The sequence below is a fragment of the Lissotriton helveticus genome, chromosome 2_1, assembly GCF_964261635.1.
Source record: "Lissotriton helveticus chromosome 2_1, aLisHel1.1, whole genome shotgun sequence".
NCBI classification, from domain to species: Eukaryota; Metazoa; Chordata; class Amphibia; order Caudata; family Salamandridae; genus Lissotriton; species Lissotriton helveticus.
Genome location: NC_136059.1, coordinates 265,326,184 through 265,614,541, shown reverse-complemented (window position 1 = coordinate 265,614,541; position 288,358 = coordinate 265,326,184). Strand labels below are relative to the sequence as shown.

Here is a 288,358-nt window from a genome sequence, read left to right as displayed (position 1 = left end):
GGTCTCGAGGCTCTGGGGGGGAGGGGGAGAGGAAGCTGCTACTGTTCGAAGAGCCAGGTCTTGAGAAATCTCCTGAAGGTTAGGAGGTCTTCGGTCTGCCGCAGGTGGATACGGAGGGTGTTCCATGTCTTTGCGGCGAGGTGGGAAAATGATCTGCCGCCAGCAGTCACTCTTTGGATACGGGGGACGGTGGTGAGGTCACGGTCTGCGGAGCAGAGCTGGCGGGTGAGGGTGTAGAGGATGAGTCAGCTGTTGAGGTACGCTGGTCCGGTGTTGTGGAATGCCTTGTGTGCGTGGGTGAGGAGTTTGAAGGTTATCCTCTTGTTGATAGGGAGCCAGTGCACGTCTCTCAGGTGGGGTGTGATGTGGCTGCGGCGAGGGATGTCGAGGATCAGGCATGCAGAGGCGTTCTGGATGCGTTGGAGCCGTTTCAGTAGTTGGCCCGGGGCTCCTGCGTAGAGGGTGTTTCCGTGGTCCAGTCTACTGCTGACGAGGGCCTGGGTGACTGTCCTTCACGTTTCGGTGGGGAGCCACTGCGAAGCATGCAGAGGGTGTTGAAACAGGAGGAGGAGACTGCGTTGACCTGCTCCGTCATGGAAAGGGTAGAGTCGAGGATGAATCCTAGGTTGCGTGCATGGTCGGTAGGTGTAGGGATCTTTGAATCGCTTGAGCACTCAGCCAGTCTTCTCTCTGAACCGTCTAGATCCATAGAAGGGCATATCCATTAGGGACACTTGAACGTCACTTGAAAACCCAGTTGACAGCATCCAGGTATGCTTTTAAGTACTACACTTCTTAACAAAAACAATTGCCAGTGCTGATAATTATTACAAACCATCAATTTTATTTCAGAATGTCCAATTTATAAACATCTGAAAGCTACTAAATTGCTTTTTATTTGCTTTGTTCAATTTTCATATCACAAACAACATGATCACCACATAATTTTAGCATCAAGGGGTACCATTACTGGTAATTGAAGGGACAAAAAGATATAATAAATATTCATGCAATCAACCATTCATACCATCAGCAATCCACATTTATTCCCATCCGTCCACCATACTATACAACAATATATACACACACTCCAGAAATTTAACTAAACCTGTGGAGTGAGATAGGTCTGCCAAATCAACTTGTCCAAATATTAGGTTACCGACAATATATTTTATCAGTACATACAAATTAAACATTTAATATGTTTTAACAATTTATCCCTAAACCAATTATTAATCCAGGTTTTTTTTTATATAGATCTTTTATGGCAGCACCAGAAGTCTACGCGTTTCGAGTCCCAAGGTTTGTAGGGACTCTCGTCAGGACCATAGATTTCTGAAATGATAAAGGAAATATGGTAATTACCTGTTTAGAGCAACACTACTTCCAACAATATTAAGTGACTACCACTATTCTCGAGCTTCAGCTTACCACTTTGATTGAACACCACGAGGTGTAAGAGTGCGTTTATCTGTCCCCACAGAAGAACTAAAAAACATAAAGAAAGGAAAGAAAAAAATCCAATGTAATCACATCCATAACAATTATTCAAGTTGTGACTGCTTAACTCAACCAAGTCTCCATCTCCAGTCTTACCTATGTGGCCTCTTAATCAGTAACACCCACACGATGAAATATCTTCGCCTGGTGACCATCTATTCATAGAAAAGAAAAAAGGGGTATGGAAATCCTTAATGGTCGGTCCTCGTGAAAGTCCCACAAGTATATAAGAGATTTCTTTCCAACATCTTACCTCCTAACGCCCGTTGGCGCGGAGCACTGGTCATGTATGCATCTTGTTTTCACAATGGTTGACTATGCCGTATGATTGATCTGTAACAGATGCCAAAATAGTGCCTTGTAATTTCATTGTTGGTGGCATGATTACCAGCCACCCCCTCCTTTTGTTAATAGTTTAAGTACTACACAGCATGAGTGGCCTATTCAGTCGATTATGTGCACCCAACACATACTTTGCTGCATCCTGTCTGCCTCGGATCATTTGGCCAAGTAAATTCTCGAAATCCTCCAGTATAACTGACAAAACCTCGCTGGCTATATCCTGTAAGGCAGGGGTGCACGCGCCCAAATGGCACACCATATTCAAAAAGGTAAATCCAAACTAGCTTTGGAAAATATTCCCTTACCAAAGGCATTAATATATTAGTAGGGTTAGTAGGAAAAGTATTCTGGTTGACCTTACTTGTGGATGCGTGCTCAAATTTTTTTATGAGTTGGGTGTCTCATCAAAAAATTTGGATTCCCAGAGGATGATCAGTGCAGTGTAGCCAAAGGTTGGCTGATCAGAGGGGCTTAGCGTGGCTTAGACTAAGTCGCCGTGAGAGCGTATGGCCTTATTAAATGATGACAGTGACTCAGATGAAGTCAGACCTGGTTAGAGAATTTCATCTGCAAGTCTTTTGCTACTCCTTGGACTACTACAGAAAATGAGACAGTATCTTTCATTGTGGAGCTAAGTGGCGAATCCTGCTCTGTCTCTGGTGAGGTATGTAGCTCACTGGCATTTTGAAAGTCTAAGCACAGTTCTTCATCAGTGTAATGAGAGGGAAGCAGATTGTCTGTCTCCTCACCATCGTCAGTGTATGAGGGACATACGCTATGCCCTGGACCAGAATGGAGTCAGAGTCAAATCGGGCATCTATCCTATGATAGCTATGGCTTCAAGGGAGAGACTGAAGGTCTGACTGCATGATTAATTGTTGTGCCTCAACTATTTGATAGTGCCACACAGTTGTGACGTGGGCCAACTTGCATTCGGGGTCAGGGACCTATGTCTGCAGTGTTGGCGTTTGCACCGGCATGGAAGGAAATAGCATGGAGTTTGGGCTGGAGAGGAAGCCTGGGCCGTCTTTGGTACTGGTCTGGGAATGAGGCTAAAGGGGCAGTCAGTCTCAGGCCTCTTGCCGAAAGTCCTACTGGGAGCCCCTGTGGGGACCAACAGATTGCCAAGGGGAGCCCGTAGCAATATGAAAATTTGTAGCACAGACTCCTTAAAGTGTTCTATTGGTTGTGTGGTGGATATTGGTCTGGGAAGTTTGGGACAAGGTGGGACCAAATGCTCGACCAGTTTATAGTCAGAAGACACCAGACATCAAATGATGCCCTTGCAAGCAACTTCTCATCAGATTTCAAATAGTGGGATGGACACGAGTCCCGCTTGGTATTTCTAGCACATATAGCACATGTTCTACTTTGACTTTGAGTGGGAACCAAGCTTGTGACTGTGAGTGGCCCTGTAAGTTGGAGAGAGTGCTGGACTTCTGTTTTTACCATGTCCTGTTCATATACTTGGTAAAGATTTGCCTCCAGCTCCATGACAGCCTTTGGGAGCATGAGGGCGCGCTAATCTCATAACTCTGTATCGTCAACGAAGCCCAAATACCAAAGGTATACATCTTGTGGCGCTGGGACGGAAATCAGTTTTTCTACAGCCACTGCACAGCTTGAATCATTTTTTTCTTGGAAGATATCTTCCCTGGCACATTGGCAGTGACACATTTTGGTTTGGATTAGTAGAAAAACTGACCAAGTTGGGAGTTAAGCTGGAAATCTGCCTCAGAGGGTGTGGAAAGAAAGGAATGGGCAGTAACACACAGGGGTGGTGATAATATGCAGCTCTGCTCTGCCACTTCCAGGGCAGTACAAAGTCCGCGTGGAGCCAAACAGTATCACAGAGTGGTGCCCAAGAATGCAGCTGAAAAAATCTACCGATCTAGTATGGCACCTGGGAATATTCCAAAGGTGAGGAATCTGATGTTAGACGTATCCATCAGAAAGAGTGATACTGGAGTTTGCTAGGGTTGGGGTGAGTTTTTTGTTCGTTTTTTTGGGTTTGCCCAACTTTCAGTGAGGACGGGAATGACCATATTTAGTTCAGGTGATTGGATGATGGTAGTGAGTAAAGGGGTTGCAAATCCCGGGAACAGCTGTGTGCTTTTTCTTGAATGGTGGCCTTAAGCTAATATAGGATGATGGTGCATATGATGGTTGCATCACTCCTAGATTTGCATCACTCCTATCTTTGAATCACTCCTAGCTTTGAATCACTTCTAGCTTTGAATCACTCCTAGCATTGCTTCACTCCTACCTTTGAATCACTTCTAGCTTTGAATATCTCCTAGCTTTGCTTCACTCCTAACTTTAAATCACTCGTGGCTTTGAATCACTCCTAGCTTTGAATCACTGATAGCTTTGAATCACTCCTAGTTTTGCTTCACTTCTAAATTGGACTCACTCTTAGCTTTGCTTCACTCCTAGCTTTAAATCACTCCTGGCTTTGAATCACTCCTGGCTTTGAATTACTCCTAGCTTTGAATCACCCCTAGCTTTGCTTCACTTCTAAATTGGACTCACTCTTAGCTTTGCTTCACTCCTATCTTTGAATCATTCCTAATTTTTGCTTCACTCCCAGCTTTGAATGACTCCTAGCTTTGAATCACTCATAGTTTTGCTTCACTCCTAGCTTTGTTTCACTCCTAGCTATGAATCACTCCTAGCTTTAAATCACTCCTTTCTTCACTCCTAACTTTGCTTCACTCCCAACTTTGAATCACTCCTAGCTTTGCTTCACTCCTAACTTTGCTTCACTTCGTTCTAGCTTTGAATCACTCCTAGCTTTGAATCACTCATAGCTTTGCTTCACTTCTAGCTTTGCTTCACTCTCAACTTCGAATCACTCCTAGCTTTGCTTCACTCCCAGCTTTGCTTCACTCCTAGCTTTGAATCACACCTAGCTTTGAATCACTCCTATCTTTGCTTGACTTCTAGCTTTGACTCACTCCTAACTCTGCTTCACTCCTAGCTTTGAATCACTCCTAGCTTTGCTTCACTCCTAGCTTTGAATCACTCCTAGCTTTGAATCATTCCTAATTTTTGTTTCACTCCCAGCTTTGAATCATTCCTAATTTAGAATCACTCATAGCTTTGCGTCACTCCTAGCTTTGCTTCATTCCTAGCTTTGAATCACTCCTAGCTTTGTTTCACTCCTAGCTTTGCTTCACTTCTAGCTTTGAATCACTCCTAGCTTTGAAGCACTCCTAGCTTTGCTTCACTTCTAGCTTTGCTTCACTCTCAACTTTGAATCACTCCTAGCTTTGCTTCACTCCCAGCGTTGCTTCACTCCTAGCTTTGAATCACACCTAGCTTTGAATCACTCCTAGCTTTGAATCACTCCTAGTTTAGCTTCACTCCTAGCTTTGAATCACTCCTAATTTTTGTTTCACTCCTAGCTTTGAATCACTCCTAGCTTTGAATCACTCATAGCTTTGAATCACTCATAGATTTGCACCACTCCTAGCTTTGCTTCATTCCTCGCTTTGAATCATTCCTAATTTTTGCTTCACTCTTTGCTGTCAATCACTCCTAGCTTTGAATCACTCATGGCTTTGCTTCACTCCTAGCTATGAATCACTCCTAGCTTTTCTTCACTCCTAGCTTTGCATCACTCCTAGCTTTGCTTCACTCCCAACGTTGAATCACTCCTAGCTTTGAAGAGAATCGTGGCTTGTGCAGTTTTTGTAATGGATATATTATGGCCATTGCTTTGTGTTTTTCAATAAAAACCCACTAACATTTCACTGGTTTCTGTGAACTACAGCACAAGTGCCCTAGTTTCTCATAAGGATCAGTTAAAAATCCCTAGTGCATCGCTCCACTCCTAGCTTTGAATCACTTCTAGCTTTGAATAACTCATAGTTTTGCTTCACTCCTAGCTTTGTTTCACTCCTAGCTATGAATCACTCCTAGCCTTGAATCACTCCTTTCTTCACTCCTAACTTTGCTTCACTCCCAACTTTGAATCACTCCTAGCTTTGCTTCACTCCTAACTTTGCTTCACTTCGTTCTAGCTTTGAATCACTCCTAGCTTTGAATCACTCCTAGCTTTGCTTCACTTCTAGCTTTGCTTCACTCTCAACTTCGAATCACTCCTAGCTTTGCTTCACTCCCAGCTTTGCTTCACTCCTAGCTTTGAATCACACCTAGCTTTGAATCACTCCTATCTTTGCTTGACTTCTAGCTTTGACTCACTCCTAACTCTGCTTCACTCCTAGCTTTGAATCACTCCTAGCTTTGCTTCACTCCTAGCTTTGAATCACTCCTAGCTTTGAATCATTCCTAATTTTTGTTTCACTCCCAGCTTTGAATCATTCCTAATTTAGAATCACTCATAGCTTTGCGTCACTCCTAGCTTTGCTTCATTCCTAGCTTTGAATCACTCCTAGCTTTGTTTCACTCCTAGCTTTGCTTCACTTCTAGCTTTGAATCACTCCTAGCTTTGAAGCACTCCTAGCTTTGCTTCACTCTCAACTTTGAATCACTCCTAGCTTTGCTTCACTCCCAGCGTTGCTTCACTCCTAGCTTTGAATCACTCCTAGCTTTGAATCACTCCTAGTTTAGCTTCACTCCTAGCTTTGAATAACTCCTAGCTTTGAATCACTCCTAGATTAGCTTCACTCCTAGCTTTGAATCACTCCTAGCTTTGAATCATTCCTAATTTTTGTTTCACTCCTAGCTTTGAATCACTCCTAGCTTTGAATCACTCATAGCTTTGAATCACTCATAGATTTGCACCACTCCTAGCTTTGCTTCATTCCTCGCTTTGAATCATTCCTAATTTTTGCTTCACTCTTTGCTGTCAATCACTCCTAGCTTTGAATCACTCATGGCTTTGCTTCACTCCTAGCTATGAATCACTCCTAGCTTTTCTTCACTCCTAGCTTTGCATCACTCCTAGCTTTGCTTCACTCCTAGCTTTGAATCACTCCTAGCTTTGCTTCACTCCCAACGTTGAATCACTCCTAGCTTTGAAGAGAATCGGTGGCTTGTGCAGTTTTTGTAATGGATATATTATGGGCATTGCTTTGTGTTTTTCAATAAAAACCCACTAACATTTCACTGGTTTCTGTGAACTACAGCACAAGTGCCCTAGTTTCTCATAGGGATCAGTTAAAAATCCCTAGTGCATCGCTCCACTCCTAGCTTTGAATCACTTCTAGCTTTGAATCACTCCTAGCATTGCTTCACTCCTACCTTTGAATCACTTCTAGCTTTGAATATCTCCTAGCTTTGCTTCACTCCTAACTTTAAATCACTCGTGGCTTTGAATCACTCCTAGCTTTGAATCACTAATAGCTTTGAATCACTCCTAGTTTTGCTTCACTTCTAAATTGGACTCACTCTTAGCTTTGCTTCACTCCTAGCTTTAAATCACTCCTGGCTTTGAATCACTCCTAGCTTTGAATCACTTCTAGCTTTGAATCACTCCTAGCATTGCTTCACTCCTACCTTTGAATCACTTCTAGCTTTGAATATCTCCTAGCTTTGCTTCACTCCTAACTTTAAATCACTCGTGGCTTTGAATCACTCCTAGCTTTGAATCACTGATAGCTTTGAATCACTCCTAGTTTTGCTTCACTTCTAAATTGGACTCACTCTTAGCTTTGCTTCACTCCTAGCTTTAAATCACTCCTGGCTTTGAATCACTCCTGGCTTTGAATTACTCCTAGCTTTGAATCACCCCTAGCTTTGCTTCACTTCTAAATTGGACTCACTCTTAGCTTTGCTTCACTCCTAGCTTTGAATCATTCCTAATTTTTGCTTCACTCCCAGCTTTGAATGACTCCTAGCTTTGAATCACTCATAGTTTTGCTTCACTCCTAGCTTTGTTTCACTCCTAGCTATGAATCACTCCTAGCTTTGAATCACTCCTTTCTTCACTCCTAACTTTGCTTCACTCCCAACTTTGAATCACTCCTAGCTTTGCTTCACTCCTAACTTTGCTTCACTTCGTTCTAGCTTTGAATCACTCCTAGCTTTGAATCACTCATAGCTTTGCTTCACTTCTAGCTTTGCTTCACTCTCAACTTCGAATCACTCCTAGCTTTGCTTCACTCCCAGCTTTGCTTCACTCCTGGCTTTGAATCACACCTAGCTTTGAATCACTCCTATCTTTGCTTGACTTCTAGCTTTGACTCACTCCTAACTCTGCTTCACTCCTAGCTTTGAATCACTCCTAGCTTTGCTTCACTCCTAGCTTTGAATCACTCCTAGCTTTGAATCATTCCTAATTTTTTTTCACTCCCAGCTTTGAATCATTCCTAATTTAGAATCACTCATAGCTTTGCGTCACTCCTAGCTTTGCTTCATTCCTAGCTTTGAATCACTCCTAGCTTTGTTTCACTCCTAGCTTTGCTTCACTTCTAGCTTTGAATCACTCCTAGCTTGGAAGCACTCCTAGCTTTGCTTCACTTCTAGCTTTGCTTCACTCTCAACTTTGAATCACTCCTAGCTTTGCTTCACTCCCAGCGTTGCTTCACTCCTAGCTTTGAATCACACCTAGCTTTGAATCACTCCTAGCTTTGAATCACTCCTAGTTTAGCTTCACTCCTAGCTTTGAATCACTCCTAATTTTTGTTTCACTCCTAGCTTTGAATCACTCCTAGCTTTGAATCACTCATAGCTTTGAATCACTCATAGATTTGCACCACTCCTAGCTTTGCTTCATTCCTCGCTTTGAATCATTCCTAATTTTTGCTTCACTCTTTGCTGTCAATCACTCCTAGCTTTGAATCACTCATGGCTTTGCTTCACTCCTAGCTATGAATCACTCCTAGCTTTTCTTCACTCCTAGCTTTGCATCACTCCTAGCTTTGCTTCACTCCTAGCTTTGAATCACTCCTAGCTTTGCTTCACTCCCAACGTTGAATCACTCCTAGCTTTGAAGAGAATCGTGGCTTGTGCAGTTTTTGTAATGGATATATTATGGGCATTGCTTTGTGTTTTTCAATAAAAACCCACTAACATTTCACTGGTTTCTGTGAACTACAGCACAAGTGCCCTAGTTTCTCATAAGGATCAGTTAAAAATCCCTAGTGCATCGCTCCACTCCTAGCTTTGAATCACTTCTAGCTTTGAATAACTCATAGTTTTGCTTCACTCCTAGCTTTGTTTCACTCCTAGCTATGAATCACTCCTAGCCTTGAATCACTCCTTTCTTCACTCCTAACTTTGCTTCACTCCCAACTTTGAATCACTCCTAGCTTTGCTTCACTCCTAACTTTGCTTCACTTCGTTCTAGCTTTGAATCACTCCTAGCTTTGAATCACTCCTAGCTTTGCTTCACTTCTAGCTTTGCTTCACTCTCAACTTCGAATCACTCCTAGCTTTGCTTCACTCCCAGCTTTGCTTCACTCCTAGCTTTGAATCACACCTAGCTTTGAATCACTCCTATCTTTGCTTGACTTCTAGCTTTGACTCACTCCTAACTCTGCTTCACTCCTAGCTTTGAATCACTCCTAGCTTTGCTTCACTCCTAGCTTTGAATCACTCCTAGCTTTGAATCATTCCTAATTTTTGTTTCACTCCCAGCTTTGAATCATTCCTAATTTAGAATCACTCATAGCTTTGCGTCACTCCTAGCTTTGCTTCATTCCTAGCTTTGAATCACTCCTAGCTTTGTTTCACTCCTAGCTTTGCTTCACTTCTAGCTTTGAATCACTCCTAGCTTTGAAGCACTCCTAGCTTTGCTTCACTTCTAGCTTTGAATCACTCCTAGCTTTGAAGCACTCCTAGCTTTGCTTCACTTCTAGCTTTGCTTCACTCTCAACTTTGAATCACTCCTAGCTTTGCTTCACTCCCAGCGTTGCTTCACTCCTAGCTTTGAATCACACCTAGCTTTGAATCACTCCTAGCTTTGAATCACTCCTAGTTTAGCTTCACTCCTAGCTTTGAATAACTCCTAGCTTTGAATCACTCCTAGATTAGCTTCACTCCTAGCTTTGAATCACTCCTAGCTTTGAATCATTCCTAATTTTTGTTTCACTCCTAGCTTTGAATCACTCCTAGCTTTGAATCACTCATAGCTTTGAATCACTCATAGATTTGCACCACTCCTAGCTTTGCTTCATTCCTCGCTTTGAATCATTCCTAATTTTTGCTTCACTCTTTGCTGTCAATCACTCCTAGCTTTGAATCACTCATGGCTTTGCTTCACTCCTAGCTATGAATCACTCCTAGCTTTTCTTCACTCCTAGCTTTGCATCACTCCTAGCTTTGCTTCACTCCTAGCTTTGAATCACTCCTAGCTTTGCTTCACTCCCAACGTTGAATCACTCCTAGCTTTGAAGAGAATCGGTGGCTTGTGCAGTTTTTGTAATGGATATATTATGGGCATTGCTTTGTGTTTTTCAATAAAAACCCACTAACATTTCACTGGTTTCTGTGAACTACAGCACAAGTGCCCTAGTTTCTCATAAGGATCAGTTAAAAATCCCTAGTGTATCGCTCCACTCCTAGCTTTGAATCACTTCTAGCTTTGAATCACTCCTAGCATTGCTTCACTCCTACCTTTGAATCACTTCTAGCTTTGAATATCTCCTAGCTTTGCTTCACTCCTAACTTTAAATCACTCGTGGCTTTGAATCACTCCTAGCTTTGAATCACTAATAGCTTTGAATCACTCCTAGTTTTGCTTCACTTCTAAATTGGACTCACTCTTAGCTTTGCTTCACTCCTAGCTTTAAATCACTCCTGGCTTTGAATCACTCCTGGCTTTGAATCACTCCTAGCTTTGAATCACCCCTAGCTTTGCTTCACTTCTAAATTGGACTCACTCTTAGCTTTGCTTCACTCCTAGCTTTGAATCATTCCTAATTTTTGCTTCACTCCCAGCTTTGAATGACTCCTAGCTTTGAATCACTCATAGTTTTGCTTCACTCCTAGCTTTGTTTCACTCCTAGCTATGAATCACTCCTAGCTTTGAATCACTCCTTTCTTCACTCCTAACTTTGCTTCACTCTCAACTTTGAATCACTCCTAGCTTTGCTTCACTCCTAACTTTGCTTCACTTCGTTCTAGCTTTGAATCACTCCTAGCTTTGAATCACTCCTAACTTTGCTTCACTTCTAGCTTTGCTTCACTCTCAACTTCGAATCACTCCTAGCTTTGCTTCACTCCCAGCTTTGCTTCACTCCTAGCTTTGAATCACACCTAGCTTTGAATCACTCCTATCTTTGCTTGACTTCTAGCTTTGACTCACTCCTAACTCTGCTTCACTCCTAGCTTTGAATCACTCCTAGCTTTGCTTCACTCCTAGCTTTGAATCACTCCTAGCTTTGAATCATTCCTAATTTTTGTTTCACTCCCAGCTTTGAATCATTCCTAATTTTTGTTTCACTCCTAGCTTTGAATCACTCCTAGCTTTGAATCACTCATAGCTTTGAATCACTCATAGATTTGCACCACTCCTAGCTTTGCTTCATTCCTCGCTTTGAATCATTCCTAATTTTTGCTTCACTCTTTGCTGTCAATCACTCCTAGCTTTGAATCACTCATGGCTTTGCTTCACACCTAGCTATGAATCACTCCTAGCTTTTCTTCACTCCTAGCTTTGCATCACTCCTAGCTTTGCTTCACTCCTAGCTTTGAATCACTCATAGCTTTGCTTAACTCCCAACGTTGAATCACTCCTAGCTTTGAAGAGAATCGGTGGCTTGTGCAGTTTTTGTAATGGATATATTATGGGCATTGCTTTGTGTTTTTCAATAAAAACCCACTAACATTTCACTGGTTTCTGTGAACTACAGCACAAGTGCCCTAGTTTCTCATAAGGATCAGTTAGAAATCTCTAGTGCATCGCTCCACTCCTAGCTTTGAATCACTTCTAGCTTTGAATCACTCCTAGCATTGCTTCACTCCTACCTTTGAATCACTTCTAGCTTTGAATATCTCCTAGCTTTGCTTCACTCCTAACTTTAAATCACTCGTGGCTTTGAATCACTCCTAGCTTTGAATCACTGATAGCTTTGAATCACTCCTAGTTTTGCTTCACTTCTAAATTGGACTCACTCTTAGCTTTGCTTCACTCCTAGCTTTAAATCACTCCTGGCTTTGAATCACTCCTGGCTTTGAATCACTCCTAGCTTTGAATCACCCCTAGCTTTGCTTCACTTCTAAATTGGACTCACTCTTAGCTTTGCTTCACTCCCAGCTTTGAATGACTCCTAGCTTTGAATCACTCATAGTTTTGCTTCACTCCTAGCTTTGTTTCACTCCTAGCTATGAATCACTCCTAGCTTTGAATCACTCCTTTCTTCACTCCTAACTTTGCTTCACTCCCAACTTTGAATCACTCCTAGCTTTGCTTCACTCCTAACTTTGCTTCACTTCGTTCTAGCTCTGAATCACTCCTAGCTTTGAATCACTCCTAGCTTTGCTTCACTTCTAGCTTTGCTTCACTCTCAACTTCGAATCACTCCTAGCTTTGCTTCACTCCCAGCTTTGCTTCACTCCTAGCTTTGAATCACACCTAGCTTTGAATCACTCCTATCTTTGCTTGACTTCTAGCTTTGACTCACTCCTAACTCTGCTTCACTCCTAGCTTTGAATCACTCCTAGCTTTGCTTCACTCCTAGCTTTGAATCACTCCTAGCTTTGAATCATTCCTAATTTGTGTTTCACTCCCAGCTTTGAATCATTCCTAATTTAGAATCACTCATAGCTTTGCGTCACTCCTAGCTTTGCTTCATTCCTAGCTTTGAATCACTCCTAGCTTTGTTTCACTCCTAGCTTTGCTTCACTTCTAGCTTTGAATCACTCCTAGCTTTGAATCAATCCTAGCTTTGCTTCACTTCTAGCTTTGCTTCACTCTCAACTTTGAATCACTCCTAGCTTTGCTTCACTCCCAGCGTTGCTTCACTCCTAGCTTTGAATCACACCTAGCTTTGAATCACTCCTAGCTTTGAATCACTCCTAGTTTAGCTTCACTCCTAGCTTTGAATCACTCCTAGCTTAGAATCACTCCTAGTTTAGCTTCACTCCTAGCTTTGAATCACTCTTAGCTTTGAATCATTCCTAATTTTTGTTTCACTCCTAGCTTTGAATCACTCCTAGCTTTGAATCACTCATAGCTTTGAATCACTCATAGATTTGCACCACTCCTAGCTTTGCTTCATTCCTCGCTTTGAATCATTCCTAATTTTTGCTTCACTCTTTGCTGTCAATCACTCCTAGCTTTGAATCACTCATGGCTTTGCTTCACTCCTAGCTATGAATCACTCCTAGCTTTTCTTCACTCCTAGCTTTGCATCACTCCTAGCTTTGCTTCACTCCTAGCTTTGAATCACTCCTAGCTTTGCTTCACTCCCAACGTTGAATCACTCCTAGCTTTGAAGAGAATCGGTGGCTTGTGCAGTTTTTGTAATGGATATATTATGGGCATTGCTTTGTGTTTTTCAATAAAAACCCACTAACATTTCACTGGTTTCTGTGAACTACAGCACAAGTGCCCTAGTTTCTCATAAGGATCAGTTAAAAATCCCTAGTGCATCGCTCCACTCCTAGCTTTGAATCACTTCTAGCTTTGAATCACTCCTAGCATTGCTTCACTCCTACCTTTGAATCACTTCTAGCTTTGAATATCTCCTAGCTTTGCTTCACTCCTAACTTTAAATCACTCGTGGCTTTGAATCACTCCTAGCTTTGAATCACTGATAGCTTTGAATCACTCCTAGTTTTGCTTCACTTCTAAATTGGACTCACTCTTAGCTTTGCTTCACTCCTAGCTTTAAATCACTCCTGGCTTTGAATCACTCTTAGCTTTGAATCACCCCTAGCTTTGCTTCACTTCTAAATTAGACTCACTCTTAGCTTTGCTTCACTCCTAGCTTTGAATCATTCCTAATTTTTGCTTCACTCCCAGCTTTGAATGACTCCTAGCTTTGAATCACTCATAGTTTTGCTTCACTCCTAGCTTTGTTTCACTCCTAGCTATGAATCACTCCTAGCTTTGAATCACTCCTTTCTTCACTCCTAACTTTGCTTCACTCCCAACTTTGAATCACTCCTAGCTTTGCTTCACTCCTAACTTTGCTTCACTTCGTTCTAGCTTTGAATCACTCCTAGCTTTGAATCACTCCTAGCTTTGCTTCACTTCTAGCTTTGCTTCACTCTCAACTTCGAATCACTCCTAGCTTTGCTTCACTCCCAGCTTTGCTTCACTCCTAGCTTTGAATCACACCTAGCTTTGAATCACTCCTATCTTTGCTTGACATCTAGCTTTGACTCACTCCTAACTCTGCTTCACTCCTAGCTTTGAATCACTCCTAGCTTTGCTTCACTCCTAGCTTTGAATCACTCCTAGCTTTGAATCATTCCTAATTTTTGTTTCACTCCCAGCTTTGAATCATTCCTAATTTAGAATCACTCATAGCTTTGCGTCACTCCTAGCTTTGCTTCATTCCTAGCTTTGAATCACTCCTAGCTTTGTTTCACTCCTAGCTTTGCTTCACTTCTAGCTTTGAATCACTCCTAGCTTTGAATCACTCCTAGCTTTGCTTCACTTCTAGCTTTGCTTCACTCTCAACTTTGAATCACTCCTAGCTTTGCTTCACTCCCAGCGTTGCTTCACTCCTAGCTTTGAATCACACCTAGCTTTGAATCACTCCTAGCTTTGAATCACTCCTAGTTTAGCATCACTCCTAGTTTAGCTTCACTCCTAGCTTTGAATCACTCCTAGCTTTGAATCATTCCTAATTTTTGTTTCACTCCTAGCTTTGAATCACTCCTAGCTTTGAATCACTCATAGATTTGCACCACTCCTAGCTTTGCTTCATTCCTCGCTTTGAATCATTCCTAATTTTTGCTTCACTCTTTGCTGTCAATCACTCCTAGCTTTGAATCACTCATGGCTTTGCTTCACTCCTAGCTATGAATCACTCCTAGCTTTTCTTCACTCCTAGCTTTGCATCACTCCTAGCTTTGTTTCACTCCTAGCTTTGCTTCACTCCTAGCTTTGAATCACTCCTAGCTTTGCTTCACTCCCAACGTTGAATCACTCCTAGCTTTGAACAGAATCGGTGGCTTGTGCAGTTTTTGTAATTGATATATTATGGGCATTGCTTTGTGCTTTTCAATAAAAACCCACTAACATTTCACTGGTTTCTGTGAACTACAGCACAAGTGCCCTAGTTTCTCACAAGGATCAGTTAAAAATCCCTAGTGCATCGCACCACAGCTCTGAACATGTAAAGTGGGTCACTATCACTTATATTCACTCTTTCTAGTGCTCTAGCTATAGGATTGTGACATGATGTGGCTGCCAATTACAGGTCTTTTACATAACAAATATATTATGTGCTTTATAGTTGGTATGGATTACAACTATATTTATGCTTTATACCTTCTGAGGTGGCATGGTGGGCAAAACACGATGGACTAGTTTGCGGCCAGAGAAATTACCAATGGCTGAGAGTAATTCGAGAACCCCAGACACCAGTTTTTAGTTTTCCTTGGTATTAAATCTTGCATTGCACTTTTATTCATTCCCGTAGTTAGTTTTCTGTTTTTCTACAAATTTACCAGCTATGTGATTTGCCACACAACAGCACTAGCTGGAGTTCGATTTTCATATATATTTTTTAATTGTTCCGCGTTTTGAAGCTGCTTTTTCCTGGCACTGAGCATTTCGGGCACATTAATAATAAACAAAGAAACAATATCATGACCTAGTTCAATGCACATAGGCTCCACAACCAAATTAGGGCACTGCTCCACGTCAAAGGGAGGTTTATTGAAATAAACCCGAGAAAATCAATCAGTACAAAAAATAGTGTTGTTAAACTGTATGACGTAGGCTGACGTGCAGTAAAGCTTTCAAAAAATGTACGCAAGCCTACGGGGCAGGAATGGATTTCGAAGCACGCTCCTTGCATACCTGCGAGTTCATTAATTGCACAATGAGCCCAGTGTACTCCGGTTACGCCATCAAACCACCTGAAAATCCTCTGTTTAAAAACCACTGCTAATTAAAAATGGATTTCAGCTTCTATCCTTTGTAAGATCCCATTTCATGAACATACAAGATTATACTCTTACCGTACAGTGATGATTAAACATAATCTGGAACATTTCCACCATTCAATGTGTGCACAAAGCGTGGTCTCTTTTTCTAAAGTATTTATACGGACAATTTCACTCTTTCCTTCATTCTATCTTTTAGGAGGCAAAACACCCCGCTCAAGGGATATCAGATTATTTTACCAAATAATCAATTTGCAAAAAATCATAGTCATAATATTTATTTATTTTATAAGAATTTTATTATTTTGATACCGAAGGAGACTGTCTTGTATTGCTTGACAATAGAACATCAAAAACAAAGTGATGGATGGAATGCTCGAATTAATGACACTCGCTCGGGCCACGTCCCAATTGATCGTTTTTCTCCCACCATTCCACCTCATTTTAGACTCCGCCCTATCTCCTGACCCTGATCCAATGGAAACAGTCCAGCTCCAACTGCCTGGTCATAAGTGGGTCCTGTACACTGTGCCACTAGAATCAAGCTATACCTGACTGATGGGTCCTAATAAGGGTGAAACCGGTTCTGGGTTGCTTGTGTTCCGGGGCTGAGAGTACCTGCTTGGTAGTTCAGGCTGGACGGTTCCTATTGGAGCAGGGTCAAGACTGATTTGCATATGGCTAGATCCAAACTGAGGTAGCATAGTGTGCAAAATAATGATGGACTGGGATGCGGCCCCAAGTAACTATCAGTGGAAGAGATTAGTTCAAGCATTCCCACCATCACTTTTTGTGTAGTTTATTGTGACACTAGAACAGGTACAAGCTAACAGAAAACACATCCTTTCCTACTTTCACTTCAGTGCTTAATTTGTGCGGGTGGTTGCAGGCGCCACTCATTTTTGGAGACTTTACGGTAAAAGGTTACAAAGGATAATAAACCTGGATGAATAAACCTTCAATAATGGCATACAGAAACAGGAAGGGAAGGATGGAGGAAGAGGTCAAATGTTGGGTGGAGGCTAGGCAGCTTTGGTATTCAACAACCAAGGCATTCGAGAGACATCAGGCTCCCAGTAATATTACTCAGATTGGCTCAAACAACTAAGAAATGTTTCATGGTGGGGGGGAGGGGCTGACCGTCATTATTGGTTCACTCAAGGTAGCTGGTGCGATCTTCTTCCTACAAATTAATCGCAGACATTTACACTTTCAAAGTTAGTAAAGGGTGGCATATAAGTGCCAAAAACACGGACCGGCAATGGAAAAGCAATGTTATGGTGCCTTAAACTACTGGTAAATTGGCTGGGCCACCAGCATAGCATAGGTTTGGTAGAAGCCACATTTTTTTCGATCTTGGTCCTGATGTTTTTTTTAGAGAATGTAACTGCGAGCTTTACAGGGAACAGTTTGTTATATTTTCAGTAGATAACAGTCGTGGCAGCTCTAATTCTGGCTGTGTGTAAAATGGCAAACACTAGTTTACACATGGTAGCCGTATGGAATCTTGAATGACAATAGTGACATATGTATCAGAGGAGGACATAATCTGCATGGCAGTGTTGACGTATGCATCAAAGAAGTCTAATATGGTATGGCAGTGATACGTACGAATCAGAGCAGTGCATAATTTGGCATGGCAATCGTATATATACATCAGAGCAGTGCGTAATCTGACATGACAACAGTGACGTACGCATCAGAGCAGTACATAATCTGGCATGGCAGTGGTACATCTACATCAGAGCAATGCGTAGTCTGACATGACAACAGTGACATATGCATCAGAGCAGTGCGTAACATGGTATGGCAGTGATATGTACGCATCAGAGCAGTGCGTAATTTGGCATGGCAATAGTATGTATACATCAGAGCAGTGCGTAATCTGACATGACAACAGTGACGTATGCATCAGAGCAGTGCGTAATTTGGCATGGCAATGGTACATATACATCAGAGCAGTGTGCGATCTGACATGGCAATTTTGATGTATACATCAGAGTAGTGCGTAATCTGGCATGGCAATGGTACATATACATCAGAGTAGTGCGTAATCTGGCATAGCAATGGTACATATACATCAGAGCAGTGAGTAATCTGACATGGCAACAATGACGTATGCATAAGAGCAGTGCGTAATTTGGCATGGCAATGGTACATATACATCAGAGTAGTGCGTAATCTGCCATGGCAATGGTACATATACATCAGAGCAGTGAGTAATCTGACATGGCAACAATGACGTATGCATAAGAGCAGTGCGTAACTTGGCATGGCAATGGGGATGTATGCATCGGAGCAGTGTGCAATCTGGGATGGCAGTGCTGCTTTGCAAACTGGGCAACGTGGCATATAGCAATGGTGGTTTATATATTGTAACAGTGTGGGATCTGCATGGATCTAACGCTTTATACACTGAGGCTGTTCGGAGTGTGGCATGACAGTGATGCTTTACAATCTGGTAAAGTATGAGATCTGTCAGGGCAATGCTCTTTTACCTTCCGAGCCACTATAGAAAATGGCATGGCCATGTCCTCTCAGCATAAAGGAGCTATATCAGAAAACATGCACCATGGAAGCATCTAAATTGATGGAGAATGAGTTTGTAAAAAACATAATGCAGGGGTGATATCTAACTCGCAGCAGCGTTGCGAGAGTGTGTAGCTCTCTGACACATTGGCCAGCCCTGGTCGGTTTGAGTAGTGCCGGCAGTATAGTGAGCACCACTGACATGTTTGAGCACCATCACCAGCACACTGAACAATTAGGACCTCTGAGCATCAGCACTGACGTCCCACCACACCGAGCCCCACATAGGATGTTGGCTCAGCATCCTGATATCACAGAAGGATTAGTTACGTACCTGTAATCCTAGTTCTCTTCCAGGGGTATACTCATCAAAGTCATAAACACTGAATGATCCCCGCCCACGTGCGGGATCCCGGAGCATATAGAAATATACATATATATGTGGATGTTGGGGACTACAAGTGCCTAGCACTTCCGAGACAAACATATATACATGTATATAAATACATAAATAGGCAGCCTAACATAATTCAATAGGGCAAAGGGCCAAAATTACATAGGTTTTTCTTGTACAAAAAATAATCTCCCACATATACTCTGTAATAGAGAACATACACTGTAATACTGTCATACAAGAAAACCTTTATTTTCAGAAAGGAAAACACGTAATAGCAGGCAGTTGGCCCACAGGCTGCATAGATAAATAAACATCACAGTACAGTACAAAACTGGCACCTTGCCTTAAAGGCTTCCAAGAACTACTTGGACACCCTGCCTTTAAGACCTCCAGGAGCCCCTCTGCTCCCATCATGCACCACAGGTGACAGTTAGGTTAGTTCTTTTTTAGAGTGTACTAACTTGTAGCAACCCGAGTATAAGATACAAACACCACATTAATATACTATAAATGCTTGTCCAGGGAGGCGGGAGGGTTACTTATGACTTTGATGAGTATACCCCTGGAAGAGAACTAGGATTACAGGTAAGTAACTAATCCTTCTCTTCCAGAGGATTCTCATCAATAGTCATAAGCACAGAATAGAGTAGCAAGCCCATACCCACTATCTCGCGGACGAGCAAATTGTATTTACAAACAGGTAACAGAGCATCTTAACATGACATCAAGCAAATACATTTCTCCGTGAGGCTTGCCCAATTTGGGCATCTGCCTGTGCATCAGAATCCAAGCAGTAATGGCGGGTGAAAGTATGAACATAGCGCCAAGTCGCTGCTTTACACATTTCTGACATAGGAACATTTCTCAGTAGGGCCGTAGTAGAGGCTTTCCCCCTGGTAGAATGTGCTTTGGGTTTGCCCTGAAGTACCTTTTTAGCTAGTTGGTAGGACAAAAATATGCACAAAACTATCCATCTAGAGATGGATCTTTTATACGCTGCTGAACCATTATTTATGACACCATAGTTAACAAACAACTGGAACATCTTTCTCAAGGACTTAGTTTTGTCTAGATAAAACTTCAAAATCCTCTTGAGGTGTAAAGAATGGAGGGACCTCTCCAGGGGAAGTGGAGGGATTGGGAAAACAAGTGGGAAGAGTGATAGTCTGATTGATGTGGAAATCCGAGACCACCTTAGGCAGGAAACTCGGACAGGTCCTCGAAACCACCCTGTTGGCATGAAAAACAGTATAAGGTTCTCTTCAACACAAGGCCTGGATCGCACTAACCCTGCAGGCAGAAGGGATGGCGACTAAAAAGGCAGTTTTCCATGATAAATGTTGCAGAGAAGCCTTGTGAATCGGCTCAAAAGGAGCACCCATAAGTTTTGTAAGGACTATGTTGAGCTCCCAAGGAGTAGATGGTGATCTCACGGGGGGCAAACCTTTTTTATCCTTTCAGGGAAATCTTTAACCACTGGCATCTGGAAAAAAGAAACCTGTGTAGGAGACTTCCTGTATGCAGTGATAGCTGCTAGATGCGCTTTAATCGAAGAGAAATGCAGACCAGACTTGGCCAAATTTAGTAGGTATGGCAACAGTACCTGCTCTTGACCCTTGACCAGATCATGAGCATTGTTTCTGCACCACAAGTAGAACCGCTTCCACTTCAAAGCATAGGATTTTCTGGTGGAAGATCTCTTGGATTCCTTCAGGATAGTCATACAGTCCACTGGTAAGTCTAAGTGTCCATATTGAAGGACCTCAGGAGCAATGCTGTCAATCTGAGGGATGAGATATTGGGATGAAACACTCTACCCTGGTTCTTGAACAACAGATCTGAATGGCAAGGCAACCTCTGGTGTGGCACCTCGGATAATTGTAGAAGGTCCAGGTACCACCACTGACGTGGCCACTCTGGAGCTATCAGAATCATTCTGGTGTTGGTCCTGTAAAATGTGTTGATTACTGCAGGGATCAGCGGAAGCGGTGGAAAGGCGTGCAGTAATGTCTGAGACCAGCTTATCAAAAGGGCATTCCCTCGTGATCCTGGTTGAGGAAACCTGGACGCGAAGACGGGTGTGAGGGGGAACAGGATATCACCCTGCTATTCCCCACCTTACCGCCTCCTAACAGAACGAGGCTACCTTTTTCGACTCGGAAAGCAGCCTGGGAAGGGTTAAATTCATCCAGCCCTTTTCGTTCACAGGAACAGGAACGCTCCTTTTTGGACACTCACCAATCCTGCGGGGCTGCATGGCTTCGAGAGGCGGGAACTTTCACTGAAAAGGCGGAAGACTGATATCGCTGTAATTACAGGCAATCCTGCACTTGCTATTGGAGAAATTGAGCGACTGGCCAAAGAGTTTGGTAGTGTAACAGGCTATAAACTTAATGAATCAAAGATGCAGGATTTATGCTCAGACATCTTAGTATGGCATTATAACAGGGTTGTAAGAGAAGTTACTTATTTAGGGATCCAGATCAGAGCAAATATGACTGAATTGGTGGATGCTAATTGGAATGCGTTTATTTTCAAAATTGAGAGTTCATTAGAAAGGTGGGAACGATTATATTTCTCTATTATTGGCCAGTGTAACATTGTCAAAATGAATATACTACCAAAGGTTTTGTACTTATTCCGGACAATACCTTTGGAAATTTCTAAAAAAAGGCTACAGTATTTACAATCAATGTGTGGCAAATTTATCTGGAGCCCAGGTAGACCTAGACGGGCAATGAAATTCATGACACTGCCCCTTGATAGGGGGGGCATGTCAGTGCCGGACTTTTTTTTCTATTATGCTACTTGTTTTTTGTTAAAAATGAGGGTAATGATCACGGAGGAGACGGCTGCTAATAGGGCTATTGCCCCTACTATTTTTGAAATGTTATTAGGCCCAATTGCGAAGCAATGTTTATTTATTGAGTTGGATGGCAGCTATTATAAGCGCACATGTTTTAAAGTATTGATTAGCGCATTTAAAGTTTGGAAATGGACTTTCAAAACAACTGCAATGGCGAAAATGTCTTACTATACACCCCTTAAGACCTATAGGCTTCTACCAGGTATATTCTCAGATGAAATGTCATTCAAGTGGCAGAGGAAAGGGGTTGGAATTTTGGGGTTTTCTATTTTGAAAATGGGGTTGTAAATCATTCGAGGAAATAATGGCCCAGTTTGATTTTCCTAGAACCTATTTTTTTAACTTTCTTCAAATTCGCGATTTTCTGGCTCGCCTTAATGTGGGTATGCAAACAAATATGGTGGTAGAAGGGGTTAGAAGACAGGCTAAAATTGGAGTCCTATATCAAATATTACTTTCGGGAAGATCAGATGACCTTGATAAAGTTAGGTTGAAGTGGGTTACTGCTTTAGGAGATTCTGAAATTGAATTGGAGGATAGGTTTATGTTGGTGAAAGAATCATTAATGTCTGCAAACTTAAAAGCCCATTTTTTTAAGACCTTATTTGATTTATATTATACCCCTGCACGAATGGCAAAATGGGGGGGTGGATATGAGGGCAAATGCTTTCGCTGTAGGGATGATGACGCGGATAGTTTACATATTGTTTTTGGGTGTGTTAAACTTCAAAGCTTTATTGTGGATATTGAAAAGTTTTTGTCATTAGTTATTAAAACGCCTTTAGTTATTACACCGGCTATGATGTTACTGGGGAAAATTCCCACAGACAGGGCGGCGGATGTATTATATAAACATCGCCATTTTGGTTTTTTTTTCAATGACGGTAGCCCGGTTGTGTATAGCAACTGAGTGGCTACAGGAAAATCCACCTGTCTTCCAACAATGGCGAGCTAAAATGTATAGTTTATACAAACTGGAATGGGGTCTCTTTTCAGTTAAGGGATCTAGGAGGAAACAACTGGGTCGGAAAATTCGGGGTGTTTTCCGTAATTATTATGAGGATTGATATTTGTGGATATGAATGAATTATGTAGAATATGATTGAAAACCTCCATATTTCTGTACTTGTTTTTCTCCCTTTGCTTGTCTATGCTTATGTGTGGTTATCGATATTTATTATGACGATCAGTGCTGATTTATTTATTTCTTTTTTGGTGTATTTTTTATGCCTATGAACTGTAATCGATACCATTCTTTTTGTGTATGTGTTTTTTCGCTGTGAAACTATAAATAAAATTTAAAAAAAGAAAAGGCGGAAGACGCCAATGAGAGCCCGTCCGGAACAGGAAGAGTCAAGGAGAAAGTGAAGAGCAGCAAAGGGACGACCGAGGACTACCGGAGACCAGGACAAGAAGCAGACGAGGAGGACCACCGGAGACGGGGACGAGAAGCAGACGAGGAGGACCGCCGGAGACCGGGACGAGAAGCAGAGGTTGAGAGAAGCAGCGCCGAACGGGAGGAGTGGTCCGAAGAGTGGTGGACACCCACGGAGGACACGAGCACACCGCCGTAGCTCAGGAGAGCTGCGGCCACCGCGAAGCGGAAGAACCACCAGCAACAGCAAAGACGCCGAAGACACCCTTATCCTCGCCCTGACCCACCCGAATTCGTGGATCTTTGTTTCTTTTTTTGTTGTTATTTTCAATAAATGATATCACCATTCACCCTCACGTAAGACCTCCTAGCTTTGTTTTCCGCTCACCCTCTCACACCTGGTGTCAGAAGTGGGACATGGGAAAATGGAGGCAGTGATACGTAAGATGGCTGAGAGTCAACAAAAACTGGAACGTTGTATGGAGAAGTTCCTGTCGGTAGCTGAGGAGGACCGGGAGAGGATGCATACATCAATTGCAGAACAGACCCAGACCCAGGAGACAGTTATAGGGAGATTGGCAAACACTCTTAGCCAACAAAAAAGTAATGTAGGGTTCCCTTCGGCCGTCCTTCAAAAGTACGTGGAAGGGGAGGACCCTGACTTTTTTTCTCTAATTTCGAACGTATGGCAAGAGCTGCCGGATGGGGCCAAGATAAATGGGGACAATATTCGGGCCCCTTACTAACCGGGGATCTCCAGGCGGCATATCAAGCCGTTAACCCATTAAGCCTCACTCCTTATGAGGACATAAAGAAAAGCATATTGGAGAGGATGGGATAGATGATGAAACCTTCCGCTTACGCCTATGACAGCTCAAAGAAGGCCCTCATGAGACCCCCTCGGGCCCTAGCCTATAGAGTCAGGGACATGGCTGATCGATGGCTGAAGCCCCTACAGTCCACCAAGGATGAAATTTACGAAAAAATATATTTAGAAAAATACTTGTCTTCCCTGTATTCTAATATACAGAAGTGGGTCAGACAACATACTGGACTAACCTTAGACAGAGCGATTGAGATCGCTAGTGCCTTTTATCGGGCCCAAGAACCCCAATGAGGGCAAGAGGATCCCCACTGGAAACATTCAGGAGCCCCCTTGAAGCTGAGCAAAAACTCCCAACCTCCCCGTAAACCTGAAACAGTTACCCTTCTCATAGGGCCCTCCATACCAACCCCCCCAACCCCTTGCCCCATCTGGGCCCCAATGCTACAACTGTGGAAACATAGGTCATATAGCCCGTTTTTGTCCCCGAAAAGACAAACCCATGGAGGTAGGGATAGCACGTAATTTCTACTGTAGTACCACTGGAGTAAATCGTCCCTATCATAGAGCAGTGCAGGTCAACGGAGAGAAAAGACAAGCCTTAATTGACACTGGCTGTTTACAAAGTGTCATGCAACCCCAAGCCGTTCCAGGGGGCCACCGAAACCTACGGGGTATGTCACCTTTCAGTGTGTGCATGGGGACAGCCGGTAATATTCCACCAAAGAGATTAAAGTGCAACACGATCCGTTCCTAGAAGCCAAAGCCTTTCAAGTAGGTCTTATTCCTCGCCTAACCTAACCCTTGGTCCTGGGAAACAACTACCCCCATATGCCTTCCACGATAAGGGAAACCTGGCAGAAGGGGAGGAATGGAGGAAGTCAGCACCATTTTCCCAAGAGCCAGACCCAGAGATGAATCTAGGGAAATGGAGGATAAGCGACAAACAGAAAAAGAGGGAGAAGAGGGACTGGACAAGGTTTGCACTAACCCACAGTAAGGAGGCCCCGATATGGCAATATGAACGGGGGTTTCAGGAAGCCCAACGGGATGACCCAACCTTACAAGAAGCCTGGAACAGGACCAGCAATGAAGAGGATCCTGAACAAGTATGTCCCCAGTTTTTTGTCCACAAAAATCTGTTGTATCGCAAAAGCGGGAGGGGATTACCTACTCAGCTATTGGTGCCCCAACCATAAAGAGAAAGGGTTCTCTCTTTAGCCCACAGTCACCTGTTAGGAGGGCACTTTGGGGAAGAGAAAACGGAGAAAACAAAACTGGAAAAGTTCTTTTGGCCAGGTATATTTTCACAAGTGAGGAAATACTGTAGGGAATGTGACATTTGCCAAAAGAACAGCTGGGCTCTTCCTCCCCGGGCACCCCTACAATCACTACCTATTATACAAGAACCCTTTTCTCGGGCGGGTATGGACATTATCGGCCCCTTATTACCCTCACGTAATGGGTGTCGTTTTGTGTTAGTGTTGGTTGACTACGCCACCCGCTTTCCTGAAGCGGTGGCCCTACGTCTACCTAACGCTTCACAGATCGCAAAAGCCATGATTTCCATTTTTTCCAGGGTAGGTTTCCCCCGGGAACTGGTTACAGATCAAGGAACCCCTTTTATGTCACGCCTCATGAAGCAGGTATGCCTCTCCATGGGTATCAAACAAATCTGCACCTCAGCATAACACCCGCAAACCGGCGGGCTGGTAGAACGCTATAATGCCACTCTCAAGACAATCCTTAAAAAATGTTGGATGTTGAAACTCGGAAATGGGAAGATATGCTCCCTCTGGCTCTCTTTGCAATACAATGTAAGGTCCAAAAGAGCACAGAGTACTCCCCCTTCGAATTACTCTATGGTCAAAAGCCTCGCACACTGCTTGATATGTGAAAAGAGGAATGGGAAGAAGAACCAGCAGGGGCGAAGCCTCTCCCGGAATATGTGCTTAACTTAAAAAGCCATCTGTGCCAAATCCGTAACATCGTTCAAACCCACCTCGAACAAGCCCAGGCAGCCTGGAAAAAACAGTACGACAAGAAGGCCAAAACCCGTACATTTGAAGTAGGCGAACTTGTCCTTTTAATGATACCCTCCTCCGATCACAAATTACTGGGACAGTGGCAGGGACCCTATCGCATCGTAGAAAAGGTCACCCCAGTGACATATCGACTAGAATTGGATCCCCAGAGAAGGGATAAAACCCAAATATACCATATCAATCTCCTTAATAGGTGGGAAGAGGCCCTCCCCGTTCAGATGGGACTTGTAGAAATAACCGATCCGTTGTTCCTACAATGTGTAGATCACGACCTCCCAGAAAGACAGAAAAGAGAGTTGGAAACCTACCTACAACCCATACAGGAGGTGTTCTCTTTACAGCCTGGTTAAACCCATTTAATAGGACATGCCATTGCAACCCCTACTAACCAGAAAGTGAAGCTACATCCCTACCATGTTCCAGAGTCACGTAGACAGGCAATAGAGAGCGAAGTCCAGCAAATGTTACAGATGGGTATAATCGAACCTTCAAACAGTGAGTGGAATTCACCTATCGTTTTGGTACCCAAACCGGATGGGTCCATCTGGTTTTGTATTGACTTTCGAGAGGTGAATAAGATCTCCTGTTTTGACTACTATCCGCTTCTGAGGTTCTATGAGTTGGTAGAACGCCTAGGAACCGCCAGATACATCAGTACTCTAGACCTCTGCAAAGGTTATTGGCAGGTGCCCCTACGGCTTGGGGACCGAGAGAAAACGGCCTTTGTAACACTCAATGGGCTGTACCACTTTACCGTTCTCCCTTTCGGTCTCCATGGGGCCCCTGCCACCTTTCAACGCTTGATGAATACCATATTAAGACCTTATTCTGAGTTTTCCGCGGCTTATTTAGACGATATAGTTATTCACAGTTCCAACTGGCTAGAACACCTCACCCACTTAAAAACAGTACAAGCATTGAAAGACGCAGGTTTAACCGTAAATCCCGCTAAAAGCAGATTCGCTGGTCAGTCTGTCAAGTATCTGGGATACTTTTTAGGGGAAGGTCTTATAAAACCCCCAAACAGAAAAAGTAGCTGCCATTTCCAACATTCCATTCCCCAAAACCAAAAAGGAGACAAAGTGAGACAAGGAGACTCTATTTGATTGTAGCAGGTGCTCATGGCATCATTTATATAAACAATTCAGATAAGGGGTCAAAACAATTAGCAGTTGTATCAGCACTGCAGGTATACAAAAATTGAAAACAACCCAAATTGTACTAGGTGCTCAAGTGTGTGAGTGAAAAACATGGAGGAGACGCAGGTGACAATGTGGTCAGCGTGGACGGCGCAAAGTGACTTGTGCATAGATATAAATAATGCCATGAGCACTTGCTACAATCACATAGAGTCTCCTTGTCTCACTTCGGATAATGTTGTATTCATATCCTTACTAATTGTCTTCAAAATTATACCCATTCGGACACCATGTGTTATTTATAATTCTCTATCCAAATCCCAACACGGTTGACGGGGTTTATACTCCTGTGCTACAATACAAGTCACTGAAAAGGAGGCACTCGCCATTAAATGGGCCGTTGACTCCCTACGATATTATCTAGAAGGGAGGGAATTTACCTTGTTCACTGATCACGCCCCGTTAGAGTGGCTATCTTTGAATAAGGGTCATAACGACAGAATACTTCGGTGGTTCCTGGCCTTACGGCCTTATCGGTTTACCACCAAACATCGAAAAGGCAAGGACCAAGCCAACGCTGACTATCTTTCAAGATATCTTCTTGACTTTGGTCTTGCTAGCAAGAAACTTAGGGAAGGGGGATGCGAGGGGAACAGGATATCACCCCGCTTTCCCCCACCTTACCGCCTCCTAACATAACAAGGCTACCTTTTTCGACTCGGAAAGCAGCCTGGGAAGGGTTAAATTCATCCAGCCCTTTTCGTTCACAGGAACAGGAACGCCCCTTTTTGGATGCTCACCAATCCCATGGGGCCGGATGGCTTCGAGAGGCGGGAACTTTCACTGAAAAGGCGGAAGACGCCAATGAGAACCCGTCCGGAACAGGAAGAGTCAAATGAGAAAGTGAAGAGCAGCAAAGGGACGACCGAGGACCACCGGAGACCAGGACGAGAAGCAGACGAGAAGGACCACCGGAGACCGGGACGAGAAGCAGACGAGGAGGACCACCGGAGACCGGGACGAGTGAGGAAAATAAAATTTTGCCTGACCAGGATGCCCCCTACGTATACCCTATGTTACATGTGTGTGCATGTCATCCATGCATATTTCCTTGTAGTGGCCTGAATCACTAGGCCTCTGCATTCATGTCCTGCATTAGAAATGCCAGTCATCAAAGTCTCCCAAACGTTAAGGTAGCATAAGGCCCATGTATTTGCATTTCATGACTCCTGACACACTGAAAGCCGCAAGAAGCCCAGCAAGAGGCCTGCCAAGACAGTATTATGAATAACAGTTATCTGTTGCTTTACAGAATCACATTACAGTCTGGTGAAGAAGGTACACAGAACCCATCTGCATAGATAGGGCCCAGCCATTCTGTCTCTGTTTAAGTGGATTACAGTGCTTGCATCCATAGAAAGCTCATGCAATGAACGAATATTCAGATAATACATCCCCTGACTCTAGATGTCAGTTGTACTAGATGTGCTGGTCGCCTTGACACAAGAGATCTCTCTACTAGGTTGAAAGTCAGCTTCCTCCCAGTTACACGTCAATTGCACGTCATGCTCAAAGTTGCACAATTAGGGCATAGTTCCAGCTAGCTATCCAAACTCCTCCTCTAAGTACCACCCACCTATGACACCTACCTATCACCTACCTATGACTCATCAAAGTGTACACCCACATGTTCTTATCTCTTTCTTTCTCTGCTCTGCCTCGAGCGTTCCTTCCTACGTCCTATGTACAAGATAAAATGTATATAACCCATGTTCAGTAAATAATTGTTAGATGACCCTTCCTGAGCCTCTGTGGTGATGGAACTGATTCTCCCTTTGACTCGAGTTATTGGAATAAAGCCCATTTAACTTGGACACCACGGATCCTTCTCTCATTTGATGCATGATACTTTGTTAATGCCTAGCAGACGTTGAGAGAAGCAGCGTCTGAACGGGAGGAGTGGTCCGAAGAGTGGTGGACACCCCCGGAGGATGCGAGCACACCGCCATAGCTCAGGAGAGATGCGGCCACCGCGAAGAGGAAGAACCACCAGCAACAGCAAAGAAGCCAAAGACACCCTTATCCTTGCCCTCATCCACCCGAATTCGTGGATCTTTGTTTTTTTTGTTGTTGTTGTTATTTTCAATAAATGATATCACCATTCACCCTCACGTAAGACCTCCTAGCTTTGTTTTCCGCCCATCCCTCTCACACCGGGCCATTTGGTGTAGGCTGCGTCTGCGAAGAGGTCGATGTCTGGCACTCCCCATTGTCGGTAGATGTCTTGTGTGACTTTGCTGTTTAGCAAAACATAGAAGATGATGGACGGAATGTTGCACAATGGCAAAACATTCACCTCTAGTCACAGATCTGAGTTTAATCCATCGTTATTTTGCTCACCAAGCCAACTCAGTTCAGACATGGCCGTATGCAAATCAGTCTTGACCCTGTGCCTCATGGGAACAGTCCAGCCAAAACTGCCAAGCCATGTCTTCCTTGGACCAGAATCAAGCATCATAGGACCGGTCGGTTTCTGGCTATCAGCCGTCTTCAGCCAGGATAGCTTGACTCCAGTGGCGTAGTAAGCAAGGGACCCACGTCTGGGCATACCCTTCCCACATAGGATAAACAGCAAAACGCACAAGATGATGGACGGAATGTTGCACAATGGCAAAACATTCACCCCCAGTCACAGATATGGGTTTAATCCATTGTTATTTCGCTCACCAAGCCACCCCAGTTCAGACATGGCCATATGCAAATCAGTCTTGACCCTGTGCCTCATGGGAACAGTCCAGCCCGAACTCCCAAGTCATGTCTTCCCTGGACCGTAATCAAGCATCCTAGGACCGGTTTCTGGCTATCAGCCGTCTGCAGCCAGGATAGCTTGACTCCAGTGGCTTAGTAAGCAAGGGACCAACGTCTGGGCATACCCTTCCCACATAGGGTAAACAGAAAAACGCACAAGATGATGGACGGAATGTTGCACAACGGCAAAACATTCACTCCCAGTCACAGATCTGGGTTTAATCCATCGTTATTTTGCTCACCAAGCCACCCCAGTTCAGACATGGCCATATGCAAATCAGTCTTGACCCTGTGCCTGATGGGAACAGTCCAGCTCGAAATGCCAAGCCATGTCTTCCTTCGACTGTAATCAAGCATCCTAGGACCGGTTTCTGGCTATCAGCCATCTTCAGCCAGGATAGCTTGACTCCAGTGGCTTAGTGAGCAAGGGATCCCCGTCTGGGCATACCCTTGCCACATAGGGTGAACAGTAAAACACACAAGATGATGGACGGAATGTTGCACAATGGCAAAACATTCACCCCCAGTCACAGATCTGGGTTTTGACCATTGTTATTTTGCTCACCAAGCCACCTCAGTTCAGACATGGCCATATGCAAATCAGTCTTGACCCTGTGCCTCATGGGAACAGTCCAGCCCGAACTGCCAAGTCGTGTCTTCCCTGGACCGGAATCAAGCATCCTAGGACCGGTTTCTGGCTATCAGCCGTCTTTGCTGTTTAGCACCCAGTCGTGCGCTTCAACGAAGTCCCTGCTTAGTGAGTATGTATGTATGTATGTATTGCGACTTATATAGCGCACGTATCACCCGAAGGCATCAAGGCGCTTGCTTAGGGAACCCGTCCTGGTATTCCCCTGTGAGATACCCTGGCAGGGTATCCACAAGGTGAAAGCCAGGCATCCCGCCGCGAGGGGCCGTAGTGGAGATTAAGCAAGCTATTGCCCAGAGTCGCAGAGTGTGACCCCGTGAGTCGAGTAGGCACCGGAGCGAGAATTGTCGAGTCCGTGGAATTTTTGAGCCCGAGTCCTGCCGAGTCTGCTTGAACGTTCATGAAACCCGGAAGGTGAATGGCCACAATGCTGAGACCTCTTGCGAGAAGCCACTTCCAAATGGTCTGTGCCTCCAGAGAGAAAGTTCTTGACCTGGTGCCCCCCTGCTTGTTCAGATAATACATCATTGTGGTGTTGTCTGTCTGAACCAAGATGGAGCTGGACTGGAGAGAAGGATACAGCGACTTGAGAGCCAGGTGAATGGCTATTAACTCGAGGAAGTTGATTTGATACCCTTGTTCTGTCTCCGACCAGAGACCTTGAACTTGAAGGGACCCCATGTGCGCTCCCCAACAGGGAAGCATCCATGACTATAGACTGAGTGGGAATGTCTTGATGGATTGGGACTCCCTTTAGCAGGTGTGACCGCTTCATCCACCATCTGATGGAATCCTGGGCTGATTGAGGTAGAGTTACACAGTCTTCCCAGAGACTTGAATCCACTGGTCCTCCAGAGACTGCTGCATAGGACGTATGTTCAATCTGGCATTGGGGAAGATGAACACACAAAAGGCCATGGAGCCCAACAGTGACGAAACCTGTCTGACTGTGGAATGACTTGCACTGAGGAGATCGCGACCTTTGCCTCTGATTGATGATAACCTCTCTTCCGAGGGACACACGCTTGCCTTTGCGGTATCCAGTGAAGCGCCCAGGTAATCGATTCTCTGTGTCAGGTTGAAGACCGACTTCTTGAAGTTGACCCGAAGCCCCTGCGTGTTCAACAGCTGGAGACAGTAGTTGAGGTGAGACTGAAGCAGAGGAGGGGTGGTACTCTTCAAGAGCCAATCGTCCAGATAGGGGTAAATTAAGATTTTGCACTTGCGTAGAAATGCTGCCATCACCGCCATGCACTTCGAGAACGTTCGGGGGGGCTGACTTGAGCCCGAACGGTAGAACTCAAAATTGAAAATGCTGATGGGTTACTTGAAAGAGGAGAAACGTACGATGCCTCTTGGACACTGGGATATGGAAGTAGACGTCTTGCAAGTCTATAGCACACATCCAGTCTCCCTGATGTAGATGAGGAAAAATCTGGTGCAGGGCCAACACCCGAATGTTTTCCTTGTGGATGAATTTGTTCAAGAGCCGCAGAATGAGAATTGGTCTGTATTCTCTGGTCGGTCCTCTTTTTTTGACCAGGAAGTAACAAGAGTAAATTCCTTCTCCTTGCTGTTCGTTTGGAACATTCTCTATGACGTTTTTTTGTAGAAGACTGTCCACCTCTTTCTGCAACAGTAGATGATGTTGGTTTGGATCTGCTTTGAGGAGGACCTGATGGAGGTGGGGCTTTGAACTTCAGCAAGTTTCCATGTTGAACAATATTCAGCACCCATTTGTCGTTTGTTATACATCTCCACTCTTCCAGATGAAAAGTGATACTTCCTCCTACCGGAGTGGCTAACGGGAACGGAGGAAGCCTCTGCTCATTGCTTGGCTGGTTGCTTAGCAGCTGAAGCCTGCTGCCTGTTTCCTCTCCCTCTACCAGGTCGTTATTGATGGATTTGCGACTTCTGCTGCCTCTGATTTTGGGATGACCACTGAGGGGTTTGAACCCTCTGTTGGGAGGAGCGTCTGTCATATGGGCGGAAGCATTTTCTGAATTCTTTCCGCTTCTCTACACCAACGGCCTTCACAGTTTCCAATTCATTATGGCCATCTCATCATTCGTTGGGCATTTGGCTTCAGGCCTGTGAGACGCAGCCAGGCTGAGCGTCTGGAGCAGATACCGTGTGAATTGCCGTGAGCGGCCAGATTAGATGAGTCTGCAGCTGCACTTATCACCTGGTTCGCCACCAAGCCCCCTTCTTCCAGTATCTCCTGAAAGTCCTGCTGGTCTTCTTTCGGGAGTTTTTATTTATTTATTTTTTTAACTCGACCTTTATTGACATCAGTGAAGTGACACAGCCTGATGCCTACATCCCCTCGGGTCGGCACAGCAATATACGACATTCCATGCATAAGATAGTGGGGGGATGCGTACACAGCAAGACACCTACAACTCAAAGGGCCTGCTGCGTTAGGTAATCAAATAAAGCAAGCGGCAGTCAATTTAGGTCTCTTAAAAGGTAACAGAAAACCAGATCCCTTCTAATACAGAATCCCTGCAAGGTCAACAGTCACAGTAGCCACATCTCCATACAATATCTTAGTCCGGTTACCACTAGGTCACAGGCAAATAAGTGTGGCCAAGGATTCCCACCCCCTGTGTCACGCCCTCCGTCCCAGTGTCCCTCCCTAGAATCTTATGGGCCCACATCGTACAAGCTCCCGCTTCTACAAGCTCCCACGGTCCCCTCTCCCACCCCCATCCTGCTCCGGACTCAGTTCTGTCTCCTCATTGTCAAAATGTGCCAGAAGATATGCTCTGAGAGCGCCCCAAATATCCTTAGGGTGTGAGGAAGGTGGCATAAGGTCAGCATAAATATCCAGTTGTTCTTGGCAGTATACAAGGTCAGTAAGCCACTCTTTAAATTTGTGAGCCCGACCGCGTCCCCGACGACAGGCTATACGCCGTTTTGCCATTAAAAGAGCTAGAGAGGTAAACTTTCGGACCTTAGCGGGAATTTGCTACGTATATCCCAGTAAAACGATGAGGGGATCATCAAGCACATGTATAGCAGTCATTTCTCCCAGTGCTTGTAGTACCTCCCCCCAGAACTCCCGAACAACTTGGCAGTCCCATGCTAGGTGTCCAAAGTCAGCGCCAGCAGTCCCGTATTCATCGCAGCAGTCCGTGTCGCGCAAGTGTAACCGGTGTAACCTAGCTGGCGTATAATATAAACGATGCACGTATTTGTAGTGTATCAAACGTAACCTGCTATTTGCCGAGATGACTCCTGTTTGGCGACAGCAAAAGGACCATTGCTCCTCGGAGATGGGAGAACCCAACTCCTCCTCCCACTTCCCTTCCCCATTCTCTTTGAGTGGAACCATATAACCACGACACCATGTGCTTGGGGGGGGTGGGGGGGTCCTGTTGCAATAAAGTGTGTAGAGGGACCATGACGGGGAGTTCCGACAGGAAGTCCCGGGTTAGTGATCGTATATCCTGCCTAAGGCGCACATAATAAAAACGCTCTAAAGGAGTAGGGGTGTAGGTGTCAAAGAACTCCTCGCTCGTTTTAAACTTCCCATTTTTATATAATTGGCCCCAGGTTAGATAGGACAGTTTCCGCAACATGCGACAAAACCCACCTTCCATAGCGACCGGCACATCCTGCCTCCCCTGCAAGGGCACTAGAGGCGAGTAAAGAAGAGGGCACCGAAGTGTACGCTCTAGGTCGCGCCAGACACTGGTCGTGCATTGGACCGTGGTGGCCGCTAGGTGTCTGGGCACCGCAGCCGTGCTAAGATATGCTGTGCACGGTGTGGGCGCCATATACCCACCCTCAACAGCCAGATGAGGTATATAGGGTGGGTGGAACCGGTACACGGCAAAATGCGCTTGGACGCAAGCAAAGTATAGGTCCATTTCCGGCACCCCGAACCCACCATCTTCAAAGGGCCCAGTCAAAATCCCCCAGGCCAATCTGGGTTGTTTACCCCCCCATGTTAGTCAGATCAGTTGCATCTTAAGGCATTTAAAGAAGAATTGGCTCAGAGCGTAGGGGATATTAGTAAAAAGATAAAGGAGTTTCGGTAAGATGATCATCTTAATCAATGACACTCTAGCCGCCATGGAAAGAGGCATCAAGACCCATCCATCCACCTTACCCGTGATGGTGTCAAGCAAGCGACCGTAGTTGGAACGCATCAGTTCGTCCCGGCAGCGAGAGATTCGGACACCCAGGTAGGTAATGGTGTCTCCGCACCATTTTAGCGGAAAGTCATGCGCAAATTCCTCTGTAGCGTCTGTAAGGGGAAAGATTTGGGATTTACCCCAATTCACATTTACTCTGGAGAGCTGTCCAAAGAGGATGGGCAGACAGAGAATGGGGTTAAGATCGATCGCGGGGTCCCGCTGGTAGAGTGTTAGGTCATCTGCGTATAGAGAAATTAGAATTTGCCTCTCAGGATATATAAAGGCATGCTCTCGATAGTGCTGCCGTACCTTCGCCGCCAAGGGCTCAATAGCAATGGCGAAAAGCAGCAGCGACAAGGGGAAACCCTGCCGGGTGCCCCCTGTGATAGAAAAGGGCACCAACTGAATTTCATTCACCACCACCCTGGCCTGCACCCCAGAGTAAAGCAAGTTGATCCACTCCAGGAAGGGCATCGGAATCCCCATGCGCTGAAGGACAAAAGCATGGTAGTCCCACTCCGGGGAGTAGAACGCCTTAGTGGCATCCAGAAATATCGCCGCAGCATTGACATCCGGATCAATGTCCTGAAGGAGGGCAAAGAGAGTCCGTAAGTTGTGGGATGTGCCTCTAGTGGGCATGAAGCTCGATTGGTCTGGCAGCACCACGCAGTCATAAGGGGACTGATACGATTAGCAATAAGTTTGGCCAGGATTTTAGAGTTCACATTTATAAAAGAGAGAGGCCGATATGAATCGCACAAACTAGGTGATTTGCCAGGTTTAGGTATAGTGATGATACGCGCCTCCCTCATAGTGGGGGGAGGGGGGGAGTATGCCACTCTCCCGGGCCGCTTCAATCAATCAATCAATCAATCAATCAATCAATCAATCAAACCATTTATAGAGCGCGCTACGCACTTGTGAGGGTCTCAAGGCACTGAAGGGAGGGGGGGTGCTGCTACTGCTCGAACAGCCAGGTCTTGAGGTGTTTCCTGAATGTTAGATGGTCCTGGGTCAGTCGTAGGTGCGAGGGGAGGGAGTTCCATGTTTTGGCTGCCAGGTAGGAGAAGGATCTTCCTCCGGTGGTGGTACTGCGAATCCGTGGGACGGTCACGAGGGCGAGGCTAGCGGAGCGGAGTTGGCGGGTGGGAGTGTAGAACGAGAGGCGGTTGTTGAGGTATTCGGGGCGTTGAAGTCGTTTCTGAAGTTTGGTGGTGGTTCCTGCCTATAGGGCCTTTCCGTAGTCTAGTCGGCTGGTGACGAGGGCCTGGGTGACGGTCTGGTTTTGGTGGGGATCCATCTGAAAATTTACCGGAGCATGCGCAGGGTGTTGAAGCAAGAGGACGAGACGGCGTTGACTTGCTTGGTTATCGTGAGGGAGGAGTCCAGGATGAATCCCAGGTTGCTTGCGTGGTCCGAGGGTGTCGGCGCGGAGCCCAGTGCTGTGGGCCACCAGGAGTCGTCCCAGGTGGATGGGGATTGTCCGAGAATGAGGACCTCCGTCTTGTCTGAGTTCAGCTTCAGGCGACTGAGCTTCATCCATTCTGCGACGTCTTTCATTCCTTCCTGGAAGTTGGTTTTGGCGGTGGCTGGGTCTTTGGTGAGGGAGAGTATCAGCTGGGTGTCGTCGGCGTAGGAGATGATGTTGATGTTGTGTGTGCGTGCGATGGCGGCGAGGGGACTCATGTAGATATTGAAGAGTGTTGGGCTGACCGAGGAGCCTTGGGGTACGCCGCAGATGATCTCGGTGGCAGCTGAGCGGAAGGGAGGGAGGCGGACTCTCTGGGTTCTGTCGGAGAGGAACGAGAAGATCCAGTCCAGGACATTTCCTTGGATGGCAGTGTTGAAGAGGTGGGTTATTAGGGTGCGGTGGCATACGGCATCAAAGGCTGCTGAGAGGTCCAAGAGGATGAGGGCGGTTGTTTATCCGTTGTCCATCAGTATCCTGATGTCGTCGGTGGCTGCGATGAGGGCCGTCTCGGTGCTGTGGTTGGCTCGAAACCTGGACTGGGACAATCTTAGTCGCGTCATTATGCATTTGTCCATCTTCTCCCTCTATCTCAAGCACCGTGTTAGAAAAGCGCGGCGGCCGGACCAAAACTACCAGCATCTTCCCGGGCCTACCTCCCTCCCCATACTGCCGTGCTCTATGATATTTCCCTCTGTATTTGCATTCCCTCTCCGCTGTTTCGTGATATTCACTAAGGGCACTGTGTAGCAGTCTCGATGTACCCAACTTCTGTTTCCAGAGGACGCATGTTGGAACGGATGTCCTTCAGGACTCCGCCACTCTTCACAATACATATTCCCCGCACCGTAGCCTTGAAGGCATCCCATAGGGTGGAATAAGGTGCCACCGAGCCCTCATTTCTAGGGAAGAAGTCTGCAATCTCCTGCTCTAACTCCTGCTTAAAAACAGGGTCTAATAGGGAGAGAGGATTAAAGCGCCAGAACTGAAAAGGGGAGTCCGTGCCTGGGAGGGTCACAATGACCAATACCGGGGAATGGTCCGAATAGGTCTGAGGCAAATGGGAAGATTCCGTAGCCCATGGGACAAGGCCCTTCAAAACAAGCCATACATCTATCCTTGACCATGACGCCCTGGCTGTAGTGTAACAAGTGCCCTCCCGCTTAGTCGGATGTAAGTGTCGCCAAACATCAACCAACTCAGTCCTCAAGTAATGACTTAGGGACAGCCTGCGAACGGTAATGGTGTGGTTGCGGGTGTGAGCGATCCATACCAGGAGCTATTGTCACATTCAGATCTCCCCCCATAACAAATGTGTCGACCCAATCTCCCCTATCTTCCCCCATAGCACCCGTAAAAATTTGGGATCATCAGCGTTAGGGCCATAGCAGGACACCAGGGTGAAGGTTTGGTTAGCTATCCGTCCCCAAAGGATGGCATATCGCCCCTGCTTATTAGCAACATTTCCCAACAGGGTATATGGAAGGGACTTTCTCACCAGTATGCACGTGCCCCTGGCATATGTAGAATAGTAGGAGAAGCACGTGTGACTGGCCCATCGAGCAGCAAAGGTTGGGGGGAACAGTAGGACTAAAATGGGTCTCCTGTAACATAGCACAGTGTATGTTATGTCTGTCTAAATAGGATAGTATGTGCTTCAGTTTACGGGCGTCCCCCATCCCTCTAATGTTCCAGGTAAGGAATCTGTAGGTAGGGGGCCCGGAGCGCTCATCCATTGCACATCCTAGGGCTTTGTCCCGGCATCCCGGTACGCAATACTCATAGTATCAGTAGCTCGGAAATCAGTGACCAGTGACATGACCTGACATCTAGTAGCAATCAAACACCCAACCAACAATTCTACACCCCCCCCCTACCACATCAGCAGCCCAAACCTACTGTGGCCCGGATCCCTCCCCTCCCCTCTCCCCACCAAATTAGGTTTCCAACGGGGGAAAACATCTGCACCAGAATCACAACTATTGGTGCTAAACCCATAGTTATCTCAGTAAGGGGTCTCCTGCTAGGTGACAACCAGAGGGAGTCCAGGGTTCGTCCTCGCCATAGCAAGGTTGCTCGGGGGAATATATAACGGTCATCCAGAGCTTAAGTACATGTTTCCTAGAATTCACCGCTCTTGCCAACAGGTGTAGGGGCAAAGCATAACTGTTCTTGTTTGGACAAGCAGCAGGGGGCTGGTACTCATCTCAAACCGTGTCATTGCAAATATCTCTGTCCATACTTCCAAGACAGCTGCCAGCATGGCAGAGTACTCGACTGGGTCCCGTTACCCTTCCGGGGGGTGAAAGTCCCTCCCCACATTACAAAGTTTCCCCTCTCACCTATATCATTCACGTTAGGATCCCAGAGATTGTATGTTCATCCGCGGGCGTCGTAAAGGAGATCGAGTGTCATTCTACATCCAAGGTGCTTCCGCCAGCTTCAGGGCGAAGGGTCGACGAGGCCCGACCCGCCGCCGACCTTGGCAGGGTCTTCAGGAAATCTTGTGCAGGCTGCGGCGTGTTAAAGAAGTGTTGCTTACTTTGAAAAAGTCACTTTAAGTTTTGCGGGGTAGAGCATTGCGTAAGGGATGTTTAGTTGCTGCAGTTTCTTTTTTACCGGTAGGAATTTCGGTCTCTGCTCCTGGACCGCCACGGTGAAATCGGGGTATATCGAGACGTCCATCCCCTCATGTCGAAGCTGCCCCTTTTCTATGGATAGGCGTAGGGCCACATCCCGGTCCCGGTAATTGAGCAAGCGGGCGATTATTGGATGTGGAGGTGCCCCAGCTACCGGGCAGGCTGCTAGCGATCTTGGAGCTCGTTCCACCACCAGCACCGGGGAGAAAGCTTCCCTGCCGAATGAAGCCATAAGAAGGCGCTCCACATAGTTCTCCATTCTCCCAGTCCCAGTTGTTTCTGACACACCGCAAATATGGAGGTTATTTCTTCGAGAACAGGATTCAAGATCCTCGTTTTTGGCCGCAATCACCCTCAGCACCCTTTCCAATATCTGTGTGTGAGACGTAGTCGTGGCAGAAGCGTCCTCTAGGTCAGAAATCCATCATTCCGTCTCACCCAGGCGCTCCTCATGTTGGTCCACCTTATGTGACACACTCCATCTAGCCGCGCAGTCATGCAGTCCATTTTGGATTCAATAGAGGTCAGGCTAGACTGCATGGAGAGGAGCAGGTCTTTCAGATCAGCTGTCGCGGGTGCCTGGGTCTCTCATGTTCCTCTACAGGGTCCGCGTGCGACCGCGTGCTTTTCCGGGCTTCGAAGTTCAGCTTTGGCTGGCGGCCAACGGGCTTCCCCATAGTGTCCAGCCACCCAGTGCTACCTTCAGCGCCCGTCTTCTTCTCCAGCCAGGTATTGAAAATGAGGGGCCCTGTCTGCTTTCCATACCCTATTAAACACAATGCCACTCAGCAGCGGGTTTATCCCAGGAGGGGAAGAGATCCAGATCCCACCCTCTGTATACCAAAGGGGGCCAAAGGGTTGTCCCCAGTACTTCCTCAGCAAGCCTCCCTTGACTTCGCCTATAGCACTCCCAGTACCTTCCAGTCCATCTCGGGATCCCAGCCCCCGCACCAAGTAATTGCTCCGGGTGCACTTCAGTGACCACTGTTGGATTGGGGAGGCCACCCCCTCCAGGATCTGCAAATCGCTGTGTCTCCCTGTCCGTATTGTGGACACCTTCCTATTCCCTCAGCACTGCAGGTGTTAACCTCAAGATCAGCCAGCCGGCAGGCACGGCTCAAAGCCCTCTCGGTCCCGAGCTCCAATCAGCAGTAATGCAGCCCAGGGGTCTCGTACGGCAAGACCAGCGCTGTCCGCCCGGCCCCAGCAGCAGGCCCAGCAATCCACAATAGGCTCCACTCACCGCCCGTAGTTGTCCTGGATCCCCCTTCAGGTCTGGGGCCAGCTCTGCTTCCCATGGTGTTTCTGAGCCTCGCTGCGTCCAACCACCAAATCCGGCACCGCGTCAGTGCCCCTAGCCGGTACTCAAGCCTCCGCCTCGCCAGCCAAGCCGGGAGGCCCCAGAGCAGACAGCCTGAGGCCCCCCACTCCCGCAGTTATTAAACGCCCTCCGCAGGCGTACACGATCCCGTCGTTGTCCTGGTGCCGCAGGCGTTCGGAGCCGGCAATAACAGCCCCCGGCAGCGCTCCGGTCTCAGATGCGACGTCCCCCGCAGCTCCTCCGGAAGTCGCCACCAGCAATGCCCGCCGCAGATCACCGGCTTCTCTTCCCCACAGCCGGTCCACGCTGTTAGGTAGGGGGCTGCCAGTCCACGCTCCCACGATGTCAAGGGGTGGCTCGCGCGGCACAACCCAGCAGTCTGCCTCACAGCACCCGTGGCCAGCCCTCACGCTCCGCATCAGGTCTCACCCCTACGCCATCGGCCTTCCCGTGTCCTCCATGTTGGAGCCGCAGTCCCGGATCAGTCAAGTGAATCGGCGCTCCGCAGCCAGGTAGGAGTTTATTTCTCACTCTGTCAGCGCAGCGTGGTTCTGTTGCATAGTACTTAGCATTTCAGTGTTCAGCGAGTCCGGATGGCCAGGATAATTGTCGGATGGGTCTCCGAGCAGTAAGAGCCTAACGATAGTGTGGCCATCTTGCTTGGCGCCCTCTAGCACCCCCTTCTTTTGGGAGTTTGTCTGTGAATCTGGCAAGGGAGTCCCAGAGAGACCTATTGTTCCTCACTAGGAGAGCTGAGGCGCTGGCCACCTTCATAACTGAGGCAGAGGTATTACACATCCTATTGCCCAGTGAATCCATAGTCTTGCTGTCTTTCTCTGGAGGGACTGACGAGGAAGATGTCACAGAGTGAGCCTTCCTGGACGCCGCCACAATGACCGAGTCCGGTGGGGGGTCTGAAAGCAGGAATAGCGGGTCTTGATCCGGTGCTTTGTATTTCTTAGCGATACGAGATGGTACTGCGCCCACTGTGGAAGGAGTTAAGAAAGTCTGCATGGTAGGCGCTATGAGGCCTGGGACTAGAGGTAGCAGAGACCTGGTTGACGATCGATGGTGTAGAGTCTCAAAGATAATGGCTGTGGAGACCGCCGGGGCAGACATACTGATGTTGACCTTTTTCGACCCTCTGCAGAGAAAATCATTGAAGGTTCTGATGTTGTCAATCGGGGATACTCTGGATGGTGGTATTGCAGACAGAGTTGGCGAATAGTCCTTGATTGACGATCTGGTGGATGTGGACCACATTGGTGATCTTCGCCTCCTCCTCTTGGGTGAGGAAGCATGATACGAGCGAGACCGCTCCCATGACTTTGTATGGCTGGAAAATGGGAAACTTGACCTTCTCGGGGTTCTTTTCGGAGAGACCCTTGATGATGTTGTTGGAGGAAGACCCCTGGAAACTCTTGACGGCGAGTAGGTGCAAGAGTAATCTGAATCAGGACTTCTATGACCAGCACCCTCTGTTATCGGATGTCCAGTACCTTCCAGCCATCTTGGCGAAATATTAAAAGGATGGGACATTTTGGGCGCAACCGGAGAGCCCTCCCGTGAAATCTGGACAATGAAATCTGGACAATGTTAAAGCCCGGGGATGATGGTCTTCTCGATGTCGAATGTCGTGACCGCGAGGACGACGTCAACCTTACCCTCTCCGTCGCCTCCTTCGAGACGACTACAGGATTTTTGTCTCTCGATGTCGACCGATGCCTCAATGACACCAACTGTGCTATCTTCGACGTCGACCTCTTTGGCGGCGAGATACTGGAAGATCTTCGTCTTCTCGATCTCTGTGTTTCCTCGATGTCAAACGTCCACGTGGACGGACCGGAGATTTGGACGTCGAACGTCTCTGGGGCTTCTTCGGTGTTGACTTTTTCGACAGTGAGCGCCTCGACTGTAACGAAGATCTCGATGTCGTCAGTTGGTAAGCTCTTGACAGAGTCTTTGCCGGCGAACCCCTTGACGCCGACCTCTGAGAATGCGGGGGAGTGTTCTTACCCGTCAACGGATATTTCGATGTTGATGGGTGCTTGTCAGGTCTCTCGGGACCAGCATACTTCAAGCCCGAAGTATGTCTCGACTTTTGTGCGACGGAGAGTGTCGTCGTCTCGACGCTGATGAGTGTCTTGCCTGCTTTTTCGACGGCAATCTCAACGCCGACGGCGAGCAGTCAAGAATTTGTCTCTTTCTGGACTCTGGAGGCGTAGATCTTTGCTGTTTTTGGTGTTCCTTTTTTTTTTTTTTTATAACAATTTTTCCCAAGAAATCCAATGAATGTTACAGCACACTTATACAAATTATATCAATTCAACCATGACACAAATATTTATAAATTAATTCATTACACGATAATACTACACATAGAATCCAGAAGATTACATTTTTTCAAACCATGACGGCAGGTGTATTGCCAATAGCAACAGCAGTCACCTCTCGGCCCAATTTTTTTGAGATCGCCTTCCAAATGTTGTAAGCAGCACGTAAAGTCTTGAACCTTGTGTGTTTGAAGTAGCTAAAATCAATTGTATTCAGAAACCCATTCTCAGCCCCATCACCCAGCAGTGCAGTATCTACATTAGTGAAGCCAGGTGTGACGTCCCCTTGCTCGGTTCCCCCGCTCCCAATTAGCCCCTGGAAATACTGCATAGCTACAGCCTAGTAATAGAACCTAAAATCTGGTGCCCCCCATCCCCCCTTTTCCCTTGGTAGTGTAAGGTGTCGATAGGCTCTCCTGGTCTTACCCTGTGCCCAAATAAATGTATTTATTATTGCTTCTATTTTATTGAACCATACATGGTCAAAAAGCAGTGGAATGGCTCTGAACAAATACAAGAACTTTGGGAATGTAATCATCTTGATCACGTTTATACGACCCATCAAAGTCAAATGCAGATTGTGTATCCTTTCGGTATTTTCCTTTACTTTACTTAATAGGGGTCTCATATTAAGCTCTACCAGTCTGTCTAAATCGGCAGTGACTCTTATCCCCAAATATGTTGATTCCTCGATCACTCTAGTGTCTTGATATGTCATGAAACTGTTCTGAACTATTTGCGTTTTCTCTTTGTTAATCCGGTATCCTGAGATTGCTCCAAAACATGTTGCCTCCTTCTCTATCTCCGGTAGAGCCCTTTCCGGGTTAGTTGTAATGATGGCCACATCGTCCGCATACGCGAAAACTTTGTAGTTTTTACCATGCAGTTTAACTGGAGGGATCCTGTTGTTCCTTTCTAGTCTACGCAGAATAGGGTCAATGTACAAGGCGAACAGAAGCGGCGATGCTGGACAACCCTGTCTTGTCCCGCGCCTTATCTGCACTGCCTCAGTGTAGCCTTTGTTAATTCTTACTCTGGCAGTGGGGTCTGAGTATAACGCCTGTATTGCCTTAATATAGCCCTTGCCAATACCAAACCACTCCATCACTTTCCACAGGTAGTTCCAGGAGACCCTGTCGAAGGCCTTCTCCGCGTCCAGGAATACAGCCGCGACAGGGTCCCCTGCAACCCCCATAGCATCTAGAATAGTAATCATCTGTCTCGTGTGCTGAGTGGTCCCTTTCCCTGGAATAAACCCGTGCTGTGATGTGCTAACTAAGTGCTCCATAACCCTACTTAACCTTTGTGCCAGTGTCTTAGAAAATTTTTTGGCATCCGCATTCATGAGCGTTATTGGCCGGTAAGACCCTGGTTCTAACGGGGGTTTGTTCTTCTTAAGTATCACGATGATGTCCGCCCCTGCCCAAGAATGTGAAACTGAATTCCCTATCTGTGCCGATATGAATCGCACAAAATAGGTGATTTGCCAGGTTTAGGTATAGTGATGATACGCGCCTCCCTCATAGTGGGGGGAGGGGGGGAGTATGCCACTCTCCCGGGCCGCTTCAATCAATCAATCAATCAAACCATTTATAGAGCGCGCTACGCACCCGTGAGGGTCTCAAAGCGCTGAAGGGAGGGGGGGTGCTGCTACTGCTCGAACAGCCAGGTCTTGAGGTGTTTCCTGAATGTTAGATGGTCCTGGGTCAGTCGTAGGTGCAAGGGGAGGGAGTTCCATGTTTTGGCTGCCAGGTAGGAGAACGATCTTCCTCCAGTGGTGGTACTGCGAATCCGCTGGACGGTCGCGAGGGCGAGGCTGGCGGAGCAGAGTTGGCGGGTGGGAGTGTAAAACGAGAGGCGGTTGTTGAGGTATTCGGGGCCCATGTCGTGGAGCGCTTTGTGTGCGTGGGTGAGGAGCCTGAACGTGATCCTCTTGCTGACAGGGAGCCAGTGCAGGTTTCTCAGTTGGGCGGATATGTGGCTGTGGCGAGGGATGTCGAGGATGAGTCGTGCAGAGGCGTTCTGTATGCGTTGAAGTCGTTTCTGAAGTTTGGTGGTGGTTCCTGCCTATAGGGCGTTTCTGTAGTCTAGTCGGCTGGTGACGAGGGCCTGGGTGACGGTCTTTCTCATTTTGGTGGGTATCCATCTGAAAATTTACCGGAGCATGCGCAGGGTGTTGAAGCAAGAGGACGAGACGGCGTTGACTTGCTTGGTCATCGTGAGGGAGGAGTCCAGGATGAATCCCAGGTTGCTTGCGTGGTCCGAGGGTGTCGGCTCGGAGCCCAGTGCTGTGGGCCACCAGGAGTCGTCCCAGGCGGATGGGGATTGTCCGAGAATGAGGACCTCCGTCTTGTCTGAGTTCAGCTTCAGGCGACTGAGCTTCAGGTGGTTCAGGTTACCGGAGATGAGTTCGTCTGGTGTCGGCCGTGACAGCGTCAGCAGGGCTTCCAGTCCAGGATACAACTGGCGTCCTACTCCGGGGCTGGCCCAGATATAGGATGGAGGTCCTTTGATGTCCGGACCCTCTCGCCTGGGGGTCAGAGGGGCCGGGATGATGGTGTCCAGACACCCAGCAGGGGGGTGGAGCCAGCGCCCAGGGAGGCCGGAGGGCGATCGATACCAGGCGTCCGGGGACGGCTGGAGGGCCATCGAAACCCCTCTCCCTCCGGGATCTGTCGAGTGGCCACTCGACCACCTGGGTGGATCTTGGTGCCTCGATGTCGGGGCATCGCTGGGGTCTGGCCTGGGCCGAGGCCACGTGGTCGTGACGTGGGGGACCCAAGATGGAGTCGGGCACGGCCTCGTGCTTAGGTCGTGATGGGCCTACGCTGGAGCCAGGCCGGGGATGGGGATCCGGGATGATAGCCGGATCTGTGGTGGGGCGTGCGGGGTCGGGCCGAAGGGGCCGCCCGAGGTCCGGAGGAGGGCTGATGTCGTCCTGGGCCCGCCATGCGGGAGGGGTTGGACCACGCCATGAGGCCGGGTCCAACACGCGTCCCCCCCAGCTGAAGGCAGGGGAGAGTCACCCATCTTCTTGGGGGTTCTCCTCGCCGAGGCGGAAGAATCTGGACAGGCCGTCAGCATTGGTGTGGTCGTTGCCGGGGCGATGCTCCACAGTGAAGTCCATCCCCTGCAGAGAAATGGACCAGCGCAGCAGTTTCGGGTTTTCTCCCCGCATCTGCATCAACCAACGCAGGGGCTGGTGGTCGGTCTGGACTCGGAAGTGGGTGCCGAAGAGGTAGGGCCGGAGTTTCTTGAGTGCCCACACCACAGCAAAGGCTTCCCTCTCGATGGTGCTCCACCGCTGTTCTCTTGCCAGGAGGCGTCGGCTGATGAAGGCCACAGGCCGGTCGATTCCTTCGGGGTTAACTTGGGACAGGACCGCCCCGATGCCGTGCTCCGAGGCGTCGGTTTGGACTATAAACTCTCTGCTGTAGTCGGGGGCCTGGAGCACAGGGGCGGTGCACATGGCAGTCTTTAAAGTCTCAAAGGCTGTTTGGCACGCAGGGGTCCAGTGCACCTTCTGGGGTAATTTCTTTGAGGTCAGTTCTGTGAGGGGCCCCACAATGCTCCCGTAGTCTTTTATAAATCGCCGATAGTATCCGGTGAGCCCCAGGAAGGCTCGGACAGCGGTCTGGGTGACCGGGGGCTCCCAGGCCCGGATGGCGTCTATCTTTGGTTGGAGGGGAGCTACTTGGCTGCTCCCCACTTGGTGTCCCAGATAGGTCACTGACCCTTGGCCTATCTGGCATTTGCTGGCTTTGATGGTTAGTCCGGCCTGCCGGAGGGCCGTCAGGACCTTCCAGAGGTGGGTCAGGTGCGCATCCCACTGAAGGCTGTACACCGCAATGTCATCTAGATAGGCGGCGCTGTATTCCTCTAGTCCGGCCAGCACCTGGTTCACTAGTCTCTGGAAGGTGGCCGGCGCATTTTTCATGCCGAAGGGCATCACTTTGAAGTGATAGTGGCCATCAGGGGTCGAGAAGGCCGATCGCTCTTGTGCACCAGGGGTAAGGCCGATCTGCCAATACCCCGCCGTGAGATCGAAGGTGCTGAGGTATTTGGCGGCCCCTAGGCGATCGATCAGTTCATCCGCCCTGGGGATGGGATGGGCGTTGGTCCTGGTGACTGCATTCAGTCCCCTGTAGTCAACACAGAACCGGAGCTCTGGAGCGGTTCCGGGGGAGGCGGCTTTAGGGACCAGGACAACAGGACTGGCCCAGGGACTGTTGGAGGGCTCGACTACCCCCAGGGCCAACATTTTGGCCACTTCCGATTGGATGCAGGCCCGAACCCGGTCGGGCACTCGGAAAGCTCGGTATTTTACAGGTGGGCTGTCTCCGGTATCCACATCGTGGACACACCACCGGGTGACCCCCGGCGTGAGGGAAAACAGATCCGCAAACTGCCCCAGCAGCTTCCGGCAGTCTTGTTGCTGCTCTGGGGTCAGGGTAGGGGAGAGCCGGACCCCTTCGAAGGAGCCGTCTTTCTCGGTGGTGCTGAGGAGATCGGGTAGTGGCTCGGAGTCGTCTTCAGCTCCGTCATCGGTCGCCAGCAGCAGACTCAGTTCAGTGCGTGCAAAGTGCGGCTTGAGCCGGTTAGCGTGTAGAACCCGGAGGGGGTTCCTGGGGGACTCCATGTCTACCAGGTAGGTGACGGGGCTCTTGCGCTCCACCACTTTGAAGGGCCCCGTCCATTTGTCCTGGAGGGCACACGGTTCAACCGGGGACATGACCCAGACTTGCTGGCCCGGCTCGAACTCGATGGACGAGGCGTTCTGGTCATACCAGCGTTTCATCTCCTCTTGACTAGCCTCCAGGTTGGCCTCGGCAAGTTCTCGGAACTTCCGAGTCTGATTGCGGAGTGTCAGGAGGTACCGGTAGACATCCGGTGGGGCATCTCGAACGGCTGTCTCCCAGCCTTCCTTGACCAGGCTGAGGGGGCCTCGAACCGGGTGTCCGTACAAGAGTTCAAAAGGGCTGAACCCCAGGGATTTCTGGGGTACCTCTCGGTAGGCGAACAGGAGGCAGGGCAGCAGGACATCCCATTTGCGCCGGAGGGGCTCTTCTAGGCCCTTGATCATCCCCTTCAGTGTTCTGTTAAATCGTTCCACTCGTCCATTTCCTTGGGGATGATACGGGGTGGTGAACTTGTAGGCGACCCCGCACTGTTGCCATAGGGATCGCATATGCTTCGAGATAAAGTTGGAGCCCCGATCACTCACGACTTCTTGGGGGAAGCCGACTCGGGAGAAGATGCTCATGAGGGCTCGGCCCACCACGGGGGCCGTGATGGTTCGGAGGGGGATGGCCTCCGGATAGCGGGTGGCATGGTCCACCAGGACTAGGATGAAGCGGTGTCCCTGCGAGGTGCGAGGGTCCAGGGGCCCTACGATGTCTATTCCTACTCGCTCGAAGGGGGTGGTCACCACGGGGAACGGCTGGAGCGGGGCTTTGACTTTCCCCCCGCTCTTCCCGCTGGCTTGACAAGTCGGGCAGGTTCGGCAGTGGTTATGCACATCGGTGCGCATTCTTGGCCAGTAGAAATGGGTCACCAGGCGGCTGTAAGTTTTGTCCTGCCCCAGGTGCCCGGCGAGGGGCACATCATGTGCTAAGTTCAGGAGGAAGTCTCTGAATCGGAGGGGTACGACCAGTACCCGGCCGGCCCGTAGCTCAGCAATCTTCTGCTCACTGTAGAGGAGGTCGTTGTCCCAATAGACCCAGTGGGACCCCGCGGGGTCTCCAGCGGCTTGAGTAGCGGCTTGCTGTCGAATCCCCTCGAGGGAGGGGCAGGTTTTCTGTTCCTGCAGGAACTGTTCGCGGGTGGGGCCACCTTCTTGGCGCCATTGAGCGAGTTCTGGGAGGTGGTTGAGCTCGGTGAGATCTTCTTGGTCGGGCCCTTGGGGGCCGTGTTCGGGGTCGGCGTCCTCGGGGACGACGGGTGGCGGAGGTGCGGGCCACTCTGGTTCCTCGGTCGGAGCCCCCCCCGCTGGGGTGGAGGCTCGGGCCGACATGGAGCGGGTGGTCGCACAGACCCATTCGGGAAGGCCTAGCATCCCCAGGTGCTCTCTTCGTTCGACGCCAGCCCATGGGGAACTTTCCAGGTCGTTCCCAAGGAGGCAGTCCACGGGGGCATCGTCGCGGACAGTCACTTTCAGCATGCCCGACACTCCTCCCCACTCGAAGGGGATGCGGGCCATCTGGCACAAAGTCTCTGAGTTATCTGCGGACCGGACTGGGCACAGGATGTTAGGAAGGATCTGTTCTAGGGTCACCAGATGGCAGCGGACCGCTGTCACGCTGGCTCCGGTGTCACGGAGGGCTTCGGTCCGGCGACCATTGATGGTGACCCACTGGCGGTATTTCTGGGTGTTGCCGGGGATCGGACCTCGCGGGATCAGGTCGTGGGTACCCAGGCATGCTAAGGTCATGGCGGCCGGCTCCCACTCGGCCTGTTCTTGGTCGTCGTCCTCTTCCTCACTTCTTTCTTCACCCAGGGCAGCTGCCGCGATCTGGCGGGCTGGGGGCCCGGTGGTGCCGGGTCGCTGGTTCATCGGGCAGAGGGGGTCATTCGCATCATGTCCTTGTCGCTGGCACCTATGACACGTAACGTTAGGGCGGGGCCCCGGTCTGGCTGGGGGCCCCCCTCTCTGGCCCAGGGATGGCGACGTGGAAGTAGGGGAGGACCCCTGGGGGGCGTCCCGTCCCCGGCTCTGGCCTACTCCGCCACCTCGTGGTCGGTGGTTCCCCGGGGATCCCCGGCCGTAGTCTCCCATCGTGCTCCGGGGAACTCGGGTGCTCGCCCATCGATCCGCCTCGACAGCGAGTTTTCGTAGCTCAGTCAATTTGCTGTCGAGGAGGTGCTGCCGGAGTTCGACGAAACAGTTATTGGACAGATGTTCCCATAGAATGAGGTCGACCAACTGCTGGTAGGTGGTGACCTGGCAGCCTCTGATCCACCCCTCGAAGGCTCTGCTGTAAAAGTTCACGTACTCCACCCAAGTGGTACCGGGGATTTTTTTGCAGTCTCGGAATCGCTGCCGGTACATCTCGGGGGTGAGTCCGTAGCGAGTGAGGAGGGCGGTCTTCATGTGCTCGTACGAGGTCATCTCGGTATCAGGGAGTTCCAGCAGGGCGTCTCTCCCTTCGTTGATAAACTTCCCCCACAGGCCGGCGCCCCAGTCCTTGAGGGGTACTCTATGAGCGGTCATGGCGACCTCGTAGGCTTTGAACCACTGTTGGATGTCGTCGTTCTTATAGTACTCTTTGACGACATCCTTGGGTATGTGCACCTTCGTGTCCACCGGCGGGGGTGAGGTCTTACCCCCGGCGATGGCCGACTCGTTTGCCTTGGCTTTAAGTTCCATTTCTTTGAGGACGCGCTCGTGCTCGAGCATGAGTTTTTTCTCCTCGAGGGCTAGCTTCCGTTCTGCCAGTTGGATTTCTCCTTCTTGTCGGAGTCGAGCCAGATCCAACTCGTGGAGCCGGTTCCTCTCTCGTTCTCGGGCGTCTTCGTGGGAGAGGCCCGTGTTTGGGGTTGCGGGTCTCCCTCCCGCTGGGTTCACCTCAGCCTCCGGGCCTCCGTTCGGGCCCGGGTTATCTTCACTCGGAGGTGGCGCCTCGCCGGCATCCACCCAGGCCTGTAGGGCCGATTTAAAGTCTTCTTTGGTGCTTAAGCCAGTGGTAGCGATGCCCAGTTCTTTGCAGAAATGCTTTAGTTCCTTGTGACTGTAGTCTTCCATTTTCTCTTTCTGGAATTCTGTGCTCATGGTCGCAGTGGGTTTTTCTTGGTAGCGAGTGAATCACTCTCTGTACGATCTGCGTGGGCTCGGATCCCGGCGCTTGCCACCAATGTTAGAAAGGCGACCCCGGGGGAGGCAGAAGATGTCTGACGGACCACCCCTAGGTCCACCTCTCCGTCGAGACGTAGCCGAGCGTTACCGAGAGGCCTCCTGGATGAGGGCCCTCTCCTAGGATCGTACAGCAGAGTAATCACAACACTACAAACGGACACCACACAGGAGGTCAAGTTCTCAAGCTTTTATAAGTAATAAAGGTTGCGGGTTCTTGGCAGTATATACAGGCGGATCGAGGGATCCGTAAAGTCTCGAAAAGGGGGGTAAGGTAGCGGGACAGTCTAGCTTTTGGGCGGAGGAAGGGATACCCTGCGCACAGCTCTCAATCCTCGAGCTGGGGGGTTCCGAGAGGTTCGAGCCGCGGCAGCGCCAGCAGGCTTACAAATGGTTTCAGCAAGGTAGGCCGCGGCAGCGCCAGCAGGCTCTCAGATGGTTCAGCAAGGTAGGCCGCGGCAGCGCCAGCAGGCTCTCGGATGGTTCAGCAAGGTAGGCCGCGGCAGCGCCAGCAGGCTCTCGGATGGTTCAGCAAGGTAGGCCGCGGCAGCGCCAGCAGGCTCTCAGGTGGTTCAGGTTACCGGAGAGGAGTTCGTCTGGTGTCGGCCGTGACAGCGTCAGCAGGGCTTCCAGTCCACGATACAACTGGCGTCCTACTCCGGGGCTGGCCCAGATATAGGATGGAGGTCCTTTGATGTCCGGACCCTCTCGCCTGGGGGTCAGAGGGGCCGGGATGATGGTGTCCAGACACCCAGCAGGGGGGTGGAGCCAGCGCCCAGGGAGGCCGGAGGGCGATCGATACCAGGCGTCCGGGGACGGCTGGAGGGCCATCGAAACCCCTCTCCCTCCGGGATCTGTCGAGTGGCCACTCGACCACCTGGGTGGATCTTGGTGCCTCGATGTCGGGGCTTCGCTGGGGTCTGGGCCTGGGCCGAGGCCACGTGGTTGTGACGTGGGGGACCCAAGATGGAGTCGGGCACGGCCTCGTGCTTAGGTCGTGATGGGCCTACGCTGGAGCCAGGCCGGGGATGGGGATCCGGGATGATAGCCGGATCTGTGGTGTTGGGGCGTGCGGGGTCGGGCCGAAGGGGCCGCCCGAGGTCCGGAGGAGGGCTGATGTCGTCCTGGGCCCGCCATGCGGGAGGGGTAGGACCACGCCATGAGGCCGGGTCCAACAATGGCGGCGAGGGGACTCATGTAGATATTGAATAGTGTTGGGCTGACCGAGGAGCCTTGGGGTACGCCGCAGATGATCTCGGTGGCCGCTGAGCGGAAGGGAGGGAGGCGGACTCTCTGGGTTCTGTCGGAGAGGAACGAGATGATCCAGTCCAGGACATTTCCTTGGATGGCAGTGTTGAAGAGGGGGGTTATTAGGGTGCGGTGGCATACGGTATCAAAGGCTGCTGAGAGGTCCAAGAGGATGAGGGCGGTTGTTTATCCGTTGTCCATCAGTATCCTGATGTCGTCGGTGGCTGCGATGAGGGCCGTCTCGGTGCTGTGGTTGGCTCAAAACCTGGACTGGGACAATCTTAGTCGCGTCATTATGCATTTGTCCATCTTCTCCCTCTATCTCAAGCACCGTGTCAGAAAAGCACGGCGGCCGGACCAAAACTACCAGCATCTTTCTGGGCCTATCTCCCTCCCCATACTGCCGTGCTCTATGATATTTCCCTCTGTATTTGCATTCCCTCTCCGCTGTTTCGTGATATTCACTAAGGGCACTGTGTAGCAGTCTCGATGTACCCAACTTCTGTTTCCAGAGGACGCATGTTGGAACGGATGTCCTTCAGGACTCCGCCACTCTTCACAATACATATTCCCCGCACCGTGGCCTTGAAGGCATCCCATAGGTTGGAATAGTGTGCCACTGAGCCCTCATTTCTAGGGTAGAAGTCTGCAATCTCCTGCTCTAACTCCTGCTTAAAAACAGGGTCTAATAGAGAGAGAGGATTAAAGCGCCAGAACTGAAAAGGGGAGTCCGTGCCTGGGAGGGTCACAATGACCAATACTGGGGAATGGTCCGAATAGGTCCGAGGCAAATGGGAAGAATGCGTAGCCCATGGGACAAGGCCCTTCAAAACAAGCCATACATCTATCCTTGACCATGACGCCCTGGCTGTAGTGTAACAAGTGCCCTCCCGCTTAGTCGGATGTAAGTGTCGCCAAACATCAACCAACTCAGTCCTCAAGTAATGACTTAGGGACAGCCTGCGAACGGTAATGGTGTGGTTGCGGGTGTGAGCGATCCATACCAGGAGCTATTGTCACATTCAGATCTCCCCCCATAACAAATGTGTCGACCCAATCTCCCCTATCTTCCCCCATAGCACCCGTAAAAATTTGGGATCATCAGCGTTAGGGCCATAGCAGGACACCAGGGTGAAGGTTTGGTTAGCTATCCGTCCCCAAAGGATGGCATATCGCCCCTGCTTATTAGCAACATTTCCCAACAAGGTATATGGAAAGGACTTTCTCACCAGTATGCACGTGCCCCTGGCATATGTAGAATAGTAGGAGAAGCACGTGTGATTGGCCCATCGAGCAGCAAAGGTTGGGGGGAACAGTAGGACTAAAATGGGTCTCCTGTAACATAGCACAGTGTATGTTATGTCTGTCTAAATACGATAGTATGTGCCTCAGTTTACGGGCGTCCCCCATCCCTCTAATGTTCCAGGTAAGGAATCTGTAGGTAGGGGGCCCTGAGCGCTCATCCATTGCACATCCTAGGGCTTTGTCCCGGCATCCCGGTACGCAATACTCATAGTATCAGTAGCTCGGAAATCAGTGACCTGTGACATGACCGGACTTCGGGTAGCAATCAAACACCCAACCAACAATTCTACACCCCCCTACCACATCAGCAGCCCAAACCTCCTGTGGCCCGGATCCCTCCCCTCCACCCTCCCCTCTCCCCACCAAATTAGGTTTCCAACGGGGGAAAACATCTGCACCAGAATCACAACTATTGGTGCTAAACCCATAGTCATCTCAGTAAGGGGTCTCCTGCTAGGTGACAACCAGAGGGAGTCCAGGGTTCGTCCTCGCCATAGCAAGGTTTCTCGGGGGAATATATAACGGTCATCCAGAGCTTAAGTACATGTTTCCTAGAATCCACCGCTCTTGCCAACAGGTGTAGGGGCAAAGCATAACTGTTCTTGTTTGGACAAGCAGCAGGGGGTTGGTACTCATCTCAAACCGTGTCATTGCAAATATCTCTGTCCATACTTCCAAGACAGCTGCCAGCATGGCAGAATACTCGACTGGGTCCCGTTACCCTTCCGGGGGGGGGGGGGGGGGGGGTGAAAGTCCCCCCCCACATTACAAAGTTTCCCCTCTCACCTATATCATTCACGTTAGGATCCCAGAGATTGTATGTTCATCCGCGGGCGTCGTAAAGGAGATCGAGTGTTATTCTACATCCAAGGTGCTTCCGCCAGCTTCAGGGCGAAGGGTCGGCGAGGCCCGACCCGCCGCCGACCTTGGCAGGGTCTTCAGGAAATCTTGTGCAGGCTGTGGAGTGTTAAAGAAGTGTTGCTTACTTTGATAAGTCACTTTAAGTTTTGCGGAGAAGAGCATTGCGTAAGGGATGTTTAGTTGCTGCAGTTTCTTTTTTACCGGTAGGAATTTCGGTCTCTGCTCCTGGACCGCCATGGTGAAATCGGGGTATATCAAGACGTCCATCCCCTCATGTCGAAGCTGCCCCTTTTCTATGGATAGGCGCAGGGCCACATCCCGGTCCCGGTAATTGAGCAAGCGGGCGATTATTGGATGTGGAGGTGCCCCAGCTACCGGGCAGGCTGCAAGCGACCTTGGAGCTCGTTCCACCACCAGCACCGGGGAGAAAGCTTCCCTGCCGAATGAAGCCATAAGAGGGCGCTCCACATAGTTCTCCATTTTCCCAGTCCCAGTTGTTTCTGACACGCCGCAAATATGGAGGTTATTTCCTCGAGAACAGGATTCAAGATCCTCGTTTTTGGCCGCAATCACCCTCAGCATCCTTTCCAATTCCTCTGTGTGAGACGTAGTCGTGGCAGAAGCGTCCTCCAGGTCAGAAATCCATCATTCCGTCTCACCCAGGCGCTCCTCATGTTGGTCCACCTTATGTGACACACTCCATTTAGCCGCGCAGTCATGGAGTCCATTTTGGATTCAATAGAGGTCAGGCTAGACTGTATGGCCAGGAGCAGGTCTTTCAGATCAGCTGTCGCGGGTGCCTGGGTCTCTCATGTCCCTCTTCAGGGTCCCCGTGCGACTGCGTGCTTTTCCGGGCTACGAAGTTCAGCTTCGGCTGGCGGCCGACGGGCTTCCCCATAGTGTCCAGCCACCCAGTGCTACCTTCAGCGCCCGTCTTCTTCTCCAGCCAGGAATTGAAAATGAGGGGCCCTGTCTGCTTTCCATACCCTCTTAAACACAATGCCACTTAGCAGCGGGTTTATCCCAGGAGGGGAAGAGATCCAGATCCCACTCTCTGTATACCAAAGGGGGCCAAAGGGTTGTCCCCAGTACATCCTCAGCAAGCCTCCCTTGACCTCGCCTATAGCACTCCCAGTACCTTCCAGGCCATCTCGGGATCCCAGCCCCCGCACCCAGTAATTGCTCTGGGTGCACTTCAGTGACCACTGTTGGATTGGGGAGGCCACCCTCTCCAGGATCTGCAAATCGCTGTGTCTCCCTGTCCGTATTGTGGACACCTTCCTCTTCCCTCAGCACTGCAGGTGTTAACCTCAAGATCAGCCAGCCGGCAGGCACGGCTCAAAGCCCTCTCGGTCCCGAGCTCCAATCAGCAGTAATGCAGCCCAGGGGTCTCGTACGGCAAGACCAGCGCTGTCCGCCCAGCCCCAGCAACAGGCCCAGCAATCCACAATAGGCTCCACTCACCGCCCGTAGTTGTCCTGGATCCCCCTTCAGGTCCGGGGCCAGCTCTGCTTCCCACGGTGTTTCTGAGCCTCGCTGCGTCCAACCACCAAATCCGGCACCGTGTCAGTGCCCCTAGCCGGTACTCAAGCCTCCGCCTCGCCAGCTAAGCCGGGAGGCCCCAGAGCAGACAGCCTGAGGCCCCCCGCTCCCGCAGTCATTAAACGCCCTCCGCAGGCGTACACGATCCTGTCGTTGTCCTGGTGCCGCAGGCGTTCGGAGCCGGCAATAACAGCCCCCGGCAGCGCTCCGGTCTCAGATGCGACATCCCCTCGCAGCTCCTCCGGAAGTCGCCACCAGCAATGCCCGCCGCAGATCACCGGCTTCTCTTCCCGACAGCCGGTCCACGATGTTAAGTAGGGGGCTGCCAGTCCGCGCTCCCACAATGTCAAGGAGTGGCTCGCGCGGCACAGCCCAGCAGTCCGCCTCACCGCATCCGTGGCCAGCCCTCAATCTCTGCATCAGGTCTCATCCCTACGCCATCGGCCTTCCCGTGTCCTCCATGTTGGAGCCGCAGTCCCGGATCAGTTGAGTGAATCGGCGGTCCGCAGCCAGGTAGGAGCTTATTTCTCGCTCTCAGTCAGCGCAGAGTGGTTCTGTTGCACAGTACTTAGCATTTCAGTGTTCAGCGAGTCCGGATGGCCAAGATAATTGTCGGATGGGTCTCTGAGCAGTAAGAGCCTAACGATAGTGTGGCCATCTTGCTTGGCGCCCTCTAGCACCCCCTTCTTTTGGGAGTTTGTCTGTGAATCTGGCAAGGGAGTCCCAGAGAGACCTATTGTACCTCCCTAGGAGAGCTGAGGCGCTGGCCACCTTCATAACTGAGGCAGAGGTATTACACATCCTATTGCCCAGTGAATCCATAGTCTTGCTGTCTTTCTCTGGAGGGACTGACGAGGAAGATGTCACAGAGTGAGCCTTCCTGGACGCCGCCACAATGACCGAGTCCGGTGGGGGATCTGAAAGCAGGAATAGCGGGTCTTGATCCGGTGCTTTGTATTTCTTAGCGATACGAGATGGTACTGCGCCCACTGTGGAAGGAGTTAAGAAAGTCTGCATGGTAGGCTCTATGAGGCCTGGGACTAGAGGTAGCTAAGACCTGGTTGACGATCGATGGTGTAGAGTCTCAAAGATAATGGCTGTGGAGACCGCCGGGGCCGACATACTGATGTTGACCTTTTTTGACCCCCTGCAGAGAAAATCATTGAAGGTTCTGATGTTGTCAATCGGGGATACTCTGGATGGTGGTGTTGCAGACAGAGTTGGCGAATAGTCCTTGATTGACGATCTGGTGGATGTGGACCACATTGGTGATCTTCGCCTCCTCCTCCTCTTGGAAGAGGAAGCATGATACGAGCGAGACCGCTCCCGTGACTTCGTATGGCTGGAAAATGGGGACCTTGACCATCTCGGGGTTCTTTTCGGAGAGACCCTTGATGATGTCGTTGGAGGAAGACCCCTGGAAACTCTTGACGGCGAGTAGGTGCAAGAGTAATCTGAATCAGGACTTCTATGACCAGCACCCTCTGTTATCGGATGTCCAGTACCTTCCAGCCATCTTGGCGAAATATTGAAAGGATGGGACATTTTGGCCGCAACCGGAGAGCCCTCCGGTGAAATCTGGACAATGTTAAAGCCCGGGGATGATGAAGGTCTTCTCGATGTCGAACGTCGTGACCGCGAGCTCGACGTCAACCTTACCCTCTCCGTCGCCTCCTCCGAGACTACTACAGGATTTTTGTCTCTCGATGTCGACCGATACCTCAATGACACCTACTGTGCTATCTTCGACGTCGACCTCTTTGGCGGCGAGATACTGGAAGATCTTCGTCTTCCCCGATGTCAAACGTCCACGTGAACGGACCGGAGATTTGGACGTCGAACGTCTCTGGGGCTTCTTCAGTGATGACTTTTTCGACAGCGAGCGCCTCGACTGTGACGAAGATCTCGATGTTGTCAGTCGGTAAGCTCTTGACAGAGTCTTCGCCGGCGAACCCCTTGACGCCGACCTCCGAGAATGCGGGGGAGTGTTCTCACCCGTCAACGGATGTTTCGATGTTGACAGGTGCTTGTCAGGTCTCTCGGGACCAGCATACTTCAAGCCCGAAGTATGTCTCGACTTCGACTTACTTTTGTGCGACGGAGATTGTCGTCGTCTCGACGGCGATCTGTCCCTCGACGCTGAGGAGTGTCTTGCCCGCTTTTTTGACGGCGATCTCAACGCCGACGGCGAGCAGTCAAGAATTTGTCTCTTTCTGGACTCTGGAGACGTAGATCTTCGCTGTTTTTGGTGTTCCTGATGAGGACCCTTGGACGCTCCCAAGGCTACTTTTATGATGACTTTTATTCTCTCCAAAAAGGCATGGAGCCTAATCCTCTCTCTGTCCCGAAGAGTCAGTTTTGAAAATTGCTGACAATAATTACAAATATCAGGCTTGTGTGAAGATGGCAGACACACGATGCACACCGAGTGTGGGTCAAATTTTGCCATCTTTTTACCATATGATGGACATTTGTGGATTAATGCTGGCATTCTGACAGAAAAAAGATATGGTAAAGTGTCAGAACAGATTAATAAATATCAACCAGCAGTCAAAAATGTCAAAAAATGAGAGAAAAAACTATTTCTGACTAAAGATAATCAAAAACTGTCGAGCTCAAGCCCCAGGATCCTCACAGAAGGAGCCCGAACAATGAACTGACCTAACTGTCACCTGTGGTGCAAGATGAGAGCAGAGGGGCTCCTGGAGGTCTTAAAGGCACGGTGTCTAAGTTCTTGGAAGCCTTAAAGGCAAGTTGCCAGTTTTTTTCTGTACTGTGATGTTTATTCATCTATGCAGCCTATGGGCCAACTGCCTTCTATTACCTCTTGTTCCTTTCTTAAAATAAAGGTTTTCTTGTATGACAGTATTACAGTGTATGTTCTCTATTACAGAGTGTATGTGGGAGAATTTTTTTTGTACAAGAAAAACCTATGTAATTTTGGCATTTTGCCCTATTGGAATTATGTTAGGCTGAATATTTATGTATTTATATACATGAATTTATGTATGTCTCGGAAGTGCTAGGCACTTGTAGTCCCCAACATACACATATATATGTATATTTCTATATGCTCCGGGATCCCCCACATGGGCGGGGATTATTCAGTGCTTATGACTATTGATGAGTATCCCTTGGAAGAGAACCATCCTGTACTTCATACACACAGTGTTCTTATACGCACAATCTTGGCTGACTGCTGCAGAGAACTGACTCTCCTGGGTACTGTGCATATTGAACTTCTTCACAAGTGGCTTTACAGTACTGTCTGTACAAATGCACGACTTTAAAGGAAAGTGCAACGTTTGGACCAATGTATTCTTTTTAAATATCTGTGGTGGTCGGTATTCGTGAGAGGGGAAAGGTGAACACCACTCCCTCCAACACATGTAAGCACCACTTAAGGTATTAGGGCCTGCTTTCTTTACACACAATAGGACGGTCAATATTACAACAATTTTCAGGGCTTCCCTTAGTTTCCTTGAGAGGTTGGTGGAGTCTCCCAGTGATTTCTCATCCGGGGCAACAACACTTCTGCCTCCACCACTCACTGAATGCTCCAACAAAACTCTAGGGGCCATTCTTTCTTCAGCACTGCTTGTGAATTGTTCCTTTCCAGTGAAACTATTCATTCAGCCAAACCTCCATACACACACTATCTACCCACGAGAGTCTTATGTTGCAAAAGCCGGCCCACCATGAGACCGATCTACCGACCACCCTTCTCCATCCATCTATCCGACCTACACCCAATCGCCTACCAACCCTTCTATCCACAAGCTAGCATTTATGCATCTTCGGTTTCACCGGGCCATTCATCTACTCGGAAACTTACATTTATCCATTCATCCATTGATACAATCATTCATTAATACAAAAGCATCCATCAATCCATCTTGTATTCTCAGTAATCCACCTAGCCTCGCAATCTGATGGACCCCTTCAAGCGTCTACCCTCTCATTTATCCATGCACACCAGAACATTCACCAACTCTCCGTTCCTCGGCAAAGGGATGTGGTCATTCAGTCATACTCAGCTGGGCTCTCCCAGGGTTCGAGTCGGGGTACCACGCGGGTGGACGACGTCCCCCCACTTATTTTACAGGGAGCTTGATAACTGGAGCAAATGGAGCCACACATTCACTCTTTGGCCTCTCTGGGGCGACATCGGAGCTCATTCAGAAGGCTGCGCACGTGTTGGCTTCTCTGATGCAATCGCATCTAAGGGGTGAGCGAGGGGAGACAATGAGTCTGATGGTGCAAGCCACCTTTCGTGACGTCACTTCCTGTTGTGACGACAGCGTCCTACCACTTCTGTTTTTTAGGACTTGTGCCCTGGCTCCTTACAACCAGCTATTCATCAATCCCCACGCTCTCGTTTATCCACCTGTCCATCCTTCCACGGTCCACCCACCCTTTCATCCCTGCAGGTACCCCTTCATCTACTACCCACCCAGACTCAAAAACACGCTCATCCAAAACTGACGTCACCAATGAGACACAGGACGATGTACAGCAAAAGAAATACAGCTTCATAGCCTGTGAGGTGCCCATAACCCGGCCATATACACACAAAAATGCGTCACCCAAAACGTAACTAAGGCAGCACGCCTTTCACACGTTCTAGTAACACTAGCGTTAAATGCATCAAATTAACCGCAATTAAAAACAGACTATTAATTCTGAGTTTATTAAAAATACTTTTTGGACATTTTATCGTTCAATCAATATACATTATCAAACTATTGCAAAGAAATAGCTATATCAAATGATATATAATGTTATGCTAGACAGTGTAGGAGACGAAGTGCACCAACATGTTTTTCAGCAATAACTTCCAATTCTTTTCAAATCGCCGTCCCATACTTCCCTGAAAGCCGCGAGTACAGATTGTACCGCCATCTGCTGGACGAGATTCGCACAGCCTGTATTCACAGTTCACTATCGTCGGAGCATCCCGTATTAAGTCACTCAAAAAGTATTTCATTCAGAAATATATGACATAGGGAAGCTTCTTTTCAGTGCCAGTAAACCAGTATGAATTTACATTCACACCTCCTCCAAGCCAGTTCCTGGTTTTCACCTGTTACACAATATTTGGGGTCTTTTCAATAGCAACATATTTGAAATCAGTGGAAATACAATTGCGAACTTCTGAAATCTTGCCCACCTTTTGCAGATCGCTTTCATGATATGTCTGCTATTCTAAGAAATACACCAATATGTTATTTAGAATGGCTGGATGTAGTCTGTACTTTCTGTGCCTGAGATTGTGTGCCTTATGCTTACGTCGCTTTGATTCTATGGCATGCTATTTTTATTTGTTCCATTCCTTTAAGAGTTCTCTCATGTAACATAACTGGTTCTATTGTACAGTGCTCTGACACCTTCAAGTAAAGTCCGCGCTTTATAAGAATGCATTAAAAAAAATCTTGATGCATAAATTGTACGCAGGGCTTTAAATGGATGAAAAAAAGTGTGTGTGGGCGGGGTCTCTAAAGGGGGGAGGGGCTGGTGGCTTGAGAAACATAACTAGGAATCCTTTCCAAGGGGCACAGCAGGGCTCGAGTCAGGTTACCACGCGGGTGGACGTTGTCCCCCCACTTATTTTACTGGGGGGACGCCGTCCCCACTGCCAAACAGCTGGACTTCACTCTTTGGCCTCTCTGGGACGAGGAGCTCAGCACCTTTCGTGACGTCACTTCCTGTCGTGACGTCACTTCCGGTGACCGTGTCCCCCCCACTTCTTTTTTTACGACTTGTGCCCTGGGGCACAGCTTGTATAATTAAGAGCACGACTTAAAAAACGAGTAAACTAAAAATCCAATGCTTCCCATAGCGTATAATCCAGCTAGTATTACGGTGCCTTTGTGGGTTTATTATTATTGTATCCAGCCATAACACACAGTAATGGACATGCACCTAAAACAAACCAAATCTACTGGATTTGCCAATGCTTGTTAGCAGTATCAGATAAATGAGCAACAACATTGATCTTATGAGGTCCTGACTCTAATATTAAGGGGTGAGAAACATGATGCATTCTGTAAAAAGCAAGACAACAGTCGCTAGAGGTTTGCCATCAATAGTGGGGCCTATTTTGCGGTATTATCTACCTAGACAGCTATGGTTGATATACACACCTTATGGATGAGTCTTTTTATGGAGTCACATCAACCTGGGTACTTTACCTAGGGGTACTGTATGAACGACAGAGTAAACATATGGATATAGAACTACACTGGCAAAATCTAATCATTGATCTTATACCTATTTATGTACAGCAGCTACAGAGGGACATAATATCCCAGAGAGCAGCACTACACACTTTGTTTTAACAATGACAGAGGGATCACCATAATAAATAGTACCCACTCTCCCGCCAGTCATTTTTTAACACACCACTTTACACTTCATGGGCACTTACACCCACACACCCAAACGGCTTCTCATCAAAAAGATCTCTGATAAAGAGACCCTTCGGTGGACCTGTAGGACATTGCAGCGCCAGCCCGACGAGGAGCAAAGCCCAAATGATGAAGCATGACATCTTTTGGGGTGTGAGGGCATTATGATGAGGACACACTGTCCCCCACAGATAGAGTAGTACACGAAAAAAAGTTTCTTCCTCTTTCGTCCTCTACAAGGACAAGTGAATCCCTTTGTATACTAGTTTTTAATTATTGATTGGTCCGAGACCCGAAGGGACCATACTCACCTAAAGCCCTGATTATGCATATATATGTGGCATTTTATTGCACACACCTAGCCGAAAAGCAGGACAACACTGTACAAGGTGTTACGTTATTAGTGTTAATTTAGCGTGCTTATCATCAGCGAAAGTATCCATACATTTTGTAGCCGGTGTGTGAGGACAGCCCTTGAGGGCTTATTCGATGAGCCAGGTCTTTAGCTTTTTGCGGGAGTCATGAGGACAGTAGGAGGCTCTGACTGTTGTGTGAGGTAGTTCCAAGCTTTAGAAGCAAGGTATGACAAGGCACAACCTCATGCTCTGCTTTTGGGTATATGTGGGGTGTGTGCTAGTGAGAGTAGAGCAGAGTGGAGTTGTGTGGAAGGCTGGTGGAAATGAATGCAGCTAGGCAGGGCCTGTGTTGTGGAGCGCTTTACAAGTGTGGGCGAGGACCTTGAAGTGTGCATGCTTGTGTATCGTGAGCCAGTGGGGTTCCCAAGGTGTGGTGTTATGTATACAGGAGCATTTAGACAGCAGATAGGCACGCCAATGAGGATATAGCAGGAGCAGGTATGTTGTACTCTAAGTAATGCTTTATTATATTCTGCTTTATCACCCACAGCATATATATTCACACTAACAAAATAGCTCTAGCCAAGCCACATCTAACAGTCCCTGCGTCCAGCTGCCCTTCCAGCCCTTTCTTCACACCCTTTCCTGCCCTCCTCTTGTTTGGGGTGGTCCTTGTTCCTTTCCCTTTTCCCAGAGGTCCTGCGCTCCTTTTTTATTGTCACCATCTGACATTTCCCCCGTTCTCAGAAGCATGCACTCATCCACCTCCCCTTTTGAAATGAGAAACGTGCATTTTTGGTTCGGGCTATGATTACTTACAGTTCTTTAGTGAGTTGCCTGGGGTCTCAGGATGACCTTCGGAGCATTGTTGGTACACATGGCTTTTCTCTGCAACCTTCTACTGTCTCTCCTGGTGCAGAGTCCAAGCCTTCGTTGTCCCTCAAGTCTCTATGTCTTCGTATTTTATGAAGAGAGGCACATTCCTTACAGTTGTCTTTCCTGGTCTTGTTGGTATTATCATTTCACCTTAAATTCTGGTCACTCTTCAAGTGTCTGTATTTCGCCACCATTGCTGCCTCAACAATACAAAGTCATGTTTTTTTAGGTCCCTTTTTTGGCAACTCACTTTAAATGGGTTTGTGACTGAGGGCCCGATGTAGGTAAATCTTTTTTACCACTTCTTAAATACCGATTCATACCGAATCGGTATTTAAGAAGTGGTAAAAAAGAGGAGGGCAGATGTAGGTAATTGTATTTTCATAATTACCGAATCGGAAGGAATCGGTATTTACCGATTCGGTAAATACCGAATCGGTAATGCCCATTGATTCCTATGGGCATTGAAGCCCATAGGAATCAATGGGCATTACCGAATCGGTATTTACCACATCGGTAAATACCGAATTTTGCAAGGGTGCAGGGGGTGTCACTTTGACACCCACTGGCACCCCAAACATGCCCTTAGGGCATGTCTGTGTGCCACATGGCACAGGTGTGCATGCACACCTGGATTCGGTATTTCACCACCCAATTGGATTGGGTGGTAAAATACCGACTCCTAAAGTCCTGTGGTACTGTTTGCAGTGCCACCTAAATGTGAGATTTACCAAATCGGTAAAATTACCGATTCGGTATTTTACAGAATCGGTAAATTTACCGATTCGGTAAATTTACCTATTCTGTAAAAAAGGTCACCTACATCTCAATGACCCATTTACCGGTCGGTAACGGCCGAATTCGGCCGTTACCGACCGGTAATGGCCACCTACATCGGGCCCTTAATTTTGTGCTTCTGTGTTTTGTCAACAATGCTGCTCCAGTTTAGGAAAAATTGAAGATTCACCGCTTTAAAGGAGAAGTCTTCATCACAATTCATTCACCGTCCTCAATCCAGCAATCTTCTGTATCAGGCGCTGACTTTATGCTTGTCTTTGACCCTATACAGTGCTCTGCTGCCATTGGTCTAATTTCGTGCAGTAAAAATACTAGTAAGATATGGATTTTCATGTAGATCTTCCTTATAAATATCATATTTGCTGGGCACTTACTAGTGTGCGGAGTGGTTCGATATACTCTCAGTACCCGACACAGGATGGAATCCGTTCATACTTTTTATGATTCCGCCTTGTGTACAGTGTTCTTGAGAAGGCCCATGAACCACTCCAAAATGCCATTGGCTTGAAGCAACAGTGGGATTCTTCTTTGATGCTGAGAGGATGGGATACACCCAAATCTCTCAAACTCATGGCTTTTGAATAGAAGCCCGTTGACAGTTTTCATAATGGGCGGGATACCCAAAGTTGAAAAGATGTCTTCTAACACTAGTATTACCTTTTCTGCACTTGACAAAGCAAGTGCCTAACAAAAGGAAATTGAGAGTATTGGTCAATCGCTACCAGGAGGTACTTCCCATAGGTCAGTGATCCAAAACGGTTCACAGACTCTCTCCTTCAACGCTTTTTTGTAACAGCTCATGTGTGTCCCTTATGAACCAAGTCAACCAGGCTTTGCCTCCTTCTTGTGCCTTTCAGTATGGCACATTAGTGAACATTGTGAGTTCATACTGTATGTGTTGGAACTCGATGAGCTCACCTAGGTTCACTTCTTCCCCTGCCTGACTGGTCTTTGGCATGCCACCATCCTGGAGTATCAATCATGTACTTCACCTTCTGTAGATTGTTATCTTTTGCTGTTTCCTATGTTGTCTAGTCAAATGAGAGTGATGGAGGTGTGACGACTCCTAACCTAAGATAGCATGTAGGTATTTTTCTGCCATTGAGTGTTTGGGTTCTTTGTCTAAGCGGGTTCTTCAATATGTAACCCTGTTTGTGTATGATCAAACAGCTGCACTCTAGGACCTGGATGCTCCACTGTTCAATTTCTAGGGGCATTTTTGTTTTTGGGTTGCAGAATATGTCAACAATGCCTGGTGGTCTGTAACAACTATGAAGTACTTTCCAGAGAGAAACAGGTGGTGGCACTCACATGCCATAGAACGGCTTGTGCTGGAGTGCTATATGTTGTGCCGTGACATGCCTGGGTTTTGTTGTGCCTACAGAGTCGCAAGTAACAGTTCTCAAGTAAGTTCTTTATTATGTGCACCGATTACAACAGGACGAAGCGGAAAAACAACTTCCTGCTACAGCGCTCCCTTCCAACTGCCACCCACCACATTCCACCCTTACCCCCTAACATTCCTCCACTATGGTTACTTTAGTATTCTAGCTACCATAGTGTTGAGTCACAGCAGTGCCCAGGCATCCTGGACTGACAGCTTGGTGTCCCAGGACAGGTCGAAGTAGGTCACATTTCTTTTTTTGAGGCCACTTCATTGATGACATCAATGGCATTGTCACACTCCAAGGAATACTAGCATTACCATCACTCAGAATGTTGTGCTCATCGTGGCGTAGTCTTTTATGTACCTGGTGCAGTAGCTTGACATTCCCAGGAAGAACCATAGCTTGCATACATCTGTTGGTGGTGTGGTCTTCACCAAGGCTTCTACTTTCATCTCATCCAGTCGCATGCCTGTCAGAAGTCATATTTTCCTGCAGTCGTTAAACCAGGTTCTTGCAAAGCTTTGCAGACTTAGTGCAGCACTTCATCATGTCATTTCCTTTCAGTCCCAAAGCATAGGAAGTCGTCACTGCCTTTTGATTGTTGATTGCTTGACAATTTTTTCCAAATGGCTTCCTGAAATATCTCTGCAGCCGACAAAATATCTAATTTCACTCTTGAGTACCAAAATAGCCCTACTTGCATGGGCAAGTTATGATGCACCTTCAGCTTTCCTCTAGTTCCAGTTGATGGTATTCCTTGTAGAGGTGAAATTTTGTGAAGACCTAGGATCCATTTAGATGCACAATCATCTCATTGATGTCATGCCCAGGGTTTCTCTTTTCTTCGATCACATTGTTTGGTTGACGCAGATTCAGACTTTTACTGTGTCCTTTTCAGGAATACTACAATAGGTGACACCCTTGGGGTGGGGCACTTGGACTGCTTTAATTTGTCAAGCACTCGTAGTGTTTGCAGTTCCTTTTCTACAGCCTTTTTCAAATTAAATGCGGTTCTCCTGTATGGCTGAGCCATGGGCTGTATTGATTCGTTTAAGTAGTGTTGTACCTGGACACCTCTAAGCTTCCCAGTCCATTGAACAACCTTGGATATGCTTTCTTACTGCATGTTGTGTTGTTTCTGGTCTCCACACTGTAATTGTCAGATATCAGGCCCATTTTGTCTGCTGTTTAAAAGCTCAGCAGGCACACTGCCGCCATGCTCCCATGTAGTACATGTATTGCAGTGTTTGTTTTATGCTCTTTGTACTGGAGAGTTGCTCCAAAAAAATGGTAGATAGAAGGCAACCAAAATGCTGACCTATGTGTAGACTTGTACCGCAGCTGCTTGTAGCAGGTGGTGGTCTGGCTATCTTCTTGTATGTGTCTGTACATACGACCTGTTGTCGCTGTCTAGGACGAACCGCTGTGTGTGTTCCTCCACTTGCAAGTCAATGGATGGGTGTTGTATTGTGAAGCTTTGTGTTTTTATTCAATTCCCTGTTCTTGCTTTCTGTGCCTGTGGTTCCATGGGATCCACTGTGGTCCAGTACAGCATTCCGCTCGGGATTCCTGGGTATGTTAAATGTTTAAAAAACTGTTGAGGAAATGCTATTGGTGGCTAGGTATGGATGTGGGTGTTGAACAGCATGCCAACAAGTGTCCTGATTGCTTGTTGTCTGGCAAACACTGGAAAGTTAGCAAAATCAAACCTGGGGTTAACCCATTGCCTGCTCAATGGGTGAGATTGGCTATTGACTTTTCAGGACCTTACAAAGTATTGCAAGGGGACACGAGTTTTTTCGATTGTGCACACTGATTATTATTCCAAGTGGGTCTACTATGACTATTTTCCTACGCCCACAATAGATACTGTGATATTTTTTTTTTTTAGTAAAGGTGTTTTCATCTGAAGTGTTCTCCCAGTGCTAGTTTCTGATAACAGCACTCATTTTACTTCGAAGAACAAGTTAGATTTTTTAATAAGCTTGGCATAAGGCATGAAATGGCACCTCTTTATTTCCCAGGTGCCAATAGCTTCATTGAACATTTAAAAAAGTTTCCTAAAAGAGGTCATACAGACAGCTTTTGTATCTAACATAGGTGTGCAGAAACATTTAAGAGAGAAGGTGTGGAGGTGTTAAACTACTCCTTACTCTCTCACAGGCTTTTTACCGTTATTTCTTTTAAAAGGAAGAGATGCCAGGACTAACCTGACACCACAGTGAAATAACAATACGTTTGGTGATAGTTTTGTTGATAAGGCTGTGAAAGTTCATTCTTGTGTGGATGAGCGTGTAAGAAAAAATGTTGAGTGTAAGTAAGCTGATGCTGGTGGTTGGGTTTTAATCCAAAAACCCAAGAATGTTTGAAAAGGTGAGTCCAATGTTTCTGTATCTGTGCATATTGTGCAAGTTTCACGCACTGCTGTTTTGTTGAAAGATGGGGGTTTGTGGAACAAAGCAGCAGTGGTGCAGATAAAATCTTTTCAAGAGAAAATGACTGAGGAAAGACAAAAAGTTGACAAAGTGGGCTTCTAGGAAAATACTGGACCTACAATAAACCTTCCTACCATCTACCTTTTGTGTGCTCCTTCCTGGAATTCTGACAATGGGCATCGTTTTTTGTCTGGTATTCACACTCACTGATTTTGTTGATGGTGTGGTTGACTGTGTTCATCCTGGGCTGGTTTGTGGTGCCAAGTAGACATAGTGACGGGATTTTACCTTCAACCACATCTATTTTGAACTGGTGTTTTTTGTTTCCACATTGTAGGGTTGTGAAGAACTTCCCTGTAGATGAGAGCACCTTAAACGTAGCCCAGAGCATCATGGTGCCTGCAACTTCCAAGGAACTGACTCCAGTACAAGTCACTGACAGTGGCTCCACTATCCAGCAAAAAATTATATCTGGCGTTCTCTCATTTCTCACCGATTCTTCAGGGTTCGGCAGAGTAGGTCTCCATCCAAGATCATGTACCTGTCGTCAACATCTTCCTCGTTGTCTGTCGCAGATGATTCAGACCTCAATACTACCATCGGGTGGAGGTTGGGGGGGGGAGTGTCTTGACATCAATGACTCAGAAGTTCTCTCTCTTTTTACTGGTTTTCTGTCAAAAGGATTTCCTTGAATCCATCCACGCCTTTGGACTTTTTGGCTTTGATTTCACATTTGCTTGTAGGTTTGTTTTTGTCCCTCTTCTTTTCTGCTGGCAAGTGCCATTACCTATTACTTTAAATGTGCTGACTCCATGTTCAGTACTTGGCTCTCAAACCTGTCATCCACTCGCACTATCTACAATATGTTGTCTAATTTGCAAGTCTGTTTTTTTTTTTTTTTTTAGAAGGCACCTTCTGAAGGACTGCTAGAGACAGATTTGCAAGTGTATGGCCTCTTCTTAGATGGACCTGTTTAGTTTGCAATGTTTGATTAGTTTCTCTAACTGATGGATAATCTCACTCTTCGATCCACCGTTTTCTTGTTGATCCCTGACATTTGTTGAAGGAAGAATATATTAATACAACAAATTTCTTACCACCTGATCGGTCTGTTTTCTATGCTGAAAGTGTATCAATGAGGTCCTTGACGACCTCCCATGCTAAGTTTCTATATATTTTCAGTCGGTTTATACCTAGTCTCCTCTTTACCCTTAATAAATTCCTCAAGCTACTTCACCCACTATTGTCCTGTATTATGTCAATTGGACAACTCAAATGAGAGTGGGGCTGCAGGAATGATGTCACATTGTACATTGGCCTATGCTTTAGGGACATTATGTTGTGGCTTTGAGATGTCACTCTTGATGGTTATATAAATTGGTACTACTTACACTGTGTTTTTTTTAATCTCATTAACAATCTGCAGGGGTGCCCTTGCAGTCGGGTCCCGCTACGGCTTTTTGCTTCTCGCAATTGTTTTTATAGGTCAAGTGCACCGGATTGTGAGATGGTCATATCCTGTATGCAGGTCACGTCGTCCGTTGCTCACTCCAAGATGGCCACACCATATACGAGGTTGAAACAGGCTGTGTAGGATCTCTCAAAATGGCTACACCTAGTATATGGACTGCGCCACGTGCTGTTGTTTGCACAAATATCATTTGACAGAGCGTCTGGTCACGCCGACATTGGAAGACACGCTTCTTCTATTCTTTCCCAGCGACTGTACAGAGCTAAGTGATGCGGCACCTCCGCTGTCGAGCGCTGAGTCACTGAGGGGCTTTAACTCTAATGCTTGACAGGGTTTCTCTTCCTTTGGGGTATGTGGAATTTCAAGCCCTTTCTGAGAATTGTATGTTTTTATGGCAGATGAGCAGCAAAAGCAGAGACGCAGCACAAAACAGGCTAAGGCTTGCAGGGCATGTGGCACCACATGACCTACCAGCTGTGGGTTACATTAAAGACCCAAATTAAATACCCAACTTCAATCCCTTTGAGGTAAAAACCGCTGATGAGAGAAATGGGTCACAAGAAGACACACACTGTGTACCATTCATTTGAAATACAAACTCCAGACACCATCGGCATCCTATAATGGGACATGTGAGGGAAGTAAAAGGACTCTGACTAGGAATGGCAACCAGCAAAACTCATCTTAAATAACTACACCAAGCACATCTTGTGTGCCACCAGTAAATTACGCGTTAGGAGAATAAGCTCATCTGATTGCCTTAAACGTTGGGAACATTCAGGAAGTTTTAGCCACACCACATGGGAGTGCCCCGGACTAGATACTTCTGGACAGGAGATGGACTGTTGGCAAATGGATCAGCAACCCAATGTCCCCCCTCATACATATATCCCTCGACTTGGACACCAACCAGTCAATATAGAATAGCACTGATACACTTAGAATTGGTAATCGCAAGAAGAGAAATTGCCAAAAATTGACAGAATAGAGGCTCACCTGGTTTAAAGGAATGAGCACGAGATATGGATCATTGCATGTCGCTGGATGATCCCATTGACATCTCAGGCCGTCCGCAAAAGCACACACATCTATGCCAATGGATGGATTATCCTGGATTTGTAAAGGAATGCCAGGCTGACAAGGGAGTTGCAACTTGGTATTAATTATATGTGATGCGTTTTCTACTTCTTACTGACTTATTTTGAACGTAAATGTGTTGTCCCTATTGTAATGTGAACATTTGTGAAAAAACCTCAATATAAATGTATTATGAAAAGTAAACGTTGCAGATGACTGAACTGATTTGACAGGTATGTTTTAACAGGTCAAATGGTTTATTTAGTCTTATAGTTTGTCTCTGCAGGATTGCCTGTGTTGTTACATGACTGATTATCAGCATTTTTTTGGTGGTTTCAACCAAGCTGTGTCCCACGCTGATTAAACCTTTATGACAGGTATGCACACCTTATGCAGTTTTTACCACAGGTGTACCCAACAGTAAAAAGTGTCAATTAATGTTTGCCAATTATATTCCTCGTTAGAAGGGTAGAACAACTACACTGAGAGGCTAATTATCATTCTCCCACTGTCCAAACTCAAAATATATGTAAATGTATATATGTGTCTTGTAAAGCGCACTGCTGCCCTGGCCTGTTCTGGCTATCCCTGTGAGATGGTTCCTACTGGGTATCTCCAAGGTGAAACCAGGCATCCCCGGCGAATGTGGGGGGCCGTTGTAGAGATGAGGCAAGCTAATGCCCAGAGTTGCCGAGTGTGATCCCTGTTTAGAGTAGGCACCGAGGCGAGAATTATCGAGTCCGCTGACCCTGGTCCACGACCCTGCCGCGTCGGGAATTGAACCCTGGTCCCAGGCCGTTCTTTGCTTCCGGGTCTGCCGCCTCTAACCAGTGAGCCACACTCCAATATCAGCTATTGAGAAGTAAATGGAGGCATGTAGTATTGAAGATGAAATGAAAACTGATCCAAATAAAATGAATATAAACAAGTATTTATTCCGAAGTTAGAACCACGTCTGAGGTATCCGTTGTCAGCAAGAAGAAATGAGACAACAGACAAATGCCACGAGTGCATCATAGAATATAGAACACAGGAGTACTTCAAATACAAGCAAGATCACTTAAAGATATAATGCATGAAAGAGATATGAACAACAATAAACAATACTATGTCACAATACTACATATCCTCCCCTTTCCAAAGAACAATTAAAACAACCAAAATAATAAAAACCAAACCTAACAAAAAAAAATTATTTTATTTATAAACAATAAATTCTTTAAATTTCGTAGGTTGTTTAACAAATCTTCCAAATGAAGATTTTTGATTAACAATAACACTTTTGTCACAATCATTAAGAATACAATTATCATCCACATACATTTTCATCAAATGAGCAAGATGGCAAATCTGGAGTGCATGAGTTATAATTGTCATTTTTACATTCATCAAAGCACCAAGAGTATCCACAAGATTTTTCCATAGGAATTTGACTAATACCACAATCACTACTAACAACTAATGGTTGTGCTAAAGCCAAGCGACTCATATGCCACTTATCGCCATTGTCTAAAGTAACAGAATTTTGATGAATCTTTTCAATTTTCTTAGGACTATTAAACTTACTCTGACCTTTGGTAACTTTTCTAGGATTTTTAATAGAAACCCATTGACCAACATGCAATTTGATTGGTTTAGAACCACGCTTTACATCATGGTAAGTTTTGTTCTTCAATTGAGAGAACGCCAAATTAGATTTAACTTCCTTAGAATCATAAAAACACAATTCATTTTTCCTCATCCAACTGGGATTAGTCTTAGATAATGGTTTCCTACATCTCATAAGAGTAAAAGGACTCTTACCAATAGAAGGATGTGGAGTTTGATACACAATTGTATGGTACTTTTTATAACTCTATTGAGTCTCTCCACTACGCCATTAGAAGAAGGACACAATGGAGACAATTTATGCTTAATACCATTGGAAAGAAGGAATGATTGCATTTCTTTGGATTTAAATTGTGCTCCATTGTTTGTGAGAATGGATGAAGGACAACCTTCTTGTACGAAAACATATTCTAAGAATTCAATTATATTCGCGGAATTCACTTTGTCAACCACCTTTAGTTCAAACCATCTGGAGAACAAATCAACTAGAACAATAATACATTTAACAGTTTGATTAAACCAGGTGATGGGGCCCATGATGTCCATAGCTAAATCCTCCCATGGAAGATCTGCAGAAGTAACATTCCCTAATGGTGGATTGAAAGTTTTCTTAGATTTATCTGAAGATTCACAACTTTTACAAGCTCTGACAAATTTCTCAATACAATTATCCATTCCAGGCCACCAGTACAGATCTCTTACTCTAGACTTAGTGCGTGAAATTCCCGGATGACCCTCATGTGACAATTGTATAATTCTACATCTCAAAGACTCCGGAGGTATAATTTTATCTCTTCTGATAAGAAAATGATCAGAAACAGCAAGTTCATCTCTGACCTCCCAAAAACCTCTAAAAGTATCATTCATGTTTCTTTTAGAAAAATCATTCCACCCGGATACTACTTTTGACCTAACATCACTAAGAATGTTATCATCAGAATCCGCTTTGAGCCATTCATCTAGTGAAATGCAATCAAAAATGTTGTCATTAGAAGATACATGCACTACAGAAAAATCATTCCAAGAATTTCTGTCAGCTTCAATAATTGGTAATAAAAATCTGCTCAAAAAATCAGCGATCACATTTTTGGCACCAGGAACATACTTTACTACAAATAAAAAATCTTGTAAGCGCATAGACAATCTGGCTATTCTGGCTGTAGCTTTATAAAGACCGTCCGTAGTTAATAATTTTGTAAGTGGTTTGTGATCAGATCTTACCAAAAAAAATGTTCCCCAAATAAATTTCCTGAAATGCTCTAAACCCCACACAACAACTAATGTTTCTCTCTCAATCACGGAGTATTTTTCCTCTGTGGGGGTTAATGACCTGGAAGCGAATGCAATTATCACTTCTTGATTTCCTTCTGAGATCTGACTCAAAACAGCACCTAGCCCTCTAGAGCTAGCGTCCGTAGTAACGAACGTAGTGGCAGAAGGATCAAATCCTTGAAGATTCAGAGCACAACAAACTGCTTTCTTAATAAGATTGAAAGCTTGCTGACACTCTTGTGACCAAATAAAAGGAATTTTATTCTTTAGTAAATTCCTCATCGGATAGGTCTTCTCAGAAAAATTTGAAACAAATTTGGAATAGAATTCCGCCAAACCCAAGGATGACCTTAAGTCATCCTTGGACTTAGGAGAAGGAGCATCCATGACTGCTCTAATCAACTTAGTTTTAGGTCGTATACCCTGGTCTTCTATCTCATGTCCAAGGTATACTACTTTATTCTCTGAAAATTTACATTTAGATATTTCAGCTGTGAGACCCCTTTCATGTAGAATACTCAAAACTTTCCTTAATCGTGAATCATGTTGCTTAGAATTGTTACCCATAATGAGAATGTCTTCTTGGAAAAAGATTACACCTTGTAAATCCCCAAAAAGCTGTGACATGAGTCTCTGAAATACCGCCGCCGCGGATGCCAATCCAAGAGGCATTCGACGGAAACGGAAGCAACCAAAAGGGGTGCAAAAAGCTGTTAAGTCTCTACAAGAATGATGCAAGGAAATTTGGCGGTACGCCGAAGATAAATCCAGTGTAGAAAAATACTTAGCTCCTCTAGTTAAAGATAACATTTCATCAATCCTTGGCAAAGGATACTGGTCAACAATAATTTTGTCATTCAAATTCCTAAGGTCCACACATAAACAAATTTTTCCATTGGCCCGTCTAGCAACAACCAATGGAGAAATCCATTCTGTAGCTTCAATGGGTTGAATAATACCAGACTCTTGTAGTTTTAACAATTCCTCTTTAACTTCATCCCTAACAATCAACGGAACATTACGGACCTTATGAATCTTAGGAATAGCGCAATTTTTCAATTTAATATGATGTGAAAATCCCTTAAATTTTCCGATCTTACCTGAAAACACATTTGGAAATTCTTTCAGAACCCACTTTTTGGTGTCATCACTCTCGCCAGTCACCATGACTTGTTCAGGACTGTTGGGATCAAGAATGATATGTAAAGATCTCTGATCCTTCCAACCCAACACAGAAGGACCATCAACAGAAATATATAATTTACAAAAAGCAGTATGATCATTAAAATCAAAAACTAAAGGACGAAAACCTAACATTTCAATTTTGTTTCCAGTATAACTCTCAGGTAGAATATCACTAGGTTCAAGGTAAGGACCTAAATCAGAAACTAACTCTTTCTCCCATACATCTTTGTTAATAATAGTAAACGGAGAACCAGAATCCGCTGCAACCTGTAAGGGAATTCCACCAAATTTAACAATGCATAAAGGTTTGCTTTTGATATCCTCATCGGGAAACATCCTAAACAACGAAGATCAAAAAACGACTTACCTGAACAACGAAGAATCACATACCACGAAGTCCAGAGCCACAACTTTGCGGAACGACTTAAAACATTTAAAATGTTCAGAATTAATTTACCTTTTAAAGCCAGTAGATGGCACTGTTGGTTAGCATTTCACTATGGTAAAGCCTTTCTCTTCTCGACGCGAGTAAAAACTCAATGGCTGACATATTTGAAATGGCATCAAGGAAAAGCAAGCAAGGAATTCTCTAACATTAAAAGGTAGGTCATTTGTTTGAATAAATGATTTTTAAAATACTTATAATTAAGTTTAAGAGTTATTTAAAAAAAGAGATGTTTAACATTTGTATTTGATTTGAAGTATAAACAATTTAACATATAAACACGCTAATAAGGGATTATTTGGGGGTGTGGGGGGTTTCCCCCCCACAAATAAAGACTAATGAAAGGAATTTCGTTGTACAGGAAGTCGTTGAAAAAATGTCGTTGTAAAGAAAAGATCGTTGTTTAAACTTTAGTGGTTTAGGAGGTCGTGGTTCAGGCAGTCGTGGATCAGGAAGTAGTTATTTAATCATACGAACATCCTCATCAACATTCATCACAATATTACATTGAACATTCTTTGTAATATCATATGAAGCATTACTTATGTCAGAGTCATACTCAGAAGAATCAGTATTGTTGACGCAAGTCACTTTAGGTCGTTGTGAAGAACTTCTGTTGCACACCTTGGAATAGTGTCCCAAAACACCACAATTAGAACACTTAACAGATCTTGCAGGGCGGTTATCAAAACCTGCGTTGTGATTCTTGTCTCCACAACGAAAACAAGCAAACGAAGAAAATTAATTTTTGTTGTAAGACTGTTTGTAGAACGGCTTTTGATTAAACGCTTTTCTCTGAAAATCCTTATTAGTTTGAAAATCACTGTTGCTCTTTTAAAAAAAGCATTTTTACTGCTTTTATTAACAGAGACTTTATTGACTGTAGGAGTAGTAGTAGCAGTAGTGGATTTAGATTGTTCTGATAAAGCTTTAGAACTTCTATCTGAAAGTTTAGCTTTCTTCAACAAGGTGATAACATCTTTCAAACTAGATTCTCCTTCGATCCAGAGCATGTCTTGAATGCTTTTATTCCTAGAACAAACAACCAATTGATCACGAATGAGTTCATCATGCAAAGATCCGAATTTGCAATGCATAGCCAATAGTTTCAATTGAGACACATACTCCTCTACAGACTCATTTTCCAACTGTTTCCTTTTGAAAAACGCACGTCTGGTGACGCCAATACATACAGTGGGCGAGTAGTGCTCAGTCAAATCTGAAATTGCCATTTTGAAAATGTCAAAGTCGCCAGATCTTTCTGGTTTTTGCATTTGGTTGTAAACTCTCAATCCTTCAGGACCAAGACTATGTAAAAGCATTCTCATTTTACATTCAGGTGATAGAGTTCCAGCATTATCTTCCAGAGTGGCGATATAATTAAGGAAATACTCTTTCCATTCAGGCCATTTAATTATAGGATCATCAGGAGAAGTCAAAAATTCTTTAGGAGTACTAATATTTATATTAATGCATGAAGAAGATATTGAATTGCTCAAAGAAGCACTAGTAGAAGCAGAATTATCATTCCGATTTTCATTGGTCATATCGCCTTAAATTATGACTCTAAGAACATGAGAAGAAGAAAACAAGAAAATAATAAATTAACTTGCACTGCTGGTCGCTGCGTGAATACGTAAAACAATTTGAAGAAAAATTGAAAGGCTGACAAGGAAAAATGCTGCGTGAGTAGTACAATAACTTTGGAATTGAAGTTCCGATGTGAAAAGCTGCCTGAAAACGTCTAGAAACACTTCCCTGAAATTCAAAATGGAGGCACGTACATTTATGTGACGTGACCTCTAGCGTATAACTCCTCGTGTTGAATTTATTGTCCTCAGTTTTTAGGCAACGCTACAGCGTGTGGATGCGAGCGCACGCTAAACGTCATTGGTTGCTAAGCAACATACAAGCAATTGGGAGCTCGCGTCAAGATCGTGCGTAATCCGTTGTAATCTTATTGCAAACGAGTGACAACAAGAAGTCAATTAAAGGACATTGAAAGGTAATTCGTGAATTAAAATTGTTAATCTACTCACGGTTAGGAGCAAAGTATCACGTAGCGATGTGACCAGCAATGTAGTTTCTTTTTTAAAAAAATGTAAAAACGAATGAAAAACAATTTCGAAGATAAATAATGTTGGTTCAAGCATCCCCGATCGTCACCAATTTGTAGTATTGAAGTTGAAATGAAAACTGATCCAAATAAAATGAATATAAACGAGTTTTTATTCTGAAGTCAGAACCACGTCTGAGGTATCCGTTGTCAGCAAGAAGAAATGAGACAACAGACAAATGCCACGAGTGCATCATAGAATATAGAACACAGGAGTACTTCAAATACAAGCAAGATCATTTAAAGATATAATGCATGAAAGAGATATGAACAACAATAAACAATACTATGTCACAATACTACAAGGCACTTGCCAGAAAGGTGCATTTCCTACAGGAGCTTGCTTAACCAGTAGGAGTAACCCAGATGTAAGATCCTGTGATTCAAGTTGAAGGATCACGAAAGGCAGGTTTGAAGTGGAAAGATGCAGGTTTATTGTGGAGTAAGAAGATCCCATCCAGGCAGGGCAACAGGTCAATCTATACTCCAGTTACATTTCAAAAGGTAACATTCCAACTCATCCTAAGCAAGCTGCAGCAAAGGCATTGTGACATTACATTCTTCAGTAACCATGACTTCAGTGAGATGCCACAGGTGCAAGCAGATGCCACACCAGCATTGATGAAATAATGATGACTTGATGATATAGAACATAACTTCACGTTTTGGTCTACTTTATGCTAAGAATTTATTTTCTAGCCAAGCCATGCATCACAGATATGTACCTGCCCGTAATTGAATACTATAATTTAAGCCTGGTGGGCTTCAGCTGGAGGCCAACCATTTTAGCAGGGCACAAGACGTCATTAATATGAGAATATTCTTTATCTGCAGATCAAGTGCTTTACTAGTAACAGTGGGACATTATGTAGTCCACATGCTATCTGATGCATGACTGATCTTGCTATTTTTCAATGATAGTGTTTGGATGCCTCAGTAATACAAGCATGTGCTACTTAGCATTTACAATCCCAACCAGTTTTGCATCATCAGCAATGCTGGATACAGTTCTCCCCCATCAATATCTCCATCAGGAGTGTCAGAATGTGGTCCGCCATAGCTGCAATCACACCAGTTTTCGGGCTATCCATTTACTTCAATTACTCATCTAGATTTATTGATCATTAATACATCAATTGCGGATAGCTGGGAACCCTTTTGTGACAGTGGGCTTGGAGGATCGCGAGTAGCAACCTCTGTGGTAAACATTTTAAAAATGAAAACCCACCCAATACTGCTCAATGTGGAGCTTAATTACATTTCATACATCACCCTCTCTGTGCATTAAAAAATAATGACCTAGATAGGTATACATGCCAATATTATCCTAAAATCTTTTACTGTAGTTACTTAAACCATATATCTTGTTTGATTATAATGCAAATATGAGTGCACTTGGATAGGAGACATTAAGGTGAATCCTAATACAGACATTAAATAACTTTAATAAACAAGGAAAACTGCATTCCAATAGTCAGCATCGTACAGTTAAGTTAATGGAGCAACAGTAGCAATTTTTTGTCAAATATTCACTGCTAAATCTGTGCTAAGTGCATGTGGATCAAAGCAAGAAGTGTACATCTGGACCTAAAAAATAGTATAACGGACAATTCCTTTTCCACGGCATTCCCGCAGACGCTGACAATGGCGCAAAATGTTCAACATTCCATGAAATCGCTTGTCAACCTTCAGCTGGGTGAACTCTTTGATATCTTGATCGACGATGAAATATTGACCTAGGAGAAAAGGCAAGGCATTTAATTTAATAACATCTCAGAAAGTAAAGAAACACTAAAGAAAAGGATATGTTTAACAACAGGAACAGTGTTTTTGAGAAATTCAGATTGGGACACATCACAACTGCAAAGCAATGAAATGAATAGCTGGGGACTGTGCAAGAAGTGTGTCTCTATAATACAAGTTCCTGCTGACCATCCTCACAACCTACACTCACGCTCAATGTGGAATGAGTTTGAAGACTATATTAAAAGTGTGAAAATGATGGCATCCCAACTGGACAACAATTAATAACTCTATTTAGATGGACAGCAAGTGTAATTTGTTTTTATTAAGGAAAGTGAGAATGAATTACTCTACTGCTGATCTTAGAAGATGGTGTTGCAATTTTGTCTGAGGATTTTTTTCTTTTATACGGATAGCTACCTGTGCTAAAGTATTCTGCATTGGATTTCCAAAGGGCTTGTTTTCTTTTTTCATGCATTGTAGATGTGGTATTTGTATAGCACAAACCTAGCCAAAAGACAAGGAGCAGTATTCAAGACACAAGGCAACGATACAGTGAATAAATGAAACAAGTAAATGAATGACTGGAGATGCAGCTAGGTTCTATGAACAGAAGTGAGCAGTGCACATGTTTGCCACCAGTCTGATGGGGTCATGACTACTTCTCAGTCAGATAGTTTTGCAGTGCTGATAGCAAAAACTCTGTAAATGATGCCGTTGATTTTGAAGATACGACAGACCAGCAAGGGAAGCCAGTAAACTCCAACAGGGCGTGGTGGATACCCTAAAGAGCAGCCACCATGGAGTCTGGCAAACCATGAGGCAGGGCATGATTACCATCCAGAGGCAGACAGCAGTCACTATCTGGAAGAAACTTTTTTTTCTGAGCAAGAGCTGGTGCCAAGCAGGCTTGGTTGTTTTTGATATCTGTTTCCTAAGGATGAAGACTATGACCAGGGTGAACAAAGGGCCTGATTAAGAGTTCCTCGCAATTTTCCGACCCATGTGTAAACTCCTGTTTATGCCTTGGCTGAGTTTGAAGGTATTTACCACACCCAGTAATTATCTAGCTGTTGCTTGTGTTTTGCACACAGCATGGGTTTTGTGTTTTTGCAGTTCAGCTTCAGGTCCGGATGAGGTTTCAAAGGGAACATGGAGCTTCTGGGCGTTAAGATGCCCAATTCACAGCTGTTTTAATTGGGCTAGATGCAAGGGGTATGTTATTATGTGTTTGTTCTTACAGGTCATTGAAATCTCTGCATGTGCTATGGATTCTGTATTCCTGTTTCGAATGTAGGGCGGACGGCACTCTATGGTTGACAGTTGCACTGGACTGTCGAAGTGCTCGGATGCCAGGTTGCTTTCTCCATTAAACTTACCTTGATGTTTCTGCCTACGTCTTCTACTTCATTTGACTGCGAAACATCACAACATTTTTGGCGACGATACTCCGGTCTGCTGTGGTTGGTTTGGAGCGGTACTGCAACCTGGTCATCGGCAAACACCTTCGACCAACGTTTGTCCTGGGTTATTTCTGTGTATTCCTGCTGGTTGGCGCTGTGATCTCTCGAGTTTCCAGCTATCCCAAGGTACTGTTTTGCGTGGGCATTGGTGTGTACTGGGTTCCTGGCCACTAAACATTTTGCCCGACAGTTGGTCTTCCCGGCGTCATTGCAACGCAGTTCACATCATTGGAACACAAGCCTCGTCTTTGCACGCATTTGAAGTACTACGTTGTGACGCATTACGTTTCAATGCGCAACGTGCTGCCATCTTTGTTTGCCTGAAAGCCGATGCCTGTATTGTGTTTTTCTTCGTGATTACCGATTTCTCTTCATTTCTGCAAATCCTTCATTCTTCGGTGATTTGCACACCATCTGATTTAGTTTGAGGAGTATTGTTTCTTCTTTTGTTTACTTTACTGACTTTATTTTTTTTTATCTGGCAAATCCTCATTTGGCAATAACTTGCACACTATCTAGTCTCATTTGAAGAAATGCAACTCTCCTTCGGCAAATCTGTTCTGCATCGATTTGAACACCATTGGTTTATTTCCTGGATTTACTGGACTTACTTTTACACGGCGAATTTTGGTATTATTAGTATTTTATTGTTTTATACAACTTTAAATTATTTCAACATGGCTTCTAATGTAATTGCTCCACCCATGTTTCTTTCCTCTCCTGGCACTCCTGCAATTCATTGGGAGGACTGGTTGGAAATGTTGAATAATTATATTGTGGCTTTAGATGGAAAGAATTTTCATCCTGAAAGGAAGAAAGCGGTATTGCTTAACACTTTGGGTAGTGAGGGTCAAAGGGTATTTAAGTATTTACCTGTTGCCTTAGGTGCAAACGGCCAACCTATGGATGATGCTTACAAAGAAGCCATCAAAACACTAGAGACTAGGTTTGCTAAGGAAGTGAAGTTAGTTATGGCCAGATATCGGTTTTATAGTCAACCCCAAGCTGAGAATGAAAGTATTGATGACTTTGTGTCGAGATTACGCAAACTTTCCTTAAAGTGTCGTTTTGGTAACATGACGGATGAACTAATTCGTGATCAGCTCATTGTCCAATGCCGTCGCAGGAAAATTCAGGAGAGATTATGGGCAGCCAAAGATCCATCTTTAAAAGATGCTATAGACATGGCTACGGTGATAGAGGAATCACAAAAGTGTATAAAGGAGTTAGAACGGGATGTATGACGTTACAACGCATGCTTTTACATCGCATGCCTTTACAACGCGGTTTTTACATCGCAAAACCATTACAACGCATAGCGCTTTTGGGTGTTGGATAGTGAATAGTTTAATTTACTATTCCAACTCAAGTCCCCGTGGACACTAGGGAAGGTTATTGGATAGTAAATTAACCTATTCCCTATCCTAGAGCGCCCCCCAGCGCAATGCGTTGTAATAATTTGCGTTGTAATGAACGCGTTGTAATGGTAGTGCGTTGTAAAAGTTTCGTTGTAAAGGTTGTTTACCGTTAGAACGCAGGGACAAAAATGTTTCGCAGATAGGCAATGTTGAGTTCATTGCGGATGATTGTGATGTCAATGCAGTTTCAAAACGTTTTCGCAAGCCAAATATTTCTTCTAACTTTTCTTCTAAAGGTAAAGGAAAAGAATGCAGGCTTTGTGGGAGTCAATTTCACTTAGGTGATTTAAAAAAATGTTATGCCTTAGATCAAAATTGCAGAAAATGTGGCCGAAGAGGTCCCTTTTCAAGAATGTGTAAACAAAGTGAGACTGCTGATAAAAGCAAGCCTCTAGACAATACTGAGAAATCCAAATCTAAGGTAAATGTTGTTTGTTCTACACAGACTTCTCAAATTGTCAAGAGAGTACTAGTAGTACAAGAAGATGTTCACAAGGTTGTGGGGGAGGTTGATCAATCTTTGAGGTTGACAAGACCTTCTGCTGAATTTATTGTGTGTGGGCGAAGTGTTTCCCTTATGGTGGATTCGGGGTCATTATTCACGATAATTCCTCAATCTATTTTTTCATCATTGTGGCAAGATGTTGTGTTGTCAGACAAAGACATCAATCCTGTTGGGTACCAAGGCCAGCCCATTGATGTTTTAGGATATATGTTTGGCACGATTACGTTTAGAACGAGGAGCATTGAGGACAAAGTTTACATTGCTAAGGATGGGCCACCAATATTGGGTTGGATGCACCAATTTGATTTGAATATCATCATTAATCCAAGATCACCTGATTTAATTATGGTTATTGAGGATGACATTCAAATTAATGATATCTTGGGTGCTTCACATAAGGTTTTTGAGGATAAACTGGGGTGTGTAAAAAATTATGTTCATATGATCATATTAAAGCCAAATGCTACCCCCGTGCAACACAAACTTAGAAGAGTACTTCTATCTGTCAGGCAAGGTCTGAAAGATTTGTTGCACGATCTATTGCTTTCTAAAGTCATTGAACCAGTTGAAGCATCACCCTGGATTTCACCCGTAGTTTTAACCCTTAAGTCTGATGGCCGTCTAAGGTTCTGCATTGATCTTCGTTCACTAAATCGTGAAAATATCATTGACACTTTTCCTCTTCCCAACATTAATGAGTTACTGCAATCTGTTGGTGAGGGAAGGTTTTTCTCAAAAATTGACTTGAGAAGTGCATACCACCAGATTAGGCTGCATCCGGACTCCAAGTGTCTTACTGCGTTTATCACAACGGAGGGGACATTCCAATTCACTCGTATGCCGTTTGGCCTTACCTCGGCTGCGAGTGTTTTTCAACAAATGATGTCCAACATGTTGAAGGGGTTGTCTGGTGTGGTCTATTTTCAGGATTACATTTTGGTGTCTGGGAAAACAGTCAATGATCATAATCTCGCTGTACGTCAAGTGTTGTGGAAGTTGGAGGAAACTGGTTTAACTGTCAATAAGGACAAGTGCACTTTCTTAACAGAAAATGTTGAATATTTGGGATATAGTATTTCGAGTGGTGGTATTGCTCCAAAGAGAAATTTGTTGGATGCTATCAAACAAGCCCCAGCTCCTAAAGATAAGGATCAACTCCGATCCTTTTTAGGCCTTGTCGAGTATTACTCAAAATTTGTTAAAGGGTTTGCGGATTTGGCTGAGCCTTTAAGAGTGTTATTGAGGAAAGGAAACAAATTTGTTTGGGAAGGTGTGCAAGATCGATCGTTTCAGGAAATTAAAGTTAAGATTTGCAATGCTGGTATTTTGGCTACTTTTGATTCTGGATGCAAGTAATTTTTAACGGTGGATGCCAGTCTGACTGAAATTGGTGTTGTTTTTTCGCAAGTGGAATGTGGAATTGAAAAAACTGTTGCATTTGCGTCCAGGACTCTTACTCAAGCAGAGAGGAATTATTCTGTAATAGAGCGAGAGGCTCTTGCCGCAACTTGGAGTGTTGAATACTTTAGGGTTTATTTGTGGGGCGTGAAGTTTGTGTTGAGAACTGATCACAAACCCTTGTTGAAGATTTTGTCTGCAGGGGGAGCTGGAAAGGGGTCTGCACGGCTTGCAAGGTTTGCAGCTATGTTGTAAGAGTATCTGTATGACATCGAGTTTATTCAAGGATGGAAAAATGTGCAAGCGGATTGTTTATCTCGTATGTCAGTTGACTGGAAGTATGTGGATGAGAGTTTAGGAAAACTTGACAGTGAGGAGGACGCTGTAGCTTCGGTGAGTGATGTTGTGAATCCTCTTTAGGTGCATTTTCCAAAGCTCAATGGTTGGATGAGATGCAGAAGGATCTAGTTATGAAGGAGGTAATTTTGTTGATAAATAAAGGAGCTCCCAGAAAAAATATGCTGTCTGTTTCTGTTAGACCTTTTTAGGTCGAGGGACCGTAGGCTGGCTTGCCAGCCGGAAGTCCGGAGAATTAATGTGTCTTAGTGTGGCAGCTTAAACCCGCATCTCTCCTGGTCTATCCTCCATTGGCTGGCTTACTAAACGGAGGCCAGCCATTGGAGGAGAGAGGCGTCCCTCGAAAGAAGCTCCGTCTCTTTTGGATTCGGGGGCGTGTTGGTGTTGTTCTTTCCACTTTTAAGCTCCGCCCCTTTTGGGGACGGCCAAACACGCCCCGAATCCGAAAATTTTCGGAAGCTTGCGGCCGCCATTGTTGCCTGTCCACTGCCGAGTCTACAAGTGCAGAGAGCCTCCTCCTCGAGTCGCCCGCGAGCCTGAAGGCAGCACCGCAGTGAAGGTGAGCCGTTTTCCTGCCTACCCCGGCCGTTGCAAACAGCGCTTGAGCCCGCGACCCTGAAGGCAGCACGCGCAGAGCGCTCCTCATGCTCCACCCCATCCATTGTCGGCGCCGCACTCCAGCCGCCTCACGCTGCTTTCCTCCCTTCTCATCCTCTGGCTGGGCTCTGATCGGCAGTTGTGAGTGTGGGGGGTGCCCCCCAAGAGCTGCTACGAGGCTGGCACCATCTCTCCCCCCTCAGAGGCCCAGCGCTCTCACCGTCTGGCTTCTTCAAAATTAAATGCGCAGGTGAGCGCCGTTCAGGTCCACGCCGTGCAAAGCTACGCGAGCTCCGAGGCTTGCACGGCACAGCGTCTGGGGAGGCAGCTGCGAGTCACGGGGATCAGCCAGGCAGGCACTCTGCGGCTCAATCATTCACCTCGGGCCGCCGCATGGTAGTCTAGCAGTCCCTGGCACCCCTCGCACGGCCACAGGAACTCAGCCGTCTCCGAGCGAGACCCCCGCCGAGGGTGGAGCCACCAGAGTCTTTGTGGAGAGAGCCCCGAGCTTGATCTCAGCAGAAGCTCCACTGGGCCGCCACTAGACAGGGAAGAGGGTGTCGGTGTGGCCCAGGCTGGCACGACTGAAGCTTGCCATTCTATTTTTACTGATGTGCAATGGTTCGATGTTGGAGAAATGACACTGGTATTCGTGGCCCAAGCGGCGTACAAAGTGGGGGGGAAAGAGTATCCTCGCCCCGATGGAAGACGTGCCATCATCCTGGAGCAGGTATGGACTCCCAACTTTTATGCAGCGATGTCGGAGGTCCCCCAATACACTACAGCTTACATACTGTACAGGCAGACGTAGGGGATCAGTCCAGACGGTGAATTCAGACCTCCGGTGTTGGGCCCGAGTCCAGGGGCTCAAGTTGATGCGCCACCTGGCAGCTGGTCTGGCCCCAGGTCTTGCATTAAAGCTTTCACCCAGTTTTACAATGTGAATTTTATGACGCTGAGAGCAGGGCTCTCAGGAACATGCTGTGCAATTCTTTATGTACAAAACTTTGTCCTTCTGGAGTGTTTTTTTCGATCCAATGGTTCCAGCCTGACATGCCTATTTCAACGAGGGCTAGGCTGCCTTCCCACCAGGTGCGGCACTTTCACGCAAAATAATTTGAAATACTCGACAACTGGAATTATGCAGTAATTGAGGATCAAATTATTCGGCAGTGTAGACTAAATTATTTGGCCAGAAAAAGCAAAGTTTGCAACGTGATGACGCGGCACATTTTGTGGTAATAATACTTCATTATTAGGTCGATTCTCCGCTTCTTCTCACACCCAGAGCAGCTCCCTCTCTGCGCAGATCACACCTCCTGTAAAATCTCACGCTCTGTCCCTTCTTGATGACTGCATCTGAGCGCCACATCGCCTCTCCCTCCCCAGACTCTCTCCAATACCTCACCTCTGCGTCCCCCCCAGTCTCCAGCACAATGAGTACACCCTCCAAATCTACTCCAAAAACTATTTCTGGTCTCTTCGTTCGACCTCTTTTATCCACCGCTGCATATCCCCCCTCTTCCGCCTCACCACATCCCCCCTCTTCCCCCTTACCACGAACCCCTGCACGGACTCACAGTCCACCCTCACAGCCTCTGTCCCTCCAGCACATCTTGCCTAAGCCTACCCTGGGCCTCGCAGTGTGGGCACAGTCCCTCCGCTCTGTCATCTTGCACCCTCATCCCTCCATCACTTCCTCCCCTCCGTTGCCACGCACCCTCACAGTCCTACCCCTCTGTCACTTCTCACCCTCACAGTCCCACCCCTCGCACCCTCACTGTCCCACCCCTCTGTCACCTCTCACCCTCACAGTCCCACCCCTCTGTCATCTCTCACCCTCACAGTCCCTCCCCTCTGTCATCTTGCACCCTCACCCCTCTATCACTTCCACTCCTCTGTCACCTCTCACCCTCACAGTCCCACCCCTCGCACCCTCACAGTCCCACCCCTCGGTCACCTCTCACCCTCACAGTCCCACCCCTCGCACCCTCACAGTCCCACCCCTCTGTCACCTCTCACCCTCACAGCCCCACCCCTCGCACCCTCACAGCCCCACCCCTCTGTCACCTCTCACCCTCACAGCCCCACCCCTCGCACCCTCACAGCCCCACCCCCTGCATTAAACTACTGCTTTCACTCTCTGCGGTGTCTCTTCCCATCCTCCTCACGCCCTCTTCCTCTCAGGCCCTCCCTCCCCCCACAGTGTTAACCCTGCATCACCACGAACCGTCTGCCCACCGACCCTCCTTCCCTGCATTTCTCCACCCTTACATCCTCACCATGTGCAGCCCCCGACCTCACATCTCCCACTCCTCCGTCACCCACCCTGTCACACCTCCCAGCCTCGCGTCGCCCCTTCCCTCCCTCACCTCACAGTCGTATCCCTCACCTGTCACGCGCCTGCACGCTCTCACCATCCACTCACTTCCTTCCCATCGTACCTCTCACCCCTGCATCACCTTGCCCCCTGCTTCACCCCACCCTTACACCCTCTGCCTCACTCCACCCTCATTTCACCACCCTCGCAGTGTCACTCTGCATCATCCCTGCCCCCCTTTCCTCATCCCTCCCTGTGTCTCACCCCACCCTCACACCCTGCATACCTCCTCCCCCCGCAGACTCCCAGCGCCTGACCCCATTCATGCTGAAAGCTGGCAGTGTTTGCTGCATCTCGTAATTAACCCCTTCATGCCCTCGCCCTGCCTGTCGGTGCTGCTGGGAGCTATGCCTGCCCTCCTCCGGAGCAGACTCCGCACTCTGCCTTAAACATCTGCCCTTTGCGACTGCCCTTGTACTCGGCACCACTGCCCTGCCCCTACCTACGGGGGGGCAGGAGCCCCCTACGCCAGAGGAGCCCGCTGGGGGGCACTGAGCAGTGCATCTCAACCCCCCAATGCAATGGTCTCTGCATTATTAAAGGTAGAGCTATTGGCATTGCTTATGTTTAAAAAAAAAATGAAAAAATGTCATAAGCAATGCCAATAGCTCTACCTTTAATAATGCCGAGACCATTGCATTGTAAATGCTTGTTGGAAGTTACTAGATGAATTATCTGTGTCTGGTGAATGAGTAATAATGAGAGGAGATCGGTTCATACCACCTTTCGGTTTAAGATCTCACATTTTCAAATTGGGTCATCTTGGTCAGGGAATGACTATTAGGAGGGTTAAACAAGAATGTTGGTGGCCAAGCATGGATTATCAGATCCAGAATTGGGTGGAGAGTTGTACTTCGTGTAAAGAAAGTGAGAAAAGATTGAAAATCGGTCTTCATAGTGGTAAGGGGCATATTACAGATTCAGGGAAACCTTGGTTTCATATATGCTTGGATTTTATTGGTCCTCTTTCTGATTTACCGTTGAATATGCATTTTGTGGCTGTGGTAATTGATGTACACTCAAGGTGGTTGTGTGTTGAATTTTTGAGGGACATTACAACTAGGTCTACCATAGAGGTCTTGGAACGGCTATTTTTTGTTGAAGGTTTTCCTCAAGTGATTTTAACCGATAATAGTACACACTTGACTTCGAATGAGATGAAATGTTTTTTTTTTTTTAGAAGTGTGGGGTTAAACATTCGTGCACATCTCTATAATCCCATGGGCAATGGAATGGTGGGGAGGTCCAACAGATTAATTAAGGGTACTATTCAACTAGCATTAGCCAACAATCTTGATGTTAAACGACTTCTTGATGATATGATCTGGCCTTCTCGTTCTACCATTCATAGTGTTACCCAGAAATCTCCTTTTCAACTCATGCGTGGACGTTCTCCAGGTTCTAGATTGGTTCCATCTTGGTTAAAAGATTGGGTATTTTCTGATGGGGAGAATGTTCCAGATGTGGTACATGGCAAAATTGTGGTGGGTGATTGGGTCAAAGTGAAGTCTGGTAGAACCAAATCTGGTCCTCATAAATTTAAGGGCCTTTCCGTGTCATGAGTCCATTTTTTGTGGTTCTAGAAGGTGGAATTTGAGGAATGTGGCTCTATATCAGAAGGGGGGTCATTGTGTCAAACAAGTTCCTAGTGAAGATGGATGTTCTGGTGCAATGTTTATGCCTGATTCTTCCTTCAAGGATAATGCTCTCCAACAAATTGATCAACAGGCATCTCGTGTTTTGCAAGGTGGGGGTGTGAGGGAAGATGAGGGTGTCACTGTGGAACATAGGGTTTGTAGGCCTCCAATGTATCTTAAAGACTATGTTACTTTTTAATTTTATTTTTTTTGTATTTTATTTACTAAGGAGGAGGATGTGTTGATGTGTTTGTTCTTACATGTCATTGAAATCTCTGTATGTGCTATGGATTCTGTATTCCTGTTTCGAATGTAGGGCGGACAGCACGCGATGGTTGACAGTTGCACTGGACTGTCGTAGTGCTCGGATGCCAGGTTGCTTTCTCCATTAAACTTACCTTGATGTTTCTGCCTACGTCTTCTACTTCATTTGACTGCGAAACATCACAACAGTGTACAAGGGAAGGTCAGTGAAGCCCATACAGGATATCAGGGTGTGGGATGATCAACCTTGTCAAAAGTGGAGATTCATTAACATCAGTAGGTAGAGGTCCAAAGGTCAAGAGGGTGTCATCTATGGTGCGTAAATCAGCTGTCTTCCTGCTACAGCTTGGCCTGAAGCTGGATTGGTAGTCATGCATGAGATGGTTGGTGTTGATGTAATCTTGGAGATGTGCATAAACTTATTTTTCAATGACCTTGCCAATAAAGGAGGTAGTGGATGTTTGGAGATTGTCATACTTCTCATCTTTGTATTTTATCAATTTAATTCAAGAATCAATTGTATGCTAATTCTGTGCTAACATATTTTAAATTAACCGACTTAAACATAATTAAATATTTCATAAAGATTATGGAGAATAACACGGTGCTTGTAGGGCGACTGCTCTTGATGACAACTATCATATATTGATGTTCAGACACCCCAGCTATTCGCGATTTTACAGCGAAATTAAGCAAAACGCCTGATAGCCGCAATTAAATGCCCAGGTGCCGCAAAAAAAAGTGTTTGTTCCTGCTCAGTAGTGCATTAGCAGATTAAGTCTGCCCAAACAGATGTTATCTTTCAATTATATAAAGAAAATAAAGCATAGGTGCAAAATGGTCCATGGAGCGAACAAACATAATATTTTTAATAAACAAGGTTGTTAGACAGAGCTATCTTTAAGCCTTATTGCTATTTATGTACAAGTTACTTACCATTGGTAACAATGTATCTGGTAGAGACGATACTAGCCGCAGATTCCTTAACGTAGAATTATTCCCAGGTGTGAGACTGGATCAGGATTTTTTTTCTTTTCCCAGCATCTCTGCGCGGGGATAGGGGGGGGGGGGGGGGGGGGGTAGGGAGGGATGGGAGTAGGGGGGCGGTGGTACCGAGTGACTCTGCCCTGACGTCGTGAAATCAGCGAGGTCACATAAGCTCCACCCCGGTGTGCTGACATCAGTTTTCTTCGGAGAACTTTTCCGCCCCACAACGCGTAGCCATCACAAACAAAAACTGTGAGAATATGGGAACAGTGTGCGAAACAGCAGACAACCAAAAAGGGAAGATGCGAATGGAGGGGAACAGCCCATTTTGGAAAGTGCCAGGAACCAAGGCACCGAAAGTCATAGAAGGAAAGATCGGTCACAGCCACTGCAAAACAACCCCACAAACAAAACAGCAGTCTCCCTGGAGGCAGGAAAAGCATATGAAAAACTGTGCAGCAGACGAAGAAGCCTGCAACCACAGTCCATTAACAGTGAAAGACAGAAGTGCAACGACAATTCACCCCAAGACAATACCACTAGGGAGAGTTGCACCCCCTGAAAGGAGCCAAAGCTGAGGCCCAGCCGAGAGACCCCAACTCAGAGGTCTGCCCATGAGTCAGAAACTCCAAACAAAGTAAAAGGAAGGGGAAATAGGAGAAGGCCCTACACTGGAAGCACCAGAGTGTAGGGACGCAGGATCACCCATGAACTAACCAGTTACGTACCAGAAAGGAGGAATGGATGCAAACCCACCAACAAGCATCCCGCTAGGGAGGAGTGAAAGAGGGCACTCGCAGAATAAGGTACCCAGAGGCAGTCTAGTGCAGAAGAGCAAGCTAAAGGCCCTCGCAGAACAGGGAGGAAGGGTGGGTCGTGAAGGAATCTGCGGCTAGAATCGTCTCTACTAGATACATCGTTACAGAAGGTAAGTAACTTCTACATCTGATAGAGACTGCTAGCCGCAGATTCCTTAACGTAGAATAGATACCCTAGCCATACCCACGGGGGAGGAGGGTCTGCGAGAGGAACCCACCAGCCTGGACACAACAGAGGGGAAGAGTCCGACGGGCAGGTCGAGGAGCCCTGTCCCCCCAGGCAAGGGGAACCCCTACAGTCAGAACACCACCAATCCCAAGGGGGATGCGGAAAGAAGAAAGGGAGAGGAAGCCTGTTCACACTCCGCAGAGGAAACAGGGGCAAGGCAAGGCAAGAGGAGGCCGAAGCAACCCACGCCTACATCAGGCAACAATAAACCTCCATCCAGGGCCAAGGCAAGGAAGAGGAAGAAGATCCACCCAGAGGCACCAAGGAGGCGAGACAGAAAGAAGGCAAGTCCCCCCTCACCAGGAACACAACCTGCGAAGAGGGAAGCTGATCCTACCACAGGTAGAAGTCAATAGACCAGACAGACCAGCGCCTACAGCAATAAAGCAGTCGGAAGCAGAAAGAGAAGCCCGGTGACACCCAGGAAGACCGGGCAAGGTGCGCCTGAAAGAGGGAGGAACAGAAATCCATCACAGCCCCCCAAGACAGAGGGCCAAAAGGTGAAGAAGGCCCCGGACACACCTCAGGAAGGGGTCCGCACACACGACACAAAAAGATGTGGAAGCGGAGCCATGGCGCCAGGCCACAGACGGCAGGGCAGACCAGGCTAACAGTGCAGTGGCCCCAGAGAAGGGTTCCCCGGGGCGCCGCCAAAGGCAAACCGACCCACTAGAAGGGAAATGCACCTGCAACATACTTAAACGCCAGGGAGAGCAGAGACCCAAAGGCGACCACAACTCCCAAGCACAGAACAAGCTATATAACAGCTACTGCTACCCTACCTGGGGTATGTTAGTCCCAAGACATGGGAACCCTCTTTAGGAAGAAACTTCCGCAGCAGAGGACAACAGAAAAAACTGCGGGGAAAAAAGCCTGCAGAAGGCTTGTCAAACAGCCAAGAGCAAACAACAGAAGGCCTAATCTTAGGGCCAACCTGGTGCAGATATTCCACGCAAAAACACAAAGCAAAAAGGGTCGGCCAGCAGCCAACAGAGCCACAGTCCCAATAAAAGAGGACTCGTAGGCACACGAATCACACAACTGGGGCGACCCGCCCCAACGAAAGAACAGCTCCCAAGAACCAGATCAACCTACAGATAACTGAAGGGGAGGAGAACGAGGAGGAGGCCGAAGCCCCGCCAAGAACCTCCAGATGGCAGAGTCTGCCGGCGCGTGGAACAAAAGAGTGCTATCGAAGGGAAGATCCACCAGCCGTTCCCGAACATTTTTCGGGAACACACTGTCCTGAAGCCAAGCATGGCGGCAAAGAGCAACCGAAGACGCCATGGCACGACCAAGCCCCTCCGAGATGTCCAGAGCGGAGCGAAAAATAAACGTCACCAGCTCCCGGCCATCTAATGCGTGGTGCCGCAAGTCAACACCAGCACCCTCCTGAGAAGCTGCAGATCCCAGGGACTCCGCCGAGTCCCACAAGCAAGAGGTGGCCCTAGCCAAGACAGATAAAGTGTTAAAGGCCCGCAGGGCCGCACTGGTCGAGGCGAACATATTGCGCTCCCAAGAATCCAGCCAACGGGCCTCCCGTGATGGTGGAGACAGCAGCGATGGTAGGGAGGGAAAGCAAGTCCACAATAGTGGGCAACTGGCAGAGGGGTGGAGAGAAAGGCACACCGGGTCATGCGGTCCTGGAAGGTGCCAGTGCAGAAGGTGTTGAGGTACCGGATCCCCGGGGGGCGGCGCCCCCAAGCTCCCATCAGAGAAGAACAGAGCGAACCCTCAAAGGGAAGCAGCAGCTCCCTCCCACCAGAGCTCTGGTGAAGAACCTCCAAAAGATGATCCGTGGGGAAATGAGCAGCCGGATCACCCATGCGCAGAATTCCCACTGCCGTGGAAACAGCGCGAGCGAAGGCCGCACCTGTCTCAGTGGGGCCCTGCGGTGGGGAAAGCAGCTCCTCTGTCGGCGACGGCAGCAAGCTAAGGCGGCCTAAGCCAATCGGAGTGGGAAAAGGCCAGGTCTGGAAGGGAGAAAGAGGCACTGAGGAATGGGGGACCTGTGGTTCCTCTGGCGAAAACTGCGGCCGCGGTGATGGTGAGTAGACAGCCTTGGATGACGTCAGGGGAAAAGCCACGACGCGGAGCAAGTGCCCAACCTCCGGGGAAGAGAAATCCTGAATTGCCTGAAGACAAATCCACGACCTGACTAGTGTCCGGTGCCGTAGAATCCGCAACCTAGAGCAGGCGTCGTCGTCGTCCAGTGTCACCGGAGAAGCCGGACAGGCCTCCGCCACATCACACAGCACCGGAGACCGGGGTGGAGCCGGAGCCGAGGCGGCTAAGGGACGGCGCCGGCTCGACCTCTAACGAGGCAGCCACCTACGTGGAGGGACGGGGGGCACCCGGGGAGTGGGACGGAGCCCCCCCGCCAGCCTCGACCCATTAGTGGGCGAGGGGGTCCGCCGACCCCCATGGCGGAGCAAAGGCCGACTCGACCTCCGGCGAGACAACCGGCTGCGCGGAGGGACAAGAGGGACCCGGGGAATGACAGGGAGACCCCCGCCAGCCTCAGCCCACGAGGGGACGAGAGGGGTTCGCCGACCCCTGTGGCGCCGTCAAGGCCGACTCAACCTCCGACGAGGCGGCCGCCTGCGCGGAGGGACGAGAGGGGCCCGGGGGGTCTCTCGCCAGCCTCGACCCATGATGGGACGAGGGGGTCCGCCGACCACTGTGGCGCCGCCAGGGCCAGCAGCTGCCGGTGCCGTAGCATTATCACCTCGGCCTTAGACAGGAGCACCTTGTCAAAGGGCCAAGAGGGGCTCGGGGATGCGACCCGAGCCCCGGCGACCTCCTGCTATACCACAGGGCTGCACCATTCATTTAATTTGAGATATCATCAGTGATCTTACTGACCATGTCATGAATGATGTAATATGTGACGTCATCAGCAGTGCACTGCGGGGGCGCGAGTTATAGTTAGCTGAACTAACTATAACAGGGCAATTTCTATGGTTTTGTACGAGTGAAATGTCCAACTAACTATAACGTCCCTGAAACATATGGTTTTTCAGTGAATTTCTAAGGTTTTTTAAATGCTAAATTCTAACTATAACGTGCCTTAAACCTATGGTTTTTTCAGTGAATTTCAATGTTTTTTTTAAATGCTAATTTCTAAGTATGCCTACAAATCGGAGTGGGAAAAGGCCAGGTCTGGAAGGGAGAAAGAGGCGCTGAGGAATGGGGGACCTGTGGTTCCTCTGGCGAAAACTGCGGCCGCGGTGATGGTGAGTAGACAGCCTTGGATGACGTCAGGGGAAAAGCCACGACGCGGAGCAAGTGCCCAACCTCCGGGGAAGAGAAATCCTGAATTGCCTGAAGACAAATCCACGACCTGACTACTGTCCGGTGCCGTAGAATCCGCAACCTAGAGCAGGCGTCGTCGTCGTCCAGTGTCACCGGAGAAGCCGGACAGGCCTCCGCCACATCACACAGCACCGGAGACCGGGGTGGAGCCGGAGCCGAGGCGGCTAAGGGACGGCGCCGGTTCGACCTCTAACGAGGCAGCCACCTACGTGGAGGGACGGGGGGCACCCGGGGAGTGGGACGGAGCCCCCCCGCCAGCCTCGACCCATTAGTGGGCGAGGGGGTCCGCCGACCCCCATGGCGGAGCAAAGGCCGACTCGACCTCCGGCGAGACAACCGGCTGCGCGGAGGGACAAGAGGGACCCGGGGAATGACAGGGAGACCCCCGCCAGCCTCAGCCCACGAGGGGACGAGAGGGGTTCGCCGACCCCTGTGGCGCCGTCAAGGCCGACTCAACCTCCGACGAGGCGGCCGCCTGCGCGGAGGGACGAGAGGGGCCCGGGGGGTCTCTCGCCAGCCTCGACCCATGATGGGACGAGGGGGTCCGCCGACCACTGTGGCGCCGCCAGGGCCAGCAGCTGCCGGTGCCGTAGCATTATCACCTCGGCCTTAGACAGGAGCACCTTGTCAAAGGGCCAAGAGGGGCTCGGGGATGCGACCCGAGCCCCGGCGACCTCCTGCTATACCACAGGGCTGCACCATTCATTTAATTTGAGATATCATCAGTGATCTTACTGACCATGTCATGAATGATGTAATATGTGACGTCATCAGCAGTGCACTGCGGGGGCGCGAGTTATAGTTAGCTGAACTAACTATAACAGGGCAATTTCTATGGTTTTGTACGAGTGAAATGTCCAACTAACTATAACGTCCCTGAAACATATGGTTTTTCAGTGAATTTCTAAGGTTTTTTAAATGCTAAATTCTAACTATAACGTGCCTTAAACCTATGGTTTTTTCAGTGAATTTCAATGTTTTTTTTAAATGCTAATTTCTAAGTATGCCTACAAAGGTAGGACATGTGAAGAAAGAGAAAGAAAAGCGCAGAAAGAAGCCGGACAAATGCTGAAAGAGTCAACAGAAGTCCATAAAGAAGAACAAAAGTGCAGGAAGAAGCATGAGATGTGCAGAAAGAACCAACAGAGGAGCAGAACGTTCTCCTGTGCCCCCAAGTTTTTACTGGCGGGTACTTGTAGTGACTGACTCTGACTAACCAGGACCAGAGCCAGTGCTATGGTAAAATACACTTAGAATACAGTAAAACAGCTGCATACACTAGGGAACACTATACGTTGGGGTACCCCTGTGATTAGCATAACCTCCACTGCATTTGCCATTTGTTAGTGCCTGGGTCATTGCATGAGTATATGGGTACTGAGTGGATGATTAGAGTACTGCAAGGAGAGTGCATGGTGAATTTATAAGTGCTTGGGTTTTGGCAGAGTGATTGGATAAGTATATGGTGATGGCTGGGTGATTGGAGGAGTGCATGGGTAGTGACAAGGAGATGGCTGGACTGCATCAGTAGTGCTCATGGGATTGTCGCAGTGCATGTGTTAGTGCCTGGGTCATTGCATGAGTACATGGGTAGTGACTGGATGATTAGAGTACTGAAAGGACAGTGCATGGTGATTTTATAACTGCTTGTGTTTTGGAGGAGTGATTGGATAAGTACATGATGCTGGATGGGTGATTTGAGGAGTGCATGGGTAGTGACAGATGGATTTCTGGACTGCATCTGTACAACCTGGGTAACTGGAGGACTGAATAAGTACTGTGTAGGTGGGTAGAGGTCTGCATGGGTAGTGCACAGGGGATTGTACCAGTGCATGTGTTAGTGCCTGGGTCATTCCATGTATACATGGATACTGATTGAGTTCAAGTTCAAGTTTAAAATTTGTATAGCGCACTACTCACCCAGAGGGTCTCAAGGCGCTTGAGGGAGGGAAGGGGGGTACATTACTTATCGAATATCCAGGTTTTAAGTTGTTTTCTGAAGGAGAGGTGGTTCTGTGTAAGGCGGAGGTGGGTGGGGAGAGAATTCCAGGTTTTGGCCGCTAGGTAGGAGAATGATCGTCCTCCCATGGTTGATCTTTGGATGCGTGGAATTGCGGCGAGGGCTTGGTTGGATGATCGTAGTTGGCGGGTGGGGGTGTAAAAGGACAGGCGCGTGTTGAGGTATTCGGGTCCTAGGTCGTAGAGGGCTTTGTGTGCGTGGGTGAGGAGACGGAACGTTATTCTCTTGTTGACGGGGAGCCAGTGGAGGTCTTTCAGGTGACCGGAGATGTGAGCTTGGCGGGGGATGTCTAGGATGAGTCTGGCTGAGGAGTTTTGGATGCGTTGGAGTTTTTTCTGCAGTTTGGCTGTGGTTCCGGCGTAAAGGGTGTTTCCGTAGTCTAGTCGGCTTGTGACCAGTGCATGGGTGACCGTCTTTCTTGTTTCGGTGGGGATCCAACGGAAGATTTTTTTGAGCATACGTAGGATGTTAAAGCATGATGATGAGACGGCGTTGACTTGTCTGGTCATTGAGAGGGAGGAGTCCAGGATGAAGCCCAGGTTACGTGCGTGGTCCGTTGGTTTGGGTGCGTTTCCCAGGGCCGGTGGCCACCATGAGTCGTCCCAGGCGGAGGGGGATGGTCCTAAGATGAGGACTTCCGTTTTGTCCGAATTCAGTTTTAAACGGCTGTTCTTCATCCATTCGGCCACTTCTTTCATCCCATCGTGTAGGTTGGTTTTGGAGGTGTTTGGGTCTTTGGTGAGGGAGAGGATCAGTTGGGTGTCGTCTGCGTAGGAGATGATGTTGAGGTTGTGTTGGCGCGCGATGGATGCGAGGGGACTCATGTATACGTTGAAGAGGGTGGGACTGAGTGATGATCCTTGTGGAACGCCGCAGATGACTTCAGTGGCTTCCGATTTGAAAGGGGGGAGGCGGACTCTCTGGGTTCTTCCGGCGAGGAACGATATGATCCAGTCCAATGCTTTTCCTTGTATTCCGACGTTACTGAGGCGTTGTATAAGGGTGCTATGACAGACTGTGTTGAAGGCTGCGGAGAGGTCAAGTAGGATGAGGGCAGCTGTTTCTCCGTTGTCCAGTAGAGTTCGAATGTCGTCTGTTGCTGCGATGAGGGCGGTTTCGGTGCTGTGTTTGGCTCGGAAGCTGGACTGTGATGGGTCGAGTGATTTGTTGGATTCGAGGAAGGCGGCGAGCTGACTATTGACTGTTTTCTCAATGACTTTGGCAGGGAATGGGAGGAGCGAAATGGGGCGGTAGTTCTTAAGTTCGGTGGGGTCTGCTGTGGGTTTCTTCAGGAGGGTGCTAAGTTCGGCATGTTTCCAGCTTTCCGGGAAGGTAGCGGAGTTGAGGGAGCAATTGATGACGTCTCGGAGATGGGGTGCAATCATGGAAGCTTAGAGTACTGCAAGGGGAGTGCAAGGTGAATTTATAAGTGCTTGGGTTTTGGTGGAGTGATTGGATAAGTACATGGTGCTGGCTGCATGATTGAAAAAGTACATGGGTACTGACAGGGCGATGGCTGGACTGCATGGGTACTGCTCGGGGTATTGTAGCAGTGCATGAGGTAGTGCATGGGTCATTGCATGAGTGCATGGGTAGTGACTGGATGATTAAAGTGCTGCAAGGATAGTGCATGGTAAATTTATAAATGCTTGGGTTTTGGCGGAGTGATTGGATAAGTACACACGTCACATCAGGCCCCGCCCCCTCCCTTCCCCACTATGCAAACACGCCCCATGGCGGGTTTTAATTTCAGGAATTAATTCCCCTTGAATCCTGAGGGTCCCTGGGGGCCAACTAGACCACCAGGTACCTCCAGTAAGCGCCACAGAGCTGCATTGCAGAGGTGGTCCGAGGCCATGCCCCCTTTTACACCTCTCTGCAACGCAAGACGTACCTGGTGGGTAGTTCGGCCCCTGGGACCCTCAGAATTCAAGAGGACTTAATACCCAAACTTAAAACACACCACAAGGAGCGTTTGCACACTTGACACATCAGGCCACGCCCGCTCCCTGCACCACTGTGCAAACGAACCCCCTGGTGCGTTGTAAATTGGGGGGTTAAGTTCCCTTAAGTCCTGAGGGTCCCTAGGAGCCAACTAGCCCTCCAGCTACCTCCAGTAAGCACCACAGAGCTGCGTTGCAGAGTGGTGTAAAAAGAGGGCGTGGCCTTGGACCACATCTCTGCAAGGCAGCCCTGTGGCGCATACTGAAGATACCTGGTGGGCTAGTTGGCCCCCAGTATTGAAGGGGAATTAATTCCTCATCTTAAAACGTGCCACAGGGCGCGTTAGCAGAGGGTTGCTGTGAGGAGGCAGGGCCTCCGGCATGATTTTTTGTGTGAAATTTTTTGTTTTTAGAAGGGGGGCTGTGTAGCCCCCTTTCTTGCTTTTTTTGGGGCCCTGGGGACCCCATTCCCCAGGGCCTGACCCCTTAAAAAAATTTAAAAATCTAAACGGGAAGGGGGCTGTATGGGCCCCCCTCCCGTGGCTAATTCCGGTCCCCGGTAACCTATCTGCCGGGGCATGGCCACGTTTTTTTTTATTCAAGGAGGGGGGCTACGAGGTCCCCCTCCTGAGGCCTCTATTGGCTCTGGGGACCCCATCCCCTGGGCCGGCCTTTATTTTTTGGGGGATGGGGACGCGTGGCCCCCCCTCCCGGGCCACTTCTGGCCCCGGGGACCCCATCCCCCGGGGCAGGCCCTATCCGTTGGAGACTGTGGGGGGAGCCCCAATGCCCCCACTGTCCCGCCGGCTCCCCGCCTTCTGCGGGAACCAGCATTGCCTTTCCACCACGGGGAGCTGCTGACATGCAGCTCCACATGTGGGAAAGCAAGCTGGGTTGGATTTTGGAAGCGAGAGCAGGAAACCTGCTCTTGCTTCCAAATTCCAAACCAGTGTTTGCTATGGCAGAACGGGAGCCGCACGGGTCCCGCCCTGCCATAGCAAACAGCAGTGTCCCAGGGGTGTGCACCCTGAGACACTGCAGGAGCCGGCCCTGGGGGTTGGCGGCCCCCAGGGCCATCACGGGCTCCAGGAGGGAGGCCGCATGGCCGCCCTCCCTATGTGATTAAAGCACCAGGTAGGAGATGGTCCCTGGGGGTCCATAACAGACCCCCGCATTTCCATTTTAGTGCCCCGGGGAGGTGGTGGTCCCCGGGGTGTGTGGGGGGCTCAAGCCCCCCCAGGATTATTTTTTATTTAAAAAAACAGCCGCGGGGGGTGGCGGTCCCCGGGGCTGCCAGGGTCGGTGTGCCCCCCACAAATAATTAATAAAGCCCCGGGTGGTGGCAGTCCCCAGGGCTTGGGTGGGCCTTGGAGGCCCTCACACATTTAAAAAGAAGCCCTGGGGGATGGCGATCCCTTGGGCTCCGGGAGGGCTGAGTGCCCTCCCGCACATCATTTTAACCAGGCCCCGGGGGGTGGCAGTCCCCAGGCCTGCGGGGTCCCCGCATATATTTTTTGCAAATGCCCCTGGGACCTGGCCTACCCAGGGGCCTCAATTAATTTTAATTTAAAAAAAAATATTAATATTTCGGCAGGATTCACGACCCCAACATGAATTCGGCAGATTTTTTATTTTATTTTTTTAAATGCGATTTATGGGCCTGGGGGTCCTCGTGGGACCCCCTGAGCAGGCCTAGGGGGTCAGGGTGTTTCTACCCTGCCCCCTTTTCTTTTTTTTCATGTTTGTGTTTTAGGTCTAGCCTATTCCATTCCACAGGAATGAATATGCGAGTCTAATGCCGCTAAACCACCGCTAAACCAAGAGGCTCTCAAAAGGCTCTCAAAAAGCGGATTTTCAACAGTTCACGTGAAATCACGTGACCACAAGCTGCATCAGACCAGACACTTCAAAGGAATGCGCCCATCAATGCCGAGAGCATCAACCTCGTGCATGAGCTTGCCCGAGCCTTCTGCCTATCAGCCTCCCTCCTACCTCCCCCCTAATTGCTTTAACTTTCACGGCCTCGAGACCGAGAGCTACTTCAAAGAGATCCGCTCCCGCCCCCTGCTTCACTCTTTCACTCTAAGATGCACAAATGCCACGTCTTTTTATAAGCCCATATATTTGGTTGTTACGTTCTTTCTTGTTTTAATGTTCGTGCTCAGTGAAGCATTTTCACACAATTGAACAAAAAACTGTGAACTTAAACACCAAGCCAAATTAATAGTTTCTTACATTTTGTCACCAACCACAAACTGGTTTATCTTATCTCGAATTAGCGCTGGCTCGCTCCCGGCCTCTGTTTGCTTCTCGAATTAGCGCTGGCTCGCTCCCGGCCTCTGTTTGCTTCTCGAATTAGCGCTGGCTCGCTCCCGGCCTCTGTTTGCTCTGAGTAATACTGGTGTTTTAAACACAGTCTGTAATGTATTCATCCCCGATGTGCCACTCACGGGGGTGCGCGGCAGGCTTTAAATGCCTCGCAGAGCCGAGACACACATTTAAAAGCCCTCAAGAGCTGATAGCAGCAACCCACACACAACATGAGTGTGTCTATATTTGCACTCTTTCATCCACCTGTTTGCGGTTTGATCTGCATTGCAGTATTGTCGTGGTCAGCTCTCAAAATAACTTAAGTCCAATGATTTTTTTATTTTTATTTATAAAATATTTCTATTATGCTTTTCCCTACAGTGTGTTGTAAATGTCATTAGACAACATGCACAGTGTGAATAGCAGGAAGTCAACCCCTCCCCCTCCTCACTTATCGTAAGAACAGTTTTGTGCCCAGCCGTTCAAAGGAAAGGTGTTGTCTCATTTCCTATAGCATGATGTATTTAGAAACTTGATTTCTGAAGTCTGAGACGGAAATACATTTTCTAGGGCGACATCTTGTACATTGGATTCTTTCTTAGCACTTTGCAAGCAGACAGCAGCTGTCGCACTGTCATATAGCTACTGTATATCTTTATAATGTGTTAAGTTAGCATAGGCTCATTAAATGTTTAAACGCCATTTTTCCTTTTGCTGCTTCTGCACACGACACTTAATTGTTGATTTAGCTTTCAACCTAGTAGTTCGTTGTGGTTTACATGAGAATAATATGTTATTACTCTGATATCAGCTTTGCTTAATAAACTATGTCTGCACATAGAGTGCTGAAGCCTCAGGAACAACACGATACAGAATTGTTATGAGGTCTGATCTTCGCGCCTTTATAGACATAACATAAGTGCAGCTTCTGCCAACTTTGGGCTTGAGGCGGGTTTTTATATTGCTTTGCTGGAGGCACAAAGACACTTGATGCTGTTCGCATGCAGAGAGAGCTGGTGTATGCTGATGTGATCCCTTCATACTAGGACACTGAGGTATGGGCCCGCCCTAATTCAACCCAAAGAGACCTTCTTAGCTATTAATATAATATGCGAGTTAGGGAGGGTGATAAATAAGTGTTGTTATACCCTTATTGATTTACAGCATGGTAACATGCTGTCACCATTCGCTTTCTATGGACTAGTAACTATGCTTGTAGCTTTGTTGTTGATAATATGTTTACTTGTATTATCTAAGATACTGCGCCTGAGAAGACGGCATTAGTAAATAAACATTTCAAATGCTCACGTGTTCTTCTTTACTCCATGTTCTGGTTTGTAATGATTGTATAACGAAAGAGTGCTCATGTGTTCCACGTAACCTGAGGTTGGTGAGTTCATGTTCTGGTTTGTCTAAACATTGGGAGTTGGTTATGACCAATGAGACACTGTAGCTAGCTCGGTAAGGGGTTTGTTGGGTACTAAGGTGAGTTTTGGGTCACCCTAATTCGCTGAGGTTCCAATCCTCTGTGCACAGTTCTGTGGGAGAACAGAAACCCTGCTACATGGTGCCCAACGTTATCGGTGGTCTTATATCATGACACTCGAGTAGTATTTCATTCCTACCTTAACCCCTTCACTGTCGTTTCCGGTAAACGGTGGTGTCGGTGAAACCTACCTGTTTTTTGAAATAGGTCTTTATTCAAGCTTGATTCTTTCTAAACGGTTTCCTTGAATTACTACCCAGTTGTGCTACAAAATTGACTTTGTTTTTCAGTGGTTCCGGTGGAATCATGGCTGTGGCTGTGGCCATTGCGCAGCATAGTCGCATTGCGGTGCGCACCCATCTACAGACATACCAGGTCCCGTTGGAGGGCATGGCTGTGATTTTAGTGGTGTGTGCAGATCCGGCGTACCCGTTTGAACTGTTTTATTCATGGGTAACGTTTCCGGCAGTGGACGCAAATTCTGGTGTGTTCCACTCCTACACACCCTCCCCTGTACCGGCTGAATATACACCGTACAGGGCACTGGAGATACCTATTGATCATTGGCAGCATCGCGTTTGGTTTGATGGCGCCCTCCCCCACTCTTTATCTGCTGCGAGGTTAGGTCCTTTATCCATTCCAGGTACGAATTGGCCTGCTTTGGGTGGCTTTACCTCGCACCCGAATCACGGGGCTTGTACCCTTGCGGAAGTTCGAAGGCTACACGTAGTCTCAATTGCCGTGATTCGTGCCTTAGTGCAATACATAGGTCGACATCTCCCGGGAGGTCCCCAGGGGGGTGCGGCCGTTCAAACGGAACGTGGCGGTTTAAGGCTCAATCCAGTTATGGTCAATTCGGTTTTTGGTCAGCGTCCTGTTGATAACGATGACTTCCCTTTCTGGCTTGCCGAGAAATTTGACCAACTGGAGGCTGTGTTTCCGAATTCTACTCCTGCTGATAAACATAGAATGTTGACGATCACTCTACCAAAGGATTTAACTCCTGAGCTCGTTGACTGTGAAAGCTGGGGAAAGACTTTTGCGGCCGTTTATACGAGGTGTTTCGGCACACCGTCTATGTCCGCACTGCCTGAGATCGTTAAGCGTGTTCAGGATGATCACGGACCGGAGGCAGCGGTTGAATTGGGTATGCGCCTGTGCGGTTCTTTTGAGATTGTAAGCGATCTCATTCTCTCCAATATTAAAGGAGATGCAGTGAACTTTCAGGTGTCGAATGCTTTGGCTGCTCTGCCCGATGCCGATAAACCCCGACAGTTAGCGAAGATAGTTGTGGCTGCATATAAAACTATTGGCCGCACAAGTAGAGGTCTGAAATATTTTCCAGTCAAGGAGAAAAAACAACCACAAGGACAGTCTGCTGCGGCGGATGTCCAACCCAAGTCCAAAAAACAAAATTGGCCTAAAAAACAGACACAGGGTAAGCAACAAAAGCAGATTCAGGATTCTTTTCCTGCAACACAGGTTCCTGCGCCGACTGAAAAAGTTTATGATTTGCGCGATTGCGCGATGATTAAATCGCCTGATCGTTTTCAGGTTTCTGATCAACGCTCTCCTCGTTCCTTTCAGGACTCATCGGCCCCGAAAACCGGTGGAGGAGGAGGCGGTAGGGGACGTGGTGGCCAACAGGGACGTGGCCAGTCCCGCCAGACAGACGGCGCGGCGAAGCAGGAGGATTCTACGCCTAAAAGACCACAGTTTGCAAAAAAGAAAGTCGCGGCCTTAACAGCGCATAGATATGCCACAGATAGTGAGAACGCGGCTTCGGAATCTGACGTGGGCTCTGACCTTGCTGGACAGCGCGGCGGAGATTACCATAGTCAGAGAGGCGCTGCGTCCACTACTGAGGGTGACAGCGACTGATGTCTATGTTGTAATTGAAACAGCAGATACGAGACTTGCTCCCCCTGAAAGAAATTTATGAAATTGTCCTGTTAATTGAAGGTGACATACAGCGTACCGTTAAAGGGGTATTTTGGGAAAATCTGTCTTCTACGTATGATATTTTGCTTTCGGAGGCTGACTGGCCCCCACCTTTTGTGCTCGCGGCGCCGCGAGGGGAGGAGGTAATCCTACCCAGTTTCGCGAACACTGTCTCGAAAGAGCATGCGCAGCATTTTGCAGAAGAGTGGGCTCGGGCTCTCGCACCGGCTCTGTACCGTAACCAATGTGGTTGGGATAAATTGTCGCCTTGCCAGGAAATTCCGTTGCGGTCTCAGCCGCAGCCTCAACCTCAATATCCCATTCGGCGTGAAGCTAAAACTTCCGTCGCGGAAATCCTTGAACAATTAGAATATCAGGGAGTTATAGAAACTTGTGTGTCACCAATGAATAATCCTCTTTTTACTGTGACCAAGCCTGACGGATCATATCGTTTGGTATTGGATTACCGGCATTTGAACTCGCATTGCCGTAACTGTGCAGTACAGAATACTCACGGCTCTGCCCTTGTGGATAGTCTCGTGCGAAAGCGTTTCAAGACAACGCTTGACATATCCAACGGTTTTTATGCCCACCGATTGGACAGCTTTAGCTCCCAATGGACCAGTTTTACGTGCGCTGGGGTCCAAAAACAATTCCGGCGTCTCCCAATGGGCTATAAGAATAGTCCTGGTATATTTACCGCTCGCATTGTCTCTATTCTGGAGGCACTCGACCCAGATGCTTGTTCGTATGTGGATGACATATATCTCACAGACGACGATATTTGGGAGCATCTGTGTCGTGTAAATTCTGTTATTTGTAACTTTGCTGACATGGGTTACAAATTTAACTTTGCAAAATCGCACATTGCTGAACACACAGTGTTGTTTTTGGGCTATGAGCTCAACAATGAAGGTAGAGGTTTGGCTCCTCACTTCTTAGAGAAGTGCGCACAGTTGCGCGCTCCTACTACACTGAAAAAATTACAGTCCTTGCTGGGTTTCTTAAATTTCAGAAGAACATACATTACGGAATATGCCCAGCGTATCAAGCCTTTGTATGCTTTGATACAACCAACTTTTTCCAAATCATGCTGGCTGCCTGAGCACTCAGCCATCTTGCAATCCTTGCAGGCTGATCTGCTCGCTTCTAAATTCCTACTGACTCGTGATAACCACACCAACCTGGTGATAAGAATAATTCCGGGGACAGTGGGTTTCACGTACCTCACTTTTAATGAAGGAGACACACTACCTATTGCTTACAAGTCGCACTTGTACACTTCGGCTGAGATGCGGTTTCCCACTGTGGAAAAGGTTTTAACAGCTGTACAGATGGCTATTCTTAAAGAACGGGCTCTGTCACAAGGGAAACGCATGTTGGTTGTAACACCCTGTCCTCATTTGGAGGCAGTCACGAAAGCCAGTGTACCAAATTCAAAAGCTTTGCACCCTCGGTGGATTCAATGGGCTGCGTCCTTGACGTCCACGGATGTCAAGTTTATTTTTGACGCCTCATTACGGTCGCAGGAGTACTTGCAGTATGAGTTCGTTCATCCTGCTCCTCTGGCTATGCGACCTTTGGAGGACTTCCATTGCATCATTTACACTGATGGTTCGGCGCAGGTTGCGCATGGCTCTAAACACGCCTACGTTTCCGTTTGCGCCATTGTGGTCGGTGCTATGTTGGACGATGAGTTCATTTCCAGGGAAGTGCACACGATGCCACTGGGCGATTGCACAGCACAATTGGCAGAGCTTCGTGCTCTCTTACTGGCGTTGGAGTACGCTGATCCTAGTGTTACTACTCTTATTGTAAGTGATTCTTACTACTGTGTCCAGTCTTACAATGAAAACTTGTTCTTTTGGATTCAGAATGAGTTTCGTGATTCCAAGGGTAGCACAATAAAACACAAGTTGATCTGGGTTCGAGTGGCAGAGCTTAAGGCTTCGTTGCCGCTCGTTTTTGTAATTCATACTCTTGGCCATCAGCGTGTGGGAGTCCACGCTGTCGGTAACTCGCTGATGAAGCAGCGAAATCAGCAGTGTCTACATACTTAGTTGCAGCAGTTACACGGTCCAAAAGTAAGATTGATAGTGACATCTTGGCAGCTGTTGCTGCCACTGAGAAGGGAGGTAAACATCCTACGGGGTTCCCTTCGAAGTATACATACCACTTAAGTCCCGAAAAGGTTCCTTTTGTGAAAATTCCTGATGTTGGAGAACGTTTGATTCCCAACTCGGATCGCAGGGCTGACTTGATTACAGCGGCACATGAAGGTGTGGCGTCTGCGCATGCGGGCGTCTCGGCCACTGTAACTCAATTACAACAACGCTTCTGGTGGCGGGGACTGTACAAACAGACGCGTGATTATGTCCTTCTTTGTGACATTTGCCAGCAGATTAAACCTTCAACTGCCACGCGTCCGCCACAGACACAGTTGTACATTTCTAATAAACCACTAGGTTGTGTTTATTTAGATCACTGCGGTCCTTTTTCATCTGATACTGCGTATAAGTACATCTTAGTAGCAGTTGACTCATGCACACGCTTTGTGTGGGTATGGCCCCATCGCAGCGCTGATTCACGGACTGTCATTAAAGATTTGCGTGTCTTTGTAGGGATTTTTGCCTGTGGTACCTTCCATTCGGATCAGGGTCCGGCTTTCGCCTCTAAGGCGTATAAGGATGCCATGACTTCGTTGGGGGTCCAAGTCAAGTTTTCGTCTCCCTACAGACCTGAGGGTAACAGTGTAGTGGAACGAATGAACCGTGATTTAAAGCAATCTTTGACAGCTCGAGTTATAGGCACTGGCAGAAACTGGCTAGCCCACCTCAATGGCGTGCAGCGTGCTCTTAATAATCTCCCTAGAAGGTCTCTGGGTGGGCGGACCCCATACGAAATGCTCTTTGGCATCAAGATGTACGTCCCTGACCTTGACGGTCTAGACTGTGTGGTTCGCGCCACTTCCTTTGACGCAGATGAACATTGCAATGTTTTACAGAATCTACAAAAGTCCAGAGACATTCTTGCAAGAGAACACTTGCCCTCCACGTCGGATGTTGCATTGCAGATCCCGGTAGTCGGCTGGCTGCCCCAAGTTGGTGAACTGGTTCGTGAGAAGATCGAAAACAAGAAAGAATTTGGTCCGTCCTATCGAGCTCCAGTTCCAGTCCTTGGTGTGAAGGGCACAAGAACAGTCATTTTACCACCGCTTCCTGGTCGTAAGGAAAACAGGTTTATTCCAATTGACAATGTCAAGATACACAGAGTGGCCGATTCTTCTTAGTATGACACCAGCTGTTTCCTGTCCTTCCATTGTGAGACATTCGGTTGTGCCCACTGCTTTTAATCATGAATCAGAAGTGGCCATTGAATTACCTGCAATTTCCAGTCCTTTATTGAATACTTTGCCAGGTGCCGATCAAAATGAAATAGACTATGCATATCCCACTGATTTGTCCATGCCTGACCTGCAAGCACATTTAGCCACGGAATCCAGATTTTCATTTGACTCTGTTTCCCTTGCCTCGAAGAAACCCTCTCGTTTTGCAGTTTATGCTACCTTATATAAAAAACATTTTTTGGTTCCCCCTTGGACATATATCTGGCTGGTGCTTTTTTTTATATATCTTTTTATGTCAATTGGTTTTGTGTTTTATTTTTTCCGCTTGGTAAATGGACACTATGTCGAGGAAAGAACATGCATTCGCCATCTCAATGGAACTTTGGCTCCCCTTTCCTCATCACATTCTGCACACAGACTGAAAAGAGACTTGACATTTGTTAACATCACTGCTTGGCCTGTCCTTGATAGGATCGTGTGGGATGCCGTTCGATTTCAAATTCATGGCCCTACGGAAGTTGTTAATGTGCCTAACGTGCTTAGAGTTAACATGGGGGATGTGGTGAAACAAAACATACGTTCTGATGATTGGGATGTTCAGGCCGTGGAGTCTTTATTTTCTGATTTGAAATACTATGCTGCCTTTGATGCTGAAGATTTATATTTAGAATCTGCTAATTATGGTGATTTGTTTTGCTTTCAACATTTTGGCAATCACTTCTTACATAAAACAACATCCAAAAGGAATACTGTGAATTATACACAATGGGAGCATTGCCCAGCTCCTATACAAGGCAGTTCTAGTACTTTTTTGAAAAAGTACACTTATTTTACTGACTTCAATCAGTCTAATCCAGAGTCCTTTTATTTTAAAATGACACAGAAGCCTATGTCCAAGGTTAGACTTACCGATACCAAACTATTGTATTCGAAGTCCTTTCTAGATCAGCTGGCTATTGGCGGTTATGAAGTATGGAAGGGAATAATTGACCTAAAATCAGTTTGGGGTTCTAAGGCCTGGCAGGTACAAGGCGCTGAGGCATTGCACCGTGCATGTCTCATCCCTAATCAGATTTTGTTTTTGAATTCTACTATTTCGCAAACAACGTGCTTTGGATTGGCTACTGCTAAAAAACTAAATTATCCTTCTATCCCCGAGTTAGAGGAATATTCAGGCTGGAGTAATTCTACTCAATTTTCGATTAGAGAGTTACAGACCCTATTGCTGAATTCTTCCTTTAACATATCCAGTATAGACACTAAAGGTTGGCTAGTGTGGCACAAGAGTGCTGATTCTTGCCAGCGCCGTTTTCTGGGTTTGTCCGACGGCTTTACTCAGGTTAAACCTGATTCACGTTTTGAGACTGAGCATTCTGTCACAACTTACTCTGTGGGTAAGTTATGTCAAACCTGGCTGAAACATTCCAAATTATCTGCAGTTAAATTACATCTTGCAAAACTGAGTGATGATGTAGATTTAAATGATTTCATAAAAGGCCCAGCTAGTGGTAGGTCAAAAAGATGGATATATGCTGTATACAATGAAATTTGGAAAACATCGCAGATTGAAGCTGCGACACGACTTAGGGCTATAGATCAAGCAAATCTAGAGAAAGTCCTTGCCGTGGTGGACAATAGTATTAACATGCTTTCTTCACGCATTTACACTTTAGATAACATTGTGTCTTCTGTTGTGGATATTGTGCATGATGAAGTGTCTGTGTTATACCATGGTCAGAATCAATTACGTTCTATCATGCAATTTGCATGGACCCTGCAAACGCTTAAAAATGGCAAAGTGCCATGGGGCTACATGAACGTTTCCTCTCTCTTTGCACCCTTTAATTTGACTGACAAACAACGCTTGCTTTCTATGCGAGATGCTTCTTTTTCTATGTTGCATATTGAGAAATTAGAGTCCTTGCCTTTTTCTGTGGCAGAAGCCTCAGCTGCAACGTGGCTTATCCACGGCTGATAACATTACCTTTTGCTTTGTATAAATTTACTAACTGTATGAAATATGTTGCCATAGGTCGCTATGAGCCTTTAGGTAGTGGTTTTCTCCATGAAGTATGGTCACTTCCTTTTACTTATAGATGTTTAAAGGACGGCCAGGAAGTTTATCTAAATGGGGAAGAATGTACAGAAACTCCAGATCATTCATTAAAGTGTAGACACATACAATTACATGGTTCTTGCAACCAGGACCGACCAAACTTGGCCTGTGTTTTGAAGGGCTCTCCTGTACCAGCAATCATCCCGACTTTTACTTTGTTGGGGAACGGGAGTTATTTACTTTTGAATAATGAAGATTGTTGCGGGTTAATTAAAGGTGTAGCTTATGTGGTAACAGTGAGTGAACGTGTAGTTTGCTGCAGAAATGTCCTGTACCCACCCACACATGAAAATAGGGAGGTTTCCATTTGGCCACGCATACCAACCTTGAAGGCAGAGTTCAACGGCATGACTAGACTGAGGGCTCTATTGTCCCAGAAAGAAGTGGCCTTGAGTTCGGCTCGAGAAACTTTCGTGCTTCACATAGCTAACACCAGGACCGAGGTTCAGGCCCTTTTAAATACTGATTTACCGTTGCATTTCGGCGAGATGATACATTCTATCTTTAACGCGTCCTCGACATCTGGACTAGCACATTTTTTTAAAACAGTTAGCAGCGGCCTTGTGACTTCATTTGAAAAAATATTTGGAGTAATCCCTAGTTTCTTTCATTCCATTTTCTCGAGTCTGTTTGGTGGATTCCCGGTTTTACTGGCACTAGCGGCAGGCGTCCTAGTTGTTCTCTGCTTCCTTAAATATGGATGCCCCACATGTGGAAGAAGTAGCCCAGCCTCTGCTGCCGCTGTTTCGCAACCGAATGCTTGAATATTTTGGCACGCTGCCGCTTGCGATTTTAAGCACGGCATATGGATTATCGTTTCGATTTTCCTACTTCACCTGTGTCCAGCCTGTGTTTCACTGCCTGAGCTGTGATTTTGATTGGGCCATTGATTTGTGTCTCTGCGGACCGGTTTCTCCTGGCGTCGATTTTAATCAGCTGGTGAGTCCTATCACTACTCACGAGTTGGTTTGTTCTGACGTAAGGATTATGGCCATAGCAGCGGTGCATGGACTAATGGGTCCCTGGGATATATTCACGGCAGCGCAGGATTTCTTGGAACTGAGCTTTCTGGAGAACCCACCGAGTTGTCCTCTGATGGTAATAGAGACTCCGATACTTGGGGAGCACGTCTGTTCTTTTCAAGTTTTGAATTGGATGGCTGAACTGTTTTCTGATGAAGACGGTGATTTCATGCTGGAGGCTGTTGCTGCATATTTTGCTTATACGGTCTTGTCCTAAATACTTTTCCATAATTTCTTTCCGGATATTTGACTTTCAGCTTGCATTTTTTGCGATTTTTCGTACATCAATCAATTTCCCAGTCCTATTGACTTGAGCGAATTTTTGAAATTTTTTACTGTACATTCATGGCTCACAGTTCTTGAACTCTGCTTTCATGAAGTTGCCCTTATCTTATTTCATCTTATCCGTCGTCGGATCATGGGGGGGTGTCATATAGCTACTGTATATCTTTATAATGTGTTAAGTTAGCATAGGCTCATTAAATGTTTAAACGCCATTTTTCCTTTTGCTGCTTCTGCACACAACACTTAATTGTTGATTTAGCTTTCAACCTAGTAGTTCGTTGTGGTTTACATGAGAATAATATGTTATTACTCTGATATCAGCTTTGCTTAATAAACTATGTCTGCACATAGAGTGCTGAAGCCTCAGGAACAACACGATACAGAATTGTTATGAGGTCTGATCTTCGCGCCTTTATAGACATAACATAAGTGCAGCTTCTGCCAACTTTGGGCTTGAGGCGGGTTTTTATATTGCTTTGCTGGAGGCACAAAGACACTTGATGCTGTTCGCATGCAGAGAGAGCTGGTGTATGCTGATGTGATCCCTTCATACTAGGACACTGAGGTATGGGCCCGCCCTAATTCAACCCAAAGAGACCTTCTTAGCTATTAATATAATATGCGAGTTAGGGAGGGTAATAAATAAGTGTTGTTATACCCTTATTGATTTACAGCATGGTAACATGCTGTCACCATTCGCTTTCTATGGACTAGTAACTATGCTTGTAGCTTTGTTGTTGATAATATGTTTACTTGTATTATCTAAGATACTGCGCCTGAGAAGACGGCATTAGTAAATAAACATTTCAAATGCTCACGTGTTCTTCTTTACTCCATGTTCTGGTTTGTAATGATTGTATAACGAAAGAGTGCTCATGTGTTCCACGTAACCTGAGGTTGGTGAGTTCATGTTCTGGTTTGTCTAAACATTGGGAGTTGGTTATGACCAATGAGACACTGTAGCTAGCTCGGTAAGGGGTTTGTTGGGTACTAAGGTGAGTTTTGGGTCACCCTAATTCGCTGAGGTTCCAATCCTCTGTGCACAGTTCTGTGGGAGAACAGAAACCCTGCTACAGCACATTGGCTACAAACGGTTCTGATCTAAAGATATGGTAGCTTGAGAGGGTGAACTATACAGTAATCATGCTTGATCGCATCGGTGAATGCCTCACGCACAGTGCAGCAGCTCTCTGAATGCGGTTTTCCTATTCACTATTAATCTGGTTTGTTGTTGGTAATTTCATTATTTGAAGTTATCTGTTTATTTACTTTGGAATTCTTTGTGTGTCTAATTTGCTCCCATACAGCGGTTCCAGAGTGTGAAAAGGGAAAGCTTGTAATAGCACACACACCTAGCAAGAATACGATCCTCTCTGCAATTCGGCGTCACCTGTATGTTTTACAGACAAATGGAAACTTAATAAACACTCCTCGTAATGTCGGTCGAGTGTACGATATTTAGGAATAGACACACGCGGATTTCAAGAAGTTCACGAGACCTCGATGTGGTCTCGTGAACGCGCTTCTATCTGCTCGAGCCGCATTGGGAGCAGCAGCCTTTGATGTGCCGGCCGGCCATGCAGTGAATAATTAGGGGAGGAGAAATGCCATCTGTTGCTTTGCGCTCGGCCTCAGGACATCATTTCTCCTCCCCTAATTATTCACTGCATGGCCGGCCGGCCGGCACATCAAAGGCTGCTGCTCCCCATGCGTCTCGCCACCCTTCCTCCCTTGTTGTTCTTTGCCTGCTGGTTTATTTTGCAGACCGGATTTGTAGAAGACTGGGTAGGGTCGGAATTCACCCGATATGTGCCAGTACAGCACACAAACAAAAATAATAATAACTTCCGATCATACTTCCTTACAGATGTTTTTCACGCTCGCACACCTAAAAAGCGAACACTTTGTTTTTTGTTTTTTTAAATCCTCGCAGGAGACGGGGTGCATACATTTTTACTCTGGATCTTAAGTAGTTAGACCGTCTAGTTCTTCTTTTCCGTTGGAATTTAATCCAGAATAAGTGTGTATATATATATGCCACAATACTACATTTAACTTGACTATGTGACTTTTCTTTTCCCATTTATTCGTTCTCTTCTCTTTCTCTGTTCTTCTTTTCTCTCTGTTTTTCCCCTTCCGCTTCCTTGTTTGTGCCTTTCTGCCCCCTGTTAGACTCGGTTTTTGTGCCCTTGTGCCCTCTGTTAGACTCGTTTTTTGTGCCTTTCTGCCCTCTGCATCACCACATCATCACTCAGCGCTACCCCAGCATCACTCAGCACCACCACATTACCACTCAGCACCACCACATTACCACTCAGCACCACCACATTACCACTCAGCACCACCACATTACCACTCAGCACCACCTCAGCACCACCACAGCACCACTCAGCGCAACCACAGCACCACTCAGCGCAACCACAGCACCACTCAGCGCAACCACAGCATCGCTCAGCGCAACCACAGCATCGCTCAGCACCACCACAGCATCACTCAGCACCACCACAGCATCACTCAGCACCACCACAGCATCACTCAGCACCACCACAGCATCACTCAGCACCACCACAGCATCACTCAGCACCACCACAGCATCACTCAGCACCACCACAGCATCACTCAGCACCACCACAGCATCACTCAGCACCACCACAGCATCACTCAGCACCACCACAGCATCACTCAGCACCACCACAGCATCACTCAGCACCACCACAGCATCACTCAGCACCACCACAGCACCACCACAGCATCACTCAGCACCACCACAGCATCACTCAGCACCACCACAGCATCACTCAGCACCACCACAGCATCACTCAGCACCACCACAGCATCACTCAGCATCACTCAGCACCACCACAGCACAACCACAGCACAACCACAGCACAACCACAGCACCACTCAGCGCAACCACAGCACCACTCAGCGCAACCACAGCACCACTCAGCGCAACCACAGCACCACTCAGCGCAACCACAGCACCACTCAGCGCAACCACAGCACCACTCAGCGCAACCACAGCACCACTCAGCGCAACCACAGCACCACTCAGCGCAACCACAGCGCCACTCAGCGCAACCACAGCACCACTCAGCGCAACCACAGCACCACTCAGCGCAACCACAGCACCACTCAGCGCAACTACAGCACCACTCAGCGCAACCACAGCATCACTCAGCGCAACCACAGCATCACTCAGCGCAACCAAAGCATCACTCAGTGCAACACCAGCACCACTCAGCACCACCACAGCATCACTGGTTCAAAGATGTTCTCTCAATGTGAATGAATGAATGAATGAAATTATTTGTAGAGCGCACGATGGCCAAACGGCTTCCTGGCGCTGAGAGGTCTGGGGGGCAGAACAAACCAGGCCAGGGAGAATTAACAGGGGTAGGCCAAGGCGAACAAGAATGTTTTGAGCGCTTTACGGAAGTGTGAAAAGATAGGAATAGAACGCATAGAGAGAGGGAGGGAATTCCAAAACCGGGGTGCAAGAACAGAAAATCTAGACCCACCAGTTATTACAAATGTCACAAAAAGATGTTAATATTTCACTTCTGTTCTTGGATTTTCATCACAATAAAATACACTGAACATAATCTTCGCAAAAGTTATTTACAAAAGTTTAAGCTATTGCCATTATAAATTAAATAAATTATTTAAGTATTAATTATTTAAAAAAATTAAAAGCCATTGTTATTTGTAATATCAATACATCTAAGCCACGTAAATACAAAACATGTTGCATCACAAATGCTATAAGTGTCACATTTGCGAAAGTTATAACTATTGGCATTGTAAATGACAAAGCTATTAATTTAGCTATTTTCAAAAACAACACATTAATAAAAAAAAATTATTTACAAGACCAATAGCTCAAACTTTCCTAATGCGAGACCTATTGCATTGCAAATGCTGGTTTTGTTTTCTTGTGACTCAGTTCTACCGAGTCACAAGATGGCTGCCAACACTTCCAAGATGGCTGCCAACACTTCCTGGTTTGGAGTGTTGGCAGCCAATTATTGGTCGGGAGGGTTCGCGGATCCACCGCGCCCCAAGATATCGATATTTGTTTTTTTAAAATTTCTCAGCAACTACTTAACGGATTTACATCATTTTTAAAAAGGTCGCTTTCTATGCCAAGCAGTACCTTTTTGCCAAATTTTGTGTAATTTCGTTCAGCAGTTCAGGCTGTAGCCTTGGCTAAAATTTCCCTTTTGAAATCAACATGGAGAAAACACTTTTTTGAACCTCCTTTTTTTCCTCAGCCCCCACTTGCCAAATCCCCCCCAAACTTTCAGGATAGGAGCGGACTTGGATAGACCTTTTTTTTTTGAGAATTTCGCAAAGATTTGTCAAACAGTGCCAAAGTTATTGGCAAAACAAAAAACGCCTTTTCAATAGAATCGAGGTCCTAAATATAACTGCTTACTGGCGACTGTAATAATTATATATATATATATATATATATATATATATATATATCACAAACAGCTCCTCCCGAAGAAAAGCGTGACCCAAGGAGAACTGCACAGATAGCCAGGCGTATGCATTTCGGCTCCTGCCTCTTCAGCGCCCGTAGTGCAAATGAGATGAGGGAAAATATGTCCGGATATAAATATCCCACCCTCTTCTCATTACTGGTAAGCCGCTCCGCCCCCAAGTGAAAAAGTTCCAACACCTGCGGTATTTGTGGCGCCCTCGATGTCATGCCGCCTACATGTCCCAAGGTGCAATACTGACAGCATTCTTGAAGATGGGGCTGTGTGAGCGTGCTGGTTAGCAACTCCAATCCAACACCATACAAACAAAGTCCCCCAAGTCCTCACGCCCGCACCAACCTCCAAATCCACAGGAGTCCATCTATGCGGGGGCTCGGCAACAGTGTGCTTTGCCCAGCGTGCAGCTAATAGCTGCAACACCGCGGCAATCTTGTCCCGTGTGAGGAGGTGGGCCCAGGTCATCCAGTTACCTGGAAAAAGTAGCAAATCCACCGGAGTGGGGGACCAATTGTACCTGGGCCAGCTTGTGGTGTGGTGGCCTCATGTGCGCGATACTGGTCACTCGCGCTGACAATTCACAAACAGCTCCTCCCGAAGAAAAGAGATGAGGCCCAAGTGAGGATGCAAGGGGGTCTTTTATTTTCAGCGTGAACCAAGGAGAACTGCACAGATAGCCAGGCGTATGCATTTCGGCTCCTGCCTCTTCAGCGCCCGTAGTGCAAATGAGATGAGGGAAAATATGTCCGGATATAAATATATTTCTCACAAGAGTAATTTCACAGCACTTCTCTTGGTAAATTCAAGATAGTTTTATTTCACAAAAGTGTCTTTCGTGAAGAAAGACACGTTTGTGAAATAAAACGGTCTTGAATTTTCCAAGAGGAGTGCCGTGTAATTACTCTTGTGAGAAATAATTGCGAGACCCTGTCCTGGTCTCGACACGGGCACCGACTGTAACAGTGCTCCCTATGTGCAGGACAACTTGAGCAGTGATTATACATATGCTTAAAGACTTTGCTGGAGAAATGGCAAAAGACTGTCCTTTTCTATCTCGGCGTGGATGGCACTTTGCTAATCCTTTGCTTAAAGACTTTGATAGAAAAACAGACATTTGAGGTGAGCAGATCTAAAGAGTGTCGCTGGTGTGGAGAGTGCTTTAACAGGAGCTGCTTTTCACCTAAACTTGAGAACTACCCAGAGTTCTCTCCTCCTTTTTTGCATAATTTATGCGTCACTCTATGCCTGAAAGGGTTTTGCTTGGACTTATACTGGGTGCTCCCTTGTGTCTGGACAAAGCTATACCTCTCTGAAGAGCTCTAATTAGAGCGAAACACTATGTCAGGGGTTGCTTTAACTCATTTCAGGTTGGCTTGAGTTGGTATTTTACCATTTCAAAGCTGTAATACTGTTCCTGGAGTGATAAATGGCTTTTGTCATTTTACAGCTCAGCAAGGATAGCACTGTGCTAGTCCTATGCTTAAAGACTTTGCTGGAGAAATGGCAAAAGACTTTGTCCTTTTCCATCTTGGCGTGGATGGCACTTTGCTAATCCTATGCTTAAAGACTTTGATAGAAAAACAGACATTTGAGGTGAGCAGATCTAGAGTATCGCTGGTGTTGAGAGTGCTCTAACAGGAGCTGCTTTCCACCTAAACCTGAGAACTACCCAGAGTGCTCTCCTTTTTTTGCATATATAATCAAATTTAGCTTGTGCGAAAGCAGTTTGATGAAATCTGCATACAGTGCAACCAATTTCTTTTCCTGATTTTAGAGTGAATCACAGAAAATAATGGAACTGAATACCAAATGAATGATGAAGTAAATTATACCGTTAAACATAGCGTCATAACGTGCAAAATTGTAAAATACTAATAAAAGTAATATGAATAATAGTATGTGATGACAAAAAGAAGAATGTGAATAATACCTTTTGCATCGAAAACACAAACATGATACATTCAGTAGTGGAAAAGCACATAGTATAGATGTAGGCAAAAGGATCTGGAGTATAGCATAACTGGTTAATGTATCAAAAGAAGTTTGCAACAGGAGAATGAGGGAGAGTATCAGACCATCAGTATAGCAAACAAGCATTTACAATGCAATGGTCTCGGCAATATATAGGTAGAGCTATTGGTATTGCTCATTATTTTTTTATCTTTTTTGTATCCCCAAATAAATGGCATTGTCATATCTATTGGCATTAGCTTTTTTTTTTGCATATGTGATACCTATTGCATTAGCAGAGAGAGAGTGAGGTAGTGAGATAGAGAGAGAGAGAGTGAGGTATTGAAATAGAGAGAGAGTGAGGTAGTGAGAGAGAGTGAGGTAGATAGAGAGTGAGGTAGTGAGATAGAGAGTGAGGTAGTGAAAGAGTGCGGTAGTGAGGGAGAGGGATGTTGTGAGGTGGGGGGCGGAGCTTGCCGGCGCTGATGGGCGGCGACGTCCGGCTCGGGGACACGGTACCCCCAGAATAGGCGTGCCCCTTTGATTATACCCGCCTGTGGAGAACTGCATTGGTAGCGGAGCCCCAACTGTGGGGTGAGTGGAACTCCGACGTGGCGGTGCGGCGAGCGGAGCGGCACCAGGAGTCCAGCGCCGCTTGAAGCACGAGACCGCACATCCATCTGAGAGCCGCTAACTAGCTACTGCGCCAGCGGCGAACTGGGGGCATAACCGGCCTGCTGACGGGGGGTGTTAACTGCAGCAGCAGGGCCGTATCACACGGTGGACGAGGACAATTACAGCGCCCAATTTGTGGCAGCAGAGAGTCAGAGCAGCTCGCTGCGGTGCGACGACACTGGTGGGAACGCACTAGATACCCAGGTCTTGTGGGGGGAAGCAAGTCATCGACCACTCCCGGCGACGCAATATGGGTAAGAGCGACAGAACTCAGACTAAATTAGCGTTTGAACAGCGCAAGACGAAGACACCTGAGGAATCGGCATCTAACCCCGCCCAACCGAGCACCGGACCCGAGAACACTATGTATACCGACATTAAAGACATGCTAGTGTCTATGGAAAAGGGTTTACAAGAAAGCATGGCATCCATCGGGACGAAGATTGACACACTCACCTACCGTATGGACCGCATGTCGGAGCGTGTTGACAAGCATTCGGAGAGACTTGACATGTCGGAAAGGCGGATAACTTAGGTTGAGGAGGCGCAGACTAAATGGGACAAAGACCGCAAACAGTTCTCCAGACTACTACAGGTCATTCAAGACAAGTCCGAGGACTTGGAAGCCCGCTCGAGGAGATCGAACATCCGCATCACGGGGATTTCGGAGACGACACAGACCGGGAAGATGGAACTATTCGTGGAGAAGCTCCTGGTTACTCTGCTGGGCGACAACGTTTTCTCCCCGATGTTCATAGTAGAGAGAGCGCATCGTACACTGGGCCCGCGTCCGCGCACGGGAGCGCCGCGGCAGCCGATAATAGCGAAGCTGCTGAACTACAGGGACCGCGACACGGCGTTGAGGGTGGCCAGAGACAAGGGGAAGCTGCAATTCGAGGGTATGGAGGTCTCCTTATACCCAGACTTCACGGCGAAAGTCCAGGAGGAGAGACGACACTTCGCACCATACAAGAAACAACTGCGGGACCTTGGCCTGGACTACGCGATGCTGTATCCGGCGAAATTGCGGGTCAACAGGCAAGGGCACTCCCATTTTTTCACGGACCCTAAGACCCTCCAGAAGTGGCTGAAGGAGTGGACCAAGGAACAGCGGAACAGTCCGCGCGGACAGGCTGAAGACCAAGCAGACAGTAGCCGCCTCGACGAACAGGAATAAACTCCTTACAAACCTGCGGCTCGATCAATCATTTGGAGGCCCCTAGCACTGAGCGGTGCGGTGCTAGAATGCTGCCGCTTAACGTGACTACCTGATGTGATGCATAGCGGGGGCGTGGAGAGAGCTGCACTCTGCGATCAGTCGACATGTGGTGGCTGGGTGAGATTGTTTCATTTTGTTTACACCATAACGACCACTATGTGGACTTTTATGATATTGGGAGGAGCACTGTTGTTAGTATTATGCTTAGTTCCCAACACTACTACTAACGACTTACAGAAATAAAGAGCGGGAGGGTGATGAGTACTGGTTGGGAGGTGTCCTGCTGTGTAACTCGGAGCACCCAGGATTGGTTACCCGTTGAGGGACATAGACTAGGGAGATGGCGCTTAGGGCTCGAGTTCCATGATATGCCGCTGACACACAATTGTGTGACCCATATGGTGACCTCTGCCCAAGTGCCTTTGGCTCAGCATGCCCCTGAGCGGACTTTACCAGGGAGTACTCAGGGACAGGGTTCAAGTTTGAAGTTGTGGGGAGGGAAGGGATTCTGTCAGGCCAGGTTGGGGGTGGTCTGCAGTGGGTGGGGGGGGGAGGCTGGGGTGAGGGATGTTATTGTTGTACACAAAAGGTACTGAATCTTGAATCACGCAGAGTGTTGTCTGTTTATGCTTATGGAGGAACGACTGCTCCCGATGTAGTCTGGCAGAGACGGTTTGACAGTCGGGGGAGTCCACTGTGCACAACCACTACATTTTTACCATAGGAATGGCAGAGATAGATGAAGCGACCGCTGATGGCGGTCCTACAACGCTGAAGGCCTTAACCTGGAATGTTAGGGGGCTAAATGACCACCGCCAACTCAGGAAGGTGCTGCTCTATCTCCATAGGCATCACATTGATCTTGCCCTCATACAAGAAACACACCTCCCCCCTCAGAGTAAGATGCACACCACTAGAGGTATGGGGGGTAACAGCCTGGCAGCGGGATTTACTACACACTCCAGAGGGGTGGTTACGTGGGTGAATCCTCGATCACACTTAAAGCTGACACTACTAGCAGCTGAGTCTGAAGGTCGCTATTTGATAACAAGATGTGTCGGGAAAGGACACGACCTTATAGTGGTAAACGTATATGGGCCCAATTACGACCACCCCGAGTTCTATGCGGACTTGGCCAAGCATTGCAGATCTTATGCCTCCTCTAACATGCTGTGGGGTGGGGATTTCAATTTCGTGTTTAACCCTGACCTGGACAGATCCAGAGGGCCACCTCGTCGGCCGGCTGCCTCGGCCCTCCTAATGCAGGCAGAACTTCTTAACTTTGAAATTGCTGATGTTTGGCACTACAAACACCCCACACAGGGGGGTTTTACACACTACTCAGCCTTCCACAACATCCACACAAGAATTGATTACTTCCTAGCTTCCCAACCTGTTCTTTCTTGGGTCCGGGGATGTGCGGTGCTACCACGAACGCTGTCGGACCATTCCCCATTGCTGTTGACTCTGGCGACACCTACAAAGAGGATCCCCCCATTCACGTGGCGATTTCCCCCTACTCTTTATTAGACAAAGTGTTCAGAGGGGAGCTGGCGAATGACATTGACACCTTCTTTGAGACCAATCTAGGATCGATTGATAGTTTCCAAATTCTGTGGGACACATTCAAAGCTTACATCAGAGGGATGTCTATGGCCAAACACTCCAGTGTTCTAAAGGCTATTAGACAACGGTTGAAACACCTTGAAACACAACTGCAGGACGTGGAGGCTAGGCAGCGCACTGACCCGGACACTGAAGTAGCGGAACAGCTTAAAACACTACTAGCTGACTATAACGAGGAGGCAGATAGGGAGGTGAAACACATGGGCAAGTATGCTACTGCTCGGTCGTATGGGGAGGGAGACAGGCCTAGCTCAGTGCTGGCCAGAATACTGAGACAGGAAAGGAGGCCTCTGGTGATAGATGAATTGACAACAGCCGCAGGCACTTAACTCACGGACAAGACTGAGATAATTGATGAGTGGAAAGGTTATTACGCTGATCTCTATAAATCAAAATCCTCTCATATGGAGGAGGAGATCGAGGACTACCTCAGCTACATTAAAATGCCATTTCTGACTGACGCGCAGAGGGAATTTTTGATGACGCCGATACAGGAAGAGGAGATACGGGAGGCATTGGGGGGGGATGCGCTCGGGGAGTGCACCTGGGGCGGACGGCCTTACAGTGGGCTTTTACAAGGTGTTCATAGACAAACTGATGCCGCACCGGATAGCCCTCTTCGACGACATCTGCGAAGACGGCAGTATGTCCCCTACCATGAGTGAGGCGCTGCTAGTTTATTTATTTATTCAAGGTTTTATATAGCGCGAACAAGATCCTTACAGATATCAGAGCGCTTCACAAAGACAGGGTAGGGGAATGAAACATAGGTAATGGGAGCAGTATAAAGGTCATTAACATGGTAGGATAATAATAACATACATAAAGCATATCAATATACAATCAGGTAGACAAGTAATATAAGACGGCACAAGTCATTGAACCCACTACAGAGGTGTTCAGGTACACATTGGGTGTGTGGATGGCTTATACCAATGTTTTAGTATAGAGAGAACACTGAGTGGGGGCAACGGGAGAGTGAACCAGTAGACCAACGTGTATCATATATTGGTCGGTAGTAAGGGAGTAGCGTAGTAGTGTCCCCATCAAGTAGAAGTATAGTGCCAAAGGACTAGGTGTACAGTGCTACAAAGCAATGCAGAGTCTCTGATTCAGCACCTATAAGGTTCAGGAGATCTTGGCCAGAAGGATGGTTTTCACCTCTTTCTTGAAAAGTGCAGTGGAGGAGATAAGCCTGGTTTCAGGAGGGAGCGCATTCCAGATCCTGGGTGCCATCCCTGAGAAGGAGCGCTTGTATGTTTTCTCTTTCCGGAATCTACGAGGTTTCAGGAGTAGATTTTTTGTACTTCTATTGGATCTCGAACCTCCTGATATAGACAGCTTTTGAGCGAGGTAGTTGGGTGCATTGTGGTGCACGGCCGCGTGTGTCATAACTGCAATTTTTAGCTGTATTCTGGCTTCAAAAGGCAGCCATTTTAGAGATTTTAAGTCTGGGGATATATGCGAATGTTTTCTTGATCCAGTAATGAGTCTCGCGGCAGCGTTCAGGGAGGCTCTTAAGGGTGCTGTTGTGGATAGCGGGAGTCCGCTGAGGGCCACAATTCCGTAGTCTATTCGAGGGATGACTAAAGCTTGTACAGCAGTTTGGAAGTCTTCGGCAGGGAGGAAGGGTTTAATTTTCCTCAGTGTGTTGATTTGGAAATTAGCTGCTTTTGTGGCTTTGCTAACGTGTTGCTGCATGTTGAGCTTGGTGTCGAGTGTGATGCCTAGGGATTTCGCAGAATCCACGATGGTAGGTTGGACATTGAGTGCTGTTAGGTTATTGAGCCAGGTTTGGGTGGTGGCAATTTTCGCTGGGGGTGAGATGAGTAGGAACTCAGTTTTCAGAACATTTAGTTTGAGGTGATTATCGGCCAGCCAGGATTGAGTGTTAATAAGCGTGGAATTCAGATGTTTGATATCTTCCGGGGATTGTAGCTTTAGGTAAAGTTGTGTGTCGTCGGCGTACATATGGAATTGGACATTGGAGGCTTGGAGCAAGGTGGCGAGCGGTTCCATGACGAGGTTGAACAGTGTGGGGGAGAGGGAGGATCCTTGTGGAACACCTAGATCTGCAGGCACAGGTGTAGATAGCACATTGTCGATCTTGAACTTCTGAGACCGGTTGTGAAGGAAGGACGAGAACCATTTGAGAACAGTTCCCAAAAGACCCATTCTAGTGCTTAGCAGCTCCAGCAAGTTCTCATGTTTGACCGTGTCAAAAGCTGACGAGAGGTCAAGAAGGATGAGGAGGCAGGACTCATTGCGATCAAGAATTTGGAGGGCGTCATCAATTATGTGAGTCATAGCTGTTTCCGTGCTATGTTTCGCTCGGAAGCCTGATTGATGAGGGTTGAGGAGGTCAAATTGGTCAATGTGTTTTGTTAGTTGGAGTTGGACACATTTCTCCAGCAGTTTGGCCAGGGTGGGGATATTGGTGATGGGCCGGTAATTGTTTAGGTCAGACGGATCAGCTGTAGGTTTCTTGAGTATAGGTGTGACTTGCCCCACCTTGAGGGAGTCTGGAATGAGGCCTTGTTGCAAGGAGGTGTTGATGATTTTGGTCCAGAGAGGGAGGAGCAAGGGGATGAAGTCTTTTACAGCATTAGCAGGTAGAGGGTCTGTGAGGTGATTAGAGGGCTTCAAGGTGCAGAGCAGTTTGTGTACTGCTTCTTCCGAGTAGGTTTCGAAGTGCAGCCAAGATGCCTTGTTTTTAGGTTGAGTGTTAGCCATTCTGGTGTGGTTGGGGAATCGGCTTACATCCATGATGAGGTCATTTCTTATGTTGTCAGTCTTTAGCTTGAAGAAAGCAGAGAAGGCTTCACAGTGTGGGGTGTCGCTTGTTGTGCTGTTTGATTGTAAGGGTTGTGTCTTTGTTTGGGTCTTGATTAGTTCGAACAACTTTCTTGGCCTGTTTTTTGCTTGGTCCAACTGGCGGCTAAAGAAGTCTGACTTTGTGCGCTTTATTTTCCTGAAGTAGGCATTTCTCTTGTTCTTGAGCCTTTTGAGGTGCAGTGCTGAAGGGTCCGATCTCCAGGTGCGCTCTGCCATTCGCATAGTACGCCTGTCGTCATTGAGTCTCTCATCATACCAGGGGTTAGAAATTTTGGTGGAGACTCTCTTCAGTTTCAGTGGGGCGACTTCATTGACTATTGTGTTCATAGAGTCAAGGTAGTGGTCGGTCAGTGATTGAACATCCGAGGCACCTGAAGGGGGAAGGAGGAGGTTGCTGATGTGGGGAGGGAGGGTAGAGGCGTTAAGATTCTTCATGTCCCTTTTCCATGTTTTGTATTTGATTGGTTGAGCCGGGTTAAGCTTAACTTTTTCATTGGTAAAGAAGGTGATAATGTGGTGATCTGACCAGTCGCAGGGTCGAATCGCCTCCAGTTGTGTAGAGTTCTCTTTGGCAATGATGAGATCGAGTATCGAGCCTTTGTCGTGTGTTGGTCTATCGCATATTTGGGTGAGGTCAAGCGCATTAAGGAAAGTTTTGAGACTATTCACCACTGTGTCTTTCTGATCGTTCCAGTGGAGATTGAAGTCACCCAGGTAGACTTGGGTGGTCTGCCGACCGGCATTGGAAGTGATCATGTCCATGAGTTGTTGGGTGAATATGAGATTGTCACCAGGTGGGTGATAGATGAGATGTAGAGCACAAACTTGTTTGCCCTCGCTGGTGATGTCGAGGCAGAGGAGTTCACAGGAGGAAAGGGAGGGGGAGGTGACTTTAGTGACGGAGAGGTTGCTCCTAAAAATGCATGCAATTCCCCCGCCCGTCTTGCCAGGAGATCTGTCCAGCCTAATGATGTGATAATTGGGGGGGGACTAGTATGTCCATAATCGGGGTAGAGGCTTCAGTAAGCCACGTTTCCGTTAGAATGACTAGGTCCAGATCCATCGCTGAGACGAGATCAGCGATGTCGGAGGAGTGTCTCTGGGCCGATCTGCAGTTGAGTAGGATGCATTTGAGTTTGGGAGAGAGAAGGGTGGTCGAGCTTTCTAGTGTGAGGGGAACTTTTCTTAGGTTGTTAGGGACGGAACCTCTGTTGTTGAGTGTTGGGAGCCTCAGAGGGTTTGTAAGAATTGTGGGTATGGGGATGTGTGTGTTGGCTATGTGTTTTACCGGACCTGGGCCATAAGAGCGTAGGAGAGAGCATAGGTCGCGGTCCGACAATGGGTTGAGGACACGACGGGGGTTACACTCTTGAAACCAGGGAAGCCCCCCCGACTCTTGCGGATCCTATAGGCCACTCTCCTAGCTGAACGTGGATGCCAAACTGTACGCTAAGGTACTGGCCACGCGACTGGCCCTACTTGTCCCAGACCTTGTTGCTCCGGAGCAGGCCGGATTTGTCCCAGATCGTAATCTAACGTATAACATTCGTAAGGTATTGGGAACAATGCAACACGTCCGGCAAGAAAATAAGGCGCTAGCGATTTTCCTGGATATGGAAAAGGCATTCGACTCGGTTGAATGGCCCTTTATGGTGAGAGTGCTGAGGAAATTGGGACTGGGAGAACCCGTCCTGCAAATGTTAGGGGCGCTATATCACAAACCTACAGCTAGACTGCGGATAGGGAACTTTGTCACTGAATCCCTTGGAATAATTAGAGGAACAAGACAGGGTTGCCCCCTCTCCCCGCTATTATACGCTCTGGTCGCAGAACCTTTGGCATGTGCAATTAGGGAATATCACGCCGCAGAAGGCATCAACTTTCCGACATATAAAATAGGTATATACACGTATGCGGACGATACACTGCTATACGTTCGTGATCCAGAATCCAACCTCAAGTCAGTGATCAGAGAGGTAGTACGGTTTGGGGCCCTCTCGGGCCTGAAAGTCAACTGGGCCAAATCGGTAGCGTTCCCCCTAACCCCAGTCACGATGCCATTCGAGATGGAATACCCACTGCAGTGGTCCACGGACCCTGTTCGATACTTGGGGATACAGCTACACACGGACCCCGAAATTCTGGTCCGGGAGAACTATGGGACCGCCTTTTCCAAGCTGGTAGACGACGTTGAAAAATTGTGTAAACTTCCCTTGTCACTAATGGGCAGGATCGCCATAATGAAAATGGTAGTTTTACCGAGGTTCCTGTTCCTGCTTACTAACCTACCGGTGGTCCTCTCAAAGGCTTTTTTCAAGCAACTGACACAAGTTCTTATACAACTTGCGTGGGGGGGTGGGCAGCCTAGAATCCAATGGAGGGTCCTGACACTACCATATGAAATGGGAGGCTTGGGAGCCCCGGATATGGAAAGATATTACAGGGTTGCTCAGGCAGCTCACCTGCACTCGTGGATACACGGGCACTCACACATTCCGCATGTTATTCTGGAACACCTATTCGCGAACCCCCTACCGTTACCGGCCACGGTCTGCCTGCCGGTGGACCGCAGGGTTGGTCAACTAGACTCCATAAAAGCCACGAACCATGCTTGGAATGAGCTGGCGCAGGCACAAGGCTGCGACCTACTGTATTCACCGCACATGCCGATCGAATGGGCAGTTTGGCTCCCCCTGCTGATGGAGAAAGGAGTCACGAGAGCGTTAACCGAATTGGGGATCTCAAAATTAGAAGATCTATTCATAGATGGGGTGGTGAAGACATGGGAACAGTTACCTCCCCTGCAGGCAGAGGCATCACTTTTGACACGCTTCCAGTATCATAGGATCCGGAGCGCGCTACAGGAAGTCTTGGGCCCGGACCTGGCGGAGCCACCCGAGGTGCCGGAACTCACTTACGTGATTAAGACGGTGTCCTCTCGTAAGCTAGTAACGAATCTAAATAAATTAGGTATCCGACACAAACAAATCCAACTCTCCAAGGCCAGAGCAGAATGGCAACATGACCTACAGACACAGATAGACGATGAGATGTGGAAATATTGCTGTGTCAGCACGAAACAGCTCTTGTTGAATGGGAGGCACAGATTAGTGCATTTCAAATATCTGCACCGTGTCTATTATACCCCGGAGAGGCTACACAGGTACGGGCTGAGACGGTCCCCGGAATGTGAACGCTGCCATGCACAGATAGCGGATTTCCTCCACATGGCGTGGAACTGTCCAGGTGTCCACAAATTTTGGGGAGAGGTGTTCTTGGAAATAACTGAACTACGGCACTTGGTTGATATGGCTTTACTTATGGCCAGGCGCGTCGTCGCTACTTGCTGGATGAGGGGACCGTTACCTACTAAGAAGAAATGGGCCAGAGACATGTTGTACTGCTGCACTCAGTCTGAAGTGTACAGTGAACTGCTCCCCCCTAAGAGTCGCCCCAAGAACTTCTGGAGCTTATACCGGACTCATGTCGAGACCTGCGAGGAAGAGGAGGGGACAGAACGGGATGTGGACACGGACGAGTTAGCGGCGGCAGAGAATCAGGAAGTGGGGTCTGCCCGAGGATAGGGGAGGACGTAGAGTAGGTGCATCTAAGATAGGTACAAGACCCAGGTTGGGAGGGAGGGACTGGATTATAGGAACACACAGTGTATGTAGGGAAATACGACAGAGGGATGTTACGGGAGGAGGTATGGAATTAGGTGGCAGACCAGGGTTCGGTGGGGCGCACCCCCCTTATCCCCTCACCCCCCCCCCTCTGCCATAAGTTCGGGAGGACATTCAGGGAACACCATTCCGAGACGTTGATTGGACAGGCACACTACTGACAACCACGGGTGGGGGGTTAGTTGGGGTAGGTTATAGGTGTTTGTTTGCCAGCGAAGGGTAGGTTGGTCTGCAGCCTGCGGGGTTCGGCTGGACAATTGCTGGTAACATATTGCAGGACTGATGCCACAGAGGAGATATCGCGGCATCGATGACCTGAGATTCATTGGACTTTGATTCACTGTGGCATACTTGAACGCCGCCGGGCCTCCGGGATGTCGGCGAACAGGCTGTGTAAGAACCTGCTAGTATGTTCGGATGCATTAGTTCAATACCAGCTGCCGGCCCTCTGGGTTGTAGGCTGTACACCTTGTATCGTATTTGGCAACGAAATAAAGGTTTAAAAAAAAAAAAAAGGGATGCTGTGAGGTAGTGAGATATAAGCATAGAGTGATGTTGTGATGTAGTGAGATAGAGAGAGAGGTAGTGAAAGAGTGAAAGTGAGTTAGTGAGATAGAAAGAGTGAGGTAGTGAGATAGAGAGTGATTGAGGTAGTGAGTTAGAGAGAGAGAGTGAAGTTGTGAGCTAGAGAGTGAGGTAGTGAGAGAGTGAGGTAGTGATGTTTTGAGAGAGAGAAGTTGTGAGATAGTGAGGTAGTGAGATAGATAGAGTGGAGTAGTGAGGTAGAGAGAATTATGTAGTGAGAGAGAGGTAGATAGAGAGTGAGGTAGTGAAAGAGTGAGGTAGTGAGGGAGAGGGATGTTCTGAGGTAGTGAGATAGAAACAGTGAGTGAGTTTGTGAGGTAGTGAGATAGAGAGAGAGTGAGTTAGTGAAAGAGAGTGAAAGTGACTTAGTGAGATAGAAAGAGAGAGTGAGGTAGTGAGATAGAGAGAGAGTGAGGTAGTGAGAAAGAGAGAGAGTGAGGTAGTGAGTTAGAGAGAGAGTGAAGTTGTGAGGTAGTGAGATAGAGAGTGAGTTAGTGAGAGAGTGATGTAGTGAATTTTTGAGGGAGTGAGTCGTGATATAGTGAGGTAGTGAGAGTGAGATAGTGAGATAGAAAGAGAGAGAGTGAGGTAGTGAGATAGAGAGAGAGTGAGGTAGTGAGAAAGAGAGAGAGTGAGGTAGTGAGTTAGAGAGAGAGTGAAGTTGTGAGGTAGTGAGATAGAGAGTGAGTTAGTGAGAGAGTGATGTAGTGAATTTTTGAGGGAGTGAGTCGTGATGTAGTGAGGTAGTGAGAGTGAGAGTGTGAGATAGAAATAGAGTGAGGTAGTGAGATAGAGAGAGAGTGAGCTAGTGAGATAGAGAGAGAGTAAAGTTGTGAGGTAGTGTGTTTGAGAGTGATGTGGCATGCATGCTAACAATAAGCAACAAACAAACATGCTACAAATACCTCCCACCCCAAGACCGGCACTTACCTCTCATGCCGCTGATCAGCACACATAAGCTGTCAGGAGAAACAAGAACTATCTATCCCAGGCTCATTAGCGCTCGTTCCACTGCCCATCATGGACCTGGCATAAAAGGCAACAGTTTCCTGATACACCGCCAAACTCTCCAGGCACAAGAGAAACGAGAGCGGCGACCTCATCAGCGGGAGGGGGCGGGAAAAAGACACGGACAGCGGGAGGGGGAGCACCCCTGGGAGTTGGGGAGCACCCCTGGAAGTTGGAGGGCCCGCTTTGGCCTGTCTCTATCGAGAGAGCCTGCTATCACTTGGGAGCAGGCCTTTGGTTAGAGGGATCCCTCAGAGGCTGCAGCGCCTTTTGTAAAGTGATCTCCTCAAAACACATTCCCAAAACCCCAAACAGGAGGTGAGGAAGGACCAGGGCACCACAGCGAACAGGCAAGGCCCAAGCTAGTTAATGGGGCTTTAAGGGGAAACAGAGGCCCGGACTGGGATTTGAAGTGCTGAAATCCGGATCACAGTTCACCAAAACAACCACTCGACTCGACTTTTAACATGCTGTCAAAAGCAGAGAGGGGCGACACCGGATCAAAAATACCAGAGAGCTTCAAAGAGCAAGCAAAAAATGGCATTCCAAAGACACCACAATTTTCATCCATTTTATTATAAAATAAAAAGGTTATTTTCCTTTGGGGATATCCAGGGCCCAGATGGATGAGTTGGTGCGTTCTGAGCTTTTAACATCCTTTGAAGGTTATCTTCTCATTTAAAAAGCTTTTTTTCTCTTTATGAAATACTCCAATACTCACTAAAGCATTTTTTTGTTAAACCTTTCAATTGAAGCCTCTGTACATCCATTCTTCCATTTCTTGGAATTTAGTGAATGATGTCATAATAATAAATATCGCATCTTGATTTTCAGGTTAAGTTTAGTGTGCTATAAATTGTTTTGGGATAGTCTGAATGTTCATATTAGGTTTCTTGCTTTTGCCACCTCAGCATTTGAGGAATGAAGACAATAAGCGGGCATTTTGAACGGGTGACCCCAAACTACAAAAAAAGGATTGCATCACGTTCTACTGTAAAAAAATATATATTTCTGCGAAGGCCCTAATTACACCACGACTGCAATACCAGACGTTCATGTCCCTGAGTTTTAGCTATCCTAAGCCGTGCTATTTTCTAGCACAGCAGCAACCTTTTCACCAACAACCCCACTGACGAGTGCATGACCGCCACACCATGACAAACAGATGCACACAACCATTAATGACAATCCAAACCCTAAATACAAACCTACAACTTGTGACTGAAAAAGGAAAATATTTACCTGCATCGAAATTGCATATTAAAAATATGGCTGCGGATGAAGGGGGTGGCATTTTAAGATTATGGAAACTGCCTTCCTATCACATTTGGTTTATGAGTGGATGATGTTTCAATTCCCAGCAGGGCAGCTCAGTGAGTTGAACGCATGCTGCCGGGCACCGAGATCGAATTCTGGAACGGCAGACTCAGGCTTCCTTCTTTCTGAGGTCGCTACATGTAGCGCCAGATATTGGGTAAAGGTTGTCTGCTTGCCTCTCTTAATTACACCGCTTCGAAGGTGAAGACGTGCCTTCTGAAGCTCAAAGCAAAGAACTGCTACTTGCGATTAATACAGTGTAACCGCAAATATTGCTGGTCATACTGCCACCCATACACTGCACACCCACCTTACTGCCAACCATACACTGCACACCCATATTACCGCCAACCATATACCGCACACACACCCTACTGCCAATCATACACTGCACACCCACCTTACTGCCAGCCATATACCGCACACCCACCTTACTGCCAACCATACACTGCACACTCACCTTACTGCCTATCATACACTGCACACCCACCTTACTGCCAGCCATATACCGCACACCCACCTTACCGCCAACCATACACTGCACACTCACCTTACTGCCTATCATACACTGCACACCCACCTTACTGCCAACCATACACTGCACAACCACCTTACTGCCAACCATACACTGCACACCCATCTTACCGCCAACCATATACCGCACACACACCCTACTGCCAATCATACACTGCACACCCACCTTACTGCCAGCCATATACCGCACACCCACCTTACCGCCAACCATACACTGCACACTCACCTTACTGCCTATCATACACTGCACACCCACCTTACTGCCAACCATAAACTGCGCACCCACCTTACTGCCAACCATACACTGCACACTCACCTTACTGCCTATCATACACTGCACACCCACCTTACTGCCAACCATACACTGCACACTCACCTTACTGCCTATCATACACTGCACACCCACCTTACTGCCAACCATACACTGCACAACCACCTTACTGCCAACCATACACTGCACACCCACCTTACTGCCAACCATAAACTGCGCACCCACCTTACTGCCAACCATACACTGCACACCCACCTTACTGCCAACCATACACTGCACACCTATATCTCACACTTCCTGGTGTGTCCCATAACATGATAACCAAATCTCTCAGTGGTCATAAAGATCGACATGGAACCACTTTCTACATAGGTTCAAAACAAAATTAACATACTTCCAACCACACGCCCTACAAGGGCAGCCTGCACTAATGCGAGCGAGCACTTTGGCGCCTCACAGGGGTAGTAAGCGCTATGTAAATGTTACAATACTGCGCGCCTCTCTGTCCTGCGTCGATGTGTTACTTCTAACCCCTTCTATTCGCTTCTGCACTGTGATGTATCCTGCGTCACTTGATGTTATCCTAGGTTCACCCTATATGATGCACTGTCCCGTGAGGAATGCCCCTAGAGCAGCAGTGGGGGGTGGGAGGGATGGAAGAGGCGGGTCGGGCCAGAGGACAGAGACTGTGGCGGGGGGCTGGCTAGGTTGTGAGGGGGTGGACGGGAGGCGAACCCCTCCTGCAGCTGGCGCACATCTGGACCCAATCTTTGGAGCCCCGCCGCGGACAAGCAGAAGCAGAGAAACGGGACCTTACAAGCAGAGAGGCACGAGCCGGAGCAGCCAGAGAGGTAAGAAGAGAGACAGGAGGAGCCGGAGCAGGCAGAAAGATAACGCGCGAAGGAGCAGGCTGAGAGGTAGGAAGAGGGAAGCCGGAGCAGGCAAGGAGCTACAGGAGCAGAGCAGGCAGTGGCAGAGGGACGGACGAGACAACAGGCAGATAGGAGTCTAGGAAAAAGTAACGATGAAGTAAGGGAGATGGAGCAGGTAGAGGAAAGGGGAACAGAGGAGCCCCGGAGCAGGTATATTCGTGAGGAATGCAAACACATCTCCCGCGGGTGGAGGGGCAAGGTGCAGGTGTGAGGTTAGGAAACAGGGCAGGCAGGAGTTGCTGAATTCCCTGAGGCAAGAGTTTGCGGGGAGGGAGCGTGGGAGGAGTTAAAATAAATGTGGCTAGAGGGAAGGGGTGCGAGAGCAGAGAGCTGCGGGTGCAGAAACAGGGAGTCAGAGGCAAGAAACACCGGCAGAAACGGGGGCAGGGGCACGAAGAACGGCACAAACTAGAGAGAGGGAGAGAAATCGAGAATTGTAGAAATGTTGGACAAAAGCGCGACAAACTAACGTGGCAAGAGAGAGGAGGGGAAGCGAGTAAGAATCACAATTAGAGGGCGAAGTAACACAGAGTGAGGACTGAGAGGGGAGAAAGAAAGGGAGAAAAAGTGCAGGAACGCGGAACATGGAGCGTGGGACCGGACAGATAATACACTGGGAGATGCGGGAGTGGGCTGGGGGCAGCACTGCGGAGGCGGTGCTGGCCGTCAGGCTCTGCTCTAGAGACGACTCAGCCCAGGCAGTGTCAGGCACAGAAACCATCACGGAGGGTGAGGCCATGGCTGGGAGGGTCGCGAGCCACCGCTGCGCGAGACAGAACACAGAGGCGCGAGAGGCAGAGAACCCTGCCTCGGCACCACCGCCCCAGTCACTGGCCCCGAGCCATTCCGGGCTGCTGGGATTATTAGAAAATGAGATAATGGTGGTCTTGTTACCTGCTGCATGTAGGGGAAAGGGGGCGCGGTAGCACGCTTTACCTGGAGAAATGGCAACAGCGATGCGGCAGGCGGTGTTGTGGCGGGGGTCCTTCGCCGGGTCTGCTCTCCGCCCAGGCTCAGCACGGACATTGTAGGCATGGAAGTTGATTGTGAGCACAAGTAGGGACCGAACAACGGCCCAAACAGGGGTGCAGGAGCACTAAAAACGGCACAAACGGGGGCAGAGGCACAGGCTCGCCTTCCATGCGGGGTAAAGAAACTGGCGGCTGCAGGCTTCCGAATTTTTCGGAATCGGGTGCGTGGTTTTGCTCTTCTGAGTGACGCATGACGTCACTGTCTAAAGAACAGCAAAACTTACGCCTCCGAATCCGAAAAAAAGGGGGCTAAATCGGAGTGATGCATCTCTCCTCCAATGGCTGGCCTCCGTTTAGGAAGCCAGCCAATGGAGGAGAGACGGGGTAGGGAGGCGGGTTCTAAAGCCCTACTAAGAAACATTAATTCTCCGACCCCAGACTGCGCAAGCGCAGCCTTTAGGTCCTCGACCTAAAAAGGGGAGTTCATTAAAGATATTGTTCAGGAAGTCCAAGCGGTCGTTCTAGACCAGTCTAGAATGGTTCGATCTTTAGACTATTGGTCGGATTAAAAGTTTTACAACCGTGATGGATGTTCTGTCCTTCTTATTACAAGTGTATTATATTCCAATGTACTTGTAATAAAGCAGACAGGATATCTGTTGCGTATGTGACTGAGTTACTGTTCGCTTTATTCTAAATCAGGCATTGTATCTACAGTTAATCTGTTCCTATTGGTCAAGTGTTCATGGTGTTTTTATTTTCTGGCGTATGGTAAAATACTTATTCCAGATAGCGTTATCATTCTGGTGTGCTTTGAATGATGGTGTGCTGTATGTTTCACGCTTCCCAGAAACCATAATCATGCATCCCAGGTATGCACAGAAAACTCGCTGGCCAATTTCCAGCCAGAGAGGATAATCTTGGCTCCCAGTGTAAGTAGCAGGTCCACTAACTTTACATATATGTTATTGACTGGGGAAAAGATTTGCTTTGTTTGGATTCCTAAAACATACAGTAATTGAGTCAAGTGTTATGTAGACATCAAAAATGTTGTTGATATATTTGTGAATATTTGGCTATAGTTGTCAATCATATTGACAATGAGGGAGAATACATCTGAGATTGCAGTTCCAGCAAGTGTTTGTTGAGATGATTTATGCTTTGTGAAGTTTAGATCGGTCCAAAATGATAAGTGTACAATGAACAAACAAGTCTCCGCTATTTTTGGAATAATCTTTGATACAATGGTAAGTACTTGATGCTCGCCTATCTGTCTTGGTCTGGAGTAAGTTAAGGTCAGAGACATGGCATATGGAGATCATGTAGCCTTTTCTTTTTCTTACTTATGTTGTCTGGCAGGTCTCGGTTGATCGCGACCAATCTTTGACAGAGCTACTTTTAACTTCAAGAAGATATAAAAGTTATCCAGATCAAACAGCAACTAAATTTGTGCATCAGACTGGGGTATCATGAAGAGCCCATGACCTTAGTCTTTATTATTCCATACATTTACATATTTTACTTTCAAGTTTAGCCAATATCAGTAGGGGAGTGAAGACTGTGCCTGCAAAAATCTGATGGGAGTGAGGTAGTTGTATTTTGAAGGTAGTTATGATGGATTTACTTTTATCCAGCACTATCCTGTGTCAATTTGTTGCCATATTGGGTTGAAAGAAGATTGTGATAGGAACGGATAGCTACCAGCCAGGTTAAATCCTCCTATATGTTTTTGAAAGCAAATTTTCTTTAGAGAGATTTTGGCTTTCTTACATTTCCACAGGAAGGATGAGATTTATCTGGTCTGATCTCCTAAAGAAATCTTTTGAGAATCATGCAGGAAGCTGACTAGTTAAGTAGCTCACCCTCATGGTAATCATCACCCTGAAGGTGTCCGATCTGCCCCACCATTAGATGTATTTTGGTAACTAGTCCACCAGTAGGTGGCAATTTAATTCAGAAGTTTATCATCGTAGAGAGTTGATTGTCTAAAGTCACAATTAAACCAAATTCGCAAATACTTTAAGCATTTGTAATGTCAGCGGAATTCAGCGCTACCCAACTAATTGCGGATCCACGCAGCCTTCAGAGACCAAACTTCTGTCTTATCTCTGTTTAGGATCAATTCGGACTCCTCTGCATAGTTAAGGATGTTGGCAAAAACCGAGGGAAACGCTTTACCAACCTGCACAGTGAACCCTCATAGGCAGCTATGCTATAAGTGCCTCTCCCTACGTTAATCGCTACTAATCTATGATCCTTTCTAAGGGTTGAATTGCTAAGAGAAACATTAAAGTTGAAATGGGACAACACTGTCTGGGTCTAAATTTAAACGTGGGTGGATAAAGTCTCTGTGGAGGTTTTTAGTTGCTTCTTATTTGATTCAGATATCTTTACTAGGTCAAAGCTTTCTGAAATGTTTGTGCATTCTTCAAAGATGGTTGTATAGGACGGGAAGTAGAGAGGAATGTAAGTCTCTAAAGACTCTGGCACTCTTGCTTGCCTTCGTGTGAATTTGGTTATCTTTAACTTTGATCGCCATGATGTTCAGTGTGGTTTTTCTTTTTTTATTTGTAGAAGATCGCTAGGTCTCTTCACGCTCTATCATGACAGGGTAACTTCTTAGCTTTTTGGAAATGTACCCAACAGTGTGTTTGTTCGACGCGTACACAACTGTACTCCTATTTAATATCAATAAACACTCTTAGTGGGGCATTACCTTTTAAATGGAAATTTAATTGTTCAGTATTAAATTCTTTATTTGTATTACTCATACTCCCAAATTGCAATGCCACATACTATGGTTATTGGTTTTCTATCAGGAACCGAGAAAAATCTTTTTTAATCTGAGTGAGGGAGCATGCATTCTGTATTAATTCTTCATTGAGCAGTCATGTCTACATATATTTATCTATGTTTACAACTGCATGTGATAACGAAATACATGCCTGTTCGGACATTACCATCAGCTCTATAACAATAATTTTCACAATAGGTAGGTGGGCATTATCAATAAGGATATGCTTAATCCTCGAATGGGTGTGCCTGGCAGGACGCTGAAGCAAGATAGCAACTTGATTTGGAGCCCACGAACATTTACATAAGAATCTGAAAAACATCTTATTAAGCGAGGTATGATCTATATACTACAGTCGCAATGGCATAGGTGGAGACACTGCAGAACTGAATACAGCCGCCAAAAGACCCGATAAAAGCGGATTGCATTTCTAATGTAAGATTTACCATAACCCCCCACACTCTCTTTGGCCAACACTAAGGGGCAAATTAACAAAAATGCAAGGGTGGGGACCGCCTGATCGGAGATGTAACTTAAGTGGTGTGGCAGGTGATCTGGGGGTGTCGAAGCCACTGGGGATAGAAGCTCTTGTCAGCAGCCGGCTGTGGTGATGGATACAGTTGAGATGGTTGCAAGTACTAAAAATTACACCATGGGGGAGAGCCTCTTGAGATGTCTAGCCACAACGCAGGATTTTCCAGCAAGAAAAGTAATAGCTATCTTGCGGAAAGAGATCCCTCCATATATCTAACAGGCCTATAGCTCTTGTGAAGTTAAATCAGTGGTGATGCTCCTACTCCTGTTGCCTTTTGGTGGTGAGCCTGACTACATTTATCATGCATTGTTAAATTAAAATTGTATTCTAATACTAAAAATGTTTGGCAAGTGTGTCCCCATAACCAGTCTACCCAAATGCTCCAGTGTATTAGTTGGGCGTAGATATATGGTAATTACCTTAATCTTTTCACCATTCCATGTCCCATCAATGGCAGCGTAGCAACCAAGCAAGTATGTATACTTGTAAAGGATCATCAGCAGAAATGGTCGGCAAGCCATAACTGCAACACCTTGGACCCAGCAGTGAGTACACAGAATGTATTGGACCTTGGATTTACCTCGTTCAATAAAAGCACACTTGTTACCTGCAGATTTTTTTAGCAAGTATGTAATGTCTGGGTTATATCTAGCGATGAAGAAAAATACTATACCTATTTTGAGTTTATTGCTCAGATCATCCAGTTTCCAGGTCATTATTTGACAACCCTCTAAAGCCATGTATATTTGTCTTTAAGTAGTCAGATTTCTCTAATTTGTATGTGGTCTAAGCCGTTTCAACATCCGATAAAGCTCGGTTTCCAATTCTGATATGCAAAAGCCCTTCTTTAAAAGTCCGCCCACAGCTTCTTGCAGCAAGATTAAAACTACCTATCATCCAATGCTCAAGACGTGTGTTACCCCCTCATAACTTGCTAATAAACACAAACCAACTTGTTTAGATATTGCAAAGTAGCCAATAGTCTTACAATTCTTGCCCTTGCTATTGAGAGGATGACTTGTTACTGTGGTAAGGAGATGTGTACCTCTCGTAACCTCTCTCCCTTTTTTCCTACATGTCCAATTTCTTCACATTCTGCAGAGCCATGTGACATGGCGTCACCATACAGAAGTCCCATGACTCCCACCCTGCAACATTGTGTATGTTTCAACTGTAGATGGGTTCTAATGCTTTGTTTTCAAGTGTTTGTCTCCGCCTATATGATTATTTGTGAATTTGTTCTATTAGCCCTATTTTGAGGCATCTTCAATCTCTCCGGATCTGATATCCTCTTACTCTTCCCCACCGTGACCCAGCACCCCCAGCCATCCTAGATTTGCTTCACAGCTGAGAATTAGGCTCCGGGTTTGCTGGTGAATTGTTTCTTCTTTTTCCCACCTTCCACCACCTGTGTAGCCAGTTCAACACTTCCTTGAAGAAGGTGAAGAAACCAAGACTTACGCCCCAGAATAATGTGTAGTTTGGCTGGCAACAGCATCATGTATTTAATCTCTCTCCCGTGCAGTTCCTTTTTAACGGCACCAAACGGTTTACTTTTGGCATGGACTGCTTGAGAACAGTCTGGGATTATAGGGATCTGAGCATTCTGAAACTGAATAGGCTCATTCATTAATTCATTCTGGACACCCTCATGATGCTATCTCGCTGAGCCTGTCACCAGGCCAGGTCGCCCCCACGCACTGCTGCCTGCCTGCTACCTTCCTGGTAGCCTCCACGCTTCCTGTTTCGCCGCTTCGGACGACCCAGCCGCCGCTGAGCCGCCCGCCCCAGATTCTTCCCGCCGCTGCCTCCCTGCGTCCCCGCCCCCCGCCAGCCCATTCGCCTCCCCGCTCCTGCCACCCAGCTGCTCCTCCCTCCCGGCTCCTTACTTAAGGGGACCACGATCCCAGAGTAGGGAGCGACCGCTGAGCCTGTCACCAGGTTAGGTCGCCCCCACGCACTGCTACCTGCCTGCTACCTTCCTGGTAGCCTCCACGCTTCCTGTTTCGCCGCTTCGGACGACCCAGCCGCCGCTGAGCCGCCCGCCCCAGATTCTTCCCGCCGCTGCCTCCATGTGGCCCCGCCCCCCGCCAGCCCATTGGCCGTCCCGCTCCCGCCACCCAGCTACTCCTCCCTCCCGGCTCCTTACTTATGACGACCCCAGAGCGAACGCGCAGCGGACGAGCGCAGTGGGCGCACCGAATGTGCGCCGAAGGCGCGCCAAAGGCAAGCCCGTCTGCGCCTGGACCGCGCCCAGCGTCAGGACCCCAGGCTCCCGAGGATGCCAGCCGACACGACGGACCTACGACGCCGCCACCCTCAACGCACTCAAACCCAATAGGAACCCCGCCTGCTACCGAGCCACCCCGAAACGCACCCACGAACCCTTCACCTGCCAAGCCTGCAAGTTCACCTGCCGCCGGACCTGCACCGCACCAGCCAAGCCAGACACCAGCAACAACCACCTCAAGTGCATCCTGCTTAACACCCGCTCCGTCCACAGACACACCGTCGAACTCTGGAACTTGCTCGACACAACCTCACCAGACGTCGCCTTCCTCACAGAATCCTGGATGAACGCCTCCTCAGCCCCCGACATCGCCATAGCCATCCCGGAAGGCTACAAGATCACCCGGAGGGATCGCGCCAACCAGACCGGAGGAGGCATCGCCATCGTCCACAGGAACACTATCCGCATCACGACCAACTCCGACGACACCTTCACCGCCACCGAACACCTCCACTTCCAGATACACACCGACCCAAAGACCACCCTCAGAGGCACTCATCTACAGACCCCCGGGACCACGTACACAATTCAGACATCGCAGACTTCATCAGCCCGCACGCCCTCCCCTCCGCTGACTACATCCTCCTAGGGGACCTCAACTTCCACCTGGAGAACAACACCACCACCCTCCTGGACAACCTCGCCAACCTCGGACTCAAGCAACTGGTGGACACCCCCACCCACTACGCCGGCCACACGCTTGACCCCGTCTTCTCCTCCAGCAAGCACATCTCCTTCAGCCAGTCCATCGGACTACACTGGAGAGATCACAGCTGCGTCCACTTCAGCTTCAGAAGAACCACGACCCACCACCACCCGCAACAGGCTCCCCGAAGGAGCTGGAGCAAGATCACCGCCAACCAGCTCACCACGTCCCTCAGCCAGAACCCTCCCACCAGCACAACGGACCCCAACGAAGCAGCCCGCATCTTCACACAGTGGCTCACCAACTGCGCAGATGACCTCGCACCACTGAAGAACCCTCCCAGCAGACCCGGCAGCAAGAAAGCCTGTTGGTTCACCGACGAACTCAAAAACTCCAAAAAGAACTGCCGCACCCTCGAGAAAGCCTGGCGCCACGACCAGACCACAGAAAACATGACTGCCCTCAAGAACGCCACCCGCAAACACCACCAGCTGATCCACACCACCAAAAGAACAACACTCAAAGAACGACTGGACAACAACACCCACATCAGCAAGGAACTCTTCAGCATCGTCAAAGAGTTCTCCAACCCCAGCACCGGAAACAACGACATCACCCCCTCGCAAGACCTCTGCGACTCACTCGCCTCCTTCTTCCACAGCAAGATCGCCGACATACACAACAGCTTCGGTGCACCCACCACGCACCCAACTACCGAACCAGCACTCCCCACCACCACCCTCTGCGCCTGGACCCCGGTCAGCACCGAAGACACCACCCGCACGTTGAACACCATCCACTTCGGATCCCCAACCGATCCCTGCCCCCACCACGTCTTCAACAAGGCCGACTCCATCATCGCACCCCAACTCCGGGACATCATCAACATCTCCTTCAACACCGACACCTTCCCGGAAAGCTGGAAGCATGCCGAGCTCAGCGCCCTCCTGAAGAAACCGACAGCGGACCCCACCTCCCTCAAGAACTTCCGCCCATCTCGCTCCTCCCTTTTCCTGCCAAAGTCATTGAGAAGATCGTCAAAAGACAGCTCGCCGCCTTCCTCGAGACGAACGGATCCCTCGACCCCTCGCAGTCCGGTTTCCGAGCCAACAACAGCAGAGAGACACCTGATCGCAGCCAACGATGACATCAGAACCCTGCTCGACAAGGGGGGAACAGCGGCCCTCATCATCCTGGACCTCTCTGCAGCGTTCGATACGGTCTGCCACCGCACCCTAGTACAGCGCCTCAGCAACATCGGAATCCAAGAGGAGGCACTGGAGTGGATCATCTCGTTCCTCGCCGGAAGAACCCAGAGAGTCCGCCTCCCCCGTTCAGATCCGAGGCCACCGAAGTCATCTGCGGCGTACCACAAGGATCATCACTCAGCCCAACCCTCTTCAACGTCTACATGAGCCCTCTCGCTGCCATCGCACGCCAACACAACCTCAACATCATCTCCTACGCCGACGACACCCAGCTGATCCTCTCCCTCACCAACGACCCCGCCACCACCAGAACCAGCCTACACGAAGGGATGAAAGACGTCGCCGAGTGGATGAAGAACAGCCGCCTGAAACTGAAATCAGACAAGACGGAAGTCCTCATCCTGGGATCATCGCCCTCCGCCTGGGGCGACTCCTGGTGGCCCCCTGCCCTGGGCACCACTCCCAAACCAACGGACCACGCACGCAACCTGGGCTTCGTCCTGGACTCCTCCCTCTCGATAACCAGACAAGTCAACGCCGTTTCATCATCGTGCTTCAACACCCTGTGCATTCGCCGCAAGATCTTCCGATGGATCCCCACCGAAACCAGGAAGACGGTCACCCAGGCACTCGTCACCAGCCGACTGGACTACGGGAACACCCTCTACGCGGGAACCACAACAAACTACAGAAAAGACTCCAGCGCATACAGAACGCCTCCGCACGACTCATCCTGGACATCCCCCGACACAACCACATCTCCGTCCACCTGAGAGACTTGCACTGGCTCCCCGTCAGCAAGAGGATCACGTTCAGACTCCTCACCTACGCACACAAGGCTCTCCACGACCTGGGCCCCAAGTACCTCAACAACCGCCTGACTTTCTACACGCCCACCCGCCAGCTACGATCGACCAGCCTCGCCCTCGACGCCGTACCACGCATTCGCAGAGCCACCGCCGGAGGAAGATCCTTCTCCTACCTGGCGGCCAAGACATGGAACTCCCTCCCCATCCACCTACGGCTGACCCAGGACCATCTCTCCTTCAGGAAGCAACTCAAGACCTGGCTTTTCGAGCAGTGACGTACCCCTCCACCCCCCAGCGCCTTGAGACCCCTCCGGGTGAGCAGTGCGCTATACAAATTCTGTGATTGATTGATTGATTGAAATTGAGGATCTGACAATTATTGCTCTTGGACTGGTTTAGGCAGAGGGCCAAGAGCTCTGTTTTCTCCAGCAGGATTGTGTTCTATTTTTTTTTTTATAATTATTTTTTTATTTTATTTGCAAGGAAAAACAGCACAAACAGATCAAGGGTTACAGAATTTACAGAGTAAATGCAGTCAACCAAAGCAAGAAGATTTAGACAAGGAAAAAAAAAGAAGAAAAATGAAAATAAAGATACAATGCTTACAAAGATTTTATCTAAATCCACTCCGTGATAGGAGCCCATATCTTCTCTCCCATAACCCTCCTCCTAATCCCTTTAGTTCTATATACAGCCAATTCCAAATTATACATAGACAAAAGTTTTTCCCGCCAGTTAAAAAAGGAAGGCGGCTCAGGATTAATCCAATCTTTAGTGATACATGCCCGAATTACAGCCATAGAGATAAACAGAAAACCTTTCGTAGCTTTGAGCCTTGGCTGATCAATAATTCCGGAGCCACAACCAGTCAGTACCAGCTCACCCGTTATACTGATAGCGCACCCCAGAATCACAGCCAAAAACCTTTCAATGTTCGAAAAAAATTCAGAAAGTCTAGGACATAAGAAAAACATATGGAGCGCACCCGCAGCATATAGGCCACACCTGTTACATTTTGTGCCTGAGGTCAGACTCCATTTGGAAACCCTACTTGGAGTATAGTATAAATCATGTATGGCCATAAAATATTGTGAGCGCATCCTCCCAGTTATAAGAACTCGGTTGGCAAGCGCTATAGATTCCAGTATATTAACTTCGGGAATCCCAAGCTTGATTGCCCATTTACTTTTACAATTTTCCAGATCATCCAGAAATTCTTGAATCAGGCAGGAATAATATAAGCCAATTGATGTCTTTTCCAACATATATTCTGTAAGGGGAATTTTGATCATTGCATGTTCGGATACGGAGTATGAAGGCTGTAAGAAGCTGCGAGAAATTAAAAAAAGTAATTTCTCGATAAACCAAAATTACTGTGTAAGTCAGAAAAAGAAACTAAGGGGGCCATTAGGATGGCGTGCGGGCTTTGCCCGCCCGGCACCCTATCGGGAAACGGGACCGCCCGCCTCGAGAGATCACAATGAAAAATATCAGATGCAGCAGAACATCAAACTCATCTCATTACTAGGGAGCTGCATTGGTATCTTCATAAGCAATGTGTCAACGACTATATGTGAACTCATTATAGAGTATATAAGGTGTGCACATACAGCTGTGTAGTAATCAGCAAGGGTGTTGTTAATGGGACATGACTGAGCAAATAAATGTTTAGGGAATATTTTCTGCTTCTAGGTTAGGAGGTTAATGACAAGGTCCTTGCAGGCCCTGACAGTGCTGTTTTAACTAGGCGGACCTCTTCATTAACAAAGGAGTTATAGTTGAAGGCCATAGCAGCGAGGAGGTCTCAGTCAAAGCAGGGGTTGTTTTCTGAGTGCTCATATGAGAGGTTTGTCAACAAGGTGATCAGTTGCTCACAGACCAGCCCCCACCCCCTCCACCAATGGTCTCAATTATATAGTAATTATTGAAGAGGCAGAATGCATGCTTTATGAAGATGAGAGAAATGCAGGTCATTTAACATGAACAGATAGCACTTTTTTTTTTAGGACAAACTCAGGTCTGTTCATGAATGTTGAATCTTTCATCCCTGGTCACTGCAACTTTCAAATGTTTCCTATTATGAGTTTGGGAACAATTATGGAAGAATCATCTCCAGAGGATTGAGGTTCTTCCAAAGGGAAAAGGAATGTTCTCTGTCTCTCAATGCTAACGTAGATGGAACTTGACTTGTTTGGCAGTTCTGGAGATGAGATTGAGGATGGAGGCAGTTGTATATGCAAAATGAGGGTTTTATGCAAAGGTCATCTGTTTGATATGGCTTAAAGAAAGACCTTTTCATTTTGGTTAAAGTCTCAGGTATGATTATAAATGAGAGTTTAAATAAAGCTGTATAAAATAAACTTTTCCCCTAGCTAGTTTTTCTGAAACACCTCCAGGAGCTCTAAGTTGAAATGTCAAGTCAAGTCAGGGACATTTGTATAGCGCACATATCACTACCAAGAGTCTCATGGCACTTGCAGACGGCTCTGAAATAGAGATGGGCTTTGTTGTCAAATAGCCATGTCTTCAGCTTCTTGCGGAAACAGCTATGACTAGAGATGGTACGCAGGTATAAAGGCATTTTATTCCAGGATGCCGGAGCACGAAAGGAGAAAGATCGACCACCTTTCCTAACAGTACGCACTCTCAAGGGAATAAGCAGTGCATCATTGCTGGATCTGAGAGTTCTGGGTGGCTGATACCAGCATAGTTTATGCGACCAATATTTTGGGCCATCTCCATACATATGCTTGTGTGTTAGACACAAAGTTTTAAAAAGGATTTGTTTTTTCACTGGAAGCCAGTGCAGAGCTTTCAAACAAGGAGCAGAGGAGGATCTTTGCGCGAGGTCAAGGACTAACCTGGCTGCGGTGTTTTGCAGAACCTGAAGCCTGCTTAATAGATTTTAGTTTATTGAAAGCAATAGTGCATTACCGTAGTTCATTCTATTTATAATGAGTCCCTGTATTAATGTTTTCCGCGCCTCCATAGGAATCCATTTAAAAACCTTCCGCAAACTGTGCATTACGCCGAAACAGGTGCCTTTGACATGTTTTTTCATGGACAGTTTAAGGGCCTTTCCTCTGACACCTATCTCCCAGAGCCGCTGTTCTAAAATGCTATAGGAGAAGGTGTCAAAGGCGTATAAAAACAAGTATAAAAACAAAATATCTTATCTATGCCTGTCAGTAGATGGTATAGAAAACGCTGACTTTGGCATAGATCTTTCAGGTATTTCCTTCCACTCAATGTGTGGCTAAAGATCTAAGACATAGTAACGTTCATGGGGAATGGAACTCTCCACCTCTTTAACTGTGATGCACATCTTATAATGAGATGGACAACCTATACAAAATTATGTTGGTAAATGTTTCTATTCTGATGCTCATGTATGTTAACATGTTCCCAAGGAATCCCAGCTTTGTAAAAGAATTCATTCACATGGATCTATGAAATTTCCAATGGTGGAGAATGCATGGAAATGACAGTGGCAAACAATGCTTATTTATAAATATCTTAAATCAAAGAATAATTGAACATACCAATACAATGGATACATTAAAAAGGACTTAGTAGAAAAAAAAAAGGAATTCAGACTGTGCACACACACCACTCACCTTTAGTTTCCTTGGTTTCTTCTTCCTGAAATCTGTAGTACAGTTTTCTAACATTAGCACTCATCGACTTGGGTGGTTGATGCAGAATCTTATATTTGCCAACAACAGCCTTGTTCATTTCTTCAATAAAAGTGTTAATTTGGTCATAGGTGAGGCGATTCTTCATATAACTGACATAAAATATAAAGAAGAAACTTTCAATGTAAAAAACAAAGGTCTAGGTTTAATTTATTTTCTGAACTATTTGCCAAATCACTGTTGACTACAAATACCACATACAAACATACAACCTCCATCACTTCTTTTACAACTTGAAGATGTGAGAGGTGGATCACTGACAGAATATCGACGGACCGAATATCGACCTACAAGAATATCGAGTACAGAAAACCCATGGACACAATACATAGACATCTGATATCTACAAAGGTAAGTACAAAAATATCAAAACCAAAATATCGTTGTTTAAAATATTGTTTAAAATATCGTTTTTTTTTAAATGTCTTAAAAATAATATCAAATTAATTAAATAATAAATATAATTAATAAAAACATAGTTAGAACTATTTAAAATGAGAAATAATAAATGTAATATAAAAAATATATATATATTAACTTAATATTAATAATTATTTTATTTAATTATAAAATGTTAGATACATAATGAAAATTATAAATACATACATATATATATATATATATATATATATATATATATATATATATACACACACACACACACACACACACACATAAACCTGTAATATAAATATAAAAATAATATATATATATATATATATATATATATATATATATAATGAATTAAAATATTAAAATTAATATGTATTTGTAAAAAAATATTTTACACTACATTAACTATAACAGTAGGGAAAAAGTTTGATAGAGTAGAGAATAAAATTACTATTCCCTCTTCAGACAGTGCAACAGTAGGGAAAGTGTTGGATAGCAGAGGGAACAAATTTACTATTCCCACTCCAGCAAGTGCAACAGTAGGGAAAGTAAAGTGTTGGATAGCGGAGGGGAAGAATTTACTATTCCCACTCCACGGAGTGTAACAATAGGGAAAGTGTTGGATAGCGGAGAGGTTAAAATTACTATTCCCACTCCAGTAATTGCAACAGTAGGGAAAGTGTTGGACAGCAGGTGGGTAAAAATTGCTATTCCCACTCCAGTGAGTTTAACAGTAGAGACAGAGTTGGATAGCGGAGAGGCATAAATAAAAAAAATCCCAATTCCAACAAGTGCAACAGTAGGGAAAGTGTTGGATAGTGGAGGGGTAAAATGTACTATTCCTACCCAATGAGTACAACAGTAGGGAAAGTGTTGGATAGCGGGTGGGTAAAAATGACTATTCCCACTCCAGCAAATGCAACAGCAAGGAAAGTGTTGGATAGCGGGTGGGTAAAAATTACTATTTCCACTCCAGTGAGTGCAACATTAGGGAAAGTGCTGGATAGCGGAGAGGTATAAATTAATATTCCCACTCCAAAAAGTGTAAAAGTGGGCAAAGTGTTGCATAGTGGAGGGGTAACATTTACTAGTCCTACTCCAGTGAGTGCAACAGTAGGAAAAGTGTTGGATAGCGGGTTGGTAAAAATTACTATTCCCACTCCAGTGAGTGCAACAGTAGGGAAAGTGTTGGATAGCGGGGATGTAAAATGTATATTCCCACTCCAACGTGTGTAACAGTAGGGAAAGTGTTGGATAGCGGGTGGATAAAAATTACTATTCCCACTCCAACGAGTGTAATAGTAGGGAAAGTGTTGGTTCGCAGAGGGATAAAAATTACTATTCCCACTCCAGTAATTGCAACAGTAGAGAAAGTGTTGGATAGCCGGTAGGTAAAAATTACTATTCCCACTCCAGTGAGTGCAACAATAGGGGAAGTGTTGGATAACGGGTGGGTACAAGTTACTATTCCCACTCCAGCGAGTGCAACAGTAGGGAAAGTATTGGATAGCGGGTGGGAATAATTTACTATTTCCACTCCACCAAGTGTAACAGTAGGGAAAGTGTTGCATAGCGTAGGGGATTATTTTAGTATTCCCACTCCTGCAAAATAATTAACATTAATTAAGAAATAATTAATTGGTCAAAAATAATTTACCTCCCACCATATTCCCCTATAATCACCACCAATATTGTAGAATATACAATCAAAATGATTTAACAATTAATTAACAATTAACAAGCAATTTAAAAACCATCAAATAAATATTATATAAACAAAATAAAAAATTTATTAAAATTAAATTACTTCCCACCCTACTCCACTATCAACCCAAAAACCCATTCCAAATAAAATTACACAATTACCATATTTACCAATTAATGATTGATAATTAATATCCAATTAATAACTAAATAAAAACAATTCAACACAATTAACAATATAAAATATTAACTACATAAATATTAATTAATAAATTCATTATAATTAAGTTACTTCCCACCCTACTCCCATAAAAAACCACAAACCGCTCCTACAAAAATTACACAATTAACATATTTACTAATTAATTATAAATAACCAAATTAAAATTAACACAAACACAATTAACAATATAAATTAAATACAAAAATATGGAATAACAACATTATTAAATTAATTAATTTCAATTAAATTACTTCCCACCCTATTCCCCTTTAAACCCACAACCCGCTCCGGAACTAAAACACAATATTTATTTATTTTTTAAATTAATAACTTCTAAAAAATGATTAATGAATATATTATAATTAAATTAGTTTCTACCCTATTCCCCTATAAACCCACAACAGAACTAAAATACGCAAAAATTAACATAAAATTAATTACCGATAAAAAATTCAAACATACATTAGAAAAATAAGCTATACTTTTAACACATATACTAACATACAGAACACCCCAAAAAAAAAAATCGATATTATAAAACAATTTTTTTTACTTGCGATATAACTAACTTCGATATTAAGTAAAATGATATTTCTTACCTGCATGTCGATATTCTTGTTGATGATATTCTTGCAGGTCGATATCGAAATTTAGACATCGATATTATGGCATATCGATATTCAAAACTCGATATTATGTCTGCATACCGTCAGAGATAACAGAGTCAAGATGACAATAGCCGTCTCCCTCCTTTTTTGATGCATTTTAAGTGACAACGTGAATAATTATACTTTGTTACTTTATATGGACCACTTATGGTAATACATCCACATAAAGAAACATATGCCCCTATTCCACTGTAAATGTGTCAGAGAATGGCAAAGTGGGAGAAAGACAGTCACAGCCAGATGTTAACTAATGGTTGTTAAAGTTGGCCAAAATAACAGAAATTAAAGTAGAGTTAAGAAAATTAATGTGTGATATTTGGATTTTGTGTTGTGGGACTCACTGCCTTTAACATAGTCTACTTTCTTCCTACTGAAAACAGGGGTCATATCACAAAGAGACACGCTGGCTGAGCGCAGAGCTGTGCACCTGTTTTTTTGTTTTGAGGTATCCAAAGTTAATATAAATAACGTCTCCAAAAAAATGCATAGATTTAGATAGCAGTAGTTGGAAATGGAAAGAGTTCATTTCATCTTCTCATAATGTCTATCCAAAACTTGTCCATAGTAGACTTCATTATACATCAGATCAAAACGACCAAACCTCTGAAAAGTCAATCTTACAAGCATTTGTCACCAGCTTGTCTTCCATAAAAATCGAATTCCTTATGTTTCAAGACATTAGCGAAGAGAAAATATAATTTCTACTTGTTCCTCTTCTCACAAATTCATACATGCATACTATAAAGGCTAAGAGGCTACTCACGCTGGGATGCCTTCAAACTCCTGGATAGTTATCAACTCCATTTCTTTAATTGGCTTTTTGGCTTTTGCTGGTTTCTTATCAGGCACATTGTCTTCAAATTTAGTTGTCTCTTCTGGCTGCACTTTTAGCTCAGCCGCACTGTAAATGGTAGAACCATAAAATTAATCTTTTGTCTGTGTTCTTGTTAGGATAAATTAGTAAAAAAGTGTAATAATGGGACAATTTATATGGATATCAGCGAGTTTTTGACCCTTATTGAAGCTTATGTATTGAACAGGATATTTGGAGAATATAGCCCACTGCTACAAGTGTATTTGATGCTGCTGGGCCACCAATAAAAATGACCATCAACAAAAAAAAAATGCTTGTAGGATGGCGCTTTGATCCTGTTTTCAGATGAGCTTCTAGCAGCCCTATATGGACGCATGAGTTACTATGTTTTGCTGTCAATTTTTCTTATTAGCGAGGCAGATGCGGGTATTCTAGATACCTTGGCAATTCCATATTGCTCTCAAGTTGGTGATCTGCAGACTATTATTTCCCTTTTTTTGCTCTTTGCTCTTGTTTACCGCCCAAATGTTCTGGTTCATAACTGTACTTGCTGTAAAGCGCTCTGATACCCTCTGGTCCAGCTAGCGCTATACAAAACTTAAATAAATAAATCACGACCTGCCCCAATAGTTTTAAAAGTAAGGTATGGAGGCTCAAATTTCTCTGCAAAAACTCTATTAAATTGTTGAGGCAACCTCAAAAACTTTCCACTGGTAAAACAGAACTTTTTAATGAAACTTTAAGAAATTTTACTGGCAACTGTCTTCCTCTGGGATCTTTCACCTGATTTAGGACGGAATTTTGTGGACGGTGTCGGCCTTAGAACAAGATCGTTAGAACTGCTGCTTGACAAGGAATGCAAGTGTAATGAAAATGCAATCATTAGCATGTGGCTTTTACTTTCCTTATTGGGGAACACTATTAAAGAACTACAGAGATTAAATGGAGTTTGACAGATTCAAGACATGTGACAAAAAATGGGAGATATCCCATCTACCTAGTTTAGACTGTATACTCTTGAATACGTTCTAAACAGCAGTAATGGGACATTCACCAATTGTCCTTCATCCCCCAAACTCTAATTAACCCCTGTAATCCTTATAGCAGGAATGTTAGGGTCAGATACTGCTGCAAATGCTCCATGTGCATTGCAATATGGCCAGGTCAGCAAATTAGTGATGATTTACATAGCACAATTCTAACACTGTTGTATCATGTAAGATGATATTCTGGTCCTTTCAGCAACATATTCACTCTCCAGACAGGAGGATGTTCACGTCCAAGCAAACAGACATAGATTAAATGTGTTTGGAGCGTATGTATCACCCAACGAGATCCTACGTGTTAGACCTGTCAGCCATATGGTGGTCTTCTCCCAAACTTTTTGCCTTCACCCCTCCTATTTTTGATGATATTGTTTTTGTTGGCCATAGGACTCTGTGCACTTTACTACTACTTCTAACCAGTGCAACAGTGTTGTATGTCAGAACAAAGCAGGCGTTGATTACGCCTGCCTTAATTATGCGGTCCAAACAACAAATCTTTACAGCGCCTTCCATTACCCCGTAGGTCGTTACAATGACTTGCTTTAGGGCAAGCGCAGGCGTTGAAATAGTATTTACTATTACAACTCCAGGCTGTGTAACAGTAGGAAAAGTGTTGAACTTAAAGTCCAACATCAATCCAACATCAATCCAACAACGCTTTCCTTAAAGCAAGTCATTGCAACGACTTGGGTGGTAAAGGAATGCGTTGTAAAGACGCATTTGTGCTTTGGCCCAACCTGTTAAAAGCACATTTGTGGTTTGAACCGCACTAGTCCCTGGTAAAGTACTACATGTACCCAGGGTCTGCAAATTAAATGCTATGATTGGGCCTGCTGTTCACGCAAAGGAGGCTTGGGTCCATATACTACCTGGATTGGACCACTTCAATTGTTATAAACACACAAAGTATCCAGATAGCTCAATTACAACCAATTAATGGATAAAACGAACCTTAGTCCTTAAATCCAAAGCCCGTTGTGATTTATTTCACTTATCTTTTTTACTTTTTGAAAGAACAAGATTATCAGATTAATTTCATGTCATCTTGTCGTTCAATACTCATTTGAGATCTACTTTTGTGTATGACAAACACTGTAAAACATTCTTAAATAAACGTATCATAAGACAACACAGTGAGAAATAATAAAGTAACAACGTAAACATATATGCCATATAAAAGTGTGAAAAAACATATACGTCCAGTCATTTATTTAATTTGTGAACACTAGGCGGACAATGATAGTTCACTAACAGAGTGTCTTTTGAATTCCTGCCACTGTTATTAGCTCTGGGAGTTGTAATATTAAAGGGTGTTATCAGTAGCGGAACGTATTAATGCAGATATTCCCTCGTGGCACACCCTGAATGCCTTGTCCCAAGAGCTGGAGGGATTGGGCCTTCAGCACTTACTGTGCCACCCACTAAAGTAATTTACAACAAGGGGTGGTGATGGACAGAGTCTCTGAATTAAGCAGAGTACTCTCACCCAGTCAAGAGATCAGGGCTAGATCCAACACCGTTTTTTAGCTCATTGCACCATCCCAGTTTCAGAACCTGGCTGTATGCAAATTAGTCTGTCCCTGGCCCAGTGCATCATGGGAACAGGGCAGACCAGACTACAAAAGCCAATTCTTACACTGGGAAGGAAACAAGCTTCCGGGGACCGGTTTCTGCCATTTCAGGCGTCTTCGGCCCGGCTTGCTTGAATCCTGATGGTGCAATGAGCAAGGGACTCACATCTGAGTATACCCTTCCACGCTTAGGGTGGACAAAATAATTTACAACAAGGGGTGGTGATGGACAGAGTCTCTGAATTAAGCAGAGTACTCTCACCCAGTCAAGAGATCAGGGCTAGATCCAACACCGTTTTTTAGCTCATTGCACCATCCCAGTTTCAGAACCTGGCTGTATGCAAATTAGTCTGTCCCTGGCCCAGTGCATCATGGGAACAGGGCAGACCAGACTACAAAAGCCAATTCTTACACTGGGAAGGAAACAAGCTTCCGGGGACCGGTTTCTGCCATTTCAGGCGTCTTCGGCCCGGCTTGCTTGAATCCTGATGGTGCAATGAGCAAGGGACTCACATCTGAGTATACCCTTCCACGCTTAGGGTGGACAAAATAATTTACAACAAGGGGTGGTGATGGACAGAGTCTCTGAATTAAGCAGAGTACTCTCACCCAGTCAAGAGATCAGGGCTAGATCCAACACCGTTTTTTAGCTCATTGCACCATCCCAGTTTCAGAACCTGGCTGTATGCAAATTAGTCTGTCCCTGGCCCAGTGCATCATGGGAACAGGGCAGACCAGACTACAAAAGCCAATTCTTACACTGGGAAGGAAACAAGCTTCCGGGGACCGGTTTCTGCCATTTCAGGCGTCTTCGGCCCGGCTTGCTTGAATCCTGATGGTGCAATGAGCAAGGGACTCACATCTGAGTATACCCTTCCACGCTTAGGGTGGACAAAATAATTTACAACAAGGGGTGGTGATGGACAGAGTCTCTGAATTAAGCAGAGTACTCTCACCCAGTCAAGAGATCAGGGCTAGATCCAACACCGTTTTTTAGCTCATTGCACCATCCCAGTTTCAGAACCTGGCTGTATGCAAATTAGTCTGTCCCTGGCCCAGTGCATCATGGGAACAGGGCAGACCAGACTACAAAAGCCAATTCTTACACTGGGAAGGAAACAAGCTTCCGGGGACCGGTTTCTGCCATTTCAGGCGTCTTCGGCCCGGCTTGCTTGAATCCTGATGGTGCAATGAGCAAGGGACTCACATCTGAGTATACCCTTCCACGCTTAGGGTGGACAAAATAATTTACAACAAGGGGTGGTGATGGACAGAGTCTCTGAATTAAGCAGAGTACTCTCACCCAGTCAAGAGATCAGGGCTAGATCCAACACCGTTTTTTAGCTCATTGCACCATCCCAGTTTCAGAACCTGGCTGTATGCAAATTAGTCTGTCCCTGGCCCAGTGCATCATGGGAACAGGGCAGACCAGACTACAAAAGCCAATTCTTACACTGGGAAGGAAACAAGCTTCCGGGGACCGGTTTCTGCCATTTCAGGCGTCTTCGGCCCGGCTTGCTTGAATCCTGATGGTGCAATGAGCAAGGGACTCACATCTGAGTATACCCTTCCACGCTTAGGGTGGACAAAATAATTTACAACAAGGGGTGGTGATGGACAGAGTCTCTGAATTAAGCAGAGTACTCTCACCCAGTCAAGAGATCAGGGCTAGATCCAACACCGTTTTTTAGCTCATTGCACCATCCCAGTTTCAGAACCTGGCTGTATGCAAATTAGTCTGTCCCTGGCCCAGTGCATCATGGGAACAGGGCAGACCAGACTACAAAAGCCAATTCTTACACTGGGAAGGAAACAAGCTTCCGGGGACCGGTTTCTGCCATTTCAGGCGTCTTCGGCCCGGCTTGCTTGAATCCTGATGGTGCAATGAGCAAGGGACTCACATCTGAGTATACCCTTCCACGCTTAGGGTGGACAAAATAATTTACAACAAGGGGTGGTGATGGACAGAGTCTCTGAATTAAGCAGAGTACTCTCACCCAGTCAAGAGATCAGGGCTAGATCCAACACCGTTTTTTAGCTCATTGCACCATCCCAGTTTCAGAACCTGGCTGTATGCAAATTAGTCTGTCCCTGGCCCAGTGCATCATGGGAACAGGGCAGACCAGACTACAAAAGCCAATTCTTACACTGGGAAGGAAACAAGCTTCCGGGGACCGGTTTCTGCCATTTCAGGCGTCTTCGGCCCGGCTTGCTTGAATCCTGATGGTGCAATGAGCAAGGGACTCACATCTGAGTATACCCTTCCACGCTTAGGGTGGACAAAATAATTTACAACAAGGGGTGGTGATGGACAGAGTCTCTGAATTAAGCAGAGTACTCTCACCCAGTCAAGAGATCAGGGCTAGATCCAACACCGTTTTTTAGCTCATTGCACCATCCCTGTTTCAGAACCTGGCTGTATGCAAATTAGTCTGTCCCTGGCCCAGTGCATCATGGGAACAGGGCAGACCAGACTACAAAAGCCAATTCTTACACTGGGAAGGAAACAAGCTTCCGGGGACCGGTTTCTGCCATTTCAGGCGTCTTCGGCCCGGCTTGCTTGAATCCTGATGGTGCAATGAGCAAGGGACTCACATCTGAGTATACCCTTCCACGCTTAGGGTGGACAAAATAATTTACAACAAGGGGTGGTGATGGACAGAGTCTCTGAATTAAGCAGAGTACTCTCACCCAGTCAAGAGATCAGGGCTAGATCCAACACCGTTTTTTAGCTCATTGCACCATCCCAGTTTCAGAACCTGGCTGTATGCAAATTAGTCTGTCCCTGGCCCAGTGCATCATGGGAACAGGGCAGACCAGACTACAAAAGCCAATTCTTACACTGGGAAGGAAACAAGCTTCCGGGGACCGGTTTCTGCCATTTCAGGCGTCTTCGGCCCGGCTTGCTTGAATCCTGATGGTGCAATGAGCAAGGGACTCACATCTGAGTATACCCTTCCACGCTTAGGGTGGACAAAATAATTTACAACAAGGGGTGGTGATGGACAGAGTCTCTGAATTAAGCAGAGTACTCTCACCCAGTCAAGAGATCAGGGCTAGATCCAACACCGTTTTTTAGCTCATTGCACCATCCCAGTTTCAGAACCTGGCTGTATGCAAATTAGTCTGTCCCTGGCCCAGTGCATCATGGGAACAGGGCAGACCAGACTACAAAAGCCAATTCTTACACTGGGAAGGAAACAAGCTTCCGGGGACCGGTTTCTGCCATTTCAGGCGTCTTCGGCCCGGCTTGCTTGAATCCTGATGGTGCAATGAGCAAGGGACTCACATCTGAGTATACCCTTCCACGCTTAGGGTGGACAAAATAATTTACAACAAGGGGTGGTGATGGACAGAGTCTCTGAATTAAGCAGAGTACTCTCACCCAGTCAAGAGATCAGGGCTAGATCCAACACCGTTTTTTAGCTCATTGCACCATCCCAGTTTCAGAACCTGGCTGTATGCAAATTAGTCTGTCCCTGGCCCAGTGCATCATGGGAAAAGTAGCCCTTTAAAAACATCTCAGGCCTGCCATTGCAGTGCAGTTTTGAACTCCCATTTTGACCTGGCCAGGTCCAAACCTTCCTTTTTAATACATATGAATCGTCCATAGGGAAGGCCCCGAACAGCCCAGAGGATAAGGAGCAGTGGATTTGCAAAGGTAGACATGTACTTTTAAGTTTTATATGTCCTGGTATTGAAAAACCCCTACATTTGTTTTTTCACTACTGCAAGCCCTACCTCTCTGATACAACAACATTGGGTTACCTTATTACAGTTAATACGTGATAACATTCAATGGAGAGCAGGTACACAGTTCGACTTTGGTGTCTAGAGAATTGTAATTAAAATCACTCTTTGATGGTAAAGTCGGATTTTAAGTCACAATTCTGAAAATGCCAGATTTAGAAATTTGGCATTTTCTTGTCCTAACCATTTGGTGCCTGCAACCTATTCTTGAGTCACATGACTAAGTTTAGCTGGCAGTTGGTATGTGTGGATTTCTCCCAGACAGTGAGAACAAGCATTTGCAATGCAATAGGTCTCGCATTAGGAAAGTTTGAGCTATTGGTATTGTAAATGACAATTTTTGTATTTATGTTTTGTTTTTGAAAATATTGAAATTAATAGCTTTGTCATTTACAATGCCAATAGTTATAACTTTCGCAAATGTGACACCTATAGCATTTGTAATGCAATATGTATTGTATTTACGTGACTTACATGTATTGATATTACAAATAACAGTGGCTTTTAATTTTTTTTCAATTATTAATACTTAAATAAAAGTTTTTGTAATTTATAATGGCAATAGCTTAAAGTTTTGTAAATAACTTTTGTGAATTTTATCAGCCCGATTCATCATCGGCATGTTTTGCGAGTCTGTAATAGCGAATAATAAGGAATCGCTATTACAGACTCGCAAAACGGGATTCATGTAGGAATCGCAAAATAAATTGCGATTCCTACACATTCCTTATTTGCGATTAACAGATTGCTAATTGCAAATAAGGAATAACTCCCCATTCATTCCTATGGGCCTAAAGGCAAATAAGGATTCGATTTCAAGGGTGCTAGGGGTGTCCACAGGACACCCTGTAGCACCCCTGAAATGTAAATTAGACTTATGTTGCGCACACACATGTCCAAAGGACATGTGTGTGTGTAACATACAACTGAGAAAAATGCACAAAAGTGCATTTTTCTCAGTTTTCGCAATTTACCACGAAGTCTGACTTCGCGGTAAATTGCGTAAAAAAATAGCGAATTCGCAATTTTTTATTGGGTCATGAATAGCATTTAAGGAATCTCAAATTGAGATTCCTTAAATGCGATCGCAATTTGAAAATTCTGATTTTTTTTCGATTTCTCAAATTGCGAGTACATGTCCCAATGATGAATTTCAAATGCCATTTTTGCGAACGCAAACGGTTGAATTCTGCGATTCGCACCGTTTGCGCCCGCAAAAATGCTTCATGAATCCAGCAAAAGGGACAGCCAGACAGACAGCTAGGCATTAACGGCTGGTAAACACCCGGTTGCATGAAGAGCCTATGAAGGATAGATGCTAGCAGATGGGGCTAAAGAGCAGAATATCGTAGTGTCACGCGTTGCCAGTACTGCATGTATCAGTAGGGAAAGCAGCAGCGTCAGAAGCAGCCGAGTTACAGGAGTCAGGGTTACCTGTGGGACAGCTATCTTTAGGAACATTAGAAATGGGGCAGGTATCCCCAGGAGAAGACTCAGTGGCACAGGTGTCGGCCCCAGAGCCGACAGGACAGGGAGACATGGTTTAAATTAGATTAAAAAAAACAGAACGGGTACTAGCAATGGAAAAGGTGGTGCTCGAGTCGGGTAAAGAGCAGGGCAGCCAGGGTGGGAAGGGGACTGGAGATAGGGACGTTGAGCGGATGCTACTAGCGCCCAGTGTCGTTGTCAAATGACGTAATAGTTGCAGCCTTTGTCCTCTACTGTGAGAAAAAAAGGCGTGCGGGTGTACGATACCAAAAGCCACTTCTGAGTTGAAGTTGTATGGAAAACGGGCAATTAATAAAAGAAAAATGTAAGGCTTTATCTTTAAAAGTGGCTCCTCCTGCTGAAAACACAGGCTCTGCACCCAGGAAGTGAAGAGTAGTAGCTTCCGAAAGACGGTGGCACCATGGGTTAGGCTACTTCAGACTAGAGAATTATTTTCCAAGTAGAACCGCTTTTAAACATGAGTCAGGTGTCCGCATCCAAGATGAAAACGTTCCTGCAGTCCAACACTGAGGAACACCACGCTTTAACGGTATGAGCAGGGCACAAGTCCTAAAACGAGTTTGGGTTATGAGATCCCGGCTCAGCTGCTTCGCCAGAGAGACAGGAGATTGGGAACGCGCGCGCGGCGGGCTCCGATCGCTTTCCTGAGCGTGCGCTTGCCAGTCTCCTGTCTCCTGGGAAGCAGACCCGGCAACTATAGTATCGCGCCTGCGCGATGCGCATATGGCTTCGCCATATGCATCGCAGGCGCGAGACCTAAAAAGGAGGAATAGGTGTTGGCTGGGTGGGCCACTCTGACTTAATGAGGAGGAGCTGTCACCTACCCACTTGCACACCACAAAGGCTCTGTCTGAGTACACAATCACAAAGAGTTTGTCACTAATCTTTTGCGACCTCTGACCAGTTGGGACCATGGCAGGGAGGCAAAAAATTCTAACTCCTCTGAGGGGTGGAAACCACAAGTATACTACTTCAATGTAGGCACCAGGTATAAATATTCAACCTCAGACCTGACTCTTCAGTACACATCTGAACCTGTGGAAGACTAAGAAGAAGGACTGCCACTCTCCTGCCCTGCTACCCTCCTGCCTGAGTATGAGGGACTGGACCCAAATCTTTAACCCAAGACCAACAGAGTGCCTCCGAGGGCTAGTTGAATGGCATCCTGATCAAAAGCTTCAGGGACAGAACAGACTTCCTCCATATTGAAACTAGCAACTGGACTCTACCAGCCGTGAGTCCTACCCACCCCCTTCCCACTCCCCCAAGTGGTGCCAACCCTGTCCTAGACCCTCTGAAGTGGGCCTGAAGGTGCTCTGCTAGTCAACAGTTGGGCCAGCAGAACTAACTAATCCCAACCCATAGCATCCCAGAAACTCCACATTGGAGCCACTGCAAGGTGCATCATCTTACCAAACTCTGCATCAGAACTGCAGGTCGGACTATACTTGTGACGCTGTCCCGGTACAGGGCAACCAAAGTTGGTGCTTTGTACTTTTTGGGCTATTTACACTTAAAACTTTAAAAGTGCATATCTCCGGTCCTACTGATTGGATTTTTGTTGTTTTGGTCTTACAGTATTTAATACATTTTGTTCTATTTTTCCAAAGTGGTGTGCGAATTTCCATGTCTTTTGTTTCACTTTATTACGGTTTGAAGTGCTGCATAAATACTCAGCACTTTGCCTCTAAGTTAAGCCTCTGAGCCAATCTACACGAGGGTTAAGCACAGGTTGATTTGGGGTTTGCTTGTGATATCACCAGGACAAGGATTGTGGTTGCTGCTTAAGTAGGTTTTACCAGTAGCCAAACTTCTCACACTAAGTAAGCATTAAAATTCAACTTCCACAGAGAATATGCTATCTATTGATCGCATACAGTAAAAACTACAACATATTCTTTCAAATGATGGAATATCTGGAGGTGTAATTTTTGTGAGTTTGAGAGGAAATGACAGAGAAAACCAGATAAGGTAATAACAGGGTAATAGAAAAGAGGGAAAGGTGATGTGGGAAAAGAAAACAATAGAAGGGATAAGCATATTGAGGAGGAAGATGAGATGCAGAAAAAGGCAACCTGTAGCAAATATGGAAGATGACCTAGGGAAGAGAATGAGAGAAGAGACAGAAAGGGTAGAAAAGGAGGGAGAAGAAACAGTGAAAAGGAAAGAATAGAAGGGGCAGGAAAACTTAAAGAGATGAGGGAAAAAGGAAAAAGAGTTGGGACAAGTGAGCATGGAGACAGAACGAACAAGGTAGATAATGTTCAAGAGAAGCAAAAGAAGTTTGGAGAGAAAACAAAAAGTGTAAAAGAGGGTAAAGAGGGCAAAATAGAGAGCCTGAAGATTAAAATGACTCTCCCTCTACTAGGGAGACTACAAAACATACACACAAATTGATCCAGGAGAAGGCTCTATAAAACACAACCAATGGTAAAACTACCAACCACACGTGTTACCAACAACTGTAAAACTTAACCTACCAGTTTTTGGTTTTCTTTGGCAGGTGTGGGGGAATATTTTCTTTCAGGTGTGTAGCTGCCATGTGGTCTTCTTTGATGGAGAGTTCAAGTTCCTAAGAAAAAGGTATTATTTGACATTTTGTTAAACTCAATTCTCTGCAGAAATAATAAACAAAGAAACAAGAGTACCTTAGCATTTTGAACTTGGTACAGGGCAGTTTAGTAAGCAGTAACTCTGGTAGTGTATGTAGATTCATCAACTTTTTAGATATGTGGTCAACATATGGAGAGGACCGTAAACATCTATTACAGATACCAAAGAAATGTAAGGCTGAGGACCAAAGAGTAGCCTCAGCCATCACTACCTTGCAGCCAGTTATCCAATCTTATACCTATGTGATGTGTCTTCTACATTTTAGAGTAATTTGAGACTGAAAGAATAGGTTGGCGTTAGTATCGGGAGACTAAGTAGAGAGAAACACAGACAAATCAAACTGTTTAGAGTGAAAACAAATTGTAAAACACACTCCCCAACAAAGAAAGCCAAAATTGTGACATTGCATAAATATTTTGTTACCCAACTGTGAACTTTAGCGAATTCTCCAGTCCTCTCTAACTAACCCCGAACCAATTTTAGGACTAGGCCAATTAACAATTCTAACTCTAGCAACATAGGCTTGAGTGCTGAATAGTCGAGTAAGGTGCAGGTAGAACTTTATATAGGATAATATGTTTATGCAATATCAAGATTTCAGTAGTCCATTTTTGGAGACAATATTTTTGCTAAATGTATTTTGAGGTCTGTTTTCACAAACTACCAAGGAAACCATCACTGTAGAATGTTAAAAATATAAGTGGGAAATCCATTCTACACATATTGATAGCGTAATCCCTACATCGTGTCACTCAATCAATTAGAGATACAATAAATGACCCATCAATCTGTGGTAGCAATGGAGGAAATACTAGCCCATCCAATAGTCAAGGAGTCCTTTGCAGGGTTGCCACTCCATTGTCAGAAAATTCTTGAGGCAGCAAAACAATTCTCAATGGTGCAGCAAGGTAATGATATATATATATTCTAATCTCTTCATAATAATATTGTTAGAATGTCACAATGCACTATTTATATTATAAGTAAATTACTTTTGATTATTTGAACAAGTGATGATGGAGGACAACAACAGCTATTGTGGGCCCAAACTGCACTTTGAGCAAAGGCTGCTTGGGGAATCAGCTTACCTAGAAACTACACCTTCTAAAAACAAATACAACCGTTATGTCTTCAGATCTTTGAGTGCCTAATTCAACAGTAAAACACCCATGGATATGTTGGTATTATATTGAATGACATACCTCCATCAAGTGCATTTTAAGAGTATAATGAACCTTAGATCAAGTGGCTGGACAACACTCAGCTATAAATCTCATTGGTAGAGCTCATGGGTACAATATCCAACTGATTAGTACCCAGGAGAAATGCATTTATGTTATTACGGTCTGGAAGATGAAATACAGAGCCAGCTTATTGAGACTTAAATCAACAACCTATGGGATAATGGCCTGAACACTCATGCTCCTGAGCTATCTTAGTTTTTTTTACTTATCAAATAAGAGGCCCTTTGTGCTTGCTGCTTTAAAAGTGCACGTACATACAAATGACACATGTACAGGAAAACAACTCTTAGCATAAGGCAGTCAAAGCTATAATTTACAAATAAACACTATTGGGCCTTTGCTCTTTATTGAAGTTTGAAGTAAGAATCCCATATATGTATTCTTACCTTTTCTTAAGGATTTTCTATTTCTAAGCCCTACTGCATGTCATCACACACTAGAACCAAATCTGTGATATTGCAAGCGAGCACAGAACTAGAAAATAAATTATTACTCTGGTTTCTGTGTTTTGTAAACAAATGCATGTGTATTTTATACCTTCAGTGAATTTGACAAGTTTTCCTGGCGTTGAACTTCTCGTTCCAACCTATTGAGCAGAAGATACAGCGCATGACTTTCCTCTGCAATTTTACCTAGTACAGTCGCCAATGAGCTATCTTGACCTGTGGAATTGTAAAAATAAGAAAGATTCAGATTGAAAATCTGTTTAAATCAATCACTGATTACATTACTACCATCAAGAAACCTGTGGCCTAGTAGAAGTGAAAGAGAATAAAGATTTCAGCAGATATACTTTCGCATCACCTGGAGTCACAGGCAGAAATAAACTAAAAACTCTCCAAGAAACTATTGCCTCACCCGTTGGAAGCCTGACAATGCTCCTGGCTTAAACCTTGCAGAATGGGACGGTAAGACACACAACAATGATATTATTCAGCGCAAGATTTACTTACCGTAATTTAAAACTGCCAAATCAAAGAACATTTAGCATATAGTTGAGAACATTCATTGAACACAAAACAAGCATTTACAATGCAATGGTTTCGCCTTTGGAAAAGTTAGAGCTATTGGCATTGTAAATGACAAAATTTGTATTTATGTGTTGGTTTTGAAAACAGATAAATAAATGGCATTGTCATTTACATTGCCATTAGCTTAATCTCTCGCAAATGTGAGACCTATTGTACCCTACGGACGAGCTCAGCAGACAGCAATTACTACCACACACACACACCCAGAGCCACACACACACACACACACACACACCCAGAGCCACACACACACACACCCAGAGCCAGCCACACACACCCAGAGCCAGCCACACACACACACATCCAGAGCCACACACACACACACCCAGAGCCACACACACACACACCCAGAGCCACACACACACACACACCCAGAGCCACACACACACACACACCCAGAGCCACACACACACACACACACACAGAGCCACACACACACACACACACACCCAGAGCCACACACACACACACACCCAGAGCCACACACACACACACACCCAGAGCCACACACACCCACCCAGAGCCACACACGCACCCACCCAGAGCCACACACGCACCCACCCAGGAGAGCAAGCACAGCGAAGGGGCAGGGAAGCAAGCACAGCGAGGGGGCAGGGAAGCAAGCACAGCGAGGGGGCAGGGAAGCAAGCACAGCGAGGGGGCAGGGAGGCAAGCACAGCGAGGGGGCAGGGAGGCAAGCACAGCGAGGGGGCAGGGAAGCAAGCATAGCCAGGTGGCAGGGAAGCAAGCACAGCCAGGTTGCAGGGGAGCAAGCACAGCCAGGGGAAGGGGAACCAGGGGGCGGATGCCCATCATCTGCACTGGCACACCTCTGCTGTATGCCGTCACAATGATACACGGTACAGGACAAACATCAACTGCAACCTACGTGTCTGATATGCACACCTAAAAGGAACAACTGCACTCCTAACTCCAAAGTGCCAGCAGACACATACATCGTGTGTACATAGAGCCATTTCAGGAACCTTTTCTTAGCGCCACCACCTCACCTTCACACTCGGGCAACTCTCCAGGCTTGCTCACTTCTGTAGCTTTTCTTGAGGAAAACTGAGAAATACAAATAGTATGTACTGGCACCAAGTTCGCACATGTGGTGAAAGTGCACAAGGTGCACTTCAGTTGAGCTACCTAATAAACATATGATTGTGTGCACTATACAGTCACAGAAAGCCCAGCAACTGCGTCAGGCTGCATATAAATGAAACAAAAATGACTCTTACGCGAAGCCTTTTTGTTCCAGTCCCTGTTCAGTATGTGTAATGGGAAAGTGTACTTTGTATGTACTGTCTGCAGACATGAAAGTGCAGTCGTCTTAAATATCGGTAGCCGCCGCTGCAAACAATGGAAACTACAAGGTGCCAGGAAGTGCACTGTCTGCACCCGCAGAGTGCACTAAAAGGTCCCTTCTGGAGAAAGCATGGGATTTAAAAATACTTTTCCCCGCGTTTCTGCTACTTTTAGCAAGTTTGGGGCAGGCTGTACGCTTCGTAGCGCTCCTGTGCGCTCCGAAAGGGAGAAATGGACAGCCCCTACCAATGCTCAGGCATCTAGCGTGAGCAACCGTACGTGGCGTACAGCTTCGCAATGAGGATCGAAGCGTACGGGTCTTTTCAAAGGGGGGGGGGGAAGCGGAAGCGTACAGTTCACCAGGCAATATGAAGCGCACAGTTTATAATCCGGCAGAGTACAGTGGGAGCGCACGATTCTTTTTAAAAGCAGTTTAGATGGGCAGAATGGTGCGCACAGGTTACGGGCGAGCTGCCAAGCGTACAGTTAGTTTTCCTGAAGCGCACAGTCTTTTCGATGCGCACCGTACCGGCAAGATGCCACGCACAGTACGGGGCGCAAAGTGTCAGCCCGACAACCAACAGACACGAAGAACAGTACACAGAGACGACAGGACACGGAAATCGCACAACTCACCCCTGCATAAGACACGTCCAAAATGGCCAAAACATGCAGAGAAAAGAAAAAAAAGAAAAAAAGAACCGCCCACCGCCGCAATGACGTTCTACAAGGGGCGGAGAGAAAAAATTTTTTTTAAAAAATAAATAAAAATCGCCGGAACACCCACGAATCGCCTCGGACAATGACGCACACCTCTCTCTTCCAATGGCTAGCCTCCATTTATGGAGCTAGCCAATGGAAAAGAGAGGCGGGACAAAGCCACATACTGTTCTCAAAAGATTTCGCCTGTGCGAACGCTGCTGCGCAGCGGATCGCCAGGCGAAACCTAAAAACACCACACTGATTTCAACAGAGGCTTGGAAAGCGTTCAACAGGGTTCATTGGCAATTGCTAAGCGTGACATTGGAGACTTTTGTGTTTGTGTTGGATCTAAATTTAGAGACTGGACACTCTGTAGCTATAACAGACCGACTGCCTGCATCAGGTCATTGTGTGTATTTGAGATACAAAATGGTACACGGTATAAGGCAAAGTTTCCCACACTCCCCCACTGATTTGTATGTTAACTAAGGAGTTTGCCTGCAGGGACAGGTCTGCCAAAAAGGTACATTTGAGGCGTATTAATAGAAATTAACAATGAATGCAGATGACATACTACTTTCACTTACAAACGTTCTGAGACCAGCACCCTTTCTGCTGAAGGAATTGGGAGATATTTGGGAAAACATTAGGGTTTAAGGTCACACATGAAAGCCACAAGTACTGAGCATCCACATCCCAAATGATGAAGTGACAGAGATGCAAAATCAAATCCCATTCTTTTGGACCAAGGTCTATATCATGTACCCATTGGGATCGGTACAGTTTCTATAGAAAAGCTACTGTAAAAACACTTTGACCTGCAAGTGACTGCAATACAAGGTGAGCTGCAATTTTGGCGCATGAGTATCCTCGCTTGGTTGGATAGACTAACCACAGTGAAGATGAACAATCTACCTAAACTTTCTTTTACCTTCTCCAGACCTTGCCGATGCCCCTACTCTAAGGTGATAAGAAATATACAGAGGGTGACAAACAAATTTATATGAGAGAATATGTCGGAGAGAATTGTCAGACTGATCTAACTCTACCACTGGGAAAAGCAGACAACAGATTGGCCAGCATTACCAAATACTATCAGTCGGACCAGTTGCATTTCTTGGTAATGAGAAAGGGTGGAATCTGAGAAGCAGTGGCCTTTCGTGCTTTGGGCCATACTGGGAATTTGCTAGAAAGAAAGTAATTGGTGTGGGGTCTTTACTCCTACCCTATAACCACATCTACACTAGGGGTATAGGATTGTGTTGCCACACATATAGGGCTGATGTAGTTTCCCTCACTGTTCATATACGTAACTGAAGAACCGGATTTCACTGCAGTTTTGGATGACAGCTCCTTTAGTGTGTGGGAAACTAAGTGGCACATGAGAATGGGGAAGTTCTGTGATGAGGCGTGCATTGTACTGTTTGAAACACTGAATGGAAAAGTGTAGGTGCAATGAGGTACACTGTGCATTGAACCATTTGAAAGATGGAAGGAGGAGGTTGACCTTGTAGAGGTGGAGGGGGTCAGGTGTGCCACTGGGTCATACATAAAGGCCCCAGATTTCCATTTAACAGATAAATACAGACAGAAAACCATGTATTTGTCTGTATTTATTTGACTCACAATGGGCTTATTCGTGGCTGCCAGTCAAATTGCTGTGGAGAATGACAGGCAGGGTGTTTCCGAATGAAGCTTTAAGCAGCTATGATGTTCATGTATCTGTACTGCAATGCTAATGTTTTCATCAAAATTGTATTGCATATAAGAGATGCATTATACATGGCTTCTTATGGTAGTAAAATTCATCAGGAATCCAAATGCAATTGTCTAAATAAGTGTGTTAATATCCTCATTGCAGATTCATTTTCTCAAACCCCAAAGATATACAGGTATAAAGCGCTAAAAATAAATATGGATCAATATAGATGAAAATGGCTGAAATATAAATCCCATAATACAGGGAGCCCTAGTTCTGCACCAGTCTATAAACCCACATGCACCACAAAGCCCTGGTAAATACACACTGGTTAAGCTAAACAGGTGGGACTCACGAAAATAGGAGATGTGCTGCCAGATATGTGGGAAATGCAAAAAGAACAGTTGATGGACAGAATGCAGAACAATGTCATACATTCACCCCAGTACAGAGATCTGGGCCTAAATCCATTGTGTTTTTTTTTGTTTTGCTCCCGACGCCATTCTAATTTGAACCCACCCATATGCAAATCATTCTTGACCCTGCGCCCAATGGGAACAGTACAGCCAGAACTGCCAGGCCAGGTCCTCCCTGGAATGGAAACAAGCATCCTAGGACCGGTTTCGGGTTTTCAACCCTCATCAGCCAGGATAGCTTGACTTCCAGTGGCATGGAGAGCATGGGACTAACGTCTGGGCATACCCGTCCCACTCGGGGTGACACATGCAAAAAGAACAGTTGATGGGCAGAATGCAGAACAATTTCATAAATTCACCCTAGTACAGAGATCTGGGCCTAAATCCATCGTTTTTTTGCTCCCCATGCCATTCCAGTTTGTGTGGGAGCATTGAAGCACTGTTGCACCTTCTTGTGCACTGTCCGAGACTCTGAATAGCTGTTCTTGATGCACACTAATCTATATTTAAAGAATGTGCCCCTCCATTCCCAGCGTATATCCTTAAAGGTAAACATGCCCACGCCTCTCATTGACGGAGAAATTGAAGTCTCTGCCCTTGTGTGCTACTGGGTACTGTTTAATCACAATATGGGGTAAAACCTGAACCGTGGAACTGGCAGACGGTCAGGGTTTTAGAGATTATGGGTCTTAATTGAAGAAAGAAAAGTTGTCTTCTCACTAGCCCAAAAGTTAGAGGCTTGTACATCTATTCCTTGAATTGCTTTTCAGCAAATTTATGAAACCTACATGCCCTAAATATCTGAGAATCATACCATCAGACTGCTCTCAATCGCTTGCTGGCGGGACAGCAGACCAAGAAGCAGCTAACAAGAAATACATGGGGCATTGAGTCACATAGGGAGTAGTATCCATGATAGGACCTGTTCTTGTTCAAACTAGATGTGTTGTGGCATTGAAATTCCTGGAGGAGGAGGTATAGCTTTAGTTGATATCCATTTGCGTTATTTTTCCTTCCTCACTGGCTGCTTGATTTAAGCGAGTGCATGTGTCAAGGCCTATAAATATATAAATAAAAAGATTAGATCCTAAAACAACCAAGTGCTCATGAAAGTCTTTAGCAGGTTTGGTATCAAGCAATTATCCCGGTTAAAGTGGATGGCAGGAATGTCTAAGGAAATGCATAGAAAATACTCTTGGCAGCATTTGCACAGAGAAAGCGTATAAAACATAGCTAGCCCTCGACCCTGGTTGAACTACCAAACATCTCGGTAAAATAGAAAGTTCTATTTTACCTATATGCATTGGCGACAATCATTAAATGCAACGTGGATCAGAGAACCTGGTTCTCTCTAAAACATAAGGTCTCTGAACTTTGCAGAAATACTTTAAATAGATCAAAGCTTGTGTTGAGGAGATACTTAAGACGCTACTAAGTAGAGCCCCATACATTAAATTAAAAATTACAAAAGTTCGAAAGTATTGAACAATGTTAGAGCTTTTCTTACCGATATTTCTTAATTGTAGGATCTTCTTGACCGTAGAAATCTTGCTGTTGATGTGAAAGCATAAATCTTCCAAATCTGCAGATGCCATATCTCCTACAGCACAAACATATTAGTTGTTCAAAACTAAGTAAAACATGACAAAGGAAATTGGGAAAGGAACAGCTAATTACTTTGAACCTATGGCATTTAAATGTAAATGTGGTTTAATAAGTGACAGCCAATCACATGAAATGTAACAATACTGGCATATGAATAATACACACTCTACCAATATGAAGCTTTATAGTTGTTTTGTAAGTTTAGTGACTTTAAACATGGATTCCACTGTCACAATCAAATACTGAAGTCTGAGTGCACCTATGTTGATGTATTGATTAGGGATTAATGAGGTTCTTAACTGGAGGTTTATGATTAATGAAGCACTGCGGCGGTGTGTTCAGAATGCATAAGCATAGTGGGCAATAAGCACAGAGGGTTTATGCATGTTAACTCATACAGGAACTCTACAGGATAGTGGTAAAAGGTATAAAAGCTGGTGTTGTAGACTTCCTCTTGTAGCAATGACAGGAGCACAATAAAATACCTGATAAAAGATTGAACGCAAGAGATTATCACTTAACTAAAGAAGCGTTTGCAACTGTCCCACAAAACATTTTGTAAATAAGGATCAAGAATGGCCTAAATTATACATCGGTAGAACCATGCCACAACAGGTAGTACAGTAGAGGAATATCCACACAACTATAAACATTGACACAATATATCTATAAGATGCTCATGAACATTAAATAGTTGTACACATGCAAAGGATCTCGGAACACTTTTAGAAATGATAGATTTACTGAAAACCGCAGTTAAGATAATCAATTAAAACAGGAAAGCTACTGGAATGTGAAGATTGTGGTTAGGACAACAATTCATAACCTGCACAACATTTATGCAAATTGTAACTTGCACAACAGATGCATTGCTCATGACTGACACTTGATGTGACAGATACAATTACAACAAGCATTTGCAATGCAATAGGTCTCGCATTATGAAAGTTTGAGCTATTGGTCTTGTAAATGACAATTTTTTGTATTTATGTGTTGGTTTTGAAAATAGCTAAATTAATAGCTTTGTCATTTACAATGCCAATAGTTATAACTTTCGCATATGTGACACCTATAGCATTTGTAATGCAACATGTTTTGTATTTACGTGACTTAGATGTATTGATATTACAAATAACAATGGCTTTTAATTTTTTTAAATAATTAATATTTAAATAAAAGTGATTGTAATTTATAATGGCAATAGCTTAAACTTTTGTAAATAACTTTTGTGAAGATTATGTTCAGTGTATATTATTGTGATGAAAATCCAAGAACAGAAGTGAATTATTAACATCTTTTTGTGACATTTGTAATAAAGCTTGAAACATTGAGAGAACATATTTGAACCAGTTGTTGTTGAATGGTTGCACAGATTGATGCAGTGATGGCGCGGAGTGATGTTGTGGTGGCGCTGAGTGATGTTGTGGTGGCGCTGAGTGATGTTGTGGTGGCGCTGAGTGATGTTGTGGTGGCGCTGAGTGATGTTGTGGTGGCGCTGAGTGATGTTGTGGTGGCGCTGAGTGATGTTGTGGTGGCGCTGAGTGATGTTGTGGTGGCGCTGAGTGATGCTGTGGTGGCGCTGAGTGATGCTGTGGTGGCGCTGAGTGATGCTGTGGTGGCGCTGAGTGATGCTGTGGTGGCGCTGAGTGATGCTGTGGTGGCGCTGAGTGATGCTGTGGTGGCGCTGAGTGATGTTGTGGTGGCGCTGAGTGATGTTGTGGTGGCGCTGAGTGATGTTGTGGTGGCGCTGAGTGATGCTGTGGTGGCGCTGAGTGATGCTGTGGTGGCGCTGAGTGATGCTGTGGTGGCGCTGAGTGATGCTGGGGTGGCGCTGAGTGATGCTGGGGTGGCGCTGAGTGATGCTGGGGTGGCGCTGAGTGATGCTGGGGTGGCGCTGAGTGATGCTGGGGTGGCGCTGAGTGATGCTGGGGTGGCGCGGAGTGATGCTGGGGTGGCGCGGAGTGATGCTGGGGTGGCGCGGAGTGATGCTGGGGTGGCGCGGAGTGATGCTGGGGTGGCGCGGAGTGATGCTGGGGTGGTGCTGATTGGTGCTGATTGGTGCTGTGGTGGTGGTGCTGAGTGGTGGTGCTGAGTGGTGGTGCTGAGTGGTGGTGCTGAGTGGTGGTGCTGAGTGGTGGTGCTGAGTGGTGGTGGTGCTGAGTGGTGCTGTGGTGGTGAGTGGTGGTGCTGTGGTGGTGCTGCTGAGTGGTGCTGTGTGGTGCTGAATGATACTGTGGTGGTGCTGTGTGATAATGTGGTGGTGCTGATTCATAATGTGCTGGTGCTGAGTGGTGCTGTGGTGGTGCTGAGTGGTGCTGTGGTGGTGCTGAGTGGTGCTGTGGTGGTGCTGAGTGGTGCTGGGGTGGAGCTGAGTGGTGCTGGGGTGGAGCTGAGTGATGCTGGGGTGGAGCTGAGTGATGCTGGGGTGGAGCTGAGTGATGCTGGGGTGGTGCTTAGTGGTGCTGTGGTGGTGCTGAGTGATGCTGTGGTGGTGCTGAGTGGTGATGTGGTGGTGCTGAGTGATGATGTGGTGGTGCTGAGTGATGCTGGGGTGGCGCCGAGTGATGCTGGGGTGGCGCCGCGTGATGCTGGGGTGGCGCCGAGTGATGCTGGGGTTGCGCCGAGTGATGCTGGGGTGGTGCCGAGTGAAGCTGTGGTGATGCTGAGTGGTGCTGTGGTGATGCTGAGTGGTGCTGTGGTGATGCTGAGTGGTGCTGTGGTGTGCTGAGTGGTGCTGTGGTGGTGCTGAGTGGTTCTGTGGTGGTGCTGAGTGGTGCTGTGGTGGTGCTGAGTGGTGCTGTGATGGTGCTGTGGTGGTGCTGTGGTGGTGCTGTGGTGGTGCTGTGGTGGTGCTGAGTGATGCTGTGGTGGTGCTGAGTGATGCTGTGGTTGTGCTGAGTGGTGCGGAGTGGTGCCGTGGGGGTGCCGAGTGATAATGTGGTGGTGCCGAGTGATAATGTGGTGGTGCTGATTCATAATGTGCTGGTGCTGAGTGGTGCTGTGGTGGTGCTGAGTGGTGCTGTGGTGGTGCTGAGTGGTGCTGGGGTGGAGCTGAGTGGTGCTGGGGTGGAGCTGAGTGGTGCTGGGGTGGAGCTGAGTGGTGCTGGGGTGGTGCTTAGTGGTGCTGGGGTGGTGCTGAGTGGTGCTGTGGTGGTGCTGTGGTGGTGCCGAGTGATAATGTGGTGGTGCCGAGTGATAATGTGGTGGTGCCGAGTGATAATGTGGTGGTGCCGAGTGATAATGTGGTGGTGCCGAGTGATAATGTGGTGGTGCCGAGTGATAATGTGGTGGTGCCGAGTGATAATGTGGTGGTGCCGAGTGATAATGTGGTGGTGCCGAGTGATAATGTGGTGGTGCCGAGTGATAATGTGGTGGTGCCGAGTGATAATGTGGTGGTGCCGAGTGATAATGTGGTGGTGCCGAGTGATAATGTGGTGGCGCCGAGTGATAATGTGGTGGCGCCGAGTGATAATGTGGTGGTGCCGAGTGATGCAGTGGTGGTGCTGGGTGGTGCTGTGGTGGTGCGAGTGGTGCTGTGGTGGTGCTGTGGTGGTGCTGAGTGGTGCTGTGGTGGTGCCGAGTGGTGCTGTGGTGGTGCCGAGTGGTGCTGTGGTGGTGCCGAGTGATGCTGGGGTGGCGCCGAGTGATGCTGGGGTGGCGCCGAGTGATGCTGGGGTGGCGCCGAGTGATGCTGGGGTGGCGCCGAGTGATGCTGGGGTGGCGCCGAGTGATGCTGGGGTGGCGCCGAGTGATGCTGGGGTGGCGCCGAGTGATGCTGGGGTGGCGCCGAGTGATGCTGGGGTGGCGCCGAGTGATGCTGGGGTGGCGCCGAGTGATGCTGGGGTGGCGCCGAGTGATGCTGGGGTGGCGCTCAGTGATGCTGGGGTGGCGCTGAGTTATGCTGTGGTGGTGCTGAGTGATGATGTGGTGGTGCGGAGTGATGCTGTGGTGGTGCGGAGTGATGCTGTGGTAGTGCTGAGTGGTGCTGTGGTGGTGCTGAGCGGTGCTGTGGTGATGCTGTGGTGGTGCTGAGTGGTGCTGTGTGATAATGTGGTGGTGCTGAGTGATAATGTGGTGGCGCTGAGTGACAATGTGGTGGCGCTGTGTGACAATGTGGTGGCGCCGAGTGGTGCTGTGGTGTTGCTGAGTGATGCTGTGGTGGTGCTGAGTGGTGCTGTGGTGGTGCTGAGTGGTGCTGTGGTGGTGCTGTGGTGGTGCTGTGATGGTGCTGTGATGGTGCTGTGGTGGTGCTGTGGTGGTGCTGAGTGGTGCTGTGGTGGTGCTGAGTGGTGCTGTATGGTGCTGAGTGGTGCTGTGTGGTGCTGTGTGGTGCTGTGGTGATGCTGAGTGGTGCTGAGTGATGCTGTGGTGGTGCTGAGTAGTGCTGTGGTGGTGCTGAGTAGTAATGTGGTGGTGCTGAGTGATAATGTGGTGGTGCTGAGTGATAATGTGGTGGTGCTGAGTGATAATGTGGTGGTGCTGAGTGATAATGTGGTGGTGCTGAGTGATAATGTGGTGGTGCTGTGGTGCTGCCGAGTGATGCTGTGGTGGTGCTGAGTGGTGCTGTGGTGGTGCTGAGTGGTGCTGTGGTGATGCTGAGTGGTGCTGTGTGATAATGTGGTGGTGCTGAGTGATAATGTGGTGGCGCTGAGTGATAATGTGGTGGCGCTGAGTGATGCTGGGGTGGCGATGTAGTGGTGCTGTGGTGGTGCTGAGTGATGCTGTGGTGGTGCTGAGTGATGCTGTGGTGGTGCTGGCTGGTGCTGTGGTGGTGCTGAGTGGTGCTGTGGTGGTGCTGAGTGGTGCTGTGGTGGTGCTGTGTGATAATGTGGTGGTGGTGATTCATAATGTGGTGGTGCTGAGCGGTGCTGTGGTGGTGCTGAGTGGTGCTGTGTGATAATGTGGTGGTGCTGATTCATAATGTGGTGGTGCTGAGTGGTGCTGTGGTGGTGCTGAGTGATGCTGTGGTGGTGCTGAGTGATGCTGTGGTGCTGCTGAGTGATAGTGTGGTGGTGCTGTGTGATCATGTGGTGGTGCTGATTCATAATGTGGTGGTACTGTGGTGGTGCTGAGTGATGATGTGGTGGTGCTGAGTGATGCTGGGGTGGCGCTGAGTGATGCTGTGGTGGTGCTGAGTGGTGCTGTGGTGGTGCTGAGTGGTGCTGTGGTGGTGCTGAGTGGTGCTGTGATGGTGCTGAGTGGTGCTGTGATGGTGCTGAGTGGTGCTGTGGTGGTGCTGTGGTGGTGCTGAGTGGTGGTGCTGAGTGATAATGTGGTGGTGCCGAGTGGTGCTGTGGTGGTGCTGTGGTGGTGCTGTGATGGTGCTGTGATGGTGCTGTGGTGGTGCTGAGTGGTGCTGTGGTGGTGCTGAGTGGTGCTGTGGTGGTGCTGAGTGGTGCTGTATGGTGCTGAGTGGTGCTGTGTGGTGCTGTGTGGTGCTGTGGTGATGCTGTGGTGGTGCTGAGTAGTGCTGTGGTGGTGCTGAGTAGTAATGTGGTGGTGCTGAGTGATGCTGTGGTGGTGCTGAGTGATAATGTGGTGGTGCTGAGTGATAATGTGGTGGTGCTGAGTGATAATGTGGTGGTGCTGAGTGATAATGTGGTGGTGCTGAGTGATAATGTGGTGGTGCTGTGGTGCTGCCGAGTGGTGCTGTGGTGGTGCTGAGTGGTGCTGTGGTGGTGCTGAGTGGTGCTGTGGTGATGCTGAGTGGTGCTGTGTGATAATGTGGTGGTGCTGAGTGATAATGTGGTGGCGCTGAGTGATAATGTGGTGGCGCTGAGTGATGCTGGGGTGGCGATGTAGTGGTGCTGTGGTGGTGCTGAGTGATGCTGTGGTGGTGCTGAGTGATGCTGTGGTGGTGCTGGCTGGTGCTGTGGTGGTGCTGAGTGGTGCTGTGGTGGTGCTGAGTGGTGCTGTGGTGGTGCTGTGTGATAATGTGGTGGTGGTGATTCATAATGTGGTGGTGCTGAGCGGTGCTGTGGTGGTGCTGAGTGGTGCTGTGGTAGTGCTGTGTGATAATGTGGTGGTGCTGATTCATAATGTGGTGGTGCTGAGTGGTGCTGTGGTGGTGCTGAGTGATGCTGTGGTGGTGCTGAGTGGTGCTGAGTGATGCTGTGGTGCTGCTGAGTGATAGTGTGGTGGTGCTGTGTGATCATGTGGTGGTGCTGATTCATAATGTGGTGGTACTGTGGTGGTGCTGAGTGATGATGTGGTGGTGCTGAGTGATGCTGGGGTGGCGCTGAGTGATGCTGTGGTGGTGCTGAGTGGTGCTGTGGTGGTGCTGAGTGGTGCTGTGATGGTGCTGAGTGGTGCTGTGATGGTGCTGAGTGGTGCTGTGATGGTGCTGAGTGGTGCTGTGGTGGTGCTGTGGTGGTGCTGAGTGGTGGTGCTGAGTGATAATGTGGTGGTGCCGAGTGGTGCTGTGGTGGTGCTGTGGTGGTGCTGAGTGGTGGTGCTGAGTGGTGGTGCTGAGTGATAATGTGGTGGTGCCGAGTGATAATGTGGTGGCGCCGAGTGATAATGTGGTGGTGCCGAGTGATGCAGTGGTGGTGCTGGGTGGTGCTGTGGTGGTGCTGTGGTGGTCTGAGTGGTGCTGTGGTGGTGCTGTGGTGGTCTGAGTGGTGCTGAGTGGTGGTGCTGAGTGATAATGTGGTGGTGCCGAGTGATGCTGTGGTGGTGCTGTGTGATAATGTGGTGGTGCTGATTCATAATGTGGTGGTGCTGAGTGGTGCTGTGGTGATGCTGAGTGAGGCTGTGGTGGTGCTGAGTGGTGCTGTGGTGGTGCTGAGTGATGCTGTTGTGATGCTGTTGTGGTGCTGAGTGGTGCTGAGTGATACTGTGGTGGTGCTGTGTGATCATGTGGTGGTGCTGATTCATAATGTGGTGGTGCTGTGGTGGTGCTGAGTGATGCTGGTGTGGCGCTGAGTGATGCTGGGGGGGTGCTTAGTGGTGCTGTGGTGGTGCTGAGTGATGCTGTGGTGGTGCTGAGTGATGCTGTGGTGGTGCCGAGTGATTCTGGGGTGGCGCTGAGTGATGCCGTGGTGGCGCTGAGTGATGCCGTGGTGGCGCTGAGTGATGCTGTGGTGGCGCTGAGTGATGCTGTGGTGGCGCTGAGTGATGCTGTGGTGGCGCTGAGTGATGCTGTGGTGGCGCTGAGTGATGCTGTGGTGGTCTGAGTGGTGCTGTGGTGGTGCTGAGTGGTGCTGTGGTGGTGCTGAGTGGTGCTGTGGTGGTGCTGAGTGGTGGTGCTGAGTGGTGCTGCTGAGTGGTGCTGAGTGGTACTGTGGTGGTACTGTGGTGGTGCTGAGTGGTGCTGTGCTGAGTGATGCAGTGGTGGTGCTGAGTGATGCAGTGGTGGTGCTGAGTGGTGCACTGGTGGTGCTGAGTGGTGCTCTGGTGGTGCTGAGTGATGCTGTGGTGGTGCTGAGTGGTGCTGAATTATGATGTGGTGGTGCTGAGTGGTGCTGTGGTGGTGCTGAGTGATTATGTGGTGGTGCTGAGTGATTATGTGGTGGTGCTGAGTGATAATGTGGTGGTGCTGAGTGATAATGTGGTGGTGCCGAGTGATAATGTGGTGGAGCTGAGTGGTGCTGTGGTGGTGCTGAGTGATGCTGTGGTGGTGCTGTGGTGGTGCTGAGTGATGCTGTGGTGGTGCTGAGTGATGCTGTGGTGGTGCTGAGTGGTGCTGTGGTGGTGCTGAGTGGTGCTGTAGTGGTGCTGAGTGGTACTGTGGTGGTGCTGAGTGGTGCTGTGGTGGTGCTGAGTTATAATATGGTGGTGCTGAGTGATAATGGGGTGGTGCTGAGTGATGCTGGGGTGGCGCCGAGTGATGCTGGGGTGGCGCCGAGTGATGCTGGGGTGGCGCCGAGTGATGCTGGGGTGGCGCCGAGTGATGCTGGGGTGGCGCTCAGTGATGCCGGGGTGGCGCCGAGTGATGCTGGGGTGGCGCTGAGTGGTGCTGTGGTGGTGCTGAGTGGTGCTGTGGTGATGCGTGGCGGTGCCGAGTGGTGCTGAGGTGGTGCTGAGTGGTCCTGAGGTGGTGCCGAGTGATAATGTGGTGGTGCTGAGTGATAATGTGGTGGCGCTGAGTGATGCTGGGGTGGCGCTGTGGTGGTGCTGTGGTGGTGCTGAGTGGTGCTGTGGTGGTGCTGGGGTGGTGCTGGGGTGGTGCTGGGGTGGTGCTGTGGTGGTGCTGAGTGATGCTGTGGTGGTCACATCATGTTCACATTTAGACAAGTGTTTCAGAGGGTTGAAGAAAGATGAGCAACCTGCCAGAAACAAATGGGGAAGAAAGGAACCGACGGGGAAAAAGCTGCGGCAGCAATTTAGGGCATTACATCAAGAGTGAAACAAGCGGAAAGAGGAGAATATACTATTAAAAGGAAACACTCCTATAATATAGGTAGAGCTGTAACAGGTGAAGCGGGCCATGAAACCTCGCAGCTTCCTCTTTGATGTCACACGGGCTTGTGAAGTTTCGGCCGCGGGGAGAGAATGTGACATCACGGCCTGGGCTGGGACTTCTGAGTGTGGCAAACCAGGTTCTAATCTCGGCGTCGGCTTGCCTTGACACCCTGTGATTCTGGGCAAATCCCGTTATCTTCCAGTGTGTACAAAAAATCGAATGTGTCCTTGTGTAATGTAACTGGTGCCATGTTAAGCATTCCAATAGCTTCGAGTTCAATTTTCTCTATATCAAAACTGCTAAAACACAAAACAAACTGCAAAAAAGTATTGGGCAGGCTGGTAGAGCTGTAACAGGCGGTGAATAAGCGCGTTTTTTAGAAAGCCAAAGCGGGCCATGAAACCTCGCAGCTTCCTCTTTGATGTCACACGGAAAGAGGAGAATATACTATTAAAAGGAAACATTCCTATAATATAAGTATAGCTGTAACAGGCGGTGAATAAGCGCGTTTTTTTTTTTAGAAAACCAAAGCGGGCCATGAAACCCAAGTATTGGGAAGGCTGGTGGCCTGAGAAGAGTCCGTGAAGCGGGGCAGCAGAACCCTTTGAAGTAGCTCACGGCCTGGCGGCCGTGAAAGTGAAAGCAATTAGGGGGGAGGAGAAGTGAAGCCAGCGCGCACTGCGCACGCTGGGGAAGCCTGTGGGAGGGAGGCTGATGTCTTTGATGTGGGGAAATGCGCGTGCTTGTGTCCACGTGAACTGTCTTAAATCCTCCCAATGGTTTGAGAACCTATTGTGCCCACTAAAATTCTCCCCTATCCATTCCTACCGAATGGGATAGGCTCGACCTAAAAATGTAAATAATTGTACCGGTGAAATTACATAACACAGTGCCCATAGCACTATGAAAGAGATGATTATGAATGTAGTATTATGTATTGGTTTGAGTATGTGTTGGGTTTTAATTACATTGCGGTTTTAGGTGTTGCTATTTATTGGTATAAATATTGTGACATTATAGGCACCGAACGGCAATGCTCAGCACGGTTTAAAAATTAAGTACAGCATTAAAAAACACTGAAATTCACAGGAACAAATACAGTTAAACAAGCATTGACAAATGCAATAGGTTACACCTATGTGATTATTAATAACTTTTTTTTTTAAGTTTTAGCATGGTGAGCAGTTGAACAATATAAGTGAAAGAAACACCATTAAAGTGTTATGAATTGTTTTCGGCCTCTGCAAAATCCAATGGTTTTGTCAATGTTTTTTAGGTAAGTTCCACAGCAGAACTAGCTGTTGTGCAGCAAGTCTTAGAGATAAAAAAATAAAGTGCTAATCCATATTGGAAACATGAGACTGCAGTACAGTGGCAATATTAAAGGCAATTTATAACAGGTATATATAATACACTTCTAGACTTTTATGTGACCACCCAATGCATTTTATGTGGTAAAGTAATGCTTCGTTTCTATTGATCTAATTAGACTAACATACCTGAAAAGAGCAATTTGCAGGTGGAACGTTCAGGACTGACGGCAGTGTGTGTGGCGTCCTGGAGTTAGGTGGTCGCCCTAGTGCTGTTGCGATGAACTGCCACTACTGGCACCAATTAAGCACAGTTCGTAACGGTATAATTCGTCTCGGTTCTCCAAATGCATTCAAAGTATTCATAATTAAAATGGTCTAATGCTGCTAATAAATGAAGTAATGGTAAGTTATGGTGCAATCTATGGAAGAATATGCTGCGTAAACATACTAAGCCAATTCAGGCATTGGTGCTCTATGCCACATCACAACGCAAGTGACTTAGAATAGAATAGAATAGAAGGAAGATTTATAAAGCGCGGTAGTTACCCCCAGGCGTCCTAGCGCTAACAGAGATCATGAGCAGGAGAGGGGACTGATGGATTAGTCCAGGTGTGAGAAGAGCAAGGTCTTTAAATGCTTACGAAAAGTTAGCAAGTTGGATTCTGCCCGAAGGCGGAGGGGGAGGGAGTTCCTGAGCCTCGGTGCGTTATACGAGAGGGCTCGGCCTCCACATCTGGCCCTTTTGATCTTGGGAACCATGGCTAGGAAGAAGGTAGATGATCTGAGCTGTCTTGTGGGAAGATAAGGGGTGACGAGGGAATGATTGATAGGGGGACCTGTCCTCCAAAAATCTCGATGGGTAATACATAAGGACTTAAATTTGATTCTCCGCCTAACTGGTAGCCAATGAAGGCCTCTAATGCCGGCCTTGGCCGAAATGCGACGTGGAATTTGGAGCAATGTACAGGCTGCACAATTCTGGACAGTTTGTAGCATGTTCAGGGTGGACTGGGGGGCGCCCAAATAAAGGGCATTGCCAAAGTCCAGTCTAGAAAGAATAAGTCCCTGAATCATTATCTTCCTGGCTTCCAAGGGCAATACGGGGAGGATCTTGCGTAGAAGCCTGATCAGGCCGAAGCAGGTTGCTGACAACTTGGCAGCTTGGTCATTAAGATTGAGAGCCTTGTCAAGCCAAATGCCCAAGCTTTTGATTTTTTCCTTCGAGGCAGGGGGCGGGCCAAGTGAGGAAGGCCAGAGTAGCTTAATTGCGGAGAGTGAGGGATTTCCTAGGAGCATTAGCTCGGTTTTATCACTATTTAGCTTGAGATGAGACATGGTCATCCATCTAGAAGCCTCTTCCAGACAGGTGGTGAGATTGCTGGGGTTGGAGTCCAATTGGCTGAGAGATACCACTAGCTGGGTGTCGTCCGCGTACGTAATGATTTTTACTCCGTACGGACGAACCACCTCAGTTAGTGGCTTCATGTGCTCATTAAATAGTGTTGGGCTCAAAGACAATCCCTGGGGGACGCCGCAAATCAGAGGTTTGCTCCGTGACGTAATGCCACCCTCGAACACTTGGAAGGAGCGGTCGGAAAGGAAAGATTCTAGCCAGAATCTAGCTTTTCCCGACACCCCGATGTTCGCTAGCTGAAGAAGTAACGTGCTATGGTTGACAGTGTCGAAAGGCGGCACTGAGGTCCAGGAGGATTATAGCTGCTGAACCCCCCGGTTCAGGATTTTCCGTGCCTCCTCCGTCACTGCCAATAACGCTGTTTCGGTCCCGTGTTTGGGGAAAGTTATCAAGTAAGTGGCTTGATTCGATATACTTCATTAAAGCGGGGTTAACGTGTTTTTCGAGCAGTTAGCTCACCCAGGGGAGCAGAGAAATTGGGCGATAGTTTTTCGGGTCCGCCTGGTCCAGGTTTGGTTTTTTCAATAGTGCCCTGACCATAGCCCGTTTCCAGAGAAGCGGGACTGTACTGGAGATGAGGGAGGAGTTAACAAGGTTAAGTATAGTAGGAAGAATGCAATCACTCACCATTTTTAAGGTCCGCGGCGGGGCTGGGTCGATGGGAGGGCCAGATTTTACCTGTGAGACCAAGGAATTGAGGATATCTGGTGTGATAGGAGGAAAGAGATGCAAGGAGGGAGAGGGGGTGTGGGAGCTGATAGGGAGAGAGCAGAACCTGTGGGAAAAGTAGAGTATATGGATTGTATTTTTTCCGAAAAATAGTCAGCCAGTTTGTCACAGCGAGCCTGTGCGTTAAGAGGATTGGGAGGCGGTTCTTGTAGTTTTAGCAGGGTCTTAGCAATCCGATAAATTTCTTTCGGTTTGGAAGCTGCCAAGTTAATTTCCTCTACGAAAAAGGCTGATTGTGCAGCTTTGATCTCCCTTTTGTAAGACCTGATCATATCTCTGTAGATGGCTTTACTGACAGGGGAGAAATCCAGTCTCCATTTCCTTTCAAGACATCTACACTTGCTTTTCAGTTGCCGCAGCTCGGGGAGTACCAAGGGGCGGGTTTAGAGCTACATTTCACCTCCATTTTTCTTAGAGGAAGTGTCGAATCTAAGGAATTAGTAATCCACAAGTTAAAATCTTCATTAGCTGAGGTGGGATCCGGGTTGATGGGGGGTCTGGTGTTATCCAAAGAAGTTTGCCAATCACACACCGAAAGCTTCGACCAGTTTCTCTGGATGCTGTTATTATTTCAATATTGTTTTACTGTGTACATACATTTTTTATCAGTAACATTAGTATCAATATAACTTTCAATCAGTCAATCAATCATCATTTGTGGAGCGCAACACTGTCACCCCTAAGAGTATTTGGGTGGCGGTGAGCTTGTACATTTGGCCTTTAGTCACTCTCTCGCAGCGCTAAGAGACCTGCAGATGAGCATACGCTTTATAAGTCCCTGTTAACATAACATAAAATAAAGTCTCAGGCGAGCCAGGACTTAAGTTTCTTTCTGAAGTCCGCCAGGCAGGGTGTCCTGGGAAGAGGCGTGGATGGTGGGAGGAGGGAAACGGCAGAAAGAGGGCCAGAGACGAGGAGAAAAGCTAAACAGAGGGCAAGAAACACGCAAAAATAAGGGCAAGAAATAAGCCTAAAAAAGCAAAACAGAGAGCAAGAAACAAGCAGGAAAAGCAAAAAGGAGGGCAAGAAAAGAGCAGAAAAAAGCAAACCAGAGGGCAAACAATTAACAGAAAAGGCAAAAAGAGGGTAAGAAACGAGCAGAGAAGGCACCAACAGAGGGCAGGAAACGAGCAAAGAAGGCACAAACCGAGGGCAAGAAATGAGCAGAGAAAGCACACAGAGAGAGAAACGATCAGAGAAAGCACAAAGGGCAGCAAGCAAAAAAGCCGTAAGAGGGTAGTGGACTGCAGGCAAGCTGGACAGGAGACCTATCACAGGGAGAGCTGGCAAGAGGACCTGCTCATTGGGACCTCTATTAGGTAGGCCCTGAGGGGATGGAGGGGTGCTGGGTGACTGGAGAGAGAACGGCAAGAGAAGGGCAAGAAACGAGCTGAAAAAAGCAAAACAGAGGGCAAGATATTAGCATAAAAGGCAAAAAGAGGGCACGAAACAAGCAGAACAGGCTGTGCAGGTGAAGCCTAATCACAAGCACTGTGCAGAGGAAAGCTAAAAAGGCTGCATTGTAGCTTTACAATCAAAATTGTGCAAAAGCACAAACTGAAGAAAATTAAGGTAAAGTGATCCAAAGGGTGATGACATAGAGACCACTCTTGTCGAGCATAATAAGCAAAAGAGAAGAGAGCAAAAATCAGGAAAGTGAACCATATATATATATAAAAAGTAAGTGAGACATCCATAGGGATGCAGAAACAAGTGGAACGGTTTGTAACGTTACTCACATACCGAAAGTAAAATCCAAGCCGCTCTTACGGCAAGAAAAAGTCGATCAATAAAGCTTATTGCCAACACCCAATGTTTTCAACAGACCATGAACAGCACAAAAGTACAATCACTGTTTTATAGTGTATTAAGAATTTAAACAAGTTGTCTGTGCAATATAAGGGAAACACCCACATAGGGACACAATGATAAAACAAAGCGAGGGGGTCATAATGTTTCTAATATGCAGAAAGAAAAGACAGAACCGCTATTGTCCAAGAAAAAGAGGGAATATAAAGCTAAATTACAAAATATATATTATAACAGACCAGGAGTATAAACAAAGACCCATTTGCTCCCGCTGCTATTTTAAGGAGAGGAACAACAAAGCCGCTGGTGCGGCAAATAAACTGAAAGCGAAAAACTTACATTTCAAGTAAATAATTATTTTGCAGGCAATATAGCTATTGATGGAAACGCAGCTCATTAAAAAAAACTTACAAATGAGAAGCCTACTGGAATGATAACTGCATCAGCTTGACATGAAGAGGTGTGTAACACCCTTAATCCTATGAACGCCGTTTTTAAGCTCATGGAGAGAAATCACATGAGTAGTCATGTGACCAGAAGCTAATCAAAGCTGAAAGGCTGACTATACAAGGGTGTAGATCCTGTAGTGACAGCAGGGGTGCGGACATGCTTAAAAGAAGTTCTACCCAAGTGGCTTAAAACAGTAATTGGTCCACAGGACACTGATAGGAGAAACACACAAGGAACAACAGAAAATAGTATGCTAAAGCCAATAGAAATGGAGGAAAAGTAAGTGGCAAGCACAGGAACTAGTGAAAAGCAAAGGCAGGATAAAGCCCCTTTTAAATACAATAGATTTGCTGGTGAAACCTAAAACCGAGTTATATGTTTGGCTGAAAAGCAACAAACCACTGAAATTCATTGGATACAGCTAACAAAGCACACAATACATGCCTAAACTCATGGGGGCAAATGTAAGAGGAAGTGGCAGAGTGAGACGTTAGCCGTCATGGCTTAACGCCTCACTCCGCTACCTCTGAAATGCAAGGCTGCACCATATTTACAAGGATATGGTGCAGCCTTGCGTTTCCCCCTGCGCTGGCGTTACACTTAGCAGTGCCATTTTGTAACTTTTGTGTGTGCTGCATCATGCAGCACACATGAAAGACACAAAATGGATTTTAAAAAAAACTTTTTTACAGATTGTTTATGTACAGGAAGGGGGACCTTCCTGTACATAAACAATCCATGTCAGTTTGCTTTTTCCGTGTGTGCTGCACAAGGCAGTACACATGAAATAAGCAAAAATGAGGAGAAATAATACATTTCTCCTCGTTTCGCCAAGTTAAGACCAGGTTTGGCCTGGTCTTAATTTTGGAGCTGCCTCCTATGTGTGCTGCCCTTGTAAGTAGGGGGCAGCGCCAAAAATCAATGGGTGTTGCGGTGGAACGCCCACCGCAACACCCACTGCCCGCCCCTTTCACGCTAACCATAGCGTGAAAGGGGGCCTTACTTACAAGTCAGCTTTAAGCCACATAAAGTGGCTTACTGCTGCCTTGTAAATAAGGCAAAGCCCCTATCGCCACCACGTCGGAAAAAGTGACGTTGTGGTGGCGATAGGGGCTTGTACATATGCCCCTAGGTGTCTGCCATGCTTAAAACATAATTAGCAGAAGCATAACATAGCGGGCGGTGCAAGTTACGTGTTGTGTGGTTTGTTAACCATAACTGGTGAATTTCAGTGGTTTGTCGCATTTGAGCCAGAACTATGACTAAGGTTTTCACTATGTTTTTTTACACCTTCTGCCATTGTGTTCATTACTTCTCCCTTGCATAACTTTTTGTTACTTCTACAGCTCCCCAAAAGCCATGCATGGCAACCTTTTCTAAGGTTTCTCATCTGCCTCTGTCTCAACTTGTCACTTCTGTCCCTTTGGAATACTCAGATGTCCCCTCTCCATATCGGTGATAACACGAAGGCACAATACACCTTCCACTGGTTTTTTTTTGTAAACAGATTTATTGATTTTCAGATATTCAACCCCACATTCACTGCTTTCGTTGTTGTTCAATCCGAATCTATGAAGTTACATTGTATATGTTAACAGTAGCAGGGCTCAAAAAATCATAAAAATGTTACTAGACCTGCAGGTCTAGTAACTTTAATAATCTACTAGACCTAACTGTAATGTACTTGCCTGGGGAACTGGTAGCATATTGAGTGATCCGTTGGTAAATATTTTGTCTTATGGAGCCGTCATTGTCTTTATTATCACATAAGAGAACACCTTCAAATATGCAAGTTCGCTATTTCTGCTATACAAAAAAACTAATTTTATTTACTAGACTCAATGTTTGCTCAGTGTATAACAAGAATCAAGCCCATATATAGGGTACACATGATACCGGGCTGGCCTCTTAATTAACTAATAGTATTGTCATCTGGGCAAGAGCAGAAATAATTCTCAGTTTATGTTTAAAAACTCACCTTTCATAAATATATTAGCAAAGCATGATGTGGTAGTGCATTTACAGATAGCATATTTTCCATTGAAATGGCCACAAAGCTTTCCCACTAACATGCAGTTTTACTGGTAATAGCGCATAAACAATGTTTGGAAATTGGGTTTAAGCATAAATATTTAAATTTTGCACATCACCAAGTAAAGTGTTCTAATTTGTTTTGATCCTATAAAAATATTTTTTTCACCACAAAATTACAAAATAGGTCTTCATAACTAGAGAAATATACTTGAAATATTTCAACAGTTCACGTAGCTATTTAAGTATGGTATTATAAAAAAAGCCTAACATCTTACAGCCTTTCATTTAACATGCTTTGCACAGTTCAATTGTCACACAGTTCATGTTACAAAATCCTGTAACTTAAGTCTTAGAAAGAAAAATAAATGTATGAAGACAAACCGACTTTTGACCTCTGTCTCCGAAAGCCAGCAAATGTGACACGATAACAAGATTTAAGAGCATTTTTATTGCTCTTTCACTTTGTGAGCAATAAAGATGTCTTTAAATCATGTTATTTTGCTTGTTCTGCTTTCAGAGACATAGGTCAAAGATTCATGAACAATCATTCTTTCTCAATAGGCACACGGGGAACAACAGACCAGGCCCAAATATGAAAGGCTTCACCTATCAAGAGAAACTCATGGCGAACCTGCAAGAAACAAAATAGAAATAGAAGGGTCCCAAGTATACATAAACCGGTTAGGTTTACCTTTCCAAGACCTATATATCCAAAATTATTGGTACACCACTAAGTAAACATAGGCATCACTACCGCTAATCGTTCGTGATATTCAAATCGGCGAAGAGTGACGTCAGCCGTGATTGTATCTACAGACGGAGCAGGGAGGCCGTATCCATTTACCCGGAGACTGGTCCCAATTGAAAAGAGACCTTTCCAGGAGGCTTCCACTTTGAAGGCAATCCATGATAAAGTTGAATCAAGACTAAATTTGGAAGATGGTCATATATTAACCACGCCTGTGCATTAAATCAGCTCCAAGATAGAGCACCTGCAGTTGAAAACGGTGGCTCCGCTGTAGTTTGTTAAGGGGACTGACATCGATAAATTAAGGTAAACTCTAATACAGTACCCACACTGAGAAAGGTGGTACATAGAGCCCGTGAACTATACGCATGAGGGAGAATGGAAAGGTCCCTAGTGTGCTGCTAAACGAAAGAAACTGTCCTGAAGAAGGTGTTTTAACTCCAAAAAACCCAAACGCTGCGTCGACAAGTTGTTTCTTTTTTAACTTTTATTTGTTACTTGTATTTACAGTATTGTCAAACTGGTTTTATATATTTTGTGATTTTAGACTGATTATAACATAAAATGTTGATCTACAACTTTGTATTTAATAAACTTGTATGAATTTATCTTGCAAAACTCTGTGACTGTCTTATATAAGGTGACTTGATATTAGTCTTAGATTTGCGAAATTCACGTTAATAACTGAGTGCATGAATAGAACGATTAGTGGTAGTGATGCCTATGTTTACTTAGTGGTGTACCAGTAATTTTGGATATATAGGTCTTGGAAAGGTAAACCTAACCGGTTTATGTATACTTGGGACCCTTCTATTTCTATTTTGTACTTCCCCTTGTCCCAGATTGGATGAGTAAGGGACCTCCCTTCTTTTGTATTCTTGTGAACCTGCAAGCAACCCCATAGGTGTGTCCGACTCTGGGTTTGATAAGTTATCTGCCATGTTCTGCCAAGCTTGGACTATATACATTTTCCCCACCCCTCTCTTAGCCTCTCGCAGCAGTAGTCTTCCCTCACACCATGGCCATTTTATCATCTCGTTCCTCCACGTGTGTATACGGGGGGCCCCAAGGTGTTTTCCAATTTCTCTCTATCTTACGCTTGGCTAGGACAAACGCGGAGTCTTGCTATTTGCCTGTAACTTTCATGTTAGAGGTGTGGGGGAACCATTCTAGCAAGCAATGCCCCATGGTATAGGAGACCTCTTTCTCGATCATGTGGAGAATCTCTTCCCAGAACATGTGCAGTGCGGTACATGTCCAGAACATATGTAGTATGAGTGCCCTCCCCTCCGCGCATCTAGGGCATGCAGTGTCATCTATCTGGAAATATCTACCTATGCGTTCCGGGGTCAGCTAAGATCTATGGAGGACATAGTAGTTAATAAGCTTAAAACGTGCATTCCTCTGGACCTTAAGTGTTCTAGCCAGGATTTTATCCCAGTCCTTCGCCATGATTGGAATACCCAACTCCTCCTTCCACAGGGAGTGTAGTTTTTCCAACGGTTGTTGTTGATCTGTGCACAGCGCTCTGTTCAAGCAAGAAACTGTCTTTATGGGCCTGCAGATAGAGTAAAGTATAGATTTATAGCACAGGGATGTGGAATTCCTTTAGCCCGACGCCCAGGACATATTGTTTGGGGTCAAGGGCAACAAGTTTTAATGTGTATTTTGTCCTTGGGACAAGTAGGCCTAATCACTGCAGCACAAACCCTTTGGCTGCCAGTTTTCAGTACCACATTAAGGGTCAGGGGAGGGCACTGCCTGCAGTGGAGTTAATATTTGTGTGCATATGTTAATGCTGTTCAAATTTGCATTGATGGTTCATTCATTTAAAGCCTTTATTATTAGGGTGAGCGCTCTAAGTAAATGCAAATTCTGACTGCACTACTGACAGTGGTTCCAGTATAAAAATGTGTACACACGGTTTCAAAGTTTGGCAATATGAGGATATGCATAATGCTCCTAGAGTGCTCTCTGATTAGATGCAACTATTTGGAGAAGCTTGAAAGCAAGATTAATGATTCTTAGCTTTCAATATAAAATGTTCCTCAGAAAATGAAAGAAGGGAAAAAACATATTGCTAAACTACTGGAAAATTTCAGGTTAGATTTCTATGCAACATCATTTAGTAAAATGTGTTTATGCATGCTAGTATTTCCCAAAAATATTCATATTGGAAAATCAGTGTAACCAGTTTCCATAAGATTATGGGAAATATAAAAATAAACAAGCATTGGTAAACCCAGTAGGTCTGAAGTTGGTGGTCAGCTTTTTACTTTTAGCAATGCGTGACTTGTTTTGCCATGGTTTTTGTAAAACCTTATTGAAAGCAGCCTGGCCCTCACCATTATAACAAACATTGGCAAAAGCAAAAACTGTTTTTGGTCTCAAAAAGCACACACTGCCACATTAGTTATTGGCATTGAACAAAACTACTTTGTGTGCCGATATGCTCCTTGTGAAAGAGCAGAATGCGGTCACTCGCAGTGAAGCTAGCAGATCCAGAGCGAGAGAGAGAATTTTAATAAATCCAAAAGGTCATGGTTAACGCCACACCAAATTAGGGGCCCAATTAAAAGTGCACCCTTGGTATATTTCCTTGCATTAAGTGCAGCTATATGGCTTTCGTGAATTTAAAAGAATTTACAGAAGTAGGGCAAGAAATTGTACTCCTAGAAAATATTTGTGAACTGCATTTTAGCATGAGCAAATATGCATGTGTAGATTTGCTCATACGGAAACCTGAGTATTTGCAAGTTAATTTTCCCTCTAACCACTTTTTTCCCAACTCTGGCAGAAGGTTTACGTCTGACATTATCAGGAGTACATTTCCAACATTTCTCAGTATGGGAAAATATTACAGAAGAGTTGTTGAAAACCCTTAAAACATGCAAGTTAGTAGGTTTTCACAGACTCAAAAGGGCATTCAATCCCTGGAACTATTGCTTACCACTACCTTCAGTCCCAGTAAGTAGATTTGCCGAAACGTGGCAACAAAGGGATTGCGAGTATTAAAACACTACTATGATATGAGCCCTGGCATAATCAGAGAGGCTATAGAAGAGCTCCTATATAATGAGATTGCTGCCATAATTTGTCGCCGCACTACATGGCACCAAAGAGACAAGTGGATTTTGTTACAGGACAAGTAGATTTATGAAGCAAAATGCCCCATGGACAAGTAGATATTTTAATAAATTCCACACCCCTGATAGCACCAACGGTTTCGTGGTTCCTGTGTGTCAATATTTGCTTATCGCAGATGTTAGCGCTCTATGCAGTAAGAAATGCCACAGGGGCAAGTCGAATTCCGCGCGAAGCTCTTAATACAGGAGCATCTCGGATTCTCTGTAAAGGTCTCCTACTTTCGTTGTCCCAGCCTCAATCCAGTGATCAAGGCTTCACCAATTGACGCCATGTGGAAGTGCCTTCAGCATCTCCAAAGGCAGTTCAGGTGAGTAGGGAGTCTTAACTTGTATCTTCTGTAGCCCTCTGTTCCATCATTTAGCCAGCACTCTGAATTCCTGCGGGTCAGCCCCAGCCGATCTTTTCACCCGGAGGAACACTCGGAGGAGGTCCAACATGGGTGGCACAAAGGGATCCAGAGGTCAATCTGGTTTTCGCCTCTGTGCCAACCGCCTGATCAGCCACTACAGTTGGGCTATAATACGTCTCGAAATCATGAACCGCCAACCCACCCGGCGTCACTGGGTGCTGCATCGTTGCCAACGCCACCAGCCTACGTCCCGGCCCCAAGATGAATGCAATGAGTCTAACTCTTGAAAGAATGCATGCAGGATCCATATGGGGAGCGTGCCAAAGTAATAAAGAAGACAGGGAAGGGCCATCATCTTCAGGAGTGCTATCCTGCCTGCCAACGAAAGAAGCAACAACTTCCAAAAGTCGATGGACGTCCTAAGCGCTTTGAGAGCTCGCCCCACATTTCCTTCAAAGAGGTCAGTCCGATTGTGATATATTCTGACCCCAAGGTAGTTCAAGCACTGTGATTCTCACTGCAGATGGGCCAAGTCGGCTGGGGGTGTCTGTATTACACCTCCATTTCTCCCTGAGAATCCTTTGCCAAACCAGTACAACATGGGTCTGAGCCATTAGGACAGCTATGCTGACACCCTGTTGTTGCCAAGATGTGGGACAACAATGCCAAAGCATCATCCCTTTTGCTGCTTTCTCATGTGCAAGAACTTGCAATATACCATCTTACTCATTAAGTGTTTTTTATCTTAAGTATATGGTCCAATATATTTATGATTGTAAGTGTGGCACACTTTTCTTTTCCACAACAGGACAACCCATGATCCAACAGAACATTCTTGATGAAACAACTAACATCCATTACTACACATATATCCCAGTCAACTATTACAACATTTTCAACTACACATAGCAACATGATATACCACACAATCACCAAAACATCACATTAAACTGTTCTTCTCACAATTTCGATATGCAGTATGGGCGACTGCCACTGAACTTCCAACAGCACTTACTTTCTAAAAATGCCTCTTAATCATATCCAGATATATTTATGCTCCGCTACAGACAAACAGAACACATTAGACAGGCCCCTTGGTACCATCATGCACAAACGACATCAAAGACATACGGCTAGCAAAGAATTGCCACTTCAATAACACTTTCACATGCTTTCACTAAACTACATATTGGTACAATTCACAGGGCATTAGCTTAAAGATAGGTTAAACTTGATACAGACTCAAGCACAATACCAGCTCAAAACTATATAATTGGCTAACAACACCCCTTAACATAATGGTCCGATCACACCTGGAATTGGACATTATCAACTCCTTAAGAAACAAAAGTAACAGCTCAATCCAGCGCACAAAGTTCTCCACAATGATCGCTGATGTTATGAGATACATCACGTTAATGACATTAACGAATATGAATCACTACTTAACTATACAATGGAGAAACTGCTCTTTAAAACCAAACACTAAGACACTACACAACTTTTAAAGGGCGCCCAGACTCCAAAAGCAGTTTGGGTCTATGCCACTGCAGGTTACTTTTTGAGGAATAAATAACAACGGGAAAGAAGGGTCTGAGGGAAAATTTAAAGACCACCCAGAGTAATATCCCCATACCAGTAATGCTCACCACAAGAAAAACTGGGGGTCTGTATAGGAGCTGGAAGCGCTCCAAAATAAGCTACGAACTTCTAAAAAGTAAGTTCTTGCTGGTAGAGCTATACAAGTCTTTCTACCTAAATGCGTAACAGGGCGAACCTTCAAATGGACCTACTTAGATTGTTAGTCGTTCCTTAGCTAGTTGTAACAGCTATGGCGGTTAGTGGGTGCTGGGGAACTCGTGAGGTTATGGGACCATTTCCTCTACTTGAGACTCTTTGAAAGCTTTGTGGGGCTTGAGTAATAGAGGGGTTATATTTTGGTTTGGAGAGTTGGATAGACCATTACTGTCCTCCACTCCCTACAACACCCCTCTCTTGCCTTTTACAGAGCGGAGCCTCCCTTTTCCTGAGCAGAGTTCCAGGAGAGGTGAGGTCGACTCTCTGTACAATTCAGGTGAGTAATAATATTATAAAATATGGGCTTATTTGAGACAAGCCAGCGTCAGTGTTTCCCTTCAGATAGGACTTACCTTTTCTCCTTCTTTTTATATAGATATGAGATATACCAGCTGACACAGAGGAACATGAATTTTGGATTGGACACATATATCCTTTACGATTAATTTAATCTTCACTTTTTACGCAGTAGCAAACATTTAGAACTATGGCCCTGACGAAAGCCGTGGGATCCTGTCCCTGCTGGCTGAAACATGTTGGCCTTATATACGCAGTTATATGGTTAAGACTGCCTTTGTTGCATGGTTCTTGTTTTTGTAAGGGAAAGGACAAATTATACTATAGTTCACATTATTGATCCTTTACCCTTTTTTATACTCACTACACTTTTCGTTTTTTGCACTGCACATGATCCTATCATGATCTTTTTCTCATGGTCACTATAGCGATTGAGGGTGTGACCCAATCGAGTAAAGGTAATGGACTGGTCTCGATGATCAAGAGACATACCATCCCTGCTTGGATGACCAAATGATAACATTTGATCTACATAAACTTTTGATGGGAATCCAATGTTCTTTGTATGGGTCTTACCAACAATCTAAGTAGGTCCATTTGAAGGTTCGCCCTGTTACGCATTTAGGTAGTAAGACTTATATAGCTCTACCAGCACGAACTTACTTTTTAGAAGTTCGTAGCTTATTTTGGAGCGCTTCCAGCTCCTATACAGACCCCAGGTTTTCTTGTGGTGAGCATTACTGGTATGGGGATATTACTCTGGGTGGTCTTTAAATGTTCCCTCAGACCCTTCTTTCCCGTTATTTATTATTTAGAGCAGCTTTCCGGCTGCGGGTCTTTTCTATAGACTACACTGTATGAGGTAGTCTTCAACTAGTGACATTGTTTGCACTAGTTTATGACATCGAGTCTCTTTGGAGAGGTACGGGTTCATTTTCCTCTGAGTTTTAGGCCCCCCTTTTCCACGTTCCTGCTATGGATTCTTTCACACTAATTTCATGAAAGCAAGGTTTGAAGCGAGTTTGTATATGGCAAACTATAAATCGGAAAGCATATAAACTACAGGAAAGCGTATTATGACATAATTTTGTAGTTCCAAAGTGACGTCTCGCGATAGAACGGGATAGTTCATCGTATTATTGAGAATACTGCTGTATTTTGGAAACAGCTTGAAAGTGAGGAAAGTAAGCCTCCTCCAGAAGCGGTTTATATCTAATTACCACGTCGCGCCAAGGAGCAATGCCACATGTCTCAAATTATAGAGCACTCCGGTGTATTTAGATAAAGGTTACTCCGCCTTTATCTGGTTTTCCTCCCTCTTTTTAAGCCTCCCGGGCTCTGCTACCGTCGCCTCCCCCTCAGCTCAGATCCTGCAAAGAGGCGACGACGGACAGGTTAGTGGCTACATAGTAGTTCGTTTTTTTCTTTCCTTAGACATAGATTTACGCCAGGCTGTAAGATACAAACAGGGTTATCTATCTTAGACATATTTGACTTGATATAACCATTGTGGAAAACCAGGCTTTTTAAGTCGTTCCTTAGCTAGTTGTAACAGCTATGGCGGTTAGTGGGTGCTGGGGAACTCGTGAGGTTATGGGACCATTTCCTCTACTTGAGACTCTTTGAAAGCTTTGTGGGGCTTGAGTAATAGAGGGGTTATATTTTGGTTTGGAGAGTGGGATAGACCATTACTGTCCTCCACTCCCTACAACACCCCTCTCTTGCCTTTTACAGAGCGGAGCCTCCCTTTTCCTGAGCAGAGTTCCAGGAGAGGTGAGGTTGACTCTCTGTACAATTCAGGTGAGTAATAATATTATAAAATATGGGCTTATTTGAGACAAGCCAGCGTCAGTGTTTCCCTTCAGATAGGACTTACTTTTTCTCCTTCTTTTTATATAGATATGAGATATGAGATATACCAGCTGACACAGAGGAACATGAATTTTGGATTGGACACATATATCCTTTACGATTAATTTAATCTTCACTTTTTACGCAGTAGCAAACATTTAGAACTATGGCCCTGACGAAAGCCGTGGGATCCTGTCCCTGCTGGCTGAAACATGTTGGCCTTATATACGCAGTTATATGGTTAAGACTGCCTTTGTTGCATGGTTCTTGTTTTTGTAAGGGAAAGGACAAATTATACTATAGTTCACATTATTGATCCTTTACCCTTTTTTATACTCACTACACTTTTCGTTTTTTGCACTGCACATGATCCTATCATGATCTTTTTCTCATGGTCACTATAGCGATTGAGGGTGTGACCCAATCGAGTAAAGGTAATGGACTGGTCTCGATGATCAAGAGACATACCATCCCTGCTTGGATGACCAAATGATAACATTTGATCTACATAAACTTTTGATGGGAATCCAATGTTCTTTGTATGGGTCTTACCAACAATCTAAGTATGTCCATTTGAAGGTTCGCCCTGTTACGCACTTAGGTAGTAAGACTTATATAGCTCTACCAGCACGAACTTACTTTTTAGAAGTTTGTAGCTTATTTTGGAGCGCTTCCAGCTCCTATACTTTTTAAGGGAAACATGCGTGCATGGTCACATAATCGGATATCAACCACAGTAGCTTTCACATACCACACCCACAAGTTCACAACATTTCATTGAAGCCACATAACCAGTTAATAATGCTACCCAACAAAACAGCCTCAGAAGGCCAAGCGGTGGTCAACTGTTCACAAGAGCAAACAAATTTACAGCCCTTCAGCACAGACATTCATAAACACAAGTCACTAAAAATATCTGGAGAGGATTTTACTCATACTATATGGTTTGTTGTCCAAGACAAACGACATACTACACAGAAATATTGTCTCTACTCGTATACAATTACATTAGACCTTCTCGACACTGATCTGTATAAAAAATTAAAACACCTACAAAAACATAATAATGACGAGACAGACCAAGATTTATTAATTACTAATTGTGCGTGCAATGACTACAGTGTGTTTATCAAGGAATAAAATAACTATTATATGTATTACACCATTGCATTATTTGAAGTTCAGTGGACACATCAGACCATGTTTTCATCAAATAATTTTAAAATATAGTGTTTCATCTTACAGAAATGTAGTGTCTATTTAATGAACTATGGAACAGGTAGGGTCAGAGAATAAAAGTTATATAGTGGTCACTACCCTTTCTCTGTCAGAATAACGTTCGCACGAAGAGCAAGTTTTACCTTTCTGCCCTGCCTCCACTCACCATTCAGTCCATAACCTTTGTTACAGTCCATTACGCGTTCATTTCAGACAGTGTAGTTAGAGTCAATTTCAAACAAGGTCCAGAATAAGTGTGACCACTCATCAGAGACATTCGCAGATTCTGAAAACTCACCACTTAAAAGACGGAATACTTTATGGCTATCGATTGACCAGCTCATGTAAACCCTTTTCTGTTACAGCAATACTAATTGGCTGAAAGGCCAAGGAGTGCATGCCCTTCGAGACACCAACAAAATGGGAGTGCTTTGTTGTCATATTATGGAAGTTATGCCTGGCAGCTTTAAAGTAGCTGTAGTCACTCAACCACTTCTGTCACCAGCAGACACATTAAGTAGTCTAATATGAAGTGGTTTGAGTAACTGTGCTTTGTTATTCCTTTTCACTTTAAGCACTTTCTTATTTGGTTTTCGTAGTTGTAGCCTGCCGTTTGTCTTGCTGAAACCTTACAATTCGTGGTTCTAGCTTCCTTAAGCTTTTAAAATCAAAGAGGTAAAGTTTTGAGCAGAAATGGTTTGAGTTACAAACAAGTTGAACGTTGTAAGGCCCTCTTTATCTCTGTGCAACAACAATACAGTACAACAAATGTCGTATCAACTGAATTGCAGAAAAAGGTGATTTACATAGATAGAATATGAATGCAGAAACCAAGTTCAGTATTATGTCAGTTATAGTTGGCCCGCAAAGGGTTGTCGAAAGCAGATTCCAAGGAGCTACAATGGCATTTTGAAACATAATGATAATGATTTGTATGCATCATAATACGTTTAGGGTCCCTTTTGAAATTTCTCACCCTCTCCCCACCCCTTTAGAAAAGTTGGGGTACTCCTATTAACATATTGTTATTATAAACTGTGGTATGTATAAATTGTTTGCTCACAATTGTCACTTTTACCTCATGTTTACGTCTGCTTTTGTAAGTTGTTCACCTGTAATTTTCTGTTCTATTGTGAAGCGCTCTGACGCCTTCGGGTAAAGTCCGCGCTATATACAAACGCATAAATAAATAAATAAAATAAATATGTCAGCTAATATTAAAGGACCAACCAAAGCAGCACATACGAAGTGCAGAAGTTTCAATCATGGCACAATGTAAATATAGAAACGTCACACAGAAGCTCACTAAATCTGCCTTCTATGGGTATGAAATATAGCCTTACTACCACCCCTCCTGAGTGCAAGCTTTAGCAGACATTCTCATTAAAGATTGCGTCCACGAGAGGAGGAGCCAAGCAGCCATCTGAAATGGCCGCATAGTCGCTCGGCTCCGCGAGCCCCTTCGCCCCACACGACTATCCTGTCGAATATCCTGACCCAAAGTGCCCTCTTTTGCCTACGGAGAGAAAGCGAACACCTACCGTCTGCTTCCGGAGCATCTACGTGCCGCCGATCCTGGGAAATCTCCCCGTCTGCTTTGCGGCCCGTGCGATGGTGGGACCGGGGCGTTGATTAGGCGGGGCCTCCGGCCTCGGCATCGACGGCCATCGAGGGTGGAGCGGCGCCTCGCCGGTGGGGGCAGATGTTATGAACGACCGCTGCCAGCGGTAACGGCACGAACTGATCGACGTGGACCCTCGTGGGACAGAGTGGCGGCGTGGGATCGGAGGGGGCGCCTGACTCCTGCCCCCTCCCCAACGTTTGTTGTCCAGGCATAACCGGAGATCGCTCTGATATAGGTGGGCGACTCCCGGGGCCCGGCGGGACTTTAGCCTTTTGGTGGCTCTCCTTTCTGGACCCTGCCCCACAATTTGTTTGTCCTGGAGATGCATCCTGCGGTGTCCCCATGGTGCGGTCCCGCTCCCTGGATCTGTGCAGGGGACCGGCGCCGATCGGCTCAAGATGGCGGCTGGCGCCTTTCTTCGCGGCTCACGTCCGGGCCGGGCGGCTGTTGCAGAGATGGGACAGGGATGCCCGCATCGCACGACGGAGTTCACACCCTGTGATGTGTTGGCTGCCTTAACGGCTTTGCAGGAGACTGTTGATTGCTATGCCCGAGTCCTGGGTACAAGACTGGATGCCATCGCTGTTTCGCTACCTATGATGACCATGGTCCTACTCCGGGACTCGGCCGTTGACCATGCTGCTGCTTCTGTGGGGAAGGTTTTGGTTCCTCGGAGGCTCCTCGGGCCGCTTGGGGCCCGGACTTCTTTGCCCGTGCTGGCCGTCTTGATCGCCTGTATGACTTTATCCTTGGGGCACATGTTTGACTGGCGGCTGGGAGTGGAGCGCTGTTTTCCTTATTGGACTGGCCCCGGGGGTTCGCGGCCATGGCCGGACTGTTTGACTTTCTCCTCCTTGATGCTGTTCTTTTGTGTCAGCTTTTGGAAGTTCATGGGACCGGCGCTGTGGTTGCCTTATCTTTACTGTCTGTATTTGGGTGGCTTTGAATTATTATGCTTTTTTATGGCCTTGTTCCGTCCGGGCCCACCTATCCTGCTCGGACCTTCGAGACTGTGCTTCCCGTTGCTTATTGATAGAACTTCAGGCAGTATTCTTATCAGACAGGGTCAGGGCTGAGGTGGCCTGTCATCTATTTGCTTTCTTATTGACGGGCGGTGTCGTGGATATCTGTGATTGCTATTTTTTGTTCCTGTCCCCAGGCTCTATTGATCTTCCTTGTGGTATTGACTCCTTTTTGGGATTTTCGTAGTGTTGGGGGGCAGGGCGGGGCCGAGCGGCGCATTGGGGGTCCTCCTCCATTTCTCTCTTTTTCTTTTTGTTTTCCTTCTTTTCTATCTTTCTATATTTCGGGTTCTATTAGGGCGACAGGCACGCGGCTGGGGGGTAGGCCATGACCTTCTGCGGGTGTGCAGGGTGGGGGTTGCGGGCGGGGCGTATGTTTGTGTTCGTTATTATGGCCCTTTAGTCTTTCTTTTTCTCAGTTGTCGTCGTTGCCTGTGTTTCTTGCGGTGTGTATGGCGCTGAAGGGTGGGTTCGGACCTTTTGTATGCTGGGGCTGTGCCTTTGCTTCTCCTGTTATGTATATTTTGTCCCCTGGGGCCCCCCTCATCGTATAGACACTGTTTCATCTATCCTGATTTACGCACTATCGTGGGAATGCGTGTGATTGCGTGACGCTTCTTTTTGCTCCTTCTTAGTAAGATGAACCTTTCATATCCTTACTCGAGCTGCTATGCCGCATCCGAATTCTGTACTGTTGCTGTATTATCCTGTGCCTTGAATTGTTGCCACAATGCTTCTCGCTCGCAATGTTTTGACTTTACTAGCGGCCGGCCGAGATGGTTGTAGGCCCATCTCTGTACTCTGATTTGCTACAAATAAAGGTTCAATAAAAAAAAATAAAAGATTGCGTCCACATTTTAAATCTCCATATGGTTTCGCTTCTACAACTCCACCCAAACTATGCAGGGTCAGCTAAAGGGTTCAATCGGGATGCCTGTGATATTGCGTATGTGCTATGGAGGCAGACAACACTGTCGCAGAGGTGGCATGCTTATCCTGGGCATTACAGGAAGTCACATTTGATTGCACCCGTTTTAATATTCCTCTTGTATTTTATGACAGACAGCGGAGAAGCGTGTCGACCAGGCATGGCTGTACTGTTAACCCAAAGCAGCCCTGTCACATTTTGTCAGACCAGCCCCCTACGGTGAATAGGAAGTGCAGCAATTTAACCTGGCCACTACAGGGATGGTTTTGCCCCCACCCCCAAAGAAAATGTGGGCAAAAATGGGCCAATCTAGAACACAATTTTCATTATATATATTCAATTGTATAAGCTTTTAAAGCATAGTCAATGATGACCTTAGAGTGCACCAGGATTCAACAATCTTTGTTGGGGCTCTTAAATAATTCCCACACTATCACCCTCCAACAGTGCCTCTCATCTCTCCATAGCCCCTCTCTCATGTGTATTTTGCATGTTTAAAGGACCTCTCATACCAGTGTAGGATATCGTAGCACTTTACATCACACACAAATACAGAGACAGTGAATAATACATGTGTAAATCAGTGTATAGAATATGTTACAAAGGAAAATACAAGGTGTAGGATTCACGTCATCCATACTGGTAGGCATTTTTTAAAGATTGCTTGATGTGGAGAAGCACAAACGCAGGATTCAGAACTTAACACAGTGGCTAGGGTTGGCTTTACTAATAAGAATTTATTTCTACCCAAACAAATCCTTTTTTAGCAACATGATAATGAAAGACTAAAAAAAAATACTTTCTAACCTGTACCATGTGGTGTGCATGTAGCTCTTTGATGAAAGTTTATAGCTCACTGTCCTAGATTATGATTGTGACTTAAGAACTGCACCGTGAGAAACGCATCTCTGTGACTAAAGTAGTAACCCACTAAGCGATGCACATAAAATACTGTTCTGTGCTCTGCATGGTACATGTCCTTTGAAGCGGGCATATTTTATCCGCCGTGCCTTAAAAGAGTCAAATCTGCCACTAGATAAAACTCTGATCCCGCTCAAGCAGGTACATTAACCATCAGAGTTATCCTGATACTTTTACTGTTGCATGAAAACTACTGGATACACAAGGAACTCTGCAGCTGGTGTTTTTAAAACAGCTGCACTACTACAAAAAACGGCCCCCAGTAACAAAACCAGCCCCCGACCCTTCCAGCGCCCCAGGGAAACACCCCATGCCCAGTAGGACCAGTCCAGCCTTGTGAGGGGCAGTGGGCGGGGGTTTCCACTTTATCCTGGGGACTTATCATACATGCAAACAGACCCGATTCTGGCGAGAGACTCCAGATTTTTTTAAAACAAAAATGTCTTTATTTTAGACATTTCCTGCCTGAAATTGTCTCTGCTTCAACAGAAGTCCATTCCCTAATTATTTTGTCAAAATCCCCGAATTTCTTGTTCTGAAATAAATGTCGGCGTACATAGACTTATTGGGGTGATATGCGAAAACATGAAAGAGATGGGTCCGTTACATTTCAATCGTATGGTAGTGTCACGCTCTGAAGCATATGCTGGCATAAATGCGCTACGCACACCGTCAATCAAGCGCGGCTATTCACCCGGGAGGGTATCCAGGCGCTGTGATTACCTTAACATCTTTAAGCACCTTAACATAAAGTTGGTCTTACCTCTCACCCTACTCCTACTTATATGTGTCTTTACAACATAAGCAGCTTCAAAAAACGCAACAACTGCTCAAAAATACAACAATGCTATGTAAAAGTGACGTCCACGCGATTGTTAAGAACAACAGCCTTGTGTCAGCCTCTAAGATAAACAATAGCATACAGCATGATCACTTCACATTGCATGTCTTTATCAGTTCTAGCAAACCACGCCTTTCCATCAATCTAGGTAGAGATCGACTGGTTTTGTCAACGCTTGTTTGTTTACATTTTGCGACGCTTTTCCTCTCACTTACCTCCTCTTTCTAACCCCTCTCCTCAACATTAAAATCTTTTTCACATCTGTAAAGTTTGAACCGGTGTTCTATCGCGCTCTGTAACCCCCTCGCTTTGCGCATGCGTAGTAACGGTGCGCATGCGCACAAAACGCATCACCACGCCTACCATCAGTCCGTGTACTCCTAATGTTTAAATCATCGCCTTCGTCACACTTTCGTCATCGCGTGGACAGGGGGCCCTCTACAAACTCTGCAACGTGAGAGGCGGCGCACGCTCTCCTCGCATCTTTCTACTTGAGCTGAAATGTAAACAAGCATTCTTCTCCCAGGATCCCTGGCTGACGATGCGCTTCTTTCCATTCCGCGCATAATCCTTGATGCTGACATTTCCTGTCACAGGCTCTCAGCGCATACGCCGTGGCCCTAACTGAGGATCTCTATAAGAAGTGACTTAAATTGAAAGCCGCTTCTTTTCCGTCGGAGATGCAAGTCTCCCCCCTGGTAATTGCCCGTACTTTAATGAAGCCCTGGACTTCTTAATGAGAGCTGAAATGGGACCCAGCGGTTGGTACTGTGAAGCATGGCATTAAATCAGCATGGCTCACCAGAGAGTCTTCCGGGAGCCGAGGACCTCCCCGAAGCGGCTGTAAGTCGTCCTTTCGCATGACTGCCTATAACACCGGGCGGCTAACACTTTCCCTAAACTGCGCACATTAACGCAAACGTCACACTCTGCACAACGCCAGGGTGCTGGCCTATCATAACGAACTCGGTAGCAGGGGACAGTCACCACAAGAAAGCAGAGTTAAGGTTGAAAGGACATGAATTGTGTTGTGTAATCTGATATTTTACAGCAGTGGAGATGGATTTCTAAGTTGAAATACTAGGCTATAGTTTACACGTGGCCAGGACTAGCCATAAAGTATGTGTGTATATGTATCTGTGAGCCCATGGAGAAGATCACATCGCCAAAAAAGCCGTATACATTAGTCCATGCTGGTGTAATGTTATTTCCTCCACTGATCACTCTGAGCCAGTATTGTAATTAACACAGGTTTATTTTCATACATTTATGTATATATCACAGAGCTAAGGGCGCCGAGCGTCTAACTGTCCCCAGCTCCGGTCGCCAACTGCCGCTCTTGTCTTTCGCGCCTATCTCCTCTCGCTCCTGCGCATGCGCGGCCTCTCCGCTCTAGTCTAGTGCGTCACCGCGTCATCGCGTATGCGCACATAGACTAGAGCGCACACCACATATCTCCCTCCTTTAATGAAAACAGAAGCATGTTCCCCCCTCCCACCAGGTTGGGTGTCCTCAACTGAGAATAGTCTTGGTGGGGAACCCAGGGGGGGCATAGCCCATCTAATGTCCTTCCATATCAAAGTCTCTATAACGAGAGGGCACAATAACTGCCCTTCCACTGCGGGTGTGTCTTACCGGTATGCTCTCTGACACTTCTGTCTCTCCTCGGGACACCCCAGCTTCTCTCGCATCTGCTCTCTGGTCTGCGTTCACCTGTTCATCACGGCCCTCGGACAACCTGGCTCCCCAGGCTTCCATTTCACTGTCGGCCTTTGCGCCTTCTTCATGGTTATCCGTGCCTTGCTCCGCGAAGGATCTGGCCTCCTGGTCATTCCTGCTACTCTCTTCCACCTCAACCTTGGGCCAAACCAATATTTTGTTGACTCTGGCCATGCGGTCTTGCGACCAGACCTTTCCATCACTGAGGAGAGCCGCCCTACCACGCACTTCCTTGACTTGTAGCGGCTGGCTGAACTTACTTTCGCCTTTCTTTTGCAGAGTGGGAAGTTTGATCCTAACCCACTCCCCTTTTTCCAATGCCGTGTCCTTTGTGCTTCGTCGCTTGTCATAGTGGGCTGCGTAGATCCTCTGGGCCTTCTCCAGGTTGTGTTGCACCACCGCCGGGGACCACTTGCTGGTGATGGTCTTCTCCCGCCATGCCACATTGTCCCGAGTGAAGGGATGACGTCCCCTAAGCACTTGGAACGGACTGTACCCCACCACCGAGGGCGTTATCCGGTAAGCCCACAGCATGTTCATCACTTCCATCTCCCAGTCTTTTCCTTGCGAAATGGCCGCCTGGATGGAACCCATGAGCACCCTGTTAAACCTTTCGACCTGGCCGTTGCAAGCCGGATGGTACACGGCCGTGTGTTTCACTTCGATCCCATTCCTCTTCATGTATCTTCCCCACTTGTCTGACACAAATTGCGGTCCATTGTCACTAAGAATGGATTTGGGTATTCCTTCTCTGAGGAACACCGAGGTTAGAAACTTAAGGATCGTCTCCGTGTCCATCGACTCTTGTAAGTCTATTTCCGGCCACTTGGAGTACTTGTCAATTATCACGCAAATGTACTTATTCACTCCTCTGCTGTCCAGCACAGGCCCCAGAATGTCAATGGCCACTTCTTCCCACGGGCCTCGTGGGGTGTCGAACTTCCCTAGAGCTGGTCTGAGTGGCCGAAGCACCTTATCCGCGCCCTGGCACTGTTCACACTCCCTCACTTGCCTCTCTATGTGATTATCCATTCCCGGCCACCAATACATCTGTTTGACCAACGCCTTGGTTTTTACGATGCCCAAATGCCCCTCATGGAGCAAATTCAGCAGTCTTGGTATCAGTGTCACTGGGGGCACCACTTTCTCTCCTCTGTACAAGAATATTCCTGAGTCACTCAGGGATAGTTCCTCCCTCATTTCATAAAATCGTCGCACACCTTCCTTGAGCTTCTTCTTGTCCGGCCAGCCCATGGTAAGGTGTTTCCTTACTTCCATCTTTTCCTCATCGAGCTCATAAGCTGCCTGCCATTCTTGTGCACTGATTGACGTTTCGTGGTCCTCCATGCTGGCTACCATCTCCTCTGTGTCCTGGGCCTCACCTGGCGCCTCCTCCATTGCTGCCGCCCGGCTGAGGTAATCAGCTACTTTGTTCTGTGTACCTGGAAGGTATTCTACATCATATGTATAGTCCAGCAACTTTAAGGTCATCTTCGCTATCCTCGGGGTGGCCGTGTCATGACCCGATGACGTCAACACCTTGATAAGTGGCTTGTGATCCGTTTGGAGCCTGAATCTTGTGCCCCATATGAACTGACGAAACTTGCTCAGTGCCCATGTGACCGCCAGCATCTCTTTTTCGATTACGCTGTACCGTTGTTCCGTCGGGGACAGCGCCCTGGATGCAAAACAGATCGTTTCCTTGGCACCATCTTCCCTTTCTTGCGCCAAGACAGCTCCCAGGCCCTTGTCACTTGCGTCAGTTGTCACCACTGTTTTTCCGGTGGGGACATACCCTTGCAGCGGGATGGCGTGGCTGATACAGTCTTTAATGGACTCGAATTCGGATTGGGCCTCCGCATCCCATACGAACTTTGCATTGTTCCTGATTAGTTGTCTCATCCGGTGCGTTCTGGTGGCAAAATGTCTGACAAACCGGCTGTAATACTCGGCCATTCCAAGGAATGACCGCACTTCCTCTTTGGTAGTTGGAGCCTTGGCATCTTTAATTGCTTTCACATTTTGTTCCTTCGGTGATATGCCATGCGTCCCTATCTCGTGCCCCAGGTAGGTCACAGAGCGGGACCCTATTCTACACTTGCTCCATTCCGCCGTCAATCCCCTGCTTTGCAGCACTCCCAGCACTCGGTGTAGCTTCCTGTCGTGTTCGCTTTTGTCGGAGCCCATCACTAATATGTCATCTTGGAAGTATTGCACTCCCGGAATGTCCTTGAACAACCTATGCATAAGTTTCTGGAACACGGCCGCAGCGGATGCCAGGCCGAACGGCATTCTCTTGAATTGGTAGCATCCAAAGGGCGTTATGAAGGCTGTGTACTTCCTGCTCGATGGATGCAATTCTATCTGGTAGTACGCAGACGTCAGGTCTATGGTGGAGAAATGGTTGATCCCTTTAGTCCTCGCCAGCATCTCATCTATTCTGGGGAGAGGAAATCTCTCCACTACAAGGCTTTTGTTGAGCTCCCTTAGGTCCACGCAGAGCCTGACCTTGCCGTTCGGCTTCTTAACTACCACCAAGGGCGATAGCCATTCCGCACTGTCCACTGGTTCAATGATGTCTTGCTCTTCCAACCTCATTAGTTCTTGGCGCACCGCCTCGCTCGTAGACATCGGTATGTTCCGTACTTTATGCACCACTGGCACTGCTCCCTCCTTGATGACCATCTTGTGCACGAATTTGTCCAGTTTTCCAACTGTGCCCTCAAATACTTTGGAGTATGCCACCTTCCAATCCTCCTCCTTCGAAAGGGGCCATTCGTCTGTTAGCAGGATCTGTTCTTTCCCCCCAGGGTTGAGGATGATACCGAGATCACCTGCATCTCTCCATCCCAGTACCGATGGGCCTTTTTCAGCTACATACAGGGTGCACGTGGCTGACCGTCCTCGGAATTCGAACTCCAAGTCCCTGCACCCAACCAGGGGGATGGTATTCTCAGTATACGAGATGGGTCTGATGTCCGGCGGCATCAAGTCAGGACCTATGGCAGGCACGAAGTCCTCTTCCCATATCGACCTTTGTACAATGGTCCAGGGGGATCCAGAATCCACGGCCACGTGTACTTTGACGCCCCCAATGAGCATGTCGGTGCGGGGCTTGTCTCTTCGCTTGCCGGACACGTCCAAAACTTGATCCTCTATGCACAGGACTAGATCATCATCATCCACTTCGTCTTCCTCACTTACGTTGGCCGCTGCTGCATCGATGCACTTAACCATGGACTTCGCCCCTTTCTTTCGGCAGACTTTTTCGAAATGGCCAGTCAACCCACAGAACGAGCACCTGGCGCGGAACGCGGGACAACGCCGGTCCTGGGCCGCGTGTGCTGCACTACCACATCTGTAGCATGCGAATTTTGATCCCTGGCCAGAGCGAGTCACCTGTTTCCCAGCTCCTCTCATATCTTTCCTCGGGTCCCCGTAGTTACTTTTGGGTTTACTGGATTGTGGTGCCTCCTCAATCTTGTTGACCATCTGTCTTGGGCCACTTTCCCTTTTCGCCGCGTCTGCGCCTCTCTTCGACATTTCGGCCTTTTTGACCATCGCCACCACTTCTTTCAGGGTTGTCTCATTCATTGCCCACAGCTTGTCTTGCACCGACCTGCTGGTGGTGTGCATTACAATCTGGTCCTTAATGTACTCATCCTGCAGGTTGCCATACCTACATGTGATTGCCAGACGGCGAAGGGCTGCCACGTAATCATCAATGGACTCTCCCGCCTCCTGTTTCCGCTGTTGGAAGTTATAGCGGTCTATCGAGACGCAGACCGCTGGGCGGTAATGGCAGTCCAGGTCATCTAGTGCATTTGCAAACACATCCGTCTCCGCTGCACCCCTCTCTTTGGGCACCAGGTTCTTAAACACTCTCACCCCTTCTGGGCCTAAGTTGTGGAGCAACAGTCTCTTTTTTCTTTCCGGCGTGAACTCACTTTCGCTTTCATCACCTAGAGCCTCAATGTAATTTAGGAAATAATCTTTCCAGTCTTCCCATTTGAGTTGGGGTTCACCTGGTCTCGGTAGAAACGGAACTGGAGCCATCAGGGCCGACGCCTGATTCGCCATTCTTTCCTCACTTCTGGGTCTTCCTTCCTGGACCCTCCTTTGAGTGGGTTCACCTGACACTCCTGCGCTCACTGATGCGTCACTTTGGCCCCTTGGGCTCCCTGGGGTTGTACTTCTCGCCTTGTGCGCAGACTGTGCACTCTCCCCCCTTTCCTCTGGCTCTGGGGAGTCTCCCTTGGTTGCCAGGGTGCAGCCTGGGGGCTCCTGAAGTCTAGGGCCACACTGACCTGTCTTGTGTGGTTGGTGTTCAGCTTATTGCCTTGATGCTGCGCTGCTGCCACGCCCTTTAGCTCTTCTTTGCCGGTGATTAGCCTTGCTGACTCTTGAGGATGGCTGTGGGGGTGTCTGCTGTCGTCCTTGCACCGGGTGGTGTCCAAGTCCCACCCTCGTCGCCACTGTAATGTTATTTCCTCCACTGATCACTCTGAGCCAGTATTGTAATTAACACAGGTTTATTTTCATACATTTATGTATATATCACAGAGCTAAGGGCGCCGAGCGTCTAACTGTCCCCAGCTCCGGTCGCCAACTGCCGCTCTTGTCTTTCGCGCCTATCTCCTCTCGCTCCTGCGCATGCGCGGCCTCTCCGCTCTAGTCTAGTGCGTCACCGCGTCATCGCGTATGCGCACATAGACTAGAGCGCACACCACAGCTGGTACAAGATAATTTACCCAATTGCAATGTTGTCACTTAAAGGAGTAACATTCCAACCAGCGCATCTTATAGAGCCATGGTCTATTGAACTGCCTATATAAAGGGATTTTTCATACCTTTTTCCACTATCTATGTAGTTCAATGACACGTTATAATGCATTTTTTTACGGGTGTTGAGTGTTCTTTCCCTCATTTCAACACTTAAGGGGCCATTTAGACACCAATGGTAAAACTCAGTACAGAAGTGTCCTGGTGCAACCGGCATATCCTTTGGTGAGTAAGTGTATATTTCCCCCTAATTAGGTGGCAAAAATTGTAAGTCTCGCACACAAACTATATTTGCACAAATTAGTATCCCGTTTTTTTACACTATCACTCATGTCTAAGTGACCCTGTTGGAGTTAGAGTCAGTCATAAGTCATAACATTTATATAGCGCACTACATACCCAGAGGGTCTCAAGGCGCTTAGGGAGGGGAGGAGGATTACTTGTCAAATATCCACGTTTTAAGTTGCTTTCTGAATGCTAGGTGGTTCTGGGTAAGGCGAAGGTAAGTGGGAAGTGAGTTCCATGTTTTAGCCGCCAGGTATGAGATTCCTCAAAACAAGCACCGCGACCATGTACCTCGCATCAACAAGACCACCATGGGAGGTAGATCCTGGTGGTCTTGTTGATGCGAGGTACAGTGGCGAGGGCTTGGTTGGAGGATCGTAGTTGGCGGGGGGGGGTGTAGAAGGACAGTCGTGAGTTGAGGCATTCTGGTCCGATTTCGTAGAGTGCCTTGTGTGCGTGGGTCAGAAGTCGGAAAGTGATCCTCTTATTGACGGGTAGCCAGTGGAGGTTTTTCAGGTGACCAGAGATGTGTTCGTTACGCGGGATGTCTAATATGATCCTGGCTGAGGCGTTTTGGATTCGTTGGAGTTTTTTCTGGAGTTTAGCGGTAGTACCTGCGTAGAGGGTGTTTCCGTAGTCCAGACGGCTCGTGACCAGAGCGTGGGTGACTGTTTTTCTGGTTTCGGTGGGGATCCAGCGAAATGTTTTTTTGAGCATGCGAAGGATGTTGAAGCAGGATGATGAGACGGCGTTGACTTGTCTGGTCATTGAGAGTGAGGAGTCCAGGATGACGCCCAGGTTCCGTGCGTGGTCCGTCGGGATGGGTGCTTTTCCAAGGGCTTCCGGCCACCAGGAGTCGTCCCATGCAGAGGGGGATGTACCTAATATGAGGACTTCTGTTTTATCTGAGTTCAGTTTCAGACGGCTGTGTTTCATCCATTCGGCAACTTCTTTCATTCCTTCGTGTAGGTTAGTTTTGGCGGTGCTAGGGTCATTGGTGAGTGAAAGGATCAGTTGAGTGTCATCCGCGTAGGAGATGATTTTGAGGTTGTGTTGGCGGGCGATGGCCGCGAGGGGGCTCATGTATACGTTGAAGAGGGTGGGACTGAGTGAGGATCCTTGTGGTACGCCACAGATGACTTCAGTGGCCTCGGACTTGAATGGTGGAAGGCGGACTCTCTGGGTTCTTCCGGTGAGGAAGGAGGTGATCCATTCTAGTGCTTTTCCTTGGATTCCGATGTTTTTGAGGCGTTGTAAAAGGGTGTTGTGGCAGACTGTGTCGAAGGCTGCAGAGAGGTCGAGAAGGATGAGGGCGATTGTGTCTCCATTGTCCAGTAGAGTTCGAATGTCGTCTGTTGCTGCGATGAGGGCGGTCTCAGTGCTGTGTTTAGCTCGGAAGCCAGACTGTGAGGAGTCGAGGGATTTGTTGGCTTCGAGGAAAGCGGCGAGCTGGTTGTTGACAGCTTTCTCGGTGACTTTGGACGGGAAAGGAAGGAGCGAGATGGGGCGGTAATTTTTGAGTTCGGTGGGGTCCGCTGTGGGTTTTTTCAGAAGGGCGGTGAGTTCAGCGTGTTTCCAGCTTTCCGGGAAGGTGGCGGAGTTGAAGGAGCAGTTGATGACGTCTCGGAGGTGTGGTGCTATGATGGAGTCTGCTTTGTTGAAGATGTGGTGAGGACATGGGTCTGTGGGGGATCCTGAGTGGATGGAGTTCATCAGGCGGATGGTGTCCTCCGTGGAGATTGGGTTCCAGTCGTTAAGGGTGTTCAAGGGGGGTGAATGTTCAGCATATGGTTGGGTGGGTTGGTCTTCGGGTTGGTTGTTGAAGCTGTTGTGGATGTCTGCAATTTTGTTGTGGAAGAATAAAGCCAGGGAGTCGCAGAGGGCTTGGGAGGGGGTGATGTCGTTGGAGTTGGCCGAGGGATTGGTGAATTCCTTGACGATGTTGAAAAGTTCCTTGCTGTTGTGGGCGTTGTTGTCTAGTCGATCCTTGAATGCTGTCTTCTTGGCCTTTCGGATTAGTTGGTGGTGTATGCGGGTGGCGTTTTTGAAGGCGTCCTTGGTGCTAGTGGTTGGGTCTTTTTTCCAGGCCTTTTCAAGGGAGCGGCAGAGTTTCTTGGACTTCTTAAGATCATCGTTGAACCATGAGGCCTTCTTGTTGCCAGATTTGCTTTGACGTTTTTTCAGTGGTGCTAGGATGTCGGCGCTGTTGGATAACCATAGGGCGAAGTTGGCGGCGGCTTGGTCTGGGTTAGAAGAGTGGGCTGGGGTGTTTAGAAGGAGTGATGAGGAGATCTGGTCGATGGTGATTTTGTTCCAGTTTCTTTGCAGCGTTGGTTGGGGGTGGTTGATGAGTTTAGGCTTGTTGTAGGTAAAGTGAACGCAGCTGTGGTCAGTCCAGAGGAGATCTGTGGTGTGGCTGAAGGAGACGTGATTGCTGGAGGTGAAGATAGGGTCGAGAGTATGACCTGCTATGTGGGTGGGGGAAGTGACCAGTTGTTTAAGTCCGAGGTTGGCGAGGTTGTCCAAGAGGGTGGTGGTGTTGCGGTCGTTGTTCTTTTCAAGGTGAAAGTTGAGGTCTCCCAGAAGGATGTAATCTTTGGAGGGGAGCGCGTGTGGAGTGATGAAGTCCGTGATGTCTTCACTGAATTTTGCGCGGGGTCCTGGTGGTCTGTAGAGGAGGGTGCCTCTGAGTGTGGTCTTGGGGTCGATGTGGATCTGGAAGTGAAGGTGTTCAGAGTTGGCGAGATTGACGTCAGAGCTGGTTGAGATGTGGATTGATTTTTTATGGACGATAGCGATTCCTCCTCCTGTGTGGCCGGTACGGTCCTTGCGTGTGATCTTAAAGTCTTCAGGGATGGCAATGGTGATGTCTGGGGCGGAGGAAGCGTTCATCCATGTTTCCGTTAGGAAGGCGATGTCTGGAGAGGTGGTGTCTAGTAGATTCCATAGGTCAATTGCGTGCCTGTGGACCGATCGGGTGTTGAGCAAGATGCATTGTAGGTAGTTGGGGTCGGGAATCTGTGGTGTGGTCGTAGCGGAGATGTTGTCGGTGCCGATGAATTTGCAGGAGTAGCAAGAGAAAGGTCCATGGGTGTGTCCAGGAGCGGCTTGGACGCAGTTGGGGGCGCGACCGGGGTTAAGGGCTAGGAGGGTGGCGGCATCGTAGGTAATGCGGGAGGGCTGGGCAGCGCGAGGGGCAGGCGGTCTGGCGCTGGGCGCGGTCCAGGCACGGACGGGCGTAGACGGGCTTACCTTTGGCGCACCTTCGGCGCGAAATGGGCGCGGTCGCTGCGCGTGAACGCTGCGCGCGGGAAGAACTGTCATATATGGATAGTGGAGGGGAAGGGGCGAGGGCGTCTCAGCTGGGAGGCGGGGCGGGCTACAGACTACGACAACAACAAACAAAATGGAGGCGGAGGGGGGGGGGTACAGCAAACGCACAAACAGAGTCAAAAACAGCGGAAATAACACTTAGAATTGCAGGTAAAGCTAAGCGGCGATCAGGCAGGCAGCAGGCAGAAATAATAATGCAGATATGAATACAGAGCGGCACAGTGCGCAAACAGGGTGAAATCGGCAATTTTAGCTATTAAAGTGCAAGTAGAGCTAGGCGGCGATCAGGCAAACAGCAGGCAGCAAATAATAATGCAGTAATGCGATGCAAAGAGGCACAACGATACCAAATGTCTCAGAGGGACACAGGGGAGCGACCACTCAACTCGGGGGAGAGGAGCGAGTCACGGCGCCTCTCCCCAGAGTGGCTTCACACTCATCCAATATTGAAATAAAATGCAGCTCCGTCAGCAGATCAAGGGCCCTCCAGACATAAATATGGCAGACCTGTTTTGAATTGCATTCAGAAATTCGTATCTGCCACCTGATTGTGTCTCGCCTGATTGTGTCTCTATAACCGGAAACATCCAACATCCGGAACAATGAGGCCAGAGCCACGAGTTTTGGAATCCCGCAAGCATAACCACACTTTCCAGAACGACGACGTCCGTGGGGGTTCGAGGTAGTTTTAAGGGGTGGAGGGGTTTCAGGGTAGTTTTCAAGGATGCTGGGGGCTCGGGGTAGTGTTCAGGGGTGGTGGGAGTTCGGGGTATTTTTAAGGGGTGGTGGGGGTTCGTGTAGTTGTAAGGTGGGTTCGGGGTAGTTTTTAGGGGTGGGGGTTCGTGGTATTGGGGGTGGGGTAGTTTTCAGGGGTGGGTGGTTGGGTCGTTTTTAGGGGTTGTTTTTAGGGCTCAGGGAGGGGGATGGGGTAGTTTTTAGGGATTAGGGGAGGGTGGATCCTTTTTAGGGGAATGGGGGTGGTAACCTTAGCCACGCATAGCCCTTTACCATGCATGCCATTACCACAAAAACAGGGTAATGGCATGAGTGGTAAAGAAATTCGTGGTTAAGACACAGTCGTTATGGAAACTGCGTTGTTTAGGTATGCGGGGTACAGGAACTCATTGTTCCATCATAGAACTCTCTATAACACCTACAAATAATTCTTCATCTTCATTTAAAAAAAAAACTTCCATAAACAATACCTTTCCACCAACTTCCCACTTTTTCCCGAAACAACAAACTTAACGTATTATATAGCATTACATTTTATTCAAGTCTGGTTAATAATCAATTATCAATAGTCGCTTATGTCAGAAGCACTTGCACTGCAACTGAAGCAGCTCAGCAAACTGAAAATGTACCTACTCCAATCAATTCTTGTAGCTTACTAAAGGTCAAGTTCTCTTCACAGATATCTACTGCTCGCTATGCCTAGTGTGCAAACCTTTAACACTCTTGGACAAATCCAAAATAGTCAGTCATATCAGAAACTACACTCAGACCGTGAGCCAGGTCCCACCCACATTTTAAATCCTCACTGGATCTCCAGCTCCTGCAAGAAGTTTTGACATTTTTGTATAAATCACAAAGGGGTATACTCATGAAAGGGTTGTGTCGCCCTTGTGGCATGCGATGGGGCGCAATAGCGACACAAATCTTAAGTTAGATTTATCAAGCCACGCAAGTCCACCTTGTGTGGCCCTGGGTGGCTTGATAAACTTAGAGTAATGCAACACAGTGCAAATTGCTGCTTAAGGAAGGCGTTCCATGGGTAGAGCGTGGGTGTTCCCATGCACAGACCATGGATTATTCGCGCATTCTCAGATTTACCATTACTGGTAGACCTAGAAATGTGTCAAATGCTATGCATCCCCAGGGGAGTCAAACAAGGAGACATATTTTTATTTCTTGTTTATTTCCTCTTTCTATGAGTGCTGCATTACGCAACATGCATTGAAAGAGAAAAATGCCTCAGGGGGATTGTTTTTATGCAGGAAGGTATCCCTTCCTGCACAAAAACAATCCTGCTAACAATGCACGGCTGCCTGCGTTGGTTCTTTACAGCACATTTGCGCCAGTGTGGTGAAATGACACAAATGCGCGGTATAATGTTAAATATGGTGGATTCCTGCCCATAACTTATGCAGAGCAAGGTGGTTTGCTGCTCTGCTTTCTTCTTTGATAATTATGCCTCTAAGTATGTAGAGTCGGTGTGGGTGGAATTTTACGTGGGGATTGGTGGGTGAATTGATTTATGGGAGTGAAGTTTTAAGGACAATGAGGATGCTTATCCAGTGGTACTGCACACTTGACTGTTGTACTTTAAGAAGTGCTAGTAAAAAACCTAAAATCACGTAGTACCTCACTGTAATACATGACAGACAAACGAAAAGCCTCAAACTAGTGCTATTAGGGCTCATGCTGATTCCCAATACAGGTCATTAGCCCACATTATTTACTTCCAGAGATATGTGAACCCTTCCTATTGGAAGCCGATTTCAGAACTAATGTTAAAGTCTAGGTCTAACCCACCTACAAGACAATCAGAACCACACAGGTACATAGATGCAGAAAAAAAACCTCACGTCCTCAGAAAATGAATGTCGTACAAGGAGCCAGGGCATTGTCAGACTGGAGACAAAGAAATGTAAGAAATTAGGAGACCAGAAGGCAGGACATCTTCAGCTACAGACCCAGGTTTTGGAACAACATCTCAATCGGCGTCAAACTGCCTCCAACTTTCCTTCAATTCAGAAAGAATTTAAAGACAATTCTCCAAAGAGTACCACCCCCCTACCAAATAGAGATCTTGCTATACTCTGCCTTATTGTAAATGCTCTTGATTTGCATTTCAGGGCTCCCGCTTGTTGTTCAGAGTTCTGTTGCTCCTCTGGTAGGTTTGTGCTGCAAACATAACAACAAGCCAACTTCTGTAAAGCACAACCAACTCCTCTTCACACAACATCTCTCGCTCTTGATGCACATTCATTACACTCATTCCTGTGTGCTTTCTGAAATGGTACCTGTGAGTACCATTAAACATACCTGTGCCAATCACTCATCTCCTTTTGCTTTATTTGTGGCAGCCCCTTTCTTAATTACGCTAGTGATACCAGCATACATCATCAACCCTACATGCTGTGCATGTGAGCAATAATAAACAAATGTGCCTGTGCAACAACATAAATCAATAAATACGTCTTTACACACAGTCACCTTATTATTTGTTTTGTTTCTTCAAATGCATGCAATGCACTTTCCACAACTCTTTTATCCAGCCCCGGTTTTCAAGCCTGCGGAATTCATTCCTTTACTCACAATGGTAGAAAAACAATCGGTAGCAAGCAACACAATAATTGTTTTTCAATCCTAGCTGTTCTGTAATTAGATTTAAACAACGAGAGTTCCAATATCGCTCTCCTTGTGCCCCAGTTGAAGCAAGTGGTACCAATCAATTTCTTAGAATTATTGCTTTAAAATAATTACTAGAAAGCTGCATGGCAGCAGGTCAGGGTGCTGACTGATTGACTGCATCTTTTAGCTGACTGTGTTTTTTTATTCCTTTAAATGCAGCCACACAGCAGTGGCGTAACGAAACTTGAGGGGGCCCACCTGCAAACTACATGGAGGGGGCCCCCCTCCCATCCTCCGTGCCAGTCTAGAGCTCTCAGGCCAGCGACCCGCCATACTGCAGGGGATGCGGGGCTATTGTTACGCCACTGTCACCAATCCAGCCGTTATAAGTAACACTGGATGGTGGGGTCAAATGTTGGGCTTAGTCTGCCAGCAGGCTATCATAGGTGGTGGTCCATTCATTACAGGGTCCCTGCCATCAGTACGCCAGGGAAGTTTGCCCAATTTTAGGTGGGTTTCCTGATGCAGACTCCTGTCATGATATACAATATCGGGCCCACTCATCGTTCAGTTTTAGCAAAAGTGCATCCACTGCTCCTTCTCGTTTCCATTTTAAAACATTAGACATTGCGACAATGCAGTATTTCAAAAGCAGATGTAACTACAAAGAGCACATTTTGCTAATACATTTTTATTAGTAGACAATAGCAATCATAAGAGGCATTGCGTAGCTTCATACACACTGTGACCCCAATTCCATCAGTCTCTCTTTCTCTCTCTCTCTCTCTCTCTCAGTGAGTCAGTCTCTCTCTCTGTCAGTCATTCAGTCTCTCTGTCTTTCAGTCTCTCTCTGTCAGTCAGTCTGTCTCTCTGTCAGTCTCTCTATCTCTCTTTCTGTCAGTCTCTCAGCTAGTCAGTCTCTCGGTCAGTCAGTATTCAGTCTCTGAGTCAGTCAGTTTCTACTCTCTCTCCACTCTATCTCTCTCTCTCCATTCTCTCTCTCAACTGTCCACTCTATCTCCACTGTCTCTCTCTCCACACTCTCTCTACTGTCTCTCTCTCCACTCGTACTCCCCTCCCTCTCTCTCTCCCTCTCCCTCCACTGTCTCCCTCCACTCTCTCTCCCTTCTCTCTCTCTCTCCCTTCTCTCTCTCCTCTCACTCTCCATGACGTGACTGTCTCATCGATGCTGTGAGCGGTCGCTCCCCTGGCTCCCTGCTTGAACTGGTATCGTTGCACTGCGCTTGGGACCTGGCTTTTAAACTTGTAACGTGATAATTGCACTGGGCTGCGCTTGAGATCTGGCATATAAACTTGAAGCGCGATAATTGCACTGCGACTGCTGTGACGATAACTATTGAAGTCTGCCTCATTCTTTCAGCATACAATTACTTGTTGCGCATTTACTTTCACTGTGCCTTCGTTGCACTCATCTCTGGCGCTTTGTTGATAGTGCTTTACCATCCGCCGCCATTTCGTTGTTGTTGTTTTCCCTGCAAGCCCGTCCTCTAGAGCCCGCCCCGCCTCCCAGCTGAGCTCCCCTCGCCCCTCCCCCTCCACCCATTTATGTCAGTAGCACTTGCACGCAGCGTTCACGCCCCAGTTGCGCCGAAGGTGCGCCAAAGGTAAGGCCGTCTAAGCCCGTCCGCGCCAAGCCCGCGCCCAGCACCAGACTCCCTGGCCCCCGTACCACCCTCCCCACCCGCATTACTTACGACGCCTCTACCCTCCTTGCCCTAAACCCCGGCCGACTCCCTAACTGCACCCAAGCCGCTCCTGGACACACCCATGGACCCTTCACTTGCAACTCCTGTAAGTATGACGGCACCAAGACCAACTCCTCATCCACGAACACCAAACAGAGCTTCGACACTAACCACCTTAAATGCATCCTGCTCAACACCCGCTCGGTCCACAGACACGCCATCGACCTGTGGAATCTACTAGACACCATCTCTCCGGACGTCGCCTTCCTAACAGAAACATGGATGAACGCCTCCTCAGCCCCAGACATCACCATTGCCATCCCGGACGGCTACAAGATCATCCGTAAGGACCGCACCAAACAAACAGGAGGAGGCATCGCAATCGTCCATAAGAATTCCATCCGCATCTCAACCAGCTCAGACATCAACCTCGCGAACACCGAACACCTTCACTTCCAGATCCACACCGACCCCAAGACCACACTCAGAGGCACCCTCCTCTACAGGCCACCTGGACCCCGTGCACAATTCAGTGAAGACATCACTGACTTTATCACCCCACACGCCCTCCCCTCCGAGGACTACATTCTATTAGGAGACCTCAATTTTCACCTGGAAAAGAGCAACGACAGCAACGCCACCACCATTCTGGACAATCTCGCCAACCTCGGACTCAAACAACTTGTTAATACCCCCACTCACTACGCAGGTCACACAATCGATCCCATCTTCACCTCCAGCAAACATATCTCCTTCAGTCACACCACAGTTCTCCATTGGACGGACCACAGCTGCGTTCACTTCTCCTACAAAAAGATCACAACCCACAACCATCCTCAACCTACTCTGCGAAGAAACTGGAACAAAATCACCACTGATCAGATCTCCTCATCGCTTCTTCAAAACCCCCCTGCCCACTCTTCGAACCCCAACCAAGCAGCCATTAACTTCACTCAATGGCTAACTAACAGCGCCGACAACCTAGCACCTTTGAAAAAACGTCAAATCAAACTAGGCAGCAAAAACGCTCCCTGGTTCAACGAGGATCTTAAGAAATCCAAGAAACTTTGTCGCTCCCTTGAGAAGGCCTGGAAAAAAGACCCAAACACCAGCACCAAGGACGCCTTCAAAAACGCCACCCGCATACAACTGATCGGAACTGCCAAGAAAACCGCATTCAAAGACCGACTAGACAACAACTCCCACAACAGCAAGGAACTATTCAACATCGTCAAAGAATTTACCAACCCCTCAGCCAACTCCAACGACATCACTCCCTCCCAAACCCTTTGCGATTCCCTAGCTTAGTTCTTCCACAATAAAATCGCAGACATCCACAACAGCTTCAACAACCAACCCGGAGACCGACCCACACAACCTTCTGCCGCACCTTCACCCCCCTTGAACATCCTTAATGACTGGAACCCAATCTCCACCGAAGACACCATCCGACTGATGAACTCCGTCCACTCAGGATCCCCCAGAGACCCATGCCCACACCACATCTTCAACAAAGCAGACTCCATCATTGCACCACACCTCCGAGACGTCATCAACTGCTCCCTCAACTCCGCCACCTTCCGGGAAATCTGGAAACACGCCGAACTCAGCGCCCTTCTGAAAAAACCCACAGCTGACCCCACCGAACTCAAAAACTACCGCCCCATCTCGCTCCTTCCGTTCCCGGCCAAAGTCATCGAGAAAGCCATCAACAACCAGCTCGCCGCCTTTCTCGAAACCAACAAATCCCTCGACTCCTCACAGTCCGGATTCCGAGCAAAACACAGCACTGAGACCGCACTCATCGCAGCTACAGACGACATTCGCACTCTACTGGACAATGGAGACACAGTCGCCCTCATCCTCCTTGACCTCTCCGCAGCCTTCGACACAGTCTGTCATAGCACCCTGCTACTACGCCTCAGAAACATCGGAATCCAAGGAAAAGCACTGGAATGGATCTCCTCGTTCCTTTCCGGAAGAACTCAGAGAGTCCGCCTTCCACCATTCAAAGCAGAGGCCACTGAAGTCATTTGCGGCGTGCCACAAGGATCTTCACTCAGCCCCACCCTCTTCAACGTATACATGAGCCCCCTCGCGACCATCGAACGCCAACACAACCTCAACATCATCTCCTACGCTGATGACACCCAACTGATCCTCTCACTCACCAATGACCCGAACACCGCCAAAACCAACTTACATGAAGGAATGAAAGAAGTAGCCGAGTGGATGAAACACAGCCGTCTGAAACTGAACTCAGACAAAACAGAAGTCCTTATCTTAGGTACCTCCCCCTCCGCCTGGGATGACTCTTGGTGGCCAGATGCCCTCGGAAAAGCACCCATCCCGACAGACCAAGCACGGAACCTGGGCGTCATCCTGGACTCCTCACTCGATGAACAGACAAGTCAACGCCGTTTCATCATCTTGCTTCAACATTCTTCGCATGCTCAAAAAAACATTTCGCTGGATTCCCACCGAAACTAGAAAAACGGTCACCCACGCACTGGTCACGAGCCGCCTGGACTACGGAAACACCCTTTACGCCGGTACCACCGCAAAAAATCAGAAAAAACTCCAACGCATCCAGAACGCATCAGCCAGACTCATACTAGACATCCCGATTAAAGACCACATTTCTAGTCACCTGAAAAACCTCCACTGGCTCCCCGTTAATAAGAGGATAACATTCCGCCTCCTAACCCACGCTCACAAAGCACTTTACGAACTTGGACCCGAATGCCTCAACACACGACTTTCCTTCTACACCCCCTCTCGCCAGCTACGCTCCTCCAACCAAGCCCTTGCTGTTGTACCTCGCATCAACAAAACCACCATGGGAGGAAGATCCTTCTCCTACCTGGCAGCTAAAACCTGGAACTCACTTCCCACTCACCTTCGCCTCACTCAAAACCACCCAGCATTCAGAAAACAACTTAAAACTTGGATATTCGACCAATAACTCCCCACCCTTCTTCAAGCGCCTTGAGACCCTCTGGGTATGTAGCGCGCTATATAAATTTTCTGACTTGACTTGACTTGACTCCACTCTCACTCTCTCCACTTTCTCTCGCTTGCTCACTCCACGCTCACTCCACTCTCTCTCTCTCCACTGTATCTCCCTACTCTCTCTCTCGCTCACTCTCTCCACTGTCTCTCCACTTTCTCTCCCTCCACTCTCTCTCCACTCTCTCTCTCTCTCTCCACCCTCTCTCCACTCTCTCTCTCCACTGTCGCACTCGCTCTCTCCACCCTCTCAATCTACTTTTCCTCCACTCTCTCCCTCCAGTCTCCCTCCACTGTCTCCCTCCACTCTCTCCATTCTCTCTCCCTTCTCTCTCCTCTCTCTCTCCACTCTCACTCTCACCACTCTCTCTCGCTCACTCACTCCACTGTCTCTCCACGCTCTCTCTCCACTGTCTCTGCCTACTCTCTCTCGCTCACTCTCTCTCTCTCCACGCTCTCTCCACTCTCTCTCTCCCTTCTCTCCCTCCACTCTCTCTCTCTCATTCTCTCCCTTCTCTCTCCTCTCTCTCTCCACTCTCACTCTCACCACTCTCTCTCGCTCACTCACTCCACTCTCTCCACGCTCTCTCTCCACTGTATCTCCCTACTCTCTCCCTACTCTCTCCCTACTCTCTCCCTACTCTCTCCCTACTCTCTCCCTACTCTCTCCCTACTCTCTCCCTACTCTCTCCCTACTCTCTCCCTACTCTCTCCCTACTCTCTCCCTACTCTCTCCCTACTCTCTCTCCACTCTCTCTCCACACTCTCTCTCCACACTCTCTCTCTGCTCTCTCTCTCCACTCTCTCTCCACTCTCTACTCTCTCACTCTCTCTCCCTCTCTCTCCACGCTCTCTCTCCACGCTCTCTCTCCACGCTCTCTCTCCACACTCTCTCTCCACTCTCTCTCTCTCTCTCCACTCTCTCTCTCCACTGTCTCTCACTCTCTCTCCACCCTCTCTCCACTCTCAATCTACTTTTCCTCCACTCTCTCTCTCCATGCTCTCTCCACTCTCTCTCCCTACTCTCTCTCTCCACTGTATCTCTCCACACTCTACACTCTCTCTCTCTCTCTCTCTACTCTCTCTCTCTACTCTCTCTCTCTCTCTACTCTCTCTCTCCACTCTCTCTCTACTCCCTCTCACTCTCCACCCACTCGCTAGTCTCTCGCTAGTCTCTCTCTCTCCACACTCTACACTCTCTCTCTCTCTCTCTCTACTCTCTCTCTCTACTCTCTCTCTCTCTCTACTCTCTCTCTCCACTCTCTCTCTACTCTCTCTCTCTCTCCACTGTCTCTCTCCACTGTCTCTCTCCACTCTCTCACTCTCTCCACCCTCTCTCTCTACTCTCTCCACACTCTCTCCCTACTCTCCCTCCACTCTCTCTCCACTCTCTCTCTCCACTGTCTCCAGTGTCTCTCTCTCTCTCCACCCTCTCTCCACTCTCTCTCTCCACTGTCTCTCTCCACTGTCTCTCTCCACTCTTTCTCTCCACTCTTTCTCTCCACTCTTTCTCTCCACTCTTTCTCTCCACTCTTTCTCTCCACTCTTTCTCTCCACTCTTTCTCTCCACTCTTTCTCTCCACTCTTTCTCTCCACTCTCTCTCTCCCACTCTCTCTCACAAAGTAGTGTGCGTTGCCATGGGCGTCCGCAGAAATGTTTCCGGGGGCGGCACATTTTTAACTTCATCACCATCCCCCTTGCACCCTTCTCCCCTCTGCCTTCCACCCTTCTCCCCTCCCCCTTCCACCCTTCTCCCCTCCCCCTTGCACCCTTCTCCCCTCCCCCTTGCACCCTTCTCCCCTCCCCCTTGTACCCTTCTCCTCTCTGCCTTGCACCCTTCTCCCCACTGCCTTGCACCCTTCTACCCTCTGCCTTGCACCTATATCCCCTCCGCCTTGCACCCTTCTCCCCTCCGCCTTGCACCCTTCTCCCCTCCGCCTTGCACCCATCTCCTCCCTGCCTTGCACCCATCTCCTCCCTGCCTTGCACCCATCTCCTCCCAGCCTTGCCCCCACCTCCTTGCTGCCTTGCACCCTACTCCTCTCTACGTTGCACCCTTCTCCTCTCCGCCTTGCACCCTTTTCTACCTTGCACCATTCTTCCCTCTGCCTTGCACGCTTCTCCCCTTGTCTTCTTGTCTTAGAGTGGAGTGGAATGCCATGGCGTTTTGTGGAATGAAATGTCGTGGAGTAGCGTGGAGTGCCATGGTAGTAGAGAGTCATAAAGTGGAGTGGCATTGTGTTTTAGAGTAGCGTGGCTTAGAGTGGAGTAGTGTGTCGTAGATGTAGTGGACTTGCGTAGAATAAGTGGCATAGAGGGAGTGGCATAGAGTGAACAAGGGTGTTGTAGAGTGGAGTGGCATAGAGTGGAGTTTTGTAGAATGGAGTAAAATGCTGTAGAATAGAGTGGAGTGGCATAGAGTAGAGTGAAGTAGCATAGAGCATTGAGTAGTGGAGTGGCATAGTGTGGAGTTGCGTAGAATGGCGTATACAGTGGAGTGGACTGGCGTTGAGTAGACTGAGTGAACAGACATAGAGTGTAGTGGTGCAGAATAGAGTGTTGTAAAGTAAGGTGGCATAGAGTGCAGTGGCGTAGAGGGCAGCGGCACAGATGCTGAGGCCTACCATGCAGCATCATAGAATGCAGCAGCAGCCAATGCAGCAGCGTCCAATGCAGCAGCATAAAATGCTGCGGTATAGAAGAGTGCAAAAACCACAATTGATGGACAGAATGCAGAACAATGTCTTACATTCACCCCAGTACAAAGATCTGGGCCTAAATCCATCGTTTTTTTGCACTCCACACCACCTTAGGTCAGACAATGGCTATATGCAAATCAGCCTTGACCCTGTGCCTCATGGGAACTGTCCAGCCCGAACTACCAAGCCATGTTTTTCCTAGACCGAAATCAACCATCCAAGGACCGGTTTCTGGCTATCAGCCTTCTTCAGCCTGGATAGCTTGACTCCAGTGATGTGGACAGCCTGGGACTCACGTCTGAGCATACCCAGCCCACTCGGTGTGAAAATTGCAAAAACCACAGTTGATGGACAGAATGCAGAACAATGTTTTGCATTCACCCCACTACAAAGATCTGGGCCTAAATCCATCGTTTTGTTGCACTCCACACCACCCTAGGTCAGACAATGGCTATATGCAAATCAGCCTTGACCCTGTGCCTCATGGGAACAGTCCAGCCCGAACTACCAAGCCATGTCTTTCCTAGACCGGAATCAAGCATCCAAGGACCGGTTTCTGGCTATCAGCCTGGATAGCTTGACTCCAGTGATGTGGAGAGCCTGGGACTCACGTCTGAGCATACCCAGCCCACTCGGTGTGAAAATTGCAAAAACCACAGTTGATGGACAGAATGCAGAACAATGTCTTACATTCACCCCAGTACAAAGATCTGGGCCTAAATCCATCGTTTTTTTGCACTCCACACCACCCTAGGTCAGACAATTGCTATATGCAAATCAGCCTTGACCCTGTGCCTCATGGGAACAGTCCAGCCTGAACTACCAAGCCATGTCTTTCCTAGACCGGAATCAAGCATCGGTTTCTGCCTATCAGCCTTCTTCAGCCTGGATAGCTTGACTCCAGTGATGTGGAGGGCCTGGGACTCACGTCTGAGCATACCCAGCCCACTCGGGGTGAGAATTGCAAAAGCCACAGTTGATGGACAGAATGCAGAACAATGTCTTACATTCAACCCAGTACAAAGATCTGGGCCTAAATCCATCGTTTTTTTGCACTCCACACCACCCTAGGTCAGACAATGGCTATATGCAAATCAGCCTTGACCCTGTGCCTCATGGGAACAGTCCAGCCCGAACTACCAAGCCATGTCTTTCCTAGACCGGAATCAAGCATCCAAGGACCAGTTTCTGGCTATCAGCCTTCTTCAGCCTGGATAGCTTGACTCCAGTGATGTGGAGAGCCTGGGACTCACGTCTGAGCATACCCAGCCCACTCGGGGTGAAAATTGCAAAAACCACAGTTGATGGACAGAATGCAGAACAATGTCTTACATTCACCCCAGTACAAAGATCTGGGCCTATATCCATTGTTTTTTTTGCACTCCACGCCACCCTAGGTCAGACAATGGCTATATGCAAATCAGCCTTGACCCTGTGCCTCATGGGAACAGTCCAGCCCGAACTACCAAGCCATGTCTTTCCTAGACCGGAATCAAGCATTCAAGGACCGGTTTCTGGCTATCAGCCTTCTTCAGCCTGGATAGCTTGACTCCAGTGATGTGGAGAGCCTGGGACTCGCGTCTGAGCATACCCAGCCCACTCGGGGTGAAAATTGCAAAAACCACAGTTGATGGACAGAATGCAGAACAATGTCTTGCATTCAACCCAGTACTAAGATCTGGGCCTAAATCCATCGTTTTTTGCACTCCACACCACCCTAGGTCAGACAATGGCTATATGCAAATCAGCCTTGACCCTGTGCCTCATGGGAATAGTCCAGCCCGAACTACCAAGCCATGTCTTTCCTAGACCGGAATCAAGCATCCAAGGACCGGTTTCTGGCTATCAGCCTTCTTCAGCCTGGATAGCTTGACTCCAGTGATGTGGAGAGCCTGGGACTCGCGTCTGAGCATACCCAGCCCACTTGGGGTGAAAATTGCAAAAACCACAGTTGATGGACAGAATGCAGAACCATGTCTTACATTCACCCCAGTACAAAGATCTGGGCCTAAATCCATCGTTGTTTTGCACTCCACACCACCCTAGGTCAGACAATGGCTATATGCAAATCAGCCTTGACCCTGTGCCTCATGGGAACAGTCCAGCCTCAACTACCAAGCCATGTCTTTCCTAGACCGGAATCAAGAATCCAAGGACCAGTTTCTGGCTATCAGCCTTCTTCAGCCTGGATAGCTTGACTCCAGTGATGTGAAGAGCCTGGGGCTCATGTCTGAGCATACCCAGCCCACTCGGGGTGAGAATTGCAAAAGCCACAGTTGATGGACAGAATGCAGAACAATGTCTTACATTCAACCCAGTACAAAGATCTGGGCCTAAATCCATCGTTTTTTTGCACTCCACACCACCCTAGGTCAGACAATGGCTATATGCAAATCAGCCTTGACCCTGTGCCTCATGGGAACAGTCCAGCCCGAACTACCAAGCCATGTCTTTCCTAGACCGGAATCAAGCATCCAAGGACCAGTTTCTGGCTATCAGCCTTCTTCAGCCTGGATAGCTTGACTCCAGTGATGTGGAGAGCCTGGGACTCACGTCTGAGCATACCCAGCCCACTCGGGGTGAAAATTGCAAAAACCACAGTTGATGGACAGAATGCAGAACAATGTCTTACATTCACCCCAGTACAAAGATCTGGGCCTATATCCATTGTTTTTTTTGCACTCCACGCCACCCTAGGTCAGACAATGGCTATATGCAAATCAGCCTTGACCCTGTGCCTCATGGGAACAGTCCAGCCCGAACTACCAAGCCATGTCTTTCCTAGACCGGAATCAAGCATTCAAGGACCGGTTTCTGGCTATCAGCCTTCTTCAGCCTGGATAGCTTGACTCCAGTGATGTGGAGAGCCTGGGACTCGCGTCTGAGCATACCCAGCCCACTCGGGGTGAAAATTGCAAAAACCACAGTTGATGGACAGAATGCAGAACAATGTCTTACATTCAACCCAGTACAAAGATCTGGGCCTAAATCCATCGTTTTTTTGCACTCCACACCACCCTAGGTCAGACAATGGCTATATGCAAATCAGCCTTGACCCTGTGCCTCATGGGAACAGTCCAGCCCGAACTACCAAGCCATGTCTTTCCTAGACCGGAATCAAGCATCCAAGGACCAGTTTCTGGCTATCAGCCTTCTTCAGCCTGGATAGCTTGACTCCAGTGATGTGGAGAGCCTGGGACTCACGTCTGAGCATACCCAGCCCACTCGGGGTGAAAATTGCAAAAACCACAGTTGATGGACAGAATGCAGAACAATGTCTTACATTCACCCCAGTACAAAGATCTGGGCCTATATCCATTGTTTTTTTTGCACTCCACGCCACCCTAGGTCAGACAATGGCTATATGCAAATCAGCCTTGACCCTGTGCCTCATGGGAACAGTCCAGCCCGAACTACCAAGCCATGTCTTTCCTAGACCGGAATCAAGCATTCAAGGACCGGTTTCTGGCTATCAGCCTTCTTCAGCCTGGATAGCTTGACTCCAGTGATGTGGAGAGCCTGGGACTCGCGTCTGAGCATACCCAGCCCACTCGGGGTGAAAATTGCAAAAACCACAGTTGATGGACAGAATGCAGAACAATGTCTTGCATTCAACCCAGTACTAAGATCTGGGCCTAAATCCATCGTTTTTTGCACTCCACACCACCCTAGGTCAGACAATGGCTATATGCAAATCAGCCTTGACCCTGTGCCTCATGGGAATAGTCCAGCCCGAACTACCAAGCCATGTCTTTCCTAGACCGGAATCAAGCATCCAAGGACCGGTTTCTGGCTATCAGCCTTCTTCAGCCTGGATAGCTTGACTCCAGTGATGTGGAGAGCCTGGGACTCGCGTCTGAGCATACCCAGCCCACTTGGGGTGAAAATTGCAAAAACCACAGTTGATGGACAGAATGCAGAACCATGTCTTACATTCACCCCAGTACAAAGATCTGGGCCTAAATCCATCGTTGTTTTGCACTCCACACCACCCTAGGTCAGACAATGGCTATATGCAAATCAGCCTTGACCCTGTGCCTCATGGGAACAGTCCAGCCTCAACTACCAAGCCATGTCTTTCCTAGACCGGAATCAAGAATCCAAGGACCAGTTTCTGGCTATCAGCCTTCTTCAGCCTGGATAGCTTGACTCCAGTGATGTGAAGAGCCTGGGGCTCATGTCTGAGCATACCCAGCCCACTCGGGGTGAGAATTGCAAAAGCCACAGTTGATGGACAGAATGCAGAACAATGTCTTACATTCAACCCAGTACAAAGATCTGGGCCTAAATCCATCGTTTTTTTGCACTCCACACCACCCTAGGTCAGACAATGGCTATATGCAAATCAGCCTTGACCCTGTGCCTCATGGGAACAGTCCAGCCCGAACTACCAAGCCATGTCTTTCCTAGACCGGAATCAAGCATCCAAGGACCAGTTTCTGGCTATCAGCCTTCTTCAGCCTGGATAGCTTGACTCCAGTGATGTGGAGAGCCTGGGACTCACGTCTGAGCATACCCAGCCCACTCGGGGTGAAAATTGCAAAAACCACAGTTGATGGACAGAATGCAGAACAATGTCTTACATTCACCCCAGTACAAAGATCTGGGCCTATATCCATTGTTTTTTTTGCACTCCACGCCACCCTAGGTCAGACAATGGCTATATGCAAATCAGCCTTGACCCTGTGCCTCATGGGAACAGTCCAGCCCGAACTACCAAGCCATGTCTTTCCTAGACCGGAATCAAGCATTCAAGGACCGGTTTCTGGCTATCAGCCTTCTTCAGCCTGGATAGCTTGACTCCAGTGATGTGGAGAGCCTGGGACTCGCGTCTGAGCATACCCAGCCCACTCGGGGTGAAAATTGCAAAAACCACAGTTGATGGACAGAATGCAGAACAATGTCTTACATTCAACCCAGTACAAAGATCTGGGCCTAAATCCATCGTTTTTTTGCACTCCACACCACCCTAGGTCAGACAATGGCTATATGCAAATCAGCCTTGACCCTGTGCCTCATGGGAACAGTCCAGCCCGAACTACCAAGCCATGTCTTTCCTAGACCGGAATCAAGCATCCAAGGACCAGTTTCTGGCTATCAGCCTTCTTCAGCCTGGATAGCTTGACTCCAGTGATGTGGAGAGCCTGGGACTCACGTCTGAGCATACCCAGCCCACTTGGGGTGAAAATTGCAAAAACCACAGTTGATGGACAGAATGCAGAACAATGTCTTACATTCACCCCAGTACAAAGATCTGGGCCTAAATCCATCGTTTTTTTGCACTCCACACCACCCTAGGTCAGACAATGGCTATATGCAAATCAGCCTTGACCCTGTGCCTCATGGGAACAGTCCAGCCTGAACTACCAAGCCATGTCTTTCCTAGACCGGAATCAAGAATCCAAGGACCAGTTTCTGGCTATCAGCCTTCTTCAGCCTGGATAGCTTGACTCCAGTGATGTTGAGAGCCTGGGACTCACGTCTGAGCATACCCAGCCCACTCGGGGTGAAAATTGCAAAAACCACAGTTGATGGACAGAATGCAGAACAATGTCTTACATTCACCCCAGTACAAAGATCTGGGTCTAAATCCATCGTTTTTTGCACTCCACACCACCCTGGGTCAGACAATGGCTATATGCAAATCAGCCTTGACCCTGTGCCTCACGGGAACAGTCCAGCCCAAACTACCAAGCCATGTCTTTCCTAGACCGGAATCAAGCATCCAAGGACCAGTTTCTGGCTATCAGCCTTCTTCAGCCTGGATAGCTTGACTCCAGTGATGTGGAGAGCCTGGGACTCACGCCTGAGCATACCTAGCCCACTCGGGGTGAAAATTGCAAAAACCACAGTTGATGGACAGAATGCAGAACAATGTCTTACATTCACCCCAGTACAAAGATCTGGGCCTAAATACATCGTTTTTTGCACTCCACACCACCCTAGGTCAGACAATGGCTATATGCAAATCAGCCTTGACCCTGTGCCTCATGGGAACAGTCCAGCCCGAACTACCAAGCCATGTCTTTCCCATGAGGCACAGGGTCAGAGCTGATTTGCATATAGCCAGTGTCTAACCCAGGGTGGTGTGGAGTGCAAAAAAACGATGGATTTAGGCCCAGATTCTTGTACTGGGGTGAATGTATGACATTGTTCTACATTCTGTCCATCAACTGTGTTTTTTGCAATTTTCACCCCGAGTGGGCTGGGTATGCTCAGACGCGAGTCCCAGGCTCTCCACACCACTGGAGTCAAGCTATCCAGGCTGATGAAGGCTGATAGCCAGAAACCGGTCCTTGGATGCTTGATTCCGGTCTGGGAAAGACATGGCTTGGTAGTTCGGACTGGACTGTTCCCATGAGGCACAGGGTCAGAGCTGATTTGCATATAGCCAGTGTCTAACCCTGGGTGGTGTGGAGTGCAAAAAAACAATGGATTTAGGCCCAGATCCTTGTACTGGGGTGAATGTATGACATTGTTCTACATTCTGTCCATCAACTGTGTTTTTTGCGTTATAGAAGAGAGTAGTGCAGAGTAGAGTAGGCTGGCCTAGAGTGCATTGATTTTTTTTCTTTTTTTTCTTTTTGCAGAACACATGAATTAGTCGGTAAAGAGTGATAATTTACAGAGTACATATACACTGTTAAAAGTCATTGCACACTACAAACCTAGAATATGCCTCTATAAGCTCCATTTTGACCTAGGGGTACACAAAACGACGGGGAACAGAAATACTACCTGCTCCCCATCAGCGCCAGCCAAACCCGAGTCAACGCACACTGGCAAGGTAGCATGGGCCTCTATAAGCTCCGTTTTGACATAAGGGGTACACAAAACCACGGGGAGCAGAACTACTACCTGCTCCCCATCAGCGCCAGCCAAACCCTAGTCAACGCATACTGGCAAGCTAGCATCAGCCTGTATAAACTCCCATTTGACATAGGGGGGAACACAAAACCGCGGGCAGCAGAAATACTACCTGCTCCCCATCAATGCCAGTCAAACCCAGTCAACGCACACTAAAAACCTAGAACAGGCCTGTATAAGCTCCCTTTTGACTTAGGGGTACACAAAACCACGGGGAGCAGAAATACTACTTGCTCACCATCCGTGCCAGCCAAACCCTAACCAACACACTCTGGCAAACTAGAATAGGCCTGTATAAGCTCCCTTTTGACGTAGGGGGTACACAAAACCACAGGGAGCAGAAATACTACCTGCTCCCCATCCACGCCAGCCAAACCCTATGCAACGCACACTAATAGCCTAGAACAGGCCTGTATAAGCGCCCTTTTGACTTAGGGGGTACACAAAACCACGGGGAGCAGAAATATTACCTGCTCCCTATCCGCGCCAGCCAAACCCTAACCAACGCACACTGGCAATCTAGAATAGGCCTGTATAAGCTCCCTTTTGACTTAGGGGGTACACAAAACCACGGGGAAAAGAAATACTACCTACTCCCCATCCACGCCAGCCAAACCCTAGTCAACGCACACTAAAAACCTAAAACAGGCCTGTATAAGCTTCCTTTTGACTTAGGGGGTACACAAAACCATGGGGAGCAGAAATACTACCTACTCACCATCCGCGCCAGCCAAACCCTAGTCAACGCACACTGGCAAACTAGAATAGGCCTGTATAAGCTCCCTTTTCTCTTAGGGGTACACAAAACCACGGGGAGCAGCAATACTACCTGCTCCCCATCAACACCAGTCAAACCCTAGTCAACGCACACTAAAAACCTAGAACAGGCCTGTAAAAGCTCACTTTTGACCTAGTGGGTACACAAAACCACGGGGAGCAGAAATACTACCTGCTCACCATCCGTGCCAGCCAAACCCTAACCAACGCACACTGGCAAACTAGAATAGGCCTGTATAAGCTCCCTTTTGACTTAAGGGGTACCCAAAACCACGGGGAGCAGAAATACTACCTGCTCACCATCCGTGCCAGCCAAACCCTAACCAACGCACACTGGCAAAGTAGAATAGACCTGTATAAGCTCCCTTTTGACTTAGGGGGTACACAAATTTACGGGGAGCAGAAATACTACCTGCTCCCCATCAACGCCAGTCAAACCCTAGTCAACGCACAATAAAAACCTAGAACAGGCCTGTGTAAGCTCCCTTTTGACTTAGGGGCTAACAAAACCACGGCGAGCAGAAATACTACCTGCTCATCATCCGTGCCAGCCAAACCCTAACCAACGCACACTGGCAAACTAGAATAGGCCTGTATAAGCTCCCTTTTGACATAGGGGGTACACAAAACCACGGGGAGCAGAAATACTACCTGCACCCCATCCGCGCCAGACAAACCCTAACCAACGCACACTGGCAAACTAGAATAGGCCAGTATAAACTCCCTTTTGACTTGGGGGGGTACACAAAACCACGGGGAGCAGAAATACTACCTGCTCCCCATCCACACCAGCCAAACCCTAGTCAACGCACACTAAAAACCTAAAACAGGCCTGTATAAGCTCCCTTTTGACTTAGGGGGTACACAAAACCACGGGGAGCAGAAATACTACCTGCTCCCCATCAGCGCCAGCCAAACCCGAGTCAACGCACACTGGCAAGGTAGCATGGGCCTCTATAAGCTCCGTTTTGACATAAGGGGTACACAAAACCACGGGGAGCAGAACTACTACCTGCTCCCCATCAGCGCCAGCCAAACCCTAGTCAACGCATACTGGCAAGCTAGCATCAGCCTGTATAAACTCCCATTTGACATAGGGGGGAACACAAAACCGCGGGCAGCAGAAATACTACCTGCTCCCCATCAGTGCCAGTCAAACCCAGTCAACGCACACTAAAAACCTAGAACAGGCCTGTATAAGCTCCCTTTTGACTTAGGGGTACACAAAACCACGGGGAGCAGAAATACTACTTGCTCACCATCCGTGCCAGCCAAACCCTAACCAACGCACTCTGGCAAACTAGAATAGGCCTGTATAAGCTCCCTTTTGACGTAGGGGGTACACAAAACCACAGGGAGCAGAAATACTACCTGCTCCCCATCCACGCCAGCCAAACCCTATGCAACGCACACTAATAGCCTAGAACAGGCCTGTATAAGCGCCCTTTTGACTTGGGGGTACACAAAACCACGGGGAGCAGAAATATTACCTGCTCCCTATCCGCGCCAGCCAAACCCTAACCAACGCACACTGGCAATCTAGAATAGGCCTGTATAAGCTCCCTTTTGACTTAGGGGGTACACAAAACCACGGGGAAAAGAAATACTACCTACTCCCCATCCACGCCAGCCAAACCCTAGTCAACGCACACTAAAAACCTAAAACAGGCCTGTATAAGCTTCCTTTTGACTTAGGGGGTACACAAAACCATGGGGAGCAGAAATACTACCTACTCACCATCCGCGCCAGCCAAACCCTAGTCAACGCACACTGGCAAACTAGAATAGGCCTGTATAAGCTCCCTTTTCTCTTAGGGGTACACAAAACCACGGGGAGCAGCAATACTACCTGCTCCCCATCAACACCAGTCAAACCCTAGTCAACGCACACTAAAAACCTAGAACAGGCCTGTATAAGCTCACTTTTGACCTAGTGGGTACACAAAACCACGGGGAGCAGAAATACTACCTGCTCACCATCCGTGCCAGCCAAACCCTAACCAACGCACACTGGCAAACTAGAATAGGCCTGTATAAGCTCCCTTTTGACTTAAGGGGTACCCAAAACCACGGGGAGCAGAAATACTACCTGCTCACCATCCGTGCCAGCCAAACCCTAACCAACGCACACTGGCAAAGTAGAATAGACCTGTATAAGCTCCCTTTTGACTTAGGGGGTACACACATTTACGGGGAGCAGAAATACTACCTGCTCCCCATCAACGCCAGTCAAACCCTAGTCAACGCACAATAAAAACCTAGAACAGGCCTGTGTAAGCTCCCTTTTGACTTAGGGGCTAACAAAACCACGGCGAGCAGAAATACTACCTGCTCATCATCCGTGCCAGCCAAACCCTAACCAACGCACACTGGCAAACTAGAATAGGCCTGTATAAGCTCCCTTTTGACATAGGGGGTACACAAAACCACGGGGAGCAGAAATACTACCTGCACCCCATCCGCGCCAGACAAACCCTAACCAACGCACACTGGCAAACTAGAATAGGCCAGTATAAACTCCCTTTTGACTTGGGGGGGTACACAAAACCACGGGGAGCAGAAATACTACCTGCTCCCCATCCACACCAGCCAAACCCTAGTCAACGCACACTAAAAACCTAAAACAGGCCTGTATAAGCTCCCTTTTGACTTAGGGGGTACACAAAACCACGGGGAGCAGAAATACTACCTGCTCCCTATCCGCGCCAGCAAAACCCTAACCAACGCATACTTGCAAACTAGAATAGGCCAGTATAAACTCCCTTTTGACTTAGGGGGTACACAAACACACGGGGAGCAGAAATACTACCTGCTCCCCATCCACGCCAGCCAAACCCTAGTCAACGCAAACTAAAAACCTAAAACAGGCCTGTATAAGCTCCCTTTTGACTTAGGGGGTACACAAAACCACGGGGAGCAGAAATACTACCTGCTCCCCATCCGCGCAAACAAAACCCTAACCAACGCACACTGGCAAAGTAGAATAGGCCAGTATAAACTCCCTTTTGACTTAGGGGGTACACAAAACCATGGAGAGCAGAAATACTACCTGCTCCCCATCCACGCCGGCCAAACCCTAGTCAACGCACACTAAAAACCTAAAACAGGCCTGTATAAGCTCCCTTTTGACTTAGGAGGTACACAAAACCACGGGGAGCAGAAATACTACCTCCTCCCCATCCACGCCAGCCAAACCCTAGTCAACGCAAACTAAAAAGCTAAAACAGGCCTGTATAAGCTCCCTTTTGACTTAGAGGGTACACAAAACCAAGGGGAGCAGAAATACTACCTGCTCCCCATCCGCGCAAGCCAAACCCTAACCAACGCACACTGAATGAATGAATGAATGAATATGAGATTTATAATGCACAAACTTAGCCCGAAAGGGCATCAAGGCGCAAGGAACAGACAGACATACAGTCTTAGAGAGCCGGATGTATGACAGCTAGTAGGACTGAGAGAAAAGCCATGTCTTTAGAAGTCTACGAAAGACCACCAAAGAAGGCTGACTAGAAAGTTCAGGAGGGAGGGAATTCCATAGTTTAGGAACCAGAGTGGAAAAGGCTCTTCCACCCCATCTCGCCTTCGCAAATCTGGGGACTGAAAGTAGATTTTTGGAGGCTGAGCGGAGGGTTCTTCCAGGGGTGTAGGCACAGAGGAGAGACCTAACGCCTTCTGGGCCTAGCCCAAAAACAGCCTTATGTGCCATGCAGAGGAGCTTGAAGGAGATCCTGGAATGTATGGGGAGCCAATGAAGGGCCTCCCTGGCCTGAGTTACTGAAGCCAACCTAGGAAGGTTCAAGACCATCCTGGCAGCGGCATTCTGCACCATCTGCAAGCGATGGACAGAGCTCTTATTAATGCCGCTGTAGAGGGCATTACAGTAATCAAGCCTGGAGGAGACCAAGGCAACTGTTGCCTGTTTCCGAGCTGCATGGGAAAGATACGGGGCGATCTTTCTAAGAGTCCTAATGATGGCGCAGCAGGTGGACACCGTTCTGTTGACCTGGGTGTCAAATGATAGTGCCGAGTCAATCAATACTCCAAGATTCCTGGTGGAGTGGGTAGGGTGAGGGCAATCCCCCAACAACGACGGCCACCAGTCCTCCGACCATAATTCCTGATTTCCACCAAAAATCAGAACCTCCGTCTTTTCCCCATTTAACTTTAAGAAGTTCCGTACCATCCATTGTGATACTGCCTCCATGCATGCTCTGAATTTGAGGGCTGAGTCATTTGCCGACTGGGTGATGGAAACCATAATCTGGTTATCGTCGGCATTAAATAGTACTTCAAATCCAAAAGATCTCACCACTTTAGCAAGTGGGGTGACATAGATGTTGAATAAAAGTGGACTTAATGACGAGCCCTGCGGTACACCACATTGCATCGATTGGGAGGGAGAGAGAAAGTTGCCCATCTTGACTCTCTGCTCTCTTTGATGTAGGAAAGAGGACAGTAAACTGAGAGCAGTGCCATCCACCCCAATTCCCTTAAGCCTTGAAACCAGGATGGACGGGGACAGGGTGTCGAAGGCTGCCGTGAGATCTAGCAGCACCAAAAGAGTAGTGTGTCCCCTATCGACCTCAGAGCGTATGTTGTTAATCACGACCGTGAGGGCAGATTCTGTACTATGTGCGGCCCGAAACCCATGTTGGGAGATGTCCAACAGATTAGAGCTCTCCAGAAAGGTGGACAAATGGAGATTGAGATGGGCCTCAAGTATGGAAGCAATGAGATGGGACGATAGTTTTTCATAACTCCCGGATCTAAAGAGGGCTTCTTGAGCAGAGGTTTAACGACTGCTGTTTTCCACAATAGTGGAAAGGTCCCCTCAGTAATAGCCCCATTCATAACCTTCAATAGCGATGGAAGAACCACCTCTCTACAAGACTTTAGGATTTTTAAAGGACAGGGATCCAGGGGTGAGCAAGACTTGATGTTGTCAAGAAGGCGATTTAGTTCTTCCAAGGTCAAATGGGGAAACCAGTGAGACACGGTTTGGAAATGTCATCAATAGCCTCCTCCTGAGAGGGTGAGAACAAAGGAGGAGGAGGAGCCAAGTTAGTGTCCAGCTCCAGATTGAGAGTTTCCAAAGAGCAGTGAATATCGGCAATTTTAGAGTGAAAAAAAACTCGCGATATTATCGCAGAGCTCCTGTGTCTCAACTGTGGGGTCAGCTGCTTTAGCTACCGATAGTGTGTCAATAATTTCGAACAGGTCTCTGGATGATTTTAAAGAGGTGGTAAGGTTGGTGAAGTAGCTCTTTTTTTCCTCCACTATAGCCTTCTTGTAATCCTTCAAAAGTACTTTGTGTTGGATTTTTCCCTGGGAGTCAGGATGAGCGTGCCAGGACCTCTCCTTCTGTCTACACTTCTGTCGCAAGAACCTGAGACGGTCAGAGTACCAGGGCAGCGAGGACCTTTTACGGGCTGAGTAGTGTTGTTTCGCAGGAGCTAAGGTGTCTATCGCATTAGCTAGTGCGTTAGATAAATTTAGTGTTGGGGTCTGAGGGGGGAAGGGAGCTGAAGGCATCCATAAATGGTGCAAGGGTCATATCATTTATCTCCCTGTAGTTCCTCCTCGTTTCCCATTGGTTACTCTTAGGGTGGTAAGGAGCGGCGGGAGTAACCTTAAGATAGAAAGGCACTGCTCGATGGTCAGACCAGGTCAAAGGGATAGGCGTCCCAGTCGTTAATCTGGCATCATTCGAGAAGATGCCATCCAGTGTGTGGCCGGCTGAGTGCATGGGGCCCTCGACCAGTTGGACCAGACCACACGCTGCTAGGCCTTCTACCAACGACACCGTGTCTCTAGCTTCTTTGACCTCTAGATGAAAATTGAAGTCGCCCAAGATGCTTAGATTAGGCTTGTTAATGAAAGGCTCTAAGAGTTTCAGCATGTTTTCGGAAAAAGTAGTTCTGGGACCAGGGGGTCTATAACAGAGAATGCCTGAAAAAGAGGCAGTGGGAGTGAAATTAATTGAAAAGTACATTGCCTCAAAATTATCAGAGGTAACGGAGAGGGGTTCAATGCGGCAGGTAAAGGAATCTTTGAATAGAATTCCCAGTCCACCACCCCTACGGCCGGTCCTGTCCAACCTAGTCAGGGTATAGCCCTCAGGGACTGCCTCCACCAAATCCGGGCCTGAAGAGTCGGTGCCCCAGGTTTCAGTTACAAAAACCCAGGGAGGTTTCCTTTGCATGACAAAGTCGCTAAAGGACAAATTATTTCGAATCAGTGACCTAGCATTTATAAGCAGACCAGCCTCCTTTGTCGAGTTTTCTAAGGGCTTTGCCTGCCCCGAAAGCGCCCGATTTTTTTATGCAGTGCCGAGTCTGTGCTGGTCTTAGAGCCCCACTACAACATTGTAAGTTTAGAAGATTATCGGGGGATAAGGTATGATGGCATCCCCTAGGGGGAGGTCTGAGCGAAAGAAGGGCAGAATAAGTATACATTTCACGGTCTGCCTGCAGGGAGTATCGAGGCCCAGCCCATATGGCCCCTGGCGCGTTCTCAGCGCGGATGGGCGCAGACGGGCTTAACTTTGGCGCAACTTCGGCGCGTCCACGCTTTGCCCGTCCGCTATGCGCGGAGAAAATCATCCCACCTAAATAGGGTTGATCCCACGTCTGTAGCCCCGCCTGACCTAGTCCAGCCAATGTGAGCGGGGACACCAGCTGTTTGCCGACGCGCCCTCCACACAAACGGGAAAACCCGCGGTGGACCGGGTCACTAGGCAGAGTGAGCGGAAATCAGGTAAGGAGGCGAATAAGCAAACAATACAAGTCTGAAGGCACAAATAAATGAAAGTAAAGTATTAAAAGCGGCGATTTTTAAAAAGCGCATATTCATCATGCAGCATAGATCAGCTTTAACATCAGAGCTTATAACATCAGAGCGATAGCACCAGAGGCATCGTTATCATGCCCTCGGCACCTAAGACATGGCAAGTAAAATAAGCTCCCTTTTGACTTAGGGGGTACACAAAACCACGGAGAGCAGAAATACTACCTGCTCCCCATCCACGTCAGCCAAACCCTAGTCAACGCAAACTAAAAACCTAAAGCAGGCCTGTATAAGCTCCCTTTTGACTTAGAGGGTACACAAAACCAAGGGGAGCAGAAATACTACCTGCTCCCCATCCGCGCAAGCCAAACCCTAACCAACGCACACTGAATGAATGAATGAATGAATGAATATGAGATTTATAATGCACAAACTTAGCCCGAAAGGGCATCAAGGCGCAAGGAACAGACAGACATACAGTCTTAGAGAGCCGGATGTATGACAGCTAGTAGGACTGAGAGAAAAGCCATGTCTTTAGAAGTCTACGAAAGACCACCAAAGAAGGCTGACTAGAAAGTTCAGGAGGGAGGGAATTCCATAGTTTAGGAACCAGAGTGGAAAAGGCTCTTACACCCCATCTCGCCTTCGCAAATCTGGGGACTGAAAGTAGATTTTTGGAGGCTGAGCGGAGGGTTCTTCCAGGGGTGTAGGCACAGAGGAGAGACCTAACGCCTTCTGGGCCTAGCCCAAAAACAGCCTTATGTGCCATGCAGAGGAGCTTGAAGGAGATCCTGGAATGTATGGGGAGCCAATGAAGGTCCTTCCTGGCCTGAGTTACTGAAGCCAACCTAGGAAGGTTCAAGACCATCCTGGCAGCGGCATTCTGCACCATCTGCAAGCGATGGACTGAGCTCTTATTAATGCCGCTGTAGAGGGCATTACAGTAATCAAGCCTGGAGGAGACCAAGGCAACTGTTGCCTGTTTCCGAGCTGCATGGGAAAGATACGGGCGATCTTTCTAAGAGTCCTAATGATGGCGCAGCAGGTGGACACCGTTCTGTTGACCTGGGTGTCAAATGATAGTGCCGAGTCAATCAATACTCCAAGATTCCTGGTGGAGTGGGTAGGGTGAGGGCAATCCCCCCAACAACGACGGCCACCAGTCCTCCGACCATAATTCCTGATTTCCACCAAAAATCAGAACCTCCGTCTTTTCCCCATTTAACTTTAAGAAGTTCCGTACCATCCATTGTGATACTGCCTCCATGCATGCTCTGAATTTGAGGGCTGAGTCATTTGCCGACTGGGTGATGGAAACCATAATCTGGTTATCGTCGGCATAAAATAGTACTTCAAATCCAAAAGATCTCACCACTTTAGCAAGTGGGGTGACATAGATGTTGAATAAAAGTGGACTTAATGACGAGCCCTGCGGTACCCCACATTGCACCGATTGGGAGGGAGAGAGAAAGTTGCCCATCTTGACTCTCTGCTCTCTTTGATGTAGGAAAGAGGACAGTAAACTGAGAGCAGTGCCATCCACCCCAATCCCCTTAAGCCTGGAAACCAGGATGGACGGGGACAGGGTGTCGAAGGCTGCCGTGAGATCTAGCAGCACCAAAAGAGTAGTGTGTCCCCTATCGACCTCAGAGCGTATGTTGTTAATCACGACCGTGAGGGCAGATTCTGTACTATGTGCGGCCCGAAACCCGTGTTCGGAGATGTCCAACAGATTAGAGCTCTCCAGAAAGGTGGACAAATGGAGATTGAGATGGGCCTCAAGTATCTTGGCCGGGGCTGGAAGCAATGAGATGGGACGATAGTTTTTCATAACTCCCGGATCTAAAGAGGGCTTCTTGAGCAGAGGTTTAACGACTGCTGTTTTCCACAATAGTGGAAAGGTCCCCTCAGTAATAGCCCCATTCATACCCTCCAATAGCGATGGAAGAACCACCTCTCTACAAGACTTTAGGATTTTTAAAGGACAGGGATCCAGGGGTGAGCAAGACTTGATGTTGTCAAGAAGGCGATTTAGTTCTTCCAAGGTCAAATGGGGGAAACCAGTGAGACACGGTTTGGAAATGTCATCATTTGCCTCCTCCTGAGAGGGTGAGAACAAAGGAGGAGGAGGAGCCAAGTTAGTGTCCAGCTCCAGATTGAGAGTTTCCAAAGAGCAGTGAATATCGGCAATTTTAGAGTGAAAAAAACTCGCGATATTATCGCAGAGCTCCTGTGTCTCAACTGTTGGGTCAGCTGCTTTAGCTACCGATAGTGTGTCAATAATTTTGAACAGGTCTCTGGGTGATTTTAAAGAGGTGGTAAAAGGTTGGTGAAGTAGCTCTTTTTTTCCTCCACTATAGCCTTCTTGTAATCCTTCAAAAGTACTTTGTGTTGGATTTTTCCCTGGGAGTCAGGATGAGCGTGCCAGGACCTCTCCTTCTGTCTACACTTCGGTCGCAATAACCTGAGATGGTCAGAGTACCAGGGCAGCGAGGACCTTTTACGGGCTGAGTAGTGTTGTTTCGCAGGAGCTAAGGTGTCTATCGCATTAGCTAGTGCGTTAGATAACCCTAGTGCTGCTGTATTGGGGTCTGAGGGGGAAAGGGAGCTGAAGGCATCCATAAATGGTGCAAGGGTCATATCATTTATCTCCCTGTAGTTCCTCCTCGTTTCCCATTGGTTACTCTTAGGGTGGTAAGGAGCGGCGGGAGTAACCTTAAGATAGAAAGGCACTGCCCGATGGTCAGACCAGGTCAAAGGGATAGGTGTCCCAGTCGTTAATCTGGCATCATTCGAGAAGATGCCATCCAGTGTGTGGCCGGCTGAGTGCGTGGGGCCCTCGACCAGTTGGACCAGACCACATGCTGCTAGGCCTTCTACCAACGACACCGTGTCTCTAGCTTCTTTGACCTCTAGATGAAAATTGAAGTCGCCCAAGATGCTTAGATTAGGCTTGTTAATGAAAGGCTCTAAGAGTTTCAGCATGTTTTCGGAAAACGTAGTTCTGGGACCAGGGGGTCTATAACAGAGAATGCCTGAAATAGAGGCAGTGGGAGTGAAATTAATTGAAAAGTACATTGCCTCAAAATTATCAGAGGTAACGGAGAGGGGTTCAGTGCGGAAGGTAAAGGAATCCTTGAATAGAATTCCCAGTCCACCACCCCTACGGCCGGTCCTGTCCAACCTAGTCAGGGTATAGCCCTCAGGGACTGCCTCCACCAAATCCGGGCCTGAAGAGTCGGTGCCCCAGGTTTCAGTTACAAAAACCCAAGGAGGTTTCCTTTGCATGACAAAGTCGCTAAAGGCCACATTATTTCGAACCAGTGACCTAGCATTTATAAGCAGACCAGCCTCCTTTGTCGAGTTTTCTAAGGGCTTTGCTCGCCCCGAAAGCGCCCGATTTTTTTTATGCAGTGCCGAGTCTGTGCTGGTCTTAGAGCCCCACTACAACATTGTAAGTTTAGAAGATTATCGGGGGATAAGGTATGATGGCATCCCCTAGGGGGAGGTCTGAGCGAAAGAAGGGCAGAATAAGTATACATTTCACGGTCTGCCTGCAGGGAGTATCGAGGCCCAGCCCGTCTGGCCCCTGGCGCATTCTCAGCGCAGACGGGCTTAACTTTGGCGCAACTTCGGCGCGTCCACGCTGCGTACGTCCGCTATCCGCGGAGAAAATCATCCCACCTAAATAGGGTTGATCCCACGTCTGTAGCCCCGCCTGACCTAGTCCAGCCAATGGGAGCGGGGACACCAGCTGTTTGCCGACGCGCCCTCCACACAAATGGGAAAACCCGCGGTGGACCGGGGCACTAGGCAGAGTGAGCGGAAATCAGGTAAGGAGGCGAATAGGCAAACAATACAAGTCTGAAGGCACAAATAAATGAAAGTAAAGTATTAAAAGCGGCGATTTTTTAAAAGCGCATATTCATCATGCAGCATAGATCATCTTTCCCTTAGACACCCCGGATGCCGCATCTAACTTCCAGGCAGTAATGCTGCACATCCAACAATGGATGATTTCTAACCAGCTTAAATTAAATCCGGAAAAAACGGAACTTATCCTGCCTGGTACCAGCTCAGCACACTGGGGACCTCAATTCTGGCCAGCTGAGCTGGGCACTGCCCCTATTCCGTCGAGTGCAGTAAAAAGCCTAGGTGTCACCATTGACAGGGACCTCACTCTCAAAACCCACGTCGGAGCTATCATCTCTGCTAGCATGTTCCAGCTACGTAAAATCCGAAAGATCTCTCACCTGCTTTCCCACGAGGCCTTGGTTCAAATCGTCATTTCCCTCGTCCTTTCCCGCCTCGACTTCTCCAACTCCCTCTTCTGGGGCCTATCCAGGTCCCTGCTGCACCGCCTTCAGATGGTGCAGAACCAGGCAGCAAGACTCATTTGTAAAGTCCCCAAATGGCAATCGGCTAGACCCCTCCTGGCCAAGCTGCACTGGCTGCCCATCGAACAAAGGGCTGCCTTCAAAATTGGATGCCTAATCTATAAAGCCCGGCATACCAAATGCCCGGCCTTTCTGAAATCCCTCATTAACCCACACTGCCCCATTCGCAATCTCCGCTCTGCCCATCTTCACCTTCTCACCGTTCCAGCGATCAAGTTAAAAAAACAGGGTGGTCGGAGATTTAGTTTCCTGGCACCCAAGCTGTGGAACTCCATTCCCCTACACATCAAAACCTCTGACACCTTACTGAGCTTTAGAAAGAGCCTAAAGACCTGGCTCTTCTCGAACTCCCATTAGCTCTCAGTTCTACCTCAATTCCAACCTCAGCGCCAGGAAACCTCCGGTGTCAGTGCGCTCTATAAATTCAGCCTAACATTAACATTAACATTAACATCAGCTTTAACATCAGAGATTATAACATCAGAGCGCAAGCGCCAGAGGCATCGTTATCATGCCCTCGGCACCTAAGACCAACAGAAGATTCTAATCGCCCCACCTAAATAGGGTTGATCCCACGTCTGTAGCCCCGCATGACCTAGTCCAGCCAATGAGAGCGGGGACACCAGCTGTTTGCCGACACGCCCTCCACACAAACGGGAAAACCCGTGGTGGACCGGGGCACTAGGCAGAGTGAGTGGAAATCAGGTAAGGAGGCGAAAAGGCAAACAATACAAGTCTGAAGGCACAAATAAAAGAAAGTAAAGTATTAAAAGCGGCGATTTTTTAAAAGCGCATATTCATCACGCAGCATAGATCAGCTATAACATCAGAGCTTATAACATCAGAGCACTAGCGCCAGAGGCATCGTTATCATGCCCTCGGCACCTAAGACCTGGCAAAGTACAAAAGGCCAGTATAAACTCCCTTTTGACTTAGGCGGTACACAAATCCACGGAGAGCAAAAATACTACCTGCTCCCCATCCACGCCAGCCAAACCCTAGTCAACGCAAACTAAAAACATAAAAACAGGCCTGTATAAGATCCCTTTTGACTTAGGGGGTACACAAAACCACGGGGAGCAGAAATACTACCTGCTCCCCATCCGCGCAAGCCAAACCCTAACCAACGCACACTGGCAAAGTAGAATAGGCCAGTATAAACTCCCTTTTGACTTAGGGGGTACACAAAACCACGGAGAGCAGAAATACTACCTGCTCCCCATCCACCCCAGCCAAACCCTAGTCAACGCACACTAAAAACCTAAAACAGGCCTGTATAAGCTCCCTTTTGACTTAGGGGGTACACAAAACCACGGGGAGCAGAAATACTACCTGCTCCCCATCCGCGCCAGACAAACCATAACCAACGCACACTGGCAAACTAGAATAGGCCAGTATAAACTCCCTTTTGACTTAGGGGGGTACATAAAACCACGGGGAGCAGAAATACTACCTGCTCCCCATCCACGCCAGCCAAACCCTAGTCAACGCAAACTAAAAACCTAAAACAGGCCTGTATAAGCTCCCTTTTGACTTAGGGGGTACACAAAACCACGGGGAGCAGAATTACTACCTGCTCCCTATCTGCGCAAGCCAAACCCTAACCAACGCACACTGGCAAAGTAGAATAGACCAGTATAAACTCCCTTTTTGACTTAGGGGGTACACAAACCACGGAGAGCAGAAATACTACCTGCTCCCCATCCACGCCAGCCAAACCCTAGTCAACGCACACTAAAAACCTAAAACAGACCTGTATAAGCTCCCATTTGTCTTAGGGGGTATACAAAACCACGGGGAGCAGAAATACTACCTGCTCCCCATCCGCGCCAGCCAAACCCTAACCAACACACACTGGCAAAGTAGAATAGGCCTGTATAAGCTCCCTTTTGACTTAGGGGGTACACAAATTTACGTGTAGCAGAAATACTACCTGCTCCCCATCCACGCCAGCCAAACCCTAACCAACGTACACTGGCAAACTAGAATAGACCTGTATAAGCTCCCTTTTGACTTAGGGGGTACACAAAACCACGGGGAGCAGAAATACTACCTGCTCCCCATCAACGCCAGTCAAACCCTAACCAACGCACACTGGCAAACTAGAATAGGCCTGTATAAGCTCCCTTTTGACTTAGGGGGTACACAAAACCACGGGAAGCAGAAATACTACCTGCTCCCCATCCACGCCAGACAAACCCTAGTCAACGCACACTAAAAACCTAGAACAGGCCTGTATAAGCTCCCTTTTGACTTAGGGGGTTCACAAAACCACGGGGAGCCGAAATACTACCTGCTCCCCATCCACGCCAGACAAACCCTAGTCAACGCACACTAAAAACCTAGAACAGGCCTGTATAAGCTCCCTTTTGACTTAGGGGGTTCACAAAACCACGGGGAGCCGAAATACTACCTGCTCCCCATCCACGCCAGACAAACCCTAGTCAACGCACACTAAAAACCTAGAACAGGCCTGTATAAGCTCCCTTTTGACTTAGGGGGTTCACAAAACCACGGGGAGCCGAAATACTACCTGCTCCCCATCCACGCCAGACAAACCCTAGTCAACGCACACTAAAAACCTAGAACAGGCCTGTATAAGCTCCCTTTTGACTTAGGGGGTACACAAAACCACGGGGAGCAGAAATACTACCGGCTCACCATCCGTGCCAGCCAAACCCTAACCAACGCACACTGGCAAACTAGAATAGGCCTGTATAAGCTCCCTTTTGACTTAGGGGGTACACAAAACCACGGGAAGCAGAAATACTACCTGCTCCCACCAATGCCAGTCAAACCCTAGTCAACGCACACTAAAAACCTAGAACAGGCCTGTAGAAGCTCCCTTTTGACCTAGGGGGTACACAAAACCGCGGGGAGCAGAAATACTACCTGCTCCCCATCAGCACCAGCCAAACCCTAGTCAACGCACACTAAAAACCTAGAACAGGCCTGTATAAGCTCCCTTTTGACTTAGGGGGTTCACAAAACCACGGGGAGCCGAAATACTACCTGCTCCCCATCCACGCCAGACAAACCCTAGTCAACGCACACTAAAAACCTACAACAGGCCTGTATAAGCTCCCTTTTGACCTAGGGGGTACACAAAACCACAGGCAACAGAAATACTACCTGCTTCCCAATAGCGCCAGCCAAACCTTACTCAACACCCACTCACAAGCTAGCATGGGCCTGTATAAGCTCCATTTTGACATAAGGGGGTACACAAAACCACCAGAAATACTACCTGCTCCCCATCAACGCGATCCAAAAAATTAAATATCATTAATATTATATCATATGTACATGTATATTATATAATTATATATTATAACATTTATTATATATTGCATAATATATTATAATATATATATCATATTATAAATTATATATTATAAAATAAATATTGAAGAAAAAAGACATGTTTGACAAGCTTTAAATAGTTAAAAAACAACGATTAAGACAATATGTGAAAAATAACTTCCTTTCGAACGTACATATGCCATGTTACCAAAATTAATTCAATTAATTGAAAAGAATTGCTGGCGTAAAATAATTGCGGGCGTGTGTAAGCACAGCGACCGTCTCCCAGAAGCTACAACAAACTGTGAACATCTCCTCCCCCGTGACGTAGGGGGGTACAAAGCTCGATGGGGGAGCGGCTGCAGATAGGCCGAACCTGTGGAAATCTGCACCCCTGTGAGGTAGGGGGTACAGAGCTCGATAGGGGTACAACACTCGATGGAACACCGGCCGCCAATACCGATTTCCTATAGTAACTGTGTTTTGGTTCAAATCTCGCGAGAAGCAGACGCAAGGTACTCTGCTGACTAACGTGGCGGCCATTTTGAAATATTCCGATTTCGTACTTTTCCACTGTTTTTTCAAATGAATAGCAAAAGGTTATTTTGTTTGAGAAAGACAAAAAGTAGTGTTCTCGTTTAAATCAGTAGCCACTTGTAGCTCACCTTCTTTGATTTAGTTAATAAACTAAATAGCTTCATGGTTGTCTCAGTAGCTGATGTCCTCTTGACTTGTTGACGGCTTGCGAGGTTTTCGGTTTTACAATTGTGCCTAGGCACAGAATAACTAGGAACGAAGGCTGCCCGATCATCATATGCCTTAAGCAAACACCAAAGGACGTTCGCACCATTGTAAGTAGAACAAGGAATTGGAATAATATATGCAGTACTTGATAGAATAAGAAATAATGAGAGCGCAAGTTTTCACTACATATTATAATTGTACTAATCTATTTGGATTGCCCGCTGTGCATAGTTGCAAGTGTTCAGATTGCCTGTGTGTGGCATTTCCATGCTTTCAAATGTTCTTATGAGTGACATTGTACTGCCAAATGTGTGACACTTCGATTGGCACTGTCAGGAGTAAAAGAAAACCAAGCTATTGAACTCATGAAGTATTAGAAATTACCCCTTTTGAAAAATGAAAAGCTCTAATAATAAGGCTTTGAAACTGCTGCAAAATCCCTGAAATGAAAGGTCAGTAACCTACTTGATAGTGAATGCACTTATGGGAGAAATCTTTGTGCCGTCTAGACACAGATTTGGCTCATCATGAAATGGAATTGAAGGTTAAAGTGCCTGCTGGAAACGTATAACATGCAAGTTAGTGAATAGTAGTTAATTTGTGAAGCTCAGTAGGTTACTGCTTTTTCAACAGAGGTGAAGTTATCTGCAGGTCACAAGTTAAAATCAATCTACTATAACTCAGTGAGTTATGAACGGGCATCAAGGAGCTGCATGCAATCGGGAAAACACAAGTGCAGAATGTTATTTTTTTCTCAGTCTTTCATTATACTATAGTTGTTAATACATATGCCATATGCAAATCAGTCTTGACCATTTGTGCCCCATGGGAACAGTCTAGACCGAACTGCCAGGCCAGGTCCTCCCTGGACTGGAAACAAGCATCCTCGGAACGGTTTCAGAGTATGTCACCCTTCTTCAACCAGGCTAGCTTGAATCCAGTGGCAAAGCAAGCAAGGGCATACCCATCCCACTACGGGCGAAAAGTCTTACAGCAAACAAATGATGGACGGAATGCTGGCAGTTCGGTCTGGACTGTTCCCATGGGGCACAGGGTCAAGACTGATTTGCATATGGCTGGGTCCAAACTGGGGTGGCGTAGTGGGCAAAAGAACGATGGATTTAACTCAGATCTTTTGACTGGGGGAGAATATTTGCATTGTCAGCATTTGTCCATCATTTGTCAGGCCTCCCCCTAAGACTCCGGCTTGAGCTTAGAGGCACCGACGGACAGAGCGGGGCCTCGAGAAACCTGAGCATGGTCCAGGTGAGGAGAGGTCCAGTCCCCGGTCAAGCAGGTTGTATTCGTTCCAACCGTTAAAACATTTTCTTTTTCCTTTGTCTGCCCATTGTATATAATTAGTTTATCACTTTCAGCAGTAGCAATACTTGAAGAGCAGAGGCCCTGATGAAAGCCGGGGGACGTTTTTTGCCCCGCTAGGCAGAAAGATGTTGGCCTTTTTTCACGACAGACATTTGTTTTCACTGTCGTTTGCACTGTTCTGGTTTTAACAAGGGGAGATATCCTTAGTTTAATAAAATTGTCTTTCTTTAGGACATCCCACTCTTTTTTAATTCACCACTATATTCTTTAGTTGCACTGCGAATTCACTATCCCTATAACCATTAATGATCAGCTGTCATAAGTGCCTGTGGACTTGATCCTGCTCTAATATCGAGTTCGTGGTTAAATGGTTTCGATGATCAAAGGACCAACCACTTGATACGGGTAAACCAAATGATAGGACTGATCACTGAGTTCATTTGATGGTAATCCACTTCGGAGCTTTTGGATTAAGTAAACTGGCACTGTATGTACTTATTTCCAATGCACACATACCCTTCACTATAATGTATGTTATTTAATAGGCTATCCAGGGTGACTAGGGTATCTACTCCTTACTTCTATCGGAGTCTAGGGTAGCCAGGCAAACGAGGTGGTTTTGCAGACCCCCTTTGTTCCTTTGTGTTTATTATATGTTGTAGCTGGGGACCTGAACTAGGAGTGGTCTATAAATAATTGTTTGTCCGTGCGACCCCCCTTCCCCGTTGTAATCGGGAAAACCTCTACTTCTGTCACTTTGAAAAGAATGTTCCCTATGAGTTACACAATGTGGTTCCTCACTGTCTGGATTGTCTGCATTCTAACAGTTTTTGTATTCGTATAAATAAAAATAAAACAGAACAGTCCCAAAATATTTACAAGAACCCCATCAAAGCATGTATGCATGCTCCAACTGAGCATGCATACATGGGCATCACCACACTACACTGAGCGCTATAATCAAGTGCACTGCAGACATCCAAATGAGAAGAGTATTAACTTCCTCATAGACAGTGCCAGACAAAGGGCCTTAGAGCACTGTCGGCTCCTCTGCCATGGGGAGGAGCGCTGCCCAACTGGCTCAGAGCCAGTATGTGTAGGGAGGGACAGGGTCAGGCCATGGGAGGGAAGGAAGAGTGGTAGATATGCTCTTTTAAGGCTGTCCAAACTGCCAAGCTCACTTAGGTTTCTCCAACCTAGCTGTATTGCACAGCCAGGTTGGAGAAACAGCAGAGACTCCTTGTGCCTGAGCGAGCGTTAATCCAGCCTGCTCAGGCCAATACCCACGTTGAGCAACGCGATGATTGGCTAGGGAGTCCATGATGTTGTTCCAGGAATTGGCAGCAGAGGAGCGCAAGGTGGCCGACAGCACCAGTTTTTTTTCTCTATTATATACATCCTCAGCTGTGCGCTTCCCGACGTCCCCCTCTCCCCCCTCCTCCCAACCTGCCGGTATTTATCTGTGTCAGCCGCCACTGCCTAGAGCATCTACATTTCAGTGCACATTAAAGTCCCTCAATCTCATCTTCCCACAATCAGGCTAGACAATTTCTTCATGCTGTTGAACTGATTCTGAGTTAGTCGGCGAAGGGAGGGTACCTGAGATAGGATTGGGCGGTGTGATGCCTTCCCAGGGATTGCTGGGACCAGGCTCTGGCAGCAGAGGTGTGCAAGGCAGCCGGCAGCACCAGGTTAGTGTTTTTTTCTTTTAATTATTAGCACCCGCGCCGTGCGCTCCCCTGCATGCTTACCACTGGCCCCCTCTTCCCCCTGGGCTCCCTCCACCCGCCCGCATTTATCTGTGGTGGCCACGACTGGCTGAGTACCCCATCTTCCTTAACTACATATATCACATTTCCTTCCTCCAGAGCGATGCCCCGCACAGACAGGACCCCGGGTCCCTGTTTACCTGTCTGAGCTGCGGCTCAGAGCAGACTCCATTAACACAAACAAGGTACGAAAAGGAGCACCTCTTGCACCACACATTAATGCACGGCCTGAGCTTTGTGGTTTGTCACTGAGAAAGGAGAAAGATACAAGGTAAGCAAGCCAGGCCCAGGTTGAGATCCCTGGTATTCATGGTAACCAGTCACCTCTTTTTGACTCTGGGCCCAGCTCACATTTTTCCTGGGGCACATAACAGAGAGGAGCTTTATATGTGTTACGGCTGGATTCTTCTCTAGATTTTTCCTACCAATCTTTAGAATCCTCGGTCGACTGACCTTTGTTGTCTGCTAAGAAGTGTGAAGGGAAGATTCTCAATTTCATAACTTTTGACAACTTTGTAAATAATCAATTAGATCAATTTAAAGGATCACGGACTATGAAATGAAGTTTAAAGGTTTATTCCAAAGCCAAAAATAACTGAACTACAGGCACCTCAACAAGAGGTTCAGGAAATAAACCAGCCCTAATACAAACATAATCCTACGCAAGAGTCTCAGACAACTCAGGATGTAAATCAGCGTAAGTTGAAGAAGCATCAGGCAAACAATGATTGTTCCCGCTTCAAGCCTTGACTGCATTAACTCAAACAAAAAGGAAAAGTTAGTCTGTCCCTACACTACCTTTAAGGTGACATCCTTACTTAGCATCCCTCCCAGACAAGAGAAAAAGGTGTCAGCAGTGAAGACTTCCAAAGAAGTACACTCACTTTCCATAGGTAAGTAGCCTAAGCTACAGAGCTCGTTCTAAGATGCTCCTTCCTACACCCCTCTCCTGCCTGTCTGCTCCAAGTCTGCTTGCATCTCTGCTCAGTCCCAAGTCTGCCTAAGGTCTACTCTAAGACTGCATTCTGCTCCCTCTGCTCTCCACCCTCGGGGTACTGTCCCTAATACAAAATCCCAAAAATAGTAGACACGCTTTAAACACACCCCTTGAGGCAGGTACTTGCTCCTGGATTTTTCCAGCAAGACCTCGACTTCATCCAAAAACCATTGCTGTGTCCTTGGGTCCCAGGCACCTTTGCCGCCAAATGTAACATCTTCGCATTCCGATGCACTCCCTCTGTGCACGCTCCTACTATCCTAACTTCTAAATAATGGATTATTCTACCTAAAGAAGCAAACGTCCTTGCACCTGCAACAGAAACGTGTGAGAAAGCAACCTTGCACACACACAATATTGCAATTTGAAATTCCACTGAGACTGGAGCCTTTCCCAAGGAAAAATACATATTTCAAGTCTACATCGCTAGCTAAGCTAAGAAAAATACAGTTGGGCCTCTACTGGCATTTTCATGTCTCAGGCCTTTACACGTTAAAATGCATTTCTAATACTACATCATAAGCATTACATTCAAAATAATTTTGAGAGCATTATTTCATCAAATTTCTAAAGCATTACATTTTCTCATGTTAGAACATTACGCTTGCTTCATTAATAGGCAAACCTACACGTGCAACTTTAATATGGCACATTCATATCGAATGCTACATTTTACACATTAAGCATTAATTTCTATATTACTTAAGGCATATTCTCGGTTAAAGCACTACATTAGTCTTCAAATGATAAGAGCACACATCTACATATTGCAACATTCTCGGCCCTGTACTACATTTCTAATAATCACACGTTAACACAGTCCTCTAAATATGCGGGTGCTGACTACCCATGATTGTGATGCACCCCTACGAATTTCAGGATAACATGACGCTCTATCAGTCCCCCCCTTTGATGACCTGTCTCATCACCAAAGTACACCGTCCTTGGGGAAAGAACCGACTTAAACAGAACTTGTTGCCACTCTTCCTCTCCTTAACAACTCCATGTTCTTAAGGTTTTTATATTGACTGTCCTGCAGTCTCTCCATTCGTCTCTCTTGCACTCTCAGTTATCTCTCCAATCTACTGGAGTTATACCACTTGTAAGCTTTTAACAAACCCCACAGTCCAATCACACAAGCCAAAGCTATAATAAGGGGTTTCAACACATAGCGACGGATTGACGGAGGTTGGAGCCTGGGGAGCACCGCGACCTGCCACTGGACACTCGCTTCGGGCACCCACATCGCGTCGCCGGGACTGGGCGGCTGGGGCTCCGGGAGACTGCAGAGCCAGAGCTGGTTGACGAGTCAGGCTGTTTGGCGGAGGTTGGTGCCTGAAAAGCCCCGCGACCTGCTTCTGGACATTCCCCCGTTGCGCCGCCGGGACTGGGCGGCTGGGGCTCCGGGAACCTGCTGAGCCTGCACAGTGGACTGCCCTGTGATCGGCCTGCGCCACAGCAGAGGATTCGCTGCGGCACTGGGGAGCTGAGGGAGGCCCCCCTCCCCCCGATCGACCGCTACATGGCAGAGGCGCGAGTTGTTGCGCCGGTTGTTGCGACCGGCGGGGATTGGCAGAGAGGAGCCGCCCGCACCACAGCATAGTAATCGCGGCGGCCTCGGAGTACCGGGAGGCCCATGCCGCCTCCCCCCCCCCTGCCCGCTCCGCGGCGGAGACGCGGGCTGTTGCGCTGGTTGAGCAGGGATCACTAGTGAAGCAGTGCCGCTCCACACGGCTCCACAGCGGTGGAAGCGCGGCGGCAGTAGAGGGCTGGGAGAGGCCCCCCCCCTCGCTCGCTCGCTCCTCGGTAGAAGGGGGCTGGTGTACCGATTGCTGCGATCAGCCCACGCCTCAGACCTCAGACGAGGCACACTAACGGGACCAGGAGGGAACAGGAGGGACATCTGATGAGTGGAGCCTGCCATCGGAGGCTGGAGAGACAGAGACATCGGAGGGCTGAGAGAGAGACCCCCCTCCAGCCCTGTATACAATTTGATTAAACATTGCAACAGCAACCTGACAATCTCTGCTGGCAAACTCGACATGCACACGGTGCAGCTGGTATATAAGGTATTTATTTCACCCCACCCGCCTGCTCACATCTTAAACTATCTCCTTTGTTCAAAATGGCTGGGGCCATAAAACTGTAGCAATAAATCCCACCGCGAGGCTCTTCAGCTCAACTCCTCCACACAAGTCCACCAGAAGTAGAGATAAGCCTCCCTCTCAGCTTGCTACGAGCAGTGCTTGCTCTAATTGAAAGTGAAACTGCCCTTCCCTGTGCTCAAAGTAATAGCAGCAGACAGAGGACTAATTTCTCTATCTCCCCTAGCGGTTCGGCCATCTTAGACTGTCTATCCCTGGCGACCATCATGGACTAGTCATTCCTCTCGATTAAATGTCTGCCTTACTACAGTGGTACTTGATGTATATGCCTAGTTGTATCTTGCACATCTCACTTTTTCTTCAACTGTAATGCACCGACGCTACCTCATATATTTACATCACATGTTTACACGCAAGATTATGATAGGGTGTCTGCCTTTTACGGTGGTATTATATGTCTATATTCCTAAGGGTATACTGCACATCCCACTTTTTCTTCACCTATATGCACCAATTGCTACCTCATATATTTTGGTTGCTCACTAGTGTCACTTTAGGTCTCATATAATTTATGGTTGCAATTGTATTTTGCTACTGATTCATATACCTCATTTATTTTTGACTACTCACTATTGTTATATGGATGTATGACGTTACAACTCATACTTTTACAACGCATACCATTACAACGAAATTTTTACAACGCAAAAACTATTACAACGCATGTATTTACAACGCATGTTTTTACAACGCAGGTACCTTTACAACACATACCATTCCAACGTAAGTATTGGTAAGTATATATTAATTTTTTTAATTTAAATTAAATGAAATGAATATAATTTAATTTAATTTAATTTAATGTAATTTAATTTATTCTTACCCTGTACCCCTGTACCCCAAAAACCCCAAACTGACCCTAAACTCTAAAAATAACCCTGTACGCCAAAAACCCAAAACTGACCCTGAACCCTTAAAATACCCCTTTACCCAAAAACCCAAAACTGACCCTGAACCTTAAAAATACCCTTTTACCCAAAAACCCAAAACTGACCCTGAACCCTAAAAATACCCCTGTACCCCAAAAACCCAATTTTTTTGTTTTTGTTTTGAAAACCTTTATTGTGCAGAAATTGCTCACAAATACGGGCCTACAACCCATCGGGCCGGCCACCACAATTATAGAAGCACAATGGTCAGGACAGAAGCTCCAGCAGGGTACCACAATAATCCAAACGGGAATCAAAGGCGAAAAGCCACAGAGCAACCACCACGAGCAGGATGAGAGAAGGTTGATTTTATAATAGAAGAAGGGGTATAGCAGAATGATGGCAATCATTAAAGTCCAGAGGGCCGTGGCGGGCCGCGAGCAAGCAGTAATACAGAACACAGGAAAATTCAAAAAGAACAGTCACATTTTAACAAAGGCAGAACGTGAGTCCCACATTAGTAAGCAATTGCAACCGCTGCCCAGCGCCCACCCACCACTACGAGAACACACAATGATACAGAGAACGGGAAATAGGCTTACAAAACAAGAGCCCTCTGCTACCACAACCCAGGGGAGGAAAGAGAAAAAAAAGGGGGGAAGGGAAAAAGGAAAAGGACATCGGGAAAAAGGGGGGAAGAAAGAACGCGGCATCACAGCATGCGCCCCATGGCTAACAAAGCACTCAAAAATAGACCGGCACAGGGAACCAGTGGTAACAGGAGTAATAGATGCGTAGTAAACCGTGACGGCAGGGAGACCAGAGGGCCCATGCTAGCAAAAACACCCCAGGGGGTCCACATGCAGACACCGCGTCCCGAAAAAGGGATACATAAGAGCCATAGAACCAAAAAAGGAAAAGAGGGGGAAAAACAAAATGACAGACCCCCCCCACCCCGCACACCCCACCCTGCACCCCTGCAGAAGGCTATGGCCTACCCCCCAGCAGCGTGCCTGTCGCCCTAACTAGAAACCCGAAATATAGAAGAGTTAAAAGTAAAGAAAGAACCACAAAGACAAAAAGAAGAAGGGGAAATAAGGAGACAACGACGGGAGAGGAGCCACATAATCAAAACCATCAGCTCCCACCCCCCCGTCCGAACACACTCAGTGCCCACGGGAAGATAGTAATTACGAGGATAAGCTCCAGGAACATGAAGGAGAATCGAACATAGTCATACAGTCACAAACGGATCATCCGACCATACCGCAAAATAATAGTCCACCGAGGCAAGTTCATCTCAACCCTGTCCTCGTCTATCCAAAGCCGTAGGTATGCAACGCACCAGGAACCAGATCATGAGGAACCAGAGGCGAATAGCAGGGAGTCCAATCGTCAATCCACACAAGTCATATCGATTTCGACCCAGATGAACAGGAAAAGACGGTAACCACCACAGGTAATGCAGGCACAGTTCCGCCGTCAATAGGAGGAAAGCCGTTTCGGCGGAGCAACCACAGGATCTTCGTTCGGCCATTCGAGGCAAAAAAGGAATGGGAGATCCAACGAGACCGGTCCGGACGGGACCCGGGCCGGCGGACCCCCAGCACAGGGGAAATCACATGATGATTGAGAGCAGCGGGTATCCGTATACCCACACAAGCGGCAGCCGCCGGGTCCACGACCTCCAGGAAAGGCCCAGCAGCACCCAGCAGCGATGAAGCCGCACACATCGGGGGGGGCCCAGCAGGCCCGGCAAAATGATCATCATCCAGTCCAGCGATAGGTGCGGTCACGGAAGCACTCCAGGAGCGCAAGGCGGCGAGAATGTCGCCAAGCGTAGGCTCACCTTTACGGTATTCAGCAAACGAGCCATGTGGCGGACCAGCATCGCCAGTCTCGGCCAGGTTGAGAGACAGGGAGCCGGCCGCCATCTTGAAAGCCCGGCGGGGCCGCGGCAATCTCCGACCCCCATCCGGCCACAAGCGGGGTCACACAGGATACAGCCGACCACAAGCAGAGGCACCTCCAGGGAGGAAGGCGGGCCACCAGGATAAGGAGGGTCGCCGGCTCCCCCACGCCACCGGCTCCGTTCTCCGAGTCCGGGCGGAGGGACTCAAGATGGCCGGACAGGAGAACAAAGGGGAGACGAGCCACATACACGTTTAACCCCCGTCCATGGAAGGCAGCGCCTCAACACCAGGTCGCAGGATCGCCGGTCCAGGCCCGGAGAGCCGTCACCGGTCTAATTGCACATCGGCCTCTCCGACCGAGCCCACACCTCCACCAAGGGCCGGCTGCAGCGCTCCGCCCCGCCCGGGCGCCGCCGAGGAGTTTCAGGCCCGCCCGCTCCGGAGGCCCCGAAGCGAACAAGGGCGCAGCTCAGGATCCGCGGCACCTAGGAACAGACGGAGCAGACGGTAAGTGCCAGCGAAATGTCTTAGTTCCATAGTCTACCAAAGAATACTTCCCGGGGCAGGATAAGACACAGGATAGACGTTCCAGGAAGGAAAGCGAACGGAGCCGAGCTAAAACGCGGCCATCGCGGACGCGAGCTTGGCTCCTCCCCAAAACCCAAAATTGACCCTGAACCCTAAAAATACCCCTTTACCCAAAAACCCAAAACTGACCCTGAACCCTAAAAATACCCTTTTACCCAAAAACCCAAAACTGACCCTGAACCCTAAAAATACCCCTTTACCCAAAAACTGAAAACTGACCCTGAACCCTAAAAATACCCCTTTACCCAAAACTGAAAACTGACCCTGAACCCTAAAAATACCCCTTTACCCAAAAACTGAAAACTGACCCTGAACTCTAAAAATACCCCTTTACTCAAAAACTGAAAACTGACCCTGAACCCTTAAAAATACCCCTTTACCTAAAAACTGAAAACTGACCCTGAACCCTTAAAAATACCCTTTTACCCAAAAATTGTAAACTGACCCTGAACCCTAAAAATACCCCTAAAAAAAACCTAAAAATATAACATTTTAAATATAATTATATACTTACCAATACTTACGTTGTAATGGTATGCGTTGTAAAGGTACCTGCGTTGTAAAAACATGCGTTGTAAATACATGCGTTGTAATGGTTTTTGCGTTGTAAAAATTTCATTGTAATGGTAGTGCGTTGTAAAAGTTGCGTTATAAAGGTAACATACCTTGTTATATAGCATATAACTTTTGTTGCAACTCTATCTTGCTACTGATTCATGTACCGCCATTTATTTGGAAACACCCATTTTTGACTATTCACTATTGTCACTTTTGATTCAGGTATTTTACTATCTGCATCAGTATTTCAGTCTAGTATATCATCAGTATTATACCTATATTTTATGCTGTACATGTTTGTAACCCACTACGACTTCACTGTAATGCACCGATTCATTGCATATATTGACCTGTTACACGTATGTAACCTGCTCCCATTTCAAGGTTCATTCCTTTATGCACCAATTACTACCTCATATACTCTGGCTGCTCATTAATGCCACTGTGGTTACATGCAAGTGGGTATTAGTGTATGTGTTTGTATTCTGCTCCAGTGTATCATTATTGTGCACCCTACATCTGTGCAACCCGCACCCACTACAGATCTTATCCCTGTTTGCATTGGCTACTACCGCATACACTTTGGCTGCCCACTAGTGTCACTTTCATTCCACACCTACCGACTCCGTCACCCCAACATGGAGCTCATCGCCAAGCACACATACAGAATCAACTACCCACCCGCACTCACCAAAAAAGCCGCTAAACGCTTTAAACACAACTTACTGAGGTCCCACCCTGAAATACCCTTTGCAGACACCTACTACTCACCGGTCAATGGTGCCGTAAAAATTGATATCATCTTCCACACCGCACGCAGAGCTCAATGGAGAAAAGCGTTCCTCTCTTTACTCACCGTATCCAATTCCAGGAAATCCGCTCATGGCCAAACACTCTCCATCACACCATCCCAACTCTTCCCAGGCAGAACCTCCATCACTATCTATAACAACGGGATTGTCCTAATCCAATCCACAGACAGGAACCTGGAACTACTAGACAACCTGTTCTCCACTTTCTTACAGCACCTCTCCAATCCGTGGACCCCACTCAGTCCGATCACCCTTGACCTCACAGCCCCCAACCATAACGATGCTAACCCAGCTCAGTCCCTAAACGACACGCACCTCTCCTCCACCACTGGCACCGTCGTCATCCACCCACCTACTGCAACCACTTCACACCCCTCAATCACAGACTTAGATCTCTCCCCGACATACACCAGCCGCACCCCCTCCCGTCCCACCAACACCCTGACCTCCACTTATACCACACCCATTCCTCTCTCCCCTGACACCACAGCCCCCAACCACAACGCCTCTATCCTACCTCATACCACACCCATTCCTCTCTCCCCTGACACCACAGCCCCCAACCACAACGCCTCTATCCTACCTCAGCCCCAAAAGGACACGCACCTCTACTCTACCACCGGCACCTTAGTCATACACCCACCTACGGTTGATACCTCACACCCCTCAGTCACAGACATAGATCTGTCACCCACATACACCAACCGTACCCCCTCCCCCCTTTCACCAGCCCACATTCCCATTCTTTTCACCCATGACACCACAGCTCCCACCCACAATCCGCCTAACCGAGTTCAGCACCAGACCAACACGCACACAGACAAACCCCACCCTTTATCCCCCCACTCTCAGCACCCACTTCCACCCATTAACTAACCACCCTGAGCACGCCTCTATCAATTCAACTCCGCCTCCTCAAAAAAGAACCACATACAATCACACTTCCCCCTCATTCTCACCACCCAGTACCCTACATGCGCCCCCATCACCACTAACATACGCCCATCCTCCACCATGCACTCTCCACCGACCACCAATACCCTCCTCCTCCCCCAACCCTCCAATACCCACCACCAACACAAATCCCACACTAGACTACGTTATGGCCTCCCTCCTCCAGCTCAAAGAAGACATTCACATCATCAAACAACTACTCTGCACGCATTCCAGTCACTCCTCACCCACCACCCTCCTCAAGCTCAAACAAGACATTCACATCATCAAACAATTACTCTGCACACATCACAGACACCCCTCACCCGCCTTCACCAGCACCACCCTTCCTAACAGGACCTCCACTTGGTCGGCTGACTCTCGCATTCAACGCCCCCCGCACTGGACCTCAATCCCTGTTCGCAATCGGGAAAACCGTCCCCATCGCACCTGCAACAGACTATCGGACCTCGACGCAGTCACCCTCCTCCGCTCCTACGACCCAGCTCCCCTTAACAACATACCCTCCACCCTCCGCGCCATTCCAACGATTCATCCAAATCCCCTTAGACCCCCCACGCAAAACAACAGAATTTCTATCCTTAGTAACCTGAGAAAAGTCCCCCTCTCTCTAGAACCCCCTTCCACCCTCGACACACCCCGTCTCAAATGCACCCTCCTCAACTGCAGATCGGCCTCTAGGCACTCCTCTGCAATCGCTGATCTCATCTTATCACTGGACCTTGACCTCATCATCATGACTGAAACCTGGCTAACTGAATCTTCTACACCCATATTGGACATACTGGTTCCCCCCAACTACCACATCACCAGACTAGACAGGGTTGGTCAAAAAGGTGGGGGAATCGCATGTATACACAGGAGAAACCTCTCTGTCATGAAAGTAACCTCTCCCTCCCTACCCTCCCCAACCTCCTGTGAATACATTTGCCTCGATATTATCAGTGAGGGCAAACCGATATGCTCTCTTCACGGCATTTACCACCCACCAGGGGACAACTTTACCTTCTCGCAACAAATCATGGATTTGATCACAACCAATTCAGGGCGACAACTCACACAAATATACCTTGGTGACTTCAACCTCCACTGGAACGATCATAATGACGCGGTGGTAAATAGTCTTAAAAACTTCCTCGACGCCCTTGACCTCACCCAAATATGCAACAGCCCGACCCACGAGAAAGGCTCTATCATCGACCTTATCTCCAAAGAGGACTCTATCCTACTCGAATCCATCAAACCCTGTGACTGGTCAGATCATCACATTGTCACGTTCTTCATCAACGAAAAAGTCAAATTTAACCCGGTTCAATCCTTCAAGCCCAAAGTCTGGAAAAGAGACCTGAAAAAACTCAACCCAAACTCTCTACCCCCCAACAGCTGCAATATATTACTTCCTCCCACTGGCGTTACGGATGTCCAATCCTTGACGGATCACTATCTCAACGCTATGACCTCTATAGTTAATGAAGCTGCACCTATGCAGCTAAAAAGAGCATCCACAAAAATGTCCAATCCTTGGTACGACGGGAGTCTCAATGACGATAGACGGGCCATGCGAATGGCAGAGCGCACCTGGAGATCAGCCCCCTCCGCACTGCACTTAAAAACGCTGAAGAAAAAGAGAAATGCCTACTTCAGGAAAATAAAACGCTCAAAATCAGATTTCTTCAGCCGTCAGCTCGACCAAGCCAAAAATTGTCAGAGAAAGATGTTTGAGCTAATCAGAACACAATCCAAGGAACAACCACAACCACTCAGTACTCTGGGCGAAGCACCCTCCTGTGAAGACTTCGCTTCTTTCTTTATCCAAAAAACAGACAACATAAAGAACGATCTCCTCATTGACGTAAGTCTCTACCCCAAACCCCTCTGCACAGCACCCACTGAACCAAAAAACAATGCTACATGGTCATCCTTTGCCACCTACTCGGAAGATGAAATTGGTAGACTGCTCAGCACTGTGAAACCAGCCAATCACCTCACGGACCCCCTTCCTGCCAACGCTGTCAAAGACCTTACCCCGTCGCTCCTCCCACTTTGGACTAAAATTATCAACAGCTCACTTCAACAAGAGACCATCCCCGACTCCCTGAAAGTTGGACAAGTCACACCTTTACTAATGAAACCTACAGCCGACCCCTCTGATCTAAATAATTACCGTCCCATTACCAATATTCTGACTCTTGCCAAATTGCTGGAAAAATGCGCACAAACTCAATTGACTAGACACATTAATCAGTTTGATCTACTCAACCCTCATCAATCAGGCTTCAGAGCGGACCACAGTACAGAAACTGCTATGATTCACATAATTGACGACGCCCTCCAAATCCTAGATCAAAACGATACCTGCCTCCTTATCCTTCTTGATCTCTCTTCTGCATTCGACACCGTCAAACATGAGAACTTACTCGATCTATTAAACACAAGAATGGGTATATCTGGAACTGTGCTCAAGTGGTTCACGTCCTTTCTACACAACAGAACGCAGAAATTCAAGAGTAACAACTTGATGTCTTCTCCAATACCGGTCTCGCTAGGCGTCCCACAAGGATCCTCCCTATTCCCAACTTTGTTTAACCTAGTTATGGAACCTCTCACCACCTTGCTACAAGCATCCAATGTTCAATTCCACATGTACGCCGATGACACCCAACTTTATCTCAAAGTACAATCACCCAAAGACATTATGCTCTTGAATTCAACGATCAGAAGCACCCAATCATGGTTGGCCGCTAATCATCTCAAGCTCAATGCTCTTAAAACAGAGTTCCTCTTGATCTCACCTCCCGCGAAGATCACTACCACTGAAATCTGGCTTAAACACCTAACCGCACTCAATGTTCATCCCACCATCGTGGACTCAGAAAAATCTCTAGGCATAACACTTGACACCAACCTCAACATGCAGGAACACATCAACAAAGCAACTAAGGGGGCGAACTACCAGATCAATACCTTAAGGAAACTCAAACCCTTCCTTCCAGCCAAGGATTTCCAAACTGCGGTACAAGCTCTAGTCATCCCTCGAATAGATTACGGCAGCATCGCCCTCTGCGGTCTCCCCCTAACTACCACAGCACCCATAAGAGCTTCTCTAAACGCTGCAGCGAGACTCATCACCGGATCAAAAAAACACTCACACATTTCCCCTGACCTGAGAGCCCTGAACTGGCTGCCTTTTGAAGCCGGAATTCATTTGAAAATCGCCTGCATCACGCACAAGGCTGTCCACTTGAGCTCACCCGGATACCTCGCCCAGAAGCTGACGATTTCCGGAGGCTCTAGAAACACTAGAGGCACAAACAATCTCCTGCTAAAGCCCCAAAGATTCCGCAAGGAAAAAACGTATAAACGCTCCTTCTCAGGAATGGCACCCAGGATCTGGAACTCACTTCCCCCTGAAATCAGGCTCATCTCCTCTACCCTACTTTTTAAGAAAGAAGTAAAAGCTATCCTCATGGCTAAATACACTTGAATTATTACTGGGGATGATATTTACAGGTGTTGTACCATTCAGCTCTACTGATCTTTTTTGCATTTTTGTATGACTCGTGTTATTGACCTGCCTGAGTGTTTACGCTATCAATTATTTGTACTTGTATCATTATTGATGTATCTGGCTGACTATGCTCCCACATGTACCTTCCCCTCCCCAATTGTTATTTACTCACAAGTTGTTCCTTTCGTCTGTAAAGCACTCTGATATCTGCAAAGATCTTGTTCGCGCTATATAAAACTTTCAAAATAAATAAAATAAATAGCCAAGGAACCCTTTTGCAAGGTTCGCAAACCAACTTTCTACCTTGCCAAATCCCTTGCCAACTTTTTCCCACACAGTTTCTTCAGTCAAATCTTCAATCTCATAATGGATCGCAGTAATATTACTTATGTACCTCCCCAGGTCCTTGCTGTTGTCGGTAATATATGTACAGCATTCTTAGACCTTCAAAAGTTTACAGACTCCTCCCTCTTTTGCCAGAACGATGTCTAAAGCAAGACGATTTTGCAAAACCATCGTCCTTATCGATAACATCTCTACTTCAACCAACACCAACGATTTAGCTGTATTCATCGACAATTCATCCACAACAGTCGCCAATCTCCTAATCTTCACATCATTCAAAATCACTCCTAATCCTGGTATCATTGCTCCAAAAATATCTACAACCACAGCTGCTGCACTTTCACTTCGCTTCACCCTTACATGCTGTCCTCCTTCTAGGAGCTCCAAATCCTCTGCATGATAAATCTTAGTGAAAATGATCGCTAAATAACACGTCTCATACCATTTTGCAGGCAATCGCACGTAAGCATTCCTTCCACAAACAAAATACACAGTTGGAATAACCTGCACCACACCTTGCAAAAAGTATTTAGCTGAATATTCTAATGTAAAGGAATGATCACATGTGGTTTTTCCCACATTGACTTTCTCATAATATGTCTGTGGACGACTTATGCACAACTTCCCTTTCTGCACTTCATCTAGAGCTATCGGACCACAGCTTCCCTTTGACTTGTGCAACTTTTTTTCGTCTGTCCAATCTACTCTTCCCTGTCCTGAATCTCACAGCTGTTTTTGTTTCCTGTATCTATCTTCTACTTGATCTATGAATTTCCTCTCTACATCTGACAACATGCATGTCAGATTATGGCGATGACCAACTCTAAATTCGGAATGAAATACGTTCTAAGTCTATCTTCTGATTTGTAATAATCATACTTATTCAAATGCTTATAAGCTGGTACTTCAGGAAGAACTACATCATAATTCGAAAAGAAACATTTGAAATAATTTCGTCCATAGAAAATGCTAAGCAACAAACTACATGAAATACCATATGTAAATGGAAGATGATGATATCTAATACCCTCATCCACCGAAGCAGGCAATTGCATACACACATAGCAATCCTTTGCATCCATTGCATCAATATACTCATATAACAACTTTGCATATGCATTAAGCTTAAAGTCACCTTTAGACAGATCTAAATGAAATCTACGACTCTTTTCTAGTAGCATAGCTTTTTCGTCTCCTATTTTGACCTCTTTCTTGCTAGGAGTGGTAGGTGTAGGTGTTGCCTCTACCTCCACTGCCTCCTTATGTGGTGCTAAATATGAAACTACAACTACTAGAAATATGAAGAGTATCACTCCTTCTACAAGTGGACCTACTATACATCTAGCCCTACAATTTGGGTTTCCAGCCTCCATGGTCTCAGGACTGTTTACAATTCTTGTTCAACAGCAACGCTCAAGAGTTACTTCTTCTCCTTCTCCAGTTGCTTGAACCAACTCGAACCACACCTCAGAAAGCTGGCAGTCCCCTCTTATTGAAGTTCCTTATTTACAGCAAGCAAGAGGCAACCTTAACCCTTCTCCGTCCTCTATGGAAAGCCCCTAAATTTCTTCTTCTTCGACTCAGACCTAGGTTATCTAATTGAACTTATTTACAACAAAGTCTTTTTAATTCAAAATAAGATTTGCTCCAACAGCTTCTAGAACATGCTGCAAAAGTTCAAGACGAAGAACAATAGATTCATGGGATGGTATCTCAGTTCCAAATGTAGGAAATATCAGTCTGTTCAAAATCAAGTTGTGAATTCTGCTTAGTATTGGGGGATTCGGAACTGTGATGGTCAGTAGTCCTTCGATTTCGAGTCCTGGTACCAACAACACCACGTCCAATTTCACGTTAGGACTGGTACTGATCACTGTCACTGCCCTCGGTCTCCCCGATCTCAGTACTCCGGCCATCAGTCACAACGTATGTCCACTCTGGAGTCACGTACTTTCGGCAATGCACTCTCATTCGTCTTGATCTCCTTAGACCTCCACGAGCTTGCCCTTCTTCACCTTCGTCCGACTCAGTCTCTTCAGACACAGGAGCAAGATCCCTTTCGGAGACCAGTCTCAAGTTCAGCCACCTCTGTCTCTCCACCACTGCTCTTCTGCCCTGCTGGTTCTCCTGCTTTCTCTTTGCTCACCCTGCTCACAACTTCTCTCAGCTGAGTCTGACTCTGGGTCACCTTCATGTCACTTCCCCTTTCTGAGGCAATTTCTGTGTTGCTGCCGTCGTGACCCTCCTCAGCTTGATCTAGTCCCCTCCTGTGGCCCTGCCACATCACTGGATTTTCATTTGGGAGATGAGATGTTTCTTCCAAGGGTGCTGAAACTCGACGGGTGTGAGAAGCATGCACCCAATTCGGCAATCCTCCACACTTCACTGCAGTGTTCGTTACCAATATGACCTGGTAAGGGCCTCGTCAATGAACATCCAAGCAGCTCTTCCTCACGTGCTTCCGAACCAGCACCCAGTCCCCCGGACTCAGGTCGTGACAGAGATCACTTGAAGCCGGAACCACAGCAGCCTGCACCTGATGGGACACCGAATGAACAACATCAGCGAGTCCTTTGCGATAATCGAGAATCAGATCATCTGTGATGCATATTAAGGCTGTCGATGGCACCGCTGGTAACCTCATAGCCCCATCAGAACTTCATGAGGTGAAAGACCTGTTCTCCTGTCTGGGGTACGGCGCATACTCAACACCAAAGGCAAAGCAAAGCATCAGGCCACTTCAGAGACATGATGAACACACTTTTGCCATTCGGGCTTTCAAAAGTCCCATTTATCTGCTCCACTATCCCAGGAGCCTCTGGACGATAACTACAATGGAATCTCTGATCAACATTCAGAGCTGTACAAAGCATCTTCATGATTTCGCTATAGAAGTGTTCCTCTGTCCGATTCCAAAGAGGTCGGAATCCCAAACCTAGGAATGAGTTCCCTCAACAACAGATTAGCCACTGTGAGGGTATCACACCTACGTGTCGGGTACGCCTCTACCCACCTTGAGAACACACATACCACCACTAAGATATACCTCAATCTATTGCACATAGTAATCTCAATAAAGTCCAACTGCATCCTGCTGAAAGGTCCCCCGACCTCCCAATGTGACTTATTGTAACCACAGTTTTCTTTCCAGCATTCATTTGTTGACATGTAACACATCTCTGACACACAGCCTCAGGAACTGCATGAAATCGCGGATTGCACCACGTTTGTCTGAACACCCGCACCATTGCATCTCTTCCCAGACGTACCGCACCATGAATCTGTCATGCCATCGGGCTCAACAACTCATCCGGCAACACCGCTCTCCCATCACTTGAGACCCAAATGTCCACATCCCCTTTTACGCAGCCTGAATTGATCCACACATTCTTCTCCTGGTCAGAAACCTGTTCCTGCAGGCACTTGAGTGCATCCCAAGTATCTGCCATTGCCAACATCATGTTGAACTCGGTTCTTTCTTGGCTCCCTTCTACATTACTCTCAGTAAATGAGCAACCCTGCTCGGCACAGAAACGTGCAACTTCGTCTGCATAGCAGTTTCCAAGTGACACAAAATCTGTCCCCTTCCCATGAGCCGTGCACTTAACAATAGCAATTTCTTTAGGGCGCTGTAAGGCCTCTAGAAGCAACTTCACAAACTCCCCATTCCGGATGGGCGATCCAGACGATGTCATGTAACCCCTCTGGAACCATAACTGTCCGAAATCATGAACCACACCAAGTCCGTACTGGCTGTCAGTGTAAATGGTAATTCGAATCTGGTCTGCTGCCAAGCAGGCACGAGTCAAACCAATGACCTAACTACCAGAGCGGAGTATATTCCTACCAGGCATGCAGCTTCAACTACTCCTCTAATGGTACATACAGCAAAAGCTGCTCACAACTGAGCAACACTGTCTTTTAAGCATGAACCATCAACAAAGAAATTTCATCAGGGTCAGGCAATGGTTCATCAATAATGTCCGGTCTCGGTTTGGTTCAAAGCTCAGTCACATCAAGACAATCATGATCTGCACAATCTTCATCAAGCGTGTTTGGCAACGGCATCAGTGTAGCAGGATTCAAAACAGAACACCTCCTAAGGGTCACATTCTCCGCAGCAAGTATAACCTGCCTGTAGCGTGTGAGCCTATTGTTGTTCAGGTGCTGTGTCTTGGTCCTGGTCATCAACAGTTCAACAGAATGTGGAACATGAACAATTAGCTGGTGACCCATGACAATGCTCTCATACCTTTCAATGCTGACACCCGTTGCAGCGACGAATTTGAGACATCTGGGCAACGCTGAAGCTACTGGATCTAGAGTAGCTGAAAAGTAGGCAACTGGTCTACGGACAACTCCATGATCCTGAACTAGGACTGACAATGCACAACCTTCTCGTTCACAACAGAATAATGTAAAAGGCTTGTTGTAATCAGGCATCCTCAGTGTCGGAGCATGACAAAGGTCCTATCGCAACTCTAGGAATACCTTCCTACAGTCATTGTCCCATGGTACCGGATCACTCACATCCTTGTGCGTCAGTCTCTGCAAAGCCTTCACCTTTAGTGAGAAGTTGGCAATCCACTGACGACAGTATCCAACCATCCCTAAGAACATCCTGACTTCTCTCTGAGTAGAAGGCACCATCATGCTCATAATTGCCTCAATCCTGTCAGGTGACACCTTCCTCTTGCCTTTTTTGATTCGATGACCCAAATACTGCACCTCATTCAAGCAGTACTGTAGCTTATTAGACGACTTCTTGTGTCCATTCTCTGCCAAATGATTCAGCTAGGCGATGGTATCAATCCTGCATGCATCCTCAGTCTCTGATGCAACAAGGAGATTTTATATGTACTGGACGAGAACTAAGTTCTGCGGCAGTACAAGACTCTCAAGGTTCTTTTTCAAGATCTGATTAAAGATAGATGAACTCTCCTTATACCCCTCCACGTTAAAATACGGTTTTCCAGCTTAAAAGCAAAAAGAAATTGTCTCTCCTCATGCAATGGTATCGAGAAGAAAGCCTGACAGAGGTCAATCACAGTGAACCACTCAACTTGGCATGGGATCTGAAACAGTATCACAGATGGATTCAGTACCACTGGACAACAGGGAACAACTATGTTGTTAACCCGGCGTAAATCCTGCACAATCCTGAATTTCCCGCTCGGTTTCTGCAATCCCATAATAGGCGAGTTATATAGACTGCCCATTACTTCCTTTGAATCCCTTGCTTGATCATAGACTCAATCACAGGCTTTATTCCTGCAACTGTCTCTGGCGTCAAATTGTATTGAGGCATTCTGGGGAACTCAACATTCTGCTTAATCTGAATCTTAACAGGCTCAACTCCTTTGATCAAGCCTATGTCCTCACCTGTAAAGTCCCACACCTCCCGTGAGACTGAATCTCTCAAATCAAGTCGAAGCTCTTCCACTGTCACAGCGGGGTACATTTCTATACACAAATGCTGATTTGTGACCTTAAAAGCAGCGTCATCATCATTGGTTTGCAGTTCCACTCCCTTGGGGGTTTAATAAATGGTGCAATTGAGTTTACACAGGAGATCCCTCCCTAGTAGACAAACAGGGCTCGAATCACACACCACAAACTGATGTCTATCACAAAACGTTCCTATCTTCACAGGAATTGGTTCAGTTAAGGGGTTCGTCATTTTCTTATTCACAACACCTACAACTTGGATTGATTGTCCCGAGAAGGGTAGGTTGGGGACTACTGCAGATATCACAGTAGAACAGGTAGCACCAGTATCAACCAGAAAGGTGGTAGGGTGACCATCTACATCTGCTTCCACAAATGGTCCCCTCTGGTCTACCTCCAAGACTGCCCCAAGAGTGCAGTCTTCCTCCTCCCTCAGGCACCGTCATGCCAACGGGTCTAAGTAACAGTCATCGCCATCCTCAAAAAGAGGCATCTGCTGGTATGTCCGAGTCCCTGACCGGATCCTCGGTGGCTGGGCAACCTGTACTCGTGGAGCTAAAGTCCCCTTTCATCGACCTTTGCTTCATTACGGTCGTTATAACTTCAGGCGCCTGTACCTATACTACGTCTCCCTCCTGCTGCATCTGATTTGCAGGATTCAAGGGACACTCGCATCTGCAGTGTCCAACCTGGTGACAAAGGTGACACTCAGTAGTCTTTTTCAAAGTTGCCAAATCTACTCTTGGTTTGGAATCCTCTACATTTCCCTTTCCCTTATTCTGACCATTCTGTTTCCTTACCAGCGTTCCTCCGCCTGTCTGCACTTGACCTCCCTTGTCAGCTGCCTGCATCTGGACCAGCATCAGTTTGTCCTTAAGCTTCTTATGCTTCGAATCTACCTCATCACTGCAATATCTAGCATACCTCAGTATCTCATCCAGTGGTTTGTTCTGCCAACAAATCAAATGCTGCTGAATCATAAGACAAATCTCGGGTCTCAATCCTAGAACAAACTTCGAAACAAACTGTCCCGTATCTTTAGGGTCCATTACATCCAGCCCACTGTACTGCTTAAAGACTTGTAGCAGTCTTTCATAATACTCATGCACCGTTTCCTTTGGTTCCTGAACTGTCCGATCTATCTTCACCCAATCAATATCCTGTGGTGATACCTTGGATTTCAACCATGTGATCACCTGCTTGTGTTTCTTCATAACAATGGGGATGGACCATTTGTGTCAGCATCTCTGTCTGGGCTCAGAAGTGGGCCATTCAACAGCAACCTTACAGGCTACCCACAAATCACCCAGAACCACTATGTCAAACAATGTGTTCAAATCAATCCTACACACCTTCGAGATCTTAACAAACCTCTCAACCTGCTTGTACCACTCAACTGGGCTCTCTCTCAACTTCGGAAAGTCATTTGTGAAAGCTGCCAAATCCCCTCGACTCCATGGCACATGCACATACCCTCCACTAGATACCTCTCGTAAAGGGTAATTTCCAATTCCTGGCGTTCCCCCTCCTGGAGGAGGTGTCTCTGCCGCATTCCTCTTGATACTCTTTTTCCTAGACCATCTTTCTTCCCACTTATCAAGCCTATTCCATGCTCGTATCCCTATGATCAACTCTCTAATGTGGGTCTTTTGTCCAATCACCCTCTTTTCCTCCAAGTCCTGGTCAGTGTAGTGTAACCTATGATTTCCCTGCAACATTTTCGTTTTAGACAAATCCACCTCATATCTGTTTGCCAATTCAGTTAGTTTCTCATGTGTCGACCTTGCTTTGCGAGTCACATCCTTAGATGCAAACAGCAACTCATCTGGTTCATAAAGTTCCACCCTTTCTAAAGGCAAATTTCCCTCAACTATCTCATCCACTTCTGCCTTTAACCGCATTACATCCAACCTCTTTGCCCTTATTGCTGACTTTAGGGTACCTCGACTAGATGCACCACTTGACTCTCTGCAGTCACTGTCCTTTTCCCAGCACTTGTTCGCCTCAGGTGGGCCCCTAAAAGCCATTCTGTTCTCAGCACTTCCACAGTCAAAATCCTTCCTTGGCCTGTCACTCTGAGTCCCTTCAACCGACTCCCATGTTCTCAAATCTGACCTCAACTCGCCAAAAGATTTTGGTCTCGGTCCTCTCAGATCCATTAGCCCTCTCGACGAATCTGCTGTAGCGGGTATCGGTGTACTCGACTCTACAGGCCTCGGTACTGGAACCAACCCACTCACTACACTGTTCTCTCCAAAGCCTGCACTCCCTTCCATTCCTGCCTGTGGTGGGTTCCCATTTCTCACCCGCTCTGGACGGTACACTGACACTATGGGACCTATGGTAACTGGCTCCTTAAGAGCATCTGGTAACGCTTGAGGACTGACACTTTCTGCGTTCTGCATTTCCCCTATTGAGCGTTTTCCCACTACCTTGGTTTCCTAGCTCCCTCCGTCGGGGTGATTTCTCCCCCTTTACTCCGGATTGTTTAGAGGTGGTCTCTAGGATAGCAGCCTTTCTATCAAACTATCATCAGTATCACTGTCATCATCCTCATTATTGTTTTTCTGCATACTCCCCATCTTAACCAACAGTGGGTACAATGTATCCCCCTAAATCATCTGTACTCTTCATCTCTTTTCCAATGCATCCCATCTCGCATCTTGGAATGCAATGCCCTAACTGACCTCTTCACTCTTTCCTGTCTTATGTCCCTGTTTCTCTCGTTTGCCGCCCTAATCCATGCGTTTAATGCCTCAAACTGTGTTGGTCTAGCCAGAGGTTGCAAAGAAGCCATAGTGAGGTACTGGGTTTTTAAGAACCGGCACAGAACCGGTAACCCAGCTGTGTCAGGGTACACCCAGAGACCTCGGGTTCTTCCTGATCCAGACCACAGAAACTCAGAGTCTTCTAGGTGAAGTCAAAGATCGATTTATTGGCTGCAGCCAAGGTAACAAGTGTCCTAGAAGTACAACACACGGGGAAGTATATTCTCAGGAGACTGCTCGAATTTACAAAGTCAGGCTTCTCTCTTTATACAGAATATTCGGGTTCAGGCAAACATTCTTCGAATTTGCAATATATCATTTACAGGTTTGGGTTACAAAGGAAAAGCAGAGTCATGATGACATGTACATATTTCACGTCGTGCTGCCCATAACAAATCACCCGGCAAGGCCAAACATTTCATCAGATATCGGTGGACCCCCAATAAAACAGGCACCTCCCCACCATAAAGTAAGTGAAGCAAAAAGAGTAGAGACAGATGGGAGCGAGATACGGCAGGTGTGCGCGCTGAAATGGTTTTATGGCCTGATGCTATCTTGTTCGGCCACTGGGAGGGGAACTGACCTAACGAGTTCGGCCTGGGGCAATGGTTTCAGCTTGCACAGGTCATGGAAAAGTCGATTAAGGAGTATGTGTCCTTGTGGCATTGAATTTAGCTGGATTAAGGCCTATGTAAAGGGCAACACATAAATGGACGCCAAGGGTTCAGAACGCAAATGACGATTTCGAGGTGAAATCGTCACTCGAATATGCTGAAAATATATGTACATGGTGCGCTCGTCATTCTCGGTCTTTTGATACCAAATTCGTCATGTTTCGACGAAGTTTTGATTCTCGAGTCCAGAACGATTATACGAATCCAGAATTTTCAGAACCACAAACCCTCCTTTTGCCCTTACATAGGCAATTAATCTATCCTCATGTTAGTCTGAGTCCAGATCTATATTCCTAAAGTCATTGAGATGTTGCTGTAACATCATTCTAGTACTTAGTTCATCTCTTGACACAGGCTTCCTTACACATGATGTAACACAGAGGCCACATATTGCAGGAGCACACTGTATGCACAGACAGAACAGGAAAAGAATGGCTAAGACCATCCCAATGACCATTAGAATTTTCCATCCCCAGGCAGATATCAGTTCCCAGAACCATCCCATTACCGACCAATCTCCTTTATCCACATGAATAGATTCGGAAATCTTATGTAGTTTGGAGATGGCCTGGTACACTGTTGGAGCGTTATCTGGGATAAAAATGCAGCAACTAGATTGGATCAATCTGCATACCCCACCTCGGTCTGCAAGTATAACATCTAAAGCGACCCGGTTCTGAAGGGTCATAAGTCGATCCGACTGCAGCTCAGCAGTCAAGTTACTAAGGGCACCAGCAGTTTCAGTCACGGTGGACTCAACTACCCTTGTCAATTGCCTTATGTTCCTGCTGTTAGCCATGGATCCCCAGAACGGCAGAAAACCTTTTGCAAAGTCCCCAAATTCTTGACCTGCAGTGTCTTCTTCACTCAAAACACCTCTAACTATCCTTGTCCGGTGGTAGTCTGCCACTGCTGTGTAGGTGGGAGGCAATAGGAAGGAGACAAAACATGAGCCCGAAAAGTCGGGGGCAACCATGTATAGGCTCTATCGTGGCAGATGAAATAGGTACCCTTAGCTGCTGAAAACGCAGGGGAAGTCTGGGATCCAAAAACATACGTTTCAGTACAGACACTCTTCCCTAACTGAGCCCTGGGATTCGTGCCATTACCTTGCAGACACAGATGACCCTGATGGGGTACAATCCAAATCGGGGAAGATCTCTTAGCTTGCTGTTTGTAACTCAGAGTAGCTCCATATCCAGTCATGTTCCATCCTATGTATACTAGTGTCTCATCTCTCGGGATAGTCTCATAAGAAATACCTTCCTTGATCATGTCTACTATACCCTTGACTAGAGCACTTTTTCTGGGATTGTCTGTTACAGAACGTAGGGGGTAGATTTCGTGCGCATATATGAACATTGTCATATATGCCCATACAGAACCATTGTGACTAAATGGTAGGACCAGATAAGGGATACCTTTATCCGTTGTATGAGGCATAAGACCGCACACCCAACAGTTAGTTGTGTTCATTACAAGTTGGTGTTGGTGTAACAACTGAACAAAAGAGTTATTAATAAACTCCAATCTCCTATTGGATTCGTGGTCAGGCAGAGGGTGGAAAGAATGAGAGGAAACAGTGGGAGGAGGTATGGGTGATGCAGTGGGTGCAAATGTTACACGAAAAGAGAATAGAACATAACTTATTAAAAATACCATTACACTGAATAGCATAAAAATACACAATATTATAAAACTTTTCTCTGTCATCACGTTACATAGTCTGCGCTTTAAGGTCGTTTGTTTGGCAGGTCTCTCCGCATCGGGAAACTCCATCCTCTCTAAAGTGCTGCCCGCGGTGGGAGGTTGCCTCTGCTAAGGGATGCTTCTGTCAGTCTAGGGCAACTCCCTTGGACCAACCAGAACTACCGACCTAACGTCGTTAGCTGTACCCCAAAGACTTTAATCAACCGCGGCCCTTGCAGCGGAACCCGGATGGCGGTTCGAAAAACAAAAATAAGCAAGTTTCCTAAATGGGAGAGCTGCACTTTCAAAAATAGTATTTATTTGTCCATAGGTCTGGGTCTCAAATTGCAAAAGAAATTGTTTTATTAGTTCGTTTTTCTCGGTCTCAAATTATATCGTTGTTTCCCAGGTATTGTTTGGTCCTGGAACAAAAGGTCAGACTCTGCAATGTTCAATAGCTTGGATGGTGGCACAGCCTTGTGCGAAATGTTCTCACTTTCTCGTTCAGAGTCAGTTCTTTTTACACGCAAGTCATGAAAAGGGACGGCATGTGACCCGGTATCAGGTTCTGGGTCAGCGACACCCTTCTGGACCCACTGGTCATAGGGCAGAGGGAAGGGGATTTTCTTACAATGGATCCCGTGGACCCAGTTGGCCTTCCCCTCCACCCGAACGGCTGATCTTGTAGAAAGAAGGACGAGATGAGGCCCGGTCCACCTGGGCTGGTCGTTCTTCGTTCTTTGGAAGTTCCTGACAAGTATCCAGGAACCGGGGTCAATGGCGTGACCCGGAGTCTCAGAGACCGGAGGCAGGGTGTTGTGGACCTGTTGATGCAAAACACGCAATTTAGCCATCAATTCATACAGATAATTAAGCAAAATAGGGTGTTCAAGCTCGCTGAACTTAGTGGGTTTAGGCACTCCCCATATGTTGGCTGGCCGGCCAAAAACTATCTCGTATGGACTAAGTTTCACTCGTGAATGCACAGTCATTCTAGTGGACAGGAGTGCTAAGGGTAGAGCGACAGGCCATTTAAGACCTGTGCTCGCTTGGATTTTGGCCAGTTTAAGTTTTAAAGTGCCATTGTAGCATTCTACTAATCCAGCTGATTGGGGTGATTTGCAGCGTGGAATTTCTGCCGAATACCTAGCCCTTCACACACTCTCTTCATCACCCGACCCACAAATTCACTTCCATTGTCAGACCAGACCATTCTAGGCATTCCAAACCTGGGGAAGTACTCTTTCACAAGGGCTTTTGCTGTGGACAAGGCAGTATTGTCTTTTAGGGGATAGGCTTCTACCCATCTTGAGAAGGCACAAACAACGACGAGTACGTATTTTAAGTTGTTGCACCTCTCCATGTGGATGAAATCTAGCTGCAAAACCTCGAACGGATACGTAGGAGGCGCAAAATGACCAGCTGGAGTTGGGGTTCCCCTACCAGGATTGTGCTTCAGACATACCATGCAATTCTTGACAACATTCTCTGCACACTTGGGAATCCCTGAATTCTTCCATACTGGGGCCAACAACTCGCAAATCCCTTTCACGCTGATATGAGCCATTCCATGAGCCATTGTAACCACTGCAAGCACATATGCATCGGGTAACAACCATCTCTGATGCTCTGATAATTCAATCCAACACCCTTTTGCATCCATTCTACCCGTACTTTCTCTCCACGTGCTCAATTCTTTCTCTGTGGCCTCAGCTTGAATGGACTTCACACTCTCTATTGTGTCTTCACACATTCCAACATCACCAGTCCATCTTGCAGGGCCTGTAACATACATTCGGCTCATTACATTCTTTGCCGTTTCCTTCGCAATCTCATCAGCAAATGCATTTCCACGACCTGCATCATCAGTCACCTTCTTGTGAGCACTACATTTCACAATTGCCATTTGCAGAGGCAAGGTCAGTGATTCAAGAAGCTCATTCACCAACTGACTATGCTGAATCTTAGCTCCATGCGAAGTCAGGAATCCACGTTCTCTCCACAATCGTCCAAAACTGTGAGCCACTCCAAATGCATACTGACTATCAGTGTGGCTAGTCACTTTCATTCCCTTGGACAATACACATGCTCTTGTGAGTGCAATTAATTCTGCTGCTTGAGCCGAATTATGTGGGACACGTGCAGCTTCAACAACTGTATGCAAAGTCGTAACGGCATATGCTGCAGTCGTGTCACCACTCTGGAGCTTGAAGCATGAACCATTCACCCATAATGTACCATCACATTCAGCAAGAGGAGTATCAGATAAATCTACTCTCCCTTTCGTCTCTTCCTCTGTTCTAAGAAAACAATCGTGCTGTTCTGAAACATCTGATTCCTCTGCAATTGGCAACAACGTAGCTAGGTTTAAGGTGCTGCACCTTTTTATGTGCACATGACTCGCTAGTAATGTCCGTTCGTAACTGGACAGTCGAGCACTAGTTAAGTGCTATGTCTTGTTTCTATTTAATAACGTGTCTACTGCATGTGGGACCATCACGACTAGTGTATTATTCATTACTAGACCAGCAGACTGTCGAATAGAAACAGCTGCTGCTGCTGTGGCTCTTAAACAACTCGGTAATGCTTTTACCACCAGATCCAAGGTCGACGAAAAGTCGGCACATGGACGCTGCCTACCTCCAAACAACTGAGTCAACACAGACAATGCACAGCCCTCCTTCTCGTGGACATACAATGTGAAAGGCTTACTGTAGTCAGGGGTACCTAACACAGGAGCCGAACACAATGCTGTGCGTAATTCGAAAAAACTTTTCTGACACTCTTCAGACCAAGGAATGGGATTGGGTGTGTTTTTACATGTTAATGCCACCAAAGGTTTGGCTAATAACGAAAAATTTGGAATCCACTGTCTACAGTACGATGTAATGCCCAAGAAAGCACGCACTTCTCTCTGTGTTCTTGGCACATTCAATTTCGCTATTGCCTGAATTCTTTCTGGGGTCAGTTTCCTTCCCTCCTTCGATAAGAGGTGTCCTAGGTAGGTCACTTCTTGTCGGCAATATTGCAGTTTGGAAAGTGACACCTTGTGATGAAGATCACACAGATGACGCAATAATGACAGCGTGGCCTTTTTACAAATTTTCTCAGTGTCTGCAGCAATGAGCAAATCATCCACATACTGTACAAGAGTAGCACCTTTAGGTAAAACAATCGTATCAAGCTGTGTTTTTAGAGCTTGACTGTATATTGATGGACTTTCACAGTAGCCCTGAGGAGCGCGTTTAAAGCGGAAGCTGCGACCTCCTAAACTAAAGGAAAACATATCCCTGCTCTCCTCAGCAATCGGAATGCTGAAGAAGGCATTTTTCAGGTCAATCACCGAAAACCAAGAGGCAGAAGCTGGAATCATAGTCAATAATGTGGTAATGTCGGGGACAACTGGGAATTGTGGCACAACTATTTTATTCACCTAAGATCAATCACGAATCTGTACACAGGTGGCTGAGAAGGGTCAGTTCGTTTTAAAACAGGCAGAACAGGACTATTGCAAACGTTGCCTCGTGTTTCTTCAATCACATCCTTTTCAATCAATTCGTAAACGATCGCTAGCAAAGCTTTTTCACCTTCACTCGAGATTTTGTATTGGGGAATTCGTGGCATTTTAACGTTGGCTTTCAATGTTACAACATATGGTGGAATTTCTAAAAGACCTACATCATTAGGACCAGCGGCCCAAAGAATGTCTGGGAGAAACGACAATTCTGCTGGACGTGTATCCCTTGACAAATACATGGGAGAAACCACTGTCTTACCTAAAGTAAGTTGTACTCCTGAAGGAGAAGAGTACAAAGTCGCATACAATCTTTTTAACAAATCCAATCCTAGCAAGTTTTCACCACAACCTGTTGTCAGAATGAGGGGTGCTTCGAATTCGCAAGGACCAACAGAAAGAGATAAAGGGTCAGAAATCGGATTTCTAACTGGGGCGCCAGAAAAACCTACAGAAACGTTCATTTCGCCAGACAAAGGTGCGCCAGGGAGTTTAGAGTGCATAATAGAACTCTTTGTAGCACCAGTATCCAACAGAAAAGGCTCTGACACACCTGATGTAATCACCTCGACATAGGGTCCATTCTGATCTACTGGAACTGAAACAACTCCCTCTCTTTGTCTATGGCTGTCCTAGCAATTATTACCCTCCAAATACTCATCTTCTGTATAGTAATCATCAACATAATATTGAGCTGTCCTGTCAGATGCGTTGTTCTGTTGATCAAACCTATTCATAGAATTTGGTGTTGGAAGGGGACGTGTGTTCTGGGGGACGTTTCCACGTCCTCTACCTCTAGGCGCTTGCTGAACACCACGACCTCTCACACCAGAAACACCATTGGCACGCTGTAACAAAATAGGACAATTATACTTGAAATGACCTTCTTCCTTGCAATGCGAACACTGGTTGGGGCCTACAGGTACACGGGGCTGAGTATACTCGACCCTTTGCGAGTTCCTCTGATACTGTTGAGGTTGCTGAAAATTATTCTGATAATTATTTGGACCATTATTATTTTGATTACCACCACCACGTGGCGGATACGCTTGCTGCAGCAAAACCTTCGTTTTCAATTCCTTGGTTTTCTTTTCTACTCTATCTTTCTCGTCCTTGTCTCTATTCTCGTAATATTGTGCAGTAGCTAATATCTGCGCTGAAGATGAGACTGCCCAAGAGCTTTCTGAATCCTTTAACTTTTTACACAATTCTGGAAGTAGATTGTGCACGAATTTATCGACAAACAATCTCTGACCACCTTCTGTGGTTATATCTTGACCGCTGTGGTCGACAAATGTTTCTTCAAACCTGGTGAAGAAATCAGAGACTGTTTCTTCTTTCTTCTGCTTGCATGCAGACAACTTATCCCAATTTACACGTATTGCAGGCATTATCGTTTTCATGTAATCTACTATTTTACCAGGGAGTTCTGCTATCAAAGGTTCAGGCTTAGCACCACCAACTTGTCGGGCATCTGCAGCGGCAATATTAGCCCATGAGTCACCCAATTCTTGATCGTGATCTGTATGGCGAATTTTACCCCATAAAGGCTGTGGAACAACATTCCCAAATAACATATCGATATCGGCTAAATTCATTATACATGATCCAGCAGTTTGTGACAACTCTTTGTAATACCCTGCAGGATTTTTATGCGGATCAGGTAATGTCTGTTTAAGGGCTAAAACTTCAGCTCGCTTCCATGGGACATGTACCCATACACGCTGAAAGTGTGGCAGAATAGGTGGGTTAGCAGTCGTGTCGCCCTCTCTCCATTGTGGGGGAATTTCTCTCATCGGGTATTGTCGCGCCTTTTTCCTACCAGATGCACTAGGCTCAGATTGTGACCCAGAACTGTTCCCCTTACTCCGATATGATAACAATATTTCAATCGCTTTCTCGACATCGGGACCTACAATCATGCCCTCTCCAAACTTAAACCGTACACGACACAATTCCTGCGGGATGCATTCTAAATCATTGTCTTCCAAATCCTCACAAAGGAAAACACACATCTGTTCAAAAACGTATCTCTGCGTCGGTGCTTCCCATTGATGGAAGACTTCCATGACCGACTCTACATCATACTTTACGGTGTCCATAACCCATTTTCGTTCCATGTTAGGGGTCGTGGTAGGCGACCCAAAAAGAGGTGAGAAAAGGTTAGTAACAGTGCTGGCCATTTTCTGCCGAATGGAAGGTGAAACTGAAGGAAGAACGGGGTGAGATAAGGCAGGGGCAGAGAAAATAGCAGAGGGGGCATCAAGGGAAATAGAAGGAGCACTAGGCAAAATCGTAGAGGGAGCATTAGGAGAAGTAGAAAGTACATTAGGCAAAATCGTAGAAGCAGGTGGAGAAAATGTGGTCGGTGAGCCTGGAGGAGGCTGCACTGTAGAGATAGGAGTCAGCTGAAGAACAGCTGGTGGGTGCTGCGGAGGAACAGAAGGCGTAGGTTGCACAACTAAAGGCTGCGGGGGTGCGGTGGCTTTTTGCGCATAGGGGGGCGGTGAACTTAGTAAGTGTGACATTAATGGATCTTTTTCGCGCTCTTTTGCTGCCTCTTGCTGAAGAGACGGCAAAACTGGATAGCATTTATCCATTGCCATTTTACGTTGCCTGTGCAACTGCTCATTCATCTGCTCTTCTTCATTGTCTTTAAACTGTATAGCAGCTTGCATTACTGAAAGTCCCCCTTCTCTCTTATTTTTCTTAGCTAATTTGATTTCTTTCTGTTTGGCCTCCTTACGCCATAGGCGGAAAGAGTCAAACATCGCCGGCCGGGCTTTCTTTTTGAAAAGTTTAACTTCAAGGTTATCTAAAATTTCGGTATCAAAACTACCATATTGGGGCCATTTTAAAACACCATCTTTCCTGGTGTATTTGATCCATACTTCGTTGTATGTGATGGGGCCTACCCCATGTTTCACATATAACTCGTAAGTTGGAGTTCCAACCGGAGGAACCGGACATGAGTCCTCCAATCGGGATTCCCTATGATTACAACCAAGACAAAACAAATTTCCAAGTCTAAGACTAGGCATCTCTGCTCTCTAGTCTAGTTCCAAACGTCAAAGGATTATCGATTACGATATTTTCTCGTGAAAACACGAGTCCTTTGGTTTTGGTGCTTGCAAGTACCAACAATTATTCCAAAGGATACCCAAGATTAAGACCAACTAAGGACTGGGAGACGCTCCACTTATACTTAACTGAGATATCGATGACGTCACCAGAAGACTCGTCTTAGTGTTTCGCTCTACCAAACTTCAAGGGTCCAAATCAGGGCGATAGCCAGGGCAGCAGTCCTTTGTAGCCGTCGGGAAGCGGGGAACCTCGCAGCAAAGACCTTCGGACCACGTCGACATGCAGGGGTCGATGAGGTGGTTGGCCGTCCTCCGGAATTTTCACACAAAGCTCCTCACGAACCTCTGGCTGACTGGTACCACTGAAATCGCCCCAAACATTGGGCGCCAGCTGAGGTACTGGGTTTTTAAGAACCGGCACAGAACCGGTAACCCAGCGGTGTCAGGGTACACCCAGAGACCTCGGGTTCTTCCTGATCCAGACCACAGAAACTCAGAGTCTTCTAGGTGAAGTCAAAGATCGATTTATTGGCTGCAACCAAGGTAACAAGTGTCCTAGAAGTACAACACACGGGGAAGTATATTCTCTGGAGACTGCTCGAATTTACAAAGTCAGGCTTCTCTCTTTATACAGAATATTCGGCTTCAGGCAAACATTCTTCGAATTTGCAATATATCATTTACAGGTTTGGGTTACAAAGGAAAAGCAGAGTCATGATGACATGTACATATTTCACGTTGTGCTGCCCATAACAAATCACCCGGCAAGGCCCAACATTTCATCAGATATCGGTGGACCCCCAATAAAACAGGCACCTCCCCACCATAAAGTAAGTGAAGCAAAAAGAGTAGAGACAGATGGGAGCGAGATACGGCAGGTGTGCGCGCTGAAATGGTTTTATGGCCTGATGCCATCTTGTTTGGCCACTGGGAGGGGAACTGACCTAACGAGTTCGGCCTGGGGCAATGGTTCCAGCTTGCACAGGTCATGGAAAAGTCGATTAAGGAGTATGCGTCCTTGTGGCATTGAATTTAGCTGGATTAAGGCCTATGTAAAGGGCAACACATAAATGGACGCCAAGGGATCAGAACGCAAATGACGATTTCGAGGTGAAATCGTCACTCGAATATGCTGAAAATATATGTACATGGTGCGCTCGTCATTCTCGGTCTTTTGATACCAAATTCGTCATGTTTTGACGAAGTTTTGATTCTCGAGTCCAGAACGATTATACGAATCCAGAATTTTCAGAACCACAATAGTCGATTTCAACTGATATAATAATTCCAATCTAAAAGTTCCATAGCGAGGAAAGGTCAACTCTTCTTTGCCTTCAGTCGTTTTACACCAATTTTCAAGCCAAAGTATGGTATGCAACCCCACATTCGTAGCCATGTAATTAGCCTGAGTATCCTCGGGCGGAGCCTCTTCTTCCCCTCCGGGGCTCTAATTTCTTTTCCCTTTTGAACAAATCTCGTAAAACTTTAAAACATTTCATGATGAAACCAATGTTTCTCTTTTCGCAGCACTCTTCTACTTCCTGATGACAATCCACCAATCCCAGCGCGCCTTTACACCAACCGCCCTATCACAGCGCAGCACCTTCCGACGTCACTCGCCTCCGCTCGCAGCAGTTCCCCTCCTTCACAGTTTCGGCTCTCACTAACGCATACGTCCCATTCATACACTAAAATAATCGCTTGTACGTCCAAGCAATTACTTTGCTGACTGTATGTCCACAGTCTGACTGTACGTCCACAGTCGAGTAATTGTCTACCTCAACTGGCAATTGTCTGTCCACGAAACGACCGGACAATCACCTCAACTAATAGGTTACAAGCACTCAGCAACCCACGACCAGCGTCAGTAACTTACGCACTCCCACATTCGTTCCCCCTATCTCGGGCCTGCGGGCAATCGATGGTACCTCACGATTCCCTTAACAATGGTCAACAATTACTCTGGGTGTCTGCTACACCCTAACCGCTTAAGCTACTCCTTGAGCCTAAGACTTTCTCGGTCTGCGCACGCTCACAGCCTGATCTCCTTTCACACAACAGGCATTCCAACTCCGCAAGACATCACAACACAAAACACCGCAATCTAACAACATATACCCTTGTTCATTCTCACTCTCCCACGAACTGCTGCTTTCACTGCACCCTCACTCTCCATCAGCTTCCATGAAACACCGTCTTCCGCCGGTAATCCAGTGGACAATCATCACCTAAATCTATGGGTCTTGGGAAATTCTTATCCTAATCTAGATCTCCCCTTACTCTAGAGACAACCATGCTCTGTTGCTTCCAACTGTTACGGTTGTATTCTTTTCTAGATTTTTCCTACCAATCTTTAGAATCCTCGGTTGACTGGACCTTTGTTGTCTGCTAAGAAGTGTGAAGGGAAGAGTCTCAATTTCATAACTTTTAACAACTTTGTAAATAACAAATTCGATCAATTTAAAGGATCACCGACTACGAAATAAAGTTTAAAGATTTATTACAAAGCCAAAAATAACTGAACATACAGGCACCTCAACAAGAGGTTCAGGAAATAAACCGGCCCTAATACAAACATAATCCTACGCAAGAGTCTCAGACGACTCAGGATGTAAATCAGCGTAAATTCAAGAAGCATCAGGCAAACGATGATTGTTCCCGCTTGAAGCCTTGACTGCATTTACTCAAATGAAAAGGAAAAGTTAGTCTGTCCCTACACTACTTCTAAGGTGACATCCTTACTTAGCATCCCTCCCAGACAAGAGAAAAAGGTGTCAGCAGTGAAGACTTCCTAAGAAGTACACTCACTTTCCATAGGTAATTAGCCTAAGCTACAGAGCTCGTTCTAAGATGCTCCTTCCTACACCCCTCTCCTGCCTGTCTGCTTACATTTCTGCTCAGTCCCAAGTCTGCCTAAGGTCTACTCTAAGACGGCATTCTGCTCCCTCTGCTCTCCACCCTCGGGGTACTGTCCCTAATACAAAATCCCAAAAACAGTAGACACGCCTTAAACACACCCCTTGAGGCAGGTACTTGCTCCTAGATTTTTCCAGCAGACTTCGACTTCATCCAAAAACCGTTGCTGTGTCCTTGAGTCCCAGGCACCTTCTCTGCCAAATGTAACATCTTCGCTTTCCGATGCACTCCCTCTGTGCTCGCTCCTATTGTCCTAACTTCTAAACAATGGATTATTCTACCTAACGAAGCAAACGTCCTTACACTTGCAACAGAAACGTGTGAGAAAGCAACCTTGCACAAACACAGTATTGCAATTTGAAATTCAACTGAGATTGGAGCCTTTTCCAAGGAAAAATACGTATTTCAGGTCTACATCGCTTGCTAAGCCAAGAAAAATAAAGTTAGGCCTCTACTGGTAATTTCATGTCTCAGGCCTTTACATGTTTAAATGCATTTCTAATACTACATCATAAGCATTACATTCACAATCATTCTAAGAGCATCATTTCATCTCATTTCTAAAGCATTACATTTTCTCATGTTAGAACATTACGCTTGTTTCATTAATAGGCAAACCTACACGAGCAACTTTAATATGGCACGTTAATTTCTAATGCAACATTTTACACATGAAGCATTCATTTCTACATTACTTAAGGCATATTCTTGGTTAAAGCAATACATTAGTCTTCAAATGATAAGAGCACACATCTACATATTGCAACATTCTCGGCCCTGTACTACATTTCTAATAATCACACGTTAACACAGTCCTCTAAATATGCAGGTGCTGACTACCCATGATTATGATGCACCCCTACGAATTTCAGGATAACATGACACTCTCTCATATGCCTGACTACATTTTAGTGCAGTAATGCAGGGACCAACACTAAAATGTGGTACACTAACCATTGATGCATGGCACTTGCTGAACTGCTGGCAAAGCCAATAGGTCTTGTGCCATTCGGACCTATTGGCTATGTCAATGGTTTTTAGCAATGCTTTATAGAAGCCCTGATGCTGTGCAGTATGGCAAAAGAATACAAATTAAACAAAAAAATAAATGTCCAGCCACCTACCTCAATATGTAGGGCTCTTTTTTTTAAATTTACCAATCCTTGTTTGATCAGCAAATGAAAAAAAGAAGTGCAATCGTTTTTTGTTTGTTTTTGCTTTTTAAAGTTGATGGGGGAAGTGAGACGGAGAGCAGAAACAACATGGTGGGGGCAACAGCATCATAGGCCGGGAGGTGGAAGAAACAGAGGGGTTGCAGGTGGAGGAAGCAACACTGAGGGCACGGGTTGTGGAAAGCAACATGAAGGCCACGAGTGGGGGTGGAAAAGTGCAAACAGGTGAGAGAGAGCAACGTAGAGCTTGATTGGGGAAGCAAACTTGCAAGAGCCCAATATGGAGCTGGGGAGAGACTCACAGAGAGTCTGACAGATAGGGTTGCCACCTGTCCGGTTTTCAACTGGCATCACCGGTATTTCGATATCCTGTTGGTACAAATATAAGCGAAATCACATAAAGCCAGTATTTTTTAGCCCTTATCGGTCCATACTTCAAACAGCAAATATAAGTTGAAAACACTCTTGAACGTGTTTTGGACCTGTGTTGACAATCACTGACTAATTATTAAAAAAACAAAGGCAGAAAAGTCATGTGAGAAATGAACGCATTCAAGTTTGGTTAAAGTCCTATTTAGTATCATGTCCAGGCCTTTGCAGACTCTTAAAACAGAAACAAATAGCCGGTATTTTTCTCTTGGAAAGGTGGCTTGCCCAGGCTTGCCCTCGCTCTCCAGGCTTGCCCAGGCTTGCCCTCGCTATCCCCCGCTACGCTTTCCCGCTCTTTCCAAACCCCCCTCTGCTCCCCGTCGCTGCTCTCCTGCGGCCCGCCCCCTTCTCCTGTCTCCCGCTCCCCATTCGCTGCCCCGCTCCCTCCTCCCAGCTGCCCCTCCCTCCCACTTGGCCATAAATGGCGGGGACCGCGCGGCAGTGAGCTGTGACCCTTGACCCAGTCACTCCACTACCGCACGGCCCCCGTGTGCCCGGATTCTGCTGCCGCTGCCTGCTTGGCCCTCTTGCTGCCGTCTCTCCTTAGGGCCCCTGCTCTCCAGTCTTGCCATCACTCTCCAGGCTTGCCCAGGCTTGCCCTCGCCCTCCAGGCTTGCCCTCGCTCTCCCCCGCTCCGCTTTCCTGCTCTTTCCAACCCCCCCTCTGCTCCCCGTCGCTGCTCTCCTGCGGCCCTGCCCCTTCTCCTGTCTCCCGCTCCCCATTCGCCGCCCCGCTCCCGCCTCCCAGCTGCTCCTCCTCCCACTTCACCATAAATGGCGCAGACCGTGCGTACGCGCAGCGGCCACGCGCAGCGGCCACGTGCAGCGGGCGCGCCAATTGCGTGCTGAAGGCGCGCCAAAGGCAAGCCCGTCTACGCGCATCCATGCCTGGACCGCGCCCAGCGCCAGAACCCCTGGACCCCGCCAGAGCCAGCTAACCCGACTGAGCTACGACGACGCCACCCTCCACGCACTCAACACCGGCCGACATCCAGCCTGCTACCAAGCCACCCCGAAACGCACCCACGGAGCCTTCACCTGCCACGCCTGCTACTTCACCTGCACTCGGTCAACGGATAACATGACAGCCCTCAAGAACGCCAACCGCAAACACCACCAGCTGATCCGCACCACCAAAAGGTCATCCTTCAGAGAACGACTGGACAACAACACCCACAACAGCAAGGAACTCTTCAACGTCGTGAAAGAGCTCTCCAACCCCAATGCCAGCAACAACGACATCACGCCTTCTCAAGACCTCTGCAACTCCCTGGCCACCTTTTTTCCCCATAAGATCTTCGACATACATGACAGCTTCAGCGCTCAGAACTCGTACCCCACCACCGAACCTACACCCCCCACAACCACCCTGTGCGCCTGGACTCAGGTCAGCACGGAAGATACCACCCACACGAGGAACACCATCCACTCGGGCTCCCCAGCCGATCCTTGCCCACACCACATCTTCAACAAAGCCGACTCCATCATCGCACCCAAACTTCGGGACATCATCAACAACTCCTTCATATCCGCCACCTTCCCGGAGAGCTGGAAGCACGCAGAGATCAGCGCCCTCCTGAAGAAACCCACCGCAGACCCCTCAGACCTCAAGAACTTCAACCCCATCTCTCTCCTCCCCTTCCCTACAAAAGTCATCGAGAAAACCGTCAACAAACAGCTAACAGCCTTCCTGGAGACGAACGGCTCCCTCGACCCATCACAGTCCGGATTCCGAGCGAACCACAGCACCGAGGCCGCCCTCATCGCGGCCACCGACGACATCCGGACCCTGCTGGACAACAGAGAAACCGCCGCCCTCATCCTGCTCGACCTTTAGGCTGTGTTCGACGCGGTCTGCCACCGCACCCTGACAACCTGCCTCCGCCATGCTGGGATCCAAGAAAAGGCCCTGGAATGGATCACCTCCTTCCTCTCCGACAGAACCCAAAGAGTCCGTCTCCCGCCCTTCCTCGCAGAAGTCACCAAGATCATCTGCGGCGTACCTCAAGGCTCCTCGCTCAGCCCCACCCTCTTCAACTTCTACATGAGCCCCCTCGCAGCCATCGCACGCAAGCACAACCTCAACATCATCTCCTACGCCGACGATACCCAACTGATCCTCTCCCTCACCAACGACCCCACCTCCGCCAGAGCCAGCTTCCAGGACGGAATGAAAGACATCGCAGACTGGATGAAGCTCAGCCGCCTGAAACTGAACTCAGACAAGACGGAAGTCCTCATCCTCGGCCCATCCATCTCCGCCTGGGACGACTCCTGGTGGCCCCCTGCTCTGGGCCCCCCACCCAAGCCCACGGACCACGCACGCAACCTGGGCTTCATCCTTGACTCCTCCCTCACGATGGCCAGGCAAGTTAACGCCGTTACCTCCTCCTGCTTCAACACACTCCGCATGCTCCGTAAGATCTTCCGCTGGATCCCCACTGGAACCAGGAAAACGGTCACCCAGGCCCTCGTCACCAGCCGTCTGGACTACGGGAACGCCCTCTACGCTGGGACCACCGCCAAACTACAGAAAAGACTCCAGCGCATCCTGAACGCCTCAGCACGACTCGTCTTGGACATCCCCAGACACAGCCACATCTCCGCCCACCTGAGGGACCTGCACTGGCTTCCCGTCAGCAAGAGGATCACGTTCAGACTCCTCACCCACGCACACAAGGCTCTCCACGACTTGGGCCCCGAATACCTCAACAACCGCCTCACGTTCTACACGCCAACCCGCCAGCTCCGCTCCGCCAGCCTCGCCCTCGCCACCGTCCCACGGATCCGCAGAGCCACCACCGGAGGAAGATCCTTCACCTACCTGGCGGCCAAGACCTGGAACACCCTCCCCACCCACCTACGACTCACCCAGGACCATCTCTCCTTCAGGAAGCAACTCAAGACCTGGCTTTTCGAGCAGTTGCAGCCCCCCCCCCTCCTGCACCTTGAGACCCTAGCGGGTGAGTAGCGCGCTTTACAAATACTCCTGATTGATTGATTGATTGAGTGGCAACCCTAGTCACAGCAGGGTGTGAAGTAGCACATAGAGGAGAGAACAACATGTGCATGAAGGTATAGTATGAGAAGCACACTAGGAAGGCAGCTGGAAAATATATGCACTCCCGTTGAGTGCGTGAGAAAAAGAAAAAAGTAATTTCCCAAAAGAGTGGAAGGACACAATTAAATTGGACATGCTCCATTGGAGGGACAGACACCAAAGGAACAAGACAGACCATCGAATAAGAAGCAGGCAAATTAGAGTGACAGTAAAACGAAACAATGGTAAGAAATGTGCGAGTTGCAAACACCTTTATGTTCTTGGTATGCCCACAATATGTCTTTCACAACCACACAGCTGCGCTGCCTGGTAGGCTCAACCTAAAATTAAGTTTTTAAACATGGACTTCGAAACATTCACATCCTTCATCCAGGCCTGAAAGTGCCACCTATCTCATGTAATATTAACACATATATGTAATGTCACCATGTGAGAAATTGGGTTGTTGGTCGAGGGGGGGGGTGAAACCCTACTCAAGCAACAGACACAATCCTTGTTAGGATGAACTACAAAAGTCAATAAATTAAACTGTGCTTAACCCTGTGGTAGCTAGGCACGAGCAGTCAGGCTTTACTTAGAGGTGATATGTAAAGTATTTACACAGTGCACCTAAACATAATAAAGTGTAAACACAACACAAGAAAAATCCCACACTAATTTTGAAAAATAGAGTACATTTTAATAACTTATTTGACATCAAAATGACAAAACTCCAATCAGTAGAACCGGAGTAATGAATTTTGAAAGTTTAAAGGGTAACTAAAAACACAACACATAAAAAATCCCTCGCTAATTTAGAAAAACAGAGTACCTTTTAAATAAATTATTTGACACAAAAATAACAAAAATGCAATCAGTGGACCTGGAGTGATTCATTTTTAAAGTTTAAAGGGTAAAATAGTGTTTAAAAGATCAGAGCACCAAGCACGGACATTGAGTCACGCAAGACCAAAGCAAAGTTATGGTTTAAAAGAAATTTGAAAAACAATGCCTGAGAAGGTAAAGTTCAGCAGGGAAAGGCAGCCAGCTGTATCCGAGGAATAAATTCAAGTTATCAGTCTTGCTATTTCTTTGTGTGCTTATGATCTTATGTGCCTAAATGACTATACTCAATCAATGATATTGTTTTGAACTTAAGCTACAACAGTTTAGGACCATTGTTTTTCTGTAGTATCCGAGGGAGAGGCATCATTGACAGGGACTGCTGGACGAAGTTGCATGGAGATTTCTACGTTCGGATCCAGTCTATTTTATGCAAATTGAAAATCTGGCCGACCGGTGATGCACTGTGGGTGGATCAGCAAGCAGGTGGGTCCCGGTCTCCTCTCAGTTCTATGAAAATTGCTCTAAGACTCAAGTTTTAGATTTGGGCTTTGTTGGCACCGTTAGCATCACTTCACTCTGGAAGTCTTGGGTTCAAGGAGGTCTCAAGCAGCAGAGCAATCCTCTGAGAGTCCTTTCGTGGGTCCAGAAGTGAACTGAAGAGTAGGTCTGACAGAACTATTTTTATACCCGGGAACCACTTTGAAGTGAAATAAACATCTAGAGTTTTCCCCTACAGAAGTGTCTGAAAATTCCTACCTCCCTGCCTTGATCCTAGTCTGTCTTCAGGCACGATTGGCTAGTGTGAATTCCTTTGTGTGTGAGCTGAGGCATTGTCTTTTAAGTGCAAGCAGGGTTGTGCACAAGTATGCCCTGTCAGCCTTCCATGGATGGTCCATGCTGCCAATACTAGTCTTTCTATTGTGTGGCTGTCTGGGAAGAATTCACAAAGGCCATCTGCCAACTACACCTAGTCATGTAACCCAGGAAACAGGCTGCAGGCACCAAATGGTTAGAACAAGAAAATGCCAACTTTCTAAAAGTGGCATTTTCAGAACTGTGATTTAAAATCTGAGTTTACCATTATTATTATTATTATAAGGTCTGATATAGCGCATAGCTACCCAAAAGGATTTCCCAGTGCTAGACAGAGGTAGGTCACCAACCAGAAAGAAGCAGACGAAAGTGAAAACAGCCATGTTTTAAGACTTTTACTGAAGGTAGATTACTGAAGATTGACAGCTTCTCAGTGAATTGGGCAGCGTGTTTCAGAGCTTGGGTCCAGATAAGAAAATGAACGACTGCCCTGGCGGGCTTTTTTAACTCAGGGGACCTAACTGAGGTTCTGGTTGCTAGATCGAAGAGAGCGACTGGGGCAGTAGGTTTTCACTAACTGTTGCAGATTAGAATATCCACAAATTAGTGGTGTTCAAAGTAGGTCCACAGTGGGTTGAGTTGAATGTTGAGGGTGTTCTTCAGGAACTAGTTCCAGGCCAGAATAAGGGAGTTCCCAATATGATACATTTACAATCAGTGTAAATAGAATTCATTTACATAGTGGGTATGCTGGAAATCTGGCATGTATCCGGGCCTATTAGACCTTCTTTGAAACTCTGGATTTTATACTGTATTCTTGCAACACTGAACATTTGTAGACACTCTTGCCAGATATTATCAAAAATACCATCCCAAAAAAAGGATGGACCTGAAGAAAAGCGGAATGGAGCTATGAAAGAAGACTTTTACAATGAAAATTGAAATGGATGCCTCTCTAATGTACTTAGTTGTTTATCACAGAATGTGCATAAAGGTATTTTAACAACGGAATACACAGACTGTGTTTTAAGAGCTTGTGGCAATCAATGTACTATATTCCAATACTGGAAAACTGAAATTAGTCCATGCACGTGTCTTTAACCCCAGTCTGTTAAAAGCCCAGGACACAAGAGAAAGTGCAGAAATCAGAAGAACAAAAGCAATGTGCAGAATGAACTAAGGGATACAAGAAACAAATGGCAAAATCAAGATCAAGCGTAAGAGGCAAAATAGAGGCAGGTCCAAGAGCTGAAGTGTTTTAAATCACAATTCCATAGACACGAAACATGACATTTCAACCTGCTCCTAAACAAAAGTTATCACTTATTAAATGTACTATGGTAACCCAATGTTATCCTATGTAAGAGGTAGGCCTTGCAGTAGTGAAAAAAGTTTGGCTGAAGACCACCATAAGGCTGACAGGTCTAACACACCACATAACCGGAAAGGAGATTGTCACACAAATGTGTGCCACTTGGCATAGCTAAAATCAGTTGAGCAAGTAAAGATGACTGCATGTCTGGCATTGCTGCTTATAGGTGTCAGCCCATGCTTACAGTGTAATTGTAATTGTATTTACATAGTGCTTACTACTCTATATGATGTGTTGAAGTGCTTTTTGGCGAGTAACTGACCTCCCAGACACCCTTTCCAATTGATGGCCAGCACTATCACCTTCTAGACTATTTCATCTAGTGGCTCTTCCCTTTCTTGCACAGAAACCATTGATATATTGCTGGTGCCCACCAACTCACTGTTTCTCAGAGACTGTACTGCTGAAGGTATTAAGATGCAGAAGACAGCAAGTGGAAGCCCCTCTGGCACAATCACAGAACAGTAACCACTTTAACATTCAACCATGAAAATTACTGGCTGCAAGGTGAAATAGTATTATAAGTTTCAGTCATGACTGCCGGGGGGAGGAAACTGAGCTGAAGACTGTCACTTGCCAAAGTGTTAAAATGTAAAGGAACAAATATACAAAAGGGTATCCCCAATTGCAATGGCCATTAGAGGGAACAATGGACACTCACAAACTCGAGTATTTAGAGAAACAATTGTTTTTAAAGAAAGTTAGGCCAGCTATGTTTGATAGTTGGCATATGTGGAGGAAAGAAGTAAAGGCGCGGCAGCTCAAGGCGGAGAATGTACAAAGGAAACAAGAAAGGAAGACAGAGTATCAGAAGTATAAGGAATTGAAGGATAAGGAAGTTCAGGAAAAGAAAGAATGTTTAGATCGAGAGCATAGATTGTTAATATCTAAGGAATATATAGTCAGACCGACAGTAGAAGCACAAATCCACCAAGAAGATGTGGATTCAGATATTGATGCATTATTAATTGAATGACCCCCACCCCCATATGTACCTTTAACACCTCTTCTCCCTGGACCACCAAATGTTGTTCACCCTGTACCTCCGGTTCTACCCCCTTTGACCGCGGCTGTCCAGCTCCCTATTATCCAACCAGTACCGGCAGGTGCGCAACACCCATTGGGTTCACGGGGCTTTAGCCCCCACCCCCATCGTGTGTGTCAGCCCGGGTTGACACAGCTTTGCGGGCTGGCGACCATCTAATTGCAGCCGCACCCGAGTACTTAACAGGTCTTTAAAAGACCATTTACTTGTAAATTAGGCTTTTGTTGTGTTTTCACCCCTTCTTACAGCCACTCTGTCTATGGTCTGGTAAGCAGACATAACAACACCAACGCTGCGCTTTTTGTCAAATTTTACACGCTGGAGCCATAAAAAAAAGAAGAGGAAAACAAAGCACAGAGACTATCAATACAAAGAAAAAGTAGTGTAAAATACTACGTAGACCCCCTGAGATATTTTTCAGCCACCCCCCGAAATTTGGCTCTAGTTGCCCGCCACATTCCTTACCCCCTCCATCCCAGGCCACTGCACCTAAAATGACTGATGATCCCGTAGTTTCTGTTTCTGTCTCGGCCCCTCAAATTCTTCATTCTACTCTACCTCAGTTGCGTCAGGACACAATAAGGTTGATAGTATTAAAATGGTTAAGTAATTTAAAAAGGGAGGTAGAAGAAATCATAGATCAGATACAGGATTTTTCAGAGGGTGAGCTTCTTTGTCTGGTAAGTAAGCTTTCTCATCAACTTATAGTTCAATGGGAGATGACTACAGGACAGAATGGTCCCGATGACGTTAGAGCTATTAATCGACAGTGTCAGATAGGAGCCTTCCCTGTAAGTAGAGTTAACACTGCCATAGCAAAAATAATTGGATATCGTAATGAACTTACTTCTTCTACTCGAATAAGACCCATGAGGGAAGCCGCGCCATAGTTCAATCCTGGAAGAAGTAATGCAGATAATGATGACCCTAATAGTCCCAATGCTAGAGCCAATTTGTTGTACAATTGGATAGATACGCCCTGCAAAAGGACAGATGTACTCACTTTAAAAGCCTCCTTACAAGACATACGGGAAAAATCCTAGAGGATTTTATGATGATGTACAGGCAGCCATTTATTCCTGTATCATAACCTTAGCTGATATTGATATGTTTTTTGGTATTATCCTGCCACCGGATATGTGGCAACTTACTCGGAAACAGGATCATGCTGCTGATTTAGGAGGAGACTGGACTGCCATCATAGCAGCCGACAGGGATAGGAATCCTGGTCAGAAACCTAGTCAGCTCATACTGGTTCTTCCTGATACTTACTTATATAAAAACGATGGTTCCGGCAAGGAAAATAGATTGGGCACTTCTCACTGCTTGTAAACAAAAAACAGGGAGAGGCCGTCCCTTTTTTTGTTTACATGCTTTGAGGAAGTGTTCCATGATTTTAGTGGGCAAGATAGATACTTCTACACCTATGGGTATGCATTTATTTGTAGATCAATTTGTGGAAAACTTACTTCCTGAGGTATTAGTTTGCTTAAAAAATTCTGAGAGTACCTGGGCTTCGGTAACCCCAAACGCTAAATTAGATATGGCTCAATATTATCAGAATCAGGTGACCACTGAGCAAGAACGGAAAGAAGGAAAACTAAAAGAATTGAAAACTAAGGTAATGATGGTCCAGGCTTATGGACCCCATAGTCGAGGTCATAGTCAAACCTATGGTCATAATTTCAGACACACACCGCCAGTAGGGCCACCGCGTAGACAAACTCCACTAGGGCCGAATCAATGTGCTTATTGTACGGAGAAAGGACATTGGCGTTCCGAATGTCCTGTTTTAGCTGCTGGTGGGAGAGGAAGGGGAGAAGTGAATGGCAGCCGGAAGACTCAAGTTCCCCAACAGCAGCTACAACAAGCTCAATCTCCAGACAAAATTAGGTCAAACAATAATTTTGATCAATGAAATAATAAATATTGGAGGATTAGGAATCAAAGGAAACGGTGGGAACGCACTTTGCCTAGGACAGCGTAGGACAAGGAGGATCAGTTGAGATACCTGTCAACCAGTCAGGACCCTATATAATAGCCACCATACTTGGGCAGGATCAGAGATTTTTAGTGGATACAGGGGCGACACAAAGTGCGATATCTCAGACATCTCTATACGACAATCTGAGGGGATAGTGTTGAGTAACAAACTTATGGTTATGGTACCATATTCCATAGATGCACTCCTTAATCAGACCAAGGCACAACACCTGACTAGCACTAGACTCACAGGATACAAACTTACGCTCTTGGCACCTCATATCACACTCAAGAGATGTTTTATTTTTTTTCAGAACAGAACACTCAAGAGATGTTTGACATTGAACATAAATTGTTACCATTGCTAGCTGAACAAACTCATGATTTGCACAACTGTATTTTTCTGACAGAAGAACAAACTAAGGGAAGAATAGATCCTAACCTCCCATGGTTCTAAAATACAGCATGGTGAATTAGTAAATAGTCTTCTTACTGCCTTGACATTGCCAAAGAGTGTAGCCATAATCAAATATAATACCCACAAGA

At 47.0% G+C, this 288,358-nt stretch overlaps 1 protein-coding gene across 1 annotated transcript; it reads right to left on the bottom strand.

Moving 5' to 3' along the window:
* Positions 1-76,687: 76,687 nt before the first annotated feature.
* SKA1 (spindle and kinetochore associated complex subunit 1) lies at positions 76,688-197,834 on the bottom strand. The gene is made up of 7 exons (XM_078674798.1): positions 197,668-197,834; positions 166,459-166,551; positions 160,333-160,457; positions 158,419-158,510; positions 148,012-148,149; positions 144,183-144,352; positions 76,688-78,328 (listed from the first exon to the last, which is right to left on the bottom strand). The coding sequence occupies exons 2-7, from the start codon at positions 166,544-166,546 to the stop codon at positions 78,180-78,182; spliced, it is 762 nt and encodes a 253-aa protein (XP_078530924.1). The 5' UTR covers positions 166,547-166,551; positions 197,668-197,834; the 3' UTR covers positions 76,688-78,179.
* Positions 197,835-288,358: the final 90,524 nt, after the last annotated feature.

Coding starts and splice junctions, on each gene's coding strand:
- SKA1 (XM_078674798.1), bottom strand. CDS start 166,546: ATGGCATCTGCAGATTTGGAAGATTTATGCTTTCACATCAACAGCAAG. Junction 148,150..158,418: donor CCAAAGAAAACCAAAAACTG/GTAGGTTAAGTT, acceptor TACCATTTACAG/TGCGGCTGAGCTAAAAGTGC. Junction 78,329..144,182: donor AGAAACCAAGGAAACTAAAG/GTGAGTGGTGTG, acceptor CTTTTCTCCTAG/GTCAATATTTCATCGTCGAT.